This window comes from Nycticebus coucang, chromosome 2, assembly GCF_027406575.1.
Source record: "Nycticebus coucang isolate mNycCou1 chromosome 2, mNycCou1.pri, whole genome shotgun sequence".
NCBI classification, from domain to species: Eukaryota; Metazoa; Chordata; class Mammalia; order Primates; family Lorisidae; genus Nycticebus; species Nycticebus coucang.
The window spans coordinates 98,427,040-98,715,397 of NC_069781.1; the positions used below are offsets into that span (position 1 = coordinate 98,427,040).

The 288,358-nt window shown below is 39.9% G+C and overlaps 2 protein-coding genes, 1 long non-coding RNA gene, 1 other non-coding gene and 3 pseudogenes across 14 annotated transcripts; 4 read left to right on the forward strand and 3 right to left on the reverse strand.

Annotated features, from left to right (window-relative positions):
• Window positions 1–6,214: 6,214 nt before the first annotated feature.
• On the forward strand, window positions 6,215–29,514 carry LOC128576448 (uncharacterized). Of its 2 annotated transcripts, XR_008377374.1 has the most exons (5): window positions 6,215–6,867; window positions 9,406–9,459; window positions 9,621–9,718; window positions 15,789–15,831; window positions 29,028–29,514. It is a non-coding gene; the product is annotated as an uncharacterized LOC128576448 (long non-coding RNA). The 2 variants fall into 2 exon arrangements; XR_008377378.1 differs by lacking the exon at window positions 15,789–15,831.
• A 4,388-nt stretch (window positions 29,515–33,902) lies between these two features.
• On the reverse strand, window positions 33,903–33,970 carry LOC128580137 (small nucleolar RNA SNORD31). Its single transcript, XR_008378474.1, has one exon. It is a non-coding gene; the product is annotated as a small nucleolar RNA SNORD31 (small nucleolar RNA).
• Window positions 33,971–42,816: 8,846 nt separating this feature from the next.
• LOC128580376 (uncharacterized) lies at window positions 42,817–42,937 on the forward strand (annotated as a pseudogene).
• A 1,632-nt stretch (window positions 42,938–44,569) lies between these two features.
• Window positions 44,570–162,539, forward strand: CDC14B (cell division cycle 14B). 10 transcript variants are annotated; one of them, XM_053576997.1, is made up of 15 exons: window positions 44,962–45,194; window positions 103,730–103,820; window positions 104,547–104,622; window positions 107,908–108,000; window positions 122,214–122,290; window positions 126,896–126,962; window positions 129,556–129,618; window positions 133,561–133,648; window positions 133,953–134,183; window positions 141,231–141,369; window positions 141,539–141,698; window positions 142,364–142,461; window positions 153,301–153,417; window positions 158,390–158,455; window positions 158,757–162,539. In XM_053576997.1, the coding sequence occupies exons 1-15, from the start codon at window positions 45,035–45,037 to the stop codon at window positions 158,791–158,793; spliced, it is 1,563 nt and encodes a 520-aa protein (XP_053432972.1). In that variant the 5' UTR covers window positions 44,962–45,034; the 3' UTR covers window positions 158,794–162,539. The 10 variants fall into 10 exon arrangements, with proteins under 10 accessions (XP_053432996.1, XP_053433014.1, XP_053433005.1 ...); XM_053577049.1 differs by lacking the exon at window positions 44,962–45,194 and adding an exon at window positions 101,757–102,386; XM_053577021.1 differs by lacking the exons at window positions 153,301–153,417; window positions 158,390–158,455 and adding an exon at window positions 148,170–148,315 and having other exon boundaries at window positions 44,570–45,194; window positions 158,754–162,539.
• Window positions 162,540–171,069: 8,530 nt separating this feature from the next.
• HABP4 (hyaluronan binding protein 4) lies at window positions 171,070–217,039 on the reverse strand. Its single transcript, XM_053577092.1, has 8 exons — window positions 216,570–217,039; window positions 211,001–211,163; window positions 204,053–204,214; window positions 203,772–203,840; window positions 198,891–198,974; window positions 186,134–186,305; window positions 175,072–175,257; window positions 171,070–172,750 (listed from the first exon to the last, which is right to left on the reverse strand). The coding sequence occupies exons 1-8, from the start codon at window positions 216,928–216,930 to the stop codon at window positions 172,694–172,696; spliced, it is 1,254 nt and encodes a 417-aa protein (XP_053433067.1). The 5' UTR covers window positions 216,931–217,039; the 3' UTR covers window positions 171,070–172,693.
• LOC128569017 (60S ribosomal protein L7a-like) lies at window positions 191,060–193,192 on the forward strand (annotated as a pseudogene).
• Window positions 217,040–235,563: 18,524 nt separating the features above from the next.
• On the reverse strand, window positions 235,564–236,012 carry LOC128579687 (eukaryotic translation initiation factor 1A, X-chromosomal-like; annotated as a pseudogene).
• Between the last annotated feature and the right edge of the window lie 52,346 nt (window positions 236,013–288,358).

Below are 288,358 nucleotides of genomic sequence, written 5' to 3' on the forward strand. Positions count from 1 at the left end.
TCATTCAGCATAAGGTTATTTAATTTCCATGTTTTTGTATGAGTATGCAGATTCCTGTTGTTACTGAGTTCAACTTTTATTCCATGCTGGTCCGAGAAGATGCAAGGAATAATTTCTGTTCCTTTAAATTTACTGAGGAGTATGTTCCAAGGGCTGATGAGAAGTATGTGTATTCAGTTTTGTTGGGATGAAATGTTCGTAGATGTCTGCTAAATCCAAATGTTGGATGGTTAGGTTTAAATCTAAAATTTCTTTGCTCAGCTTCTTATTGGAGGATTTATCCAACACTGCCAAATGAGTGTTGAAATCTCCAAGTATGATGGAGCTGGAGGAAATCAAGTTGCTCATGTCTGTTAGAGTTTCTCTTATAAATTGAGGTGCATTCTGGTTGGGTGCATAAATATTAATAATTGAAATCTCATCACATTGAATATTACCCTTAACAAATATGAAGTGAACATTCTTATCCTTCCTTACTTTTGTTGGTTTGAAGCCTATTGTATCTGCAAATAGAATTGCAACACTTGCTTTTTTCTGATTTCTATTTGCCTGAAATATGGATGACCATCCTTTCACCCTAAGTCTATATTTATCTTTTAACATAAGATGAGATTCTTGTACGCAGCAGATATCTGGCCTGAGTTTTTGTATCCAGTCAGCCAAACTGTGTCTCTTTAGAGGACAGTTTAAGCTGTTCACATTAATGTAGAATATTGATAAGCCTGGTAAAATTTTGGGTATCGAGATGTTCGAAATTCCAGTGGACATTTTTAATCCTTTCGCCACTGCGGAAGTTGCAGTTTGATCAAAAGTTTCTAAATGAGTTACTTTTGTGTTAGAGGATTGGGCTATCCTCATTATGGAGGATAGGCCTGAGAATATCCTGAAGAGCTGGTTTGGTTATGGCAAATTTCTTCAACATGTGAATGTCATTAAAGTATTTAATTTCTCCATCATAAATGAAATTCAGTTTAGCTGGATACAGGATCCTGGGTTGAAAGTTATTTTGTTTTAGGAGATTAAAAGTTGATGACTACCCTCTTCTGGCTTGAAAGGGTTCAGAAGAGAGATCTTCAGTCATTCTAATGTTCTTCCCTTTGTATGTTATGGTTTTCTTACGTCTGACTGCTTTCAGAATTTTCTCCTTTATATTAACTTTAGTGAAGTTAATTATGATATGCCTGGGGGATGTGTCATGCTGGGGTTCTGAAACTGTCTGCTATCTGAATTTCAGAATCTCTTGGCATGTCTGGAAAATTCTCTTTCATAATTTCATGGAGAAGGGCCTCTGTGCCTTGTGAGGCCACTTCATCACTTTCAGGGATTCCAATGATGCAGATATTAACCTTGTTCAAATTATCCCAGAGCTCTCTGAAAGAATGATATGTTTTTGCTCTCCATTTCTCTTCCTCTTTGAGAGTTTGGGAGCGTTCAAAGGCTTTGTCTTCAATGTCAGAAATCCTTTCTTCTGCTTGCTCCACTCTGTTACTGAGGGATTCTACTGTATTTTTCAGATCTTTGAGGCCTGCAGATTCTTGCTTCAGTGCGTCACAATCTTTCAGAGTTTTGTCTTTAAATTTGTTAAATTCTTGAGACAACTTTTGAATTTCTCCTCGAATTTCTAATTCCAACTTTTGAATTGCTCCTCGAATTTCTAATCCCAATTTTCCTTCATTCTATTAATCTTGTTTGCAATCCAAATTCTGAATTCGATTTCTGACATCTCAGCCAGCTGTTTATGAATGGGATCTTCTGTTACATCTGCCATATCTTTCCTTGGGGGGAGGGGGTTGATCTATTCTGGTTATTCATGTTATCAGAGTTTTTCCGCTGATTCCACAACATGATAATTTTACAGTGTTTGATTTTTCCCCTGGAGCTTTGTCGAGGACCTGTACAGTGCTATGGCCTGAGAAACTGGGGACCTGTTTGGTGTGGTGGGGCTAAGTGGCTCTGTCTTGCTTTTAGCTGGTCTCTGCTTGACTGTAGTGAAACAGTTACTCGGGGTTGAAGTCTCAGCTGTGGAGAAATACCAGCAAGTAAGTCACCCCACCCCCAACAGGCAACAATTGGAAAAGGAAAATCAAACATTCCTACAACCACACACCCAGGGCACCACTTGGATAGTCCTCGGGCGATTGGCTCAGTTGAAGATGTACAAATCAATTGTCTCAGTCAGCACCTGTCTCATGTGGGAGAGTTTAAAAGGTTTCTGGCAACTGGATCGCAGGGGTCTGGTGACAACTCAGATATGACTTGCTCCGGTGCTCCGTGAAGTCAGGAGGACCCACCCAGCAAATAGATTAGTCTGTGAAGGTTGATGCCTCCTTCCCCACCTTGCACCTCTGTCACACTCAGTCACTGATAGCCCTATAGGTCTGTGACCCAGTTGCCTCTAGTGAACAGATACTCCAGGGGTTTGCACCTGCCTGAATCACAATGAAATCTATTTCTGCTTAGCCAGGCCACTGCACTCTGCCTCTTTCCAGCAGAGGCAGGTGAGGCCTGGTAACCTTGGGTGCTTGATGGAGGCTGGGGGGTGTTCATTCAGTTCCAGCCCCGCCCCTGATTGATGTTACTGACAGAACAGACTGACAGAACAGAACAGTACAACTTTGTGGGAATTTGTTTCTGTTCCTGCTAAATTCCCCTGCAGAAGAGAAGCTGTTTTGAGTTCCCAGAGCCTATGCCTCAGGCCCTGTCTTTGCTCCTGCAGGTTTGTATTTGGTTAGCTGTCAGTTCTAGCCTCCTGCCTTCCTTTGTCTATAGGCTGACTATCCCCTGAGGGGCACGTGCATCTTAGGGTCAGTAAAGCAGTCCTCTGGGTCTGCCCTGCCCTGGGAATTTCCCAGCTCTGCACGTGCATTTTCTAGTCCCCGTGCTCCACCCAGGCCCCTACCACCTCAGGCAAACCCTTTACTCACGGGGCCTGCGTTTCTGTCCCAGATCTGTTCTGCGGTGGTTGCCACCTGAGAAGATGCCCGGCCTCTTCTAGTTGCCCAGGGAGACAGGGAGTGTGGCTTCGGAATATCCGGGAGTGGGCCCTATTGTTGCCAAAAACGGCTGTTGCTCTGCGCCTTGGGGCACTGACGCTCCAGTGTGGTTCCTCTCAGGCGACCCTCCTCTCCTCACTCCCTTGCCGCAGAATCAGCACTGATTATGTGTAGTCTAGGCCCTGTCCACATCCCTCATGAACTCACCCAAGAATCTGGACTCCTGGGGGACAGGCCTCCAGACCTCAGAGTGAGAGTGGAGGGGAGTGCTGGGAACTCAGAATTGCAGGTAGAGAATATATACAGTTTTATTCAGTTTTACACCTGGCAGGAGAACACCGTGGCACCCTAGTAGGGGAGGTAGGTCCAGTTTTTAGAGGGTCTCTCCCGTGGAGTGTAGTGGGAGGACCTTTGAACTCTGCCCGTTTGTTTGTGGGTCACTCCAAGACGTTCTCATGGGGGAGGGGACTCCCATTGGCTTGGTGATGGATTTTGTACCTTTGTTTGTATCCTTGTGGTCGCGGCTCGCCTCAGCGGGGTTGATGTGCGTTCGTCAACATTCTCTCTTGATGCAGCTCTAATCCACCAGGTTACTTGCTAAATTTCTGTTCTTTAACTCTCCTTCTGGATGGGAGCCTCTGTGGAAAGCTGGCTTCAGTCAGCCATCTTGTCTAGGCCCCCCCAGACTAGGACACTTTCTTAATCCTTGAGGAACCCATTCAAGATGAGCCCTAGGTTTCTGTTGTCCCTTACCGTTTGTCTGTAAGTAATAAACCCACCTTCTGTAACTTCCTGTGTGTGAGTATTCTGTCTCACCAAACTCTAAACAAGTTAGTAACCAGTGCACTGTGAGCCTGCTCCACAGGTTGAAGGCTTTCTGTGGACTGATCAGCTAGCTAATTGAATGTGTCCTTTGTGCTGTGTCCTAGCTTTTTTAGCCATAGTGACAGTCCTGTGGAAGCACTATGAGCCCCTGTCTCTGTTCATAGTGTATCCACACCGGCTGACAAGGGCTGTGTCAGCACTATCATCCCCCTCCCATCCTATGCATTAACCAACCAAACAACATCTACGTGGAGCCCTACAGCGTGACTGGCTTTGTGCCAGTCTGTGAAGATACTACAGTGCTTCAGAAGGCAGGGAGCTCACTAATTCAGAGGCTTCCAGTACTCCTAGTATTCACAGTACTCCTAGGCCAAAAGAAACATCTCTCAGTTCCCTTTATTTATTTTTGTGTGTGTGGTTTTTGGCTGGGGCTGGGTTTGAACCCACCACCTCCGGGCATATGGGACCGGAACCCTACTCCTTGAGCCACAGGCACCGCTGTCAGTTCCCTTTATTAAGAAGTTACATCCAAACAACTTCATGAGTATTTATAGTCTAATGACTTAGCAACTATTTGAAAACATAGTCATGCACTGTATAATGACATTTTGGGCAACAATGGTCAGTATATGACTATAGATACTATATTTTATGTATCATGTAGGTATGTTTTTTATGTTTAGGTATGTTTAGATACACAAATACTTACCTCTATGTTACAACTGCCTACAGTACTCAATACAGTCATATGATGTAATAGGCTATACCACATAGGTTAAGCTTGTTGAAATGCTCTAAGATGTTACTGCAATGATGAAATCACCTCGTGACACATTTTTCAGAATGTATCCCCATCATTAGATAATACGTGACTGTACTTACAAATTAAAGGAATAATTATTTTTGTTTCATTCCTATATAACTACAATTACTTATAGCAAGATAACCTTTGTTTCCCTCAAATATTTAAAATACCCTGCTTTACCCTACTGTGAGTTGCACTCTAAGGACATTTAGAGGGTACGTTGATTCAGAAACTATCTTGATTAGAAACAGATCTATTCTTTAAAATTTTTTAAACTCACTGCAGGGCTTCTCAAACTGAGCACTTAATGTCCACTTATATAAGCTTCTCACAGTTGAACACCAGAGCATGCAGGACCAGCCTTTCCTGAACTTTGTGGTGGAGTCACATTGGTCATGTATACCTGCCTAGCACTCAGTCCCAGAAGCACTTTCTCATCTAGACAAATGTCACAGGTAAAGGATTGTATTTTTGAACCCCAAATGGAGATACAAGGGTGTGTGAACCTCGATGTTATCTTGCCCTACCCTGGAAAATCTTAGACACGTGGTCACCACTCATGAGATACCCCAGTGAAAAAGCAAATTCCAACTCCGAGGCCAGTTAGGTCTCACAGAAACTGAGAAAATTCCCAGCTTTTCCCATTTCTGATGACTGCCTTAAGAGAAACTGAGTTAGAATTTCCATGAAACAGATGCTAAGGCATCTAATTCTGTTTTCCTTGTCACTGCCAGCCCACCTTTTACACACAGTTGACATACACACAAATACACACATCCTGCTGGGTCTGGCAAACAGTCTTAGCAAGAAGTGTTTTGAAAGCAAGACATGGACTTCTGAAGCATATGAAGTACATTTCTAAAATAGATTTATTGCTCTCACTGTTTAAAAGTAGTAGAACTTGGAGAATGTATCCAGTGATGAAAATGCCCCATATTTTGAATGGTGTGTGAATGACAGGGGTGAATAATCAGGTGAACTTCATCTGGTTGTGGACAGAGGGACAGATAATGTGATAAAGCACAGAAAAATATTAATGGCAGAATAGGTGGTAGTTAAAGGAATGTTTACTGTAAAATTCTTTCTTTTTACACCGGGTTACAGGTGGTTTTCCACTGGGGTGTCTCCCATGTGTTTAAAATTTTTCATGATAAAGTACTGGAAAATTTTAATTGAATTCTACACTTAAGATCTGTACATTACAGCGTATGTTAATGATACCTCCAAAAGATTCCTTTGCTTCAGTACTAGAACTAAGAGTAAGAGCAGAATATAAAGAAAAACAAATTTATTGGATTAAAGATACGGTTTGTTCTGAGTAGGTAATTCCTTTTCGTTTGCTTGGTTCTTTTGAATAGGTAAGAACTAACGTCGGTCCAGGTGGAGCATGGGAGCAGTTTCCTTCTTCAGTAACGCCTTTCTCACTTTGGACAGATGGACCTCTCTGTTCTCTGTGAGCTGAATCTGAGAACCCTCGTGCAGTCTTCGCGCCGCGCGGCCCCGCCCCTGACCCCGCTCCACGTGCCCCGCCCCTTATGCCCCGCCCCGCGCCGTGTGCCCCGCCCCTCGCTACGCGGCTCAGAGTGTTCCGCCTCCCTAGGTTCCCCGCGAGCGGACCCCAGCGCGTGCCACGGGCTTTGTAGGAGGCTTCCAGCCTCGGCCCCGAACTTGGGCTGTCCCTGGCTGCCGCCGTGGTCTAGCTGCCCGTGCAAGGCGCCTCCGGGAAGCGGGTGCCGTTCGGCGCGCTATCGTGCTTTTCTGCACCTGGAGCGGTGACCTCGCCTGCTTGCTGGGATGGAAGCCTCGGCTCAGGGAACATATCGGGTCGCTCCGACTGTGGGGGCCAGAGAATGGGAATCGGCCAGACCTCGCCTGTCCCTGTCGTCCACCACAGGCTTCAGAAATGCGAACTGCTCCTTTCACTTCCTCTAACCTGGATGGGGAAACCGCCCGCCAAGCGAAGGCCATTTTCCCAGCAACTGGGGCGGCCAGCTCTTAATGCTCTTCGGGCGCCCTTGAAGCATTTTCCGCCCTCTTGTGTGTTGAGTTTATTCGGGTCCCGCATAACGAAGTACTTGGTTCCTTCTGGATCCTCGGGGTGCTACAGTGCTAACTTGCTCCTTTTGCTGTTTTGGATTTCAGCATTTCCTGTGTTCCATCTGCAAGGAATATGTAGAAGATCTGGCCCAGATCCTTTGAGTTTCTAAATTAACGAGAGCGAGCAGCAGAGTTCCCCGCTTTAAGGTGACCTTGTGAGACTGGCTTGTCATTTATAAGAAGTGCATTGGGGCCAGGTGCGGGAGTACGCGGATTCCAGCGCTTGGCACTCACAGACCCGAATTTTCACCACCTCGCGCATCTCTCCCTCACCTCCAAAAAGGGAGAGACACGTCAGAGATCTATTTCTGCCTTCTTTTATTCCTTGCTGCCTGCTTCTAAAGATACTGACAACCTCATTATTAAATAATTATTATTAAATAATTTTGATGTTGCCTGGTAACTTTACTATTCTCAAATGTTGAATGATAATGCCCCAAAATAGATGCTGAATAGTATTGATGTGTTCTTCCCTTTATTTTTGTTACACTTCAAATAGTTTAATATAAAAAACTAATGTCTTTTAAAGGTGCAATTTTGGTAATAAGCTGAAAGTTTCATGTTTCTAGAACAACCATATATGTGTTTTTCTTCAGGTACAGATAGGGTTATCCCCAGGTGAGCTTTTTGAGTGAAGGAATTGAGCAGCTTTTGTAAAAACTCAGCTCTGCTTTCAGCTGTCCGTATCAATAGAGTTGTAGGGAGAAAGATTGTCTGATAACTGATTAAATAATCCTGCTTTTGTTTTTCATAGTTTTTCAATGTATACCTTTGGGGGAAATATAGAGAGGTATATATTTTTGTTTTGTTTTCTTTTTAGAAACAAGGTCTCAACTCTATCACCAAGGCTGCATTGCAGCCACATGGTCATATCTCACTATGACCTCAAATTGCTGGGCTCAAGCTGTCCTCTGGCTTCTGCCTCCCAATGTGCTAGGATTACAGTTGTGAGCCTCCAAGCTCAGTTGAGAAATACGACTATATGATTTTTAAAAAGAAATGTAATGTTCCTTTACATGTCCTTTTATTCTTTAATTCACAATGTACTTCTTTACATTATGGAGTGCAATGTAATGTTTTGATACACATTTACATTGTGGCATGATTAAATCAAGCTAATTAGTAATCTATCACCTCACATACTTTTATGTGGTGAAAACATGTGGACTCTGATCTTTCAGTAGTTTTGAAATATGTATTATTAACTATAGTTACTATGCTATGCATTAGATCTCTAAAAGTTATTCCTCTTGTCTAATGGAAATTTTATACCCTTTGAACAATTTCTGCTCATTCTTGCCCCAGCCTCTGGAGACCATCATTCTACTTTTTATTTCTGTGAGTTTTACTGTTATATGCTTTACCTGTAAGTATTTGTCTTTCTGTGCCTTGCTTATTTCACTTTGTATGTCCTCCAGGTTTATCTATTTTGTCATAAAGAACCCCAAATTTTCTTTTTTATGGATGAATAGTATTCCACTGTGATATTACATTTTCTTTATTCATTCATCCATTAATGGACACTTAGTTTGTTCTGTATCTTGGCTATTATCAATAGTGCTACAATAAACACTGAATGTACATTTCTCTTCAACATACTGATTTCATTCCCTTTGGATAAATTCCAATAGTCAGATTTCTGGATCACATAGTAGTTCTATTTTTAATTTTTTTAAGAACCTCCATCTCTATAATGGCTGTACTAATTTACATTCCTGCAGTGTACAGAGGTTTATTTTTCTCTACGTCCATACCTACACTTGTTATCTTTCATCTTTTAATGATAGCCATTTTAAGAGGTGTGAGTTGATATCTCATTGTGGTTTTAATTTGCATTTCCCTGATGATTAGTGATGTTGAGCATTTTCTCAGCTCTCTATTGGCCATTTGTATGCCTTTTTAAAAATGTCCATGTTTGTTTTTTAGTCAGCTTATTTGTTTTCTTGCTATTGAGCTGTTTGAGTTCCTTATATACTTTGGGTATGTGTCCTTTACCAGGTACACGGTTTGCAAATATTTTCTCCCAATCCATGGGACGTCTCTTCACTCCGCTGATTGTTTCCTTGGCTCCTTGGCTGTGCAGAAGCTTTTTGGTTTGACATAGTCCGAAGAAATCATTGTCCACACCAATATCATGTAGATTTTTCTCTGTTTTCTTTTAGTAGTTTCATAGTTTTAGACCTTGAATTCAGTCTTGAAATTCTTTTTTTTTTTTGAGACAGAGTCTCAAGCTGTTGCTCTGGTAGAGTGCCGTGGCATCACAGGTCACAGCAACTTCAAACTCTTGGGCTTAAGTGATTCTCTTGCCTCAGCCTCCCAAGTAGCTGGGACTACAGGCGCCTCCCACAACGCCTGGCTATTTTTTGGTTGCAGTTGTCATTGTTGCTTGGCAGGCCCGGGCTGGGTTTGAACTCGCCACCCTACGTGTATTTGGCTGATGCCTGCTGACTGAGCTCCAGGTGCTGCCCAGTCTTGAAATTCTTACTGAGCAAAAGAATCATCTGAATTAATCAAATATTTTACCACACATTTTTTTGCTTTGACTCATACAATTTTGCTATTTTTTCCTTTCTTCTAGAAGCCTGTAGGTGGCATTAGAATGAAAGAGAATATTTGGAATAGGGGCAGTTGTATAAAACATACTTAATTTCTAATAATATGTACTTGTTCTTTTTTTTCTCCTAGGGAGAAAATGTCACCCTTAGTGTTATTGGACAGTCATCCTACCATCATATTGAGGTAAATATCTAGTAAATTGGAAAACTAGTGGAATAAGTGTTTCACGTGTGAAAATTACATTATTTGAACCACTAAATGTAGGCTAAGTTAGATGAAGTTACATGATCTTAGCTTTTCTCTCATTTGTTCTTATAAAAATTCCAACTATTGTTTCATTTCAGTCTTTTTGCAAAGTGGGTATTCCTGTGAAATCTATGTTGATCCTGAAAGAGAAATTTATAAAACACTGGAAATGAAAAGAGGTGAAGAAATTGCTCGGGTAAGATGTAACATGTCTCAAAGTAGAAAAACTGGTATATTTTCACATTTGCATATATAATAGAACCTCTGTAAGTTGACCACCCAAGACACTGAAACTGGCTGGTCAACATAGGAGATGGTCAACATAAGGAACTAGGCCTACTGCACTGTGGCACATGTCCGATCTAAGAAAATTAGGTCATATAAGGAGGTGGTCAACTGTGAAAGTTCTGTCATGTATGCATAAGGAAACATGATAAATTTATAAATTAGACTGTTTTTTATGATTCTATGTGACCCAGGTACACTAAGATTCAAAGATTCTTATCTCCAAAAGATTCATTTTCTGAGTGTAATGACGTGAAAGGCTGTTGGCAAAGTACTATTTAATGAAAAAAGCATGTTGCAAAACAGTGTTTTCAGTATACCATTTCTGTGAAAACAAAAACAATTTTCATAAAGATCAATAGTGTATGTGTAATGGAAAAAGTTTTAAAGGATACTGCAGCGTTTACGCTAAGGAAGGGAGAGAGAAAGTTTTTGGTAATTAAAGGAAAAATTATATTAAATTTATGTATTTTCATATCTCAACACCATTTATTTATTTTTCATTTTATTTTTTTAAGACAGAGTCTTACTATATCACCCTGGGTAGAGTGTCATGGTGTCACAGCTCACATCAACCTCAAATTCTTGGGCTTAAGCGATTCTCTTGCCTCAGTCTCCCAAGTAGCTGGTACTATAGGTGCCTGCCACAATGCCTGGCTATTTTTTTTGTTGCGTTCATCGTTGTTGTTTAGCAGGCCTGGTCTAAGTTCAAACCTGCCAGCCCTGGTGTATGTGGCTGGCGCCCTAACCACTGAGCTACGGGCACCAAACCTCAACACCATTTAAATATGCCATCTCTATCAGTTGATGAAATCCCACTTATCATATGAAATCCCACTTATCATTTGAAATCACCCAACTCAAAGGGCTCTTTTTTTCTCTGAGACAGTGTCACTCTGTGGGTAGAGTGCTGTGGCATCATCATAGCTTACAGCAACCTCAAACTCCTGAGTTCAAGTGGTTCTCCTACCTCAGGAGTATGGAACTATAAGTGCCTAACACCATAGTGGGCTATTTTTTTGTATTTTTAGTAGAGACAGGGTCTCGTTCTTGTCAGGTTGGTCTCCTGAACTCAGACGATCCATCATCTCAGTCTCCAAGAGTGCTAGGATTATAGGCATGAGCCACCTGGTCGAAAGGGGCTGTTAATTGTTCTTAAAAGCAGAAGTAGTTTTGTCCATAATTTACTATTTGGGTTTGTTTTGTTTTGTCTTTTGAGACAAAGACTCACTCTGTTGTCTGGGCTAGAGTGCCATGGCATCAGCCCAGGTCACAGCAACCTCAAACTCCAGGGTTCAAATAAATCTGTGCCTCAGCCCCTCAAGTAGCTAGGACTACAAATCCTGGATACAATGCCTGGTTAATTTTTCTTTTTTTTTTTTAGTAGAGATGTGATCTCACTATTGCTCAGGCAAACTCCTGAGCTCAAGTGACCCTTCTGCGTTGCCTCTCAGAGTGCTAGGATTACAGGGTTGAGCCACCGTGCTCAGCTCCTTATTTACTTTAGTGTAGCACCTTGTACTTTAATATATACTCTGTTATTGCATTCAAGGTGGCCAGGTAGCATAGTTAGTTGAAGAGTTAGATAACTATTCTTATTTATGTTGTCTACATTCCCTGCCCTTACCACAATTCCCTTTAATTAATAGAGCTTGGAACACTTTTGTTGAACCATGTGTGCATATTTCTGAAATGCCAGATAAGAGAACTCAACTCAAACTGTAATCAGTCATTCTCAACAAATACTATCAAGTTCTTGTCTGTGGCACTCATGTGTTAGATTCTCCTAGGAGGATAGTGATAAAATACATAGCCCTCCATGCAGAGCTCAAAATCTACTCTGGGAGACAGACCTGATCAGCCAGCTACAATATAGTTTAACAGCTTATGATGGAGGAAAACACCTTCTAGGAATACCTATGTTAGAAATTGAAGCAGTGGCCAGGCATGGTGGCTCACTCCTATAATCTTAGCACTGTGGAAGCCTGAGGAGGGTGGATTGCTTGAGCTCAGGAGTTCGAGACTAGCCTAAGCAAGAGTTAGGTTTAGTTAAATTTCGTTTTTCTACTAAAAATAGAAAAACTAGCCAAGCACAATGGTGCAAGCCTTTAGTCCTGCTACTCGGGAGGCTGAGGCAAGAGGATTGTCCAAGCCCAAGAGTACCCAGGGCGACAGAGTGAGACCCGTCTCAAAAAAGAGAAAGAAATGCAAGCAGAGAGAAGGATTTAGAAAGGCTTCTCAGAGGAGGTAAAAAAATCTCAGTTCACTCAGCTGGGCGAAGTGAGGGTGGGTAAGGGTGCTCTGGACAGGAAATAGCATGTGCAGAAGTGCAAAGGCAAAAAACCATGAATTCTCTGGAAAAGCGCAAGTCCCTGCCTTGGGCCTGAGTCTAGGAGCCAGTGGAGGATGGTTGTAAGCCGGGAAGAGGTTGTGATCAATTCATGTGGAGTCTGGGGTGACATGCCAAGGAGTTAGGATTTATTCTGAAAGGAGTCATACAACTCAGACTAGCGTTTAAAGCAGGGAAGTGAGAACAGTGGTCTTACTGGTATGGAGGAGAGATTGGCCAGAACAGAACCAGGGATGTCTGCAGCAGGGTAGTAGCAGTAATAGGATAGAAAGAAACAAGGAGGCCTCAGGTGGAAATGGAGATGAGGGGATGGATCCGGGAGCTATTTACAAGAGAGACTTCCATGATCCCTTTGCTGATGTTTCTAAAGAAAACAACCTAAACTTGATTAGAACTAATGATGAGCTAGCGTTAACTTTGAGTTTGCTCTTTCTTTTCTCTCTTTCTTCAGTATATTAGATTGCAGCAGTACAGATGGTGAACCTTACTTTTTGGTACACTATTTTCATGTGCTATAACAGAGCCTCAACATGTATACGGTCTGTTTATCTATTAGCACTTTAGATATAAACTGTGAATTTCAGTTTAGTAACACCTCACCATTCATTGCCACAATAAAGATACAGAATTGCAAAGAAAACAGATGACTTCTAAATCAAATATATGCTTATAATTATAATATAAGAAAAGAAATAGTCAAATCTTTCGTAACTTCCTTGACCCGTGTGTTAAGGCACAGTATTGACATACCAAATACTCGGTTCTCTTAGAATAGTTTTTTAAATGTTCTTTCCTGAAAAAGAATAAATCTCAGAATCAGTCTCAGATTAGAAAACTAAGACACTAAAAATATATTGTACAATTATAATTTAAAATCAATGTTTTAAAAGACAATAAGAAAATAAAGCTATTAGGTGCAAGGGAGTAACAGGTATGTAAAAAACTGAACAACAACCCGAGTTTTACACATCAGAACAAAATTCAAACTGGCAAAGTTAAATTAGACTGTGCTTGACAAAAAAATTATTCAGTTTTGTGGAATATTATTAGGTTCTGTGGAATTCAGTTATTCTGCCTGTGGGATTCAATTATTCAAGCTATGGAATCTCCGTTTGAATTTCTAACACTTTTGAAATATGAACTAACCCCTTCTCTGGACAAACAGAGGTAGTTTGGATTTCTGAGCATTTATTTTAAATATAGAATCTGGTAAGATAATAAAATTTGATCATTTACTCCTATCTCTAAGCTAGTGAGTCTGTATTTGTTTTTTGGTAAGATAAATGTTCATGCGTCAGATGCAGTGGCTTACGCCTATAATCCCAGCACTTGGGAGGCTGAGGCAGGTGGATTGTCTCAGCTTATGAATTTGAGACCAACCTGAGCAAGAGCGAGACCCCGTCTCTAAAAAATAGCTGGGCACTGGGCAGCGCCTGTGGCTCAGTGGGTGGGGTGCTGGCCCCATATACTGAGGATAGCAGGTTCAAGCCTGGCCCTGGCCAAAACTGCAACAAAAAAATAGCCGAGCATTGTGGCAGGTGCCTGTAGTCCCAGCTAGTCAAGAGGCTGAGGCAAGAGAATCACCTAAGCCTGGCAGCTGGAGGTTGCTCTGAGCTGAAATGACACAGCACTCTACTGAGGGTGATAAAATGAGACTCTCTCTGTCTGGGTGAGAGAGACAGAAAATAGCTGGGTGCTGTGGTGGGGGGCACCTCTAGTCTCTAGTCCCAGCTACCTGTGAGGTTAAGGCAAGAGAATCACTTGAACCCAAAAGTTTGAGGTTGTTCTGAACTAAGATGGCATAGCATTCTACCAAGGGTGACCAAGTGAGACTCTGTCTTAAAAAACAAAAATAAGGATAAATGTTCATTATAATGAGAATGTGAGAGAAATAGAGCTGGAGCTATGAAGGGAAATGACAGATATTTGGAACTATTAGGAAATCAAGCAAGTCAAAGGCCGCATAGTCATTAAAATAAAAAGTTAAGGGTGGTGCCTGTGGCTCAAAGGGGTAGGGCGGCAGCCCCATATGCTGGAAGTGGCGGGTTTAAACCCAGTCCTGGCCAAAAACTGCAAAAAAAAAAAAAAAAAGTTAAAATCAAGACATACAAAGCACAGATAGGAGAAAAATAAGTTACAAGAAGAATAAAGGAACTGAATTTCTTTGCTTAAAAGGAGTGGAAATGAAGAATGGAAATAGAAAACTGACAACCGTACCCTGAACGCCATAAATGCATCAATGTACAAAGTTATGATTTAATAAAAAATAATTAAAAAAAAAAAGAAAAGAAAACTGACAATCAAGGAAAAGCTGAAAGGTAGCTGCGACAGATACCCCAAAGTCTTCAAAGTCTTAGAAGCATGACATGGTGCAAGGTTTTTTCTTTTAACTTTAAATTTCAAGAAGGGTATATCTGTTTGGGTGCCTCTTCTCCAAACAGCAGTTCCGGGCCCCTTCCATCGTGTGGCTCTGCCCTTTTCAACTGAAGCTTTCCAAGAGTGGCAAAGAAATATGGAGAAGCACTTGTGGGAGGCTTTTAGGAGCTTGCCTGGAAGCAGAACACATGGTTTCACTCACTGTTAGAACACAGTCACATGCCTTCCCTGACTGCAAGGAAGACTCAAAAATATAGTTTAGCTGTGGGCCCAGAGAGGGGAAATAGGTTTTGACCAACATGTCACAGTCTATGCCATAATGTCTCTTGAAAAGGAATATAACTGCCTATTAGAAGATAAGAGACTATAGAGCTAATTGGGGAATTAAAATGGAAAGCACTGCTAATTTGAGAAGCCTACGTCCGACATTTTTCGGTGGCAGAAAATGATCTGAGTCTGTCCTCACTCCCTTTAAAGCAGTAGTTCTCAATTGGGATATTTACCCTCATCCCCCGGGGGATCTGGGGTATTGTCTGGAGACATTTTTGGTTGTCACAACTTGGTAAACAGCACAGCTGGCATTTAGTTGATGTAGAAGGCAAGGGTGCTCCTAAACACCCTACACTGCCCAGGATAAAAAAATGACTTGGGCCAGGGCGCCGGCCCCATATACCGAGGGTGGCGGGTTCAAACCCAGCCCCGGCCAAACTGCAACCAAAAAATAGCCGGGCGTTGTGGCGGGCGCCTGTAGTCCCAGCTACTCAGGAGGTTGAGGCAGGAGAATCGCCTAGGCCCAGGAGTTGGAGGTTGCTGTGAGCTGTGTGACGCCACGGCACTCTACCGAGGGTGATAAAGTGAAACTCTGTCTCTACAAAAAAAAAAAAAAAAAAAAAAATGACTTGGGCCAAAACATCAATAGTGAAAGAGTGAGAAAAAGACAAGAGGAATGTAAGGTGAGACACACACATGAAAACAATGTTTTCTAGAAATACATTGTCTTTTTTTTTTTTTTTTGCAGTTTTTGGCCAGGGCTGGGTTTGAACCCGCCACCTTCAGCATATGGGGCGGGTGCCCTACTCCTTTGAGCCACAGGTGCCGCCCCATTATCTTCTTAATATTATCAAATATAAAATGACAACATCTAAAGATAATTTTCAATATTTCAGGACAAAACCCCCACATAAAGTCAAATCTACTCTCAAAAAGCTTTCCGAGCCTATGGCTGGCTGTGACTGTTTCCATTTTTGATTTTCAGGGAGACCCAGCTTGGCAGGGCGGAACCCTCATTTTAGGCCCAGGTAAGCATCAAGGCCCAGTTTCAGTAGTGCACTGAACAAGCCCAGAGGTCACTAGTTTCTTCATAAAATAGATACATGTACAAATGGACAACTCAGCATAGCAGTCGAGATACTGTACTTTTGTGGAGTCCCATGTTTTGTTTAGAAAGGTTTCTGTGTCTTTTGATGTCTGTTTATTTGCTGAATGGACCCATCATTCTGTGCCTGAGTGATTCCAGGTATTTGGGATAGGGACTGTCCCTATTTGGGATATGGATCGGTGACTTGTGTATAGCTTTAACACTCTTCAAAAATTTGAGTGGAGGCTTGGTGCCTATAGCTCAGCAGTTAGGGCGCTGGTCACATGCACCAGGGCTGGTGGGTTCGAACCTGGACAGGGCCTGGTAAACAACTATGACAACAATAACAAAAAAAAATAGCCAGGCATTGTGGTGGATGCCTGTAGTCCCAGCTACTGGGAAGCTGAGGCAAGAGAATCACATAAGCCCAAGAGTTTGAGGTTGGTGTGAGCTGTGACTCCACAGCACTTGACCAAGGGTGACATAGTGAGACTCTGTCTCAAAAAAAAAAAAAGTTGAGTGGAAGTGAACATTTCTGAATAGGGGAAAATCATCACACACTTTTCTTTTGTCAATAAAATTATTGAGTTATTTATACCTAACAAAACTAGGAGACTTTCCCACTGTCAGGGACAAGGACAGCTTATTCAGTAAGAATGAGATTGAGGGATGGCTGTAAGTCACATAGTATTAATAGCCCTATTGATCTGGACCACCTGAGATTCCTCTGGCTCCACTGTGCCAAATGTTGAGCGTTAGATCCCTACCATGTCAAGTATTGCAGGAGGGGACAGACACCCATATACGACTGTGTCAAAAAGCCTACATCACTGTGTTGTAAGCTCATTTTTCTTGGTTCTTTTTCCTTTTTAAAATTACTCACATTAGGCTCAGCGCCTGTAGCTTAAGCAGCTATGGCACCAGCCACATACACCAGAGCTGGCAGGTTCGAATCCAGCCCGGGCCTGCCAAACAACTATGACAACTACAACCAAAAAATAGCCAGGCATTGTGGTGGGTGCCTGTAGTCCCAGCTACTTGGGAGGCTGAGGCAAGAGAATCGCTTAAGCCCAAGAGTTTGAGGTTGCTGTGAGCTGTGATGCCACAGCACTCTACCAAGGGTGACAGCTTGAGGCTCTGTCTCAAAAAAAAAAAATTACCAACATTCGTGAGCATAGCTTCTAAGAGTTATAAAATTAATATTTACTTTCATAAATTCCAGATTTTCAAAAGGAAATCTTTGGAAGGAGGATTGTGACCTAATGTCAGGACTTTTGGCTTTTCACAGCTGGAAAACGATAGCTAAGATCTCCGTCTTCCTCCCTCTGATGAATTTACACCAGTTAGATTAGCTGAAAAACAAGCCCTGGTTTAGGAGAGTGAGTTCTAGAAATAAGCCCAGATTGACATTGAGCCATATTTTTTAATGACTTACTTCCATCCTCAGACCTGGAAGGGATTGTTTTTTGAGTTCCTCATCTCCACTTCTTTGAATAATTTGGCTACATCTTCAGTTGTAGAAGAATAAAGAACACATGGAGAGCATCGTTTGCGTGCCAACTTGGGAACGTACAGTCTTCCCTCAGTATCCATGGGAATTGGTTCCAGGACACTTCCCGTGGTTACTAAAATCTGGTGACACTCAAATCTCTTATGTAAAATGGTGTATTTGCATATAACCTATGCCCATCTGCCTGTATACTCTATATCACGTACAGCACCTAACACAATGTAAACACCATGTAAATATTTGTTATACTATACTATTTTGGGAATAATGACAAGTTCAGTCCAAACGTAATCATCCTTTTTCTTCCTGTATGTTTTTGATCTGGATTGAATCGGCCGATGTGGGACTTGCAGATACTGAGGGCCAGCTGTATTTATTAGGGAGAACATTTAGATATTTCCCAACTGGAAAAAATGTAGCTCTGCTAAGGGAAAGAGTTAGATGTACTTGTTTACACAAATCTGTACCACGATTAACCCTGTATTTCATTTTTCCTTATTTGATGATGAGCTAATTTATGATATTAAATTAGTGATTACTGTAGATGGCAAATGAGTACCACACAGGGAACATGCTGCCTAGGATACTTACTTAATCTAATGTTTTAAGTTAAAATTCTGCCCGCAAGTCCGAAAATCAAAGTAAACAGAAACCAGATAAATTATGACTTACTTTATTTGAGCAGATACAAAGATTATGGACATCTAACTGATTGTCTTGATGCCTTACTTTTGTGCTTTTGGGGGGGTAAGGTTATGATACAGATACCCTGTTAAATCAATATTTGGGAATGAATTTTTTGGAGCAAGTGATTTATTCCATTATTATATTTATGAAACAGGTGCGATTGTCCAGCTTGACGTCCATGTTAGTTCCATATTCTGCCTTTCTGACAGGACATTTTACTTAATTATATTGAATAAAACCTAACAGAAGGTTTTAATTTCAGAATCTTTCCCCTTGGATCTCATAAAACATTAAGTATCACTCTTATGTAACCATAATGCTGTCATGGTTTATCTGATTAAGAATTATTATGGCATTATATAGAGAGTATAATGTACTTCAGGTAATTAATTTTTCTCTGTGGACTAATTGAAAGGTGAAAAGCTTCCTTGATTCTAGCCAGTAATAAATCTAATAACTAATACTTAATATGTTTCAGTCTTTTGTTCTTACTCTTCTAGGGAGCGACATCTATTTTATACACTGAGAGAGAAATAGGTTGGATCACAAACCCATAAACTCTGTTTGACAGCTTGTAGGAGTTCAGCATGTGAACTTTACAAGCAGACCTTCAGTTATCCATGTGTGATTTAAAATGGACCCTCTGGAATGTGACCTTAAATGCTGGGGTGTAGTGTCCTTGTGCAGCATCTAACTTGGTGACCCTTCCTAGCCTTTGAGAGGTCAGGAAAACATAAAGATACCATGTACCAGGGGAATTGCATCCTGAGAAGCATCAGTTGTCAAAAATGTGATCTATATTTCTCATCTTAAAGCTTTTAAAATTGTATACAAAATAAATATCAATATACAAAATACAAAAATAAAATGAAAAGCTATAAAAATACAAAATATAACTTTAAAAACTATAAAATGATTAGTTCCATTCTTTAAATTATTTTATATTATGGTATAATCCATTCAATGAAGGATTTTTTAATTAGGCAATTTTTTTCTATTTGGCAATTATTATAAATTCTTACAAAGAATATATAAAAGGAAGAGAGCAACTCAAGACCTTTTAATTCAGTGAATAGTTAGATGTAAAATTCTGTAAAACAATGTAACTACATTTTTATATGTATATGCTTATATTTTTGTAAGGAAAGGAAATTTCCTTTTCCAATACTGCCAGAATATTGCCAGTATTTATCTCTGTGTGTAAGAGTACAGGTCATCGTTTCCGTGCTTTTCTGTATTTCCAACTGTTCTATAATGAGCATAATTAATATTTTGGGTCCAGGAAAAGGTTTTTTGTTTTTTTGTTTTTGAGACAGTGTCTCACTCTGTTGCCCTGGGTTGAGTACCATGGCATCACAGCTCATAGCAACCTCAAACTCCTGGGTTCAAGTGATCCTCTTGCCTCAGCCTCCTGAGTAGCACCTGCCACAGTGCCTGGCTATCTTTTCTATTTTTAGTGGAGACAGGATTTCTCTTTTGCCCAGGCTGGTCTAGAACTCTTGATCTCAGCCAATCGACTTGCCTTAGCCTCCCAAACTGCTAGGATTACAGGTGTGAGCTGCTGCGCCTGGCCTAGAAAAAGGTCTTTAAACATTATATGACAATTATATGCTTACATATATTTGCAAGTTATATAGGCTGCAGTTCATATTTCTGACCTAGACGTTTTACTCAGGAAATACAGCAAACCAAACCTCTCACACTTAGCCAGTGTCCAAACCACCTAGTCACTACACACCTGCTATCTATTTCACTGGAATTGGGGGCAGGGCACGGCCAAGGAGAAAAATATTTGTTTAGATATTTAAGATATGTATTTAAACACGGTCAGTATGCCTTTTGAAAGGAAACTTTAAGAACTGTTTAAGGCTGGGCATGGTGGCTCATACCTGTAATCCTAGCACTCTGGGAGGCCAAGATGGGAAGATTGCTTGAGCTCAGAAGTTCCAGACCAGCCTGAACAATAGACACCTCACCTCTACTAAAAATAGAAAAATTAGCTAGGTTTGATGGTGCACACCTGTCCTCCCAGCTACTTGGGAAGCTGAGGCAGGAGGATTGCTTGAGCCCAAGAGTTTGAGATTGTAGGGAGCTATAATGACACTCTGTACATTGTAGTGCTGACAGAGCAAGACTCTGTCTCCAAAAAAAAAAAAAGAATTGTTTAAATTTTAAAAACTTTGTAACTTAAATGTATGCCATAGTTTGGTTGTACATTCCTAGACAACTCCTATTTCTCGCCCCAAATTACTCTTTTTTAGGAATGCTGTTTTTGTATTTTTCTAGAATCTTAGTATGTTTAGTTGAAAGTGTCTCAGAAATTCTGATGAAAAGTCAAAATCAAAATATTGGTGAATATTAGCAAGTATAATATTTTTTGAATACTTTTATATAAAGCATATGAAGTCACACAAGATACATTTAATGTATCCAAATATTGAAGGTATTATCATGTCTGTATAATCATGTTTTTAATTAATAAAAATGAAATTTCTCTAAAATTAATTCCTTTGCAGCAGTATACCCAGGAGTTCCAGGCTGCAGTTCACTATGATAGCACCTGCGAATAGCCACTGCACTCTAGCCTGGGCAACAGAGTGAGACTCTGGCTCTTAAAAAATAATAATAATAAAACCATATTTAAAAAAATAGTTTTATAAAGACAAATGGACAAAAATATATAAATACATGTTAAGCATAATTATGCTGCTTATATTCCATTTAATGTTCAGATAATATAAAGAGATTTAAAATTACAAGAAAGAATTTTATTTTTTTAAATGGTTTTTAAATGGAACAAGTTTAAGATCCTTTAACGTTAAAACAATTAGTCAATAAATATTTCAAGAAATTATGTAATCTTGTTTTTGTTCCCAGTTTCATTCTCAGATGTTTTGGATTGAACCATAAATTATATGGTCATTTTATTGCTCATCTCCATTGATGGAGGAAACAAAACAGTTATTAAGGATAAAGAACATTTGAACCACATACATAATAAGCTTGATTCAATGAACAAATAATACAAAAGAAATTTAAAAACACTTTCTTCTGAGCAGCACCTGTTGCTCAGTGGGTAGGGCGCCTGCCACATACACTGAGGCTGGTGGGTTCAAACCTGGCCTGGGCCAGCTAAAACAATGACGACAACAACAATAGCCAGGCACTGTGGTGGGTGTCTGTAGTCCCAGCTACTCAGGAGGCTGAGGCAAAAGGATTGCTTGAGACCAAGAGTTTGAGGTTGCTGTGATCTGTGATGCCATGGCAGTCTACTGAGGGTGACAAAGTGAGACTCTGTCTCAGAAACAAAACAAAACAAACAAACAAAAAAAACCACTTTCTTCTTAAGCACACATGAAACAATAACAAAAATTGTCCATATATTATCCTTGTAAGTAAATCTCCAAAAATTTCAAAGACTCAAAATTTGCACAAACCATATTTTCTTACTACAGTGCCACTATATAAATCAATAACAGAAAACAGAACAAAACACCGCCATGTTCACAAAACAAAAACTCTTGATAGCCATTTGTAAAGTTTTTTTTTGAGACAGAGTCTTACTATGTCACCCTTGGTAGAGTGCCATGGCATCACAGCTCACAACAACCTCAAACTCTTGGGCTCAACAATTCTCTTGCCTCAGCCTCCCAAGTAGCTGGGACTACAGGTGCCCACCACAATGCACGGCTATTTTTTTGTTGTTGTTGTTGTTACAGTTGTCATTGTTTAGCTGGCCAGGGCTGGGTTTGAACCCGCCAGCCTCATGTGCATGTGGCTGGTGCTGTAATCACTCTGCTACAGACGCCGAGCCTCCATTTGTAAATTTTAAAACTGTTACTTTCCCAGGATTAGTGGGAAAATACTCCTGGGGTATTGCCAACCAAGTAGCTCACGGGAACTTTGGTGTCCAGAGCTTTTATTGGAGCTTCATGGTATACTGTCAAAGTGGCTGACCTCATTCTCCAGGTGGCAAACTGATACCACATGACTCAATGCCCACACCGTAAGTTACAGTGTTATTCACATTGCTAGCCCATTTGGTATGAACTAAGAACCCTGGATAAACACACTCCTATCAAGAGTGATAGTCCAAGGGTTTAGAGACTACTTCTAAGAAGCTGAGGACAAAGGCCAGGCCTCTGTTTGAGGAAGGTCAAATTCTCTGTTACACGACCACCAATTAATAGTAGACAAACAAACAAAAAAGAAAACCAAATAAATGGGTAATAAGCACATGAAAATACATTCAAGCTCATTAGTAGTTAAGAACTTGAAGATTAAAGCCATAATGAGGTACTATTTTATACTCATGCATCTAGCAAAAAATAAAAAGTGTGACAATAATAAGTGTCGGGCACGTAGAGTCATAGGGACTCTAATACATCGTCAGTGAGAGTATCAGCTGGAGAAGCAGTTTTGAAGATAGTTTGGTAATAACTAGTAAAATTTAGAGCATGTACGAATCCACTTATGGTGTGGGCATTGAGTCACGTGGTATCAATTTGCCCCCTGGAAGCCTGGAGAATGAGGTCAGCCACTTTGACAGTATACCATGAAGCTCCAGTAAAAGCTCTGGACACCAAAGTTCCCGTGAGCTACCTGGTTGGCAATACCCCACGAGTATTTTCCCACTAATCCTGAGAAAGTAACAGTTTTAAAATTTACAAATGGAGGCTCCACGTCTGTAGCAGAGTGGTTACAGCACCAGAGTTAGTCTTATTATATAAACCAGATGGAATGCACAAGAATGTCTATAGCAACATTATTTGGCTTATAAATTAGAGATATCTTAAGTGTCTATCACCAGAAAAGTGGATGAACAATAAAATATGTATGCCAGTGAGAAATAAATAAAAACTATGCATCAAAGAGGCTTAATCTTACAAATATGATCCTAGGAAAAAGCAATAGCAGAAAAATACACGGTTCACTACAATATTTACATAAAATCTACATTATTTGATTATTTGTGTAAAGTTAAAAAGGTGCTTAGGTAGCTGGACATGGTGGCAAGTACCTGTAGTCCAGCTCCTTGGGAGGCTGAGGCAAGAGAATTGCTGAAGTCCAAGAGTTTGAGGTTGCTGTGAGCTGTGACACCACAGCATGCTACCGAGGGTGACATAGACTCTGTCTCCAAAACAAAAAAAAAGGTGCTTAGGGATACCCACATCTGTATGAACAGTTTTGAAGAAATGAAAGGCAATGATAAACAGCAAATTGAGGATAACAAAGATCTCTGTGGGGATGACAGTGATTAAGGTGGTGTAGATGTGGGGCCTTTCATTTCTGAAGTTGGATAATGGGTGCGTGGGTAACTGATTTTGTCATCTTACACCTTTTGTATAGTGTATAATACTTTTGAAAATTAAATATATGTGGTATGCATATATACATACATGCATGTACATGTGCATGAACTCTGTGTGTGTAGGCACATACAGAGGGTGCCAAAAAATATATAACACATTTGAAGAAAAGAAAAAACTGTATTAAAATTGTAAGACTCAATATATACCTGTAATGTTTGTTATCTTGTATATTGTATCGTGTCTCTTGTAACTGCAGAAGTCAAATGTGACTTGAGTATTACAATTTTTATAGTTTTTTTCCTTTCTTAAAATGTGTATGTATCTTTTTGGCACCTTCTGTATGTACCAGAGCCTGTTTTAGAGCTGTGTAAGTTCTTGCCTAACTGTATTATACAATAACTGCCTTTGCAGCCTAAACATTGAATTGTGAAGGTAGTTAGCAAGTTTTCATAGTAAATGGAAAGGCAATTTCTATATCTTTAGAACATGCAGCTTTACTAACTCTGCTTTCGGGTCCCACCTAGAATAACACAGTGGTGTCTTTCTTGCGTGGGATTTGCCTGCAGTACTGCCTTTGGGGGACATGGTCTGATCATCAAGGAAAAGATCATCAAAAGGAACAGTGGGAGATTTAAAGGACAGATAAGGTGAAATTTCTGCCTTTAATCATTGAGAATGTATTTGGGGAGGGCGGGAAGAGTGACAGGGGGACTAACAAAAGAGGGCAGTAATGATAAACAGCCCTTGGCATGGTGCTGTAAATCTCACAGTAGCTTGAAAAAGGTCTTGGAGGGAGCAGGGATTGAAGTGCTCAAAGAAGGCTTGCGTATGAATTTTTAAAAGCGGCTCACAAAGACCACAGTGTAATTAGCCTTATTCATCATGATGAGGTATTTGATCGAAGCTCTTATGGAAGTAAAACTTGTTTCTAGAAAATGATTTTAAATATTATGCCAATCTTCTTACAATGCCATTTTAAAAAATAGGTTAGTAGTCAGAATATTTTTAAGGTTTCCTTAGAAATCATTACTGCACACTGTTATTTCACTTCGCTCTAAGAGCAACCTGTAATCACTGACATTTCCAGACTCTAACTTGGAAGGACTTAAAATGCCAAACATGAATGTATTTATGGACTTGAAGTAAATAAAGAATAGCTTCATATTTCCAAGCAATATACATCCATGCCTCATAAGTGCAACCTTTATTCTTCTTTATGCTGAAAAAGTGGGCTTTCCTTTTTCTGGACTGAAAGCTCAGATTTTGGTAGTTTATTGTTCATGTCTATATTGGTAAGTACAAGGACCTCTTGTGAATTAATTTTGTGAATTTCCACATAGGAGGAAAATTAGGCAAAACCAAATGCTTTCAAAATGTATTGGAAAAAATGATCAATATATGTTGTATAATTAGGAAAACATAACACAAGAGATATTCTGGCAAAGAGATCTATGATCACAGATAAACAACTTAAGAATCTTTCACTTTTGTAGGAAAGAAAACGTATCCACTTCCTTAATATTAATAAACTAAATATTTTAATATTGATTTTTAATCTATAGGTTGGAATGTACTCATGCATACATAGATCCATTAAGAATTATAAAAGTAATTGTTTGAAGTTTGTGTTTTTTCTTTTTTTGGGTTTTTTTGAGACAGTCTCACTCTGTTGTCCTGGGAGTGCAATAGCGTCACAGCTTACAGCAACCTCAAACTCTTGGCCTCAACTGATCCTGTGGCCTCAGCCTCTCAAGTAGCTGGGACTACAGGTGCCTGCCACTACACAGGGCTAGTTTTTTGTCTATTTAGTAGAGACAAGGTCTCACTCTTGCTCAGGCTGGTCTAAACACCTCAGCTCAAGCAATCCACCTACCTCAGCTCCCCAAATGCTAGTATTTAAGGGCGTGAGCCACCCTCCCAGCAGTCATTTTGTTTTTTAAGATAGAAAAGTGGATAACATACAAGGAATATTTTATTTATATTCCTGTATGTACATAAGCTGTCTTGATATATAAAAAATTGTACACATCATTTACCTATAAGGAGGGCAACCTGGTAATTTGAGGACGTTGATGGGATGACAAGATTTAGTGGTCATTGCTTTGGACTTTCTGACTTTTTAACCATGTGAGTGTATTATCTATTTAATAAGTAAATAGAGTTATTTTTATAAGTCTTAGAAATCCTAAATTGACCAGGCACGGTGGCTTACAACAATAACAAAAAATCCTAAATTGTCATTGTACCATAATCTTCTTTACATTATTTGGTTCTAATTCTTCATTAAAAAATTCAGCTTAAATGCAATGCCATGAGAATATCAACCTCACGGCTTTATAATCCCAGTTCTCATGTAATCTAAAATAGTATAATTCTTTATTTCCCACAAACAAAATATGTTCAATCACACTGGTAATCAGGAAAATGTAAATTAAATCAACAAGATGCCATTTTTCTGCTGAAATGGGTGAGAGAGAAGTGCTGCTAGGAGCACAGCCGAAGACCATACATGAGCAAAATGCTTGAAAGGTTGTAGACAAGAGTAAGGATCTGCCACACAGAAAAGGACTGGTGCAGCCATTGTGAACGCCACAGCCTGCCGGGAGGAGGAAGAGCATGGCACCTTGGAGGCTCACACAAAGCAAAGGGAGGACTCACAGGAAGAGATACCATCAACTGGGCCAGTAGGTTATAGAGACTTTTATGCTTCCTAAATACCATCCCCCATTGAAAGGAACAAGATGTTTCTGGAGAGATGACTGGTTCCAAGGCTGCGGCAGGGCAAAGATCAGTTAAACCTGGAATATCTTATGCCAGAAAGTAAAAAAAAAAAAAAATTCACTAAAAAAAGATGGGGACATCTCAAAAGGACACAGAAGCCAGTACAAGTGGCACTCACCTTTCAAATCTGAGACAATTTGCGTATCAAAATTGACCATGAGGGATTATAAGCCAGGGGTGGAGACCTTTTCATGTTGGAAGGCCACATTAATTCACATTAATTTAGCTGTAATCAAATAAGGCCACATTCAAGAAATTTCAGTTAAATATGCTTTAAAATGTACATTATTTTGTAAAGATCTAACTTAATAATTGCAAACAATGCACTTAATAATTGCAAACAATGAAAACTGTTAATTTTAAAGTTAACTAACATTTTAAAGACTTTGCTGTGTCTGTTTTATGTGGGAAAGCTTTTGAATATTTGGTTGCAGCCTATAGGTCTGCAGTTTCACTTGATCCTTTAGATGGGTATCAGTCATCTGTGACCTTAAGCGTGTCTTGATTTGGCTTAGGTAGGAGAATGTATTTAATAGATTCACAGCAATAAGTGGTTGAAAAGAAAGAAACCCTTGTTAGGGCAAGTTGCCAAAGGTGTGGGTTTTCTAGTGGATTTTTCCATGTTTCAGTTGGATCTTTCTTAGCTTCAAATGACTTTATCTTTTTATTTTTATTTATTTATTTTTTTTTGAGACAGAGTCTCACTATGTCACCCTCAGTAGAGTACTGTGATGTCACAGCTCACAGCAACCTCAAACTCTTAGGCTTAAGCAGCTCTTGCTTCAGCCTCCCAAGTAGCTGGGACTACAGGTGCCTGCCACAACACCGGCTATTTTTTGTTGCAGTTGTCATTGCTGTTTAGCTGGCCCGGGCTGGGTTCGAACATGCTACCCTTGGTATATGTGGCTGACCCCGTAACTACTTTGCTACGGGCACTAAGCCAGCATCAAAAAACTTTAAAATGTCATATACTGAGAGCTTAATCAATCCATCTATAGTTCTTTAGGTGCCTTGGTAATATTAGGTTGGTGAGGATGTAATGCTAATTTGAGTGTGATGTAATGATTCTCAAAGTCAGTGAATCTTTGATCCTATTTTCCAGTTAATAGGTTCATAACAGCTGCATATTCTTCAAACGATTTTCATTTATCATCCTGCTTATCAGTGACCTTTGCTAACTGGGGGAAATGTTCATTCAAAATTTCCTTTTGAAGAAGTGTTTTCTAAAAAAAGATAGTTTAAAAAAAGATAGCTTTTTTGAAATGCTTGGATTTATTGCCGCTTGTCATATATAGTCTTAGTTTTACTTTGCAAAGAAATAGTCATTTTGATTTGACGTAATCGCATGGAAATGCTGCTTTCCTATAGAAATCTTCTTTTAGTAATTTGCATTGCTGATTCTGTTCTTTATAACATTTCTCTGTTTTCCTAGAGATAAAATTTTGACTAACGCCTGTTCCTGCAGTAGCCAACACACTTGAGAATGATACAGCAAACCCACACTAACTACCTCATGGTTCAATTTCAGCATGGGACAAAACAGAACACCAGAAATGCCATGTTGCATTTGCACTTTGCAGGAACATAGTTAACAATACTTACAACTTGTTGCAAAGTGTCACTTAAAATAGTAGCTTGAGCACAGAGATTTTGCTGATGCAAGATAATATAATAAAAAGAAAAGAGAGCATCTGGATCTGTTAACACTTTTTCCATCTGTGCAATAAACCCTTCAGGTTTTCCTGAAGGTGTACAGTCTGTACATACACTCACTAAATTTACCAAATTCAGTCCAACTTCACAACATTCATCTTCAAAGTTGTGGAAGATATCTATTCCCCATGTTCTCTTTACAAGAGTGCCCAAAGAGAGTAACTCTTCATAGCAAAGAAGATCTTCTGTTGTGACTGAAATGAAGGGTAAAACCTGCCTGGAGTCAGTAATATCAGTTGATACATCCAAAGCAATTGAAAAATATATCTTTTTATGGCTTGGCACTTGTAGTTCACTGGCTAGGGCGCCAGCCACATACAACAGAACTGGAGGGTTCGAATCCAGCCTGGGCCTGCCAAACAATAATGACAATTGCAACCAAAAATAGCTGGGCATTGTGGTGGGCACCTGTAGTCCCAGCTACTTGGGAGGCTGAGGCAAGAGAATTGCTTAAGCCCAAGACCTTGAGGTTGCTGTGAGCTGTGACACCATGGCACTCTACCCAGGGCAACATAGTGAAGACTCTGTCTCAAAAAAAAAGAAAAGAAAAGAAAAATATATCTTTTCCTTTTGAAGTATTGCATGAAATTGTTAAGTTGAAAGCCAATTCATGCTGCCAATCCAGTTACGGTTCTCTTTGAAATTATCAGGTGTTTGTACAACCTACAATTTTGACCATGTATTCTTTTATAATCGCTACATCACTGAATGGCATCCCCTTTTTCCCTAGTATAATTTCTCTGGCATCATTTCCAGGTCTCATTGCTGCTTTAAAGAACTGTCTTTACTTTGCTTTTTGTCTTTTAATTTCTGCAATACAACCTTTCACACTTCTCCCTCTAATTTAAAATATCTGTGGTCCTCACAAGTGTTACAGGGCTGATGAGTGCTGAATTTCTTTAATGTTGCTATTGCAGTATCATAAAGCAAGCAAACTGCCAGGTGCAGTGGCTCCTGCCTGTAATCCTAGCACTCTGGGAGACAGAGGCAGTTGTACTACCTGAGCTGAGGGGGACAAAGTAAGACTGTCTCAAAAAAAAAAAAAAAAAGAAAGCAAACCATCTTATCTTTAGCAGAAACAAGGTAATATTGAAATTCCTAATCCTCATTCAAAAATCTATTTTCTTCCTTCAGCGTTCTCCTGAATGATAGGCTGCTAAACAGAATTTAAAAATACTGTTAAGCTGTGCAACTGATGCAGCTCAAGACAGCAGCACCACAACCTGCTGCCTTGGCCCTGGGGTTATTGACACTCCTGCTGGTAAAGGAACCAGCTTGCTGGAAGGGCGGGACACGTGCAGGGGAGATGCTGGCGCCTTGCTGTCTCCTCCACCTGCACTTCTGACTGGTCAGTTTCAGGGAGGGTGCCTTGCTGTCTCCCCAGTGCACTTCTGACTGGTGGATTTCCTGTCAGTTTCCAAGGCCTAAGAGTTCATTGACAGCTGGCTGTAACTGACAAGACTGAAGCCCTAGCAGAACAACCCCCCCTGCCACTATATAAACCTCTGAGCAGAGAGCCAAAGGTCAGACCTCCAAGAGGGAGCAGGAGAGCTTGTTCCCCTCCTGGGTTCTCTCTGCCAGGAGGTTTGGTTTTTGTAGTTGTAATTTTTGGTTTCTATAAATAAATCCTGACTTATGACTGATCCCGTGGTCTGTCTACCTGAAATTCCAGTATCACAACTATTCACAAATTGCACTTCAAATTGAAACACAGTGGCTAGGCGCAGTGGCTCACACCTGTAGTTCTAGCACTCTGGGAGGCCAAGGTAGAAGGATCACTTGAGCTCAGGAATTCAAGACCAGGCTGAGCGACAACAAGACTCTACCTCTACTAAAAAAATTGAAAAACTAGCCAGGCATTGTGTTAGGCATCTGTAGTCCCAGCTACACGGGGGGCTGAGCAAGAGGATCACTTGAGCCCAAGAGTTTGAGGTTGCTGTGAGCTCTGATGACACCATGGCACTCTACTCAGTAACAGAGTAAGAAAATTTCTGTCTCAAAAAAACAAAAACAAAAAATGCAGAAACAGTGACCTGTTGTCAAAAATTGATAAAGAGACTGGCATATTTGATCCCCGTAAACTCCTGCCAAGTGCCTCCTGTGGTAGTGGTTCCAGTTAGGCAGGGAAGTTAGAACCAAGTCATGAACACAGCCATCAACTTAGCCTTTCTGGTTTACTAATGTTCTACTGCGCTGGTCAATTGGGGAGGATTATTTCATTGAAACTTATTTTATTCCTTGGTATTTTGTCTATTTTTTTTTTTTTTTTTTTTTTGCAGTTTTTGGCTGGGACTGGGTTCAAACCCGCCACCTCCTACATATGGGGCCAGCACCCGACTCTGTTGAGCCACAGGCGCCACCCTATTCCTTGGTATTTTGAATACATTCATTTAAAAAATGAAATATGGGTGGCACCTGTGGCTCAGTGAGTCGGGCACCGGCCCCATATACCAAGGGTGGCAGGTTCAAACCTGGCCCCGGCCAAACTGCAACAAGAAAAAAATAGCCGGGCATTGTGGTGGGCACTTATAGTCCCAGCTACTTGGGAGGCTGAGGCAAGAGTATCGCCTAATCCCAGAAACTGAGGTTGCTGTGAGCTGTGTGATGCCAGGGCACTCTACCGAGGGTGATAACATGAGACTCTGTCTCTACCAAAAACAAAAAAAATGAAATAAAAATATAAAAGACAACCAAAAATAAATTGATAAAAATAAAAGCATTGTTCTGTAAAATTTGGATTCAGTCAAAGGTTGCACTTAAGGTTGCAGATTCCCCATCCCACATATAAACCAAGAACTAAATAATCAATGATCCATCCATAGATACGTATGTATGTAAATACATAAAAGAGAAAGAAAAGACAGCTCTTCCTTTTACAGAATGATAATTAATAAATGTAGACAATTAGAAAATCAACAATCTACAACCATTATAGTAACAACTGATTCACAATTATTAATGTGTACTAAAATCAATGTTTGTGGTCTTAAAGCATCTCCCCACAAATAATTTATTAATTACAAAGGAAAAATGATACCTTTACAGTGCATAAACCTGGCAGACATCATCTTGATGAACCCAGTAAACAAAGTTCATGAATTGCTCAGGGTAAACTGTTGTTGTAGGGCCCTTAATTTGATATAACAAAGGCGCCTCATCGCTATAGAGAACTCCTGCAAAAGGGTACATCCCGTGGCTAATCCTTAGGAAATTTAGGATTGCTTCCTGGATCAGGAAAATAATGCTATACAGGGCATTTATAGGACAATTGGTGAAATATGAAGATGGGCTGCATTGTATTGTAATAATGTTAAGTTTTCTGAATTTAACAATTACATTAGAATTATGTAAGAATCACCATTTGTTCTTAGGGTATACAGGTCATGATGTCTGCGATATACTCTCAGATGGTTCAGCGATTAGAAGATTTTTTTTTCCCCTTTGGCTGGGAACAGTGGCTCACACCTATAATCCTAGCACTCTGGGAGACCAAGGTGGAAGGATTACTTGAGCTTAGGAATTTGAGACCAGCCTGAGCAAGAATGAGACCTATCTCTCCTAAAAAATAAAAATTAGTCAGGTGTTGTGGCAGGCACCAATGGTCCCTTGGGAGGTTGAGGCAGGAGGATTGCTTGATCTCAGAGTTGAGGTTGCTGGAACTAGATGACTTGGCACTCTATCCTAGGCAACAGAGTGAGACTCTGTCTCAAAACATTTTTTTTTCCTTCTAATTTTTCTTTTAGAGATGAGGTCTCACTCTGTCATCCAGGCTGGAGGAAAGTGGCAGAATCAGAGCTCACTATAACCTTGAAGTCCTGGCCTGTAAATGATCTCCCACTTCAGCCTCCAAAGTGCTGGGATTATAGGCATGAGCCACTATGCCTGGCCTAAAGGTTTTTTTTTAAACAGAGTCTCACTTTGTCACCCCTGGTAGAGTGCAGTGGCGTCATAGCTCACAGCAACCTCAGACTCTTGGGCTGAAGAGATTCTCTTGCCTCAGCCTCCCGAGTAGCTGGGACTACAGGCACCCGCCACAATGCCCGGCTATTTTTAGAGACAGGAGTCTTGCTGTAGCTCAGGCTGGTCTGGAATTCATCAGCTTAGGCAATACACCTGCCTGGGCATCCCAGAGTGCTGGGATTGCAGGCATGAATCAATGGGCCTGGCCTCTTTTTTTTGAGCCAGAGTCTTACTCTGTTGTCTAGGGTAGAGTGCAATGATGTCATCATAGCTCACTGCAATCTCAAACTTTTAGGCTCAAGAGGTCCTCTTGCCTCAGCCTCCAGAATACTTGAGACTACAGGCTACACCATAACCCTTTAAACTTTTTAGTAGAGATGGGATGTTGCTCAGACTAGTCTTGGCCTTTGTAAGCCACTGTGCCTGGCTCTAAATGTTTTTTTCTTTTTTCCCGAGACAGAGTCTCACTCTGTTGACCAAGCTAGAGTGGCATGACATCAGCCTAGCTCACAGAAATCTCAAACTACTAGGTTCAAGCAATCCTCCTGCCTCAGCCTCCCAAGTAGCTGGGACTACAGGTGCCCACCACAACACCCTGCTAATTTTTCTATTTTTAGTAGAGATGGGGTCTCACTCTTGCTCAAGCTGGTGTCAAATTCCCGAGCTTAAGTGATGCTTTGGCCTCTGCCTCCCAGAGTGCTGGGATTGCAGGTGTGAGCCACTGTGCTTGGCTCTAAAATTTTTTTCTTAAAATAACTTTCACGTGGGTTTAAAATTTTCTAAACTTAAATACGTAAATAAATGAATAAATATCATTTTCATGAAAATATGTAGGATGGTCCAAAAGAGAAAGTCAAGTGGACATTCCCTAAATAGGGTGGGGCATTTTTTTTTTTTTTTGGCCAGGGCCAGGTTTGAACCTGCCACCTCCAGTGTATGGGGCCGGCACCCTACTCCTTTGAGCCACAGGCCTGAGGGTAGGGCATTTTAATAGATAAAATGATACAATTAGGTTTGCTGTTTGGAAAGTTTATTGGTGAGAACAAAGTGTCCGAGGTGGACATTCAGGTTAGACGACCAGTCTCATTCCTAATTCTGCACTTCAATTTCCTAAATATATATACAATATACAAATCTATAAAATATAAAATTTGTATAAATATATATATATATCCATTGTTATTTTAGCTGGCCCAGGCTGGGTTCGAAGCTGCCAGCCTTGGTGTATGTGGCCAGTGCCCTACCTGCTGAGCTACGGATGCTGCCAAAATAAACAAATATTTTAATGTTATTTTGGCAGCTAGATTTAAGTCAGAAGCATACTTTTAAAAAATAATATTTAAGGGCAGCGCCTGTGGCTCAGAGGGTACGGTGCTGGCCCCATATACCAAGGGTGGCATGTTCAAACCCGAATCTGGTCAAACTGCAACAAAAAAATAGCCAGGTGTTGTGGTGGGCACCTGTAGTCCCAGCTACTCAGGAGGCTGAGGCAAGAGAATCGCCTAAGCCCAGGAGTTGGAGGTTGCTGTGAGCTGTGATGCCACAGCACTCTACTGAGGGCAATAAAGTGAGACTCTGTCTCTTAAAAAAATAATAATGATATTTAATAGTACACAAACTAAAATAATCAGTTAATATGTTAATGTGAAAACATAATTCCTTTTCTTCAATAAATATTAAATGATGATTCACTTTTAGTAGGGCATGGCATGCCTGTAATCCTAGCAGTTTGGGAGGCCTAGATGGCAGGGTTGCTTGAGGTCAGGAGAGCAGTCTGAGCAAGAGCGAAACCCAGTTCTTACAAAAAACGAACAAAAATTTGCCAGGTGTGGTGGTGTACTCCTGTAGTTCCAGCTGTTTCAGGCAGGAAGATTGCCTAAGCCCAGTGTTTGAGGCTTGGGCAAGCTCAAGTGAGCTGTGGTGATGCCAGTACCTGGGTGACAGAGCAAGACTCTATCTTCCAAAAAAGAAAAAAAATGACAATTCACTTTTACTATTTCTTGTAACTATCTCTAGAAGCCATCTTTCTGTTTTTTATTTTGTTTTCTTCACAGCTCAGAAAGTACCTTTCAGTTACAGTGACCAGAGACTGAGGCAGTACACAACTCACACCTGATTCAGCCTTCCTTTTTTGCTTTTACTACCCCCTAAATTTGGATAAAATAATTCACTGCTCACTTGAATCTGCATTTAAAAATGGAAGGGAGAAAATTAACAGAGAATCCACTCTAATCAGCCCAAATGTATGCCCTGGTGTCACTGAAGAGGAAAAGTAACATAAATAGAGAAAACTCCTCTTCTATATGAGAATTTAAAACTACATAGATCTGTGCATTTTTGGTCATTCCTGCACTCCCTTTTTCAATGGATAACAGTGAAAGAGAGTGGGGATCCAAGAGTGGGCTAGGGTTTCCTCATATGTGGAGGAATTCGTTTTAAAAAAAAAGACTGAAAAATCACCCAATATATTAGAATTGGTAGCTAGTTCTCTTCCTAAGCCAGAAAAGTCTTTGTAAGGAATTTCCTTCCCAGCCACAATAGGAGATAAAGAATAAAGTGTTTTTATGCTTACACAACAATAGAGGTGACTTGAAATTGATGCCTTTAATTTACTTCTAACTGTATGAATAAAGGAAGAGTCATACAAGGGCGTCTTTCTTGTCCTTCAAGAACTGGAAAGAAAACTGTGTGTAGTGAGGATAAAAGAGTTTGTTAGGGTAAAGGAGGCTGTCAGCTACTGGGAATTATCTGATCACCTCAGTGATTATGACCGTGAAGCATGCTCTGTCCTGCCCCCAGGGAAGGAGGCCTGCTGGGGTGGGCCTGGTAGCTGGCACCAAAGGCAGGGACAACTTGGATCTGCAGCAAATTTTGCAGAGCTCAAGAGAGAACAGCCAAGTCCAGTCTGAAGAAGAGGACCATGACTCCAGCCAGCACAACCTGTCCAACTTGGTCAGGGTGAGGGAGACAGAGGTAAGTTTCAGAAGCTGAGATCTGGTGCCAAAGTAGGATCAGAAATGGAGAGCAGCTGGAAAGAGTAAGGGGAGGAGGAGGATGCAGCAAGAGGTTGGGGTAGATGGCTGACACCGGGCACTGTGTTCATGTTTGCATGCATGGAATTTTTAAAAGGCCCAATGATCCTACCATAGCTTGTTTTGGGAAGTGATTCCAGAGGTGTCTATGATTTTAAAACCCATTGGGCTAACATTGAAGATCTTTGCTTTTATTATATGTTAATTATACCTTCATTTTTAGAAAGCCTGTTAGAAGTAGACACAGCAGAAAAATTCCCTAGCTGAAATCACAATGTTTATTTATTTATTTTTTTTTTAAGACTTGTCAAGTGCAAGTCGAGTAGAACAAGAAGCTAGGTTTGTAACCATCTGTAACTGACTGTGGACAATCAGTTGAGATAACTCACTACCTTCAGGCCAGCTTGAAATCACAATATTAAAGTGCCCCCAGAGTTTTCTCTGGGTGGAAGGTTAATAAATCCTCATAAGGCCTCCTTTACATGTACAAAAATGAGGTAGTGAGAGACTGCACAGCCCAAGAATTCAGACAAAAATAGAGAAGAGATTCTAATTTCAAGTTCTGTTGGATGTTGGTGTGAGTAAAAGTATTCCGGATGTAGTTGATTCTGCTTTTAGGTCAGACTGCAAGAGGTCTTATTTCTTTTGCACAAGTAGGCCTATAGGTATTGTGAACAGCTAGAAGGAACTGAAATTACTGTGTACAATAATTTAAAATACTATGTCCCTTGTGAACCAAAGAAGCTGAGAAGTTTAATGAAAAAAAGTGTTTGCATTCCTTATATAGATATAGCTATACCTTCTAGTAACAGTGGTAGGACACAGGACAATACACATAATCAGTAACTTCCCTACCCACCAGCAATGACCATGTAGAAACTATATTGGGGGAAAGGCCCATTCATCATTGCAGCCAATATACTTGTGATGATTTAATTACTGAAAGACATAAATTAATGGGAAGACATACCTTTTCCTTAGAGAAATTCAGTATTTAAAGAAATTCAATCTTATAAATATTATCAATTTTCCTCAAGTTTATCTAGAAACTGAATGCTACCCCAAGCAATATCATAGTAAAAATTTTGAGGTGTTTCATGCCTGGAATCGTAGCACTTTAGGAGGCTTAGGCGGGTCGCTTGAGGCCAGGAGTTTGAGACCAGCCTGAGCAAGGGAGCGACCCTGTATCAACAAAAATAGAAAAATTAAAAAAAAAAAAAAGAAAGAAAAGAAAAATTAGCTGGGTGTGATGGTGTGTCTATAGTCCCAGCTACTCAGGAGGCTGAAGCAGGAGGATCACTGGAGCCCAAAAGTTTGAGGTTGTAGTAAACTATGTGAAACCATGGCACTCTAGTGTGGGCAACAGCTAGAGACTGTTTTAAAAAAAATTAAAATATGTAAGAATGGAGGAAAATGTTGACTTCAATTATGAAATTTCCAAACAGAATGAAGTAGAAAAACAATGAAAGAACAAGTAACCATGATTTGGATTGAATAATTGTTGATACTCTGCCATAGTTGTTTCCTTGATGGTAGGGAGGTAGATAGACAGGATAAAATACAGGGTTATATATTCATAGAACCATTTTAGAGTTATAAACTCCACTATAATACTTTAATCTATGCATCTTTTAGATGTATTAATTCCACTCAGTTTGTTATAACAAAATACTGCACAATGATTGGCTTAAACAACAGACTTTATTTTTCAGTTTATTTATTTCACTTATTTCTCTTCTTCAAACAGTTTTGGAGGCTGAGAAATTCAAGATCAAGGTGTCAGACTGATTCTATTCCTGGTGAGAGCCCTCTTCCTGGCTTAAAGATGGCCGCTTTCTTGCTGTGTCCTCACATGGCAGGGAGAGAATGTGATCTCTTTCTCTTCCTCTTCTTATAAAGTCACTAATCCCATCATGAAAACCCCACCTTCATGACCAACTCTAACCATCTAATTACCTTCCAAAGACCCCATCTCCAAATGCCACCACACTGGGGTTAGGGTTTCAACATAAGAATTTTGGGAGGACACAGTTCTGGCCATACCACTAGAATAAGGCCATTCACCTATGTAAGTACGTTATCATTATAATACCCCAAACACTTAAAAAGTTAATCAATTTGATTTATACATTTCAAATTTTATATCAAATCATCACATTATACCCCATAAATGTATAGTTATGATTTAACAAAAATTTAAATTAAAAAATATCACAAAATGCCTAATCCATATTCACATGTCCCCAGTTGTCCAAAACATGTCTTTTACAGCTAGTTTGTTCAGATCTGTTAGGGACTGTTTGTTAGGGACTGTTTGTTATATGTAAGAGGTTGTTATACCTCTTAAGGATTTTTTAATCTACCACAGATCACCTCTTTACCCCTTGACCCATTTTTCCCCATAACATTTACTTATTGCAGAGTTTGTAGAAAGTTCCACATTCAAGGTTTGTCAGATTGTTTCCTTATGAGTCAGTTAACTTGTTCCTCCACTTCCACCCTCATGTTTCTTGTAAATAGAATTGAGATCTCAAGGCTTGATTAGATTTATGGTGAATATTTTTGGCTAGAATACTTTAGGTAATCCTGAGTATATCATGTTGTATCATATCAGGAAGCATATAATATCCTGTTGGCTCACTCTTCAGTGAGGTAAAATTTGATGTCTATTTTAAGGTGGTGATAGCCATATTATAATAAGGACATTATTGGCCAGGCTTGGTGGCTCACACTTGTAATTCTAGCACTCAGGGAGGCTGAGGTGGGTGTATGGTTTCAGCTCGGGAGTTTGAGACTAGCCTAAGCAACAGCAAGATCCTGTCTCTACTACAAATAGAAAAACTAGCTAGGCTAGTGGTCCCAGCTACTGGGGCGGCTGAAGCAAGAGGATTGCTTGAGCCCAGGAGTTTGAGGTTGCTTCGAGTTAGCCGGAGGGTACAGCACTCTAGAGTGAGATTCTGTCTCAAAAAAAAAAAAAAAATATATATATATATTATATACACATATACACACAGACACACACACACATATATTCCTACCTTATCCTATATTCCAAAACTAAATTCCAGATAAAGAGATAATAACACTAAAAGAAATGAGAGAATAAAGAATATTTTTAAAATATTAGGATGGGGGGCCGGGAGCTGTGGCTCACACCTGTAATCTCAACACTCTGGAAGGTCAGGTGGGTGGATTACCTGAGCTCACTGGTTTGAGATCACCCTGAGCCAGAGCGAGACCCAGCCTCTAAAAATAGCTGGGCGTTGTGGTGGGCGCCTTTGGTCCCAGTTACTTGGGAGGCTGAGGCAAGAGAACTGTTTGAGCCCAAGAGTTTGAGGTTGTTGTGAGCTAAGACGCCACAGCACTGAACCACAGGCAACAAAGTAGGACTTTGTGAAAAAAAAAAAATATATATATATATGTTAGGATGGGAAAAAAATAAGATATGTAATTCACCTAAAAGCCTCAAAGAAAGACTGGTTAAATTTAGTTGACATTAAAACACTTAAAACTTCTGTAAGGCAACGCGAATAGAGTATTAAGACCAACCATAGACAGTATCTTCTGCAAGGGCAGAAGGCTGATATCCAGAATAAATAAAAAAGCTGGGGCAAATCTAAAAGAAAATGAAAATAGTTAAATAGAAAAATTAGCAAAGGATATAAATTAGAAATATGTATAAAAATGCTACAAACATCTAATGAGACTTCAGCTTTACTAGTGATCGGGGAAAAACAATGAAAATAACAGCTGAGAAATATTTTATTATTAAATGTAAAAAATATTGATTATATCCAGTGATTCAAGGGTATGGAGAAATAGATACTCTTAAATATTGTTAGTATCCATGAAACTTTAAAAGTGAATAATTATTCAGTAAGGCTGCCTTGCAGAACGAATAGAATCTCATCCTTATGTCTCCTGGAATCTATGTCCTTTTAGAATTATACTTTAAGAAAGATGGGCTGGGCTCTGTGGCTTGCACCTATAATCCTAACACTCTTGGAGGCCTAGGTGGGAGGATTGCTTTAGCTCAAAAGTTGGAGATCAGCCTGAGTGTTAGACCCCCACAATCTTTAAAAATAGAAAAAATTAGCCAGTTGTGGTGCTGCATGCCTGTAATCGCAGCTACTCAAGAGGTTGAGGCAGGAGTTTGAGGCTGCAGTGAGCTGTGATGATGCTACTGCACTCTATCCTGGGTGACAGAACAAGACGCTGTTTCATAATAAAAAGAAAAAAAGAAAGAGGACAACATCTGGAGACCCCCTCAAAGAGTCAAGTAACCAGCATTTTTATTAAAAGGAAGTTATTCTTTCTTTTCCCGTATGTATATAAGTAAGTTTAACACATCATATTGAGTGCCTAATATATGCTGTAGTATTTTGTATAGAGAATGTCTTTCACTTCTTATGAACAGCTGATCCTTTTCTCCCTCTCTACCCCATATGAATGAGAACAGCGATGAAGCTTTGCTTTATTCATTGAGAAACAACTGGAGTGTTAATGCACGTTTCACAGCCAGAATTTTGATTTTCAGTTTCATCTGCATTGCCAACATGCTGCAATTAAGAGGATTCTTTTATGATTTATTGCTTATATTTGTAAAAAAGGACTCTAGTCTTTTTTTTTTTTTTAATTTTTGTACAGTGGATACAAAAAAGAATACAATCTATAGTGCTTCCAGAACAGCCTGGTCAATCTAGTGAGACCCTGTCTCTACAAAAAAGTGAAAAATAAAATAAAACAATTAGCCAAGCCTGGTGGCACAAGCCTGTAGTCCTACCTTTTGGGAGGATAAGGCAAGGAAGATCCCTTAAGCCCAAGAGTTTGAGGATGCAGGCCACTGCACTACAGCTTGGGCAACAAAGCCAGGCCCTGTCTCAAAATAATAATAATAATAACAACAACAACAACCAACAGTAGTTACTATATTAACAGTAGAGAGATTGCAGTGTGAAGGTAAAGGAGAACTTTAAATACCTTTGTGTTGAAAATTAAAAATATACATAATCAAGTGTTCATGAATTATTTTGCCATTTCAGATAAGACTGAAGAGGAAAAAAGTTCCTTACTGGGCAGCGCCTGTGGCTCAGTGAGTAGGGTGCCAGCCCCATATGCGGAGGGTGGCGGGTTCAAGCCCAGCCCCTGCCAAACTGCAACAAAAATATAGCAGGGCATTGTGGCGGGCGCCTGTAGTCCCAGCTGCTTGGGAGGCTGAGGCAAGAGGATCGCGTAAGCCCAAGAGTTAAGAGTTGGAGGTTGCTGTGAGCCATGTGACGTCATGGCACTCTACCCGAGGGTGGTACAGTGAGACTCTGTCTCTACAAAAAAAAAAAAGAGTTCCTTACTTTAAAATCTTTGAGGTATAAAGATGTTATCAGAAAATAAGAGTTAGATTTAAGAAGCTCACATTGAGGAGACTGGCCAGTGAGGAGATGGCATTCAGTGCTGGTAAAGTGGTTAGCCCAGGAGAGCTTGAGCATGTATATCTTCGTGAATCATTTTCCATTTTTCCCATATGATTAAATTCTACTCTTTGGATATACTAATTATCTGACAGTATGTAGACTGTTTTTCAAAAGGTAATGTGAGAGAAAGGTTTAAGGTATTACTTAGTCCCCTGAGGCACATGCCTCTCTTTTTGGCTTTTGGGTGAAGGCATTTTAGTCATACCCTGATCACAAGACTTAAAATAACCAGAATTTTTGCCATTTTCTATCTCTACCCCCTGGCATTCCATTATTATTATTTTAGAGACAGAGTCTCACTTTGTCGCCCTGGGTAGAGTGCTGTGGTGTCACCACAGCTCACAGCAACCTCCAATTCCTGGGCTTAGGCGATTCTCTTGCCTCAGCCTCCCGAGTAGCTGGGATCACAGGCGCCGACCACAGCGCCTGGCTATTTTTTGTTGTTTTGCAGTTTGGCCGGGGCTGGGTTCGAACCCCTTGGTACACGGGGCCAGCACCCTACCCACTGAGCCACAGGCGCCACCCAGCATTCCATTATTTTATTTACAGTCATGTGTCCCATACAGTTTCAGTCAATGATGGACCACATGTACAAAGGTAGTTTCATAAGATTATAATACTGTTTTTCCCGTACCTTTTCTGTTTAGATATATTTATATACACACTTAGCATTGTGTTATAGCTGCCTGCAGTATTCCATACAGTCACATGCTGTACTGGTTTGTAGTCCAGAAGCAATAGGCCATACCATACATAGCCTAGGTTTGTGTAAGTTACTCTATGATGTTTGTACAACAATAAAATAGCCTAGGGACAAATGTCTAACAAGTACTCCTTGATGACAAATGACACATGACTGTATTTATTTTTAGCAGGAATGTACATAAACAAGCTGATAGGAGAAATATTGTTTAAAACTTTTAATATTAGGGTCTGATCTCAAGTCCTAAGAAGTTAATCCAAATTTCTGACATGTATACAACTATAGAGGTTATTCAATTTCAGAAGCCCACCTGTAAGACTGCAAGGTAAGATTCCTTCTTGCCTCAAGAATGGTGCCCAGCCCCTCTATACTCTGGGGCCACATATGTTTATGTACTCCAGATTGATTTCCAAACCAAACTTATTCAGTGACCTTCCAGATGAGAGATTTCTCACCTATAAAATGAGAACAGTATCATGTCACAGGGCATTTGTGTGAAACCCTTAGTACAGCATCCAGTATGTGCTGGTAGCTCAACAAATATCTGTTCTTTCCCTTTTTACAGTTCTAAATGATTTTCAGACTCAGAGATAGGACCACAGGGAACTTCAGATTAAAGCTAGGATTGGCAGATTACCATGAAACAAAACCAACCCTTTTTCAATAAGGTAGTGAAGATTTTAATGTGTATCTGTTTTCCCATATGCCTGCCATATAAACCCTCTAGATCAGTGGTTCTCAACCTTTCTAATTGCTGCATTGTTACAGATGGAAAAATGGGGTCGTGACCCACAGGTTGAGAACCGCTGCTCTAGATTTTATGAAAATATGACCTTACATAAATTATTTCTCTTCACATAATTAAAGCTATAATTCACCGATTCTGAAACTGGTATTATTATTCAAAATTAACATCACATACCTCTCGACCCGTTGTTAACTGACATTAGTATAAGACCTCAATTTTTCAGAATGTTACTTATTTGAAATACACATATAGGAAAATGTTCCCTGAATGTTACTTATTTGAAATACACATATAGGAAAATGTTCCCTAATTTTTTTCCTCTCAGGATAACTTTATCTAGGAAAGACAGGAATATTTTGGAGAACCCCTCTTTCCTTCTTTTTGCTTTTACTGTGCTGCCCATAATGTTGAGAATTGCAACCAGATGCATTTATTCTTTAAACTCAGTTCAGGAAAAGACAAACTAGAGTCTGGATAGAATGTTTAGGTTTCCACCCTAGCTTGGCCACTGCCCCGTATTTGGGTCCCCATGGGGTCACTTTGAAAGGATTAGCCTTGGGCCTAACATTGTCTAAAGTGCTTTCAAGCCCTAAAACTCCACAATCAATGTCAAACAATGAACACCAAACTAACTAAAGTATGTTTCTTGTGGCCAATTTCCCAGAGCCTAGAGAGCAACTTCAATATTGAAGAGGAGTGAAATTGTTCAAGAAACTTGCCACACTCAAAACAAATAAGAGCTAAGAAATAGCACTTTTCTGCTACTATCTAAACATGACCTAAAAACAAAATAAAAATGGAGTTTAAAACTTTAATGTGTATACTCAGCACACAGCCTTCCCAAGAATGGAAGATATTTCCTTATATGCAAAATCTATTCCTATAATGTATTCCTAGACTTAATGATGTAATACAAACCATAAAGCTATATATTTACAAAATAACGGAAATATTTAAATGGTATAATTATCTGTATTGATGACTTTTTTTTGATTTTATCATATGCATTTTGATACTTTTGTGATTCATAAGCATGAGAATTGGGTGTTCATGTGCCTGTGTGAGGTATGCCTTACATGAAAATAAAATCATGCGTTTTGTTAGAATTTTTAGCACCTAAACTGTATTTGACAGCAAGAGAAAACAAACTGATGTAAGTGAACTACCTTGGTACCTTAGTCTTAGAAAATAAATTACTCTCAAAAAACCATAATGTCGGGTGGTGTCTGTGGCTCAGTGAGTAGGGTGCTGGCCCCGTGTACTGAGGGTGGTGAGTACAAACCCAACCCTGGCCAAACTGCAACAATAAAAAACAAACAAACAAACATAAAAACCCCATAATGTCATGGGCTAAATGTAGTTCTGTAATTCTAGGCATACAGGGGGACAACTCCCTTGTATTATCTGTTCAAAACAAGACCTACTTCTGTAAAATCCCAGATAGTCTGGGAAACTGGGTGGCTTTTCTATAATGTTGAGCCACTAGGCCAATCAGAAAGGTCTTCTCCTTTGGGTCAAAACGGGTGGACCCCAAAGTTTCTGCTTACCTAAACTCATTTGCGCAGGACTTCATATACTCCCAAGTGTCTTGTTTGTGCCCCTATAAACACAAGAAATCTTTTTTAACTTAAGGGAAAACAGGAAGAATGAACAGGCAGGAGTATTAACCTTAAGAAACAGTTGTTACAGAGATGCAGATCTCTAGCTCCAGACTGAGGCTGACAAACACACTGCCCCTTCATTATTTAGCAGTGTTTAAGGTAAAGTCCACAAACAATAGAAGTCAAATAACCCCTCCCGGAGGTGTTACATGAAAATTTGCATTTCTGAGAGGCTTCCAAGGGACTGACTCAAATTCATCTTTCTCTTTCTCTGGCTGGCAGTAATTGGCAAACTGCAGGGTGAAAAATAGGAGTAGTTTGCAGATGTTGTAAAATTTGGGGCCATGAAATTGAAAGACTGCCCTCCAATCTTCTTACTTTTAGATGCTGCATGGGCATTTGTTTAAAGGCCCTTCAAAATGGCACTTTTGATCTAGAAAGATGAGCAAATTATTTTAATCCAGTAAAAAAAGAAGAGCATGTGACCCTACAGGTAGAAAATTCAAGGACTAAATTTGAGGCTTGTTTCAATACTTCATAATATAATCAGATTTGTCGACGCCTTATTGAGTTAATGTGAGTACTGGATTCTGAGACGAGAAACTATGAGATGCAAACCTTTACGGTATATTGTTTCCACAGTAGTTTCATCGACTCCTTAAGAAGTTCTTGCCTGGTCTTTTTGAATGCTGGGCGTAGATCAATAAATACAGTGTAGCTGATTTAAATTAGTTCTTCTGAAGTTCTAAAATCAACTCTATCTACAGCGGCGGATAATATCACCAGTCCGTATTCTTTCCCTAGCTAGCAGCCTTGGCAAGAGTCCCTTTCATTTGGCGCGAATTACAAGGAAAACGAAGAAATACTTTAAAAAATACACATGCCAAAGACCTGGAGTTGCTACTAGGGTGGCACTGCTGACTCACTAAAAGGAGTCGGGAACTGGGATGTTGACACGGGGAAAACACAGACGAAACAAAAGTTGGGGGCTGGCAGAGGGTCGTGAGCACACCTTATCTCTGATTGGCGGAACCTCTCAGACTTTTCTTTATGGCGTCACCGAGTACCTGCCTGTAGAAAGGCCCCGTCTCTGTGACGTCACGTCTCACTGACCAATGAAAGACCTCAATCTGCGAGCCCCGAGGAGGGTTGTGGGCCCTTTTTTGTGAATGAAGCTCCACGGAACAGCCCTCCTGGGGTCCCCGGGAGCCGCGGCCCGCTGTGCTCGGACGCCTCCACAGCAGCGTCCGCGGCCGCAGTGGGCGCGCGCGGTTACCCCGGGTACCCCCGGCCAGCCGCAGCACCGTCGCCTCGGCCGCACCACCGGGCTGCGGGCACCTGGGGGCGGGCTGGGGGCGCGGGCAGCAGCAGGAGGCGCTGTAGCTAGAGCTGCGGCGCGGGTCCCGCGGCGGCTGCTGGAGGGAGCACGGCAGGCGCTGTGGGCCGGACCCCTCCTCTGGCTCCTGCGCGGCCGCCTCCCGCCGGGCTCGGCCGGCGCCCGCCATCCTCGCAGAGCCGCTCTGCGCCCGTTGCCCCGAGCGCCCGCGCGCGGGGCCGGCGGGGGCCTCGGCGGGCGGGCAGACGCGCGGGGCCATGGTTGTGCCCCCCTGACGTGCTGTGGCCGCCTCCATGAAGCGGAAGAGCGAGCGGCGGCCGAACTGGGCCGCCGCGCCCCTCGGCTCGCGGCGCTGCTCGTCTACCTCGCCGGGCGTGAAGAAGAGCCGCAGCTCCACGTCGCAGGAACTGCACAGCCTGGAGTACCAGGACGACCTGTACCTGGACATCACCGGTAAGCCGGAAAGCGAGCGCGTGGCGGGGGCACCCAGCACAGCCGCACCCGGACTGGGGTCCTAGCCCACTCACCCGGGCTGCAGAGGCGCCTCCGGGGCCCTATGACACGCCTCCACCCCTACCTCCTTAAGAGCCCCAGCCGCCACACCCCCTTTAGCGTCTAGTGGTCCCTTAAGCGCCCTTCTACCCCGAGTTTCTAGCTACGTTTGCTGTGAGCTGCAACTTTATCCGTAGTGCACTCCTCCAGAAAAATAGACCGAGGGTCACCTTTCTAAATTGCAGGCGTCAGCTGGGCGCCTGGAATGTACAGTTCCTTCCCTGGGGCTTTTTCTGAGTTCTTGTAGACACCGCCTCCCGGGGTTGCGAGCTCGGTTGGCCCTCACGTGAGTCTGAACCTCTGAGTCAGCCCCAGAGGATTCCCCGAGTGCGCCGAACACGCCTGGCACCCGAGCTGCCCCTTTTTGGCATTGGCCAAATCCCCGCCGCTCTGTAGAGATGGAGTCCCGCGCGGTGCGACGTTCCCCGGCCAGACACCGAAACCCAAGCCCCTCTTCCTGGTCCTTACTGCGCTTCTCCTCCCCAGCGCGCGCACACCCCAGCATACCTCAAGCCTCCTGCGGTTCATTCCTCCGGTGCTTCGAGAAGGAAGATGTCACGTTGATAGCATTTGAGTCAGCTGCATGCCCAGAGTTGTCACTTTTGAGACTCCCATTCATTAGAGGAGGTAGAAAAGCAGCCTTTAGATAGCTATTTTATTAGTGCTGATTCTACCATTCTTGGAGACTAATAAATCCAATTTGGCAGCTGCTAGGTTTGCCAGGATTGACACTGAAGCGTGTTAAGGCATTAAATGTGATGATGTATGTGCAAACGCTTTGTAAACAGCGTAACTGTCTACAGTTTTCAGGCATTTTCAGTTTGTTTTCTGGGACAGGGAATGTGCCAACCCCTGCGGGTCGCTTTTTTTTAGAAAAGGTTTCCCGCCTTTACCCTTTGATAAATCAGGTGAACTGGAGTGGTAGGAACATTAACTTACAAGTGTTTACACAAACAGAAATTTAGGGGGAAATTTTATTCTAAGTTGATGGACAGTCTGGAAACATATCCACTTTAAACGAAGCTAAGAGTAGATCAGGAGATTTCTCAACGTTAAGTGCATGGTCCGTGGGAACCCAGGCGGGAAGAGGAAGGGGTTGCCTTAAGCTCCTATCCCTGGCTGGCACCTGCCCAGGTCCACGGTACGCGGTGGCGCCGCAGGGGGTGAAGCCAGGTCTCCATGGTGGGGGTAGTGGGCCTATACATTCCTTTGGCCTTTTGAAATTTATAACTTTGGAAGGATCTTTGTTTATGTCATTTAATTTAGGGCAAGCAATGCACTTAACGTGGTACAGAACTCTAATGGAGTATATAGAGAAAAGTTGGTTTCATAGCTGCCGGCCTCTTCTCTAGAGGCAACTACTGTTCCCAGTTTTTTCCAAATCCTTCCAGAAGTAGACTGCGCTGTGGATACTATGAAAAGATTCTCTGTCTACCGTGGTAACATACAACTTGGTTTGCACATTTGTTTTGTTTTCACAGTATTTCTTAGCAAAATGATTGTTCTATGTTAATGCATATAGAACTGGCTTACTTTTATTTCATTACTGCTTAGGCCTTTGGTTTTAAGGAATAAAATCATAAGAAAAATGGATTTAAATGTATATAGATTTAAATGTTTATAACTCATTTAGACAGCTCCCTGTTGATGAACATTTAGGTTGTTTCCAGTCAAAAAGGTTTTGAGAGCAAAGTTATTGGCATAAATTTTTCTCCTTGATGGAGGTAAAATGTGACATGGCTAGCCTTCTTGAGGCAGTGACCAATTAATTTACTTAAGAAAATACAAGCAGAATACTGAGGAGAGTTGGTGCATTGTTTTAAATCAAAATGCTGTCAGATTATAAACCCTGATAGTGGAAAGATCCTTACTATAAGGTAGCTCCCGGGGAGTAAAGGTTATAGTCAGCTTTCCCTAGGATTTCTCCAGGTGTCCCTCCTGATAGTCGGGACTTCCTGGAAAAAATGGTACTAAGTCAGTTTGTTGCAGTGTCATATACAAGACCAATTTTGGAGGCAGAGTTAGGATTACCTTTTACTGAATTTGTGGGAAATGCTTGAGGCCTTGTTTTCAGAAAATGGCAACTGATCCCTTCCTTCTCAACTTGTTTTTTCCTATATTTTGTTTTCTTAATTTAAAAAGCAGTGTGTGCACACTTTTTAAGTATCAAACATCAAATGAGTTTTATAGATTATAGTCTCCCTCCCCAGGTAGTTTTCCCCCTTCAATTTTCTGTGCATATTCAAGTTTCTAGAAATTGTGCTATACCAGCAGGAATAGATTCCCTTTTAATGGTAGCATCTTATTACATTGTATGGCTAAATCATGATTTATTTAGTAGTAATAAATAAATGGTGATTTGGGGGTTTTCCAGTCCCTATTGCAAATGGGTGCAGTAGCATCAGTGTATATGTTTGCCTACATGTGTGACTATATCTATAGGAAATTTCTAGAAGTGAAAAATGCCAGGTCAAAGTATGCCTTATCATTCATCAGTTCATCACTGGACTTTTTGGTGTTATGAATAATGCTGCTGTGAACATTGATATATAAGTTTCTGCCTGGACATATGTTTTCGGTTTCTTTGGGTATATACCTAGGAGTAGAATGGTTTTGCCACATGGTAACTCTGGTAACTCAGCAATTAACGTTCTGAGGAACTGTGTTAGGCTCTTTTCCAAAGTGACTACACCACTAGCACTCTAACTAGCAGGATACCAACTATTCTACATCCTTGGCAACACTTACTGGATTGTGAAGATTCTTTCCTGGTGAAGCCTGTTTGTAAAAACTAACACATGTTGTCACTTTTGCCCGCCCTGCCCTTAAATACAATATATATATATATATATATATATTTTTTTTGACTTTAGTCCCTTGACATTTTTATTATACTATTTAATCTGTAAGTTGAATTCCTCTAGATACCACGATATTTCATGTGTGTGTATTTAATAAGGGATGGTTAATGCCTATTTTTGTTCCTGTTGTCCTTTGTTATGTGATCACTATTGTATAGTGTCTAACCAGCCACACTGCTAACCTGTGCCTTTATTCTCACTAGGAGCAGACTGAAGGGTTTAATTCCTACCCGACCCCATCCATCTGGCTATTCATTCAGTTCTTGTCATGTGTGATAACAAGGATTTTTTTTTTTTTTTTTACATAAGCTGTATTCCTGGTGCAATTCCAGTGTACCATGAGAAAAAAAGTTCATAAAGACAGTGTAAACTGTAAATGTTAATGCTAAAAAGATACTGAATAAAGATACCAGAATGGGTTGCTACCAGTCTAGGAAGCTGGGGGAAGTGGGGAAGTGAGGACTGTTTTCAGTTGGATTTGGAACTAGATAACCATCAGGGTGGGGGAAATACCAAAGAAAAAATGTTGGACCACAGGCATTTGATTTTTCTCTGAACTTCCTTGATCCTAGAGGTCTGAATCATTTGTATCTCTATTTTCCCATTCCTTAAATAGGACTTTCCATAAATGACAGTATGCATTCTCCTTTCCTTAGGAAAGACATTTTTGAAGATTCTAACACTATTGTATAATCTCTGTTTGATAATTTATAGGATGTAACAGGTTTGGAGCTTTGATTTATTTCACTTTTTAAAATTTTTTAAATTTCTGATTGGTAAAGAAAATTGGTAATAGCTCCTGGCTAAAAGATTCTTAGTGACTGGGCAGTGCCTGTGGCTAAGTGAGTAGGGCGCCGGCCCCATATACCAAGGGTGGTGGGTTCAAACCCAGCCCCAGCCAAACTGCAACAACAACAAAAAAATAGCCGGGCGTTGTGGCAGGCCCCTGTAGTCCCAGCTGCTTGGGAGGCTGAGGCAAGAGAATCAAGCCCAAGAGCTGGAGGTTGCTGTGAGCTGTGTGACATCATGGCACTCTACTGAGAGACTCTGTCTCTACAGAAAAAAAATAAATAAAGATTCTGGTATTAAATTCTTTATTTTTTTTTAAAGCTTTCCAATGTTTGCCATGATTTAAAAGTATCTGTATAAGAACAGTAAATAATTTTGTTGGAGAAACTCTAGTTGGTCAGAATTGTCATTTTAAAGAACTGATTAATGGTTGTGTTCTGGATACTCATCAAATAAAATTAAATGCATATAGCACTGCCCTCCCATCTCCCTTTCTTTTTAAGATCTTTAAAATTCACAGCAGACATCATTAGACAGGGTAAATTTATTCATTAATTCAAGACGTATTTATTGCATGCTTACTATGTAAAATAGTCATGCATATTCATTGCAGTGATAGAAGTGTATTTTTCTTGATAGAAAAGGAATACTGTTACGCGGAGCACTGGGTCAAGGAGAAAAATTTGTTTTTCTTAAAATTTCATGATGTAGATTATTTAGTTTCAGGGGTTGAAGCTCATCAAAGTATGTAGTGTTCATTTTTTCTCTTTGTCTATGACTTGTTTCTGTGCTTATATGAATCTGTATATATGTGCATATGTGAATCTGTTTTCTTGATTTCTTTGCTTGCTTAATTCTCTAACATCTTCACTTCTGATGGTTCATGTTAGTTATGTGCTTTAAATCTAATTCCTCAGGCATTCCAGCACCACATGTGGGCAAAAATTTAACAGTTTCAAATGTCACTCCTTAAATGGATATACGGAGTGGTTGGGTGTAGAGATGAAGGGAAAGTAGAATAATTGGTCTACAGAAATGGTACAGACGCCAGTCAGTGCAAATTGTAATTGCTCTGTACCTTTGAATGGGAATGAATTTTCCTAATTCCTGTTGGGGTTAGGGAGAACTGGACTGAAACCACATTGTGGATTTTTAAGATGGAAGGAGGACAATGGTGCATACAAATAGTATTTCTTGCAAAGTTCTGAGGTAGTCTCTGGGAATCACTGAATTGGTAGGACTGGTGTTTTGTTTTTTGGAAAGAATTTCAAGAGATGATGTAGAAATAACAAAACCCTCCCCTTCCCCCAAAAGAAGCCAAGGGCCAGAGATAAGTGATTAGGCCACATTGATGCATTTCTTTTTGGCAAAGCTGTGACTGACTTTTTCTCTTGCCAGCAGATGAAGCAGCTTCACAGGATTGTACTTAAAAGATTCATTGAATATCTACCAGTTGGTCCTGTGCTATGTAGGCTAGTAGATAAATAATTACCAAGTGTATTTGGAAAAATGAGCAAAGCAAACATACTCAGTCCTCTACACTGGAGCTAGAGGACTGAAATGTTTTCCTAATTGACCATCATTACCGCCCCACGTTTCCAGATATTTTATTCCTTCAACAAATGCACAATGAATACGTCTCTGCCAGGCCTTTTCTCCACCTAGAGTGCTAAAAATAGAGCACTGCTGGAAATAGTCCCTGCTGTCATGGAGTTCATGTTTTCTATGTTAATTGAGAAAATAACACTGGAAGGGTCTGAGGGAAACCTAGTGTATAGAGGAACCATATTTTGTTGAAGTCTATGGGGAAGAAAAACATTAGAAGAGCCAATTCTATGAGGCCAGCTAAGCCAGTGGTTATGCACAAGGCTACCTGGGACAGCCAGTCTCTTCTCCACGCTGGGATTGAGCACAGACGAGTTATTAATAACCTTTTGGAGCCTTGATTCTCATCTGCCACAGATTTGTTGTGAGGATGAAGTGAAGGGGATGCATGTGAAGTGCCTGGCTTGGTGCCCAGCTGATGACCAGGGCTGCATCAATGTTCTCTGGTATCACACGAGTGACAGCAGCCTCAGGGACAAAAGGCAGACTGAGACACAGACATCCTGGCTGGAAGGGTTCAAGCTAAGAAGCAAATATTCTCCCCATCCGTGTACTTGCACAAAAGGTTCAGTGAATCAGCACAGTGAAAATGCAGGGTGTTCCTCCCTATACTCCTGAGAGTGATCTCAGGGCAGAAATGCTCCAGATGAGGCTGGCTCAGTATTTGTCTGAGCAGCAGAGGAGGTTTGGTGCTGTGGTGATCATCCTTTCTGCCTTGGGAGAAATGGTATGGTTTCTTTTTATAAAGATTCCCTATAAAAGGAGGAATAAACCAGAGCTGTTACTTCATTCTTGAGGGTATTATGTATTTTCGTGTTATGTTATACTGAAGAGTTTGTATGTTGTCTAATATTAAATTGCAGTTAAGCTTATGGGGGGAGGTCTTTTTAAAGATGCAGAGGCCTCATGGGAGAGTCTCAGGTAGAAAATAAAACAAATATATGAAATAACTTATTGCTAGAATATAAATTTTTCAGAGTGGTTAATTAAGAAAATGAGTATGCCCTGGTATGTCTGTTTTAAAATACTATTTCACAGACTATTCTCCAAAAGATTTGAAACTGACGATGTATATTATTGGCAGACATAGCCTTTTTTTTTTTTATTTGTAAAACAAATTGCCTTCAAAGGGCCTTTCCATGCTTAATGTGTAGCAAAGAGATACAAGTTATTTGGAAGGATTGTGAGATGGATATAAATAAGAAATTATATCTTTAAATCTATTTTTATTACTCTGGAATAAAGTAATTTTAGTAGCCAGTATTTTGTTTTTCTTCCCATCTTAGCTACAGAATATTTTTAATCTAAATAAATCCTTGACATTAAAATTATTTTTTATAAGGATCTGTAAGTTGAAAGGAAAACATGGACAGGTTTGTCTGAACATCTCATGGCTGGTACTCACTTAGAATGGGCACCTTTATGAATGAGGTAAGTAGGTGGGGTGGGTTGGAGACAAATGTGAAGAGATTATATCAAGATAGTTCGCAGCAGCTAACTGATCTTCAAATATTGTTTCTTTCCACTATTCTTTGGTTTTCAGCTTCAAAGTGAGTCATTTAATTTTGTAAGAAGCACTGACTTCCATATTAGGTAGTGATTTGTTGGAAAACATGCCCCTGAATAAAGTTGATTTTAACCTTCCTAAACTCAAGGATATTCAACAGAAATGTATACATCTCATCTGGACTCTCTAGTTAATATGAAAATTTTACGCCCTTCTCTCTTTCTTTTTTCTATAGCTTTTCATGGATACTGCTCCAACAAAGGTATTCAGATCATTGACTACTTTGCAGTTCTTTTTCATAATTTTAAACTGTAGAATTTAATCTGTTAGTCAAGATTCTTGGTTCTGTCCTTTCCTGTTTGCTTGTCTAAAATTTAGTCATAGGTAGCAGATTCAGTTTTCTGTAACTGTAGAATATCTTTGCTATTAGTGACTTAAGTTGAAATTTGTCTTTATATAAAAAATTTTGTTAGCTTCTCTGTGTAGATAATGCTGGAATTAGTTTCCGTGATACTTTATTGTATTGATTGTGAATGCCATCGTCTGGGTGGTGGATATTTTTGTTAATACTAGACTTTTTCTTTTTTAATATGAATCTTAATTTTGTAGGCTTCTCCCGAAAGAATACTTACAGTGAGTTGTTATAACTGTAACAGCTATTCTTGGTTATTTTTCTAGATTATTTTAGTTCTTTCTAGGCATTTTCTTTGCCTAATGGACAGGTTTACATCTTATTTACTGAGTTTGACAGGTGGGAAAGCTCATGAAATGGTAGCTTCAATTGGGGGAACAAGAAGTCCTTTTTTATTCTATTTTTTTTAATTTAAGAAATATTCTGATTTATTAATGTTTAGATTTTAAAGTGCCTCAAATAAGGACAATAAGTAAAAGAAAACATCTGAAGGGTCTCATATACATCTTTATCGAATTAAAAAAAAAATTCTAATTTTGTTTTTGGTGTTTTATACAGCTCCTTTAATTCTTAGTATCATTTCCAATCTAGAGAATGCTTTATTCACTTGTCAGTCTTTGAGTCTGACATGGATAAAAACTGGGTACATTAATTCTAGTCGCATAATATCACGTTAACTTCATTTCTCAGGTAGTTACTTTTATACCATTAAAATTTGGTTGGCAGTGTACTTTTTAGAAAAGAAAAACATCTTGTTCCTGATGTTGATGATATTTGTTGTTCCTTCAAGTTCTCATTTGAAAGTAAAATTACTTTCTTGGCTCTGCTGTACAATTTATGATATTGATCTTTTTATATCTAATCCATAATGCTATAATATAACATCATTACAGATTCTGAATTCTGCAAAGCCTTTTCTCTATTTTAGTACCATCTCAGCTGAATCATTCTCTACATTTTGCTCATTTATACTCATTTGTATTTGTGTGGATTGTGCCAGGGAATTAATTCATGTGTCCATTCAACAAGTATTACTGAGCAACTACTTTGAGCAAGGAATTGGGCCAAGTATTATTTAGGAAGTGGAGAAGGGATATGACTTTTGCCTCTTTCCTGTGAAGGTTGAAAAGGAATACACTTTTAAGTTCTCATCTCAGTGATGATAGGTAATGAATTAGTCGTTATGTAGTTTGGTTTTGTTCTTCATTTAAAAAGTGTCAGTTTGAGAGAATTTTTTGTTGGAAATGTCACTTGGTAATTCCTATACAAAGTAAATCATTTTTTTGGTATCTGAAAATGATCTGCCTGATGGTGTGTTTTTTTCATGTATGTCTGTGTGTGAGTGTTTTAATCTTTAAAAGAAATGAAGGAAAGACTTCATTTTGGTATATAGACAAATCATATATATTACGTCTATGAATACATGAATACTTATACAGGGTATCTAAAGGTCACCATACATGGACACACATAGGGCAAAATGGGAAATTGTAGTTAAATGTACCTTGATGTACAAAATGTTCATTACAAAATTTTACAAAATATTTCTGTACATGTTGATATATGCACATAAAAGATATTAAAAATATAAAACATAATATGAATTTGTTAATTTTTCCTATCTTTGGAGGCCTTTGGGACACACTCTAGTTAATAACTTACTGAAAACCCTATCTCTAATAAAACAAATCCAAAGTGAAAGGTCTACATTTCAATTAATTCTGTGTCTCTAATTTGAATCTTGAACTATCCCAGGGGATATCATTTAAAGTGAGATTCCTTGTTTATTCTTGGTAAGAAGTAATTACTGAACACCTTTTAAGCTGTGCGTTGCTTCCTAAATTGGAGGCACTGAAGATAAAGATTCCTAACTACTTCAGGAACTAGATTTAGTTGTGTGACTTGAACTGGAAAGCATTCTGATTTTCACATTCTTTTTTTTTTTTTTTTTTTTTTGGCCAGGGCTGGGCTTGAACCCGCCACCTCCGGCATATGGGACCGGCGCCCTACACGTTGAGCCACAGGCGCCGCCCGATTTTCACATTCTTTTATGGGTGCTGAGCAAGAAATGCTTTGACATGAATGTACAACAATTCAGAATTAGGGTCTTAAATTTTTGGTAGCTGTTCTCAATTTGTTCTTGGAATTTATTATTGTAATGCTGTCATTAGATAGCTTGTTGGAAGCACTTAATACTTGAAACTAAAGCATCTTAACATGCATTTCTTCCCTTTTTGACAATGAACTGTCAAAAAAGCTTTGAGTTAGCTAGCAAACAACTGAGGCTGGGATTTTAACTTCACTATTAATATATTCTAATTTTAAACTACTGTGACTAAAAAGGCTTAAAACAAATTGAATCAAGATACATTCAAGTGCATTTTATAGTCTCATCTTTGCAGTAGCTGCTGCAAGGGCCGTGATGGAGATTTCAGACCTGAGCACTGATCTCTAGGAAGTGACACTAGCATACAGACCTGGGTAAAACAAACTGTAACTTGGTGCTACTAATGGTATTGCATGGAGGAGTTTATGTAAATGGTATGGCTAGTCAAACAAGATGGATGCCTCTGAATGAACAGGATCCTTGGAAAGGAGGTTTGAATTGGGTTTAAAATGATTTTGTTATCCTCTCCAGAACTAGCAAGAAGTGGGCTTGATCACAGTAATACATTAGTCTGTCCATTCTACTCCTTGAGGGCACCACTGCCCCTGGGATGTCAGTTTGGAGTGAGTGATTACCGGGAGTGGAGATGGACTGTACCCCAACATGAGGGAAATGTCCTCTTCCTACCTCCCCAGACCTGTCTCATATTGCTCTTTTATTCTGCTATTGGGACATGACATTTAACCTGAATTAAATAACAGGCTTTTCTCCAAAATGAAAAAATAATGAAATCTATCTTACTGGGGAGGGCAGGAAAAGGAAGATGTATCTCTAAGCACCTTTCATCCATTGGGACCTATTTAGGTTGTTTTAATCAAGTGATTTTTTTAGAGCTTAAATTTATAGATTCAGAAGATAACCATTTTGAGCCACAGTACTATGGGAAGTTTTTGTAATGTGATAGTTTAGGGAATTTCTGAAATAAAGATGTGGTATATTCTGAAAGCTAACCGATAAAATTGGACTTTTTATTTTCAGAGCTTCTTAAGTGTTAAGAACTCTTTATTTTAAAAGGATATCAGAGAACAAATACTATTCTAATATAGAGACTTAGAAATATTAAGTTTCATTATCTTATGCTATAAAAGCATTAATAATGTCAATGTTCTGTATATCTATTACACACCCCACTTAACATAACCCTACACAACACTGTTTTGTTGTAATTATATTGTTTTTGAAAATTTTTACTGAAACTAAGTGGGCATATATAAAACTGAAGTTTCTTGTTTTGCATTCATTCTCCCAGAACAGATGCTGGGTGAAGGATTCCAGTGCAGCAAGTACAGTAGAACCTCTATAAGTTGACCACCTGAGGGACTCTAACAAATTGGTCAGCTTACAGAGGTGGTAACCATAAGGAAGTAGGACTCTTGTACAGATAGGTATAATGTGGTGCATGTCCGATCTATGAAAATTAGATCAACTTAAGGAGGTGGTTAACTATGGAGGTTCTACTGTACTTCTTTTGGGAATTATCTCAGTCAGTATTGGAAGGGGAATGGGGAATTGAGCTGGTTAGGAAAAACAGGCAACAAATGGTTTAATATATTAATTAATTAATTAATTTGAGAACAAAAGTCACTCTGCTGCCCAGGCTAGTACCATGACATCCTAGCTCATAGCAACCTCAAACCCTTGGGCTCAAGCTATCCTCCTGCCTCAGTCTCTCGGGTAGCTGGGGCTACAGGTGCCTGCCACAACGCCCAGCTGATTTTTCTGTTTTTAGCAGAGACAAGTCTCACTTTTGCTCAGGCTGATCTCCAGCTCCAGCCTTGGTCTTCCAGAGTGCTAGGCTTACAGGCGTGAGCCACCGTGCCTGGCCCAACCAATGGGTTATTACCAAGCAAGTTATTTATTTGGGAAGCCTGAGATCCAAAAGAGGACACATGCTGCAGAGTTATCCTAACAGGGCTGAAGGGCCTGGGCTGTTGATACCCCTGTCACTGTGGGAGGATTGCTGGGGAGAGGTGAGTGAGGATTCTCAAGTGCTGTGGAGGTGGGCAGAATGTACTCTGCAGGTCAGAGAAAGCCCTGAAAAAAGAGATGGTACAATTGGAAATTGTGCTGGGAGGAGGGAGGGGACATGAGTGGTCCCTAAAGCACCTGCTGCATTCAGTATGTTATTGTTAAGTTTTTTCTCTGTGCTCTTAGTGCTGTTCTTGTTTTTGGTAGTTAGCGTTCAACCACTATCCTGAGTTAAATGTGTCACTGTTGCTGTGTTGTGTCCTGGTAGGGCATTTTTGACAGCCTGTATTAGAAAAGGTGTGTGTGTGTGTGAGGGCAGATTTGTTAGAAGCAAGGGAAAAGTAAGTACTAAGCAGGATGGTTCTGAGGCAAGCTGAAGGAATTCCTTCCAAGGAATCATTTAAGGAAGCCAGCAAAGATCAGTATGCCATTAAGGACTATGGCAAATTGTTTGATTTTCTTGAAATGTTTTGTAAACATCACTGTAGTTTTGAGGTTTGACTAAGAGTTGTGTGATTAGAAGAATTATGGCCAGTGATAGGTCTTGACTTAGGTGAATGTGAAGTGACTGGAAGAGCTGAGCCATTGCCAATGTAGAATGCCAGGAATGGATTTCCATGGAGACTTTGCAGATTGGGTTCAATTTCCACTTCCAGGAACAAGTTGTCCTCCACTAAACCGAGTCTGTGGCTAAATGGAATTTGTGCATGTAAAGTCAACCACCTTAAAGTCTTTTTTTCTAACAAGGCCAGATAACAAGTAATTAGGTACTCTTGGGAAATGTTTCGAGGTAAATAAATCTACTGGTTTAATTGCTCAAGAGTTTATAATCTGTATCATATGCTTGTAGGAAATGTTATACAGATGGACAGTGGGGAAATTACATGTTATCACGTGGCATAATTCAGTGCTATTTTCCTAGGTACCTTTTTGGTACCTTTCCTCACTTTTATTAAAATCTTTTTTATTTTTTCTTTGGAAATAATTCTGTCTGTTCTTACTGGACAGTAAACCATAAATCTTACTGCTATCCTTGTAAGAGGTGGAGTTTAACAATGCTCCAGTTTTCACATGGGATCAAGATTCAATAATAAAAGCCTTGACTTTGGAAGCGTATTAATTTTAGAAATATTTTTCGTCAGTCTCTTGAATATCAGTGAGCAGCTTTTAGAACGTATTTGAATTAGTGCTGGTGATCTTCCTTCTCTTTAAGCCTCTTTTATGTACTTGAGGTACAGTCACGATTCTGGGTTCATGACACATTGGTCCATGCACTGCCCCTTATTAGGCTTCATGTGTTTTTCAAACATGGCCCACTAGACAGCACTATCCCCCTTCACTTTGAGTTGCATCTTTTTAGTTTTACTTATTATTTAATTATGTAATATTGTACTTGGTTCAAAATTCCAGATGCAAAGCAAAGCACAGACTGAGATTTTCCTATTTTTCCTCTCCAGAATCAATTAACATTATTAATTATTAACTTCTTATATCTTACAAAATGTTCTGTGTATTTACAGATATAGATGTGTGTGCATGTGTGTGTGTGTCTCCCCTTATACAAATCACAGCACTGTAAATTCAAATTCCCACTGTTGTGCATGTTGCTTTCTCGCTGCTTTTACGTTGCTCAGTGAGCACAGAATTGGAACGAAGGGGGATGGAGGATCTTAACGGATTGGTTAAGCTGCTGGTTTCCACCCAGCAACTTGTTAGAAGCTGATGGTTTTGAGCTGCTCTAGGCTGAGATGTGATGACGATAGCCTCTGTGTAGTCAGTGTAGTGTCTGTTCGATGCTTCCCAACCCCAAATAAAGTTTCTGTGATATAAGCGCTCTTTCTTTAAAAAAACAAAACAAAACAAAACAAAACACAGAAGGAAAAAAAATCGTTGATCCTATTAATAGCTAGGGTGTTTACTCTGTTAGGTTAGATTTGGTTATGTTGTAACAACAAATAAACACCCCCCAAATCTCAGAAGCTTAAAATAAAGAGTTAATTCTTGTTTCTGTTTCAGATCTGCTGGGTCAGCAGGGGTTCTGCTTATTGAGACCGCTTGGGGACCTAGGCTGTGGAGTAGCAGTTTTCTTAGTATTGCTGGTCCCTATGCCAGAGGAAGAGAGTGGTGATGGGTCTTGAATAAACAATTAAATGCTTTTTTTCCACTTAGAGCTCATTGGCCAGTGTTTATCAAATCGTCCCACCTGACAAAGGGCCTGGAATGTGCCTGTTAGGCAGGGAGCCAGAAATATTTGGTGGAAGGCATTAATGACTACCACATTTAGCCTTTTGGATTATTCAGTGCATGTTTAGCTATACAGGATATGTCTAGAGAAATATCATATCAACAAGATAAATACTCCAAATACTAGTATCTCATTTCAACTGTGGTAGAATCTTTCATTGTCATAAATAAACATAAATCTAACCCTGTTTATTTATTTATTTTTAGTTTGTTTAATTTTAAGAAATAGGGGTCTCACTATGTTACCCAGGTTTTGTTGACCAGGCTGCCCTTGAATTCCTGTCCTAGCCTCAGGTGATTGTCCTACCTGTCCCCCGAGTAGCTGGGCTAGGCACTATAAGTTCACCATTATTTATCTATAATTAACATGCATATATATATGTTTTTTAACTAAAGTCCATACTTTATTCAGGTTTCCTTAGTTTTTACCTAATGTCTCTTTTCTTTTCATTAAATCATAGCTGTGTACATTAATGCGATCATGGGGCACCATACACTGGTTTTATAGACCGTTTGACACATTTTTATCACACTGGTTAACATAGCCTTCCTGGCATTTTCTTAGTTATTGTGTTAAGACATTTACATTCTACATTTACTAAGTTTCACATATACCCTTGTAAGATGCACCGCAGGTGTAATCTCAACATGCATATTTTTTTAGCGGATGCATATTGTCCCATTATACTGTTGTATAATAATAATCTATTAATACTTCCTTGTAGATCCTCTGCTGAGAAAAATGTACATGAATTCATTTGCATAAAACTGGGCAGAGAATTTTAGGGGTTATGGACTTCCCCAGCCATGGATTCCTGTTACAGTTACTAGGTTGTAAATACAAGCTCTATTTAAAATACATGTTCTTCTCCCCTTCATGCTCCTCATAAACTACTTTTCATAATTTTTTACACTTAATATTTTGGGTCGGTAAATAAATTCACATGGTTCTGAGAACAAGTATAAAATGAACAGTTTCTACCACCCCCTCCCTGCCCCCCCCATCTATCTAGTCCTTTCCACCCATCTATCCATTACAGATTTTAGTTTCTTATGTTTCCCTCCAGAGTTTTTAAAAAAAACACACTTGGAAAAAATAGAGATTATTTTAAAAGTTAACTTATTTATTTTAGAATAATTTTAGATTTACAGAAAAGTTCGAGATAACACAGAGAGCTCATCCAGTTTCCCCTAATGTTAACATCTTATATTTCCATAGCATGTTTGTCAAAGCTAAGAAATACATTGATGTGAACTATTAACTAAACTCCAGACTTTGTTTGAAAGTTTTTCATAAGTATAGTTTTTCTGTTTCGGGATAATGTCTAGGCTACCACATTGTATTTTTTTTTTTTTTTTTTTTGTAGAGACAGAGTCTCACTTTATGGCCCTTGGTAGAGTGCCGTGGCCTCACACAGCTCACAGCAACCTCCAACTCCTGGGCTTAAGCGATTCTCTTGCCTCAGCCTCCCGAGTAGCTGGGACTACAGGCGCCCACCACAACGCCCAGCTATTTTTTGGTTGCAGTTTTGGCTGGGGCCGGGTTTGAACCTGCCACCCTCGGTATATGGGGCTGGCACCCTACCAACTGAGCCACAGCTGCCGCCCCGATACCACATTGTATCAAACAGATTCTTTTTGAACTGTAAGATTCCATACTCTAAACATGGTTCTGCACCTTACTGTTCTCAGTTGATGAACTGTATTTCATTGATTATAAAAATACAATCAAATATAATGATTAAGTACTTCTAAGAGAGGAAAAATGCTGACAATTGTAATTGTAAGTTACTGATTGTAAGATATGGTATAATTTCAGAGATGCTCAAATGTGAAAAACTACGTTAGAATTGATGGAATATGATGTATCTTGGAGAAGTGTCGACTTTATTTCATACAGTTTCCTCATTTTTTAAATAGGTTCATAGAATTTCACTTTATAATGTACATAAGATCTTTAATCAAGCCTTTATTGATATTCATTTAGACTGTTTTCAGTCTTTAACTGTAAAAAATGCTGTATTTATAACTTGGGATCTGTCATTTCATTTATGTACGGATGTGTACAGGGAGTGTCTTTTAAAGTGGCTGGGTTAGAGGTATATATATTTGTCATTTTGATAGATGTTATTCCAATTTATAATATATGAGACTTTTTAAAAAATAATTTCACAAATGAAGTGGGGCACCAAACTTTTAATATTTTTGCCAATCTGATAGGTGGAAATTATAGTCTCAGTATGTCTCAGTCTCCGTGTCTCAATGTAGTTTTCATTTGTATTTTTCTTATGAGTATAGGTTGAGGTTCTGAAAACTGGCTATACAGATTCTTTAACACCCCTTTCCCCCTCCTTTTTTTTTTTAGATAAGGTTTCATTCTGTCCCTGGGCTAGAGTGCAGTGGCATTATCATAGCTCACTGCTACCTCAAACTCCTGGGCTCCAGCGATCCTCCTGCCTCAGCCTTCCATGTAGATGAGACTACAGGTGTGAGTTACCATGCTTGGATAATTTTTCTATTTTTTGTAGACAGGAGTCTTGCTCTTTTTCAGGCTGGTCTCAAACTCCTGGCCTCAAATGATCCTCCTGCCTTGGCCTCCCAAGTCCTAGGATTACAGGCTTAAGCCACCACACCTGGTCCCTTTGCTCATTTTTCTACTGGGCTACTACTAGATGTTTTCAATTTTTATGCATTAGGCTCTTTCACAATTATTCTCTGTGATGAATTACAAATACTGTGTATTTTCCCTTTTGTCACTTTGGATTTGCATCTACTTGTGGTAGTGATGTGTATGTGCCATGCAAAGTTTATAGCTGATCCTGCTAATCTTTACTCTTATGGCTTCTGAATTTTAAGTCACAATGGGACTCAATAAAATTATTAAGGAGTTTTGTGTTTTCTTCCATTTCTCCTATCCTGGCTTTAATGCAACTGTTCTCATGAATTTTATTTTTACATATGTTATATACTCCACAATTATATTTATTAATTACTTTTATTAAAATAATCATCTTTTAAAGAGATTTAAATATGAATAATAAGTCTTACACATTTATCCATGTAGTTATCATTTCTGGTGTCATGCATTCCTTTGTATAAATCCAGATTTCCAACTGGTATTTTCCTTCTACCCAAAGGATGTCTTTTAACATTTTTTATAGTGCACATCTGTTAGTGATGAACTCTTTCATCTTTTGAATGTCTAAAAATGTCTTCATTGTACCTTTGTTTTTGAAAGATTTTTGCTTGGTATTGAACTCTAGGTTGACGTTGTTCTTTTTTCTTTCAGTCCTTTAAAGATGTTGCTCTCCTGTTTTATCAGTTGCATTGGTCCCAACAAGAAATCTGAGAACCTTTTCTTTGTTTTCTTTGTCTATATGTACTTTTTCTCTGGCTGGTTTAAAAATTTTATCTTTATCACTGGTTTTGAACAGCTTGATTATGGTGTGCATTCGTGTAGTTTTCTTCATGTTTCTTACGCTTGAGATTAACTGAACTTCTTGGATCTGTGCATTTATAGTTCATCAATTTAGAAAGTTTTCAGCCATTATTTCTGAATATTTTTTTCTGCTTTCTCCTTAAAATGTAATACATTTGTCTGTTATTAGGCCATTTAAGCCATCCCACAGCTCATTCATGCTCTTTTCATTTTTTTATATTTTTCCCCCTTGGTATACCTTCAAGTTCACTAATCTTTTCTTCTCCTTTATCTTATCTGCCATTAACCCATACAGTATGTTTTTCATCTCATACATTGTAGTTTCTATCATCAGAAGAGTTCAGTTTGGGCCATTTTTATTTCTTCTGTGTCTCTACCTTCTTTTAAAAAAGAAGTTCTATTGAGATATGATCCACATACTATACAATTCATTATTTTGAATTGTATATTTCAGTGTTTTGTTTTAAGAATGGTATATTTTTATAGTATTTAAATGTTAAATATTTAGTTTTAAATATTTTTAAAAGCTGGTTTTGGCAAAAGTGTATTTATAGAGTTGTATACCTGTCACCACAATCTGATTTTAGTATACTTTCATTACCCCCTTCCCACCAAAATGTTTTCCCTAGTAGGAGCTCCTATTCCCCATCCATCTCAGGCCCGGTAAACTAGTAATCTACTTTCTTTCACCACAGATTTCCTATTTTGGAAATTCGTATTTCATATAAATGGGGTCATAATACTATTTGTGATCTTTTATGACTAGTGTTTTTCACACAGCATAATATTCATGAAGTTCATTGATTTTTGTAGTCTGAATCAGTATTTTATTACTTTTTCTGGCTGAATAATATTCCATTACATGACTATGCCACATTTTGTTTATTTATTAGTTGATGGGCATTTGAGTTGTTTCTACTTTTAGACTATTATGACTAATGCTGCTATCAACATTCATAGAGCTTTCCATGTAGACATGTGGAAAGTTCCATTACTGAACATATGGAATATACAGGTAGTTATAGCTTTTAATACCTTTTTCTACTAATTCTAAATTCTTTATCAGGTCTGAATCTGTTTTGATTGATTATTCCCTTCTTTATGGGTCATGTTTATCTGTTTCTTTGTATGTATGCCTGGTAATTTTGATTGGATACTGAATTTTTGTCTTAGTGGGTACTAATTTTTTTTTTTTTTTTTTTCAGTTTTTGGCTGGAGCTGGGTTTGAACTTGCCACCTCCGGCATATGGGGCCAGCACCCTACCCTACTCTGTTGAGCCACAGGCTCTGTTGAGCCGCCCTATTTTTGTATGTTTATAAATCTTCTTGAGCTTTGTTCAGAGATACAGCTAAGGTACTTGCAAACAGTCTGATTCTTTCAGGTCTTGCTTTTATGATTTGTTAGGGGGACATGGGTCAGGGCTTGGTCCAGGGCTATTACTCACTTTTGAGGAGAGACCCTCCTGAGTACTCTCTCCAATGTCCTGTGACTAAGGAGTTTTTTCATATTGGCTTTTGGGACAAGCAGTCTCGCCAGTCTGTGTGGGTACCAGATAGATACTGTCTGCTCTAATCCTGTCCTGTGGCTCCTTCTTGAGTCTTTAGTAATTTCCTCACCTGCAAGTTCTGTCATCTGCTAAATACTTGAGAACCTTTGCAAATCTCGCTTTGCAGCTTTCTTCTCTTTGATAGTCTGTCCTGTGAGTTCTTGCTGTCTTGGTTTTCCCAGATTCAGCTCCATCTCTTCAATTCAGAGAAACTGCCAGGTTTTGCCTCAGTTCACCCTCTTTGGGCAGCAGCAAACTGCTCACCTTTTAGTTCCCAGCATCTCAAGGATTGCACATGTCTCACTGCTTGATATCTAAAGTCTTAAAAAAAAAAGATGTAATTTATTTTGTCTGTTTTTAAATTTTTTGTTTGTTTTGTTTCATGAGGAATACTAAATCTGGTTCTTTTAAATCCAGCTTGGCTAGCAGTAGAAATCCTGGAAGCAGTAGAAATTTCATACAGATTTTATGTTTTCATTTTCTTATATTTAAATATTTTCTTCATTTAAATGTACTCTGCTGTGAGGTCACAGAACCACTTTTTTTAATTTTTTCAGATGCTGGCTACCTAATACCATTTATTTACTTGACATCTGGTTTATTTACTATCTTTATCAAGTATTACATTCTTAAATGTGTCTGGGTGTGTTTGAGGACTACGTGTGTGTCTGTCAGGTGCCAGCACCATTATTTTCATAATGGAGGCCTTTTAATATATTTTCAGATCTGGGAGTACTACTTGGCCCTTTTTAAAGCTCTTTTTTTTTTTTTCTTTTCCAGCTAGTCTTGTTTGTTCTTGCTTATTTTTCCATATGAACTTTAGGATGAACTTGTCTATTCCATAAATGAACCAAAAAAATCCTTTTAATTACTTACAGGAACTAACCTGTAATTACTTCCTTTACTTACTTTCCTTTAATTACTATGGGAAAAAATCTTTATGACGACTTTTCTAGTCACAAACATGATATGTCTTTTTGTTTGTTCAGGTCTTCTTTTGGGTTCCTCAATCACGTGTTAAAATTTCATGCTGGTACTGCCAGACATGGTGGCTCACACCTGTAGTCCTAGCACTCTGGAAGGCCAAGGCTGCTGGATTGCTTGAACTTAGCAGTTTGAGATCAGCCTGACCAAGAGTGAGATTCCCATCTTTACTGAAAATAGAAAAACTAGGTAGACATTGTGTGGGTGCTGTAGTCCCAGCTATTTGGGAGGCTCACGCAAGAGAGTCGCTTGTGTCTGAAGAGTTTGAGGTTCCTGTGAGCTATGATGCCATGACATTCCACCCAGGGCCCCAGAGTGAGACTCTTGTCTCAAAAAATAATTTTTTTTGTGCTATGTCTTAGAATTTAACAAGTGTAAGACAAATGTAACAATGTCTTACACTTGTTAAACATTTTACTAGGTATTTAAGTCTTTGTTATTAACTATTATAAATGGGATATTTTTCCCCTTCTGTTTTATTTTGCACATTTACCATTCTCTGAACAGTTAACTGAATTCTTAAGGAAAAAATTTAAATTGTATTTAATTAACCTTGACTCCCCAGTGCCTACCATGGGGAATAGAAGGTAGCTATTCAAAAGAATAAAGATGGAGGCATTGTCATCCTAACCTTAATACTATACTATACATGTGTTGTAGATGACTTTGCCTCATGGCTTTGTTTTTTATTAAAATTTAAGGACTGACTGTTCTGATCTTGTATTTTATCTTGTAAATAATACTTTATTAACATCCTTATGTAGTTACCTGTTTTTGAAGTCTGTAGAGTACATCAGCACAGCTAATGATGATCATGTTTTAGAGAATAGATTTCTTTGTTCCAAACGTGAATAAGAATTTGCTTGAGAAGCCAAATAGCTTTTTAAAAACTTAAGGTTCTTGTTTTTTTTTTTTTGAGACAGAGTCTCTCTCTATGTCACTCTGGGTAGAGTGCTGTGGCATCAAAGCTCACAGCAACCTCAATCTCTTGGGCTCAAGCAATTCTCTTGCCTCAGCTTCCTAGGTAGCTGGGACTACAGGCACCTGCAACAATGCCTGGCTATTTTTAAAGATAAGGTCTTCTCTGGCTCAGTGTGGTCTCGAACTTGTGAACTCAGGCAATCCACCTGCCTCAGTCTCCCAGAATGCTAGAATTACAGGCGTGAGCCACTGCACCAGGCCCAAACTTCAGATTTTAACATTGCTGAAAGAAATTAAAGAAGACCCAAATAATTCCTGTGCTTGTGAATTGTAAGACTTAATATTGTTAAAATGTCCATACTATCCACATGATCTAAAGATGGGATGCAATCTTTATCAAAATCCTAATGGACATTTTTTTCAGAAATAGAAAAAAGCATTCTGAAATTCATATAGAATCTCTAAGGACACTGAATAGCCCAAACAATCTTGAAGGAAAAAAAAAAGCTAGAGGCTTCATTTCTTTTTCTTTTTGAGACAGAGTCTCACTTCGTCACCCTGGGTAGAGTGCTGTGGCATCACAGATCACAGCAACCTCATCTCCTGGGCTCAAGTGACAGTCTTGCTTCAGTTTGCCAAGTAGCTCGGACTACAGGCACCTGCCACAATGCCCAGTTATTTTTAGAGATGGCGTCTTACTATTGCTCAGGCTGCTCTCAAACTCCTGAGCTCAGGCAGTTTACCTCCCACAGTGCTAGGAGTACAGGCATGAGCCACCATGCCTGACATAGGCTTTACTTTCTGATTTCAGAATTTATTATAAAGCACAAAACTACAGTAATCGAAACAGTAGGCATAAGGACAGACATATAGACCAGTGGAACAGAAGAGAGAGTGTAGAAATAAACCTTTATGTATATGGTTAAATGATCTTTGACAAAGATACCAAGTCTTCCCAATGGGGAAAGAACAGTCAAATAGTGTTGGGAAAACTAAATACCCACATATAAAAGAATGAAGTTAGACCCTTACCTTATATGAGGAATTAACAAAAATTAACAAAAATATCTTAAAGACCTAAATGTAAGACCTGAAATGACAAAACTTTTAGAAGACAACACAGGAAAAAGCTTCATGACATTGGATTTAGGAATAATTTCTTCCTGACATTGGATTTAGGAATAATTTCTTAGACATGTCACCAAAAGCATACAAAAAAAAAGCAAATATAGACAAATGGGACTATGTCAAACTTTGAAACTGCTGCTGGCAAAAAACAATAGAGTGAAAAGACAACCCAGAATGAAAGAGCAAATCATGCATCTGATAAGGGAATAATATGCAGAATATATGAAAGAATTCCTACAAATCAACAACAAAACCCAAATATCCAGTGTCAAAATGGGTACAGGACTTTTTCTTTAATTATTATTAAATCATAGCTGTGTACATTAAAGCGATCATGGGGCACCATACACTGGTTTTATAGACCGTTTGACACATTTTCATCACACTGGTTAACATAGCTTTCCTGGCATTTTCTTAGTTATTGTGTTAAGACATTTATATTCTACATTTACTAAGTTTCACATGTACCCTTGTAAGATGCACCGCAGGTGTATCCCACCAATCACCCTCCCTCCACTCATCCATCCCCCTCCCTCCTCTCCATCTCCCCCTTCCCCTATTCTTAGGTTATAACTGGGTTATAGCTTTCATGTGAAAGGCATAAATTAGTTTCATAGTAGGGCTGAGTACATTGGATACTTTTTCTTCCATTCCTGAGATAGTTTACTAAGAAGAATATGTTCCAGCTCCATCCATGTAAACATGAAAGAGGTAAAGTCTCCATCTTTCTTTAAGGCTGCATAATATTCCATGGTGTACATAGACCACAATTTATTAATCTACTCATGGATGGATGGGCACTTGGGCTTTCTCCATGACTTAGCAATTATGAATTGGGCTGCAATAAACATTCTGGTACAAATATCTTTGTTATAATGTGATTTTTGGTCTGGATATATACCTAGTAGAGGAATTATAGGATTGAATGGCAGATCTATTTTTAGATCTCTAAGTGTTCTCCAAACATATTTCAAAAAGGAATGTATTAATTTGCATTCCCAACAGCAGTGTAGAAGTGTTCCCTTTTCTCCACATCCATGCCAACATCTCTGGACGTGGGATTTTATGATATGGGCTAATCTTACTGGAGTTAGATGATATCTCAAAGTAGTTTTGATTTGCATTTCTCTGATGATTAAGGATGATGAGCATTTTTTCATATGTCTCTAGGCCGTGTGCCTGTCTTCTTCAGAGAAGTTTCTCTTCAAGTCCCTTGCCCAGCCTGCGATGGGATCACTTGTTCTTTTCTTGCTTATACGTTTGAGTTCTCTGTGGATTCTGGTTTTTAAACCTTTGTCGGAGACATAACCTGCAAATATCTTCTCCCATTCTGAGGGCTGTTTGCTTGCTTTATTTACTGTGTTCTTGGCTGTGCAGAAGCTTTTTAGTTTGATTAGTTCCCAGTAGTGTATTTTTGAAGGTGCTTCAATTGCCCCTGGGGGGGGGTCCTCCTCATAAAATACTCACCCAGACCAATTTCTTCAAGAGTTTTCCCTGCACTCTCTTCTAGTATTTTTATAGTTTCAAGTCTTAAGTTTAAATCTTTAATCCAGTGGGAGTCTATCTTAGTTAATGGTGAAGGTGTGAGTCCAGTTTCAGTCTTCTACAGGTTGCCAGCCAGTTCACCCAGCACCATTTTGTTAAATAGGGAATCTTTTCCCCACTGAATGTTTTGGCTTGTCAAAGATCAAATAGCGGTAAGTAGCTGGGTTCATCTCTTGGTTCTCTAATTCTGTTCCATACATGTACCTCTCTTGTTTTTGTGCCAGTACCATGCTGTTTTGATCACTATCGATTTATAGTATAGTCTGAGGTCCTGTAGCATGATTCCTCCTGCTTTGTTTTTATTTCTGAGTAATGTCTTGTCTATTCGAGGTTTTTTCTGTCCATATAAAACGAAGTATTATTTTTTCAAGATCTTTAAAGTATGACAGTGGAGCTTTAATAGGGATTGCATTAAAATTGTATATCGCTTTGGGTAGTATGGACATTTTAAGAATGTTGATTCTTCCCAGCCATGAGCATGGTATGTTTTTCCATTTAACATTTTCAGCTATTTCTTTTGTTAGAGTTTCATAGTTCTCGTTATAGAGATCTTTCACGTCCTTTGTTAGATAAGCTCCCAAATATTTCATCTTCTTTGGCACTACTGTGAATGGAATAGAGTCCTTAACTGTATTTTCAGCTTGACTATTGTTGGTATATATAAAGGCTACCGATTTATGAATGTTATGATTTTGTAACCTGAGACGCTGCTGTATTTCTTGATCACTTCTAAGAGTTTTGTAGTAGAATTGCTGATGTTTTCCAGAAATACAGTCATATCATGTGTGAAGAGCGAAAGTTTGATCTCTTCTGAACCTATATGGATACCTTGATCACCTTTTCTTCCCTAATTGCGATGGCCAAAACTTCCATTACAATGTTAAAGAGCAGTGGAGACAATGGGCAGCCTTGTCTGGTTCCTGATCTGAGTGGAAATGATTTCAGTTTAACTCTATTCAATACGATATTGGCTGTGGGTTTGCTGTAGATGGCCTCTATCAGTTTAAGAAATGTCTCTTCTATACCAATTTTCTTTAGTGTTCTGATCATGAAGGGATGCTGGATATTATCAACAGCTTTTTCTGCATCAATTGAGAGAATCATATAGTCTTTGTTCTTTAATTTGTTTATTTGCTGAATTATATTTATAGATTTACATACATTGAACCAGCCTTGAGACGCTGGGATAAAACCAACTTGGTCATGATGTACAATTTGTTTGATGTGTTGCTGGATTCTGTTTGTTAGGATCTTGTTGAATATTTTTGCATCTGTGTTCATTAAGTGATATTGGGCTATAATTTTCTTTTCTTGTTGGGTCTTTTCCTGGTTTTTGGGATCAGGGTGATGTCAGGGTGATGTTTGCTTCATAGAACGTGTTGGGTATTCTTCCTTCTTTTTCTACATTTTGGAACAGTTTGAGTAATATAGGTACTAGTTCCTCATTAAAGGTTTGGTAGAATTCTGACGTGAAGCTATCTGATCCCGGGCTTTTCTTTTTAGGGAGATTTTGATGGTTAATGCTATTTCAGAACTTGATATGGGCCTATTGAACATTTCCACTTGATTCTGGCTAAGTCCTGGAAGGTGACATGCTTCCAAGTATTGGTCAGTTTCCTTCAGATTTTCATATTTCTGAGAATAAAGTTTCTTGTAATATTCATTCAGGATTTTTTTAATTTCTGAGGAGACTGTTATTTTGTCTTTATCATTTCTGATTGACAAAATTAGAGATTTTACTATTTTTTTCATGGTTAGATTAGCCAAAGGTTTGTCTATTTTATTGAGCTTTTCAAAAAACCAACTTTTTGATTTATTGATCTGTTGAATAATTCTTTTGTTTTCAATTTCATTTAATTCTGCTCTAATTTTGGTTATTTCTTTTCTTCTACTGGGTTTGGGGTTGGAATGTTCTTCCTTTTCCAGTTGTTTGAAATGTCCCATTAATTTGTTAACTTCCTCTCTTTCCGTTCTCTTGAGGAAGGTTTGCAGTGCTATAAATTTCCCTCTTAGGACTGCCTTTGTGGTATCCCAGAGGTTCTGATAATTGTGTCTTCATTGTTGTTTTGTTCCAGAAATTTGGCAATTTTCTTCTTAATCTCATCTTTGACCCAGCTATCATTCAGCATAAGGTTATTTAACTTCCATGTTTTTGTATGAGTATGTAGATTCCTGTTGTTACTGAGTTCAACTTTTATTCCATGGTGGTCCGAGAGGATGCAAGGAATAATTTCTATTCCTTTAGACTTGTGACCTAAGATGTGATCGATTTTGGAGTATGTTCTGTGGGCTGATGAGAAGTATGTGTATTCAGTTTTGTTGGGATGAAATGTTATGTACATTTCTGCTAAATCCAAATGTTGGATGGTTAGGTTTAAACCTAAAATTTCTTTGCTCAGCTTCTTATTGGAGGATCTATCCCACACCAAAGGAGTGTTGAAATCCCCAACTATTATGGAGCTGGAGGAAATCAAGTTGCTCATGTATGTTAGAGTTTCTCTTATAAATTGAGGTGCATTCTGGTTGGGTGCATAAATATTAATAATTGAAATCTCATCATATTGAGTATTACGGTTATCAAATATGAAGTGACCATTCTTATCCTTCCTTACTTTTGTTGGTTTAAAACCTATTGTGTCTGCCAATAGAATTGCAACACCTGCTTTTTTCTGATTACTATTTGCCTGAAATATGGATGACCATCCTTTCACCCTGAGTCTATATTTATCTTTTAAGGTAAGATGTGATTCTTGTATACAGCAAATATGTGGCCTGAGTTTTTGTATCCAGTCCGCCAAACTGTGCCTCTTTAGAGGACAGTTTAAGCCGTTCACATTAATGGAGAATATTGATAAGCCTGGTAAAATTTTGGGTATCAATTGTTTCGAAAGTCCAGTGGACATTTTTAATCCTTTCGCCATTGTGGAAGTTGGAGTTTGATCAAAAGTTTCTGAATGAGTTTATTTTGTGGTAGAGGATTGGGCTGGTCATTATGGAGGATAGGCCTGAGAATATCCTGAAGAGCTGGTTTGGTTATGGCAAATTTCTTCAACATGTGAATGTCAATAAAGTATTTATTTCCTCCATCATAAATGAAACTCAGTTTAGCTGGATACAGGATCCAGGGTTGAAAGTTATTTTGTTTTAGGAGATAAAAGTCAATGACTACCCTCTTCTGGCTTGAAAGGTTTCAGCAGAGAGATCTTCAGTCATTCTAATATTCTTCCCTTTGTAGGCAATGGATTTCTCACTTCTGGCTGCTTTCAAACTTTTCTCCTTCGTATTAACTTTAGTGAAGTTAATTATGATATGTCTGGTAGATGTCTTATTCGGGTTGAGTTGTGCTGGGGTTTTGAAACTGTCTGCTATCTGAATTTCAGAATCTCTTGGCATGTCTGGAAAATTCTGGCCTTTGTGCCTTGCAGAGCCACTTCATCGCTTTCAGGGATTTCAATCAGGTGGATTTTAGCCTTTGAATTATCCCAGATCTCTCTGAGAGAATGATCCGTTTTTGTTCTCCATTCCTTTTCCTTTTTGAGAGTTTGGGAGAGTTCAAAAGCTTTGTCTTCAATGTCAGAAATCCTTTCTTCTGCCTGGTCTACTCTGTTACTGAGGGATTCTACCGTATTTTTCAGACTTTTGTGGGCTGCATATTCTTGCTTCAGTGTGTCAAAATCTTTGGTGGTTTTGTTTTTAAATTCTTTGAATTCTTGAGACAACTTTTTAATTTCTCCTCGCATTTCTAATTCCAAATTTTCCTCCATTGTATTAATCTTTTTTGCAATCCGAATTCTGAATTTGTTTTCTGACATCTCGGCCAGCCATTTATGAATGGGATCTTCAGTTACATCTGCCATATCTTTCCTTGCGGGGGTTGATCTATTCTGGTTATTCATGCTACCAGAGTTTTTACGCTGATTCCGCCCCATGATTATTTTACACCGTTTGACTTTTCCCCTGGAGCTTTGTTGAGGACCTGTACAGTGCTACAGCCTGAGAAACTGGGGTCCTGTTTAGTCCGGTGGGGCTAAGTGGCTGTCTTGTTTTCAGGGTTGGTCTCAGTCCAACCCTAGTGAAACAGTTACTCTGGGTTGAAATCTCAGCTGTGGAGAAATACCAGCAATTAAGTCACCCCGTCCCCCACAGGTATCAATTGAAAAAGGAAAATCAAACATTCCTACAACCACACACCCAGGGCACCACTTGTATAGTCCTTGGGCAACTGGCTCAGTTCAAAAGGTCCAAATCAATTGTCTCAGTCAGCAGCTGTCTCAGGTGGGAGAGTTTAAAAGGTCTCTGGCAACTGGATCGCAGGGGTCTGGTGACAACTCAAATATGGCTTGCTCCGGTGCTCCGTGGAGTTAGGAGGATCCACCCAGCAAATAGATTAGTCTGGGAAGGTTGCTGCCTCCATCCCACCTTGCAGCTCTGTCACACCCAGTCACTGATAACCCCACAGGGCTATGACTCAGTTGCCTCCAGTGAGCAGATACTCTAGGGGTTTGCACCTGCCTGAATCCCAAGGAGATCTATGTCTGCTCATCCAGGCCGCTGTTCTCTGCCTCTGTGCGGCATGACAACCTCTGGAGGCTGGGTCTGTTCACGCAGTTCTAGCCCCGCCCCTGATTGATGTTACTGACAGAACAGAACAACTTTGTGGGAATTTGTTTCTGTCCCTGCTAAATTCCCCTGCAGAAGAGAAGCTGTTTTGAGTTCTCAGAACCTGTGCCTCATGCCCTGTGTGTGCTGCTGTACAGTCTCAGCTGTAGTTTGTATTTGTAGCACAGTTACCTGTGAGTTCTAGCCTCTGCCTGCCCTCCTTTGTTTAAAGGTCCCCTGGGAGTCAGGTGTGTCTTAGGCTCAGTAAAGCAGTCCTCTGGGTCACTTCCGCCCTCGGAATCTCCCGGCTCTGCGCGTGTGTTTTCTAGTCCCCAACCTCCACCCAGGCCGGTACCACCTCAGGCAAACCCTTTATTCACGGGGCCTGCGTTTCTGTCCCAGATCTGTTCCGCGATGGTTGCCACCTGAGAAGATGCCAGGCCTCCTCTGGTTGCCCAGAGTGACAGGGGGGGTGTGACTTTAGAACATCTGGGGTTGAGCCCTATTGTTGCCAAAAACGGCTGCTGTTCTGCACCTTGGGGCACTGCTGCTCGGGCATGGTTCCCTCTCAGCCAGCTGTCCTCTCCTCACTCCGTGCTGCAGAATCAGCACTGACTAGCTGCAGTCCAGGCCCTGTCCACACCCCTTGAGAAATCACCCAAGAATCTGGACTCCTGGGGGACAGGCCTCCAGACCTCAGAGTGAGAGTGGAGGGGAGTGCTGGGAGTTCAAAATTGCAAGTAGAGAATGTATACAATTTTACACAGTTTTATGCCTGGCAGGAGAGTGCTGTGGCACCGTAATAGGGGAAGTAGGTCCAGTTTTTGGAGGGTCTCTCCCTTGGAGTATAGTGGGAGGACTTTTGAACTCTGCTCATTTGTTTGTTGGGTACTCTGAGCCGTTCTCATGGAGGAGTGGACTCCTGTCCGCTTGGTGATGGATTTTGTACCTTTTGTTTGTATCCTTGGGGTCGCAGCTCGCTTCAGCAGGGTCGATATACATACTTCATCCTTCTCTCTTGGTGCAGCTCTAATCCACCAGGTTACTTGCTAAATTTCTGTCCTTTAACTCTCCTTCTGGATGGGAGCCTCTGTGGAAAGCTGGCTTCAATCAGCCATCTTGTCTCTGCCCCCCAACCCCCCTTTTTCGTGATAGAGTCTCAAGCTGTCACCCTGGATGGAGTGCTATGGCATCACAGCTCACAGCAACCTCAAAACCTTGGGCTTTGCCTCAGCCTCCCAAGTAGCTGGGAGTATAGGCACCCACCACAATGCTCAGCTGTTTTTTTTGTTGCAGTTGTCATTGCTGTTTTAGCTGGCCCGGGCTGGGCTCAAATCGCCGGCCCTGGTGTATGTGGCCGGGTCCTACCCACTGAGCTATGGCTTAAAGGACTTTAAACATACAGTTTTCTAATGAAGCTATACAAATGACCAATGAGCATATGAAAAGATGCTCAATGAGCAAGGTTTAGTCTGAGTTACTTGGGAGTCTGAAGGGAGAGGATCCCTTGAGCCCAGGAGGTTGAGGCCAGCCTGTGCAACATAGTACGGCCCTCGTCTCTTTAGTAGAAAATGGAATAAAATGCATAATATCACTAATTATTAGGGAAATACAAATCAAAATCACAACTGTTAGGATAGACACTATTTTTTAAAAAAAGGAAGTAAGTGTTGGTGAGGGTATGGAGAAAGTGGAGCCCTTGCACACTGTTGGTGGGAGTGCAAAATGGTGCATTTGCCATGGAAAATACTATGGAGATTCCTCAAAAAATTAGAAATAGAAATACCCTGTAACCCAGCAATCTTACTTCTGGTTGTATATCCAGAAGAACTGAAAACAGATCTCAGAGATGTTTCCATACTTATGTCCATTGCAGTTTTCCACAATAACAAGAGGTAGAAGCAGATAAAGAAAATATAGTATACACATACAACTGAATATTATTCAGCCTTAAAAAAGAAATCTTGTCATATGCTATATATGGCATGGATGAATCTTGAGAACATTATGCCAGAAATAAGCCAGTTACAAAAAGACAAATACTGTGTGATTCCATATATATGAGGTATCTAGAGTAGTCAAACTCATAGAGACAAAAAGTAGAATGGTGGTTACCAGGGGCTGGGGTTCTGGCGAAAGAGGGAGTTCTTGTTCGATGGACGTAGAGTTTCATCTTAGCAGTATGAAAAACTTAAGAGGTCTGTTGCACAACAGTGTGCATATAGTTAGGGCTACTATACTATACATTTGACAATAGTTAAGACAGTAAATTTTATATTACATGTTTTTGACCACAACTTAAAAAACTTACGGTTTTGAAAAACTCAATTGCATATTTATTTCTATTTGCAGACTACTCTTAATATTTTACTTGTGTAGGTTTTCTCTCCTGGATTATATTCAACTCTTAGAGATGAAGAGTATCTTGAGCAAGTAAGTGTGTTTGACAAATATATGGGTTCCCTTCAGGAATGGATCCAGAATATTTAAAGTTAGAATTACTTAGGAACTTCAGGATGTGTGATTAAGCATTAATAGAAAGAATACTTGCACATATCCATTCAATTTAAACAAACCTAGTGAAATATACTTTACAGGTATACATTTTAATAAGGATTTTTAGTATTTTATAATTTAACTCCGGTTTTCAAGCATTGTTTTTCTAACTATCCATATAATATTAAGCAATATGAACCTGCTCCATGAGTTGAAAATCACCTTATTATAAAGTAGGTATTATAATTTAGTATTAACATTAAAATTTCCAGATTTTTAATGACTTCTCCTAAAACTGGCCTTTCATATAGAAAAAGTACTATTTTTAAAATAAACTTCCATTTTAAGTACATTTCCCATCCCAAATAAGACTAATTCAGAATTTTTATGTCAATTTGTGAAACTTAGCAAAAGCTTTTTACCCTCAAAATCAAAGTATAACAAATCTCTCTTGAAATCCTTCAGCTTACTGTGTCCTGTTGAGCTGCTGACAGGCTTGTGCACCGCCGTGGGCTGCTGCACAGAGCTAAATGATACTGCTGTGAAAATCTGGTGTTTTAAAAAATGACCTGTAAGTAAAGGTAGCATGCTCCTTTGCTGAACACCCTGTATGGCTGGGTTAATAGAGGGCTTCCAGTGAACATCCCACACTCTCTCTCAGGTTCCCACACACTCGTGCCGCCTCCTGCTCTCCTCCTGGGCCTCCCAGCAGGTTTCTTCTCTGGTTGTTTCAGCCCCCACAAGAAGCAAAGCTTTGAAGGGAATTGAGCCTTTCTATGATGTGGATTTCAGTGTTCTTTCAGCCTTTCTTTTTCTTTGGAAAAAAAATAAAAAGAAATTAAATCTTGAAAGCCATATCATGTAAAATATGCAGTTTTGGAAGTAACTTACCTGAGCTTAATTTATTATTCTAGAGGCTTTCCTTGAAGTCATGATGTGCTATAATAATGAGAAATGGGGGGAAGGGGCTCCTTTAATTGTTTTTAAAAATGCTGTTGGGACAATTACAGTGTGTATGCTCCTAAATGTTGATTGATGCTGAATACATTGGTTATATATGTTCAAAGCTTTGTTTTAGCCTGCTGTCACAAGCTGAGTGACCCTGTGCCAAGGTACTTATTCTCCCTTGGGACTGCTTCTCCCATTTGTAAAATAGGGGTGATAATACCTGTATCGTTAAGACTGTGGTGAAAAATAAATGAGATAACACGCATTAAGTGCCTAGATGATGAACTAAATAAATGAGAATTTCCTTTTTGTTTAGCCTTGTCTGTCCTTCCTCCACTTAGTAATTTATTTGTTTATGAAACAGGTGTCACCTGAGTGCCTGTTGTAAGCTAGGTCTTGTGGGGTGTGTTTCAGACCTCAGAGGAGCTGTTGGGGCAGGGTGCTAGAGATCAAAATTCTTGAGTAAGGGCCCTCAGAGCAAAAGGAAGCTATAGCTCCTGGCTCTTTTCCTTTTTGTGGATGGTGGAGCCCTCTTATCTCTCAGTGTCCCACTTGTCAGAGGCTATAGATTAGAAACTGGTAGACTGGTGTACTCTCACCTAATGAGCATGATGTAAAGGTATATGGCATACCTCCTGGGTGCGGGCACAACTCCAAAAGGGTCCTTACTTATCCTTAGGGACAAACATTTTAACCTAATTGTAATCTCTTATTAATCTGATACTTAAAAGAAAAAGGAAAAAAAAACTGGTGGGCTGATTTCCTCTGGCTGTGCTATTACAGTAACCACTAACTACATGTAGCAGTGGCTACTGTCCTGGTCAGAGCAGACATGGACATTGCTATCACTGCAGAATGTTCTTTTGGATAGGAATGTTCTAGTTGGTGTGAAAGGGATGGATCATCAGTGATCACTCCTTTTTTTTTTTTTTTTAAGAAAAGGGGAGAGAAAAAATACTAAGAGAGCTCCACATTATTCCACTATATTTATTCTACTTGAAAGAAGTCTTAGTGGGAGCCATATGACATGATATTGTTACTCTATTCTCTTTATTATTATTATTATTTTTTTGAAGACACATAGTCTCACTTTATCACCCTTGATAGAGTGCTGTGGCGTCACACAGCTCACAGCAACCTCCAACTCTTGGGCTTAGGCGATTCTCTTCCCTCAGCCTCCCCAGTAGCTGGGATACAGACACCTGCCACAATGCCCGGCTATTTTTTTGTTGCAGTTTGGCCAGAGCCGAGTTTGAACCTGCCACCCTTGGTATATGGGGCTGGCGCCCTACACACTGAGCCATAGGTGCCGCCCTATTCTTTTTTTCTTTTTGAGACAGTCTCACTTCGTTGCCCCAGGTACAGTGCCGTTGCGTCATAGCTCACAGCAAACTCAAACTCTTGGGCTTAAGTGATTTTCTTGCCTCAGCCTCCCGAGTAGCTGGAGCTACAGGTGCCCGCCACAACACTGGCTATTTTTAGAGACAGGCTGGTCTTGAACCTGCGAGCTCAGGCAATTCATCTACCTCGGCCTCCCAAGTGCTAGGATTACAGGCGTGAGCCACTGTGCCTGGCCTGTTCTCTTTATTCTTAATCTAGTTTACTTTTTTAAATAATGGGGTTGATATAAAATACTGAATGTAGATAATGTATGAAAAGCTAATTTAGGCTCTACTTCTAAGTGAAATTTTCTTTGTGAAGATTTTAGGACCTGAGGAGCTGCTTTTTTAAATTTTTAAGTAAACAGTCTATTGTAGACTGAAGAAGGATGCAAATACTAACTATGGTAAAACTCTCTGAAATAATTTTCCACTAGCCACATCACTTTTTCTGGTAGGTCTTTTCTAAAAGTTGCAATGAAATTACTATTCTTGGTTTATAATAGATACTTAATTTTAAGTCAAGGTAATTCCCAATTATTTTCTATACAGAATAGTTTATTAATTCTGTAGTCAATCAAGATTATTTGGCTTCTTCCTACCCCCACTCTACCCTGTGTTCTTTCAAAAATTAAAGTCTAAGATTTGGGTGTAATTTGAATTTTAGCAAGTTTATATATACCTGTGAACCACTGCTCCACAGTTCCTCTAGGTCCCTTTCCAGTCAACCTCCTACTAGTACCAAGTATCCACTATCTGATTTCTAGCACTATACGTTAGTTTTACCTGTTCCTGAACTTACACATTCAGAATCATGACTGTTTTGCTCAGCATTGTGTTTTAGTAGAGATGCTATCATGTTGTCTTGGGTGTCAATACATTGTTTTGTTTTTTTTTTTAATTGGTGAGTCTAGTTCCTTTGTACGAATATATCACAATCCATTCATATCTATCCATACTATAAATATTTGTGTGTAAGTCTTTTTGTAGACACACATTTTAATTTCTTTGGGGTGTGTGTTTAGGAGTAGAATGGCTGGGTCATAGAAAAAGTATATATAACTTTATGAGAAACTGCTGAATTTTTCCAGTGTTTTAATACCATTTTGCATTAGCACTCTGTGAGTTCTAATTGCTCTACATCTTCTCCAACAATTGGTGTTGTCATTCTAATTTTAGCCATTCTTTAAGGTGTGAAGTGGTATTTCATTGTGGGTTTTAATTTGCATTTCCCTGATGTTGAATGCTTTTTTTCTAGAGCTTACAGGCCATTCTTATATATGCTTTTGTAAAATATCTTCAAATCTTTTGCCCTGGTCTGGTTCCCATTTTTAAAAACTTAATATGTACACTCAATCTCTTCTATACCATTTTAAAGTCAAATTGGCATGATAATGGTTTATAAATCTCCCTGAAAAGTTTTTCTAAAGAAAGAATTACTTATTAATATCATTAATGGCCCAGAATTGTGACATGTCCTAAATACTGTTAGGAAGGACTTGCCGTATCATTGGAGATAAAGTATTATGAATAAGAATTTGCCTCTGGTGAGTCAGTTATAGATTCAAAATACTCATTAAGTAAGTCCTTGTTTTATTCACTGCCAAGAAATTTGAAATGAGATAGACATTTACCTATCTTTTTCCTCCTTTGAGATACTATCAAAGTTCTTGGCTTATGATCCTAGAAGAGTATCTGTCTGCTTTATTTCTGTGTGACTTCTCTCTCCAGGTTGAGAGTCTGACTTCCATGATTGATCCAAGTATTTTAGGACATGTAGTGATGCCATGTCTAGTCTAATTCTTTGGATCATACTGTTGGAAACAGACCTGAGCTAGTCTGGTCATGAACAGTTCTTTTTGATAGATACATAGTAGTATTTATGGTAGATGAGACTCCCCCATAACCTTGCTTTGCCAGCTTATAATGTAAGCTGGTCTCAGTGGAAAAATTCTTGCATACAGCTGTCGTTTAAGAAATAAATATTCTGGCTCAGCACCTGTAGCTCAAGCAGCTAAGGTGCCAGCCACATGCAACAGAACTGCTGGGTTCGAATCTGGCCTGGGCCTGCCAAACAACAATGACAACTACAACCAAAAAATAACCAAGCGTTGTGGTGGGCTCCTGTAGCCCCAGCTACTCTGGAGGCTGAGGCAAGAGAATTGCTTAAGCCCAAGAGTTCGAGGTTGCTGTGAGCTGTGATGCCACGGCATTCTACCCAGGGCAATAGCTTGAGGCTCTGTCTGAAAAAAAAAAAAAAAGAAATATTCATTAGCAAATAGGCACAAAACAGATAATATACCCTGTCCTGTGTGCTCAGCTCCCGCATTTTTATGTGCTGTGACCTTTCCTTTTAAATGAAAGGTTTACTTGAAGCAGCCCTGACAATTATTTCAGGATTCTGTTACCTATATAGTTGGTACTATTCAACTAAATCCTCATAACCAGTAGCTGGATGGGGAAGCCAGGTTAGGCAACCAAACTCATATCTCAAACATGATCTGTAAATAAGAGTTTCATCAAATTCTTATTTGTTCCTGCCAGTGTGGGCTATGTGTGCAAATTTCTTTAGATGATCTACATAATATGGGCAGTCACTAATTTCACTAGTGGGAGCTCATTTCTCACAGTCATCATTTTAACAATCCACTAATTTTTCTAATAAAAAATATATTTTTTGCATGCAGTGTTTTAATTATAGGTTCTCCAGAGTTATGGATAACAGAAAAGTGACTCCATCACTTCTGGGGTGTAACTTTCTGCTTTAGTAATGGCTGGTCCATTACTAAACTCTGGCATATGAGTTTCTGATAAGAGCTGCTGTCCTAGATCTACCCAACTGGCTCCCCAGTATAGCTTGAACTGATCATAAACATTTTATGCTTACTGCTGCAGTTCAAGGTAAATTAACAGTAACCCAGAACCCATTATATAAAATGAGTAAGAAGAGTAGAATTCATCTGGATAGTCTACTCTACCTCCTGATCAATTTAATCTGTAAATATTTTAAAAGTCTCAGATAAGAGCGGCGCCTATGGCTCAGTCGGTAAGGCGCTGGCCCCATATACCGAGGGTGGTGGGTTCGGACCCGGCCCCGGCCAAACTGCAACCAAAAAATAGCTGGGTGTTGTGGCGGGCGCCTGTAGTCCCAGCTACTTGGGAGGCTGAGGCAAGAGAATAGCTTAAGCCCAGGAGTTGGAGGTTGCTGTGAGCTGTGTGAGGCCACAGCACTCTACCGAGGGCCATAAAGTGAGACTCTGTCTCTACCCCCCCAAAAAAAAAAAGTCTCAGATAAGATCATCTCATGGAAGCAAGATGGTGGACCAGAAGGATCATTCAGCTGAGCTCTCCTAGAACAACTGAGGGAAAAGAGAGAACCCAGCCATATCTGTCACAGGGACCTTACCTAGAGTTGTAGCTCAGGAAGCACAGCAAGGAGGTGGTGAGCTGGATAAAGCATATGATCTGGAGAGGTGGAAATCTGATGAATTAGGCAAGTGATTGCAACAGAGTGGGATCGGCTGGCCCTCCACAGAGGTCTTTCAGTTAGGGGAAGATTGAATGTTGAGTGAAAGTTTGGATGAGTGGGTGGACTCAAACAATATATAGCAACCGGATTTCAATGCCCATAGGAGTGGATTTGCCATAGGTTTGGTAGCTGGTGAGGCAGCCATATTGAGAAGATCTCGTGGCCAGGGGGCTGCCATTGTGGAAAGATCATGAGAAGTTCTTAGGAGGGGCCTAAAGCACAGCTGTCTTAATTCTGCCTGCTAGGATCAGAACTCCACTCTTGGAACAGGCTGAGGGACTCCTACACAGGAACTGGAGTCAGGGGGCACTGTGAGACCTGCCTCTGAAGGATTATTGTGCACTTTTAAGATCCCACCCGGCAGGGTCTGAATGCTGAGGAAACAACCAGGTGATCTCTGGAGGCAACTAAGTTTGGAATAAGGACCATAGAGGTTGCTGGCTGTGCTGTCCCCCAAAGACCAGAGCACCCTCTGGTGTCCCACAACATATTGCAACATATTGTCTTCAAGAGCAAGGATATCTGTTTATTTGGCCATGAGGAAGAGTTTGGCTTTGCTCAGGCTGAGGCCACTTTAAGACCTAAGCTCTGAGACAAGGTAATTTGAAGCAAAGGAGGCAGTGAGGAGGAAGAAGAAGGTGAAGAAGAAGAAAGAACACATGAGGAAAAACCAATAGAAAATTCGGGCAACATGAAAAACAAACAGGGGAACTCCCTCAAGGGACCATGAGGCAGGTACTACAGAAGACTCCACTTATAAAGAATTAATGGATTTGACAGAGAATTTAAAGTATGGATTATAAAGACAATAAAAGTAATGGACAAGAAAATGGAAAGACACAACCAAAAGTTGGACGAGAGATCTGTAGAATATAGAAAGGATATGGTGGAGCTTAAGGAAATGAAGGAGGCAATCAGGGAATGTAAAGATACAGTAGAAAGTATTAAAAATAGGTTAGACCATGGAGAACCTCAGAGCTAGAAGATAAAGTGTTTTGTTAACTCACGTAGTTAAAGATGCAGAAAAAAAGGACAGGCACTTAGAGAACTACAAGACTCCATGAAGCATTCAAATATATGAGCAATAGGAGTTCCTGAAGGGGAAGTAGACTGTCCCAAAGGAACAGAAGTCCTACTGGAGACTATCAAAATGAAAACTTCCCAAGTTTCTAAAGACCCGGACACACTCCTTTCAGATGGATATCAAACCCCAGGTCATCTCAACTCAGCCTCTTGAAGACACATTGTAATTAATCTGTCCATGGTCAAGATGAAAGAAAATAATTCTACAAACAACCAGAAGTAAGCAACTTAACAACAGAGGCACAGCCATTAGGATGACAAGACTTTTCAACTGAAATCTTCCAAAAAAGAAGAGCATGGTCATCCACCTTCGACATTCTTAAACAAAACATTTTTCAGCCCAGAATTCTGTATCCTGTGAAACTGAGCTTCAAAATTGATGCAGAAGTCAAATCTTTTCCGGATATACAAGCACTGAGGAAATTTGCCACAGCAAGACCAGCTGAAAAGAAATCCTTAGATCTATTCTCAGCACTGACTATCACAGTGGACCACCAGCAAAGTAAACACCCAGAAGTTAAATTTCAGACTTAGCTTCCACAATGACACAAAGGATAAAATTATACAACAGGCTTTACAAAATAAGATGAATTGAACTCTACCATACTTATTCTCTAAGTAGACATCAGTGGACTGAATTGACCACTGAAGAGGCATAGGCTGGCTGAATAAAAAAGCACAAGTCATTCGTAGGCTGTTGCCAGGAGACACACCTAGCCTAGAAAAACAAATCAAGATTCAGGGTTGAGGCTCAGCGCCTGTAGCTCAAGTGGGTAAGGCACCAGCCATATACATCAGAGCTGGCAGGTTCAAATACAGCCCGGACCTGCCAAACCAACAATGATAACTACAACCAAAAAATAGCCAGGTGTTGTGGCAGGTGCCTGTAGTCCCAGCTACTTGGGAGGCTGAGGCAAGAGAATTGCTGAAACCTAAGAGTTTGAGATTGCTGTGAGCTGTGATGCCATGGGCATTCTATCCAGGTCAACAGCTTGAGACTCTGTTTCAAAAAAAAAAAAAAGATTCAGGGTTAGGGGATGGAAAACAGTATTTCAAGCAAATAGAAATGAGAAAAAAGGAGGGGTTGCAGGAGGGAGGGGGTGGGGCCTTGGTGTGTGTCACACTTTATGGGGGCAAGACATAATTGCAAGAGGTACTTTGCCTAACAATTGCAATCAATGTAACCTGGCTTATTGTACCCTCAATGAATCCCCAACAATAAAAAAAAAAAGGAAAAAAAAAAGCAACTAAAGTTAAGATAGACAAAGATGGACACTCTATACTGGTAAAAGGAATAATACAACAAGAAGACATTTCAATTTTAAACATTTATGCACATAAATTAAATGCTCCCAGATTTATAACACAGACCTTGATGGGTCCGAGTGGTATGATACCCCATAACACCATATGATAGCCAGCCGTATGTCCCCTCTGACAGAACTGGACAGATCCTCTCAACAGAAACTAAACAAAGGTACAAAGGACTTAAATGTGACCCTAGAACAAATGGAATTAATAGACATATAAAAAAAAATACACCATCCCGAAGCTAAAGAATATACATTTTCCCCATCATCCCATGGTATGTGCTCCAAAATAGTCCACATCCTAGGATACAAATCAAACCTAATTAAAAGGATAGAAATTATACCTTGTATCTTCTCATACCACAAGGCAATAAAGGTGGAAATCAACTCCAACAAAACGTTCATCCCCACACAAAGGCATGGAAATTAAACAACCTTATGCTGAATGATAGTTGGGTTCAGGAAGAGATAAAAGAGGGAATTGTTAAATTCCTCCAACATAACAACAGTGATGGCACAAGGTAACAAAACCTGTGGGATATAGCAAAGCAGTCTTAAGAGGGAAACTTCTTGCATTAGATGCCTAAATTCAAAAAACAGAAAGAGAACACATCAACAAACTCACGAACCACCATATGGAATTGGAAAAGGAAGAACAATCTAATCCCAAACCCAGCAGAAGAAAAGAAATAACCAAAATTAAATCAGAGATTAAATTGAAAACAAATGAATTATTCAGAGAATTAATGAAACAAAAAGTTGGTTTTTAGAAAAAATAAATAAAATCCATAAACCTTTAGCCAGATTAACTAGAAACAGAAAAGTAAAATCTCTAGTAACTTCAATCAGAAATGATAAAGGGGAAATTACAACAGATGCCACAGAAATACAAGAGATCATCTCTGAGGATTATAAGAAACTCTATGCCCAGAAATTTGACAATGTGGAGGAAATGGATCAATACTTGGAATCACACCCCCTCCCTAGACTTAATCAAGAAAAAATAGATCTCTTGAACAGACCGATTTTAAGAACTGAGATCTAAGAAACAATAAAAAATCTCCCACCAAAAAAATGACCTTCCAGATGGCTTAACATTAGAATTCTATCAAACCTTCAAAGAAGAGCTTGTACCCATACTACAGAAATTACTTGAAAATTGAGAAGGAAGGAATCTTCTTCAACATGTTCAACAATGCAAACCTCACCCTGATATCACAACCAGGAAATGACCCAACTAAAAAGGAGAACTTCAGACCAATTTCACTAATGAATATAGATGTAAAAATTCTCAATAAAATCCTAACCAATAGATTATAGCTGCACATTAAAGAAGTCTCACCACGATCATGTAGGTTTCATCCCAGAGATGTAAGGCTGGTTTAACATATGCAAATCCATAAACATAATTCACCATTATCAACAGAAGCAAAAACAAAGACCATATGATCCTCTCCGTAGATGCAGGAAAAAGCATTTGATAAAATTCAGCATCTTTTTCTAATTAGAACACTTCAAAAATACAGGCATAGGTGGCACATTTCTTAATCTGTTTGAAGCCTTTTATGACACATTTTCAGCTAATATTATACCAAGTGGAGTAAAACTGAAAGCTTTTCCACTTCTATTGCCACTACTATTCAGCATAGTGCTGGAACTTCTAGCCAATACAATCAGGCAACAGAATGAAATAAAGGGCATCCAAATGGGTGCAGAGGAGGTCAAACTCTCGTTCTTTGCTGACGATAGGATCTTATACTTAGAGAACCCCAAAGACTCAACCACAAGATTCCTGGAAGTGATCAAAAAATACAGCATTGCCTTAGGATATAAGATCAGTGTCCACAAGTATATGCCAATACTGGCCAAGATGAGAACCTAATCAAGGACACAGTTCCCTTCACAGTAGCTTCAAGAAAAATGAAATACCTAGGAATATACCTAACAAAAGAGGCGAAGGACCTTTACAAAGAAAATTATAAAACTCTAAGAAAAGAAATAGTATAAGGTATTAACAAATGGAAGAACATGCCATGCTCATGGGTGGGAAGAATCAATATTGTGAAAATGTCCATGCTAACCAAAGCAATCTACAGATTCAATGCAATCCCCATTAAAAATACTATCATACTTTTGAGAATTGGAGAAAATAATTCTTTGTTTTGTATGGAACCAGAAGGAACCCTGTATAGCCAAGGCAATTCTTAGTAATAGAAATAAAGCTGGGGATATCACCCTACCAGACTTTTGGGTATACTACAAGGCCACAGTGATCAAAACAGCATAGTATTGGCACAAAAATGGAGACATTAACATTTGGAACTGAATAGAAAATGATGAGATGAAACCAACATCTTACCACCACCTGATCTTTGATAAACCAAACAAGAACACACACTGGGGAAAAAAATCCCTATTCAATAAATGGTGTTAAGAGAACTGGATAATCACATGTAAAAGACTGAAACTGGACCACCACTTCTCACACTTACAAAACTTGATTCAAGGTGGATTAAAGATTTAAATCTAAAGCATGAAAAAATAAAAATCCTCAAAGAATGTGTGATATTGACCTGGGGAAAGATTTTATGAAGAAGACCTCTGTAGCAATCCCAACAACAGAAATAAACAAATGAAACTTAATTAAACTGAAAAACTTCTGTATAGCTGAGGAAACAACAACCAAAGCAAACACACAATCTTCAGAATGGGAAAAGATATTTGCATATTATGAATTGGACAAAATCTTGATAAGTAGGATCTACAGAGAACTGAAATTCATCAACAACAACAACAAAAAGACGCAATAATCCCATATATCACTGGGCAAGAGAGATGAATAGAACCTTCTCTAAAGAAGACAGATGAATGGTTAACAAACATATGAAAAAACGCTCATCATCCCTAATCATCAAAGAAATGCAAATCAAATCTACCCTGAGGTTTGGTGCCCGTAGCACAGTGGTTACAGTGCCAGCCACATGCACTGAGGGTGGCTGGTTTGAACCCAGCCCTGACTAGCTAAATGACAACTGCAACAAAAAAATAGCTGGGTGTCATGATGGGCACCTGTAGTCCCAGCTACTTGGGAGGGTGAGGCAAGAGAATTGCTTAAGCCCAAGGGTTTGAGGTTGCTATGAACGCTACAGTACTCTCCAAGGGTGACATAGTGAGATTATGTCTCAAAAAAACAAACAAAAAAAACTACCCTGAGATATCACCTAACCCAAATGAGAAATAGTCCACATCACAAAGTCTTAAAGCTGCAGATGCTGGCACGGATGTGGAGAGAAGGGAATACTTTTACACTGCTGTTGGGACTGCAAATGAATACAGCCTTTTTGGAAGATAAGTATGGAGAATCCTCAAAGAACTCAAATTGGGCATCCCATTTGATCCTGCAATCCCATTACCAGGAATGTACCCAGAAGAACAAAAATCCTTTTATCATAAGGATATTTGCACTGGACTTTTATTGCAGCTCAATTTATAATCGCCAAAATGTGGAAACAGCCTAAATGCCCAGAAACCCAGGAACAGATTAGTAAGCTGTGGTAAATGTATATGATGGAATACTATTCAGCCACTAAAAAAGACAGACTTTAAATCTTTTGTATTAATCTAGATGGAGATGGAACACATTCTTGTTTGTAAACCATCACAAGAATGGAGAAGCAAGAATCCAATGTACTGAATTCTAATATGAAGGCAGTAGACGACCTAATACAAGGGGGCGGGGTTGGGGAATGAGCAAGTGGGGAGAGGGGAGAAGCGGGAAGGGGGGTTCATGGTGTATGGCACACCTCTTTGGGGCAGGACACAATTCAAGAAGGACTTTGAAATCAGTGTAACCTAATTCTTTGTACCCTCAATGAATCCCAAACCCCCCAAAAAAAATCATCAATAAAAAATAAATTATTTATTTGTTTTTATTTTTTAAGAGATGGGGGTCTCACTTTGTTACCCCATCTGGAACCTTGAACTCTTAGGCTTAAGTGATTGATCCACCTGCCTCAGCTTCACAAGTAGCTGGAGGCTACAGTCATGCACCAACACACTAGGCAAACTTTTAATTTTAAACTGTTCTGCTCAGGCTGGTCCAAATTTCTGGCCTCAAGGGATCCTGCCACCTTAGCCTTCCCAAACACTGGGATTACAGGTGTAAGCCACTGCCACTGGCCTTTAACTGAAAATTATGCACCATTCACTGACACAGGAAACTAGCATCTTGAATTTTAATTTTGCTCTTGTGTCACATTGCCAGACAGCATGTGAGACAGAGGGCTGTAGAGGTTTTTTCCCCTGTGATTTAAGTTTTAGGGACACTTGTTTTTAAAGGAGAAAGAGCAGAGCTGATAGAGCATCCTTCCATTCCTCCCATTAAAGTGCACTGGGAGTCAAATGACTTTGTATGTCCAGTCTAAGACTGAAGGTGAGGAAAATAAGATTGGGAAGGACAATGAAAGGCAACCAGCTGGAGCTTTAATGGATCTTGCTGTCTCAGCGTGCTAGCTCCAGTTGCTTTATTTAATCATATGTCTGCACTGGGAGGGTAGATCTTGACCTGACTAGAAATAGCTGTTGTTTCACCACGTTGAATAGGGAAGGGAAGCTGAGGACACCAAGGTTGAGGGGGGCATAACAGTGAAAGGTGGAAGGTTTTCTCCCCCTTTCTCTGCCATCCCTTCCTAACTCCCCAGGGGAATATACTTTCAATTATGAACTAAAACTGAGACTTCATTTTTTTTTTTTTTTTTTATTGTGACAGGGTCTCAGTTTGTTGCCCTCAGTAGAGTGCTGTGGCATGATAGCTTAAAGCAACCTCAAATTCTTGGGCTCAAGCAATCCTCTTGCCTCAGCCTCCCCAGTAGTTGGGAGTACAAGCGCACAGCCACAATGCCCAGCTATTTTTAGAGACAGCGTCTTGCTTTTGCTCAGGCTGGTCACAAACTCCTGAGCTTAAGCAGTCCACCCACCTCAGGCTCCCAGAGTTTTGGGATTACAGATGTGAGCCACCACACTCGGCCCTAAAACTGAGACATTCTTCAAAACCCAAGCAATAACTACAAATCAAAAGTTTCCTTCCCTGCTCCCATCTCAGTTCTCCCTCCATAGTAACCACCAGAACTCTTTGGTGGGGGTATTCTTCTAGTTGCTTTTCTGTTTATTTTTTTTGAGACAGACTCTCATTATGTCAGCCTCGATGGAGTGCTGTGACATCACAGATCACAGCAACCTCAAACTCTTGGGCTTAAGTGATTCTCTTGCCTCAGCCTCCCAAGTTGCTGCGACTACAGGCTCCCGCCGCAACGCCTTGGTGTTTTATTGTTGTACTTGTCACTGTTGTTTTTAGCAGGCCCTGGCTGGGTTTGAACCCGCCAGCCCTGGTGTATGTGGCCGGTGCACTAGCCACTGAGCTATGGGTGCTGAGCCTCTTCTGTTTAATTTTTTTTTTTTTTTTTTTTTTTTGAGACAGACTCTCACTATGTCACCTTTGGTAGAGTGCCATGTTGTCACAGCTCACAACAACCTCAAATTCTTGGGCTTAAGCGATTCTCTTGCCTCAGCCTCCCAAGTAGCTGGGAGTATAGGTGCCTACCACAACACCTGGCTATTTTTTTTTTTTTTTGCAGTTTTTGGCCAGGGCTGGGTTTGAACCTGCCACGTCTGATATATGGGGCCAGTGCCCTAGTCCTTTGAGCCACAGGCACTGCCCACGCCCGGCTATTTTATTCTTGTAGTTGTCATTGTTGTTTGGCAGTCCTAGGCCAGGTTGGAACCTGTCAGCCCCAGTGCATGTGGCTGGCGCCCTAGCTGCTGAGCTACAGGTGCCGAGCCTCTTCTGTTTATTTTTATACATACAAATTTACCTGTACAAATAATGGCTTAGATTTGCTTTATCCTTTTTTATATATATAATACAACTAGGTTTTAAAGAAATTATTTATCTTTGTATGATATCTACTGTATTAATTTTAAGTCATAGTAATACTGTGTTTATTTAATTGCTCCCCTATTAATGGCAATTGCTATTTATTTCCATTTAGTTTTATTGCAGACAGTGCTGGAGTAAACTTCTTCTTAGTGCCCTGTGCTGGTTTCTCTCAGGCAACTATGAACAGAAGGACTACCTGAGTTGCAAGTTACATGGGTAACCAATGTGGCAGATTTCCCCCACAACCCCTTTCCAAAATGCCCATCAATTTACAGTCTCACCTTTGTATTAAAGTAGTAATCTCCTCACAAGTTTTCTTTGATTGATATCAGTAGTTTAAGCTTTTTCCAACTTGATGGCTATTTTTTGGTTGCAGTTCAGCCGGGGCCGGGTTTGAACCCGCCACCCTCGGTATATGGGGCCGGCGCCTTACCGACTGAGCCAAAGGTGCCGCCGTATGTGGTTATTTTCTATTGAGATTGCTTGCAATTTAAAGATTTTGTATAGGTATATTTTTGTATTTATATACAGGTATATTCTTGGTTATATAAGCTATAAATACTTTCTTCAGGTTAGTTGCTTTTTTAAAAAAAATTTTTTTATTTGAGACAGAGTCTCTGTGTGTCCCTGGATAGAGAGCCGTGGCGTCACAGCTCATAGCAACCTCCAACTCTTGAGCTTAAGCGATTCTCTGGGCTTAAGCAATTCTCTTGCCTCAGCCTCCCAAGTAGCTGGGACTATAGGTGCCCACCACAATGCCCGACTATTTTGTTTTTGGTTGTAGTTGTCATTGTTGTCTGGCAGGCCCAGGCTGGATTCGAACCTGCCAGCTCTGGTGTATGTGGCTGGTGCCCCAGCCACTGAGCCACAGGCACCAAGCCACAGTTGCCTTTTTTTTTTTTTTTTTTAATAATTTTTGAATTTACAGAAAAGCTGCAAAGATAATACAGAATTCCTGTATACTCCTCACCCAGTTTTACTCTCTAGTAGTATTATCTGCCTTACTCACTTCAGGGTACTGTAACAGAGTACCATAGTTTGGGTGGCTTAAACAACAGTAATTTATATTATCACAGTTCTGGAGTCTGGGAAGTCTAATATCAAGGAGCCAACAGGGGTAGTTTCTCAGGAGTCCTCTCCCTTGTAATGCAAACTGCCTCCTAACTATGTCCTCATACAGCTTCTTCCTCCATTTATATGTATAATACAACTAGATTTTAAAAAATTATTACAGCTCACAGCAACCTCAAACTCTTGGGGCTTAAGTGATTCTCTTGCCTCAGCCTCCCAAGTAGTTGGGACTACAGGTACCCGCCACAATGCCTGGCTATTTTTTGGTTGCAGTTGTCATTGTTGTTTTAGCAGGCCGGGGCTGGACTTCCTCCACTCAGGGAAAGAGTCAATGTTCTGGCGTCTCTCTTTTTTTTTTTTTTTTTTTTGGTTTTTGGCCGGGGCTGGGTTTGAACCTGCCACCTCCAGCATATGGGACCGGTGCCCTACTCCTTGAGCCACAGGCGCCGCCCAAATGTAGGCTTTTTATTTTTTTATTTTTTTTATGTGTTTTTGGCTGGGGCTGGGTTTGAACCTGCCACCTCCGGCATATGGGACCGGTGCCCTACTCCTTGAGCCACAGGCGCCACCCGCGTCTCTCTTCTTTTTTTTTTTTTTTTTTTTTTGTAGAGACAGAGTCTCACTGTACCGCCCTCGGGTAGAGTGCCGTGGCGTCACACGGCTCACAGCAACCTCCAACTCTTGGGCTTACGCGATTCTCTTGCCTCAGCCTCCCGAGCAGCTGGGACTACAGGCGCCCGCCACAATGCCCGGCTATCTTTTTGCTGCAGTTTGGCCGGGGCTGGGCCCGAACCCGCCACCCTCGGCATATGGGGCCGGCGCCCTACTCACTGAGCCACAGGCGCCGCCCGACGCGTCTCTCTTCTTATAAGGATATCTGTACCATTGGATTAGTGCCCCATCCATATGACCTCATTGAACCTTAATTTCTTCCGTAATGACCCTGTTTCTGACTATGTTACATTGGAGGTTTGGGCTTCAACATATGGATTTTGAGGTATAGAACTCAGTTCATATCATCATCTTATATTGACTGTAGTACATTTAAGAAACCAACATCGTTAGGTTATTATTAAGTATACCTCCTACTTTATTTGGATTAGTTTTTCTACTAATGTATGTTTTGTATTCCAAGATTCAAACTAGGATACCATACTGTGTTTAGTTGTTATCAGCTTGGTCACCTCTGTGACAGTTTCTCAGTCTTTCCTTGTTCATCACCTTGACAGTTTCGAGGAGTACTGATCTGGTATTTTGTAGAATGTCCCTCAAATTGGGTTTGTCTGATTATTTTGCTCATGAGTAGACTGGATTTTTGGAAAGAATACCACAGAGGTGAAGTGGCTTTCTCATCACATTGTATCAAGGATACATGAAACCCATGTAACGTCACTGTTTAATCATGACCACATGGTTAAAATAGTTTGCTAGATTTCACCTCTGTAAAGTTACTTATTTTTCCCTTTTCATACTATATTCTTTGGAAGCTGGCTACTTAGGGCCAGCCCACATTCAACAGGGGAGACGATTAAGTTTCACTTCTTAGAGAAGTAGCTACAAATATTATTTGAAATTGTTCTGTAAGGAAGATTCGTCTCTTCTTCATTTATTCAATCAATCACTTATATCAATATAGATTTGTGCATATTATTTTATACTTAGGGTTATAATACAATATTATGTACTTAGTTTGTTTTTTCAGATTGTTTTAGCTTTGATCATTGAAAGTTTTCTGTTTTTTTTTTTTTTTTGAGACAGAGTCTCACTATGTCACTCTTGGTAGAGTACTGTGTTGTCACAGCTCACAGCAACCTCAAACTCTTGGGCTTAAGTGATTCTCTTGCCTCAGCCTCCCAAGTAGTTGGGATTACAGCACCCACCACAATGCCTGGCTATTTTTTGGTTGCAGTTGTCATTGTTGTTTTAGCAGGCCCGGGCTGGACTTGAACCCGCCAGCGTTGGTGTATGTGGTTGGGACTCTACTCACTGAGCTATGGGCGCCAAGCCAGATCATTGAAGTTTTCTGAGGTTGGCTCCTGGACCCCTTGCTTTCTGACCCCCTTTTCTAAAAAAATTTTTTTCCAGTGTTTTCCGAAAATTTTTCAGTCGCGTCTCTTCATAGCTTTTTCATTTGGTGTCTAAATCTTAAACTATGTATCAGTTAGGATAAGCTAGGCTGTGTTGTGATAATAACCCCCAAATCTTGTGGAATGTAAAAAGTAAGGGTTTATTTTTCTGCTCATGACACATGCCCATCACTGATCACGTCAGAACTATTACTCTTGCAGCCCAGGCTGGTGGAACACAGCTACTACACAGATAACTTTTTTTTTTTTTTTTTGCAGTTTTTGGCCGGGGCTGGTTTTTGAACGTGCCAACTCCAGCATATGGGGCTGGCGCCCTACTCCTTTGAGCCACAGGCGCCGCACCACAGATAACTTTTTATTAAGCATAACATAACTGAAATCACATTTATTTTGTAATACATATACACATTTATCTGTAGGTATACTATATACAAACACAAAGTGTTCAATTTGATAAACAGCAGCTTGTGTTCATCTTGAGTAACTACTAGCACATGGCTTGAGAAATAGAACGTCACGACATCTCAGAAACCATACTTCATGCCCTTTCCTAGTCACCCCTCCAAGAATAAATACTCTTCTGATTTTTATTGTAGATGTGTTTTGTCTCATTTTTTTTTTTGAATTAATCATGTTTGTGGCAGTCAGCTGTGATGTTGTATGTGGCATAGCTCACTCATTGTTACTGCTATATAATGTTCCACCGTAAGAAAGTACCCAGTATTTACTCTACTATTTTACGGACATTTAGCTGGTATTCAGTTTTTGGCTGTTACAAATAATGCTTCTATGAACATTTTCATAACTTTCTTGATGAACATGTGTATGAATTTCTGTTGTATATATACCCAGGAAGTGGAAGTACAAAGTCATAAGATGTAGTATATTCATGTTTTATAAATATTGTCATTGTTAGGCATGATCGCACACCCCTGTAGTCCCAGCTACTTAGGAGGCTGAGAGGTGGGAGGATTGCTTAGGCCTAGGAGCCCAGGCTTAAGTAATCAACAATGAACAACAACAAAAGCAACGGCACTAGGCTGTAATCTCAGGTTTTTGGGAGCCTGAGGATTATTTGAGGTCAAGAGTTGGACACCAGCTTGGGCTATTATATAGCAAGGCCTTGTCTCTAGAAACAAACAAACAAAAAAATAAATTAGCTGGGCCTGGTGGTGCACAACCTAACTTGGGAGGCTGAGGCAGCAGGATTACTCGAGCCCATGAATTTGATGTTGCAGTGAGCTATGATGACGCCACTGCACTCCGTCCTTGGCTAAAACAAATAAAGCTCAGTTAAAAGTAGTTGTACTGCAGCTATAATCTTGCATGCTGTTGGTCAAAGGGAAAGAAATTTCTGCAGGTGTTTTGCACCATCAATTAAATTGTTCTGGCTTGGAAGTGACATTTCTTTCCTCTGCTCATTTAACCAGAGTACTCAGGTTGTTCATTCCTACCATAGCCTGGAATGTGGAGAGCCAGAGCTATTATGTTCAACTTTTTAATTCAGGTAGAATTAGTTTTTTTTTTATTAGTGGTGTGACAGAAGGAGATATTTTTAGGCAAATTATTTTCTTCGGATTTTTGTTTAACCGTATTCCACAGATTTATTTTATTTAAATTAAATTAAATTTTATTTTTTGAGAGTGTCTCCTTCTGTCATTTTGGCTAAAATGCCATGGCATCAGCCTAGGTCACAGCAACCTCAAACTCCTGGGCTCAAGTGATCTCCTCCCTCAGACTCCCAAGTGGCTTAGGTACATGGCATGATGCCCAGCTAATTTTTCTCTTTTTAGTAGAGATTTCCTATTTTTAGTCGATGAGGTCTTGCTCTTGCTCACCCTGGTCTTGAACTCCTAAGATCAAGTTATCCTGTGGCCCTGGCCTCCTGGAGTGCTAGGATTACAGGTTTGAGCCACTGGCCCACAGATTTAAGTAAAAATGTCTATTGACATTAATTTTAGAGTAATTTGTGGTGAATTCTCTTTTAATAACTCTTGTTGTAAGTTATTTAGAATGAGTTTTAAATATTGCCAGATTGATAGTGACTGTGTTATTATCGGTTTTCATTAGTAAAAGTTATGTTGTGGTCACTGAGCATGGTCTGTATGGGATTTCTGCTTTTTGGAATTTATGATTTCCTTGTGACCTATAACATGATGACTTCAATGAATATCCCATTATTTGAGGAGTTTACATGTTTTCTGTTAAATAGTTCTTTATATCTACTAGATCATGCTTCTAATTCCTTATTTTTTTGAGGTGTGTTAGTCTCATATTATGGATTTATTAATTTCTCCTATTTTCATGGGTTTTTACTTCTGTTGTCAGAGATGTGTGATTGTTACAATCTTTTGGTAGATTCTCTAATCATAAAAGATTTTTGTCTTTTCATGGCTTTTTGCTGTGAATTCTGTTTCATCTCATGCTAATGTAGTTATATCTGTTTTCGGAATCCCTAGCAACTATATAGAATACCTTTGTCTAGCCTTTCATTTAAAAATTTCCTATGTGTCCTTGTTTTTCTTGTCTTTATTAAATATACTAAATTCAGCTTGAAATCTGTTTCAATAGGTGAAGTGTAAATTTTTGCTTTTTTTATTATTACTGATATATTTGGACTTATGCTCACCATCTCATTCTATTTTCTGTTTGCTGTAACATTTCTTGCTGTTGCGTGGCTTAGTTTCATTTTCTCTTGCTGCAATGATTTGGAAGGCCTGAGAACTTACAGTTCTGGATAGCTCTCTTTAAAGCACATTCATTTATCAAATAATTCAGATGAAAATGGAGACAAACCTAATATTGGGGGGATGTCTAGGGCTTCTGTACATAAGATTACTTTTTCCCCACCTTAGTTCTAGACCAACTGATGGAGGAACACAGGAGTTAAAGGTTAAAATTACTGGGTTTGATCTGTGTTCAGTTAGATCTGAGGGAAACTGAAATTACTTACACAAGCAATCACTGGCTTATCAGACAACCACAAGGACAAATTCCAGACAGTGTATCTGCAAATGGGTAGAGCCTCCATCATTCTAGATCCCTGGGTGATTGTGCAGAATAAAGCCTTCACTCTCTTATCTGTGACAGACATGTAGCACCAGCAAGAAATAATCTTCTATTGTAAATTAAATCAGTAAGATTTCAGGGTTATTTGTTGTCACGGCTTAGTCTAACTAATAAAATCAATTCATTACAAGGCATAAACCAGAACGATACTCATTGTAGGTAGGTTGGTCTAAAAAAGGGAAGCAAGGAAGGATAATTAGGTTCCTTCTCTTTGTGGTTTTCTTATCCCATCCTCTCTGCTCACTAGTTTATTAGGGTGTTAACTTTTTCTCTTTGACACGTAGGCCCCTGTAAATTCTAAATACCGATCCTTTATTGGTTTTATGTATTATACCTGTATCCTTTTGAAATTTTGTTTCTGGGCTTGTGTCAACAGAAACATTAAATTTTTCTGTAATCATATTTTTCAATCTTCTACTTTATATTTTGGGTCTTTTTGTTTTGTGTAAAAACATCCATCCTATCTCTACTGATAATATTTTTCTATATTTTCTCCTAAAACTTGTAAAGCTCGTCTTTTCATATCTAGCTTTCTAATCTGAGTTTTTTCTTCTTCTTTAGGGGGGGTAATGGCATTATGGTACGAGACAGGGATTGAACTTCTTCCCTCACTACTCCCAACAATGTGGACCAACTAATTGTCTCCAACTATGTATTGAGCATTCTTACTTTTCCTATTGATTTGTAATGCCACATCTATCATATGTGACATTTCCATATACATGTGGCTGTCTTTCTGGGCTCCTGTCTTTACCCTTTGTATATTATATCTGTGCCAATACTACACTATGCCAGTACTGCCTAAATTATTGTAAATTGTGATATTTGGTAGGGCAAGGGCTCCCTTCTTGTGCATTTTCAAAATATTCTTAGTTGTTCTTGCCTCTGTGGTCTTCTAGATTAATTTTAGTATTAGCTTATCAGGTTTAATGAAAAGACCTGTTGAGATTTTGATCAAAATTGCATTTAGTATGAGGGAAATTACCATCTTTGTGATATTTTGTCTTCCTGTTGCTAAACCTTCTTTACTTCTCCATTTCTCCATGAAATATATGAACATCATGTTTTTCTATTACATTTTATAATTGGTACAGGTATGCCATATTACAAACAGGTATACAGAAAAGCTCTGGGCTTGGTTTTTTTTTTGCAGTTTTTGGCCAGGGCTGGGTTTGAACCCGCCACCTGTGGCATATGGGGCCGGTGCCCTACTCCTTTGAGCCATAGGCACTGCCTGTTTTTTTTTTTTTAACTTTTTGTAGAGGTGATATCTTGTTATTTGCCCAAGGCTGGTCTTGAACTCCCAGCCTTGAGTGATTTCCCACCTCCGCTTCACAAGTGCTAGGATTATAGGCATGAGCCAGTCTGCCCTGGGCTAACTCTTGGATTTTGTGTGTTAATCATTAATATCCAGAACCTTTGCAAAACTTTATCAGTTTTTTGTAATAGTTTGTCTATGGATTCTTATGTTTTCTAGGTAGCAGTCATTATCTATAAATAAGGACAGTTTTGTTTCTTCCTTTTCAATTATTTTTATTTCTCTTTTTTATCTTGATATCAGCTAGCACTTCCAGTTAGTAGACTGTTCAGTAGAGGTAATGATAGTGGGAATTTTTGTCTTTTTTTTTTTTCAGGGGATGTTTCTAAAGTTGATGTGTGAAGTTATGGTATTTGCTGTAAGTATCTAGAAGATTATCTTCATCAGGTTAAGGAACTTCTCTTTTAGTGCCATTGTGTACAGACTTAATTGGAAATGGCATTCATTTTAATGACTTCCTTTTTTATATTTAATGAGATAATTGTGACTTTTTCCTGTGTTCTGTTCATGTTAATAGACTTTGTTTTTATATTGAGTGACAAGATTAATTTTCTTTTTATATGCTATTAGTCATTTGTATTTCTTTTCTGAGTTGACTGTTCGTAGTCTTTTTATATTTTTTTGCTATTGTGTTGTTATTGCTTTGGAGATACTTTATATCTGTTTATATCTCTTACTATATATTTTCCCCCAGGTGTCTCTTAGTTTTTCTCTTTATGACTTTTCTTGTTTTATGCTTAAAAATCTTTCAGGTTTAATTATAAAATTATTCACTATAATTTTTAAAGTTATCTGACAGGTTTTTCAAAATTATTTCATCTGCTGTTTTTGTTTTATATAGTATCTGATTTTAGAAAGTAATTTTCGGGCGGTGCCTGTGGATCAGTGGGTGGGGCGCTGGCCCCATGTACCGAGGGTGGCGGGTTCAAACCCGGCCCCTGCTAAACTGCAACAACAAAAAAAATAGCCGGGTGTTGTGGTGGGCACCTGTAGTTTCAGCTACTCGGGAGTCTGAGGCAAGAGAATCACCTAGGCCCAGGAGTTGGAGGTTGCTGTGAGCTGTGTGATGCCACGGCACTCTACTGAGGGCAATAAAGTGAGACTCTGTCTCTACAAAAAAAAAAAAAAAAAAAGAAAGTAATTTTCTTTTCATACATGTGAACATCAGCCCCTTGTTGAATAAAGCCTTCTTTGTCACTGAATTGAAATACTAGTTTTCTGGGAAGCATTCATGTATGTCTGGGTCCAGATTGCATTATTGCTGTGCTAAATTCATGTTGTTTTACTTACTCTAGATTTATATGCTTGGAGGCTGGGATTTAAAAACCTTAGACTTCAATCAATAGCCCGTGTTCACGTCCTAATTCTGCCACGTCATAACAAGCTTTGTTACCTTTCCCAAGCTTTGTACAGTTGAGTCACTTTAGGGCTAGATTTCCTTTCCTGGAACATACTAATAGTAGTATATACCTCATAGGTTATACTCAACAGAATACAATACCTTGCACTAAACTTTGAATAATTGGTGGCTATCATGTTTTGTTTTGTTTTGAGACAGAGTCTTACTCTGTCACCCTGGGTAGAGTGCATCATAGCTCATAGCAACCTCAAGCTCCTGGATTCAAGAAATCCTCTTGCCTCAGCCTTCCGAGGAGCTGGGACTATAGGCAGCCCTGCTAGTTTTTCTATTTTTAGTAGAGATGGGGGGTCTTGCTCTTGATCAGGGCTGGTCTTGAACTTCTGAGCTCAAGTAATCCACCTGCCTCAGCCTCCCACCCAGAGTATTAGGTTTACAGGCATGAGCCACGTGCCCTGCCCTGCTGCTGCTGTTGCATTTTTAATCAGTACTTGTGAACATTTCTTCCTCTGCTCCCCTTAGTCACAAGTTCCCTCAAAATTCAGATGAGAACCTGATGTATATTGTTCCTATCTCTGAGGGACAGTTAATGTCAAGAGGAGCCTGTTTTTGATTTGTTCTTTCTGGTTGCTTAGGGTATAAAATCTCCTTTCTGCCTATCTGGTGGTGAGCTCATCAAAAATTCACTTTCCTATTTTGTAGCAGGCCTTGCACTTCTCCAGTTGCCCTTCCAGGACCTGTGAAGGCCATCTATCCAGCTCAAGGAGGAAATACAAAGTGTACAAAGCCACTGTGTCTCTGGTTCTAAAAAGAGTTCTTTAAATCTTCCCTATGAACATGAACATACTGTATTGTAATTCTCCTCTGACAAGAACATGCCTCTGTTTTATGATTAATTATCTCTAAATACCTATAGTTGTTAGGCAGGAAAATGTTTTCATTTATCTAACGTATATTTATTAAAGGAAGAAGCAGCCAACCTGGAATCCAAATCCAGACTTTCTGACAAATTAGGCCCAAGGATAGATTTTAAACATTCTTTAAAAATATTCTTAAATCATGAGATTTTTTGTTTCCTTCATATTAGTCAGGGAAGCAGGAATGACGACGTTATGTGACAGGGATGTGTAAGCAAGTAGATTTTTTACTTAAGTTTTCTGTTTTTGAGAACAAAAACATTGAGGGGAGAGGAAGGTACTTGGTTAATCATGAACTTTTAAGCAAAACCTTGTAAACAGCCCTGTTTCTAGCTCCAGATTTCTTTTTTTTTTTTTTTTCTCACTCTACCGCCCTCAGTAGAGTGCCATGACGTCACAGGACTCACAGCAACCTCCAGGTCTTGGGATTTCACGATTCTCCTGCCTCAGCCTCCCCAGCAGCTGGGACTACAGGCACCCACCACAACGCCCGGCTATTTTTTTGTTGCAGTTTGGCCAGGGCTGGGTTTGAACCCACCACCCTTGGTATGTGGGGCCTGTGCCCTACTCACTGAGCCACAGGCGCCGCCCCAGCTCCAGATTTCTAATTAATGATCTCCACTCAGCATCCTAGTCTCTGTAATATTTATTGCAGTACTTCTCTAACAATACTAATAGAATTAGAGTTAATTGGACATTAAATCCCCCTCCTCGTAATCTATAAAATATTCCCTAGGAAATTGAACTTCCTAGGGAATAGGAAGTTATGGAGGGAAAATCTCTTCTCACTTCCATATACCTTTCTTGTTTTAACTGGGGTTTTTGAAAGAAACTGGAATTTCAAGTGATGGGTAGAAACCAGTTCCTTTGTTTAGATATTTTCCAGGGCGCCTCATACTATGCTCATTGTATGTCTCTTATTTTGATGAAGAGTCAACTTTGGAAATACATTGGTAGCCTGACAGTTTATTTTGTATACGTAATATATGGCACAAAATTCAAAAGCTATAAAAAGACATACATTTCTCTCACCCTTTCCTATTTCCAGACCCCCAGTCTCTGCCTAAAAAGGCATCCACTATACCGGTTTCTTATGTCTCCTTGCACTTATTTGCTCTGTGAGATTTTATATGCAGTCACATGAATGTGTTGTATCTATGCTTCAAGACACATGTAGTACCTAACATTCTATCTTGGCTATTTTTTTATTTTTCAGTTTTGAACATTTCTGCCACATTGCCCTTTTGTTGCCCTTCATGGAGGTTATATTCCCATTCACAGGCAATGTGAGTGCACTCATCCTCCCCACCTAGAACCTCCTGTGATTTTTGCCTATCTGAGGGAAAAATAGGAACTCATTAGAATTTCAATTTTACTTGCGTTTGTTATTTTTGCGATAACATAAAATTGAAGTTGGGCTCTTTTTGAGATGAATTTAAAATGTTTTTGCCACTTTATGTATCAACTTAGTTTGTGTCTATTGCCATGAAAACCATTTAAAAAATGTGTATCAATTTACCAGTTGATTTTCTTATGGCTTTTAGATTTCGTATCATTTACAAAAGGCTTCCTCAGAGGCAGCCTGTGGCTCAGAGAAGTAGGGCACTGGCCCCATATACCGGAGATGGCCAAAAAACAAAACAAAACAAAAAAAAACAAAACTGCAGAAGGCTTCCTCAGCCAGCTGGAGAGTATAAAAAAGAATTCATGGGTGTTTTTTTCACCTTAACATTAAAGAAGTCTTTGATCCATTCGGAATTTTAGAATAACGTTAGGAGGAACGCAGATTTACTTTAGAGGTAAGGAAGTGTCTAGAAAGTAATGCTTTTCTGTAGAAAACTTGGAAAAATACTGGAGGATGTGAAAACCACCCACAATCCCAACTCCGTATCATCTATAACACTTGGGATCACATTCGTACTAGGTCTCAATTTTTTTCACTTGAGATTAAAATATGTACATAGTTAAGTTTATAAAATATTTTAAGTGGTTGCTTAGACGGGCGTCAGCATGTTTATTATAAAACCATCCCAGTACTTTTAAGGAAACGTGTGACCTGAGTTTTATGCTCACCTTTTTAATTCTGCAAGTTTGACGATGTCCCTTTCCGTCAGCGCCGCGAGCGAGCCGGGCCCTGGCGCGTGTGCAGCGGAGCAGAGCGAGGGCGGGCGGCTGGGGACAGGCGGGCGCTGCGGGCCGGGCTCCCGGAGGGCGGGCTCTGCTGCTGCAGCGCCCCCTGTCGGCGGCCGCGGGACGGCCCGAGCACGCTGCCCGCCGGGAGAGGTTCCCGGCTGCCTCTCTGCCCCAGTCACGCGTCACCTCGGGTATGGTCAGCCGCCCTGGCCAAGCCCTACTGCGTAGTGGCCTTTTAATCGCTAAGGAGCTTTCCGAGGCGCTTCTTTTTGCACAGCCTGTTGGCTTCTCTGACGCACGTCCCGACTCGGAGGCCCGGAGCGGAGCACTTGGGCGCTGTCAGAGCATTGGTGGAGCCCTGGCATGTGGACCGCTGCCCGTCGTCCCCAGAGCAGAGAGGGCTGCAGGGCGCGCGGTGCTTTCCTTGCTCCGTTCTCTTGTCACCCTTTTGGGGGCCGTTTTGAGGAGCTTTGAACTTCCGGGGTTGGCCCTCCTGCGTTGGCAGTTCCTCGGTTGCATCTGCGGCCGAGGTGGGTGGCCAACGGGTGTCGCTGTGACTGGTGTCTGGGCGCGGCCCTTTAAACTTTGTTTTCTGAACTTTGGGGGTGTGGTCCAGGCGTCTCCTCTCTGGCCGGCTGGTTGTCCTCCACCCACCCGGTCCTTCCCTCCGCCCCGCCTTCCAGATGCTTTGGAGTCATGAGCCGGGAGGGCTCCGGGTCCCCTCTGGTGGTGGAGGTGATCAAAGGTGAGTGAGTGTTGGAGGGCGCGGGACTTCCCTGTCCCTGGTGCCCCTTGGGGTACCGGCACCCCAAGGGGTTGGGCAAGAGGTACCTTTCAACTTTGGGGTCAGGGCTGATGCTGTCTCATGGGCATGGGTGGCCTCCAGGACTCCCGGTCTCCCGGGCTTTGGGGTGACTCTGTGCCTATGTGTACGTGTGCTTGTGACGCTTGTGTACTTACACCCGTGCCTGGTAGGTGAGCTGCGCCTCTCCACCCACAGGAGCAAAATCCTAGGACACAGTACAGGAGGATCAAAGGTCGTTTGTGTTTGTAAAGAATTGAGCCTTGTCACCGGTTTGAGTATTTGTGGTTGGGAGAAATTTTAGTTGAGTTTACAAGGAAATAAGTCCAGTAGTAGTTTCGTAAGTTGAATTACAGACAAAAAAAGAGTTTAAATTACCATTTGGGGAAAGATGCCAGCTGGCGTCTTTTGTTTTTTATCACTACCTCTGCTGAAAGAACATGTATTTCTTCTAAAGACTGCACTTGATTTTACCACGTTTTGAGTATATTTTCCTAGCACTAGTAGTATACTGTTAGATATTGTGGATGACTTGGTTGCACCAAAGGTTTTTAGGCAACTTTTGAGGGGTAGGATGGAGCCTCTGAATATTACTACTTGTTACCATCCTTGATTTAACCTCACAGCCGCCTAACTGCATTTATGCAATCCAAGCGCATCTCAGGCTCCTCATGCAGAAACCTCTCCTTGCTTCTGTTTTAATGGCAATTTGTTGAATTGTACAAACACTAAAGTAAAAGTAGTGATTCCAAATTAAAAAATAATCGTGATCCCTAAGAAAGTTGGATTAACATGTGGTTTTGTTGTATTCTAGAACTGTAAAGTCATTTTGAAAGCATTCTTTCTCTTTACTAAAAAAAGTAGTTTCTTAGCAAAATGACATTTTAGGATGTCTTGAAAATATAGCAAAATTAATCTACAAACTCGTTATAAGGCTGTGATGGCTAGCCATCAAATTAATGCTTCCCTTTGCTGAAATTTCTTAGCCTGAGGAAACTAAAGTTTAATGAGAGGTTCTTTCAGAAATCATACTGTGTCCCTACATGAGTGAATTGCCTACCACTAATGAAACTTAAAGGCAGTTTCTCCTTTAAGAAAGTTGTTTCCTTATTATTACCCAGCAAAATAGGAGAATATTTTGTAATTACTCATCGCTGCCCCTAACCATTTGAAACATTCATGGAAAAAATAAAATTTGGCTTCATCTGAAAAGAGTTGCATCATTATATATGAAATGTAAGTTTTAATAACCTGAAGGAAGGAACATTGCAATTTTTCCATTTCAGATCGCCTTTGTTTTGCCATTCTCTACAACAGACCAAAGAGTGCATCAAATGTACATTATTTCAGCATAGATAATGAACTTGAATATGAGAAGTAAGTATTTTCTTTTTAAAAGATTTTTAGTGTTAACTTTTTTTTTATTTTGAAGGATCTAACGGTGTATTTATAAAGAAGGTAGCTTTGGGAAATTATAAATCTATTGATTGCTAATTGCAGGATCCTTTTTTCTGGACCGTTGGTAATGAAATAGATCTTTCATTATTATTCCCCCCCCCATTACCTGTGGGGGGGAATTCAAATGAAAGAACCTTCCTAAATTTAAACATTTAGATTTGGTCTTCTTTCTAATAGTTTATGCTACAATGAGATACAAATATGTACTAAGATACTGTGTTTTTGCCAGTGGAATATATGTGTGGAAAATAATTTTTTAAATATAGAAGATAATTTCCTGTAAGAGATTAAGTTTACGTGTCTAGACATTGTAGTGCTTGTTGCATTTTAATAGTACAAATGTGTACTAAGATATTGTGTTTTTGCCAGTGGAATATATGTGTGGAAAATAATTTTTTAAATATAGAAGGTAATTTCCCGTAAGAGAGATTAAGTTTACATGTCTAGACATTGTAGTGCTTGTTGCATTTTTTAATAGGCATTGTTTGCCAGAATATTTATTCTACTAGTAAAGCAATACATTTAAATTGTATGGCCATAACAAATTGGTGTATACTTTGTTGTCTTAATTTAATCATGTAGACCAAAAAAGGTATTTATGTTAAGAGCATCTAGAATATACATTTTAATTTTTCATTTTCAAAGCTTCTACGCAGATTTTGGACCACTCAATCTGGCAATGGTTTACAGATATTGTTGCAAGATAAATAAGAAATTAAAGGTAAAGTCTTTTTTTTACTTAAGATTTGACTTGAGTAATCATTGGTAGCTTGATCTTGGGAAGAAAAGTAAGGAAAACGTATCTCTATTTTTTAAAAAGGAAATGCTATGTTTTTCACTGCAGTGGTTTTGGGATACATGCATGGTTTGTTTTATAAGTCATAGGGTAGGTATCTGTTTTCTAGAATTTTGAATGAAGAATTTAAGTTTGGGTCACTTGGGGTGGTGCCTGTGGCTCAGTGGGTAGGGCGCTGGCTCTATATACTGTGGGTGGAGGTTTTGAATCTAGCCCTGGCCAAACTGCAACAAAAAAAATAGCTGGGTGTTGTGGTGGGTGCCTGTAGTCCCAGCTACTTGGGAGGCTGAGGCAAGAGAATAGCCTAAGCCCAGCAGTTGGAGGTTGCTGTGAGCTGTGATGTCATGGAACTCAACTGAGGGTGATAAAGTGAGACTCTGTCTCAAAAAAGAAAAAAAAAAACGTTTGGGTCATTTGGTTCTGGTTTGAGTTGGTGATGCTTGAATACTTGAAAAGCCTAAGTAGGGACTGGTTAATTACATGAACCTCTGATTGTCTGACCTAATGGAACTGAAACCTAACAAGAGAAACTCTTGCCTCGCTTTGGTCACTGATATTCCTGCCTTGGTTTCGGTAGGGAGTGCTAGCAGACTAACAAGAAAAATTAACTCATCTACTTTCCATCCAATCCTGAAACTTTCCTGGTATTTTACTAATTGTGATTCTTTTCTTTGACCCTTTGTATAGTTGAATAGAGGGTGGCGAAGCAAGGGCAGGAAATGTATTCTTGAGGCTGGCTGTGTTACTGAGAGTTACCCTAGTGGATTTCTATCGGTTTGAACTTAGACCTCATTCATCTATTGGAACACTTTGAATTACTGGTCCCCTTCAACAGGAAGAGTTCATGTACTGCTTGCTACCAGTTCAAATTAGTTACTGTAAATTCTCAGGGAGAAAACACTGCCTTTTGGGCCAGGTACTTTTTAGAAAACAACTTTAACTAATTACCTATCAGACTACTACACAGAAGAAATAAAATTGTTTATTAATTAAAAATTTAGCTTACTTTGATTCAAAATTCATAGCTAAGGCAGATTTTTTTTTCTTGAGCATCAAATGGTGGTATTCGCTACCAATTTGTATAGAGATGGAGACTCTTCTTTCTGGCCTCTCTTCAAACAGTAATATAAACATCTATGGCCTTGTGTATATAGGTTTCCTTTCTCCCATTTTCTAGTTGCCAGTGGCAGCTGGGTCTTTTGTTTCATACAGGGCTGGGAAGTTAAAAATAATTCTCTCTCCACCCTCCCACCCCCCCTTCATGTACTTTTATTCTTTGGTGGATCAAAAATGCATCAGTCCTCCCCTCCCTTCCTTCCCCTAATCATTTTCTAGAACAAATTGTAGCATGTTAACTATTTAACCTGATTGAAACATTATTATCTATTCAATCAATAGTGATAAAAGTGTACAAAGTAGAGTTTGAATGGGAAGAGGCTTTTTTTTTTTTTTTGTAGAGACAGAGTCTCACTTTATGGCCCTCGGTAGAGTGCCGTGGCCTCACACACTACAACCTCCAACTCCTGGGCTTAAGCGATTCTCTTGCCTCAGCCTCCCGAGTAGCTGGGACTATAGGCGCCCGCCACAACGCCCGGCTATTTTTTGGTTTTGCAGTTTGGCCGGGGCCGGGTTTGAACCCGCCACCCTCAGCATATGGGGCCGGCGCCCTACTGACTGAGCCACAGGCGCCGCCCTTCATTTTTTTTTGTAGAGACAGAGTCTTACAGCTCACAGCAACCTCCAACTCCTGGGCTCAGGTGATTCTTTTACCTTAGCCTCCCGACTACAAGCACTCGCCACAATGTCTGGCTATTTTTTTGTTGCAGTTTGGCCAGGGTCAAGTTTGAACCTGCCACCCTCTGTATATGGGGCTGGTGCCCTACTCACTGAGCCACAGGTGCTGGCTGCTCTGTTGTTTATTTCTTTAGACTAGTCAAGTGAAGCAGTGGGAGTAGAGAAGGAACAAAGAAACTTGTTAACTGGTTGAGATCCGTTTGGTTGTAAACACCACTGCACTCTGCTCAGCCTGGTTTTGTTTTTGTTTTTTTTAAAAATCAATTTGGGGCTCCACTCCTGTAGCTCAGCGGCTAGGGTGCCAGCCACATACATTGGAGCTGGCAGGTTTGAACGCAGCCTGGGCCTGCCAAACAACAATGACAGCTACAACCAAAAAAAAAAAAAAAAAAAAAAAAAATAGTCGGGCACTGTGGCAGACGCCTGTAGTCCCAGCTACTTGGGAGGCTGAGGCAAGAGAATTGCTTAAGCCCAAGAGTTTGAGGTTGCTGTGAGCTGTGACACCATAGCACTCTATTGAGGGCAACATAGTGAGACTCTGTCTCAAAAAAAAAAAAAATCAATTTGGATCATGCAAACAACTAAGGAGAAACTTGTACACCTTTATGTTGAAACACTAGGGTACTAGAACGTTAAAATGCTGAAACATTGACTTAGAGAAACCAAGAAATATATGCTTATTGAGTGGAATATGTCCTGTTCCTTATCGTGACCTGCATCTGTTTTTACTCACATTAGTGAAATACAGCGGGGGAAGTGCTAAGTATACTATCCTGTGCTCCTTTTATCTTTAAATTCCATATCCCTATTATTTTTACCTTTTTATTGAAGTATCTGCATATATACTGAACTGTATACACATCATGAATGGAGAACTCGAATGAATTTTCATAAACTGGATAGATATGGGCAATGATCTTGATCATGAGATCAAGAACAGAACATTAGCAGCACCCTGGGCGTACCCAGCCTGTGCCTTTTTTCAGTTATAGTTAATTACTGTGCTGACTTAATAGCATAGATTAATTTTGCCCTGTTCTATATACTTTTTTGTTTTAATTTAAAGGTTTTGGGGATAGATTTTTTTCAAAAACCAAACAGTAGGAAAAGGAAAGAGAAGATCTTTCCCACCACCCTTTCCAGCTTCCCATGTGTTTTTTTGGAGGTCATCCATGCTTCATGCACATACGCTCAGGTCTCCTCCCCTCTACCTTTAATGGTATGTTTATTTTCATCCCAGAGTATCTTTTTACGGGAAGGTACATGGGATTTTTGAGTATCAACATTAATTTTTTTAAAGGTCTCGCTAATACAAATGTTTATATATGTGAGATTTAGAATTTGTCTTCATCAAAAAAAATTTTAGCAAATTTGAAATGAAAAAGAAAATACTAACAACTATCTATTTTCATCCAGTCCATTACAATGTTAAGGAAGAAAATTATTCATTTTACTGGCTCTGATCAGAGAAAACAAGCAAATGCTGCTTTCCTTATTGGATGTTATATGGTAAGTATTTCCTTTCCTATTGTATTAGTGAAAATGTGCACAATAGTGCTTCTTGACATCTGTGATTGGAATTCTCAAATTACCTTTTCCTAAGATAATGTCTTGACTTCTTTTCAGAAAGAATGTGTTTTTATTTTTTATTATTTTATTTTCCAAATTTCAGATTGATACAAAGGTACAAACAATTAGGTTACAGTGTTTACATTTGTTAGGTGAAGTCCCTGTTATATCTTGTACCTAAGGTGTGTGCCATGTACCCCTACATTGTGCTCGTTGGGGGGACTGCACCAGTCCCCCTCCCTCCTCACTTCTCTCCCCTGTATTGTGATTTTTTTTTTTTAATTGACCAATTCAAGGAGTTTGTGCTTATGTGGGGATAGGCAGGGAGCTCTCTATACCTTCTACTTAACTTTGCTGTGAACCTAAAACTGTTCTAAAAGAAAAATCTATTTTAAAACAAATTTGCCCAACTACCATGAAAAATGTTTGTGTTATGGCTCGTAAAGTTAGAAAATAATGCCCCAAGGCAATTTTTATTAATTTATGCTTTATTTAGTAAGTTGTAAAATTGTTTTCCGGGAGTCAGGACCAGTATTGATTTTGAAAATACGTGAAAGTACACCGTATGAATACTTTATAAAATTTAGATATGGGCAGTTTTTCTTCATTAACGTCACCTCCATTCTCATTAAAATATCTAGCAGGAGGACATGGTCTGGCAGTAGGAAAATGGGTAAACATAAGTTGATTACATATGTCATCATGTACAATGTAATCATTGGACCATTGGAATTACGCTTTGGAACACTGAGTTTCACTTATTTGTCAATATTTTTGATCCCCCCCCTCCTTTTTTCTTTCATACCACCTATGCTGGAGTGCCATGGCATCAGCATAGCTCACTGCAACCTCAAACTCCTAAGCTTAAGCGATCCTCCAGGGTCAGTCTCCCTAGCAGCTGGGACTACAGGCATTCACCACTACGCCCAGCTAATTTTAAAATTAGTCTCTTTTTAGTAGAGACAGGGTCTCATTCTTACTTGGGCTGGTCTGAAGTGATCCTCTTGCCTCAGCCTCCCAGAGTGCTAGGATTATAGGTGTGAGCCACCATGCCCAGCCCAATATCTTTGTCCTTTTTAGGACTCTGAAGCCATAGTTATTTGAGTCAGCTAAGAGCTCCTCCTGGGAGGACCCCCAATCTCTTTGGTGGTAAGGAGCTAGCTGCTCTCTTCAGTGGGGAGGGAACAGCTAGGGGATATTTGTTCTACTCCCACATCACCATAGAGGTAACAGTTACTGTCCCAGATAAAAATTTACATGGAGTTGTTTTTGGAGCTCTTTCGATAAGTTCTCTCTTCCTCACTTCCAGCTTGCCTCTTCACCCTGTCCTGCCTCCCCCCTTTTAAAATTATTTTCTGGAATATAGTTTATCTGAGGTTTACAAAGATTAGATAAAAAATTGATCCTATTAGATGAAATTGTACCTCAAAATTTAATAATTTTCTTTTTTATATTTAAGTTATATCATTAACTGCAGCAATTAAGGTATTTTTTGGTTTGTTTTGTTTTCCTATTTGTGCTCACGAAAGTAGTTGAAAGCAGTGTTTCTGAGAAGACTTCAAGTTTTATTATCATCATCCCCAAAAGTGTGGAACACAGGTTGTAGATTATGTCTGTTAAAATTTATTTTCTTAATCTTATCCAGATGTGATGTTGGGTTTTTTTCTCCCCTGGTCTCTTTTGGTGTTTCTTATACTTGCAGTAAAGTTCTTAAAAGAAAAAAAAAAAGAAAAGAAAAGAAAAAGGAAAGACAAGAAAAAGAATATAGAGAGGTGGGTGTTTTAACTATAGGACATTTGGTCCCATTGCTTAGCCAAAAGTTACTAGGGAAAGGAACTCTGTGGGTTAAAGTAAATCACGACAGCTTTAGAGAAAAAGAGACCTTACCAGAGTTCTTGGGGGAGTAATAGAGCATTAAAGGGACCCTTAGAAAAAGGCCCTGGATGTGATAAGAGAAAGTTCTAATCCTTTGTGGGTGCTGCCTTCATATGCCCAAGGGAAAGTCTGGGTAGCTGGAGTATTCTGAGAGGTGGTGCTGTTGAGCAGAATGCCCACAGCAGACACACTCAGCTCTGGCCGCTTCTGAGTCAGTCGTGTGTCTCTGCTCAGATGAGATGTCTCTCAGATGGCAGGGTTGTGAGGGGCCAGGTGCTATAACTTCATTGTAAAGAGCCCCTCAGAAGGTGGCTGTGGGCATGGCAGGAACTCAGAGTTGTCTTAAAAACAGAATGCTTAAGAGTTATGTAAATAAGAAATCTTTTTTTTTTTTTTGCAGTTTTTGGCCAGGGTCGGGGTCTGAACCCGCCACCTCCGGCGTATGGGGCCAGTGCCCTTACCCCTTTGAGCCACAGCCGCCGCCCAAGAAATCATTTTTTTAAAACTTTGTTGCTGTTGTTTTTTAACTACCTGTGACAAAACAATAGCCCTTTGGCATATTTATTGAAAGTTTGTTGGCATATTTGTTTCCGGTGGGTATTGGCCTTTTCTTTTTTTCTTTATTGAGACTGAGTTTCACTATGTCACCCTTGGTAGAGTGCTGTGGCGTCACAGCTCACAGCAACCTCAAACTCTTGGACTTAAGCAATCCTTGCCTCAGCCTCCCAAGTAGCTGGGACTACAGGCACCCGCCACAATGCCTGGCTATTTTTTAGTTGTAGTTGTTGTTTGGCAGGCCCCGGTTGGGTTTGAACCTGCCAGGTCCGGTGTATGTGGCTAGCGCCCTAGCACCTGAGTTACAGGTGCCGAGCCAGTGTTGGGTTTTTGACTTTGTTTATGGTTGTAGTTTGCCATACAGAAATGATCTTTCTGTAGTTAATGTATATTAGATTTAGAAATCCTTCCAGGAGTATATACTTTTCTGTTAGTACTGATTGATTGGTTAGGAAAGTGCCAGGTAAGCAAATTTGTACATTTGCTGGTGTTCATTCCTCTGCTCAGTTAAAAGCCAGGTTGGCAGGAGGATTGCAGTCTTGGCTGTGACGAAAGCCTTTGCAGCCATCACTGGTTGACTAATATAGGACCTTGGAGCTGTAGAGATGATAGGCGGGAAGTAGGAGAAAAACTTCTAAGCAAAGGAAATTTATTAAAAGTGGGAAAGGAGTATCAAGATGCAATATGGATGCCTCAAAAGATAAACATCAAAGTAAGTAGGAGAAGCTTTGATCTTGTTGAGGACTATTAAATCCTCTGTTTAGAGATTTGTAGAGGTGGGTGGTTATTCCTTGTAAGTTGATGTGTAGACTTGATAACGTTTTCTGGAGTTGTGGAGGAATTTTGGAAACAATAAGGCTTTTTAATGATTGACTTGGCATCATAATGTTAAAGCAAAAGTAAAAAATCTGGAGAAAGAATAGCTAGGAAGGAAACAGTCCAAGTGGACTGACTCTATCTTTATCCATCCTTTTAAACTCTGGGTTTCTATTAATAAAATGAATCATGTTCCATTCATCCTGATACATACAAAAGGGCCTAATATGGGGCGAGGAGAGGCTATGAGATAATCCTTTGGGGCATGGGAATAGAGTGCTAGTTAGTACTTCTATTTATTTTTCACCTTACAACAGAAGAGGTGAGGCTTCATGAAAACTTAAAATACAGATTGATGTGCCAGTTGTCAATTAGTCCTTTTTCAGATGGTCACCCATCTGTGTTATAAGAGGAAGTAGGAAGAGTGAGTTGTCTTCAGTGTATTTTAAAGTATCACACTTTATATAGCCTGATAAATGACTTTACCTAATCAATTATCTTGAATGGTCGAATCTTTGGTTACAAATTAGAGTGAAGCTAGGAATCTTTTTGTACCACTGTGAATGAGTTTGAAGAATATAAAAGATGACTTTTTTCTTTCCTTCCCCCCCCTTTTCTTTTTCCCTCTTTGGAGACAGAGTCTCACTCTGTCACCCAGGCTAGAGTGCCCTGACATTAGCCTAGCTCACAGCAACCTCAAACTCCTGGGCTGAAGCAACCTCCTGCCTCAGCCTCCCAAATAGCTGGGACTACAGACAGCAGCCACAATGCACTGCTAATTTTTCTTTTTCTTCTGAGACAGAGTCTCACTCTATCACACTGGGTAGAATACTGTGGTGTCAGCAACCTCAAACTCCTGGGTTTAAACAATCCTCTTGCCTCAGCCTCCCAAGTGGCTGGGACTCTAGGTGCCTGCCACAATGCCTGGCAGTTTTTCTGTTTTGTTTTTGTTTTTTTGTTTTTTTTTGTTTTTCCTAGTAGAGATGAGGGTATTGCTCTTGCTTAGGCTCATAATTTTTCTTTTTCTTTTTCTTTTTTGAGACAGTCTCACTTTGTCAACTTTAGTAGAGGCTGTGACATCATAGCTCACAGCAACCTCAAACTCCTGGGCTTAAATAATTCTCTTGCCTTAGCCTCCTGGGCTCAAATGATTCTCTTACTTCAGCCTCCTGAGTAGCTGGGACTACAGGCACCCACAACAACGCCCAGCTATTTTTAGAGATGGGGGGGGTCTCACTCTTGGTTAGGCTGGTCTTGAACTCCTGAGCTCAGGCAGTCTGCCCACTTCTGCCTCCCAGAGTGCCAGGATTACAGGTGTGAGCCACTGTAATGTGCCTTAGAGTTTTTCTTTTACAAAAATATAAGTGTACCATATTGTTTTACAAATAATAAAGTTCCTGCTCTGTTTTTTGATAAGTCAGTGGCTGTTATCTAGCTAGATTTTGGGGTGGTGGGACTTAAACTGTCATTTCAAAGTAAAAGTGAAATTTTAAGTGGAAAAGTAGGTACTTTTATAAACATGGATAGTTAAAAGAGCATTTTGAAAATAAAAGTTTGAAATATTTTTTAATTTTGCTGTAAAAATGATGTCATGTACAAAATCTGTATTTGCATCCTTGAGAAATTTAGAAAACTCTCCTGTAAAAAAAGGTTTTATATTAAAGAAGCAGGGCATGGCACACATGTGTGTGTGTATGTGCAGGCACGTGTTGTGTACGTATTACATGTTTTATGTTTACCAGTTCAGTTTTTCACATTTTATTTTTTATCAATGCATCATAATTTTATATATTTATGGGATACATAAGATATTTTGATACATAATGATCAAATCAGGGTAACTGGAATATCCATTACCTTAAACATTTATCATTTCTTTGCTTTGGGAACATTCCAAATCTTTTTTTCTAGCTATTTTGAAATATAAGATATTGTTAACTGTAATAACCCTACTGCACTATTGAACACTAGAACTTATTCCATCTGTATGTTTGTACTCTTAACAAACTTCCCCGCCTCTTCCCAGCCTCTGGTAACCCTCATTTTACTCTCTACTTCCATGAGATCAACTTTTTTAGTTCCCACATGTGAGTGAAAACATGTGATTTGTCTTTCTGTGCCTGGCTTATTTATGTTTCTGCAGATGACAAAATTTCATTCTTATTTATGGCTGATTAATGGTCTATCATGTGTATATATACCGTATTTTCTTTATCCACTGATCTGGTGATGGACATTTGGGTTGATTCTATATCCTGTATAGTTTGGTGACCTTTCTTCAGTCAGTGATAATCTCTTGATCTAGTCTTCCATTTTCCTACATGTTTTATCTGATTTTTATTTTTATTTGATTTATTTTTGAGACTGGATCTTACTCTGTTGACTGGGCTAGAAGGCAGTGGTATCATCATAGCTCACTGCAACCTCAAACTCCAGGGCTTAAGCAACCCTCCTTCTTCAGCCTTCTGAGTAGCTGGAACCATAGGTATGCACTACCACACCCAGCTAATTTTTCTGTTTTTAGTACAGATGGTAGTCTCTCTCTGTCTGGGGCTGGTCTTGAACTCATAAGTTCAACTGATCCTCTTGCCTTGGCCTCCCAGAGAGCTGCAGTTACAGGCATGAGCCACCATGCCCAGCATATGGTTTTTCATCTTTATACTCAGATTATATTAATATTTCCTCAATTGGTCCTAAATACCCCAAACAATATTTAATCTCAGGCCATACATTGCATGAGGTTGTTGTACCTTTAATCTCCCTCTCTCTCTGACATGGTCCCTTTTTGGTAACACTGATTTATTGAAGAAACCAGCCCTGTTGATTAACAGAATGTTCTACCTTTTAAATTTTTCTGGTTTCTTCTTCTTTGTTATAGTATCTTTTAAGTTGCTTCTCCATTTCTCTTTCTTGTGAACTGCGAGTTTTATCTAAAATCTTATGCATCAGTAGTACATCAGAAATATGTAATACCTAAATGATTAATGATACTAAAAATGACGGTTAGCCATTGAATTTCTTCAAGGTATGTTTTCTCCTTACGGCTTATAGTGTTCTGTATGGTGCTATTTTGGCGCTATTCCTATCTTCAGTCCAAACATTGATCTCTTGTTTTAAATAATAATGGATACTACTTGCCTGAATCAGTTTAATTAGGGTTTGGGGGTAGCATTTTCCTGGGTCACTTATCCTTCCTGTTAGCTGGCTTTTTCTTTTTTTTTTTTTTTTAATGAGAATCAAGATTTCCCTCATTCAGTGGGGGCTGTTGGTTGTAATAAAACTAAATGTCCTGGTAAAAAGGAGGAATGAATGGTCATTTTTCTTTAATTACCACTTTCAGAGTAAGATCTTGTTTTAATAGCCATGAGACATTTTTATAACTTGTTTTGAAATCGTCCAAACAAAAGTTCAGTGGGTTTTGAGCTCATTTGCTAAATATGTTTTTAAGTGTGCAGTATTTTCCTATTAGTTTTTAACATCTCATTAGCATTTGGGAAGTTGGAAATTTACTAACTAAATGTACATCATTGCTGAATGATATTAAAAATTAGAGAGTAATCATTATTGAGGCCAGCCAGCGATAAACTTACTGCACTGGTATTTACATATCATGGTAAAGTATCTTTTTATGTTACGGCAACTATTAAAAATAAGAATTGAAATAGCTGCAATTAACCATGTTTTAAAAAATGAAATATTTCAATCACATTAACTTAAAATTATTACTATTTTGTTAAGTTGTTTTTTAAACATTTTATTTCTTTACACTAGTCAAGTAGTGAGAAGGAAGAGCGGTAGAAGAAGCAGCTTGATTGGAACTGACTGTGAACAGTCGACTGATACAACTCACTACCTTCAGCCCAGCCAATAACTAAGAGTTTTTAAAGCATAATTGCAGTATACAGAGGGTACCCAAACATGTATATACATTTTAAGAAAGGAAAAAACTTGTATTAAAGTTGCACTGCTGGGGTCACATTTGACTTCTGCAATTACAAGAGACATAGGATACAATATCCAAGATACCTACTGTTACCAGTATATATTATTACAATTTTAATACAGTTTTTTCCTTTCTTAAAATGTCTGTACATTTTTGAAAGGAAAAATGTAATACTTTACTTTAGAAATAATTATTTAAAAATTTTTATATGGGTACTTTATGAGGGAGATAAGTGCAGACTAGGTATAAACAATGATTTTTACTAGTTGCAAAAAAAAATTACTTGGAAGAGGCTGTTGTATATTGGAGGGTTGGGCTTTTAATTTCATTTCAGGTAGGTTTGGCACTCATTAATCATTCACTAAGTGTCATGCCTTTTCTCTTTCTTTTCCTTGGTTCTAGCTACCTTCCTTATACTGTACATCTGCTTGTTAAATTAAATAGTAACAGAGTTACCACTGTGTTCTACTGTGATCAACTTTGATTACCTCTTCCACAGCATTTATGTTTTCCTGAAGATAGACAGCATTCAGCTCTTCCGTAGTTTAAATGTACTTTCAAGGGCAAACATTCTGTGTGTAAAATAAATGACACAAGGAGACTATTAGCACACACCTTGCAAATTCGCTTTCCTCTAATGTTTAATAGCTTGCTTTGATAGAACTAATTGTGGCAGCATGTGGGTTCCCTGTTTAAAATTTATCACTCTCTATTATTTTTCTTTGTAGCTTTCAGAACACTTTACCTTGTAAACATTTATGTTGAAAATTATGATACTAATTAAATTCTAGGAATATCTTAACTTAGCAATAAGAAGAACCCTAAATTGCATTGAATTTGAGATTGCCTGAACAGTTCTGATAAGAGCTCAGGGATTTAATTTGTTACTTCATGATGATCTTTTGAACCTGTAGTCCTACTTTTAAAAAATGATTTAATTATTTTGGACTCGGTAGCTGGTGCCTGGTCAAAGTGGCTGCAAGAGGAAGGATTCAAGTGGGAGTTAAGGGAGGGAGCAGAGGGTGTGGAACCCGTAGGGAAACATCTAATTCAGTAGACGACTGTGCAGGTGGGGCAGCAGAGGCCAGAGCATAGAGATTGTAAACACCCTTGCTGGGTGTCTGTGAATGGCAGGGCAAACAGCAACCAGGCAGCTGCAAATAGAAGCCAGGCGCCTCTAGTGTGAGGCAAGCTGAGCCAAAAGAAGGGACAGCCCAAGTCCACAGGCAGAAGGGCTGCTGCCTTGAGAGACATGAGGGATGTGGCACTCGTCACTCTTCATCACAGTTTTACTTCCCTTTTCACCCAAGTGAGCCTGACTGGCATTTCAGCTGCCTGGGGTACTTCCTGGGTGGTACTAATGGTGGGAACCAGGGAAAAGAAATGGTCGTTGGGCCATTTATGATCCTTGACCTCAGATTTATTAAGGTTTCTGGAATTTTGGATTCCATCCTCGTTTCAGCCCTTGTTTTAGATAGTGTGGCTTCTTGTCTATAAATAAGACCTGAGCAGCAGGCCCTTTTCCATCAGTAACAAGCAGTGTGTGATCTTAGATGAGCAGTTAATGCCAGTTTAGAAAGCAGTAGCCATTGGTTTTATGTAACTCACAGAGTATTTATAAATAGTTACGGCATTTTTTTCCTCAATGTTTAAAAATTACAAAATTTCATTAAAAAAATGAAGATTTTAGCTTTTTTTTTTTTTTCTTAAAGTCCCTACCACTCACACAGTGCGTGCCATATGCATTTATTCCCAGGGATAATCCCCTCATTTTTATTAGCTGTCTGGCCTCAGTAGATGTGTATTTGCTCCTCTGGACTTCCTATTTCATTCTGCCTAAATTGAGGATCTTTATTCTAGCATATTACAAATGTACTCTATATAAATAAAAGTAATTAGAAAAGTGAAACTATTGAAATGTAAAGTTATCTGATTTTTTTGGCCAGTATTTGTATATGAGCTGTGAAAGTGATTTTATCTTTACTTATTTTATTATATAAAATTGTTTATTATATACATTCTTGCTCCTGCTAACCTTTTTTACTTATGTAAGCTTATTTCAAACTTGCATTGATTGATGAGCATTCTTTATTAATCTGGCAGGAGTAACTTTTTTTTTTTTTTAGAGATCAATCAAGCTCTGGGCATAAGAAAGACTATGTCATCTGGGTGACATGTGAAAATAGTCATGAGAATTTTTAAATGCTAAAACATTGTGACATTTCTCCACAAAGAATATTTGAAAAGACTTTGCTTGGTTTCTGAGGCTCTCTCATTTGTTGTTGGAATTTAAATGCCCTTTTTGTTTGTTCCTAACTTGAGAGTGTGATGACTTGTATAGTGTTCAGGTTTTTAAACTGTATCAGAGGCTCTCTAAGTATATAAATAAAGTTTCAAAATGTTGTGTATAAGAATAGAAATAAGAAACACATGTCTAATAGGGTTTTTTTTTTTTTTTTTTGAGACAGAGGGAGACTGTAACCCAAGCTAGAGTGCCATGGCCTCAGCCTAGCTCAAGCAATCTTCCTGCCTCAGCCTCCTGAGTAGCTGGGACTAAAGGCAGGTGCCACCACACCTGGCTATTTCTTTTCTGTTTTTAGTGGACAAAGGGTCTTACTTTGCCCAGGCTGGTCTCGAACTCCCGAACTCAAGTGATCCTCTCATCCTCCTCTCCCAGAGTGGTAGGATTGCAGGCATGAGCCACTGTGCCCTGCCCTAATTGGGTTTTTATTATTTGATGGCTGGCTTGGCAGAATTGAAACAATGAATAATCCAAGTTGCGATCTTTTATCTATCCACTGCTATTTGAGCACCTCCCAGGTTTTGAAACAGCGGTGAGTAATCTAGGGTGAGAAGTTCTAACAGGAGTTGGGACTTGCAGACAGTGATTTTTAAAATGGAGGTGGTGGGGGTGGCGCTGGTGGCTCAGCGAGTAGGGCGCCGGCCCCATATACCGAGGGTGGCAGGTTCAAACCCAGCCCCGGCTGAACTGCAACTAAAAAATAGCTGGGCATTGTGGCAGGCGCCTGTAATCTCAGCTGCTCGGGAGGCTGAGGCAGGAGAATCGCGGAAGCCCAAGAGCTAGAGGTTGCTGTAAGTCCTGTGACATCATGGCACATGAAGGTGGTAAAGTGAGACTGTCTCTACAAAAAAAAAAAATAATAATAAATTAAAAAAAATAAAATGGAGGTGTTGGAAAGTTCTAGAAATGGCTAAGGCATTGTTCAGCAAAAATTAACCTTGGACATTACTTTGAAAACCACTACTGATGTCTCCATTTGTTTCTACTACAATATTTTATTCTTCTTGTAAGATTGCTATTTGCTCCTTCAAGGAGATTCTCTATCCTAGAGAGAGACAAGTGACTCTTACGTTTCCCAAGCTACATTTCTGCACCATCATTTCCTCATAGTTGAGTGTGCTATTGTGTTATCTATTGCTACCCAGCAAATTACTCCAAAACATGATGACTTAAAATAACAGTAAACTCATCTCTACAAAAAATAGAAAAACTAGCTGGGTGTCGTGGTGGGCACCTGTAGTCCCAGCTACTCTGGAGTTCGAGGCAAGAGGATCACCTGAGCCCAGGAGATTGAGGTTGCTGTGAGCTATGATGATGCTATGCTATTCTGCCTAGGACATCAGAGTGACACTCTCCATCTCAAAAAAAAAAAGAAAAAAGAAAGAAAGAAGAAAGAAAGACAGAACCACTTGTCTTGTCATCTAGCCTCACAATTCATACTCTGTCATTACTGCCCTGTCGTATTGTTTCCACAGGGGCATCCTGGGGCACAATGGGTGGGAATTCCAGGATATGAGAATCTTTGGGGCTGTCTTAGAAGTTGGCTATCACAGCTGTCTAATATCTTTTCTTGGTCATCATTTGTTGTTTTCTATTTTGAAATAGCACTGTGTATATGCATAACTTCTCAGGAAAATATACCAAAAGAATTTGAGAAATGCATAGTATCCAAATTGCCAGGAGCTCAGTGATAAATAATAAAATTGCATCAATTCTCAACATCTTAACACAAGCTGAGAATTTGTTTTAATATAGGAGTCAGTGATAGGGTTCTTCTTAAGTAACACATTTAGAATTATTTCATTTGGGGAAGGCCTTTTGAACTAGGAAGGTAAGTAAAATTATAGATTGGTAGGAAATATTTCTCTGATAGTTATTATATAAATGAATTTATTATGAATCTAAATTTTCTTCAGTTTATCTGGGTATGACTTATATTATCTGGTTATGTACAGGCATTCCCCAACTGGATTTTTAAATTACAGTGTTTTTAAGTACATTGCCAGGAATTTACGTTTTTTCCTCCATAGGAAAAAATGTTACATTGTTCTTGTGTTCTTTGAATTGAACTGTGTTCCAGGGCTAACCTACAGTTATTTAATGTATTAGAAACTATTTTTGTTCTGAATTAATACCTTTGTAATTTTAGTAATTTTAAGAGGCTAATTAACCCCAGTCTTAAGCAGAAGGATTATCTTCATTGGTACTTAAGGAAAAACATCTAATTTGTAAGAAAGTCTTAGAAATTTAGGGAAATTCTAAAACAAGTCTCTGGATTTCATTTCATTATAGAAAGGAATCAAACCTTATTCTCATCCTTATTGGCTGCAAAGTGGGTTTTATTTACTTACTTAGTTTTAGGAGAGATTTTTGGGAGGGAATCTGCTAGGAAGTCCTAAAATAGAGTGGAAAAAAGACTTTACTGATGTTATCTGGTCTTAGAAGAGGTAGGAGAAGTTGAAGACTACAGTGGAATGAGGGAATTTGAAAAAAATAGGTAGGATTTTAAAATTTTAAAAATTTTCATGAAGTAGTTGTTATGCTGTTTTTCCAAATAAATAATAATAAAGTAGAAAGTCAGTTGATAGGTTGACGCTTACAAGATGTAAATGTAGAGTAAATAAAGTAGGGACAAATGAGTTTCACAAACGTAATCTGTTGCATGAGATTATAGACGATGTTCTTATGATTAGTTCATGATAATTTACAGTCTTATAATCAAAGGCAGTAATATTGTATTTCAAAATTATTAAATATTTCAAATACAATGTTTCAAAGATTTAATAAAATATGTTGTTAATTTTGGAATTGATTGTTCTTCTGTTAGACCTTTTGTGTGTTAATATGCTGCTGTAGATAAATAAATGTTTGAAGAGTCTGTAGAGTTAACTATTAGTTTTTGTATTCTTTATAGAGTAAATGGGATGAAATCTTACAAAGAAACAGGCTAGAGACATTGGGAAGAACTTTCCATTTGTGAGTCTTAACAGAAAATTGATGAAATGCCCTATGGAAGCTGAGTTAACTCGTACAACTAGTTTTAGGATATGTCTTTTTCTAGGTTTCAAAGATTTCTTTAATAATTTCTCTTAATCCACGGGCGGCGCCTGTGGCTCAGTGAGTAGGGCACCGGCCCCATATGCCGAGAGTGGCGGGTTCAAACCCAGCCCCGGCCAAACTGCAACCAAAAAATAGCCGGGCGTTGTGGCGGGCGCCTGTAGTCCCAGCTGCTCGGGAGGCTGAGGCAAGAGAATCGCGTAAGCCCAAGAGTTAGAGGTTGCTGTGAGCCGTGTGACGCCACGGCACTCTACCCGAGGGTGGTACAGTGAGACTCTGTCTCTACAAAAAAAAAAAATAATAATAATTTCTCTTAATCCAGTGATATTTTTACATTTATGTCAAATTTTTATCAGGGTTCCTATATAAAGAAACAATAAGACATGAGTTCTCAGAATGCTTACAATTTGGTTGAGGAAACAGGCCACATATATAATATTAAGTAATGGAGATGAAAAATTTGTTATTAACTTTTTTATTAGTAAAATTTTAAATATATTTTTCCAAAGTAAGTTTAGAATTTTGTTTAATTTTGGTATATGTGCCAAATTTAATGCTGTGTGACCTCCTCTCCATTGCCCTGCGAGATGATTCTGAAGTCCCAGGTCAGCTTTCTCTTTAAACTTGACATGTGATTGTGTTGAAAGTAGTTTGAAAAAATGTGTGGGTTTTTTTTTTTTTTTTTGGTGTGTGTGTGTGTAAATCAAATTAGTTCTAAAAGTTTCTTGTTTATCAAAATATTTATGTAGTACCTTAAAGGGTAATAAATGCATTTATTTAGAGAGATGCCAATGAAATTTTCAAAACTCTTTATGTTTCTAAAATAAACAAGTTACTTGTGAGGAGGAGGAGCAGAAACTTAGACTAAGAACATACTTCTGCAACATTAGAAGTGAGAAGACATTGAAACAAATATGTGCAAACTATCAAGAGAAAATGACTGCAGACCCCAAATCCTATGCAAAGAAGCAATAAACGGCAAGGCAGAAAAAGAAATTTTTGGAAATGCAAGAATCCCAACTACGGACATCACATGCTAAGGAATATATCTGAAGTATTCTCTCAGAAGGAAATCAAAGTATCACATAATTCTAAGGATAAAAGAGTAGGAAACAAATACAGTTTTACAGTACCCTTGTGTAGTGTTATAAATACTTTAACCCAAATGGATGGAATTCATCAAAATCTTTGTTCTGCTTTTATGTTTCTTTCTACCTCATCCCAACGCAACCTCCTACCCCATCTCCCACATGCTTCTTAACTGTCATTTCAGTGGACCTCAGCAAGGAGATGAGGTATAAGTATGTGCTTCGTCTAACATCTTGATTTGGAAAATCTTTTCATGAAAGTGCTGTACTTCCTGCTGCAGTAGATTCCTGGGAACAGTTGTTGGTCAGGGCTCATATTACAAGTGACAGAGACCAGCAAAGGCAGACTTAAACAAAAAAGGAATCCACTAACAGTGCACTGAGTGACTCAAAGGGTCTTTGGGAAGGCTAGAGACCCCAGCTTAGTTGATGGGCTGGAAAGTGACATATTTTACTTCACAGAGCATGAATCTTTCTTTAGAAGTAAATTGTCCTTTTCTTCTCTTTCCAAATGCAGGTTATATATTTGGGGAGAACTCCAGAAGAAGCGTATAGAATATTAATCTTTGGAGATACATCCTATATTCCTTTCAGGTAAATATAAGAATAAGATAGTAGATTCATTTGATCAGCTCTTGCTGATATCTTGGTAGTTGTTTCTGGAAAGAGATCTGATAAATAGTCATTTTAGGGTAGGTGCAAATGACATCTTAGATCCATATTGCTGTTTTGTCCTGGGAGACTGTCTTGTGCATTGTGGGATATTTAGCAGCCTGCTTGGCTTATGGCCACTAGATAGCAGTAACTACCCAAGCTCCGCCCTAATTGTCAAACCCCAGCATAAACCCATCCCGGAAGTGGCACTGGGGATGGGGAGAAAAATCTCCCCTAGTTGAAAACTGCCAGTGATGAAAACTAGGCTTTACAGTCAAGTGAGAGTTACTAAAAACTACCACTAAGGAATATGGTTCCTGAAGAGTAAAGAAATACATTTTCCCAATAATTAGTAGTTACTTTCTGGGGCAAAAATTGAACCCCTTTTTTCCCAGAGACACAGCCCCAGAGACAGTGGGTGTGGTTGCTAATCTAGCACCATTTCCAGAAAAACTAGTCAGGCAGCTGTGTCACAAGAGGAGGTGGTAGGTAGTGATGTCTTTACAAGAATGGATGACACCTTTTTTCTCTAAACTTGACATGAGATTGTGTTGAAAGTATTTTGAAAAAAACTTGTGGGTTTTTTTGTGTGTGTGTAAGTATAAATCAAATTAGTTCTAAAAGTTTCTTGTTTATCAAAATATTTGATTGAGTTATACATCTAAATACTTATGTGGTGCCTTAAAGGGTAATAAACGCATGAAATAATTGTATTTGTGGCATAGTTTATCGGTAATTTCAAATTGTATTCTTTCATTTACAAATTAGTTCATTGTTTTAGAATTGTGTATACTTCAAATCCCTAATTTAATGATATGGCCCTGCCTTTAAAAATGTGAGGTTATGGACCTGACTTCTTATAGATGAGCTTTGAGGTGGCTCTTCTTAATTATTGGCAGAATCTCCTTTTCAAATAATTCCATAGGACTTTTTATGGACTTACGCCATGAAATAGAGATTTATCAATATAATCTGAGTAATTCAGTAATATATTGAATTAAAGATTGAATATTAGTGATTTAGCTAATTAGAAGAATTGGCTTGAACCTAGTTCACCCCTTTCTTGCTAGCTCATAGATCACCTTAAGTGTTCTGATATTTGAGGTGGGCAGGAAGGCAAGAGAGGATGTAAAAGTCATCTTCTAAACTGGAGGGTGCGTCATTCTCTTCTTAACCTAACAGCAGTCACATACTTCTTTTAGAAGAAATGCTTGTATTTGTGGTCCCTGAGTCCCAGGCACATAGGCCATCTCTTGATACACAGTGATAATTTTGTTGTAACTCTTTAGCATAGTAATCCTTTAAAATGCCATTCTTAACAGTTTGCCACAGAAGGTCCTAAAATATGAGTAAGTTCCACGTATTTCACATCGAAATTCCAGTTCCAGTGATCCATGGAACACTGTTGATGTGAAAAAAGAGGTTTTGGGTTAAATACAGGTGCCAAAAACAGAATAAACATTGCTTACTGCTATTCCTGTGTTTAGAATTATTGAAGTTTGGAATTGAGAAATGAAGTTAGTTACTTCTGGTCCTAAGAGCATTGGTAAGTAATTCTTTGAGAAACAGGACAGGACGTAACCTGGAAACTATTCAGGTTTGCTAAATTTGAATCTCTTCAGTGATAAATGGCAGGTACTTGATTCACCTAAAGCAGTGTTTCTCAAAGTATGGCCCATGAACTGTGCCAGTCTGTGAACATTTTGTTACTAGCCTGTGATGAGATAAGTACAGAGATTGAGAATCAGATTTTAGAGACATTTATAGTTATAGAGTAATTTTATGTTTTGGAATCAAATAAAGAATTTGGGCTTCTATTTTTTCTGTTTTTCATTTTGTTTACAAAAATAAGTAATGCATTGTTGTGGATACATAATAGTACAATACTATTGTTATTATATTTTTATTATATTTTACAAAAACAACAGCTTGTGATGGACTTAATTTTTTTTTTGGGGGGGGTGGAGACAGTCTGATTCTGTTGCCCCAGGTAGAGTGCAGTGGTCTCTTCATAGCTCGCTGCAAACTCCCAACTCGTGAGTGACCATTCTGCTTCAGCCTCCTGAGTAGCTGGGACTATAGGCGCAAATCACTATGCCAAGCTAATGTTTCTATTTTTTGTAGAGGCGAGGTCTGTCTCTTGCTCAGACTGGTCTCAAACCCCTGACTTACAATGATCCTCCCACCTAAGGCTCCCAATATACTAGGATTACAGGTGTGAGCCACTGTGCCTGGCCTGGGATTAAAATTTTTTAAGTTTGGTGCTTTATCACATTTTAGTAATTACGTTCTGTGTAACTTGCTAATTGGAAAGTAAGCCAATCAAAATGAATAAAGCCTGAGAATATGTTGATAGTAATGACATTACATTTTTTATCCATGCTAGAAATGTTAGATTACATATAACTAACAAAGTATTGCAAAGGAGGTTGTGAGAGAATGCCATTCATTTACAATAAATAACTTCTTTATGTTCCATAAAAATATTTTTTTTTTTTGTAGAGACAGAGTCTCACTTTATGGCCCTCGGTAGAGTGCCGTGGCCTCACACAGCTCACAGCAACCTCCAACTCCTGGGCTTAAGCGATTCTCTTGCCTCAGCCTCCCGAGTAGCTGGGACTACAGGCGCCCGCCACAACGCCCGGCTATTTTTTGGTTGCAGTTTGGCTGGGGCCGGGTTTGAACCCGCCACCCTTGGTATATGGGGCCGGCGCCCTACCGACTGAGCCACAGGCGCCGCCCCCATAAAAATATTTTAATTGGATTTAATTTAAACTTAGATATAGTTCCTTAACTATTGAACTTAAAATGTTATATATATGATTTCTTACTGAATTATGTTAAACATTTTACTGTCTGCATGAAAAATAGTGTAAGATGTAGTTTACTATTTTCTTGGTATTGTAGGATCATTATTGTGTAGAGCATATCCAGAGGAACCTCTGTAAGTTAACCACCCAAGGGACTAACAAAATGGTCAGCATACAGAGATGGTCAACATAAGGAACTAGGCCTCCTGCACTGGTACATACATGTGGTACAGGTCCTGTCTATGAAAATTAGAGTCAACTTAAGGAGGTGGTTAGTGAAAGGAGGTGGTCATCTATGGAGGTTCTACTATATTTCTCTTCTCTGGTATTATCTATTACACTCTTTATTTCTTAGTTGATTTTCTCTTTTTTTTTCTCTCTCTGCTTTTGATTTTCTTGAAATGTAGTATTGCACAGTTGTTAATAGCTTGACTATTAACTATTGACACCAGATATATGGGTGTTTGGTTCTCAGCTCTCCAACTAATATCTTTGTGGTTTTTATACACTATATCTCCTAGTGTATAAATGGGAACAATAATAAAATTTCCCTAAAGGAGTTGTGAGGATGAAGTGACATCCTGCATATAAAACACTTGGCCCTCAGCTAACATTTGTTGACTATTCATCCCCCCATCTTCAAGTTGATGTATAACTTAATGTCCAATTAAAAAACACTAATCTTAAGACTATAGCATGGTAAAGTTTCACATATGGATACGTAACTGCCACCCAGTAAGAAATACTAGTGTGAAAATCTAACTAAGGGAGGCACTTAATGATGGCTCCAGGAGCAGCCTTGTTCCACGAAGGAACAGAGGAGTAATATTCAGATGGGCACAGTTGCTTGGCATGCCTAGCTTAATCATAATTGGATTAATTTTTATCTTGCTTAGTTTCAAAAAATTTCATTTTGTAATGGATTAAGTTAGCTAAAAAGGGGAGGGGTGGGGACCTAATTTTTCTGGACAAATATCTTACCTGATGTTAAGAGATTTGTGGTAAGATTGCTGATAAGTGTTCATGTAATGTTTCAATGGAGTTGGTAAAATAAGCACTTTCTCAAGAGTAGAATGATTCTTCAAAAGGTAGTTGACTTTTTAGTTCCTATGATTTTATTGGTACTATTATTTTTCTTTAAGAATCAGAAAAATGTCATCCAGTTAAATTCTTAAAAATCCTAGCATAATGATAGCAACAAAATGCTTATGGCCTTGTACCTAGTATTTCAAATATTATCTTGCTTTCTCCACATTTCTTTTCCTACTTTGAAGGAGATACACATCCACACATATGGAGTGCATTCCTAGACACACATGCTCATACACATGAAGAGCCAAAAAGCAGTCTTTTCTGTAATGTTTGATGTGGTATTTTCTAGTTTAAAGAAAAATATGTAAAAGCCTTGCCCTTCTAGGAGGAGAGTTTGGTGTTAATAATTAGTTGAATGCAAGAAAGAAGCTCAGCGATCAACAAAAAAGTGACCCAGAAAGATCCTGTAGAGTTTAGGGAAATGGTCATTATTGGTCCAGGCCTATAATACAGTACCAATTGGAATAGGTAGACACTGCAGTGGAATCTACAATTAATTTAGCCTTTATTTAAAATCCAAAAGGGAAGTTTTTGTTTTAAATTTGAAGAATGGTTCTGAGTGTGTGTTTGATTTTAAATTCCGGTCAGCTCTGTCTTGAGGTAATTAACCGAACTGTGTATTTCCATACTTTTGGAATTTCAGAGATGCTGCCTATGGAAGTTGCAGTTTCTACATTACACTTCTTGACTGTTTTCATGCAGTAAAGAAGGTAAGTGACATGTAGGATGCTCCTAGTGTTGTGCTGGAGAACTAACACACAGTCCAAGGGAAGACGAAGCCTTCTTCCCCAAAGATCTGTTTGTAAGAATTTCTTCCAAGATGTGTATGATGATAGAGGTGTTCCATTTCCCAACTAACATTAAAGCTAAGGAAACCAGGGAACACTTGATTCTAAAAATAAGAATGCTTCTATGCATGGAGTTGGGGGAAAGCCAATTAAAAAACAGGACTGTAAGAGACTGTCATGAAATTAGATTCTGAATCCAGAATTGGTTTTTTGAGTATGTTGTGATTCAAAAGAGAAAAAGTAAATAGATGCCTGCTTTCCAGTCTAGGATTTATGTATTTTATAAGTCTTATTCCCACCAATATTATTTACAATAGAATCTAACACAGTAACTGTCAAACTCTACATTTCTTCCTGTGTTCAGTTCCTGGTTGGAATAGCCATTTGGTGGGTTACAAGATTTTATATAAAATTGAAGTGGGTCGCTACTGCCTTGTCAGAAGTATTTTCAAGTAACTCCTGTGTCTTATATCCAGGGCCCCTATCTTGACTCCAAGGAACACCCTTCATGTCACATTCTGAGTGAACAGAGTCCCTCTGGGTATGCAGTTTGGCCGGCCCTGGTGTATTTATTTCTTGAGTGTCCAGACAGCATAAGAAACGAGAATTGGAAATCAGTAGCCCATCAGATTAGCCTTCAGCAACATCTCAGGTTTTATGTAACTTGTATTTTTAGAGCCAAAAGGAACCCACAGTTACTTTCTTATATAGGTGTCCCAAATGGTTGCCATAAATAGGAAAAAATTAATGAACTTCTATTTCCTATTTTTAATATTTTTTTGTATTTATATATCAGCATGTAGAGAAATATTTTGTGAAATTTTGTAATGAATAAGGATACATGTAGCTATGAATTTTCATTTTTTCCTACTATATACAGGGTGACCTTTGGGACACCCTCTACAATGAAAACATGATGGCTTTCTGGGAATTCGGTCAGAAATTTTGTGTCTTAAAATGAGAGGACTAATTAGTATATAAACTTAGAGACTAATTGGTAAACCATTTTCCTTTGTATCAGGCAGTAAGGTTTGAGATCACAGTTTGGCTTTGAGTCCAGGGATTCTTTGGGGTATGAGCTGATCGAGGTAGTTGTCATAGACTCTGAGATAGCTTGGGGACCGAAGGACAACAGTTATAAATGATATCTTCCTGTTGGAGTTAAAGCCCCTGCCAAACAGGCTAATGTAGGTAAGCACACTCACCTTGGAAAAGAGAAAAGAAAAAGCTTTGAGGGGCTTCCAAGTGGTCTACTGTAACATAGTGTAGCAATCTCTGTTACACCAAAAAACATGGCTTGTTTTTTCCAATTGAGTTTTGTAACCAAATTCTAATTATAATTAGCTGGTATGATGGGTCAAAGATTGCATTTTTCACACTATTTTTGGTTTTGTGTAAGTATCAACAGCTTCTGATTTTCACTCTGAATATTTTTTGTGACTGATTTTTGAACATTACCGCATATATGAAACATTTATCAATTTAAAAGTGCTGTATACTTACAGTAAGATCATCTTATGGAATTCAAAGGAAAATAGGAATTGTCTGTAAACTACTTTTTAATGTATCATTCTGTTAGGAACATCTGTAGTACAAATGTCATGAAATATGCAGAGTATTTTGAGTTCAAAATGAAGTTTATCATGGATTTGGTTTGAGGATTAGTACTTCAATAACTATGTCTTACAAAATGAAGACCTTTTGGTTGGCATTTTAGCCTTCTTATTTTACATTTGTATTTCAGTAATAAATTTTAGGAGCTTACAAGAGTCTCCTTTTTGAACCCAAGCTACCTGTGGATCAGAAGTTCTTGCTTCCGTCCTGTCTGGCGTAGTGCTCAGGGAGCAGGGAGGATGTTTCTCAGAGGCTGCCAGCTCTGTTTATCCTTGTCTCAGGAAATAGATGTTCTGTTTCTTTTGCTCAGGATTTTCTGCCTGCTGCCACAGAGTGAGGCTATAGGATAGAACAGAATTTCTTTTGGTATTTTCTTAAAGGATATAGAACTTTTTTTGCTAAGAATTTTTAACTTCATGTTTATGTTGGGCTGTCTTTCGTATAGGGAACATTCATCTTTTAATGCAAGATAGAAGATTTGAGAGTGAAGATACTGATTAAGTGTGTGGGTCTTGTTTGGAATAAACCAGATTATGGATTTTTTTTCCCCCTCTTTACTATTTATTTAGAGACTGGATTGTACATTATATTTGAACCCTAAACTTCTGACTCTTCAGCCAACATTGATACTGAATCTTCAGTAAGTTAGTGAGGTTACATAGATAATTGGTAAATGAAAATTAAAACATCAAATGTCATTAAATGTTGTAATTGATTTCCAGATACCAGAAGCATTTACAAGGCACAGCCCACTTGCTTTGAAAACTATTCAATGAAAAGTAATCTAAATATAATTATACCTTTTTGGAGTGCCTCCTGGTATTTATTACTAGGAAATTGGATAGGAAATTATTTTCTTATTTGCATCTTTATTCTTAAAAACTTTTTTTTTGGATTTTAGGCAATGCGGTATGGCTTCCTTAATTTCAACTCATTTAACCTTGATGAATATGAACACTATGAAGTAAGTCTTCAGGGATAATATTTTTAACTCCCTGCCTGACTGCTCCCAGCCTTATTGAGGGGAATAATTGATAGATGAAACTTGTATATATTTAAGATGTATGAAGTAATGTTTTCATATGTGTGTATATTGTGAAATGATTACTGCAAGCTAATTAACATGTTCATCACCTTACAATGGTTACCTTTTTTGGTGTATGCGATGAGAACTTAAGATCTACTCTCTCAGCCTGTTTGAAGGATGCAATCACACATCGGATCTCTAGCACCTGTTCATCTTGTAACTGAAAGTTTGTATTCTTTGACAAAAATTTCTCCGTCTTGTTTTTAACTTTTTTTGTTCATCCATTTTACGTACAGAAGTAAAAATTTTGTTTGAAAAAAATTGAGATGCATACAGCGTGAAAAAGTCATCTTCACCTTCTTCTGTTTCTCAAGTCCCAGTTCTCAGCGTTGATTTCTGCATTAGATGCTTGGTTCCAGAAGGACTGTGCACCTATACATTCTTCATAACATTTATTTTAAATATTTTTTAGTATTTATAATTATCATACAAATCAAATCTCATTAAATGTTGTGACTGATTTCCAGATACCAGAAGCCAAGTGAGATAGTGTTTGTAAAACCCTTAGTGTAGGGTATGATGAGGTGACTAGTGATTATATATCTAATTACTCCTGGAAAATATCTTTGTTTTTATCATAACCTTTCATTTGTATCAAGTCAGAATACTTCTGGTTGCAAGTTATGGACAATAAACATAAACAGTGTAAAAAAAATATAGATATATATATATATTGGATTACGTAAATTAAATGTTGACAAGCAGACACGGCTTCAAATATGACCCTGTTCAGATGCTCAGCCACATATCAGAAATTGGACTAAAGCTAGTTTTGTTCTCAGGCCAGCCCTCTCTAGTAGTAAGAAATGGCCACCAGCAGCTCTGATTTACCAGTTGGGCAAATTGATCAGAAAAGAATGATAATCTTAGCTTCAGCAGAAGACCCATGAATGTCTCTCCCAGCCTGGCTTTGACTGTGTGCCTGTACCTGAAACAGCCTGTGTTCAGAGAAGGGATCTGGGATGCTCTTGCTGGCCTTAGTTCTTTGGCCGTCTCGAAGTCCAAGGTTCCTGCGTCAGCCCTATCAAACCATCCAGATGATTTTTTTTAAGAAGATGCAGTGGGTGAGGGGACAGTCCAGGCAGGCAAAACCTGTGATTTTGGGTTCCACATTTTTCAACAGTGTATTTTTTTTTTTTTTTTTTTTTGTAGAGACAGAGTCTCACTGTACTGCCCTCGGGTAGAGTGCGGTGGCGTCACACGGCTCACAGCAACCTCTTAACTCTTGGGCTTACGCAATTCTCTTGCCTCAGCCTCCCGAGCAGCTGGGACTACAGGCGCCTGCCACAACGCCCGGCTATTTTTCTGTTGCAGTTTGGCCGGGGCTGGGTCTGAACCCGCCACCCTCGGCATATGGGGCTGGTGCCCTACTCACTGAGCCACAGGCACCACCCTCAACAGCGTATTTTTTTAAAAGAATACATAATTTGATTCTGTGGCTTCAGTAAGATGCTATGCTAAGGGCCTTGTCCAGCTAAGAATAGTTTTGTAGACTCTTGTCCATTTATCCTGCTAAAGTTATCTTGAGCAGACTTTTTGTCTAATGCTGGAGGGGTGATTCCTTAGCACTTTATGCAGCTGTATATTGGGTTCTTGGTTAACTTTTTCCACTGTCAATTTCTGAAGTGACTATTATTTCAAACTCCTAAGTCTAACTGAACTATTTTATTGATGAATTAATAAGGAGAATTTGCTGTTGCTATGATGTACCAAAGATGTAAAAGCTATTATAGAAATAGGATTGATTAGAGCCTATCTCTCTGCAATAGCAGTTCATTAATAAAGTAAGATATATATTTACCATCTTATCCTAATTTAGTATAACTAAATTACTAATACCTTTTAGTACTTGTCTTTATAAAATTAAATATTTAAGATAACATAAATTATATTTAAGTACATAAAACTACTAAAAATACCAGTTGGTGTTTGTTCCATTGGTGTAGCATAGCAATGGCTTTATATGTTATTAGGGAGCACTGGGGGATGAAAAACCATCTCCTTCTTGTTACTGTCGGGGACCTGAGCAGCAGGAGCACACCCACAAATGTTTTTACATCCACTGAAACTGCACCTATACACAGGGAAGCCCTTAGACCACTTTTGATTAGCTTATTATAGTGTAATTCGAAATTTGAGGTTAGTATATTCATCTACTTGATGCCACAACACCCATTTTTTCACTGTTTTAACTTCCCTGAATTCAGGATGTATCTTAATCTACAAGGCCAGAAATTTGATGAAATCTGATTGTGGCCAACCAGATTTGTAATCACAGGTTTGTATTAAAAAATTACAAGTTTTGGGTGGCACATGTGGCTCAAAGGAGTGGGGCGCCAGCCCCATATACTGGAGGTGGTGGGTTTAGACCCAGCCCTGGCCAAAAACCCTCCCCCAAAACAAAAAACCTACAAGTTTTTAAATTTCACTTAAAAATTGAACATCTGGGCCCAGCATGGGGCTCATACTTCTTTTCTAAAACTCTGGTAGGCCAAAATGGGTAGATTGCTGGAACTCAGGAGTTTAGAAACAGTGCCAGCAAGAGCAAGACCCAGTCTCTCCTAAAATAGAAAAACTAGCTGGGCATTGTGGCGCACATCTGTAGTCCCAGCTACTGGAGAGGCTGAGGCGAGAGAATCACTTGAACCCAAGAGTTTGAGGTTGCTGTGAGCGGTGACATCATGGCACTCTACCCAGGGTGACAGAGTGTGACACAGTCTCAAAAAAATAGGAACACCTGGCAGCTGTGGTCTTCATTCCTGCTTAGGCCATTTATCATGCATATAGGTTCATCAATTCCCTGTGTTGATAATGAAGTCAAGTAAATTGGTTTTGGGTTACCTACCTGGGCCCTGTAGATGCTCAAGAAACTCAGTTAAAAAGAAAATAACAACAGAAAAATGAAACTCAGTTTATTTCTTAGTCCTTTTTCAGTACATTTATAAATAAGCCAATTGTAAAGCTAGTTTATCTGGATTTTTCTTTATCTTTGGTTCTCTTCTCCACTATCAAATGTCTCTTACTTTGTGCTTAAAAGTCTCTATTATTCATTTCAGGAAAAGGTGTGTTTCTGTTGTTTATAAATTTGAACTATATCTCTGTTATAATTGTGTTGATAACTAATCAAAAAGACTTAACAGGAAATAACCTGTTTTACATAGCAGTTTATGTTTATGGGTGTTTTGTAGGGATAACTGTGATCTCAGTATACTTTTAATTTTGAGTTTCCTGGTGGGTTTAGTGAGATTATTTTTGATTGATCCCCTTAATAAATAGTTAGAAAAATGATAGAAAGATGTGTTTCTATGAATAGGTAAGTAAGTATGTATTGAGAAGCCAGAAACCAAAATAGATAATTTTTTCTCCTTCATTCAAGAGGTTAAGATTGCTCCTGCTGGAAGCCAGGTAAACATTCAGGTAAATAGGGAAGTTTCCTGATCCCTCATACTGGAAAAGTTTGCTTTCTTATTAATTGGCAGCAACTATAAAGATAACTTATTTAAATGAAATAACCAAAGTACTTGAGATAAAATAACAAAGTATTTAGTGTGTTTGGATGGCAGTAGGTAGTTCTGTTTTCTAAGGGCTAACTACCCTAGAAAAGAAATGCTATAAAAAGGAGGTTATTAGGACCAGGAGAAGTTAATTAGTTCTTCTCTTGTTGCAGGGAAAATTTTAAATTCCTGTCTCATGACCATTTATAAAAAGATTTTCTACTAAAGCAAATGGATTTAAAGTCCATCAGAGACTCAATGTTGAGCAGAAAGGTGGGGAGGAGATTAAGTTTAAAAATGAATCGTGCTGGTCTTCCCTTTGCAGAAAGCAGAAAATGGAGATTTAAATTGGATAATACCAGACCGATTTATTGCCTTCTGTGGACCTCATGCAAGATCCAGACTTGAAAATGGTACGCAAAACTATGGGGCCAGTATAGTTTTGTTATTGGAAGCATTCATCCAGTATTTTCTTTTGAAACAGGCCAAAAAGTGAAACTAAGTTTAATTAACTCTTAATTATTTAAGAATATTTGGTCATTTCAATACATCATTCTGCCTGCATTTTAACTTATTTTTATTTTGTTTTTTTACAGTTAATAATCAAATTGGTATTCATTCCCCAGTCTAGATTCTGTCTCCACCCAATTACAGGTGAAACTATTACCCATTGTTTTCTTTCTGCATTTATAGTGTCTGGTGCATTTCTTTATGTAGGTTACCACCAACATTCTCCTGAGACTTATATTCAGTATTTTAAGAATCACAATGTTACTACCATTATTCGTCTGAATAAAAGGATGTATGATGCTAAACGCTTTATGGATGCTGGTTTCGATCACCATGATCTTTTCTTTGCGGATGGCAGTACTCCTACTGAGGCTATTGTCAAAGAATTTCTGGATATTTGTGAAAATGCTGAGGGTGCCATTGCAGTACATTGTAAAGGTATGTTTCTAGGGTTAAAGAATGGTATACATGGATGAATGTATGTGTAGAAACATATCCTACTCATTTAGAGAATAGTTAGGACACTTGAAACTGCCTTTATTTTTAAAAGAGTGCTTTAAAGCCCTAATTTATGACTGAGTGTGGTGATACACATCTGTAGTTTCAGCCACTTGGCAAGAGGATTGCTTGAGCCCAAGAGTTTGTGGTTATGGTGAACTATGATCATGCCATTGCACTCCAGCCTGGGTGACAGCTAGACTCTGTATTTTAAACAAACAAATAAATAAATATTTAAGAAATAAAAATAAAACTGTAATTTCATATGAGAAGTACAACTTATTTTCATAAATAACCCGACAAAGGCTCATCTCTTTGAAATGTGTTCATTTATTTATCCAATATCTATTGAGTGCCTACTATATGGTTAAGTTCTAAGATATGTCAGTGAGTACAGCAGACCCCAAAAGCCTGTCTTTATGGAGACTATATTCTTTTTTTTTTTTTAATTTAAAAATTTAAAAAATATTTTAAAGTATTGTGGGTACATAATAGTTCTGTATCTTTATAGGATAAATGTGATATTCTCATACAATGTGAATTAGTAAAATCAGGATAATTGGGTTATCTATCACCCTGGTATTTAACATTTCTGTTAGAAACATTCCAATTCCACTCTTAATTATTTTATGTGATGTCATATTTCTCAGACCAAGCTCAGTCTGTTTCATAAATCTGGGAGCATTTACATTGGTGGATAAATATTAGAATCGAAACGTCCTCTTGTAATGTTCCCTTGACCTGAATAAAGTGACCATCTTTTTCTTAACTTCAGTTGCTTTAAATCCACTTGTATCTGAAAATAAAGATTGCAACCCCTCCTTTCATCTAGTTTCCATTTACCTAGAATACTGTTTTCCACCCCTTAACCCTGAGTCTAGATTTGTCTTTAGGTTAGGTGTGTTTTATGGAGATAGCATAATGGATGGCTTATGCTTTTTTATCCAGTCTGTCAGCTTGTGCCTCTGCAGTGGGAAATTCAATCCATTTACATTTATTGAGAGAATTGATAAGTGTGGTGGAGTTGTAGTCATCTTATTTTGTGAATGTTCCTTGCTTAGTTTTATCCTTTGTGCCATTGTGGAAGCAAGTTTTATCTTTCAGTTTCTGGGTATTTATTTTGCTGATGGGCCACTGTGATGTCTAGTTGTGGTGAATTTCTTCAGTGTTTGCATGTCAGTAAAGATTTTATTTCTCCGTTGATTTTGAAGTTTAGTTTAGCAGGATATAGAATTCTGGGCTGAAAATTGTTTTGTTTAAGAAGGTTAAAGTTAGATAACCATTTTCTTCTGGCTTGGGGAGTTTCAACTAAAATGTCCACTGTCACCCTGATGGATCTGCCCCTGTAGCTCAATTGGTGCTTAACTCCTGGCTGCTTTTAGAATTTTGTCTTTTTTCTTGACTTTGGACATGTTCTCTGCAATGTGTCTTGGAGATGCTTTGTTTGTGTTAAGATGATCCAGGGTTCAATATCCCCCTAAAAGGAGTGTTTCTGGATCTTTAGTGAAATTTGGTAAATTTTCACTTATGCTATCCTCCAGTGGGGCTTTCATTCTTTTGGGACATTCTTCTTCCCCTTCAGGGATCCCTATAATTTGTATGTTTGAATGCATTGTGAAGTCTCATAATTCTCTGAGCAAATATTTTGCTTTCTCTCACTTCTTTTCTGCTTCTTTAACTACCTCGGTTAGCTCAAGAGCTTTATCCTCTAGCTTGAGATTCTGCTCCGTGGTCTAATCTGTTATTGATACTTTCTACTGCATCTTTAAATTCTCTGATTGGCTCCTTCAATTCCTTAAGCTCTGCCACATCCTAGTTATATTCTTCGTATCATTCATCCATTTTTTGGTTCTATTTTTCTACATTCTCATTAATTTCCTTTATTGTCTTTGCAACCCAGATTTTAAATTCTCTTTCTGTCATTTTCATTAATTCTTCATAGATGAACTTCTCTGCAGTAGGTTCTTGATGGTCCCTTGGAGGGGTTGCTTGGTTTTGGTTTTCCATGTTGCCAGAAATTTTCTGTTGGTTCCTCCTTATGTGTGTTTTCTTCTTGTTCTCTTCCTTTTCCCTATTTTTTTCCTTCTCACTCCCTGCCTTCACTTTAAATTAACTATGTCTCAGACCTTAGGTGTTGAAGTGGCCTTTCAGTATAGGGCCAAAAGGAAGAGATGGGTAAAGAGCGACAAGGGAAAAAGAAGAGAAAAAGAAAAAAAGGGGGCGTGGGGGTGAAAGAAGAGAAAGGGAGTGATAGGAGAAATAGTGTTGTTTGGCAGGGTGCTACGGCCATACCTACAACTCTAGGACTTTGGGGGACTGGGTTGGACGGGTCCCTTGAAGTCTGGAGCTCCTTACCTGCCTGGGCAAAAGCAAGGCCCCACTTCGGCCAAATATGGAAAGAGAGGAAAGAAAAAAAAAAGTTAAAAATTCAGCATCATGTTGCAGTGGGGACCTTCCAATATTGTCATTCCAAAGGTCAAAGCTAGAAAGAGAACCTAGGTCATGAGCTCATGATCTCCTTGAGCCAGACCAAGGCCGTGACCACCCCAGCACTCAGAGAAAAGAACAAAAAATAGATAAGGAAAATTACACATACAAATATATAAGGTAAAGGAGAAAAGGGATATCTTAGCTGTTACGTGAGAAATTTGTGTGGGAAAGATGAGAAGAAAAATCTCTACCAAAAGAGAGACAAAGGGAGAGAAATAAAAAAGAGAGAATAAAAGGGGCTTAAAAATCATAACAAAAATCATAACAATAGCTCTTGCTATTGAAGAAAGCAAAAATGAAAAAAATAAGTATACGACCAATAAAAAAAACAAAGATACATATATGTGTGTATGTGTATATATATATATATATATAAAACTATATACAGCAATTTGTCCATCATGTGCAATTTAAAATAGTTTAAACTATTTTAATTTATTTTAAACTAATTTAATAAACTATTTTAAATTGCACTTGAATTTTATGGACATCGTGTGTGTGTGTGTGTGTGTGTGTATGTGTTTTGCCTGGACATCAAGTGGCTCTGTGGTGTTGGACATGGAGAAAATAGGCTGTTTTGCTGTGAAAAATTATGGCTGGAAACCACTCCCCTAGAAGTAGAGATTGGGTCCTGTTTTCCTGATTTAGTTGCCCTCAATCAGGGACTGTTTGCTTCATCAGCATTCAGTCCTTGTGGGATTGAAATCCTACAGCCCTTGCCAAATTCCTTATGAAGCACATCACACAGTGCCCCCTGACAACAATTCCCAGGGCTGCTTAGCTCACCCTAAGAATGGATGCCTGAGCCTCGGCGCCTGTGGCTCAAGCAGCTAAGGCGCCAGACACATACACCTGAGCTGGCCCAAATCCATCCCGGGCCCACCAAACAACATAAAATAGTGGGGCGTTGTGGTGGGCACCTATAGTCCCAGCTACTTGGGAGGTGGAGGCAGAGAATCGCTTGGGTCCATGCGTTGGAGGGTGCTGTGAGCTGTGATGCCACCGCACTTTACTCAGGGCGACAGCTTGAGGCTCTGTCTCAAAAAAAAAAGAATGGATGCCTGAACTCAGCAGTTGTGCCAGAACCAGCCATGGTTTAGGACTCGCCAAACTGTTTTTCCCACATGGCCCGTTTCTCCAACAATGGCAGTACCCAGCTAGCTGCCAGGGCAGTGGGAGACCCACTCAGTATTCAATCCTGGCTGCTGGACACTGTTTGATTCCACCCATTCGTTTCAGTCCTCCAAGGCCGCTCCAGTGGGTAGATTAGACCAAAATTAAAAAACTGCAGGGGAACCATTTTTGTCCCCAGTAGTCCATGGGCAGGCTGGCCAGCTGGCTTGTCCCCACCGGTTCCCAAGCACTTGCCTTTTGTGCTGGTTTTCCTCAGCTCCAGACCTCACTGACTCTTACAGTCCATCAGTGCTTCACTGTCCCCCTGGAGTGATGTCCCAGGGTGCCTCCTGGGGACTGTCTGGAGGCATTGATTTTCACAACCTGAAAGGCATCTAGTGGATAGAGGCCATAGATGTTGCTATTAATAGGTGTCCCACAATGCAAAAGGACCATCCCCTACAACAAAGACTTGTCTGGCTCAAAATGTCAATACTACTGTGGTTGTGAAACTTTGAAATGCACTGATGACCAATTAAAAGCCCAAAGAGAATTTGGTATGATTTGATCTTTGTTTTGGAGGGAAAAAATGATGGAAGTATGAAAATTAGATTGTGCAGTGAAAATTTACATGCATTATGAGGTGGTTATTTATTTATTTATTTATTTTTTGGTAGAGACAGAGTCTCACTTTACTTCGGTAGAGTGCCATGATGTCACAGGACTCACAGCAACCTCTAGCTCTTGGGCTTCCACAGTTCTCCTGCCTCAGCCTCCCGAGAAGCTGGGACTACAGGTTCCCGCCACAACGCCTCGCTATTTTTTGGTTGCAGTTCAGCCGGGGCTGGGTTTGAACCCGCCACCCTCAGTATATGGGACCGGTCCCCTACTCACTGAGCCACAGGTGCCACCCGCATCAGGAAGTGATAATTTGTTAGAGCATACCACAGACTGGGTGGCTTTAATGACATTTATTTTCTCACAGTTCTAGAGACTGTAAGTTCAAGATCCAGGGTACTGGTAGGATTGGTTTCTGGTGAGGCCTTGCTTTCTTGGCTTACTGAGACAGTTGCTTTCTCTTTGTGTCTTTACATGGTTTTTCTTTTGTGTACCCTCACTTTCAGTATCTCTTTTTTTACTTTATAAGGAATCCTGTTGGACTAGGACTTCACATTTATGACCTCAGTTAACCTCAGTTACCTCCTTTAAGGCCCTGTTACCAAATACTGTCACATTGGGAGTTAAACATCAAGATAAAGGATTTGGGAGGGGCACATGGGACATAATTTGGTATATAACATTCAGCTTTCTGCCTCCCCCAAATTTGTGTCCTTTTTTTTTTTTTTTCACATTGAAAATACATTTACCCCATCCCAAAATGCTCCAAAAATCTCAACCCATTTTTAGCATCAACTCCATGTTCAAGGCCATCTGGTAAAGGTGAGTGAGACTCCCTGTGCCTCCTCAGTTGTGGACTTGCAAAACTAGACAAATTACATGCTTTCAAGATGTAATCGCATCATAAGCATACCCTAGACATTCTCATTCCAAAAAGAAGAAATTAGAAAGAAGAAAGGCTTTACGCTGCCAATCAAGTTCAAAACCTAGCAAGACAAATGCTGTTACATCTTAAGTCTAGAGAATAAGCCTGTTTGGCTGGATGCTGCACTCTCAGCAGTGGTGACTTTGCCCTCTATGCCACAATCAGGGGCTGCCTGGCCCACTGTAGCCAGTAGAGGTGGCCCCACCCCATGAAACTCAGAAGTACACAGCCTTGCCTGTGGGCCTGTATGCTCTGTGTGTTGCTGGCTGTGACAGCCCTTGGATCACTGAATTGCCTTTGGTATCATGCTGTTCTTTTTGTGAAGGACAAGGCATGCGTGTACCGAAGTACCTACTGTCAGAAATCTGAAAGCCTTCCTTTATTTCATTCCATGTGTGTCCTCTTTTGTCCAAATAGATGGTGTCTTCTACTGGTATAATCCCATCTCTATTCCTGGCTTCTGCTGAGATGGCTGATTAAATACATGAGTAATCTCTTTATGGCTTAATTGTTCAGTTTCATGCTTGATGTTCTCTACAGAACATGCTTTCTAATTTTCACAACATATACAGACTGTGGATTTTCTGAATCTTTAGTTCTTAGATCCCTATTGCTTAACAGTTCCTTCTTCCATTCATCTCTCTCCTCTTATGTTTTACTTTAATGAATAAGGAGAAACCAGGCTGTACCTTCAACACTTTCTTTACAAATCTTCTCTGCTAAATCTCCAAGGTTGTCACTCACAAATTCTTTCTTCCATAAAATACTAGAACACAGTTGTTTGTATTCAATTTCTTTGCCAGTTTATAATGAAGATTGTTTTTCCTCTAGTTTCAAATAATACATTCTTCATTCCCATCTGAGACTGTACCAGAGTAATCATGTCCATGTTACTATCAACAGTCCTTTCAAGACAGTTGAGACGTTTTCCAATATATATCTCAAAACTCTTCCAGCCTCTTCAATTCCAATTCCAAAACCACTTCTCCATTTTTATGTATTTGTTACAGCAGCATCTCACTTCATGATCCAAATCTGTATTAATAATGCTTTTCCAGAGAAACAAAACCCACAGGATACTTTTATAGGAGATTTATTTGAAGAAATTGGCTCACACAAATACAGAGTCTAGTGAGTTGAAGATAGGCACTCAGGGTTGGCTGCTTGGAGACCCAGGAGAGCCTGAGGTGCAGATGAAGTCTGAAGGTCCTCTGCTGGAGAATTCCCTTTTTGTTGGGAAGTTTGGTCTTTTTGTTCTGTTCAGGCCTTCAGACTTGATTGGGCAAGGCCCACCTGAGCTCATCCCCCTCTAAATTGATTCATAAAATTAACCGTCACAGGATGTAATGAATAAATAGTCTAGAATAGTCTAGACTGGAAGGATAACATTAAGAGCATTTATTAAAAAATGAAAATGGGTATAACAGAAGAGCAGAAAATTCAGTTGGTTGTGGGAGTAAGTGCAAAATTGTGAGCTTTTCTTTTTTGGAAAGATGGTGGTACCATTTTCCCAAAACACCCACGGCAGAAAACACTGCACCCATTGTGAATCATGCTTAAAAAGTGATTCTCAGTCTCAGCTACGCATAGAATGCCCTGGAGGATTTTAGAAGTCTCTGTGTCCAATCTGTACTTCCTACCAATTAAATCTGCATTCTGGGACAAGACTGAGCACTAGTATTTTTAAAAACTTCCCAGGTGATTCGTTATCAAACCAGCCTATAAAACTGCTCTACAGATGCAGAATTATGGGAAGCCTTTTTAAAAAAAGACTTCTACCTGTCCAACAAAATTTTGGTGTATGTGAGAACAGGTTTCATTTGATTTGTTTCTCTTCCTAGCTGGCCTTGGTCGCACAGGCACTCTGATATCCTGCTACATCATGAAGCATTACAGGATGACAGCAGCTGAGACCATTGCATGGGTCAGAATCTGTAGACCTGGCTCAGTGATTGGGCCTCAGCAACAGTTTTTGGTGATGTAAGTAGATAGAAAGCTTTTGTCATTCCACAGGGAGCACACGGGTCTGGAAACTGATAGGAAGTGGAATTTTCCTTTATCTCTAATCGGTCTGGTACAGTGTGGTAGGAAACAAACGTTTGTTTATCTTTCTGGAAAGCTCTATTTTGATGTTATTTAAATGCTCTAGGAAACAAGCAAGCCTGTGGCTGGAAGGTGACTATTTTCGTCAAAAGTTAAGGGGCCAGGAGAATGGACAACACAGAGCAGCCTTCTCCCGACTCCTCTCTGCTGTTGATGACATTTCAATAAATGGGGTTGAGAACCGAGACAAGCAAGAACCCGAACCGGTAATGGAATCATGCTGGTCAGTCTATTGTTGTCGCTGTAACTGCTGTTGAGAACCTGTTAGGGCATGGAGAAAACTGTAGGTGAAAATAATAAAGCACATTTTGAGGGATTATCGTCACACAGTTTTTTATATTTATAACCCTCTCTAGGGACTTCTTATTCAAAATAGTTAAAACAAAGTTGTGTATCTGTAAACTAGGTATGGGTAGACAAAGGCTGTGATGTGAGCTCTTAGGTGAACCTAGGTGTTCCCAGGCCCTCCCTCACCCCTTGTTCCATTTCAGGAGAGCTGATTGAGAAAGGGCTTTTAAAGAACCAAGAGTTTAGGGGGGTAGCAATACTAAATTAAGTGGTGGTAAGTGGATTGTGAGATGTTAAGTAGATTGTTTTCACAATTATAAACTCACATGTCTCTTCACTGTCTCTATGTTTTGTAACAAGAGTGCTGTTGGGTTCTGTGTCTCTGAAAGTCAACTTGGTTGCCTCGAAATGTGATCAGTAGCTTGATTTTGAAAGGAGAAATGTATGTCAGAGTTCTGCAGAAACTTGACGTGTCTGTATGTATGTGCTGGATGTGTGTTTATATGGGCAGGTAGCCACTGTGCTTTGCTGCATTAATGAGTGCAACTTCAATCATTAGCTCAGTGTCTTTTTACTTACACAGTACAGTGATGACGACGAAATCAATGGAGTGACACAAGGTGATAGACTTCGGGCCCTGAAAAGCAGAAGACAATCAAAAACAAATGCTATTCCCCTCACGTGAGTCTGGTTTCCTTTGTTGTGCTTGATGTTTAAAATGTGTATTGGGTCCTTTGTGAGCATTTTTTCCCTATATATTTTTTTCCTTATTTGGATAGCCATTACGTTACTTTGAAATGATTGTGTTAGTTAAAACACAGGGGTGCTGGCCTCAGGAGCTCTCAGTTGTCCTTTGTTTCCTGCGTCCTGTATTATACATAACCTCATGAGCCTTTATAGGTGGGAAGGTGACATTAGGAATGTTTTTTGTCCTAGGATAATAGGCATGGGACATCCTCAAGAGAGACAACAGATGTCCAGCCCAGAGTAACAAACTTGTCCATAGTTATTCAAATGGTGAATTTCTTTAAATTCTCTAAATTTTAGATCATTTGTTTTGATATGGTAGAACTTAGTGAGACAATGGTTTAAGGGATTTAAAAAAATTTTTTTTTTTGGAGACTGAGTCTTACTCTATCACCTTGGGTAGAGTGCTGTGGCATTGTAGCTCACAGCAACCTTAAATTCTTGGGCTTAAGTGATCCTCTTGCCTCAGCTTCCTGAGTAGCTGGGACTACAGGCACCCATCACAATGCCTGGCTAGTTTTTCTATTTTTAGTAGAAACGGTATCTCACTCTTGCTCAGGCCGGTCTTGAACTCCTCTGCCAGGCAATCAACCTGCGTCGGCTACCCAGAGTGCTAGGATTATAGGGGTTAGCCACTGCACCCAGCTAGCTGAAGGATGTTACATTGTTTGGGGGCAGTAGGGAACTGGTTTAAACTATATTTTTGTATTTTGGGGGAGGAGGGAGATTATTTTCAAATTATAGAGGAAGCTTTGGCATGAGAATAGGAAATAGTTTAGTTATTGAGAGAATGTATGTCCACATGTATTGTATTTACTTGGAGTTTGGATTCAACCTCATGGAAGATCTAGGATTCAAAAAATACATAGAATCAAATTACATGACCATTATACTTTTTTCTAGACTGTTCTTTAATAGATTTTTGCTGTTGGATTTCTTCCTTGTAGTCTAGTTACTCCATTTTTATTATGAGGCACCAAATTCCCACCATTCTTTTTTGAGGGGGGTGAGTGGTGAAGATAGGTCATTTCATTCAGTAAGCACCTTGCGATACAGTTAGGAGTTGATATAATCAATCATTTATATTGGCAAAGATAGGCTTCTTTTTTAATTAAAAGTGGTTCTTCCCTGGCATCTCTTAATAATCTAAAAATTCTGAAGTAGAATTTCACAGAAACATGTGTCATCACATATCACTCCTCTGTGAGGTTCTTAGAAGACACAAAGCAAAGAATTGAGTTTTCTAATATTAAGTGCCATGTGACTGTAGGACATTCATTTTGATTATGGGCATTTATTAAGCATTCTTTTGCAGCTTAGTGGTGCTTCAGTCAACTAGACTGCTAGTTTTTCAGCCAGGCGTGGTGGCGCCCTTATAGTCCCTCTTCCACTGGAAGCTGAGACAGGAGGATCCCTTGAGTCTAGGAGTTTGAGGTTACTGTGAGCTATGATGACGTTACTCCAGGCTAGGCAACAGAGGGAGGTAGATCCTGTTGCACAAAAAAAAAAAAAAAAAAAAAAGCTGCCTTTTGTATGATTTATTTAGCTCCAAAGCAGTTTTATATATCATTAAAATGTTTATTTAAGGCTTTATTGATTCTTTTTTAAAAGAAATTAGTTTTAGTGCCTCCAGATATAATCATCTCAACTAATTCTGGACAGGATGAAAGAAGCAGGTAGTGGCCTCAAGCAGTGCTTCTCAGACTGCACTGTGCATTTTTGTCCTAAGGAGCTTGGTAAACTACAGATTATTGCAAGTAGGTGTGGGCTGGGGTCTGGGATTCTGCATTTCTAGCTAGCTTTCCTGAGTTGCAGATGCTGCTGGTCCAGGGACCACGCTTTGCAACCCAAAACCTAGGAAATTGATGCTTTGCGAGTCACTCAGGTTTTTAGTTATTTTTCAGAATCTTACATCATCAGTTTTTCCTCGATATTTTGTTGCCTTTTATTCAGAAGTCAAGTGAGGAATCCGGCCAGATGCTAATCCTGGTATCAAAGGTTCTTTCTTACTAAGTAGGGCTTCTAGGAAATTTCTTCTAGTTCTTTTCTGAGGATCTGCTACCCTCAAGAACATGTTTTCCTAAGAGTTCAAAAGCAGAGACTGTAAAATTCTCTTTTGTAGTTGATACGTTTGTGGTAATACGAAAGAAAACAACAAATGATGATTAAAAGTTAAATATTGTTGTGGCTTAGTCGGTAAGGCGCCGGCCCCATATACCGAGGGTGGCGGGTTCAAACCCGGCCCCGGCCAAACTGCAACCAAAAAATAGCCAGGTGTTGTGGTGGGCGCCTGTAGTCCCAGCTACTCGGGAGGCTGAGGCAAGAGAATCGCTTAAGCCCAGGAATTGGATGTTGCTGTGAGCTGTGTGAGGCCACGGCACTCTACTGAGGGCCATAAAGTGAGACTCTGTCTCTACGAAAAAAAAAAAAAAAGTTAAATATTGTTGGAACCAGAACATGACTCTACATCCCATCCCTTCCCCCAGGACTTGTGAGGTCTCCTGGGATGACAGGAGGATGTGATCAATAGTGGCTGAGTGAGAGTAACTAGAAGGGTTGGGGAAGAAGGAGCAGCCTTTGAGGCATCATTTGTTTAGTTTTCTGATTACCTTACTTTACCTTCAAAAAGGCATAAAAGGACACTGGCCCTGTGCACTAAAGCAGAATTAAAATCTTGGCTAAGTAAAACTCCTATTTAACTAAAACCCAGTTTAACTAAAGAAAGCTAAAAGCAAGTAGAATGGTGAAAGGTTTTTTTAAAATAAGGAGGTAGCTCAGGATCCTCTTTTGTGGTAGTAATCCTAAACACCATACAGTAGCGGCGCGCACACAGTTAACTAGCTGTGAGGTCGCACTTGCAAGAAGAAAACAATGTGCTAAAGTTTTTTTGAGCTCTCAATTATATGTAGAGATTACGAGGGATTTGACGTGAGTGGCAACATGTCCCTATCCTCTTCCTCTATGACATCTGGTTACCATTCCCTCTTTGCTGCTTTGCTCTTTTGGTCTTAGAAGAGGAGGTCAGTTGGAGGTTTCCTGTCTTTTACTCACAAATCTTTGTTGTTATTTTGTAAGTAACAGTCCCCTAAGAGACAGTGTTCAGTAGCAGCTTGGCTTGGGAAATACAAATTCAATTCCTGCCTCCCAATTTTGACTTGTCATTTATTATGGGTGAGTTATTTTGCTTTGATATTGGTACTTAGCCTCATGAAAATACAGTACTTGGCTGGGCGTGGTGGCTTCTGCCTGTAATCCTAGCACTCTGGGAGGTTGAGGCAGGAGGATTACTGGAGGTCAGGAATTCAAGACTGGCCTGAGCAGAGGTGAGACCCTTTCTCTACTAAAAATAGAAAAATTAGCTGGGTGTAGTGGGGACCACCTATAGTCCCAGCTCCTTAGGAGTCAGGCAAGAGGATCCATGGAGCCCATGCATCTGTGGCCTTAAGGAAACTTGTGGCTTTCAAAGTCTTTAAGTGTCACTTTTTGACTGAATCCAAATTTTACATAACAAATCCTTTTACTGAAATGAGAAAAGTTTCTTCTTTCTCTGCTGCAACACTTTTAGTGAAAGGATTTTGAAATCAGAAGGCCACATGTCCTTTACCCCTTGGTCTCTTTTATAATTGGTTAATATTTGAGGAGAGTTAAAGTTTTTAGAAACTGTAAAATAACCCTTTTCTCAGAGATCCTGTCTGATCCTGATCACAGAGAAGACAGTAAATCACGTAACATCATGCTGTTGACCTTGATGGCAAGTATATTATCTATGCCAAAATGGCTGTAAGTTGGGCCCTGCTGCTTGTCTTTCTGTGTAGAGCTCATTGCTGCTAGGCTTGTTAGGGTTAAGTGAAACATGAAAAGTGGTGTTGCCTCCTGCATGGGAATATGGTAAAAATGGAGATATAATTAGCCTGGAAAAAATCCCTTACGTGCCCCATAACAATGTGGTAGAGATGGGAGTGTGTTTCAACAATGGAAAATAATTCTTAAGCTGTGAGCTTTACTAGAGGAGCAAACAAAAATCCATAATGCAGACACCTGAATGTTAAGGCCATTCTCCATTTAAGATGACAGTTAAATCAGTAACTGAAGAGATGTAAATCAGTAAATGAAGAGACCCAGTGTTCTGTAGTGAATACTACAGAAGGTTCTGTAGTGATTCTAGGCCATTTATTCTATTCCATCTAAATATTAAGCCCCTGTAATCTTAATATACAGAGGGTACCAAAAGTATACACATTTTAGGAAAGGAAAAAACTGTATTGAAATTGTAATACTCGGGTGGCGCCTGTGGCTCAGTGAGTAGGGTGCCGGCCCCATATACCGAGGGTGGCAGGTTCAAACCCAGCCCTGGCTGAACTGCAACCAAAAAATAGCTGGGCATTGTGGCGGGCGCCTATAGTCCCAGCTGCTCGGGAGGCTGAGGCAGGAGAATCGCAGAAGCCCAAGAACTGGAGGTTGCTGTGAGTCCTGTGACATCATGGCACTCTACCGAGGGCAGTGAAGTGAGACTCTGTCTCTACAAAAAAAAAAATAAATAAATAAATAAATAAAAAAGAAATTGTAATACTCAAATCATGTTTGACTTCTACAATTACAAGAGATACAAGATACCACAATAAATGTTATCGGTATACATTGAATATTACAATTTTAATGCAGTTTTTTTCCTTTTTAAAATATATATACATTTTTTGGCACTCCCTGTATATTAGTAGGTTTTGTGTGTGTGTGTGTGAAGATGGTGTAGGTACAACTTGTTAGATGAGGTTAGATTTTATTTCAGGTTTACCTTTTTCCCACTATATCGGGTGCCTGGCACTTCATCGAGATGAAGTTAGCAATAAAAATGACATAGTAAGCTACATCTGTGCGTGGCACCTTGATCAGCCCATAGGAAGTACTCAATAGAGCCTTTTGTATTTGGTTCACAAATGTATCCAGATGATCATTTGGGAGTGCAGTAGTTGGAAGGCGCTACCACCCTTCCAAATGTGAGGAGGTTTCCTTCTTTCTGCTAGGAGGCCCAGGGCAGTGGATTAAGAAACACCAAACCCAAAGCCAGCTTGTATGGCTTGAGGGAAACAAGTGAGGAAATCAGCTAAGGAAAATACCAAGAGCGTGAACACATAAGTGAAACTGAGCTCCTTCTGTGTTGCCTGGTGTTGAGTGTGTCAGATGTGCAAGGCTTCAAGAGTTCAGTTACAATTCCATTGAAATGACATCATTTCTGATGTGCTATATTTGTTTATAATTGGGCCTTGTGACCTTGCTACTAGTACTAGTCTAGAGCTTTGCCTCCTTTGTGGGGGTTACCTCCTTTGTCCCTGTGGTTTGGTTTAGTTTTGTGTGTGTGTATCTTGTGCTTTTTGAATAACTTCAGTCGTAGTCTGTGACCCATTTCAGTATCATGAAGTTAAATTAACACAGGGCAGTTACCCAGCTAGAGAGCCCCCCCACACACACACACACAAAATGGCAAATCTCCATCCTTGTTTTCTACCCCTCTGCATCCCAGTTGCTTACTGGGCCTTCAGGGTGTCTAAGGTTCACATATGGCTTTATTTATTGATTTTCTATTATGTTATTTATTTTGGCTTCCCAATTTGAACATCTGTTCTTTCCCCTTCACCCCTTTCCAGATGTCCCCTAGCTGTGCTGACCTCTGCACTGTGTAGTGTTGTCATCTGGTGGATTGTTTGTGACTACATTCTTCCCATCCTGCTATTCTGTCTCGATGGTTTCAGAACACAGTAGCCATCAGGACCCTTTGACAGATAGCTGCTGTGTAAGTGTGCCCTGTTCCATTTCTCCCCTGTTGCTGTCGCTTATTTCTGGTGCCAGAGTGCGGTTCTCAGCATGCATGTTTTTTTTCCCTTGTCAGCTCCTAGCTTTGTTGGTTTGCGTATTTTCACAGGTTCTTTTCTCTGAATCTTTTCCTTAATGGGATGGTGGTGAGGAGGGAGGGCTTCACTGTTCCTTTCCTAAAAGGGATGTTAAGAATAACACACCTTGTTTTTGAGTTGTGCTTGCTCTTCTTAACAGATATTTTGAAATAGCAATTTATAAATATAAAGACACAAAGAGTTTCTCTTTCCTATGAAAAATATTTAGTTAGCTTAGGATAACTGGGGTGGTTTTCTTTCACTTAATGAGTTATACAGCTTCCTTCTAGTTTTCTGTATCTTATGTCCTTTCTAATCTAGCAAAGAAGAATTTTCCCCACAATCTACTTTGAGTAAAGATTTGATTTGGTAGCCTTGAGGTCTAATGAAGATCACGTTCTGGGTTTCCCTTCCAATTCTGCCACCATGCAATAGCTTTCTCATAAGTCTTCTCTCTTTAGTAAGCAGAATTTTCTGCTCCATCTTACTTCATTTCCCTTTAGGGAATACAGTAAGTATAATTTTCAAAACTTGATGTTAAATGGAGGCAGAACAGAAGCTGTCTGTCTGGTTATGGGTCTCCATGTGACAGTCACGGTTCCCACTTTTCTTTTTCCTCAAAATAACCAGAATGTCTTTATTAGATGAATATGGGCAGATTTGTATTCTCTTGAGATCTTCTATCCCTGAAATGAAGACCTTAACAGTGAAGAGGCTTCTTTTCTGCAGAAGAATGCGGCAAGCACCCTGCTGGTGGAGGAACACAGGGAGACCGGGGCACAGAGGCAGGGCTTGTGCTTCTGTGCCCACTGGGGTTATCACCGCCTCTTACTTGGGCTGCATTCATCCCTCTCTGAAACCTTAATTCACAGTTTAAGAATTTCTTCTCGCCTCCATTTGGACTTGGAAGTTATAAAGAATGGTTATAACTGTTCCTTCCAAGATTTTTTCCAAAGTGAAATTTCATTGCAACCAACTCTGGTACTTGGTAGTTTCACTGAGGGTTTTCATATGGCTGAGAAAAATTTAAGAATCAAGTAATTTTTACTCTCTCCAAAGTGAAGGAAAACCTGTTTACCATGTTCCTATTTGGCATTTTCTTGAAAATCTTATTAAAACAAGCTTATTATCGCCCATTCAGATTGCTATATTTACGATACAGATTAACCTTTTAGGCTTTTTTTTTTTTCTCCAGTAAGCTTCAGTTTCCATGTACTCTGACTCAAGAGCATCACACACTGCACAGATTTTTCTTCTTCTCAAACTATTTCAAGTGGCAAAGATGTTCTGAGTGGGTGAAGTTCTCAATGGGTGGACTTGTTGCTAATAATACTGAGGTACTTTGTGGTTGTGTTATCATTCCCAGGGTAAGTTTGAGAATGTTCTCCATCAGGCTCTTTTCTCTTTAGTATTCTACATAAGCTCTAATCTTTTGTTGATGTCATTATTGTTGTTTGCCATTGGATTTCTAGAACCAAGTAGAGTATTCATTTCAGCCTGCCTAATTAATTTGGAATTTACGGAAGCAGAAAGCATTTAACAGTTACAAGTTTGTAGTCCCCCCCAACCCCCATTACTTTCTTTCTAAAAGATCTTCTTTGTAAGGTGACTAATCATGGACATTGTGGTTGTCATTCACCTCTGATGACAGATGATGTAGCATCTCCTAATAGGCTATTCCTAGTGAAGGGCACTTGTTTCCTGCCCTCCCGGGAGAAGCAGGTCACTTGAGGTGGCAGCCTCAGATTCTGAGATGGGGGAGAGATGCAAACGGAGGGCTTCAGGAACATCATTTCACAAGCTCTTTCTTTATCAGTGGTAGACAAGTAGTATAAATAGTACATAGTCATTCTAACGGATTCTTTTCTTGGTATTGAACATTCCTGCTCAAGCATTTTGTGGCTTAATAGGTGAGGGACCTGGTTTTCAAGTTTTTTGCTTTGCCATGTCCCTTGAGTTGCAGATAATCACTGTATCCAAAAATCTGAGAGTATTGAGGCTCCAAAAAATACTGCAGAGAAGAAGGTAAACTGCAGTAGAGACATGAGGTAACTAAAACTAAGGATTTTCTCAACGGAGATGGACAAGAGAAAAATACGCCTGCTGAACATTAGTCATGTGACTGCCCTGGTTTGGAAGGTGGAAGGCAATGAATACCTAGGTTCCCCGTGGCAGAGGGAATACTCCCGTTTGCTAGCTTGGCTCATTTTGTTCGGTGCTCCTTGTAGGCCATCACTGGTAATACCTCAGTGTAGTTAAGTTTTTCCCCCCACATTACTGATAAATAACCTATAGACCCAGTAACTGCTCTGTTGTCAGTGCAAGTAACTGGAATCTTCCCTGGTGTGATTAATGGACTCTAAATTTCTTTCTTTTTTTTAATTTTTTCACAGTTTTTAGTTGGGGCTGGGTTTGAACCCACCACCTTCGGTATATGGCGCCAGCGCCCTACTCCTTTGAGCCATAAGCGCTGCCCCTGGATTCTAAATTTCTAATGTCTTCTTAGTTTTAAAGTTCCAAAGTTTCTTAATAATTAAGAAATTATTAGCTATTGAATATTACTATTACTATATTATAATTAGTTCACATTAATTTACACTAATTTTGTAGGGAAATAAATAACTTATTAAAAGATGTTTCCTATCAGCCTAAGAATTACCACTTGTTGTAGCAGTAATGTTTTTGTTTTGAATAGTATTTAAACATTTCAGTAAAAGGTAATTTGTGAAATCAGGACTCAGATTTCCTCAGCAGGCAATGTATTATTGTCTCTTGTTTCTTTTTTTATATGAATTATTTTGTAGTGTGGTAGTTGTGTATACTTATGGCCATCTGTGGCCTCAAATAATTTGATGAGTAGGTGTTGTCTATCAACAAAAGGTCCTGGTGCAGTGGTTCACACCTATAATCCTACCACTTTGGGAGGCCAAGACAGGAGGATTGCTTGAGCTCAAGAGTTCTGCCTGAATAAGAGTGAGACCCCGTCTCCACAAAAAATTAAAAAATTAGCTGGGCATCATGACATATGCCTGTAATCGCAGCTTTTAGGAAGGCTGAGGTAGGAAAGATCATCTGAACCCAGGAGTTTGAGGTTGCAGTGAGCTGTGATCATAATATTTCACCTCCACCTGGGATGAGAGGAGTGACACTCTGTCTCAAGGAAAACCTCCCAAAGCAAAGAAGCTTGACCCTCTTTACTCACTGCCCCAACCCAACTTTTTATATTAAAATAAAAAGCCAAAGGGGTCTTTTTTTCTCCATGTGAAAAGGAGCAGATGAGGGGTATTGATGATTCAGGCTGCACCAGTGTCAGGCTCGGGCTTCAGAAGTAGCAGCAAAGTACCAGCAATTTATTTCGGTTCACTTTTTTTAATGCAAACTCCTAGATCCAGATGCTTAACAGAGATGAATAAATATTTCCTCTGACTTTATATAATCAGGGGAAAATAATTCTAAATAATTCCTTGTTTTCAAGAGTAGAATTCATAAGCTAGAGTACTAGCTTTGATCCTACAGCTAAGTCTGCATGTACTTTTTTTTATTTTGTTGGAACAGTTAATGTTTCAGATGATCAAACTCTAGGAGAAATGCTGAACCAACCATTCAGTAATTTACCTAGGATTTGTATTCCTCTATGATTGAAGGGTGGTTTTGTAGGGTTTTCAGAAATCCTCCATAGATGGGTGCCCCTTCTTACTTCTCCCCAAATAGCTTGAAACCACTGGCCCAAGTGAGCTCTGGACTGTGCTCTGGGACAAGAAAACCTGTTGCTTTTTTCATGATGTTACCTTTAGCATTTTACCACATGTTGAGTATGTTTTGGTTCGAGTCATACAAAGATTATAGGAATTTACTAATCTTTACTACATTTTAAGGCCCTGACTTTATTATGTTTATTAATTAACATGCTGGTAACACAAGCACATGAAGTAGTATGCTTATTAGTTGTAACAGTTTCTTTTTATTCTTTTGAGCTAAGTTCTTTGAAGTCATCTTTATGGTTGACTATGACTGAAGAAAGCTTTTCTTTCAGATAAATAAATACAACTTGATATATATAAATGTGTATATATGTGGTTCAATTTTTCAGTGATCATCTCTTGAAGAAAAGAATTACATAGAAAATCTTTTGGTGTTTTCTGCTGATTTCCCTATGATGATTTAAAGAGAAAAAACAAACTTTCTATGCATAGGCTGTTGTGGGTGGCCATTATCTAAGGGTGTTCTTTTCTGATTTACGCATTTGCCTCCTGGAAGTCAGCTTCAGTTCCTTAAGATTTTTAGAGTTTAATGAAGGCAAGTTTCACAAAATTTATGTGGTTTCACTTTCATTTTTATGGTTCTTGGAGATTTAGTAAGTAGTTATAATCCAGTCAAAACTCATATATTGCTTGAATATACTTTCACATTTTGAAATGTTATATAAAATTGGTATTGATTTAGTGTTTACCCATATTTTCAGCTCTGCCATATGAATATTTTACAGCTGCTTCCTAAATTTATATTCATATTCTTTAGAATTTTGAGTTTCTCACTGATGGCTTCTTTTTATGACTAGAAATCTGAGAATCGACTTTTACTTTTGAATACAAAGATTTGTTTGGCTGATAGTTTTCTTTGATGTGGGAATTGCTTAAAATGTCAGGTCATTTGTTTTCCAAAAGCAAAGCACTCTGATTATCTTTGTGTAACCCATAAAGGGAAATGAGATACTTCATTTCAAAAGGCCTCAATGTAAAAATGTGTTTCAGGGTTTTTGGCAGATGTGTTTATAGAAAATCCTATCAATTCTCAATAATATAATCTGCTGCTCTAAAATGCCTTCCTCTGTCAGTATTTGAAAATCATTTCAGTGAATATAATCTTATTTTTTTCCAACTATTTTCAGAGTAATTCTTCAGTCCAGTGTTCAGAGCTGTAAAACATCTGAACCTAACATTTCTGGCAGTACAGGCATTACTAAAAGAACCACCAGATCTGCTTCAAGGAAAGGCAGTTTTAAAAGGTGAGAAAAGAATACTACTTTTCTGAAAAGTTGCAAGACTTGGTTTTCTAGTTTAATGTTGTGGACCCTACTTCTGGAGAAGGACATGAAGTTAGGAGAAAAATAGAGTCCTTGCGATGGGAAGTTCACCAGAAGTGTTTTATTTACTCATCATCTAAGAAAATCTGGACCATTTTAACGTACAGGCTTTTGTTTTATTTTTCAGAGGTAATTTGCAATACTGGCAATGTGGTCTCTGATATGGAAGAGATATGTGGGTCATGATAGGGGAAAGTTTTTAATTAAGAATATCCATGTCTGTCAGGACTTGGAGAGAATCTTTTTGTGGGTGCTGATTCTTTCACTTTATCCCAGCTCTCTTCACTGCCTTCATTATGTAGAGGCTTCAACAAGAAAACAGACATGCTCTGTCACCAAACCGATGACTCACTGTCATCTTTGGATACTTCTCATGAAGTGAAGATGAACATTTCATTCTTAAAGTGTTCCAAAACAAATCCCTATTGGAGAAAGAGTAGATAACCCACTTACTGTTCTCTTGGGAGTGCAAGGTGGGCACCTTTTTTACATTCTCTGCATCTTTGCCTGGCGTTCACAACCCAGGCGATCTTATTTTTGGGCTTGTGTTGACATAGATCTCTCATAACAGACCCTAGCAGCCTGAAGATAATAGACGCAGACTTCACAATGCCCTCCGCAACTTTCCTCACTTCTTTTTAACTTCCCTTCCCTGTAACTCTGAGGCTTGGGGCCCATGTGCCCCATAGTTAGTATTGAGTTTGTCCCCAGTTTGTCTCAGTGTTCCGAGAGGCCCTTGACACACCTCAGAGCTCTGTGTGCTTTGCCCTGTAAGGATTTGTTCAGCTCTGCCACGGTTCCTGGTCACTGATCTTTTAAACAACTTAACCACATATGCATAATCATAAGAATGCGACAGGGCCAGTATGGATATTTGAGAATTGTCAGGCACTGACTTATGGTTGTAGGATTAAAATTTTTCTTATTAGAAATGTATCAAATATTTATACCTTTTTTACTCTCTGTTGCACTTGAGGAAAAATACTGACAAAAGGTCAGAGATTGAGGTACGTATCAGTGTTATTTGTAACAGCAAGAAATAGGAAAAGTGCTAAAGATTGTTAAATTATGCCGAATAGGGAGTCATGTTTTTAAAGAAAATTTAGTACCTGGGCAAATGCTCATGAAGCCATTAGTGAAAAGAGCCACATACAAAAAATCTGCAGCAAGAGTCTAATTTTGTAAGTGGATACTTGTGTATAGAAACCTATAGGTGGATAAATGTTTATAGGTATATGGATATATTCTACATATGTATAGAAATAAGATGAAGGAGAAATATGTCTTAATACTAACAGTTCTTCAGGCTGGTGGGACGGCTGGGGATTTTTTTCTTCTTTTTTTATCCATTTCTAGTTTTTCAACTTCTGAACAGTAAATGAAGGGGAAAGCATATTTTAACTTTAACACTTTGAGGTGAGCAAGACTATTAAAAATTGACATAAAAAGCTTGCTGTGGCTGATAGTTAACATGGACATGTTCTTTTTAGGTGCCAATGTTCAGGCTTCCATTACAGTCTAATATGTCTTGCACATTTAATTCTGCTGTTTGCTTTTTTGGATTGTGCTTTTTAGGTTACAGAGAAGTAGAGCCCAGGAGCCCTAAGGGAGCTAGCCACATCACACCGTCTTCCTTTGAGGAGGGTTGGCCATGCATCAGTTTTTTCATCTAGGTCTTGTTGCTTTTTCATGTCACTCTAGTGACCTAAGTAAAGGTGTGTTTCTTGGGACAGGTGATCCTTATTGCTGTGAACATCTGCCTGAGGTCCCCAGAACGGACACTCTGAAGGGTCTAAAGTAGATTTCAGACTGAATAGTCTGGACCGAATATTAGAATGGTCCAAAGTTTCCAAGAAATTTGGATAGTGCTGAAAACCAAAAGACTTGTTTTAAATGGACTTTCAGAGATGATTTGGAGTACCTGAGGAATAAAACAGTGAGAGTTATTTGGATTCCACAGTTCATTGAACCACCTTTCTTCATGTGTGTTTTTTAATTTTACCTCTTTTGGGGCTTTGGCCTACGTTCACATCACCTTAACTATTACCCACTTGCAGTTTACAAAAGAAAGGCGAATAAATTAATCATGTACAGTTTCCAGGATTGGAGGCAGCCCAGCTGTAGCCTGGAGCTTTTATCCCACTGAACGTTACTTGGTTTTGGTAGGCGGGTAATGAGGAAATTACTCTAATATATTGGTGCATTCTGGCCACGATAGTGTAAGCTAAGATTATAGAGTGATTTTATAGTACTGAATTGAAATCTTTTCTTTAAACAGCAGTACAAGAGCACCAGGACAGCCTTTCAGTGTACCTTCACCCACACTTCCAAGGTGCCAGGCCACTTCGTTATTCCAGCTCTTTCCTGAACCTTCTCTCTTGCAGGTTGCTTTTGTTCTCAGTAATCCTCACCTCTCCTTGCATTTACATATTCTCTTCTATTCTTAGAGGTTTCCAGGATGAAGACCTCCACCCAAACTCAACTTTGCACAGAATTGACTCTTTTGAATTTTGAATTTACTGAGAGGCTCTTCAGCTTTGGAGAATTTTTTTATTTTCTAATTTTTTTTTTTTTTTAAAGAGGAGGTGCCACTTTCTGGCCAGGCTGGGGTACAGTGGTATCATCATAGCTCACTGCAGCCTCCATTACCAGGCCTCAGGTGATCCTCCTGCCCCAGCCTCCTGAGTCACTGGGGCTGCAGGTGAATGCCACCGTACCTTCCTAAAGAATTTTTTCACAAACATGTCAAAAGAGCAGTTACTTACGGGGCTGTAATATGAGTGCTATCCTAAGTGTTTGTTGTTATGAAAAATGTTGCTATGTTTCTTGTGGCAGATGATTATTCCCTCATATGTCCATTTGAATAAAAGCCACATTGAAACCCCAGTCCTCCCTATGGCAGGAGCTTGTCATAGTGACCCTGTAGCGTATCCACACTGGAACCCCAGTCCTCCCTATGGCAGGAGCTTGTCATAGTGACCCTGTAGCGTATCCACACTGGGCCTTTTGCCCAGGACATCAGTCTATTGCTGCAGAACTGTGTGTGGCACTTCCCAGTCATTTCTTCAGACTTCTCCACCCCCTACTTTGCTGTGAGAGCTACACGTCCATTCTAAGGGTTCTCCTTCAAGAACTAATAAATCCGGTGACTAATTGGTTCTATCACATTGGCCTTTTTTTCAGTGTTCTCACATTAACTCTCTGAAGAGATCTCCTAGGCCGAGTCTTGGAAACTCCCACTGAGAACTCAAGGCCACCTCATTTGCTGACATTTGCTTCACTTCATGTCTTTACGTGGCTCTTCCACCAACTGCCTGTTTCTGTGAGCTCATGCCATTTCTTTGGGGCAGTCTTTTTCTTTCTTTCTTTTTTTAAATTATGACTTCATCCATTCTCTATGAAAACTGTCATGTGCAAGTGACTTTTAGTCTGAGTTGCATCATTGGGAACCATCCCTTTCTGCTACAGTTGCTAAACCAACCTAATACCCATGGCTTTGGAGTGTTTTGTCCCTAATTGTTCATATTATGGGGGGAAGTGATACTTAATGTTCTCTCCTTAGCTTCTAAAACCATGAGTTTCTTCAGAAGCCCCTCAGTTGGGAGTAGCTGCATTTAGGGTTTCTTTGACTTTTAAGTGGTCACATCATACCTGTTGTCTCTGCTTCTTGACGCCCAGAGGAGCCTGTTCCATTGCCTTTGGACTTTTAAGTTTTTATAACTACTGTTATCTCCAAAAGTACATAGGCAAAATGCATCAGCGTAGGAGTCCCAGAAGGCTGTCTCTCTAAATATTCTTTCTTTAGATGCCGGTTCCCTCTGATCTTTAAACATACTAATCTCCCTTTGAAATTCCAGATATTTTCCCACTTGGCTTCAGTAGCTGTTCTGGACCTTTTTACTCAATACTCTATTATAGTTTCTAAAAACTAAGTCATTAAACCCACCCTTTCTGGTAGGGAAGTATCTGTATAAACTGAGTGAGGGTCTCCGAAAGGAGTGAAAGCTAAGTAAGTGCTGTATGTGGGACAAGAAACGAATTTAGGTTAAGATTAGGATATAAAAGTATGGACTTTATTTTATTTTAGAAAGAGAGAAGATAGGGAGTGACAGATTGAAAGAGAGAAAAGGAGGGGCAATGGTATGACATCCCAAAGAGAGAGGGGCCGATGCTGAGGTCTAGTGGCTAGCTGAATTTAAGGGGGAACAGAGAAGGGTAATCTTAGCCAGGTTGACAAGGTATTGTGGAAACTGGTCCATCTACTTTTCCTCCTGCAATGGTGAAGACAGACATTTTTCCAGGTGTTGCTGGTTCTGAGGCCTGATGTTCACCCGTTGTCTGGGACACTCAGGAACTACTTGAGGCAAAATTCTGAAAGAGAAAGGAGCTGATGAAGTGGAAATTACGTTTCCTTTTATTTGCTGGGATCCTCAGTGGATTGTGAAGACAGAAAAGGGGGGAGGTGCTAGCAGAAGAAAGAGAAAGAAGGCAGGTAGAGAGGGCGATTGATTTTAGTCCTTTCTTAAAAAACTGCGAGTTAATAATTTTTCTACTATTTTACTATAAAGACTGACCATCCTTCCACTCACTTCTAGATTGGTTTTTCTGACTCTTATTTTGCTTTTATTTTTCCCTGAGAGTTGCTGTTGAATAAGTATCACGTATTAAATTGTGGTAGGGAAGAAGAGAGGCAGGGTGAGAACCACCGTCAGGTCAGTCCTTAATGAACAGAGCAGGTCCTTGGGGTGACACTTTGGGGCAGGCCAGGTGCCTCCTGCACTCAGCCAGACTGGAAATGCTTGAGGTACCAGAGCTTTTTCTGTGACCAAATCTGGCGTTTGGGATAATCCAGTAACACTTCTTTGTCTTTTCGTTCTGCCTGCTTCTCCCACAGCCTGGTTCCTCAGAGGGAAGGAAAGAAAAGGAGAGCTTTGCAGCAAATGCCCTTTGTGGCGTTATGGTACTTTCCCTGCTCTGCTGCTTTTGCCCGCCCATCTTTCTTAATTTTTATTTATTTTTATTTTTATTTTTTTGCAGAACTGAACGTTTTTCTGCTCTGCCTTTCTCTCCTGTTTGTCTTTACTTTATGGTTGATACTGTGCTGTCTTCTCCAAAGTCTTTGTCATTAAAAATATTATGCCATGGGTATACTCTTCAGCATGTCAGTATTTTTATTCTGTTGCCTTCCTTGTCTTTGATAACTCACTGTGGGACGCTTTCGAACCTTCACGGTAAAATCCTTTTTTCTCCCCCTCCAGTAGTCCCTCCATTTCAAGGACTAAAACAGTCTTGCGTTAAATAAAAGCCTGTGACGAGAGCTGAAGAAGGACCCTAGGAACAGAAAGCTGCAACAGGACTTAGCACAATTTGACAACAAAACAAAATTGCAAAAGCCTTAGTTGCTTTCCACCTAAGAAGTTGATGCAGTGAAGAGACTGTCCACTGGAGCTGAGATAACTGAGTTTCGGTACAAGTGAATGACTTGAAGGACGACCCAGCTCTGCTCTCATAGAACCGTCTCAAGCTTAAGCAACAAAAATGCTGTTGTAAATTTAGTCTCAGGTGTAAATACCCAAGCCCTCTGTGACCCGGAGAGCTGGCTAGCCCACGTGGTGCGTGCGTGTCCCTGTGATGGCAATCATTGTAGCTGCTGGCCTCCAGAATAGAGGATCTCTTGGAGGTTTTTATGTATTTATTTTCTGTTCACCCTGTGACCCCGTGTCAAAATTTATACAGATAAAAAAGACATTACTGAAATGATACTTTCTGTAATTTGATACTATTGGGCTTAATCATTTTCACTTTACTATTTGTAATACTGTTACAATGTTAACTTTGTTAAGTACCCAAGCTGCTTGTCTTCCACCAAAGAGTGCTTTATACTAACAAGAATCTGTGAAAACCACATTTAAACACTGTTGCATGTTGTCATATAGAGTGGTACTTTGGTAACCTAAAACTTGCAAGAGAATATTAATGGTAGCTTTAGGAGACTCAGGAGGAGAAACTGGCTTCAGAGTTGGAAGACTGTGGCAAGTCATTCTTCCTTCTGTCATTCAGAGACTGAAGAATCGCAAGGCTGCCTATTGTTTGGTTGCCCAGTCAAACAAATTAAAATCGTATTTCCTTCCGTGTATGGAAAAAGACAACACTGTTCATTTTTCCCCTTGGAAACAGCAGTTCCAAATAATGGAGGCTTTAAAAAAATGTTATTGTTCTTTTAAAGTCTTGCTCTGTAAGTTGGGTTTTTTCCCCCTATGCTATTAGCCTAAGGACATTGATACATCTTTTGATTTCAGCAACAGTTATTTGCTTCTGGATTTCAGTTGTTTGTCCTAAGAAACTCACTGTTGCCTTTGGTTAGGCAGTACAACCAGTATCTCTTTGCGGAGTGCCTTCTCCCTTCCCCTTTCTGAAACACAGCGGAGTCTATGATATAAAGCAGTCACAAGGCAGGATTTATTTGCTGCTAAGAAACAAACAAAAATGAGGCCCCAAATAAAAGATTATTTTGCACTTACCTTGGTTCCTCCCTTAGTAAGAAGTGGATGATTTAGTTACTATTAACCAGGTTTTTTGTCTGTGCTAGTTTGGAGAACGGAGGGATGCAATATTTGGCACTGGAGAGCAAATGCCCTCCTGAGCCAGGAGGAACGTATCAGGTCAGTAGGCAGTTCCACCTTAAGGAGCTGCCTTTTTTACAAAACTACTAGGGATAGAAAGTGGTTGGAATAATCAGGTTAAAGTCTTTAGTGCACAAAGTACCTGAGAGACAATGGCTCTGTTCTGGTGTTTACTGTCTTGGAGTAAGTGTAGAACTGACATTGAGGGAGACGGAAGATGCCACTGTCAGCCAAGTGGCTCCTTCCCCACCAGGCACTCTGGGGTGTGTGTGACCATGCGGGCTTTGAAACACTGGGGACCAGCTGAGGAGAAACAGCTGTTTTCTATCCCTGTAAATGAATAGGCACAAAACCCCACTTGCCTGTGGGAAGACTGCTCTTCAGTAAGATATGAGTAGCGGAGTAACACTCCTCTTGCTGTCTGTATTGAGACAATACTAAATACTCAGGCGGTGCCCATGCATATAGCATCTGATCTCGGGTCTGTTCTTCCCCGTGTGTTTTTTAAGGCCATTTCCTCCAGGAATAATCTAGGCAGTTGTCAAAGTCAGACTTCCACCTGAACCATCATTGGTTTGGCTTTTTATTGTTGCATCAGAATGAGCGAACATGCTGCCTGCCATGGCCTTGGTGAGCACTGCTCCCTTGAGGTGAATAAGCCACTTGGTATTTTGGCCTAGAGTAAAAAATATGGGTGTCGATGTGAACCATTGCTTTTTTATTTTTCAAACTGCCTTTTCATGTTGGCTGCTTGAGTTTCTAGCTAGAATTGCTAACACTGTGGCTTGTTCTAAAAATCCCTGTATTTAACTGGCTCACTGAACTGAGTCATAGGAAACTTGGGTTTGGTAAAGAAGCATTCCTTGGAATACACAAATGTCTTGGGATAATGCTTCACGTGGATGGCATAGCAACTGTATTAAACGTATGGGGAACAAAACTAGAATCCAGGAAGCTCCTGAGTCTTAACTGATGGAAAGTTCTCCTAGTGGAGAACTCTCCCCAGCCCTCCATCTGCTACCACCAACTGAAACCACAGAACACCCAGAATCTTCTGGGATTCTAACTTAGTGTCCTTGTTATACCACACACAGGACCTTTGTTGCTATGGAATATGAAACAGCATGTGTCAGATGGAGAAGTTCCTTTAGCTTAAGAGCCTTAAATAACTCTAAAAATAAACCAAAACAGTTTCCAATGGAATAAAATTAGAAATCAATTTTTTTAGGTTCCCTTGAAGTTTTCTGGGGACTCAAATCTTGAAGAGTCAGGGACAGTCCAAAGGAAGAGTGTCTGCAAAACTAGGTTCCTAGAAGTATAGACAGACTTGTACTTGGTAGGGCTAAAAAGAAACTCAGATGCTGTCTTGCCTGCCTGTGCAGAGGGGTGCTTGCGGGTGGTGCCTCCTTAGAGCAAGCAGCCGCCCTGGTGCAGTAGGCTGCTTTGCCAGTCTCCAGAACTTCTCCGTTCTCAGCTTCATGCTTAGCCTGTCACCCACCACTCCCTCCCCTGCCCTCCTAACCCTCTCACAGGGGTGATTGCTACCTCTTTTCTTGGGCCCAGACAGGTTTTAGAAGAGTTCTTAAGTGTTCCCGTGAGGCCAGTGTGTGTACTCTTGGGGCAGGATGCTTTCTGCTGGTATGTGGCGAGGGCTTCCCTGGGAGGGCCCCACATTCCCCTGGGACCATCTCTCACCTGAATCACCGTCCAGGATGCCTGAGCAGTACCCTCAGATGTCCATTCTTAATGTAGCTCCACTCCTTCGCTTCCTACGCTTTTAAAAATAATCATTGCATTTTGGAAAGCAGTGCTCATCAAAAACAACTTTAAAAACATTGTATTATTAATTTAATAGTTATCTCCCACTGAAACGGTCCTGAGGAGGCCAGCTGCTGCTCTTCCATATCCCACATCTGAGTATGCTCTATGTCACTAAGCGGAGACACTATATAGATGTGCTTAAAAGACTGGACAATTGGCCTATACTGTGTAGGAAATTACCTCCTAATTACCTGGTAGAATTAATGTCAGCACATTGTTCACCTGATGATAGTACTGAAGTTTTATATTAATAATTTGCAGACTTTTATCTAACCTGCACTCATGTACAGATTATTAAAAGTTTTAAAATGTAACTGATTAATCAGTATTTGATCAATCATTGTCCTGATTTTTTTTATTACAATGTATATTTCTAATCATATTTTTTAAAGCCTAGAGAACTGGTTGAATGAATGTTTATTTTCCTGAAGGTATTTTTAAGATAAAGCTTCATAATGGCCTGTAAACTTTGCATATATATGTAGTTTGATACGTATATTGTCACATTTGGAAATCTTGTGTATCGTTAACTTGTTTTTATACAAAATATTGAATAGTGGAAATTGTATAATTATAATCATGTAATTAAAACTATTAACCAAACTACCTTTTGATTTATTGTACTCACTTAGCATCCTGAGTTATTATGGTAGGCAGTAGTTAAAATACACAGCAGATGGAACCCAGAATCTTTATTAGTCCGTGAGGCCTGCACAGACTAGGTGGCTTAAACTGAAATGTATTTTCTCACAGTTTTGGAGGCTAGAATGCCAGAGCAAGATGTCAGCAGGTTTGGTTTCTCCTGAAGCTTCTTTCTGTGGCTGACAGACGGCCACCTTCTCACCATGCCCTCACATGGCCTCTCCTCTGTGCCTCCCCATCCCTGGCGTCTCTCTGTACATCTTAATCCCCACTTATAAGGGAGACCTGTCAGACTGGACCAGGGCCCACCCTGACAGCCTCCTTTTACCTTGACACATTTTGACGGGCAGTTTTACGCAGAAGCTATCCCATGTTACTGGCTATTGTATAATTGAATATGAAAATGAAACGAAGCAGACATATCCTCTATATGGTACCGTCACTTCTTCTAGGGATAACTCCTGCTTAGGTATATACAAAGACTGAACTCTTGTAATAAAGTAATCCAAAAGGGGCCTAATTTTATAGTCTTTTTTCACTAGGTGTAGCTTGTGAATTATCACTAAGATGAAACAAAGATGTAAAGATTTGCTTACATCTCATTCCGGTCATAGTTTTAGGAAATACTGCTGTTTCTAGCAGAGTCGGTTGACCAGTAATCTCTCCAATGTGATTTTTTTTTTTTTTTTTTTGGTCCCATCAATAAACTGAGAAACATATATCACTGGTGGTAACTTCCGCCTATGGTAAAGTTTTAGCAGAGTTTATAAAATTGTGTGCCTTTTGTGATTAAAAACCTGAATATCTAGAAAAACTTTTTTATAATAAAGTAAACACAATTGAACACAATTAGCAAGCTTTTACAATATCCTACTTTACCTTGTGTTTTAAAAATTACAATAGCTAATGCAAGTGCAAACACGAGTTGTGATCAGTTAGTGTTTGGGCAGGAAAACACAAGTTACCTTGTGACTGGTCAGCCCTGTGTGAGCCACTTAATACAGTCAGATTCTGAGGGGCTAGGGCTTCAGCATTTGAATGTAGGGGATCCAAGTCAGCCCATCACACCTTTTCTAGCAAGTGAGGGGCCTGTGTTACGAAGCCATCCTGCTCCACCTCACCACCAGCTCACGTGAAGGTCTTCGACTCTCTAGAGCAGGCGTCCTCAAACTTTTTAAACGGGGCCAATTCACTGTCCCTCAGACTGTTGGAGGGCCGGACTATAGTTAAAAAAAACAAACAAACTATGAACAAATTCCTATGCACATTGCACATACCTTATTTTGAAGTAAAAAAACAAAATGGGAACAAATATAGTCACACCACCTCATGTGGCCTGCAGAGGCTGCTGGGATGAGACTAAAGGATATCAGGCACTTGGAGTCCTGTAGGTGGTAGACGGTGGCCCCTTCTCTTCCTCTGCCATGTCTGGGCAGGACTGGTTTTGGAGCTGTCCACATCTTCATGTCTACCAAGAACTCCAGCCCCAGTGTGTTCTGTACCTGGCCTGCCTTCTGACAGTCTTCCTTGCTGGGCAGGGTCCATACCTCACACACAGCTGGAGGCTGGGCCTGGTTTTGCTGGGGAGTTACCTAGTTCCCCTTAGGCTGGGTCTTGATTTGTACTAGGATATGTGTTTCCAGAGTAAGGACCAGAGGGACCTGTCTTCTCATCCCTCTCTAAACTCCTCCCATATGGGACCCTCTAGGTGTGACATTTGCAAGCCCTGCTGCCCTCTGCCTTTCCTGGTTTCCCCTGAGGACAGGGCTGGGTCCTGTGTTGTCCTCTTGATCTCAGCAAGGTGTTGCTACCAGCTGAGCAGTTCTGTAAAGTTCCTATGTGTTGGCCAGGGAGCAGCTTGGCAGCAAGGCCTTGCAGCCTGCAGGGCCTCCAGTGAAACACAGGCACACCTGCGCCTCCCAGGCAGGCCCATGCCTACCAATGGTGTGCAGTGGGAGCGATGGATGTGGAGCCCCCTGGCCCTGTGGACACCTGTCTCCTGTGTTGTCTGGAACCACACTGCCCAGTGCTTATTTACTGTGAGGACAATTTGCTGATGTCCTCTGCTTCTGTTTGCCACACTACGAAAAAAGCATTTTTTTCCTTGGGGCTACAGTGTTTTATTCGGTCAAGATAGGTCAAAAGATGTCTTGAGTTATATATGCTTCACGAAGCCCTGGGCTCCAAACTAGTATTAAGTTAAATACAACTCGCATGGCAGTGAATGTGTTAAGTAAAATGATAATTTTTAAAAATGACTATATTAGAAGTTAGAATAGAGTTAAATGAGATAATACACGCAAAGTGCTTAAAACAGTGTTAGTAGATGCATAGCTTTCAATAAGTTATTTGGTCATCCACTTCAGGTAGTTTTCTCTAGTTAACTGGGTAGAGACTGATGCTGATAAATTATTACAGCCCCCCAGTGTCCGGTAGTTTTGGTACTTGCAGGGTAGTTTTGTGCACATATGATGGTGTAAGCATTTTAACAGAAGTCAAAGTATTTTGGTGTGAAGGGGGGATATCCACATCTCTTGAGAGTGGTTTGTTCATGGCAAGGAATGGGTCAATAAGTGCATAGTGTTTGGATTTAAAGAAACTAGCACGGCTCCCTGTGCCATGGGGGTGCAATGTCAACTCTGCTTTTTCTCTCTCCTCCCGTGTGTCCTAAGTGCACTGCGGGTGCCCTGGAACGTAGCATGTAGGAAGGAATTCACCAAAAATGAAATTTTTACCTCCTTTGTAGTATGCCATGACTTATGCTACTATTTTCTCCCCATTGTTGGCCTTGTGGGTGGTTTCCAGCTGTTTGCTGTTCCGACACTGCATGAAGATCCTCCCTGGGTGGTGCTGGTCATTTCCTTAGGGTAAATTCTTACAGAAGGGATTTCTGAATCTAAGGATGCACAGCTTTTGCTATACATTGCATCAAAAAGTAGCCTGATCCAGCTGTTCAGAGCATGGGCCCCCACTGTGTGGGTACAAACCCTCGCTCTGCCACTTACCAGTTCTGTGATTTAAGTCAAGTTACTTAGACTCCCTCACCTGTTCCTTCTCAAAAATGGGAGAGGCAGTGTCTCTCACATGGGGCTGTGTGCAAGGATTAAATAAACTAGTTTTTGTTAGTCACTTAGAACAGTGCCTGGCACATACTAAGAGCCACGTGTATTGTTTAATAAAAAATATAAAATTGTTGCCTTAATGCTTTCCAAGAGGACAGTGACAATGTACAGTCCCCCATAAACCTCTTCCTCCCCCACTAGCAGCTCTTGTGACATTGGTGATCTGGTTAATAGCATGCATGACACTGGTCCCAGTGCCATGGGTCACAGGCCACCACACTCTCCGGCTGTATACAGTCCTGTCTTTTGCTGGCAAAGGATGCCTATGTGTTATACAGCCTCATCATTTCCGTAAGTTTATGGGAGAAGAAAAGAATAAAATCCTTTTGAGCAAACCTTTCCAGGCACCTGCCCTAGACCTTCTCCAACTGTCTCCCTGGAGACACTGGCCCATGTGGGGATGGAGATCCTTCTATGCCACCCTGATGCACATCTGGCCACCTTGCCTTGTCTCTAACTATGTCTCATCTCTTTGCTAGCAGGGCTGTATGGCTTTGACATGCTTCTGGATGACGCGTGCTCTGACCACACTGACATCCCCAGGTAAGGAGGCCCCCAGCCCGGCAGGGCCAGACCTACCATGGACTGCCCACCACCAGGGCTGTACCCCCTCAGCCAAATATATTTTCAAACGGGGAGTTTGGGGGTGGAATAGCTGGAACAGAGGAGGTGTTGTGGTTTGTGCATTATTTTACTTGGAGAAAGACAATGGTTCCTCCTCACCCTGGGTGTGTTGCTCTTTGAAAAACAAGACAGCTTTTCAGGCAGCCTCATTCTCCCTTGCGTAGGACTCTCCAGAAAACGCTGTATGTCTGGTGTCCCTGGCACCCCACGCCCACTCGGTGCCAGTAGACAATCCACAACCCCACACGTTTTCAACCAAGTCCAGGGTGAGGGCTGTCCCCAGCTGGGAGCCACTGACCAGTGTCAGCACAGCTTTCCTTGCAGCAGCATGACAACCACCACACAGGCTCGGTGTCAGTGGGCACAGGAAGAGGCTGGATGAAAGGTCTCACTTAGTGGGGTGCGAGAGTGGGACTCACCCCTGGGAACGGGCCCCTCAGACTGCCGGGTGGCCCTTGTGTGGGTGAGCAAAGCGCCTTCCTGCCTGGCCCTAGTTTATCCCCCTGTGCCTGGAGCAAGGGGTCTCTTGTGACACAATTGGAGGACACACGGGAGCTTCCCAGGTAGGCCCGGGATGAGCATGTCCTTAAGCAGCAGTTGAGTTCATTCTTCACTGTTGGATAGGACAGGACAGGAGGGCAGATGGCCGGCGGCCACCCTGGACCACTTGTGTTGTTCGGAGGGGTTCTGCTCTGGTCAACCCTTGATCTGCCTTGTTGTTGAGGAAGGGGTCCAACCCTGGCTGTGTGCGCAGTGACTCCCTGACACAGGGTCTGTTGTGATGGTAAAAAACAACTCTGCCCATCTGCTCCTTTTTCCAGTGATGACTGGCTGTCCCGGATTGTAACCTTTCTAGACCGGCTTTTAATCTGGCTCGGGATCCACAGGCATTAGACCTCCAGAGGTGGTCTCTTGGATGTACAGCACTCACCATCTGGAATTCTCTCCAGGTGCGATTTAGGCCCGTACCTCAGCCTCTCAGCAAAAGAGTGTTCTTGCCTCATCCTCTGCTGGGTATTGAGATTTCAACCCAGGACCTTCCTAGCGGTGGTCTGGGGCATGACTGTGTCTCAACTGGGTTGGGGAAGGGACAAGGTGTCACCCTCTCTGGCAGCAGGTCAATCCCAATCCCAGTCCGGCATAGCTTCTTGAACTTTCTTATGTTAGGAGCCCCTGGTGACTATCTGTTGGACACTGAAGCCCCTTCATCTGCCAGAAAAGTTCACACCAGTTTTGAAAGGTGCCATGGGGCAGGACTATTTATAGCAGCTGGCTGGCCTGGCTGGTCACCACATGCCCTGGGAGTGCTGCTGGTGCAAGGGTGTGTGTGTGTGTGTGTGTGTGTATGTGTTTGTGTGTGTGTGTAGGGAACCTGTTTCAGTCCTCCCAACCGCCTACTGTCCCCACACTGGCCTTCTAGGATCCTCAGTAGAAGTTCCTGTGGCTCTTTCCACCTTGGTCACAATGTCCCACCTCCCATAACCACATCCCTCACAGGCCACCTAACCATCCCATTTTTCCTGCTTCCCTCCTATCCACCTTTCCCTCTCACTGGAAACCCAGCATGTCCTACTGACTTCCACTCTATCCCTTCACCACCAGAACATGCAGGCTCTCATCAGCCTGCTTAGGCCTTGACTCAGATGCCTAAAAGTTTTCCTTACCATTGCCCTAATGCGGGCCAGTGTCTGAGTGGGCCACCAGTACAGTTGAGCAGGTTGTCCATCATACAACTTCAGGAAGCATCACATATACTCAACATGAGTCCAGTCCCCATGGCCGGACAGCATACCACACAGGTGCCTAGCTAGGGAAGCCCTGCTGGAGGCATCCTCAGTGCCTTGGTGGGGTGGTATGTTTTACCCTGCCTCAGTGTCTGAGAATGTTTGAGAACACTCAGAAGCCCCTGTGAGGCTCATGTAACACTTGACACATTATTCTCACGCAACAGGCATCCCCAACTTAATAAATGGCTTTGTGCTCCCAAAGTTTTGTAAGACAGCCCCCTGGAATTGGGGTCATTTTTGCAAAGAAACAATGTTTAAAAGGCAGTTGAACATTCTCTGCTCCATTGATTGGACCTGCTTTGCTCATGGTGTAGCTGTGAGGGGTTGTGAAAGCCTTTGTGGTTTACTTGGAGAAATTCCTTTCACCTGGATTCCTGGAAACCTTGTGGCCCAGGTAAAGGCTTTCATGGGGCAACAGAAGATGGGCAGAGAAAGCCTGGACCAGGCAGAGGCTGCAGGAGCTGCTGGGCCCTGAAGCCTGAATCGCCTCCCTGAGGCCTGGGGGGAGCATGGCTTTGATCCCCCGACCAGTGCCTGCTGGTGGCCTGGAACCTAATATCTTGGCCTCTCAAGTCTTGCTACCTCTCTCTGAGCAAGAACCTAAAAAATAAAGCTCCCATGACACCTGCCTGCCCTGCGTGCCTGTGTGGGAAGCACGTGGTGGCCCTCTGTACTGCTGTGCTGGGTGCCGGGGCTCATCTCACACTGCTCAGGGTGGCTGAGCACAGCACACCCTCAAGGGGCTTGGTCTCTTGCCCTTATGCTTTGCCCAAGGGACTAATCATTTAACTGAGAATTTCAGGAGTGTATAGAAAGACCATGAGGTTTGGGGACTGAGCCTGGTTTCTGCCTCTACCCTCCTCCATTCCTGCCCAAATACTGGCTGGGATGTATGAAGCCTGTGCTTGCTTGTTGCCTGGCCGAGGCAAACAAGACAGCACTCACAGGTTTTTGGGAACTGCCAGGTCCTCCAGGAACCAGGCTTTGCCACAGGTGCAGTGGGGAATGGTCGGGTGGAGGGAGAGTCCTCAGACTTAAAAGATGTCCAGATCAAGGACAAACTATAGTGTTGAGGGTGTGCCTGTGGGCAAGGGTTCCTGTAAGTCAGGGTAGTGGCTCCTGCTAGAGTAGGCGGCTTCAGAGGAAAATGTAGTTGCAAATAAATTTTGCACTTTTATCTGTATCTTATTTAGCAATAAAAAGGTCTGTAAATCAGCTTGGTGCCCATAGCTCAGTGGTTATGGTGCCAGCCACATACACCGAGGCGGGTTTGAACTCAGCCTAGGCCAGCTAAACAACAATGACAACTGCAACAAAAAAATAGCCGGGTGTTGTGGCGGGTGCCTGTAGTCCCAGCTACTTGGGAGGCTGAGGCAGGAGAGTTGCTTAAGCCCAAGAGTTTGAGGTTGCTGTGAGCTGTGACTCCACGGCACTCTACCAAGGGTGTCAAATTGAAACTATGCCTCAAAAAGAGAGAAGAAAAAAAAAGTCTGTAAATATTCCCCCTTGCTTCCTTTTTCCCTCATTCCCTTTACACATGGCCCCTGTGGGACACAGCCAGGCAGAGCAGTACACACCTGAGACGCCAGTGTGTCAGCCACCGGTGAGCTTCAGGGAGGGCGTGGGGAAGGCTGTTCTCTTGGGGCGCCCAGAATGTCTGCTACCAGTGAGTGTTGGGTAGGGTGCGGGGAAGGCTGTTCGCACAGGCAGGGATCCATGTGGAAGGCTGTGAGAAGACTGCAGCAGCAAAAGAAAAATGGCAAACCTTCTCTCAATGAAACTGCTGCCACAGCAGAGGCAACCTGTGGAGCAGGGGCCAGGCCTGTGCTGCTGGCAGGATGGCTCAGGAGCAGGCCGCTCATGGGACTTGCCATCGCCATATGGTGGACCGATGACGTCCACACCTCTGAAATCCCTGTGTGCCAGAATGGCATAGCGTTGCTGCATGAACAGAAACAAAAGGATCTGAACTGTGACCAACCCAAGAAAGAGAGGGCCTGGCTCGGACAGGCCCACCTTACACAGGGAGATAACGCCAAAGGCTCAGCAGCAGTGTTAGGCTAAAGTGTACTTCTCCCAGTAGCCTGCCAGATGTTCAAAGCACCCAACTCTGACTGCAGAGCTGTTCCCTACCAGCAGCAGCAGCTTCTGCGCTGAGGCCGCATCTTCCTGGCCTGGTGAATCAAATGTGCAACTCAGCTTTCCATCCAAAGTGGGGGGACAGGCCTCTCCCCTCCAGGGAGAGGCACCCCCGACACAGCAGTGTGCGTATGGCTGTGAGCTTGCCCTCCAGCTTCCTCAGGCAGGTCCCAGGACTTCACTGCCTTCAGCTGCCCCCCTGGCAGCACAAGTCAGATGCCCCTAAGACCCAGCAGGGACCTCCTGGTTCAGAAATCCAGTCAGGTCTGGGAGTGGCTGACCTGCCCTTAGAGATCAAAATCGCTTGACCTATACTTTTTGAGAGTGCCTAGAAGACTGACAGTGACTGAAAGTGTTTTCACAGGTCAAGAAACACGGTGCCCAGGGTGCCCTATCCTCCTGACATGTCTGCACCCAAGGTCCTGCCTTGTGTTAGGTCCAAGTCCACACTCCCACTGCCACCTCACCTATGCACATTAACCCCCTGCCCTCTCCTACTCTGTCTTCTCTGGGGCACTTGGGCTGCAAGACAACCAAGAATGGGCACAAAAAACCCTATATTCATTTGCTCTACCACATGGTGAGAGGTAGCCCTGGCAAGCCCGTCACAGACTCAGAAATTGTGGCATGTCCCCCAGAACTGTTTCTGACCACATGACTCAAGACAGCTCCCTGATATAGGAATTGTCAGTATGTCTGAAAAGGAAGCTGTGTTTCACAACTGGTTAACACTAAATCAAGTGCTATGGGCTTTTCAAGTGTTATTCACAAAACTAATGGAATTTTCTTTAAAGGGGCCTTCAAAGCTAACATAAGGCCAAATGACTTACTTAACATGACAGCTTCAAACTTGCTGAGTAATGACATAGCCCATTACACCAGCTGACTACTATGACTAAACCTGGCATTCACTCTCACAAGATTTCTTAACTTAGATTGGGGGCGTGGGAGAAAGGGAATAAAACAATCAGTTAATATACTTTAGTACTCATATCTTAATTTAATGACAAGAGACCAAAACCAGGCTGTCACCCAAAGCAAACATCCACAACTGACCATAACAAGTCCAGGGGTTCAGCTTTGATTAAACAAAATCACTACCTCTTTCTGCTGTGGCCTAGGTATGACCAAAAGTACACAAAGTTAGGAAGAAACACTAACCTTTATTTACACTTGGGTTCCAGTTGAGCTATCTTAAGACAGTGTAGCCAAGTGGGAAAAAGCACAGATCCTGGGACCAAGGTTCAAATTCCATCACAAGCATACAAACTGTGTGATAACAGGTTTCTTCAGGGGAGTGGGGACAGCATCACCTCAGCTTCCAACAGTGGCTATAGCTGCCTCTGCCCCCATGCCCTCTGGCCCTCTTCCCCTTAGGCACCAGGTGGGGAGGGTGGCTGTGCTTGGCTCCTGGTCTCAGCTCCCCTGTTTAGGGTGGGACTCTGGCGAGTTATTGAACCTCTGAGATATCCCTGAGCCCCAAGCTTTCACCAAAAGCAAATAAAGAACTCTAGATCTGCGGCAAAGACCAAGTAAGAAAAACACAAGTGTCCAATAAATATTAGTTACTTACAACTCTTCCCCCAGGACAAAAGCAGAGGGCCTTTGTACATAGCTATTGAATTCTGAGTCTAGTTTTAAGGGAGAAAAGGATATGGTGGTGTCTTTTGCCAAGACCCCTTTTCACTTGGAGAGTTAAATAACATGATTTTAAAAACCATATACTTAATACTCATCCTAAAAACCACTCAAACACTAAATATACGTATATGTGTACACACAGAAACCACGAGGTAGTTTAAAACACCATTAAAAATAATACTTTCTCTGATTCTTTGTCATGGAGTGCTGACCTGTGGCTGCACAATAGCTGCTTAAAATTATTGGTTAAATGAAAACCAGAACTCAAAATATTCCAGGAGATTGTATAACATTTACAAGTAAACGGTAAATATAATTATATTTTAAATTTGTGATCTCTGAAAACTAGGCTATGACTGCTTTAAATTAACAGTTCCAGGTCTATGGACTTCTTCATACTAAAAGACACAGTCTTCTGACATCTGTACAATTTACTAAGTAATCTCCATAGAGTCTATTTTACAAGCTACTTTGTGCTCATGTGGAGGAGTCAATATAATCTATGTACACATTTTAAACATTATCTTGGGCAGCATTTGGAATTCCTTAAATAAGAAAATAGCCACTGCTCTTCACCTTCTCGGAAAGTGTTGAACTGACCTCCTGATAGGAAGTTCCTGCTTGAGAAAGCCCCTTAACCCCACACCCCCCAGACCATAAAGTGCAACAAATTCACACGACAGGGGAAAAGCAACATCTATTGTTCTTAGAGTCTGACTCTCTTCCCACAGCAAGAAAAGTCTCTTCGTAGGTAGCTACCCTGCTCATGGATGCCAGGGAAACACAGGGCTCTGCTCTTTCAAGCCAGAGCAGGAAAGTCTTCCGGGTCATCTGGGTTGGGAGCAACATCTTGTATCTGGAAAAGAAAAGAAACATTTTGAAACCCACAGCCAATTTTCCCATTCCTAGTGTGTCCATCACTGGACACTCCAGTGTGAAATAATGGGGGGCCTGGCACCCACACTGCAATAAAGGAGGGTCCATAGTGGATAGGAGCATTGCAGGGTTACCACAAACCCAGGAAAAGGCAGCACTCCCCTCTCACACGCCCCTGGCCACTGTTCTTCTCCTTCCTCGAAATCCTCTTTATATCTGCCATTTCCTTCATCCAGTAAAGAACATTTACTATGTGCCGCACACTGGAGATACCAGGATGAGTATGACAATTCCTGTCTTCTGGGAGCTCACACAGCTAGAGAGGGAAAGGCTGAGAAAGTTAAGTTGGGAACTTTAGTAACAGATGTTCTGGGAATTAGGGGCGCACAGTAAGCACATTCAGTGCAATTTTGTGGCAAAGTAGACATCAAGGTCAAGTGAGGTTTTCTAGAATAAGCCTCAGAGGATGAGCAAAGAGAACACAGACTGGGAAACTGTGTGACCTGACTCTGAGGCGGGTGGCCCGAGGCAGGTCTGTGCTGGAGGAGCACAGGTGGGCGGCAGGGGCACAGAGCATGTGCAGAGAAGAGCTGGTGCCAGGACAGTCCCAGGACAGTCCCAGATCCCAGGACAGTCCCAACACAGTCCACGCTGAGTAGTTCAGGTGGCCAGAGCTCTGCTGTTGAAAAGGAGTGCATATTTTCTACTCACAAAATAGATCCCTTTTCAAATCTAGCCTCAAACATACTTAGAAAAAATAATTTTGTTGGTATCAGTCTTGGTTAGGTAAAAACAAACTATAGGCACCTCTTCCAGGAGCTGCTGCCTACAGTAACGGAATCAGGCAGTAAAAGGAACACTGCCAAGACCAGCCACCAAGAAGGAAGTCTGTGCCTGCTCCACTGTCAAAAGGACCATATGGGCCAGGCACTGCCTGTCATCCTAGCACTCTGGGAGGCTGAGATGTGTGGTTTGCTTAAGCTCAGAAGTTCGAGACCAGCTTGAGCAAGAGTGACACTTTGTCTCTACTAAAAACAGAAAAACCAGCCAGGTGTAATGGCACATGCCTGCAGTCCCACCTGCTTGGCAGGCTGAAGCAAGAAGATCTCTTTTGAGCCCAAGAGTTTGAGGTAGCTGTGAGTTGTGATGCCACAGCACTCTACCCAGGGCAACAGAGTTGTGACTGTCTCAAAAACCAACCAACCGGGCGGCACCTGTGGCTCAGTCGGTAAGGCGCTGGCCCCATATACCAAGGGTGGCGGGTTCAAACCCGGCCCCGGCCAAACTGAACAAAAAAATAGCCAGGTGTTGTGGCAGGCACCTGTAGTCCCAGCTACTCGGGAGGCTGAGGCAAGAGAATCGCTTAAGCCCAGGAGTTGGAGGTTGCTGTGAGCTGTGTGATGCCATGGCACTCTACCGAGGGACATAAAGTGAAACTCTGTCTCTACAAAAAAAAAAAAAAAAACCAACCAACCAACAAAACAGACTACGCGGTGGCCCATGCTGGCCACAGGTTTCATGTCTGGATCCCAGTAACTAGGTGCTCATAAGCCCATTCATGCAATATACCCACTACATGCTAAGCACTGTACTTGGCACTGGGGAAACCAATGATGCGGAAAAGCAGACGTGATTTCTGTCCACTGGAAAGTGAGCAGATTAATCAATAATCACACCAGTGAGAGTACAACTACAAATGGAGATAAGGCTTCAAAGAAAAGAAATAAAATCCTTTAATCAAAGACCCTGACTGGTCCAGGAGATGTAATCCAAGAAACATTCTCTGAGGAAGCGAGGCTGGAAGGATCTACTCTAGGTAAAAGGCTATGAGGTGGTAGGAGGAGCAGCAGGTGCAAGGCCCATGGTGTGAGCAGTGTGCAGCATAAGGAGCTGGAAGCAGAGCAGCCTTGGCTGAGGAGTGGGCAAGGCCGGTAAGGAAAGGTAAGCCAGGGAGGGAATGAGGGGGCTGATGACAAAGGGTCATGAGGAGTTTCATCTACCTGAAAGCACAATCTCTCAGATGGTCTGTTCACCCTGAGCCTGAGGACCTTGTCTGACACAGACTAGGAGTAAGTTTTCTCTGGTCCTGGAAGTGTATTCACAGCACACAGTGATCGGCTCCCTGCAGACCTGGGAAGCCTCTGACTGATGTCTGTGTACCTCCACTATCACTCCAAATGCTCCAGCTTATGACCCACACTGGCTAGGGCAGAAAGCAACTCCAAAATCAGACCACCATGGGCCTAGGGCATCCTCATCCTCACTTCCTTCAGCAAACCATCCAAGATTTATAATACCTACCACTGCTTCCACTCTGGATCCATAGTTCTCTGCCCTCCTGATCCGTCCCCGGCCTCCCCGGGTACCACCTCTGGTTCCACGTCCAGGTCGAGGGAGGTTACCAAAATTAATCTCCAACTGGGATGTGATGTCATTGGTGGCTTTCCGGAAGACATGGGAATCATCTTCATAGTCATCCTTTACCATCTGAAACAGAATGACAGCATCAGACATGCACACATGTACAGCCACCTCCATGAACACTCACTCAGCTGAGCATCTGAGGGATAAGTCACTCTGATATGTGTACAGGGGCTGACCACCATTAGGGGCTGGAAAGCCATTCCCCAAAGGAAGACAGCACTGCTATTCACAAGCAAGTTCTGTACATTTCACAATCACATTTTCTTGTTATTACAATCTTAATCCAAGCATCTCCGAACTTACTGATTTCAAGTGAGACCAAATTTCCATCAGAAGAGCAGGTTAAGATAGATGTAAGTGTTAACATGAATAATAGCAATCAACATAAAATGTTTTATATCTACTTCTAAGATTAAAGGTTTTTTTTTTGTTTTTTTGAGATCGAGTCTCACTCTGTCCCTCTGGATAGAGTGCCCTGGTGTCATAGCTGACAGCAACCTCAAACTCCTGGGTTCAAGCGATCCTCTTGCCACAGTCTCCCAAGTGACTGGAACTACAGGCACTCCTCACAGTGCCTGGCCGGTTGTTCTATTTTTAGTAGAGACAGGGTGTCACTCTTGCTCAGGCTAAACTTGAACTCCTGAGGTCAGGTGATCCACTGAGCCCAGCCTGAGATTAAAAGGTTTTAATTTATGCTTCTTACCTTTTTTCTTTAAATTATTATTATTTATTTAATTTCCACTGGGTTGTTGTTGTTGCTGCTGTAGAGACAGTCTCAATTTATCACCCTCGGTTCAGTGCTGTGGCGTCACACAGCTCACAGCAACCTCCAACTCCTGGGCTTAGGCGATTCTCCTGCCTCAGCCTCCTGAGCAGCTGGGACCACAGGCGCCCGCCACAACACCCAGCTAATTTTTTGTTGCAATTCGGCCGGGGCTGGGTCCGAACCCACCACTCTTAGTATATGGGGCTGGTGCCCTACCCACTGAGCCACAGGGGCCACCCCCTTTTTTCTTTTCTTAAGAGACAGGGTCTCACTCTGTCATGCAGGCTGCAGTGCAATGGCATAATCACAGCTTACTATAACCCTGAACTTCTGGGCTCAGGTCTGAGTCTTCTGCCTTAGCCTTAGAGCAGCTGAGACAATAGGCATGTGCCATCACTCCTGGCTAATTTTTAAACTTTTTGTAGATATGGGGTCTGGCTATAATGTCCAGGCTAGTCTCAATCTCCTGACCTCAAGTGACCCTCCTGCTTCAGCCTCCCAAAGTGCTGGGATTACAGGTGTAAGCTATTGCACTCAGCAAATTTCTGCTTATTTTCTGTCCTGTTTGTTCACAAATTCTACTTTACAAACAAGGAAATATTTCCTATCTAGAATAGACCTTCACAGAGAAATTTCTCTCAATGTAGGTGCTGACTGTACAAGTATGTGTTAAAAACCGCATGACTTACAATAAGCAATTCTAACTCAAAATACATAAAAATTTTATAAAACAACGAAGTATGGTTATCTGAGTATCACTACCAGTGCGACAGAGTCAATCTGCTCTTTAAGAACTGCTTTAGGCAAAAGTCTTTGAGAAACTGTTTTATTTTAAGAAGTCAAATAAGTTCTATCTCTTGTTAAAAGAAAACTATATTAAATAGTAAATCTCATCCAAATTTGATTTGGCTTCAATGTATAAAGAAAAAACAACAAAACATTTCACTTTAAGTAAAATATAAACCTATAGCAAACATGCCAATCATTTTGGATGAGACTTTCCAAAGTAATATTTTTTCCCCCAAAAAATAATGTTTAACATAATGATGTTAAACATTCCTTTACAACTTGTCTGGGAAATGGGATAAAATTTCTATGAACACATTCATCCCTTTGGGGCATATGTTAACATTTGTGTCCTCTTTAAAGTTTCATATTAAAATAAAGTAGAGGCTTAGCAAGATGGACTCTTGAAGTTAAGGTGAAGAAAAGCAATCCAGGAGCACTGACACTGTGGTAAAAAGATAAATACACAAAAAATGGTAACAGGGAAAATATTAATAACAAACTACTGCCTTATTGAGAAAACTAGCTCTCAGTGTGCACCAGCAGGGCAACAGTAGGTAAAGTTAGCCTCCTGGGCTGTGCTGGGTGCCATCAGAAGACGGGCCAGAGTGCAGTGGAATGAGGAGCAAACTCACAAAGGCCTGGGTCCATTCCCAGTTCTGTGTGGCCCTGCCCAAACTGCTCTCACTGCTCAGCTCATTTCACAGGTTTATTGTTAGGTCTGAACTTTCTAGCCCAACAAGAAGTACTTTTCTTGCTTTTGCCTCTTAGGGTATCCAGAACAAAGTCAACTAATGACTGTAAGATTTAGTTAATGTTGCTTTAAGAACAATTGCTGGGGCTGCTGTGCCTGAGCGAGCACCAGCCATCCCTTAATAAATCATTCATTTCATCTGCAGTGTCTGCCTTTGTGTCTCTGACTAGGCCAGTGGACAGCAATATCTGGCGCAGCGAGCAGGGTACGGCTGGATTGAACGTGGTCGACTATCTACTGGACTATCTACTGGACTATCTCCAGTCTCCAACCATAAGGGAGTCAGCAAGAGACGTCAGGACCCCAAGAAGAGGACAAACACAGTGGAAAACTGGCAAGTGGTTGCGTGTGTTCAATTGGTCTAATCCTGCCGGCAGCTTTAAGAACAGCAGCAGTGAGACTGCAAACCAGAAAGGCCTTACCTCTGAACTGTTTTTGTGTTTTTGGGCTTGGCACTCAGTTGAACTGCCGTGGGGAGAGCTTGAGCAGGAGTGCGGAGAAATTTGGGTGTTGTTTAGGGCCCCAGACTGAGCTGCTGAGCCAGATGGAGCTAATAGTGTTCGGTTCTGGGCTGCAGGGGGCCACTGTGAGAGAAGTGAGGGTTCTCAGGGTTGCAGAGCAAGGCTCAGGCGGGAGCTAGTAACCTAGTGACTGAGCAACCTGAAGACGGGGACTGAGCCACCTTACAGCCTTAACTCTCAGGGGCAGAGGGAGACCAGTTTTGGCACACTGGGTAAGTAGATAGCCACTTCCAACAGTGATCCCAGCGACAAGCACTTTCCTGGCAAAGCTTCGTCTTACCCTAGTTAAGAAGTTTACAGTGCCTTTTAAGAGGGCTGAAGAGAGATTTAGGGTCTCCACCCTGTGAGGTTTGAGAAATCAGCGGAGGCCTCCAGACGTATGGGCATTGTGATTAACATCTCATACCCCAGAAGACCACCTGTTGCCCAGACAATATTCAACAAGATATATATACTGCTTTGTTTTTGGTTGTTTTTTTCTTGTTGTTAGTTTGTTTTTTATTTATTTTGTTGTTGTTGTTGTTTTGTTTTTTAATTTCAACCTTTTCTGTACAGATTTTTTCTTTTCTTTTTTCTTTCCTTTCTTTATCCATTTTTCTAGTTTAAATACAATTTCCCATTGCTACCTTTTTCAATAATTAGAACTTCATTTTTCCTAGTGTTTCTACCCCTATTATTTGGTTTTTGACCCAATTTTATCCCATAAAGTTTTCTGTTTGCTTGTTTTGCTTTGATTTATAGCATTTTTGTCTTTCCTCTCTACTTGGTGGAGGTGGGGTAATGGGTCTGATCAGGTTAGCAAAGAGCTACTGACCTCAAGGGAGCCACCCAACCGGGCACCCCCAGAGGTTGGAGGTTTTTTTTTTTTTGTAGAGACAGAGTCTCACTGTACTGCCCTTAGGTAGACTGCCATGACGTCACACGGCTCACAGCAACCTCTAACTCTTGGGCTTACACGATTCTCTTATCTCATCCTCCCAAGCAGCTGGGACTCTTTTTAAGGTTGTGTCAAAGTACCCTACTATACACCTATATTGCTCTGTCTCCCTCTCTCTGTGCCTCTCTTCTTTTTGTCAATATTGCCTTTTACCCATCACCCCCTCCTTTCTCTATTTTCTTTCCTTTCACGATTTCTTTTTCGTTCTTTTATCCCTCCTTGCTCTTCAACCTTCTCATCCTTCTGGTCCTGTACCAAAAGGACTCATGGAAACCTTAGTCCACAGTCACGGGAACTCAAAGAGCAAGAGGAAGTGAAAGGAAAATTAGGGCAAGGAAACAGATAAAAGAAATCACTCATGAGGAAGAATCAGCACAAACCTCCTGGCAACATGAAGAACCAGTCCAGAACAACCCCGCCAAGGGACCATGAGGTAGCTAATGCAGAGGATTCCACCAATAAAGAAATGTTAGGAATGACAGAAAGGGAATTTAGAATACACGTGATGAAAACAATGAAGGAAATGGTGGAAACAATGAAGAAAACTGCTAATAAAGTGGAAAATAACCAAAAGGACATCCAAAAACAGAATCAAATAAGAGATGAACGATATGAAAAATATAGAAAGGATATAGCGGAGCTGAAGGAACTGAAGCAGTCAATTAGGGAACTTAAAGACGCAATGGAAAGTATCAGCAACAGGTTAGACCATGCAGAAGAAAGAATTTCAGAGGTAGAGGACAAAGTTCTTGAGATAACTCAGATAGATAAAGAGGCAGAAAAGAAGAGAGAGAAAGCAGAACGTTCACTGTCAGAATTATGGGACTTTATGAAGCGTTCCAACATACGACTTATAGGAATCCCAGAAGGGGAAGAAGAATGCCCCAAAGGAATGGAAGCCATACTAGAGAATATTATAAAAGAAAATTTCCCAAATATCACCAAAGATTCTGACACACTGCTTTCAGAGGACTATCGGACCCCAGGTTGCCTGAACTCTAACTGAGCTTAGCAAACACACATTGTGACGAACCTGTCCAAAGTCAAGACAAAAGAAAAGATTCTGCAAGCTGCCAGGAGTAAGCGCCAGTTGACCTACAGGGGCAAATCCATCAGAGTGAAGGCAGACTTCTCTAATGAAACTTTCCAAGCAAGAAGAAAATGGTCATGTACCTTTAATCTACTTAAACAAAAAAATTTCTAGCCCAGAATTCTATATCCTCCTAAGCTAAGCTTTAAAATTGACAGAGAAATCAAATAATTTACGAATACACAAACATTGAGGAAATTCGCCACAACAAGACCAGCTCTACAGGAAATATTTCAACCTGTTCTACACACTGACCATCACAATGGATCAGTAGCAAAGTAAAAACTCAGAAATTAAAGGACAGAACCTAACTTCCACACTGATGCAAAAGATAAAACTAAGCAATGAACTCTCACAAAAATAAGAATAGAATACTACCACACTTATCAATTATCTCAATAAATGTTAATGGCATGAATTCCCCACTGAAGAGACATAGATTGGCTGACTGGATTTAAAAACACAAGCCATCCATTTGCTGTCTGCAAGAAAACACACCTGGCTTCAAAAGACAAATAAAAACGCCGAGTCAAGGGTTGGAAGACAAGTTTTCAGGCAAATGGCATTCAGAAGAAAAGAGGAGTTGCAATTTTATTTTCAGATACATGTGGATTTAAAGCAACTAAAGTAAAAAAAGACAAAGATGGTCACTTTATATTGGTCAGGGGAAAACTACAACAAGAAGACATTTCAATCCTAAATATTTATGCACCCAATTTAAATGCTCCCAGATTCTTGAAACAGACCCTACTCAGTCAGAGCAATATGATATCCGATAATACCATAATAATAGGGGACTTTAACATTCCTCTTACAGAGCTGGAAAGATCCTCTAAACAGAAATTAAACAAAGATATAAGAGATTTAAATGAGACGCTAGAAGAACTGTGCTTGATAGACGCATATAGAACACTCCATCCCAAAGATAAAGAATATACATTCTTCTCATCACCCCATGGAACATTCTCCAAAATTAATCATATCCTGGGACACAAAACAAATATCAACAGAATCAAAAGAATTGAAATTTTACCTTGTATCTTCTCAGACCATAAGGCACTAAACGGGGAACTGAACTCTAGCAAAAACGTTCAACCCCACACAAAGGCATAGAAATTAAACAACCTTCTGTTGAATAACAGATGGGTGCAGGAAGAAATAAAACAGGAAATCATTAACTTCCTTGAGCATAACAACAATGAAGACACAAGCTACCAAAACCTCTGGGATACTGCAAAAGCAGTTCTGAGAGGAAAATTTATCGCTTTAGATGCCTACATTCGAAAAACAGAAAAAGAGCACATCAACAAACTCACCAGCCATCTTGTGGAATTGGAAAAAGAAGAACAATTTAAGCCCAAACCCAGCAGAAGAAAAGAAATATCCAAAATCAAATCAGAGATCAATGAAATTGAAAACAAAAGAATCATTCAGAAAATTAATGAAACAAGGAGTTGGTTTTCTGAAAAAATAAATAAAATAGATAAACCATTGACCAGACTAACTAGGAATAGAAATGTAAAATCGCTAGTAAACTCAATCGGAAATGATAAAGGGGAAATAACAACTGATCCCACAGAGATACAAGAGATCATCTCTGAATTCTACCAGAAACTCTATGCCCAGAAATTTGACAATGTAAAGGAAATGGATCAATATTTGGAATCACAACCTCTCCCTAGACTTAGCCAGGAAGAAACAGAGCTCCTGAACATACCAATTTCAAGCACTGAGATCAAAGAAACAATAAAAAAGCTTCCAACCAAAAAATGCCCTGGTTCAGATGGCTTCACACCAGAATTCTATCAAACCTTCAAGGAAGAGCTTATTCCTGTATTGCAGACATTATTCCAAAAATTTGAGGAGGAAGGAATCTTCCCCAACACGTTCTACAAAGCAAACATCACCCTGATACCAAAACCAGAAAAAGACCCAACCAAAAAGGAGAATTTCAGACCAGTCTCACTCATGAATATAGATGCAAAAATTCTCAACAAAAGCCTTAGCCAATAGATTACAGCTTATCATCAAAAAAGTCATACATCATGATCAAGTAGGTTTCATCCCAGGGATGCAAGGCTGGTTTAACATACCCAAGTCCATAAATGTTATCTACCATATTAACAGAGGCAAAAATAAAGATCATATGATCCTCTCAATAGATGCAGAAAAAGCATTTGATGAAATCCAGCATCCTTTTCTAATTAGAACACTGAAGAGTATAGACATAGGTGGCACATTTCTAAAACTGACTGAAGCTATCCATGACAAACCCACAGCTAGTATTTTACTGAATGGAGTAAAACTTAAAGCTTTTTCTCTTAGAACTGGAACCAGACAAGGTTGTTCTCTGTCACCTTTACTATTCAACACGGTGCTGGAAGTTCTAGCCAATACAATTAGGCAAGACAAGGAAATAAAGGGAATCCAAATGGTAGCAGAGGAGGTCAAAACTCCCTCTTTGCTGACGACATGATCGTATACTTAGAGAACACCAAAGACTCAACCACAAGACTCCTAGAAGTCATCAAAAAATACAGTAATGTTTCAGGATATAAAATCAATGTCCACAAGTCAGTAGCCTTTGTGTACACCAATAACAGTCAAGATGAGAAGCTAATTAAGGACACAACTCCCTTCACCATAGTTTCAAAGAAAATGAAATACCTAGGAATATACCTAACAAAGGAGGTGAAGGACCTCTATAAGGAAAACTATGAAATCCTCAGAAAGGAAATAACAGAGGATATTAACAAATGGAAGAACATTATCATGCTCACGGATGGTAAGAATCAACGTTGTTAAAATGTCTATACTTCCCAAAGCAATCCACCTATTCAATGCCATTCCTATCAAAATGCCAACATCGTACTTTCCAGATTTAGAGAAAATGATTCTGCGTTTTGTATGGAACTGGAAAAAACCCCGTATACCTAAGGCAGTTCTTAGTAATAAAAATAAAGCTGGGGGCATCAGCATACCAGATTTTAGTCTGTACTACAAAGCCATAGTGGTCAAGACAGCATGGTACTGGCACAAAAACAGAGACATAGACACTTGGAATCGAATTGAAAACCAAGAAATGAAACTAACATCTTACAACCACCTAATCTTCGATAAACCAAACGAGAACATACCTTGGGGGAAAGACCCCCTATTCAATAAATGGTGTTGGGAGAACTGGATGTCTACATGTAAAAGACTGAAACTGGACCCACACCTTTCCCCACTCACAAAAATTGATTCAAAATAGATAAAGGACTTAAATTTAAGGCATGAAACAATAAAAACCCTCAAAGAAAGCATAGGAAAAACACTGGGAGATATTGGCCTGGGGAAAGACTTCATAAAGAAGACTGCCATGGCAATTGCAACAACAACAAAAATAAACAAATGGGACTTCATTAAACTGAAAAGCTTCTGTACAGCTAAGGAGACAATAACCAAAGCAAAGAGACAACTTACACAATGGGAAAGGATATTTGCATATTTTCAATCAGACAAAAGCTTGATAACTAGGATCTATAGAGAACTCAAATTAATCCACATGAAAAAAGCCAACAATCCCATATATCAATGGGCAAGAGACATGAACAGAACCTTCTCTAAAGATGACAGATGAATGGCTAACAAACACATGAAAAAATGTTCATCATGTCTATATATTAGAGAAATGCAAATCAAAACAACCCTGAGATATCATCTAACCCCAGTGAGAATGGCCCACATCACAAAATCTCAAAACTGCAGATGCTGGCGTGGATGTGGAGAGAAGGGAACACTTTTACACTGCTGGTGGGACTGCAAACTAGTACAACCTTTCTGGAAGGAAGTATGGAGAAACCTCAAAGCACTCAAGCTAGACCTCCCATTTGATCCTGCAATCCCATTACTGGGCATCTACCCAGAAGGAAAAAAATCCTTTTATCATAAGGACACTTGTACTAGACTGTTTATTGCAGCTCAATTTACAATCGCCAAAATGTGGAAACAGCCTAAATGCCCACCAACCCAGGAATGGATTAACAAACTGTGGTATATGTATACCATGGAATACTATTCAGCTATTAAAAAAAATGGAGACTTTACATCCTTCGTACTGACCTGGATGGAAGTAGAAGACATTATTCTTAGTAAAGCATCAGAAGAATGGAGAAGCATGAATCCTATGTACTCAATTTTGATATGAGGACAATTAATGACAATTAAGGTCACGATGGGAGTAGGGGAAGGGGAGAGCAGAGAAAGAAGGAGGGAGGGGTGGGGAAAGGAAGAGCAGAGAGAGGGAAGGAGGGAGGGGGTGGCGTCTTGGTGTGTGCCACACCTTTTGGGGGCAAGACATGATTGCAAGAGGGACTTTACCTAACAAATGCAATCAGTATAACCTGGCTTTTTGTATCCTCAATGAATCCCCAACAATAAAAATAAAATAAAATAAAATAAAAAAATAAAAGGAAAAAAAAGGACAATTGCTGGCTACAATCTTCAATGCAGTAAGATTAACAAAGACCAAAGATCTGTGTTTAGACCAAGCTCGATGACTCAGCTAACCCAGTTGCTTCAAATATTCCAGGAGACCTCTGGAGCCAGGGAGGATGAATCTGATGTGGATTAAGGAAGAGCAGCTTCTATTTTTACCTAACATGTCAGCTGCACATTGTATATTCTGACAGCACATTTGTTTAGGAGAAAGGTTTATTTACAAAGCCCAGAGCAAAAGAGAACAAAGTACCCAGCTAGCACTGGACTTGTAAAGCAAACCTCACAGAGATTTCCAATAGAATAATGCTCTGGCCTCCTATTTCTATAAAAAGCCATTTTTTTTTTTTGAGACAGAACCTCCCTCAGTTGCCCTGGGGTTGAGTGCCGTTGTGTCATAGCTCACAGTGACCTCAAACTCTTGGGCTCAACCAATCCTCTTGTATAAGCCTCCTGAGTAGCTGGGATTATAGAGGCTTGCCTATAGTCCAGCTAGTTTTTCTGTATTTAGTAGAGATGGAGTCTCCCTCTTGTTCAGGCTAGTCTTGAACTCCTCAGCTCAAGCAATCCACCTGCCTCAGCCTCCAGAATGCTAGGATTATAAGTGTGAGTCACTGTGCCTGGCTCAAAAACCATTTCTAGTGGGACGGCTCCAAACTTATTAGTAAGGCCTCCGAGATCATGGATTGACCACAACAAGGTGGGAGGGGATCTTGTACCATAAATGCCCTCTAATCAAAGTATTCACTCAGAATACTAGTAACCAAAGTGTAAATAGGTACGTAAGCAAATGTACACAGTATAAAATTCCTGAGCTTCAAACTGAAAATCAATGAGTAACATCCAGCAGAGAGAAGAGTGTGTTCATCCCTACCTCTGCATAGGGACTAGCCTCGAGCTGTGATTGAATGATGCAAATTCTAAATTCCATAATTAGCATGCATCAGTATACTCTTTAAGTTCAGTAATGTAAACAAAATGAGATTAAATGACCATTATCAATATTTGTTCATAGGTAAAAAAAGCTAAATGTAAACTATGAGAAACAAGGCCCTCATAACCCAAAAGACCCGTGAGTAATCCCCACAGCATGGCTGGCTGTTGTAGTATGACCATGCTGCCAGGAAATGCACAGGCTTATCTTCTGCCAGTAACAGGGAAAAGGTGTCATAGAGCACAGAACCCCAACCATAGTTTAAAATGATTATCAACTCTAACACGAGTTAGAGCTGAGGGTAATGTAATCAGGAAAATACAGAGTAGCTACCCTCTGAAATGGCATCATTCTGTACCTCTTTCCTGCTTATGAGACAAAAATGAAACACAATTAACAGACAACATTTGCACAGTCTCAGCACAGTCCTGGGGTCAGCAGAAAATGCACTGTCACTCAAACTGCTTTGTACTGAAGTGTCAATATATCAAGTTTTAATTCCTCTTCTTAGTGAAAAATTAAAAGAGTGAAATTAAGCATGTATCATCTATGATTAGAAACAAGAAGCCCAGCTATTAATGTTCTGTTTTCAAAACAGAAGTGGAAAGGCCCATTTCATTTCCAGTAAGGTAAAATTAAAGATTGCCTCCAGATACAAAATGTAATGCTTACATCATCTCTATATTTTGACTTGTGAATCACCACTGCTTTGGAAGGAACAGTAGATTCTGGTTTCCGGATGTTAAACTCAGTCTTTGGTCTGGTCTGTTCTTGAAGATTTTTCCACTCATCTAAGGTCATCTCTTGAACTTGAGTTTCTTCTTCTACCTCCAACTCAGGAACTCTATAAAGATGTATAAGCATAAAGAATAATTCCTGATGGGACTGAAATGTCTACTTCATTAAAGAAAAAGTTATAACCATTAGTTTACGGTACTAAATTGCAAATGAAATAAGGTGAGAAAATCTTTAAATCATAAGCTTCCATATTTCATTTCCATCATTTTATGGTATCACTGCCAAATGAAGATACTTCCTATTTGTTGTTCACAGAAGTCTTTGAAAAAAATCACCATTCCCATGACATTAACCTTACTCTTCACCACTGGCACTCCCTTTCAGATGGCATTGTAGAAAAAATGAGATAAACACTTGTGGAAGAAAAAGGGAGATGCTATTGAAATAAAATACAGGAAACCATAAGCAAAAGTTTTAAAACAGTGTGTTCCAAATTCAAAGTTTGTAAATGTCCTCTTTAAATTAGTGAGTTTAAAAAAGAAAACAGAAAATAGACACACAGATCAACAGAACAGAATTTGGAGTCCAGAAATAAATCCTCACATTTATGGTCAATTGACTTTTTTTCAACCAGGGTGCCAAAGATGACTCAGTGAGGCTGGGCACAGTGGTTCATGTCTGTAATCCTACCACTGTGGGAGGCTAAGGTGGGTAGATTACTGAGCTCACAGGTTTGAGACCGGACTGAGCCAGAGAGAAACCTCATCTCTAAAAACAGCTGGGTGCGTTGTGGCAGGGGCTATAGTCCCAGCTATTGGGAGGCTGAAGCCTTGCTGTAGCCCAAGAGTTTGAGGTTGCTGTGAGCTGTGATGCCACCACACTCTATTGAGGGCAACAAAGTAAGACTCTGTCTCCAAAAAAAAAAAACCACAAAGATAATTCAATGGAGAATGAAAAGTCTTCTCAACAAATGGTGCTGGGATAACTGGATATCCACATATAAAAGAATGAAGTTGCACCTTTCCCTCATACCATAAATGTAAGAGCTGAAAGTATAAAATTCCTAGCTGAAAACAGGCATAAACCTTCATGACCTTGGATCAGGCAATGACACCAAAAGCACACACACACAAAAAGAAAAAGCAGATGAAATGGACATCATCCAGAACTTCTGTGCTGCAAAGAACACCACCAAAAAGTGAAGACATAATTCACAAAAATTGAGAAAAAATTTACAAAGGAACTTGTATCTAGAGTACATAAAGCACTTTTACATAGTAGTAAGGACAACTGACTCAACTAACAAACAGCAAGGATCTGAATAAACATCTTTCTCAAGAAGATACACCAATAGTCAATAAATGTGCAACATCATTAGCCATTAGAGAAACACAAATCAAAACCACAATGAGTTGGGCTACTCCATATCCACTAGGATGGCTAGAGTCAAAAAGGCATAGAACAAAGGCTAGGAAGGATATAGAGAAATTGAAATACACATAACACTGGTGGTGGGAATGTGAAATGGTGTGAACACTTTTAAAAGTCTGGCAGTTCCTCAAAAATGTAAACACAGAGTTAGTCTATGACCCAGCAGTTTCATTCCTGGGAATATATCTAAGAGAAATGAAAGTGTAGGTCTACGTGAAAACTTATAGATGAATGTTCACTGCAATATTAGTCACAACAGCTAAAAAGTGGAAAAAAATCTAAATGTCCATCAACTAATGAATGGATAAACAAATATGATACACTTTTTGAAATATTTGACAAAAATTGTCAAATTTTTAAATTAAAACATGAACGAACCTTGAAAACATAATGCCAAGTGAAATAAGCTAGGCACAAAAGATTTATGCATGAGTCTATTTATATGAAATATTCAGAAGAGACAAATTCACAGAGACAGAAAGACGATCAGTGGTAGCCAGAGGCTGGGGGGAGGCAGACTGGGGAGTGACTGTTAGTGGGTAAGAAGTTTCCTTCTGGAATGATGAAGATGTTCTGGAACTAGATAATGGTGATGGTTGTATAACACTGTGAACGTACTAAAAGCCACATAGCTGTACACTTTAAAAGCATTACAATTGTAAATATTATGATGTATTTTATCACTACAAAAAAAGGATGATACGCAAAAAAAGAAGTACCAACACTTGCTACGACATAGAGAAACCTGAAAACGTTACACTAAGTGAAATTAAACTAGGCATGTAAGGATAAATATTAAGTGATTCTACTGATATGAAATACCCAGAATAGGTAAAGTCGTAAAAAACAAAGTAGGATAGAGGTTACCAGAGGCCGAGAGATGAGGGCAATGGGAAGTCAGTGTTTACTGGGTACAGAGTTTCTGATGAAAACTCCTGGAGATAGTTACTGGTGATGGCTACTCACAATGGGAATGTAATTGATGTCACTAAATTGTATATTTTTAAATGATAAAAATGGCCATTTGTATGTTATTTACATTTTTACAATTTCAAAAAATTGATAATGTAACATCCCCCTAAACATTGAGTTGTATACTTTAAAAGTCTGAGCTGTACAAGAATTATAGCTCAATAAAGTTACTTAAAATAAAAAAAAAGAACAAACAGGTGGGGAGTGGGAACAGGATCAAGTCTACATCTTCACTGAAGGGCGGATGTAATTTACGCTTCTAGAAATATACAGGTTAATGTTGTAAAAAATATAAGCAAAATAAAGACACACACCTAACCACAGAGCATCCAAAATAGACACATTTGCAGTCACTTTACAAAACCAAGCTGATGATAGAAAAAAAAACAAACAAAAAAACATCAAAGCAATGGTTTCTTTTAAAGGAACACAAGTTCCTTTGGATTCCATGAGTGTAAGCATTTGTCAAAACAGTGAATATACAATGAAGATTTGTACATTTGACAGCAAACACATTTTATATTAGAATAAAAAACTGTAAATAAACATTAGGTTCTATTTAATGATATGAATGTTGAACTGTTTGGCAGAAGTGACATGTACAGATGTCTCTAATTTACTATGAATTGTACCCAAAAAGATGACAAACTGATAGTTATGGGATAAAACAAATATGGTAAGACATAAATGATAGAGTTTAGGTTAAAGAATTGTAAAATTCTCTGAACTTTTCTGTTTGAAAATTTTCATAATAAAATGCTGGAAAAATACCAACATTTAAACATAGATCTCAAACATATATTGGCAAAAATATGAAAAGATACCTAAGAAAAGCCTTTTAATAGCAAAATACTGGAAATCCAAATCCATCTAGAGAGGTATTTGGTAGAAAAATTATAGTATAATGACACATGGATATTAAACAGCTGAAAAGGAATGAAGTATATATATATATTGCTATGGATATAACAGATAGAGAAAAAAGCAAAGTGGGAAATGAAAAGGCATACGAATACATATTCATATTGTGCGTTTAAAAAAACTAGAATATAATCAAGAAAGAACAAGGATAGGAGCTACTTGAAAATACCGTACTATATTCTTCAGACTGAACTTCACAAACATGTAAATATTTTAAATAATTATAAAACAGATTTATGTCAAAATTTAGTCTCTAAACTTTGAAAGTAAAATGCTCATTTTTCATAAATGTTTATGAAATTGGTGATAAAATCATAAAGAGAAACTATTTCAAATGACTTTAAAATACAATTTTGATCACTTGTCTCCTGCTACATAGCCTTTCAGTCACCATATTCTTGACGGTAACGTTGGTAATGTTATTTGTGACTATTATACGTGTAGCAAGTGATTAATAGTGCAATGTCACTGAGAACTATGACTTTCAGTATGCAAGAAAAGGAGAAACATAAGAACATCTAGGCACAGGTCATTATGAAAGTTTTGAGATACACAAAAATTAAGAAATGTAAAATCCACGTGGATGGAAAGAAATGAAACTCTCTCTGCAACAACAATACGCTGAGCATGTTGAAACTTGCACGACTGAATCGAAAGGACGCTGTCAACTGGATTTCTTAGAAGTGAAATAATGGACCATAACACAGTCTGTCTCAAAACTTTTGCTGTGATCCACGTAAAAGTCCTATATCCTAAATTTGTATTGGAAATTGTGAATGAACTCATATTTTTATACTATCTATGTTGTGTGTGTGTCCAGCTCTATCCACTAAAATGCTGGCAACAATCGAGAATCCAGCAGTATTGAATCTTTATTAAACAAGACACACAGACTGCAAATACCACATGAAAAGATGCTCAGCATCACTGGTCATTAGGAAATAAAAATTGAGGCCCGGTGGGGTGGCTCATGCGTCTAATAATTCTAGCACACTGGGAGGCCGGGATAGGAGGATCACTTGAGCTCATAAGTTCAAGACCAGTCTGAGCAAGAGCAAGACTCCATGTCTACTAAAAATAGAAAAATTAGTTGGGTGTCTTGGTGTGCACCTGTGGTCCCAGCTACTTGTAAGGCTGAGGCAAGAGAATTGCTTGAGGCCAGGAGTAAAAGTACCTATTTTTATGACTAAAGATGATTTAAAGAAAAATGACCGTGCCAAGTATTGGCAAGGATGTAAAAGAACTAAACTCTCATTTACTTTGGTGAAAAAATAATAGTTTGATAGTTTCTTAAAAAATTAAACATACATACATACCATCTAGTCCAACCATTCTACCCCTAGAGTTTATAGAGGAGAAATGAAAGCATATATCCATAAAAACATATGTATACAAAAATGTCTGCAACAGCTCTATAGCAAAAACCAGAAACAAACCAATGACTACGAAGAGGTAAATGGATAAACCATAGTCCACCTGTATAGTAGAGCACTTCTCAGAAACAAAAAGGAATGCACCATTTATACATGTAACAACATGGACGAATCTCACAACAAGACGCTCAGTGACAGAAAGCAAACCAGAGAGAGCACAAGTGGTATCACTTCATTACATAAAATCAAAGCAACTGCAAAGTAATCCATAGGGACAGAAAGTAGGTCACTGGTTACCTGAGGGAAATGGGACAAGAAAAAGGGACTACAATTGACACAAGGAAACTTTGTATGGTGACAGATGTGTTCGTGATTTTGATTGTGGTAATGGTTTCACAAGTGACGTATGCTAAAGCTTGTAAAACTGTATATACTATATATGTGCCAGCTATTGGATGTGAATTATATCTCGATAAATCTATTTTTTTTTTTTTGAGACAGAGCCTCACTCTGTCATCCTGGGTAGAGTGCCGTGGCATCATAGCTCACAGAAACCTCAAACTCTTGGGCTCAAGTGACCTCTTGCCTCAGCTTCCCAAGTAACTGGGATTCTGCATGCCCACCACAATGCCTGGCTATTACTATCATTTTTTTTAAGAGACAGAGTCTCACTGTTGCTCAGGCTGGTCTCGAACTTGTGAGCTCAAGCAGTCCACCCCCCTCAGCCTCCGAAAGTGCTAGGATTACAGGGTACAGCCACTGCGCCCAGCTTCAATAAAGCTACTTTTGAAAGAGATGTTAAGAGACCCAATCAATTGAGATGTGCATTTCAATATTGTTCTGAACAAATAAGTTGTTGTTAAAAAGTTTTTGAGACAAGTAGGGAAACTGACACACTGCCTACGTATTAATGATATTAAGGAATTTGAGTTAAAGTTTTTAAACAGAGTAATGATATTACAGTTATGTTATTTAAAAATATGGTCATTTAGATGTAGCACTGTGAATGAAATACCTATGAATGATTTATAATAATCCTGAGGGAGGAGGAAGTTTGCAGCAATACTTGAAACAAGAAGGGCCATGATCTGATAACGGTTTATGCTGAACGACTTACCTGGAAGTTTCTTACACTAATATTTTATATATTTTTCACTAATATAATGTTTTAATACAGAACTAAAACTAAAGGAATATTAAGGAATCTTAAACATTCTTTATGCCTACTTGTTAGAGAATTAAGAAATCAACAGACATGCATGTTAAAGACTTGCTGATTCTTTCATAACTAAGACAACCTAATAAAAGTTAATAAATTCCAGAAAGAACAGATTTTATATTAAGACCACAAAAGAGGTGCTTGTTATTGACATATTTTTGTTTGTTTGCTTATTTTAAAGAAATTATGTCTTAACAGAGAACTAGATCAAAAAAAGTACAAGGTATATAAGAAATGAACCCTGAAAATGATATACAGACATCAAAAGCAAAGCAAATAATAGAATTCAGATTAGTTACAACTGATACCCTCCTTGAAAAGTATCACCCTGCTCTGCTACAGTGACAGGAAAAAAGGCCAAGGGGAAGAAGGTAGCCCCAGCCTCTGCCATCATCAAGAAGCAGACGGCCAAGCAGGTGATGAATCCTCTGTCTGAGAAAAGGCCAAAGAACTTTGGCACTGGACAGGACATCTAGCTCAAAAGAGTCCTCACCCACTTTGTCAAATGGTCTCACTACATTCAGTTGGAGCGGCAAAAAGCTATCCTCTACAAGTGGCTGAAAGTGCCTCCTGCTAGTAGCCAGTTCAGCCAGGCCTAGGAAGCTTGCCCACAAGCACAGACCAGAGACAAAGTAAGAGAAGCAGCTGTGACTGCTGGCCAGGGCTAAGAAGAAAGCTGCCGGCAAAGGGGACACCCCCACTAAGAGACCCCCTATCTTTTGAGTAGGGTTTACCATTGTCACTACTAGCTGGTGGTGACTGCACATGATGTGGATCTCACTGAGCTGGCTGTCTTCCAAACTGCCCTGTGTGGGTCCTTTACTGCATTTTCAAGGGGAAGGCCAAGGCTGGGGTGTCCATAGGATAGGAAGACCTGTACCACTGATGCCTTTACTGCTCCTCGGAAGACAAAGGAGCTTTGGCTAAGTTGATGAAGGCTATGAGGACCCATTACAATGACAGATAAGATGAGATCTATCGTCACTGGGGAGGCAATGTCCTGGGTCTGAAATCTATGAATCATGTGCCAAGCTGGAAAAGGCAAAGGCTAAGGAAGTTGCTACTAAACTCAGCTAAACCTACACTGTTAAATTTCCTGTATGTATGTATGTATGGAAGTATGAATCAATCAATCAATATCATCCTTCAGCCAGAAAAAAAACTGTATCAGTCTGCTACTGTGTACTGGAATGCACCCCATTCAAGAATGTAACTACAGATGCCCCTTTTGCCTTCTACTTTCATATATGAAGTATAAAATCACCAAGGACAGGCTCCTTAACTTTACTTCTTACTGACCAAAAGTTACTATTAAAAAAGTTGTTATGACAATCCTATGACACACGAGCATTCCATTTCCCATCTGAATTGGTACTGAATGTAGTTTTGCTGGCAGTTTTAGGAAAGAGATATATTCTTCGGTTCTGAGAAGGACTGATGGCAAGTATATTCCTAAGAGCTGTAACAGCAGCATAATAACAGTTACTACTTTAAGTTTGATCTCTCCCCTCATTGTGAGTAATTCAAAGACCTTCATAGTCCTTCATTTATATCACAAACTTGGCAAAGAATTTTCTATTAAAGTTGCTTATGTAGTCAAATCCATGGTAACATAAATAATGCTGTGTGCACATTTGATAGTTACATGTTTGTTTATAAATGGGTGAAATTATAGAAGAAATCAAATTGCTTTAACCACAGTTCTCTTTATTTAGAAAATAAATGGGATAACAGCTAACATTTACTACATGCTGTGTCCCAGATGCTATTCGAAATGCTTTCTATTTATTATCTTATGATAATTGATCCCACAAGTTAGATATAATTAATATCTCGACTTTACACATAAGAAAATCGAAGTACCCAGAGGTCATATGGCAGGCAACTAAATGGAAGTGCAGTTTCAAATCTAGTTGTCAGATCTCCAAAGCCCACACTCAGTCTCCGTATTCTTGAGATTTAGGGAATGCCATTTACATTATGGCAATGCCTTTTCACTTGAATATTTGAAAAAGTACAGTGAATCAAAGAAAGTGGGTTCTAGAAATAAAGCTTTACTAACAAGATTCTTGGCTGGCAAGTAAATTTAACCTAACATTAAGAAAATCTTCATTGTTTAAGCAAATATATTTGGAAACAAATTACAATAACAAATAAATTCGTTGCAGTCCAGGTGCAGTGGCTTATGCCTGTAATCCCAGCACTCTGGGAGGCTGAGGCAGGAAGATCACATGAACTCAGGACTTTGAGACCGGCCTGAGAAACATAGCGAGACCACTGCCTCTACTAAAACAAAACAAAAACAGAAAAAATAGCTAGGCACAGTACTGCATGCCTGTAGACCCAATTCCCATCTGAACTGGCACTAAATGAAGTTTCCTAAAACTACCAGCTACTCAGGAAGCTGAGGCAGGAGGATTGCTTGAGCCCAGGAGTCTGAGGTTGTAGTAAGCTATGATGATGCTACTGTACTCCAGCCTAGGCAACAGAGTGAGACCTTATCTCAAAAAAATAAATGTATCTTTATAAAATATTCATTATGACAATTTACAAAATATTCCCTACATGTTGGCCGCCACTTCTTCGCAAAATTTCGTAATGAATATTTTATAAATAATGATACATTTAGCTTCAATTTCCCATTTTGCCTATGTAGGGGGACTTTAGGAGTAACCTTTGGGACACCCATAAATAAATAAAAAATAATTAATTGGAGGTATCTTGTATTATTGCTTCCTCAACATTTTCTTTCTTAACATTTTATTATAATAAAAGTATTTTTTATTTTTCACACCAGATTCTTAGGTAGGCAAGTTCGCAGTGATCCTGGCAGCTCTTCCTCAGACTTACAGAACCAACATCTTCTCTCCGTTTTGGTTCTTACAAGCAAGGTAGTCTAAATGGCACTACTATTAGAACAAGAATGTCTGTGCACAGTGCCGGGTTCAAATGCTGGCTCTGCACCGATTAGCTAAGTGACCTTAGGGAAGTTACTGAACCTCTATGTCTCAGTGTGAGAATGATAACAGTACCTTCTCCTTACACATTCAGTAGTAAGAAGCTGACTTCGTTAAGACATGGAAGTATTTAGAGCAGTTTTTGGCACAAGATAAATGTTCTGTAAATATTAGATTTATTCTTAAAATACAAAGAGTTGTCACAGGTATGCTTGGACATTAGAAAACCATGTGAAAAGGAAAAATTAATACTTCTATAATGAAAGGAGGAAGGAAAGAAGGAAGGAAATAACACATTAGTACAATGGGTCAAATTCAAAGAAAATGTCTGGATTGTACATTTGCACAGAAGTGGGAGTACATTAACTTCCTCGAGTAAGAAGTTCTAAAACTGAGAGGTGCCCTGAGGGAACATTTTGGCTAAATGCCAAGAGCTTGAGTGTTAAATCAACATTCAGGCAAAATTGAGACTGGAGAGCATCACTACCATTGAATGCATTTCTTAGATACCAGCCTAATTTTGAAATTTCAAAAAATTGTAAATGTATTATTAGACATTTTAGTACTAATTTTAAAGTTTGACAAGATGGTGTAGAAGCAATTTTTCAGCATGGTCAGCCATCACAGCCTCTCCACTGTGCAGCACCTGCACCTAAATAGATGTGTACTTCCTCTACAGCAGAGGGGAGAGAGAGATTTGTTGACTGACTCTGCCAGGACACTGCAGACAGTGAGACTGCCATCGAGCCATCAAACATTATTTTGTCTTTCACAGTGGCTAATTTGGATAATCACTTTGTCTAATATTGTGAATGCTAGATTATCTCAGTTAATTCTATAGAACAGAACGATGCTATACTTTTTTCTCTATATTCCGCCTTATATTAACCTGAACTGGTATAAATGTTTATTGGCTCAAAAGGGATATGTTTTCCTGAAGGTAACTCGTTAACTTTCTTTTTCAACATTCATATAAACTGTTTATCTAGTTCCCTAGTTAATTCATTGTCTAAATATTCATATTAACTGTTAACCCTATTTATTTTAATTACCTAGATTTCTTAGGTTTCTTTCTTTCTTTTTTTTTTTTTTTTTTTTTTGTGATTTTTGGCCGGAGCTGGGTTTGAACCCACCACCTCCGGCATATGGGACCGGCGCCCCACTCCTTGAGCCACAGGCACTGCCCTTTCTTTCTTTTTTTTAAGAAACAAAGTCTTGGGCGGCGCCTGTGGCTCAAGGAGTAGGGCGCTGGTCCCATATGCCAGAGGTGGCAGGTTCAAACCCAACCCTGGCCAAAAAACTGCAAAAAAAAAAAAATAATAATAATAATAATTAAAAAAATAAAAAAAAAAAGAAACAAAGTCTTGCTGTATCACCCAGGCTGGAGTGCAGTGGTGTGATTACTGCTCACTGCAGCTTCAACCTCCCAGGCTCAAGTGATCCTTCTACCTCAGCCTCCTGGTAGCTAGGATCACAGGTGTGCCCCACTGCACCTGGCTAATTTTTCTTATTTATTTATAAAGATAGGGGTCTTGCTATGTTACCCAGTAACATATTGGCTAGTCTCAAACTCTTGGGCTAAATCAACCCTCCTAAAGGGATAGGATTACAGGTATGAGCTACTGCACCCAGCCAGTTGTTCCGAATAGTAAATAGCATTTACAATCATCAATTACCACAGTCTTTTGCTCTTGAAAAGTAACAATAGCAGATACTGACATAGCCCTAACTATAGGCCATGAACCACTTCTAAGTCACCTACAGACACAGCCAATCCATATATACCAACTCTAAGATTTAGAGACCTTATTATCCTATTTTACAAAGGAAGAAAACTGAGCCACTAAAGAAGACAAATAACTTGCCCAACTAGTAAGTGGAAGAGCTTGGATTTGAACTCAGCATATTGGCTCAGCTTCTGTACTCTCAACCACTAGACACCCTCACCTTCTGGATGAGTCAGTTAGACAGGTAAGGGGTGGAGGGGGGTTGAGAAAGTAGTACAGAAACACAGGAAAGCAACGTGTGAAAGCTGTGTGGCAGGCATGAGGGCAGGGGCAGGAGAGATATATGTTTAAGGACATCGAATAAGGAACAGGAGCATCTACACTTGAAGAAGGTTCTGCAGGGCCAGACCAGGTAGGACCATGCAGATCAGGACAAGGGAGAGAAAAAGGACAGGAACCTACTAGGGGGTCTTCAGCAGGGGTAGGGCCATTGCAATCAGAATGCGGAACTCCTAAGCTCAAGTGATCCACCCGCCTTGGTCTCCCAGAAAGCTAGGATTACAGGCATGCACCACTGTGCCTAGTTCTTTATGTCAACCACCTCCATATGTTGACTGGTTTGTTACAGTCTCCTGTGTGGCAAACTTACAGAGCTTTACTTTATTTTAGAGTTAGCATGTAAATGACAATTTAGTCACAGGGGTGCATTAGATCCTATAAAGAGACTCTTGAGAAAGAGAAGAGGGCCTAAGGCAGACTCCTTAAGAATATGACATTTTAAGAGACCAGAAGACGAGGATGTGCCTGCAAAGAAAATGCTGAGAGGCTAAAGAAAAACCAGAACAGTGTCATTATCATAGAAACCAATGGGAGAGTGTGTTTAAGAAGAAATCAATAAAGTCAAATGCTTCTGAGAGATCAAGAAAGACACAGATTGAAACATCTGTCAGATCTGGAGATGTTCTGATTGTTTGAGAAGGGCAATGAGGACAGAAACTAGACCTAGGATGAAGCAAGAGGGAAGGAAATGAAGAAAAGAGTACATTCAACTCTGAAAAAGGTAACTAGAAAAGGATGTGGGGTGGAGAGGAGAAGATATTTAAAATAAAAATGGAGCATGTTTAAAATGTGGATTGGAAGATCAGAGTTGGGAGGGAAGAGATGAATATAGTGAATATACCAAACAATGGGAGAAGCTAACTGACAGTGTGAGGTCTCTATAAAGTCAGAAGAGGATCCAAAGCAAAGAGGGAGGAAGATAGTGCTTCTATTTTACCATAAGAGAAGAGGCCAGCAAGGGTGCAGTGGAGGCAGGTTTGTATCTCTGGGAGCGGTAAGATGATGTTCCCACCTGACGATCCTAACGTCTCTGAGACATAGGACATAACTTGTATCTGGAAAATGAAAGAGGATGTGTAGGTATGGGAGTGACTGGGGAGGGGTAAATTAGGGTAGTACGAGCATTCTGAAGAGATAAGAAGAACCAAATACTCTTTGTAGAAGGTAATAAAAAAGAGTGATCCAAGAACCAGGAATTGCTGGGGAGTGCTGAGGGCCCATTTCAGAACACCAGAGATCAAGAATTTACAGGGTTACGCTTTGTGACTTGCAGTGCTCAGCTCTGACTACAGGCAGAGAGAAGGCAGATGGGAATCAACTAGGAAGGGAGTTTGCTAGCAAGGTGCCACAGAAATCCCAAGGGCAAGGGAGTTAAAGGGGGGAGAGTACTAGAGATAGACCACGGATTTATGTTACATGAAGAAAAGAAGGAGGCTGGACCTGGAGAAAATAAAAAGAGCCTGTAGGTCTAATGAAAGTGAGGCTCCTCACAGCAAAGGAATTTAGCAAGCTGCTGTTGGAAAGGATGGTGTGGGAAGAGACCAGAGTATTTGAATTTAATCCATTAACCACCATTAATAATCATTCACTAGATTACTTGACTTATTAGCCTGGTCATTAGTCATTGCTACATTAAGATTAGCCGCTCTGTGATATGACAAGGGGCTAACATTTCTATCCTGTGAAGAGCTCTTAGAAATTATTAAGAAAAAGACCAACAACACAAAGGGGAAAATGAATGAAACACCCTACTTGACTGGAGATTCTTCTTCCACGGTGGCCTGGGACTCCTCCATCGCTGTGGACTCATCCATGGGCGGTGTTTGCTCCACATCACTGAAAAACAGCAAGAACCTCTCTAGTTATACAAATATGTTCACATCGATGCCTTTGTTAAAATATATTATCAAAGTAATATAAAATATTTTAAACATTTTAAGATGGACAAAGCACATTTTAATGTCCTTTTTCTTAAGGATGTGCTCTTCAAGGAATTATACACATACAAGGACCTACATCAAAATGAAAATGAGAAAATGGTCTGAATTGCTTATCTATACAAATTATTCCCCCAAAATACAAAAAGTTCTTTGAGAAACAGAAGTTTCCACAAATGATCTAAAGTTAAGAACATATTTTAAATGATCAGAAAAATAAGCACTCTAGGAAACCAAGCTGGGTGGATTGCTTGAGCTCAGGATTTTGAGACCAGCTTGAGCAACAGTGAGACCCTGTCTCTATAAACATCTAGTAGGTGGGTGCCTGTAGTCCCAGCTACAGTCTTGAGCCCAAGAGTTTGAGGTTGCTGTGAGCTGTGATGATAAGGCACTCTACCAAGGGTGACAAAGTGAGACTTTGTCTCAAAAAAAAAAAAAAAAAGGCAAATGTGGAATGTAAATGTCTTGGCAAAGTAACTAGGAAAATGCCAGGAGGGCTATGTCAATTAATGAGATGAAAATGTGTCAAATATTCTATGAAACAAGTGTATGGTGCCCCATGATCATATTGATGTACACAGCTATGATTTAATTAAAAAAAAAAAAAAGAAAAGAAAAAAAGAACAAAGGAAAGAAAAATATTCAAAACTTATTAGGCTAGAAAACCATAAGTATTAAAAAGAGCCACAAAAATTCTTAAATTACAGTTGTTAAAAGATTTATTAAAAATAGGAAAATGCCATATCAAACTTTTAAAAAAATAGTAAGAAAGTGGAAAATGGGGGTATGATCGCAAACAAGGTGGTGACTATTACAAAAAAACAAGGCTTTAAAGTATTGATTTATACCATCACATCTAAATACATGATCGACAGATTAGAAATGACAACACAATGAAAATTAATTTGAATCTTAATACACATGATCTTAATTTTTCCTTTTTATGTTAATGTCAATCCCACCTCAACATTATGTAAAAAAAAAAGTTCTGACAAAAGAAATTTCATTTGCAGTAAACTGCTAAAATTAGTCAATATAAATATACCCATTAGAAATATTTTATAATCTATATAGAATCTAGCAATTTTTCATACTGTTCAGGAAAAAGCCTCAATAAGAGATTTAAAAATAAGTTACTTTTTAAAAAAAGTAAGCGTAAATCGAATGGCAATAAGAGAATAGACTTTTTCTTTCTTTTTTTTTTTTTTCTGGTCTCTTTATTTATTTATTTATTTTGTTTTTTGAGACAGAGCCTCAAGCTGTTGCCCTGGGTAGAGTGCTGTGGCATCACAGCTCACAGCAACCTCAAACTCCTGGGCTCAAGCTATTCTCCTGCCTCTGCCTCCAAAGTAGCTGGGCTGGTCCCTTTTTTAAATAATAGTTTTTAAACCCTTTGTAAACACATAGAATTTACAAATATAATACATATAACTTTTTTCTGAGCCATTTGGGATGTATAAGAGGCTACATCTCTTATTCTAGTCTATTTTCTTTCTTTTTTTTTTTATTGTTGGGGATTCATTGAGGGTACAATAAGCCAGGTTATACTGATTGCATTTGTTAGGTAAAGTCCATCTTGCAGTCATGTCTTGCCCCCAGAAGGTGTGAGAATAGACTTTTTCAATTCGACAAAATAATATAATTTGCCAAAATAATTGTTGCTAATTTTGAAATGTAATTATTCTGTGCTTTTGGTCATATGGTTCTGTAAGAGCTGGTAAGTCCAACATTAGTTTTATGTTTATTTTCAACTCTAAGCTATTATAATCAATTTTCAAAAAGAACTTGCTATTTCTTAACACAAAATTTGAAGTAACTTTTTTTTAAAAAAAGGGTCCTAAATCAAATGTGCTCTGGGATGGGAAAAGCACGGCTGCTGGTCTACCCAGAGGAAACCCCTTCATAAGTGGTCACACCATACTCATCCCAGCAGGAGCTAAACATCCAGTAGCTCCAAAGTCCAGGAGAGGAACAGGGCCAAATTACTCCAACTTTTCCTTTATTCCCTTGACCATGGAACAAACCAATAAAAAAACAGGTTTCCTGACAGTGTGAACCTTTTGACAATTAAAAATCACAAAAGAGTTTTTAAGATACATGGTGGAGGGGGGAGGGGGAGGGGAAGAATACAAAAAGCAAAGAGACTGTAAAAATCATCAGACCATAAATGTGAGCAATTGATTTTATGGAAAAGAAAAATCACAGATGTTTCCCCATGCTGAGCTAAATTATCTTATGAATAAACATAAAACTAATGTTGGACTTACAGCTTTATAGAACCATATGACCAAAAGCACAAAATAATTACACTTCAAAATTAGCAACAATTATTTTGGCAAATTATATTATTTTGTTGCAAGTAAATTGCCAGTGTTGTATTTATTAGAAAGAAGATGTAGCCCCAAGGCCTAAGTTAATATTTTGACATCAGTTACATTAGTACAGATAACACCTGTTTGTGTAAACACATTTTACCAAATGATGTTAAACACTTCATAGCTCTGTCAGTGAAGTTCAAATTTAATCAGGCTTCACACTTTAACCAAATGTTTTAACAGCAAAAAGCTTTTCATCAAATGCTGCTTGATAATGACATGAAAATGTCTTGTTCTTCCCAAGAAAAGTTAGCAGGCAGCATTATTAACTGCATTCGTGTCTACTCTAATTGTTAACAAGAAAATATGATATACTTTTTAATTATTGCAAATGGAAAAAAATCTATTTTTAGCATAAATACTATCAAACTACTGAAGAAAGCCAACCAAAACTTACATTTGTTACTGGAATGATTCAGTCACACCAGTGTGAAATCACCTTCTCCTTAAGTGGAGTTATCACTGCTAGTGTCTTCAAACAAGAATACTAAACTATGGTAAAACTCTCACCTGCCACGTACCTACTCTATTCTGTGAAGCACTTGGCCTCTGTCAGCCATGAACACATCACTTATGTGTTAGAGTCACCTCTTCTGATTTCTGTCACTGATCAACAGTACAACACAGAGCTCAACTGTGCTCCACCATCATGATGTCAAGTCAAAATCTCAATTTATTAAGAAATTAGTCTTACCCTAAGTAAATCTTTCAGTTACAAATTATTACCTTCTAAGAGTTTTAACTCTTCTAACTCAGAAACCAATCCAAAAAGACTGCCATGGGGGTGTGAATCACTTTAACATCAGGACATGCCAGCCTACCAGGAGCACGTGCTCACCTCTTCACATTACAAGGCCAATGCTGGCCCTCCGGAATAAGTAACCACTTGAAGCCAAAATGATTTTAAGTTCAAACAAAACTAAAAAGGAGTGGCAGTATTAGATAAGGTGGTAAATCAGGTGATTTAGAAAGAGCCTGTACTACCTTGGTTGAAATATATTATCAAAGTAAAAGAAAACAAAATTAAAAGAGACCTTATGGAACCCCTGATTGAGAAACACTTAAGTTTTTCTTCTTCTCAAGGACAACACAGATGAGCCATGGTAGTAAATCTAGAGTTGTTACATTTGATATAATTTTTTACTTTTGTCTTTAAGGATCACAATTTAAGAAAAATAAGTTCATGTAGAAAGCTCATATTCTTCCACAGAAGTGAGGAGGTCTGGATCCCTCAAGACTTCAAAGTAGCGGAAAGCCTGCTACTACGCAACATTACTTAGGCTGCACTGCCCTGGAGCACGTCCTACATCTTTCTGTGCAGACATCAGGAAGGTATCATCCCTGCAGCTGTAAAATGACAGAAACAGAGCAGACCACATACCTACCCTAACTAGCAAAATAATTAGCAGTGATCTGAGGCACAGAAGCCTCATTTCTCACAGAAGCCTGTGAGAAATGTCCACTTTGTGCTGCAGGTGAAACTTGTCATTAAGCTTTGATCTGCAAATCGAGATGCAACATCAAAAATCTACAAGATCATGAATGGAAAAAAAAGTATCCAATGTACTCAGTACTACTGTGAAACCAATTTATAATAACTCACACTTGCATATGAAAAATGAAACACAAATTTAGCCTAGGATGAAGGAGGGAAGGGGAGGGAGAAGGGAGGGGATGATGTGGGAGGGATAGTAGGGGATAGTAGGGGGACCACAACTATGGAGCACATTGCAAGTACAAGTTGGTTCTATCATGTGTAGAACACAAATGTCCTAATGCTATAATTGGGTAAAGGAGGTGAAAGCTATGCTGATTAGTATGATGTAAGCACTCCAATTTGTACAAATAATCAAGACACTGAAATTGGCATAATTGTATTTATGATCTATGTACAAAAGACTTAATAAAAAAATAAATAAAAGAAAAAATAAAAAAAAATCTACAAGAACTATGGAAGGTCACTGAAAACTACAGACTATCCACGAATTTAAAAAGCAACCCAAGGCATGTGCAAGGGTACTATGCCATAGACTTGGGGCAACAGCAAACACGGGTCATCTGTCACAAACTGATTTGGCTAAAGTAAGACAAAATAAGGCAATTTAAAAAACATTTTCAAATCTCATTGTGACATAGCAAAACTGTTTTCAAACTTATCTCACTAAACAAAAGCCTAAAGTCAATCTCTACTCGGGGGCACATGAGTAGAGGACACACAAATATAAAGCACAACCTGGAAGACATTTTCAAGAAAAGCAAATAAAGACCCAGAGATTTCCACTTCAGGGAAGGTTCTCAGAGGATACACATTTGCACCATACCTGGTATCTTTACCTGATCCCCAGGTGTGAACTCCACATCCAGTTATGTTGTCTTCGGTTCTGGTTGCTCTAAAGAAAGAAAGAATATTCCCTTGAACTGAAAGCTGCTCTCTCACCAATCTCCAAATCAGAAAAAGTTGATCATAAAGGTGTCCTGAGATCAGCTTTCCACAAAAATAATAGCAAACTAATAGAAAGTTAGCTAAATATTGACACATAGTAAATAGATTTATACCACATTTTATAAAAGTCTCAAAGTAAAATAGCACTTGCAAACTTACATTTTATCACTCCCACCATATCTTTCAAAGTCTCGTTTCCCTCTCTGGTCAAAAGTGTCAAAAGTTCTGCTGCCGGGACCACCTCTGCCTCTGCTTCGCATCCCCCCTCTCGGGCCTCCACGTCCTCTCAGTGGTCTATCTCGATCAAACCTATCAGCTGGTCTAGGAAGAGACGGGTGTAATAAAAAGTGGTGAATTAATTAAAGGTCAAAGGCCTTTTTGAGAAAAATGTTCTAAAAGGAAATTAGGGCTGTAGCTAAGAATGGCAGCTTGAAAAATAAGTTAACCTTTATTGAGCACATACAATAGATGGTATTGTTCTGAGCACTTTACATACAGTAAAACTTAATTCTCACAAATCTGTAACACACAACTATTGCCCACAGATGAAGAAACTGATGCACAGAGGAAGTAGGTAACTTGTCAAGTCACACAACTGCTCAGTGGTGGAGCCAGACCAGGAGAAGCAGACCTTGTACTAACCTGAGGGGGCATGCTTTCCCTCTCTGGATCTAGCTTCTTTATTTAGAAAATGAAGATGTTAGTTATGGTTCACTGCTGTTCTAATATTAAATATTTAAGTTAAATTTGTAATGTTTTACATAAGAAAAATGGTTAAACTTCAAATTAAGTCCCCACCCAAACCTCTCTCTCCTAAAGGGATGTTTGGGACCGAAAAAACCTTAACCTGCTACAACCTGACTTCTATCCCATTATTCCAAGGACAGCTGAAGACCTTGTTGTTATTCTCTCTGATCTGTTTGGTTTCTCTTTTTCTGCCTGCCGTTAAAAAAAATTATTTTTGGAATAAGTAATACCCAAACACAGTACAAAATTCATAATGCTCCTCAGCCATTCAATTCCACTTCTCAGAGCAGCCACTTCTAGATTCACATAAAGGGAAAAGCTCTGCGCCTTGCCTCTCACACCTAACCATAAGTCTTGGCACTCTCCACAGAGCTGCCTCCCTCATCCTTCTGGACAGCCGTCTGTCCTTACCCATGTCAGCACTGCCACTTCTCTATTCTTATGCACTGCCTCCCTGTCTCTGTGCTAACTGACCCTGGGTTACTTATTTGGGTCACTCTCTGATTTTAGGACATGCAGCCAGTTTCTTCCTGGACCCGTCCATCTGTACACCCCTGGGCCTAGCACACACATGGTCCAGTGTAGGGCCCTGCTCCTCCTGTGGTCCCTAACAATCCAAGAGAAAACCAGTGACTCCTTCATCTTCTTCCCCTCTGCCAGGTGGGGCCCTAGCTCCAGGGTGTGATCACCCACCCACTTCTCCTCATACCCATCCTCCTGCCATGTCTCTGGTCGCTGTTACTCTAAGGATTTGCTTCCCTTCCACTAGACTGTATGCTCCCGGCAGGAAAGGACCATACCTTGTCACCATTATAACCCTAGTTTAATAACTGGATTACATGAAATATTTTTTCATTTGTCTAGGCTTTTAAAAGCTTTTAAAGCAACAACAAATTACTTAATGGAGATCCTGATATCAAGAAATCTAATGGCATTCTAGTAGTAAATATTTGTACTAGAGGTATGTTCCAGTTTACTATTATTTTTAACAGACAGGTCTCACCATGTTGGGACTATTGATGTGCACCCCTGTTCCCAGTTAAGTTTTTCTGTTTTTAGTAGACATGGGGTCTTGTTCTTGTTCAGGTTGGTCTCAAATACCTAAGTTCAAGAGATCTTCCCATCTTAGGCTCCCAAAGTGCTAGGATTATAGGCATGACCCACCACATGTGGCTTGATCATTAACTTCATGCCAGTCTCTTAAATAAATTCTAGAGTTGGCTTTTCTGTCTCCTACCTCTCCCAAACAATTTTTTAAATAGAAACCTGATTCTAAACTATGATAAATATTTAAAGCTGAGTCCTAAAACAATAGCAAAAGCAAAGTAACAATGAACTTTTAACCAAGAAGCTAAACAGGGTGATAAAAGAAAAAAAGTTTACCTAAAAATTAAGAGGAAATAATGAACAAAAACATATGTAAAATAACATCACAGTCAAAGCCAGGTCTAAATTTATGGAAGTCTGGATCAGATACCAACAAAATACGAAACTCTTTTAAAATACAATAGTATTGAAACTAACCCTACACACAGCTATGTGTATTCTGGTACATTTTAATTCCTTAAACCAGTGTTTTCAACCTTTTTTATTTCACGGCACACTTGAACCTATACTTAAATTTCTGTGGTACACTTAAATTATGATGATCCAAAAATGTACTTACTGTGCTTTGAATTTCTTTTGAAAATAATTTTTAAAAAATAACTTAATAATTATTTAAGTATTTATTAAATAATTTTTATTTAATTTAAATAATTTAATTAAAGATCTTCGACAATTTTTGTGGCACACCTAAGATCCTTTCACAGCACACTGCCTTACGCCATTTTTCCTTTACTCCACAGGTTTCCCCCAACACTCGATATAAGGCATTCTCTACTGCTTCTTTATAATCCCTTTACTACATAATATATACCTTTTTTATAAAGGTTGGTGAGGGCTTGGGAATCCTGTACTCCACTTAGGACGTTTTATTTGTGACAACTCATGAGCTGATGGAAAGAAAAATCACACTGAGCCAAGTACTCCGTTTACAACAATCTGGTAAGTCGTCAGGAGTAGCTGCTTTATACATAAGGGACTGAAACTCATAGAGGTGGTGCTGTTTAATGGGTTCAAAGCTTCAGTTTGGAAAGAAAAAAGTTCTGGAGATGAATGGTGGTGATGATTGCACAACACTGCAAATGTGCTTAATTAAAGCAATACTTAAAAATGATTAAAATGGAAAATCTTATGCCATAAGATTTTACTATGATTTTTAAAAAACCACTTCTTTATGGAAGATTGGGGGGGAGTTGTGTAGAGATCTGAGTAATTCTTTCAGAATAGAAGTGATTTAGGCTCAGTGCCCGTAGCACAGTAGTTATGGCGCTAGCCACATACACCGAGGCTGGCGGGTTTGAGCCCTATCTGGGCCAGCCAAATGACAACTGCAACAAAAACTGGCTGGGTGTTGTGGTGGGTGCCTGTAGTCCTAGCTACCAGGGAGGCTGAGACAGGAGAATTGCTTAAGCCCAAGGGTTTGAGGTTGCTGTGAGCTGTGATGCCAGGGCACTCTACCAAGGGTGACATGGTGGGACTCTGTCTCAAAAAAGAAAAAAAAAAAAAAAAAAGAATAGGAAGTGATTTTAAATGACCAGCAGTAAACCACAGAAGGAAGAGCCAAAATGTATCCAGAGACAGACTAATTTCCTAACAGTCTATGTTTTCAGAGTTCAACTAAGTTCATTTGGAGCATAAGGAAAATTTCCTACTGCATTAAAAACAGCAGTTGCACTCCCATTATATGTACTGATGTAGCTGATCTCTGGAGCAAAGACACACCAGGAACTAATCTTAGCACCATTTCCAGCAGTGTGTCTGTGGGAAAATGTGCTCTGCCTAAACGGAATAAGATTCCAAGTCAACTGGCTACGTCAAGAGTACTGCACACAGCATTGAAACTAGGTCTGTTTCTTCATTTATAAATCAAGAGGGTTGAATTTAGATAATCTCTCAAGATAACCAAATCCTATAATTCTGTCCAATGAACATATATAGGTGTGAAAAAATTCAAGATGACACCCTTTTTACTACCAAATGAACAAAGATCAGACTTTATCATATCCAAGTTTGGAGAAAGTGCTATGAGAAATGCTATCACAGATTATCACAGCGATAAACCAAATTGATAAGTTACGAGAATAATAATGTATCACTGTGCATCAACAGCTTTCCCAATTTTGTTTGTATGCGCAACACACAAACCATCCACCTTTGTACTGAAGCACAAGATGGGCTCTGATTTGGATACCCAACACCCAGCTGAGAACCACCGCTTTATGACCTTAACTGGGACTTGGACTTCTAGGACTCCATCATGGAAACTCCTACATATATAAACAGCTAATCGCTAGGTATTATTTATAAAGCAAAGTCCAACACTATGGGGTTGATTATGTTAAAATATATCCAAACAAGACATCACTAAGTATTGTTAGTGACGTGGAAAAGGCTTATGCATGTCAAGCGGAAAAGAAAATATAAAGTACTCAGTGTATATCCATTATCATCTTAACATCTGTCATGAATAAAAAAGAAAGGAGGAAAATAGGTCAAGTCTTAAAAATAAACCATCTCAGATGGTAAAATAGGTGGTTTTAATTTTTTAATAATTTTATTCATTTTCTAAATTGTCGAAAGTGACTATAAATTATTTTTATTAAAGATTTTATGAAACTTATGAGGAATTATCAGAAGAGTATTTTTTAACTGAGAAAAATGTCTTTTGATATCACGTAACTAAAAAATTCAAATTTTCTTGAAAGTAAAAATTCCGTACATGATTTCTAATGTGATATACTGAGAACATTATTTCTGTTATGTTCCTGCTAAAAGTACATAACTTCATTCTATGAGGCATCATCAAAAAGACTCAAATTCTGGGGTCCCTACCAAACAACTGGCCCATACTCTGCAAAAATGTTAAAGTTGGCTGGGTGCCGTGGCTCACACCTGTAATTCCTGTACTTTCGGAGGCTAAAGCAGGGGGATCTTTTGAGGCCAGGAGTTTGAGACCAGCCAGAGTAATATAGTGAGACCCCATCTCTATAAAAAATAAAAATAAAGGCTTGGTGCCTGTAGCTTAAGTGACTAAGGCACCAGCCACATACATCGGAGCTGGCAAGTTTGAATCCAGCCCGGGCGTGCCAAACAACAATGACAACTACAACCAAAAAATAGCTGGACATTGTGACGGGCACCTATAGTCCCAGCTACTTGGGAAGCTGAGGCAAGAGAATCGCTTAAGCCCAAGAATTTGAGGTTGCTGTGAGCTGTGACACCACAGCACTCTACCCAGGGTGACAGCTTGAGACTCTGTCTCAAAAAATAAATAAATAAATAAAAAATTGGCTGGAGATGGTGGTGTGCATTATAGTCTCAGCTACTTGGGAAACTGATGCAGGAGAATTCCTTGAGGCCAGGAGGTCATGACCTATAATTGTACCACTGTACTCCAGTCTGGATGAAAGAGCAAGATCCTCTCTCAAAAAAAAAAAAAAAAAGACAAATTCATAAAGATAAAACTATTTCAAATTAAAGGAGACAAATTCCATGCACATTCCTGGACTGAATTTTGAACAAGAAAACATATCTGTTTTTGTAAAAGAATATTATTAGGATGACTGGTGAAATCTGAGTAAACTCTATAGATTACATAATTTAGAGAATTAGATAACAGTACTGTATCAATGTTCATGAGTTTGATAACTGTGTCATGTTTTTAGGAAATGCATTAAAAGTATTTGGGGATAAAGGGACATACTCTCCAACAACAAGGAGAATTGTGGGGGGAATGATAAATCCAATATGGTAAAAATTTAGTATCCGGCAAATCTGGAGAAAGGGCATATGGGAATTCTCTGTAAAATTCTTATGGCTTTTCTGTAACTCTGAAATTATTTTCAAAGAACAACAACAACAACAACACCCCTACAACAATCCCATATTTCACCCTACCCCTATTTTTACATATGTGAATTATTTCACTTAATAGACCTCTTCATGTCTCATATGAAGATCTATTTTATCCATTTTAAAGACTAGTCTTGCTACTAAAAAAAAGTGACAACAGGAGTTTGTGGGTATGAACTACAATTTCCTTATCTCCACAGAACATGTCCCTGAAATGAGAAAAAAAAAAAAGCTAACTAAGTGCTTCCAAAAATATGTAGCTCTGATCCAAGAGGCTTTGAATAAGCAAGTAGTCTGTGGCCATTACACAGGAAATTTGAAGTAACGCCCTCCCCCCAAAAAACAAAAGCAGAATTAAGCCTTTGCATTTCATAACCCTCTTGTACCAACATGGTGGCAGATGTTTTAAATGCAAAACTTCCAGGTAAATAGATCTGCAGATTTGCTTAGCCCTCTCAGACTGGGCTCTGGACTTTTTTTTTTCTTTTCCCCCTTTGGTTAATAGATCTAGAGAGTATAGTTTTATAAAGTCATATTCTTTATTTAAAACTTGTAGCCAGGATCCTAAACAGAATTAGTAGTCAAGAAGTTGAAAAACTTTGGAAATAATGGCTCCCTTGATGTTTAATCTGTATACTGTTACAATATTCTCTTTGCCTTTATTTTCCTTGAAATGTGATTCACTAATTATTTCTATTTAATCTCAACTCTGAACTACATAGGTATGAAGATCAAATGAAAGCTTTAGCAACAAAGTACCCATCTTGCTAGTGCCAAGCATAAGACACATACTACTACCACCTGTGTACAGATGAGGCCAGGACACCACGCCATCCCTGAGAAGTGAGGTAAGACGGGGCACGCCCAAAGACCATCTTATATGTTACAGTACTTTCTAGAGAAGGTATGCAAGCCAGAAATTAGTATTATGTATCATATTAGGTTCTTCTTCAAATCTCATCATGCTATTCTATTGATTGACATGAGTATAGAGCTAGTTTAAATCTGGTTAGTAGTTTAAATTAGTAATGCTAAATCAAAACTGTAATTATGTCCTTAGCCCTAAATTATCTCCCTATGTCTGCAGCTTCAAAAAAAAAAAATTTAACAAGTTCAACACACTCTTATGTAGTTTTGGGAGTTTTTTTTGCAAGAGTGCTTTTCATAGTTACTAATAAACGATTCATTGTTAATTGTACAATGATTCTTCTGAACCAAGATGTAAAGTCATCTATGAGATAAATGAAAGATCCTTCATGTGTCACCTAAGTAATATGATTTGCTACTTAAATTGGCAAAACATTCCTAGGAATGGCACCATGCAAAGGTCACAAAGGCTATTAGTTTTCTGAAAACCCTCTGGTTCCTCCACCCTCATGGCTGAGGACTGACTGCAGCACATACTTTTCATCTGTGAACTTCTCAGCTGTAAAGTCCGCCTGCCTCTCGGTCTCATAGGGTCGATATTCCCTGTAGGATCGCCGCTCGGCTCTATCAAGCGTCACCTCTGTGCCCCGGCTGTCATTCCATCCTTGCTGTTCCCCTCTTCTAGGAGTTCGCTTCTGGCCTGCCAGCGGAAAATCAAAGCAGAATGCTGGAACACAAATGTCTGGGACAACACAATGGTAAACTTTAAAGGTACTTTTCAATGTTATTTTTCTAGAAATCAGGAAAATTTGGATAATATAAGAGAAGGAAAAAGTTGGTAATAAATACTACTACCCACAGTCTACTACTTTTTAATAAAACTTTATTATTAAACACGCTTCCCCTATGTACTGGAAAAGTATAAGATAAACTATATAAACTCACCTTTAATTACACAGACATCTCTTAATAACTATAACAGCCATAGATATATTTTACTAAATAAACTACATTTCATAAAAGCAGCTATACCAAAACATGGTAGGTAAGCCTGATCTAGAAAATCAAAAAATACATACCCTGCATTTCAGATTATACTCTTAGAAACTCAACTGCACATAAAACAAAGGCACTTACACCTTGTCCTCAGCTACTAAGATATTTGTTTTATTTTTTATTAAATCACAGCTGTGTACATTAATGAAATCATGGGGTACAATGTGCTGGTTTTATATACAATTTGAAATATTCTCATCAAATTGGTTAACATAGCCTTCACGGCATTTTCTTAGTTATGGTGTTAAGACATTTACATTCTACATTTAGTAAATTTCACATGTACCCTTGTAAGATGCACCAGAGGTGTGGTCCCACCAATTACCCTCCATCCATCCATTCTTCTCCCTTCCCTCCCCTCCTTCTCCCCTTTCCCCATATTCTTGGGCTATAATTGGGTTATAGCTCTCATATGAAAGCCATAAATTGGTTTCACAGTAGGGCTGAGTACATTGGATACTTTTTCTTCCATTCTTGAGATACTTTGCTAAGATGTTCCAGCTCCATCCATGTGAACATGAAAGAGGTAAAGTCTCCAACTTTCTTTAAGGCTGCATAATATCCCATGGTATACATGTACTACAATTAATTAATCCATTCGTGGGTTGATGGGCACTTGGGCTTCTTCTGTGACTTAGCAATTATGAATTGGGCTGCACAAAATATTCTAGTACAAATATCTTTGTTATAATGTGATTTTTGGTCTTCTGGGTATATACCTAGTAGAGGAATTGTAGGATGGAATGGCAGGTCTATTTTTAGATCTCTAAGTGTTCTCCAAACATCTTTCCAAAAGGAACATATTAGTTTGCATTCCCACCAGCAGTGTAGAAGTGTTCCCTTTTCTTTATATCCATGCCAACATCTCTGGTTTTGGGATTTTGTGATGTGGGCTAATCTTACTGGAGTTAGATGACATCTTAAAGTAGTTTCTGATGATTAAGAAACTACTCTGATGATTAAGAATGATAAGCATTTTTTCTTATGTCTGTGGGCCATGCGCCTGTCTTCTTGAGAGAAGTTTTTCTTCAAGTCCCTTGCCCAGCCTGAGATGGGATCACTTGTTCTTTTCTTGCTAATACATTTGAGTTCTCTGTGGATTCTGGTTATTAAACCTTTGTCAGAGACATAACCTGCAAATATCTTCTCCCATTCTGAGGGCTGTGTGCTTGCTTTACTTACTGTGTTCTTGGCTGTCCAGATAAGATGTTTGTTTTTAAACAGTTTGTACTGTATATTGTTTTATTTTGAAAATAGATTTTCCTGCTCTTTGATGGTATTTACACATTTTGTGATCCTACTTCTCACATATGAGCCCAAACTGTTATTTGCCAACTCACCCAAGGTACTCAAAGAGCCCTTGAGTCCACTGAGTGTCGAGCATTGAGGTGTGGCAGGGGCAGGGTGCTGGTACCACTGTAGTCTTGTCTTTTCCTCCTCTCATCTTACTTTACTCCCCTCTAGTTTTATTTGATGTTTGAAAAATTTTAAACAAAGTCTTTTTTTGAAACCATCTCATGTTTAGTAAAAATGTTGTGGAGAACTTCACTTCTTAAATAATTTTCTAAAAACGTTTATATTTTTGGTATACATTTAAAAGATCTCCTCTCAAATACTAAATGCAACTTTTACTACAGTAGCTTCAATTTTTCTTCGCATAAACTACCCTCACATTAGTTGTATAGCTATAAAGTATTAAATTCGCTTAAATGAGTGGGTAAATTTTTTAACTGCTAAATTCTTCTCCCACTTAAGACACAAATGTGATTTGTAAGGAATATATGTACATATATGCATTTTTCTTTTTTCTCATTTAATATTTCCTACCTGAACTTCTGGTATTTTAAAGCACAAATCACGTTGATGACATCACCAACATAAATTGTATAATTTATTCCTTGTTTGAAAATCAGCACAAAAGACTTGAGTCCAATATACCATAATTTTAACATCCTATAACCTAGAGATATTTAAATCCAATTTGTATCCTGTAGTGAGGTCACAATCTGAACTTGTGACACGCTTAGGATATGGGAAAGATATTATAAGTAGAGCATCAAGCCAGTGACTGACATTGCACCCACTTGCCTAGGAATATGCAATGTCAGATGTGCAGGCACATACGCTAAGAGATAAAAATTGGAAAAGGTATTCAAACTATAAGGTAGAAAAAAATCATTATGAAAGTTAATTATCTAACAAGTTGAAAAATATGATAGATCATGACATAACAGTCATCAGGAAACCTGTCAACAGTAACAACACTTTTCCATACTTTTACTTCGGTGTAAAAGAATCTGTTAATACAACTTCAGATTTCCTGTTTACAACCCATAGTTTAAAGAAAATATTTTAAGATAAATAAATAACGCTTTCACTCTCTCCATTCTATACATATAGAATTATTCTGGTGCTTATCCCATTTTCTTTCTGATTCCTCTAGGTTAAATTTGGAACTCACCATTTAAAACTTAAAATATGACATTTACTGTACACTTTATATTAAAGCCTCTTGGAATTCTGAACACAAGTTAAATACGACTGCCTACTTATTAGAATTATCAGTACCTTGCAAACATTTCGTTCTCCATCAAAACCCCCCAAATGCAAAGACAATAAGTGTCCAATTTTTTCCCCATAATTTAGTACTAAAAGATCAAGATTGCAACTAACCTAGCTTGCTGTTCTGTGCTGCATCAGCAGCTTCAAGTGGACAATGCAAACACTGCATTTCACTAGCCCTTTCCAATAAAAGACTGGCACATGCAGCTTGATCACTGATCTAAACCAAGTCCATACAAAGAAAAAGAATATAATAAAATTTATAATAAGATTTCCTACAAAACAAAGTTGAGGTTTGGCTGAAAGCCGATAGCTCTGAAAGACTAGAAAAAGCAAAGCTGAAACAGCCTCTGATTAATTCAAGAATGAATTCACTGAGCAAAATTCACCCAAGAGTTTACTCTATTGTTGGACAGTCAGACATTAAAAACCTGTTTCCAGGGAAAAATCTTAGGATTTCCATTTTCTTTTTGGATTAATAAATGTTTCTATTATATGTTAAACACGTTTTTGTCTATACTAAGCATTCACTTGTAGAATTCTAATTAAAAATTTTTGAGTTTTAGAAAACCACAGTCCTTCATATTAATTAGGGCTACAAAACCTTGAGAGAGCAGGTAACAAACCTATTACAGATAATTTTAGCACAGGAACTACATAAATGGAAAATAATGAGCTGTCTGTTCCTGAAATAACACATACTTAAAGAATCAGAATGACAAAATTTCCATTCTAACTAGAAAATCAACTAAATATCTTTAGATTTCAAAAGCCAGATTAGGTGGACTGCAAAAAAAGTCACAGAAAAAAGTTATATGTATACTAAGCTTCCAATGTCAAGTGCAAGAATCAGTTTGCAACCTGGTTATATCATGTAAATTTAGAGGGAAAAAAAGGCTCTATGCACTTACATATATGTATAAACACAAAATGTTAACAGCAGGAAAAAGAGGCTCTTCATACATTTCAGAATTGTCTAAAATTTTTATAGCAAAAATACATGACATTTTTAATTTTAAAAGGCTAAAAATCAATACATTACCAGCACTAACTGTAGTTTCTTCTAAAGGATGGACTACATATGTATTTTCATTTGTTAAAAAAGAGAGAAAAAAAGCTTAGTCCTCCACAATCTTTTATTAGCATTATATTTATCCAAAAAATTTTAAGAGAAAAACAAAGAAAGCAATACAAAATTCATAGTATCTCAAGTCTGTTTAGATAGGCTCATAAATGAACTGCCTATTAGGTGTCTTGAGATGTCCAATAGCATTTTTAATAATTTTCAACATCTCTTTTGCAGTGACTTGATTTTGATTCTCAAGTAATGACTCTGGATTTAACTTTTTGCAAAGGTAAGCGTTACCTAGTTGTACATGTCAAAGCCCCAATACTTAATACCACGAGGTGTTTTCTTAGGGCTGGGATGCACGAATTTTATCAAACAAGTAACAATCCCCCAAAAGCTGAGCTCAATACACTGCCAAACGTTGGCTAGAGAAGTCAAACTGTATATCCTGATCATATAACACTCTGCAAACCTTAAGACCACTACCTTATTTCAGGAAAACAGGAAACACAGGTGAGGTGTTGCTGACTATGCCACTGACAGTAGTTCCGGTGAGAGCAATGAACTCTGAAGTACCTGCCCTGGACACAGACAGTACACCAAGCTGAACTTGGGGCCGTTCTTGCTAAACAAGGAGTAGGGGAACTTTTAATATTCTTGTTAGAAACGTTAAAAACGCTTTTCTTGAAGCACCCTTGAGTTACGCATGCCATCATTATTACACGGTGTACTGAAATACGACGCCGGCTGACTACTGGGAGTTCGTACCGGGAAGGAGCGAAGGCTCTCCACTCGGCCCGACGTCACAAGCCGCCCAGCGGTCGCCCTTCCCTCCATCACAGAGGCCCAGAGCCCCCGACCCCGGTGCGATTCTCCGCACAGCCCGGGGTCTTGTCACCATCCCTGAGGCCAGGGGCGCCCTCCCTCCTTCCCATCACGCTTCTCCGTTTGTCTCTCGACCAGAATCTTGCAAAGGTTGGGCTGGAGGATGGAGAAGGTCCCTTCTCCATCAGATCTGATGGATCTGAGAGCGCTGGGGCAACGACCTCAGTTTCTCCGCCCCCACGCACGCCACCCCAGCAATAGCCCTCAACTTTGTCCAACTTGTTGTAAAGGCCCAGGTTCAGAGTTTTGAGACCTCCTCTAACTCCAAGCCTGCACTCCCCATCCCCGGAACGGAACGGGAAAGGCAGGAAGAGGCGTGAACCCCTGCCTCTCTTTTCCTACCTGCCTTGGCCACAAGGACCCTCAACTCACCAACTCTTCCAGAGCCCTCTCCCCTTTCTGGAACTGGTTCCAGTGGCCCCAGTCTCATAGAGGGTTGGAGCTGAGGGGCGGCAAAGAAGGGTTGACCTTCGTGACCTCGTTCTCCTCCCCCTCCCACTTGGGGTGCCCGGGTGCCTGGCGGGACGTGCGTACCGGGCGGCTGTGGGCCGCCCCCGGGGCTGTCCGGCTGCTGCGCGCCCGGGGCCGGGAGGCTCTTGCGCTCCTTCTGGGACTCCCTCCGGCAGCCGCCCGCGCCGGGTCTGTGCCCAGAGGCCCCGGCTGGGCTCCTGCCGCCGCGGCTGCTGGCTCCTGCCGCCGCCGCCGCTGCCTCGTCGCGCCTCTTGCGCTGCAGCTGCTGCTGGCGCCGGCGCTCGGCCTCGCGCAGGATGTCGAACGGGTCCGACTCGTCGTCCAGCAGCTGGTGGAAGCGGTTGGCCACGACGCAGCCGAAACTCTCCTGCATCGCGGCGCCGGCGGCGGCCGCGGCCACGGGACTCCCCAGAGCACCCTTCATGCCGCCGCGGGCAGCCGGAGCGAGCGTATCTCAGCGAAGCCGGCGGCGAGGACCCATCCCACCCGCCTCCGCCACGGCCTTCCCTGCCCGACCCGGTCTGGTCCCTCCGGGCACCCGCCCCCGCGCTGCCGCAGCCGCCGCCACCGCCCGCCCAGCTGCGCCAGACAGCCAATCAGTGCTCGTAGATACGCCCCCATTCCTGGACGACATCCCTGCAGAGCCAATCACCTGCCAGATGCTGCTACGTCACACGACCTCTGTGCCACTCCCCCTCCGACTCAGCAGGGAGGGGCAGGGCCCAAGGGGCGGAGCTACCGGCTGGAGAAACTAGTCTTGTGGTCCAGGCAGCTCCAACTTGTGGATGGGTAGCGGCCATTATGTGGGTTCTCTCTGGGGCTGGTTCCATATTCGTTATCGACCACTCTTCTTTGAAGCTTATATATACAATTAGCCGTTAAACAGCTATATGTTGAGCATTTACTATGTGCTAGGCGTTATGTTGTAGGAGGTACTACCTCCGTGTTTTCATGGATCGTATTCTGCAGACAGAACAAGTGCCCCGACTGCCCAGAGTTCCCCACGAGCCTGAAGCAGAGTGACCTGAACTGATTAGAACGTGACAGTTAAGCTGAGAAAAAGCGGTGAAAACAGGCTGGAGGGAGGCAAGCGCAGAAGTCTTGAAGTTGGATGAAATACAAGCCATTGGAGTTAAAGGAAAAGCAATGTAAGTGGAATGCAAAAAATTAGGGAGTACTCTATTTTTGCAATTATTCTGGAAGCAGTGGGAAGCAAGTTTTAAGCATAAGCAGCCTTGTATGTGAAAAGGATACTCTAGCTGCATTGTGGAGGAATAGTTTGGAGGAAGGTCAAAATGGATGCTGGGGGACCAAACAGAAGATTGATGTAAAACTCCAAGGAAGAGTCAATGATAATGACTTGAACTAGGGTGATGTCGGTGGAGGTGAATGGATTCAAGGAGGTCATGAGGCACTAGGTATGGGTGATGAAGAAGAAAAAAGTATAATGACTTTTACTTTCCTGGCTCGAGCATCTGAACAGTAGTGCTTAGTCACAGACATAGAGCACTGAAGAGACCAGGTTGAAGAGAATCATGAGTTCAGTCTTGAACATGCCGAGGTTTGTGGGGTTTTGTTTTGTTTGTACTTTTGAGATATTCAGTTAGGACCTGGAGCTCAGAGGATAATGCTGGACTGGATTTCCTCCAGGAAATTTTGCTTGGGCACTGGTGCAGACTCTCTTGGCAGCCTATTCTATAGCCATTCTCTTTCTGTTACATTTTTCCAGAACCTATATTTTGTTCAGGCATGAGGTGGCTGTATATTTCAGGGGAAGTCTTAAACTTAATCTTTTTTCTTTATTTATTTTTTTGAGACATAGTCTCACTTTGTCACCCTTGGTAAAGTGCCTTGGTGTCATAGCTGACGGCAACCTCAAACTCTTGGACTTAAGCAATTCTCTTGCCTTAGCCTTCTCAGTAGGTGGGATTACTGGCACCCACCACCACACCCAGCTATTTTTTCAGAGATGGGGTTTTGCTCTTGCTCAGGCTGGTCTCGAAACTCCTGTGCTCAAGTAATCCACTGGCCTCAGCATCCCAAAGTGCTAGGATTACAGGCGCTGATTAATCTTAAATCATTCATTGTACTTAATTCCATTCTCTTGCCAGTGATTGATGTAGTAATAGTCTGTGAAGAAAATTCAGCAGAATTGATCTGCACAAAAGTATTCCTGGAAACTTTTTCTTGTACCTAAAGTGGGATAGAGAAAGGTCTCTTCATTTTTGTTCTTTGGTCCTTGTTATGTGAGAGGGATATGGTGCCTAGAGTTGTCGCTCCTTATTGTGAGCATGAAGATAGTGGATCAGAAGGATGGAGAAAACCTAGAACTTTAACGTTGTTGAGCTGCCACATTGACCCACTTGAACCTCCCTACCTCAGAGATGATATATGCCATTTTTGTTTAATCTATTCTTGTGTATGTTTCTTGAATCCAAAAGCATTCTTGTTAGAGCGTCTTGCTCAAGTACTTCATGACCAGCTTTTATTTTCCTTTAGTAGCAAATAGAAAAAGAATTCTTAAAAAATTTTTTTTCCTTATGTTATTTTGAGACAGAGTCTCACTCTGTTGCCCAGGCTAGAGTGCCATGAAGTCAGGCTAGCTCACAAAAACCTCAGACTCCTGGGTTCAAGCAATTCTCCTTCCTCAGCTTCAAAAGTACAGGGACTAGGGCGGCGCCTGTGGCTCAGTGAGTAGGGCACCGGCCCCATATGCCGAGGGTGGCGGGTTCAAGCCCAGCCCCGGCCAAACTGCAACAAAAAATAGCCGGGCGTTGTGGCAGGCGCCTGTAGTCCCAGCTGCTCAGGAGGCTGAGGCAAGAGAATCGCGGAAGCCCAGGAGTTAGAGGTTGCTGTGAGCCGTGTGACGCCACGGCACTCTACCCGAGGGCGGTACAGTGAGACTCTGTCTCTACAAAAAAAAAAAAGTACAGGGACTACAGTTGCCTGCCACAATACCCAACTGATGAAAAAGGAAGTCTTAATCATAATTGGTGTGATGTTTGTGTTTTATTCACTTAATCGATTTTCTGTCATTCCTGAGGAGGACAGGGATGATGCCTGTCTTATTCATTGCAATTCATACTCTAAGTGCTTGGCATTCTAGACAACTGTACAGTAAATTTTCAGTGAATATTTGTTGAAGAACTGAAGAATTTAAAATATCTGAGTCAGCAAAGATTAATGCTTGTATTTTCTACCCAAAAGAATTAAAAGCCTGTTCCAACAAAAGCTTGTGTGTAAGTGTTTGTAGCAGCACTGTTCACTATAGCCAGAAGATAGAAACAACAAAAATATATATTACCTGATGAATAGATAAAATATGATACAATGGATTATTATTTGGCCATATAAAGGAATGAAGTATGTGTTACAACATGGATAAACCTTGAAAACATTATTTTAAATTAAAGAAGACTGACACAAAAGGTTACATATGGTATGATTCCATTTCTATGAAAGGTTCAGAATCCATAGAGACTGAAAGCAGATTAGCGATTGCCAGGGTGGGATACAGAGACTTTAATGAGCATGGGGGTTTTGTGTTGGTGCAATCAAAATGTTCTGGAACTAGATAGTGTGATAGTAGCACAAAATTGTGAATTTACTAAGTGTCACTCCGTTGTATAATTTTAAATTATGAAAATAATAATGCATCTTTTACCATGCTTTCGAAAAACAGAAACAAATCATCTATTTTGGAGTCAGACCAAGGTTTCAGTCCTGCCTCTGGCACTCATTAATTTTGTGACCTTGGACATGTTCCTTATTTCTGTGCCTCAGTGTTCTTATCTGTAATATGGACAGAATAATGGCCCCTACCTCAAAGGGTTATTATTATACCTGCGTAAGGTAATGCATATGAAGTGTTCAGCACAGTACCTGGAACAGAGTAAATCCACAGCAAAAGTCATTGTTATTATCATCATTATTAGTATCATCATCATTTTAAATCAGTCTTCAGAACAGGTAAAATCATAAAAGGTCCTTGTCACAAGGTAAAGAAATTTCCAAAAATTCTTAACAAACCAGAAACAACATGTGCACCAGAGACCACATTGTGATCTCTGATCACTGCTCTGAACAAAGTTGTCTTTGGCATCTTTAAGCTGTTCATAGGCAACCACAACACCAAGGAGTCATTACCACTTGAAAGAATGGCCTATTTTCCTCCTACTGGACATCTGGAGTCAGCCCACTCTCCTATTTTCTACCTGTTTTCCTTCCAGGGTAGCCAACTATTGGGAGTCCTGGCTTAAAGCATACTCAGAGCTCTGCTCCTAATTCCTAAATCACAAATGCCCAGAAGAGTTGTTAAGTGAACCAATTCTGGTTGCTTCAGGATTAAGAACATCTTTGGAACCACTGAAACAGAAGTGAGTAATCTGTAGCATATATTAGCTGGTGATAAGTTTTTTATGTGGCTGTTGATTACCGCAGAATTTACTGATGGTGACTTACTAAACAAACCCATATTTTTTACTGACAATTTTTCTGCTGGGAGATTGTGTCCTTAAATGCATTCCTAAAATACAATTCCATCACATTGACATGAGTTATTCACCACGTTGTATTTAATGAGGTCAGTTTAATAAACTGATCTTTGTAATAATCTGAGATACGAAAACAATCTACAGTAATTATAATATCAAGTAGAAACACACACACAACCATATAGCATAGGGAATTAAAGGACATCAAAAAAACAAAGTGTGGATGCTAAATAATACCAGCAGCCTTTCCTTGGTCATTTTATAATTCTAGTTTGTTACCAGCAATGGAAATTCAGTGAAGCTTACTGGATATAAAATGTAAATTACCTTGAATTTCTTAACAGAAGAGTTCCATTAGGAATAATAAACTATGCTAAAATCTTCCATATTGACTTAAAATTCACAGAACACTCAATTGAAAAATTAAAAATCTGTATCTTCATTACTTTCAACTATTTGCAGAGAGCAACATTTGGTGAGGACCAAGGTGGGGGGCGAGGCAAGGCTGTAATGGATGTGAGTTCTTACTAAATGCCAAAAAACTGCATTCTACCTACTTTGTTTTGCCAGCAAATTACTAACTCTTTGCTTACCCTTTTCCTCTCTAAAATTAGTATGATTATAATCTGTCTTGTTTTCCTCAAAAGGTCGAAGGGAAAACAAAATCAAAGAAGTCAATTGGATTGGGGTAAACCGTATCAGGATATCAGGACCCAATCTTTCTCTCTCTCTTTCTCTCCCTCTCTCCCTCCTCATCTCTTTGCTATATTTTTTGTTGTGTTGGCTTCACTTTTACCGGTCTCTCTCCATGGATGGCTCCAGTATGTATTTTAAGTCCTGGAGTTCTAACATCACAGGAAAAGAAAGAGAATTTTAATTTCAACATGTGTACAGAAGTCCCAGAATTGAACCACTGGCCTGTCTTGGGCACACGTATGCTGCTGAACCAGTTGCTGTAGTGCAGGGAATTGAATTCTCAGATCAGCCATGCCCAGTCTGAGCTGGAGTGTGACTGTAGTCAGCCACCCTTGAACCAGTGGGACTGAGAGTAGAGGGGCAGTTTCAGAGGAGAATAAGTACAGGCTGGGCAGGTAACAAATAGAATCCCTCACAAGTGATGATTAGCATGAACATGTTATTGGTATGCCTCTTATGAACTGTGATAAAATGTTTTGTCCTTATTTCTCCTCAGGCCAGAAATCATGTCAAATTCGTTTGTGGATACCTTCTTTCTCTTCTTTCCAGACATCAGTGCCTGGAAAGCCACCTTTCATTCAACACGTATGTTTTTTTGATGAATGAATTTCTTGTTGTAGAGATATGCTCACGACGAATAATTTTGTGAGTGTTCAAAATCAAAATGCAACAAATTAATTGTAGATGAGAAGTTCATAAATGAATGTTACATGATCAGATAGATGTGATACTATTTCTTTTATTGCCAATATTATTTTACATATCTTCTGATAATCATAGCTGAATCTTATATAGCGCTTCTTAGGTGTCAGAATTTTCCATCTGTTCATTTAACCTTTATGAGAATCTGATGAAGTAGATGCCTTGACAGTCCCATGTACCAGTAAGGGGGAGCTAGGCACATGAACGCGGGCAGTCTGTATGGAGTCCATAGTCCATACCATTATGCTTTACTATTAGGTACTGAGCTAAACCTGGGATGTAAGCAGGACAAAGTCTTCCATTTTAAAGACTGTGCAAGCAGGAGGCAGACATTATGTATATATATACACGTGTAAAGAAAGTACTAGTTCTCAGCACAGCCCTAAGGGGAGCCGTGTGATGGTTCTTATCACTAATAGAAATTGTGTGAAGGAGTGCTTACTTACTAAGGCTGGAGTGGGGGCAAAGTGGTATACTTAGAACCCACCAATATCATATTATGTGGCGAATGCTTTACTATATTCATACTAAGGCTGGACTAATGCTGAAATAAGACTGACTGGTCTTAGGCTTAGATTATATTTCAGAAATGGGATCAAAACTAAGCTAACACCTCACTTATCTAAGGATAGTCTATGGACTAGCAACTTCCACATCACCTCAGAACTTTCTACAAATGCAGAATTTCAGCCCCACCCTGGAGCTACTGAATCAAAATGTACTTTTTATGAGATTCTTAGGAGATGCCTGAACACAGTAAAATTGGAGCTAAAATAAAAATACAAAATCAACAATTGGATCTGTCAGTATCATCTGATGAATCCTTATTGTCATTAGTAGCTGAAGGAGTTTGCATTTATCTGGCAGCCTGGACATTCAGATGTTCAGCCTGAGATCCTGGCACATGATTAGAAAAGATAGCCAAGGCTATGTTAACCACTGTGATAAAAATGTGTCAAATGGTTTATAAAGTGAGTGTATGATGCCCCATAATCATATCATTGTATACAGTTATGATTTAATAAAAAAATTAAAAAAAAAAAAAGAAAAGATAGCCTGAGCACCAAAGAGGGACAGAGATTCCATAGGCCCATGCTTTCTGGGGCTCCTGGCTATCCTGCTGAGTGGGGTGGAAAGGTGGAAAAAGCAGAAGCCTACCAGGCAGTGGAAGGAAAAACCACTTGGGGCCAGGCAGTGGAGTATCAGTGAGTTCTCTAGGAGCCTAGTGAGCAAGCCACCCCTGGAATAGGAGGAGACTAGTACTCTGTGCCGACAGGGCTTGACATCCCTGCTGCTGGCAAAGGAAAACTAAAAGGTTCACATTTATTAAGAGCAGGCAACGAAGGATGAATTTGGAATTGGCAGGCAATACCTTAATAACTGGTACACTAGGATGCATTTAAACAGTTTTGGTGTGTGTGTGTATATTACCATTTTGGTATTTCCCATTTTTCCCATTCTCAACCATGTTGCTATGAGTGACTGTAGGCATACAGATTCTCACACTTCGATGATTATTACATGAGAATTTGCAATTGCAGAGAGGGACATGAGAAGATTTGCATCCCATTCTAGTGTTAATCTAAGTAAGTCCTGGGCTGAAGTTTGCTGGTGAAAACATAGAAATCAGCAGCTGCCCAGATTACTTAGGGATGGCCAAGGGCCTTATTGGGAGTTGGGCACTGTTGCTTTTTTAAGATTTCTTGCAACTATCAGGAAAAATACCTATTTAATAACTCTTCATCTAACATTTCTGAACTGTCATTGAAGCCCAAGCTCATAGCCATCCAGGTCTCTCCCAGGATAATATACCCCTCACTCCATCACCTGCAGGACCATCATAGCTCTTTCAAATCTTTATTTGGCACTTGAGGACCCTATTTTTCACCCTTGGGAATATTTCTTTATTTGTTATGTGCTATGAGAAACATGTATAGGTGTTTGTAAACAGAAGCTGAAGGGCTTGAAGGCCTTGTTTTCTGCATGGAATGCTTATCCTACTTTCTTTTCTCCCTTTGCCCTCATCACATTTCCACCCAGAAATCCCTTCAATTCAGCCTATGGGTGGTCACTTCTTGAAGACATACTTTAATCCATTCATCCGCTAAGTACCCACATTATGCCAGACAATCCTTACAAGGATCCTGAAGAACAGATGCTGTTGTCACCACTTCGTACACATGGAAACTATGGGTAAAAGCCTGAACAATGTTAAGGTCACAGAGCTTTAGGTACTAAAGCTTGACTGTGATACAAGATTCCCCAGTGGAAGCCCAAAGTATGGCCCTATTTTAGAAAATATTGTAATTAGTCAAAGGAGTAAAAGCCCAGTAGGCTTTTGTCCTGGCTCAAAAGGCCTCACCGTGCCCTGTACTCTCTGGTTTGATGTGAGCTTCCTCCAGTGACCCTTCTCATGGTCACCTGAACACCTGTTCACACATACATAGGCTCTTACATAAGTCTTTGTTCCTCAAGGCACCTTTGTCTTTGGAGTGCTTGATCCAGCCAGGTGTCATGAGTCAAGGGACAGTGGTTTCTGCCAAGGGTTCAGGCCCTTCCCACATGGAACATCTCTTAGAGATGTTAGCTGGCAGAGAGTACCAACAAGCTGTGAAGGTTTCACCAACCTCCCCTGAGCATTGATTAGGCAGTAGTAAAGGATGGGGACCACCCACCTATGTCTTCGATTATTGCTTCCCAGAAAAGCTGCCCATCATTTAATTTGTTATTTATATATTTTGAGCAATTTCAAATTTACATAGAACACACACACAAAAACGTGCACAAAGACCCTGAAACATCATCACAATATGTGACCAAGACAATCCTCAAAACAGGCCCCTCTCCCCACAATTATTATTAAAGATTTGGCATGTTGTTTGTATTGTATTTCCAAAAATTTTTTTTCTTTTTCTTTTATTTATTCACTTTTATTTCAGATTAACATAAGGGTACATTGTTTGCATTTTTTTTTTATTGTTGGGGATTCATTGAGGGTACAATAAACCAGATTACACTGATTGCATTTGGTAGGCAAAGTCCCTCTTGCAATTGTGTTTTGCCCCCAAAAGGTGTGGAACACACCAAGGCCCCACCCTGCTCCCTCCTTCCCTCTCTCTGCTCTTCTTTTCTTCACCCTCCCTCCTTCTTTCTCTCTCTGCTCTCCCCTTCCCCTACCCCCACTGTGACCTTAATTGTCATTAATTGTCCTAATATCAAAATTGAGTACATAGGATTCATACTTCTCCATTCTTGTGATGCTTTACTGAGAATAATGCGTTCCCCTTCCATCCAGGTTAATACAAAGAATGTAAAGTCTCAAGTTTTTTTAAAGGCTGAATAGTATTCCAGGGTGTACATATACCACAGCTTGATAATCCATTCCTGGGTTGGTGGGCATTTAGGCTGTTTCCACATTTTGGCTATTGTAAATCGAGCTGCAATAAACAGTCTAGTGCAAGTGTCCTTATGATAAAAGGATTTTCTTCTTTCTGGGCAGATGCCCAGTAATGGGATTGCGGGATCAAATGGGAGGTCTAGCTTGCGTTCTTGGAGGTTTCTCTATACTTCCTTCCAAAAAGGTTGTATTGGTTTGCAGTCCCATCAGCAGTGTAAAAGTGTTCCTTTCTCTCCACATCCATGCCAGCATCTGCAGTTTTGAGATTTTGTGATGTGGGACATTCTCACTGGGGTTAGATGATATCTCAGGGTGGTTTTGATTTGCATTTCTCTAATATATAGAGGTGATGAACATTTTTTCATGTGTTTGTTAGCCATTCGTCTGTCATCTTTAGAGAAAGTTCTATTCATGTCTCTTGCCCATTGATATATGGGATTGTTGGCTTTTTTCATGTGAATTAATTTGAGTTCTCTATAGATCCTAATTATCAAGCTTTTGTCTGATTCAAAGTATGTAAATATCCTTTCCCATTGTGGAGGTTGTCTCTTTGCTTTGGTTGTTGTCTCCTCAGCTGTACAGAAGCTTTTCAGTTTAATTAAGTCCTATTTGTTTATTTTTGTTGTTGCAATTGCCATGGCAGTCTTCTTCATGAAGTCTTTCCCCAGGCCAATATCTTCCAGTGTTTTTCCTATGCTTTCTTTGAGGATTTTTATTGTTTTATGCCTTAAATTTAAGTCCTTTATCCAGCTTGAATCAATTTTTTTTGAGTGGAGAAATGTGTGGGTCTAGTTTCAGTCTTTTGCATGTGGATATCCAGTTCTCCCAACACCATTTATTGAATAGGGAGTCTTTCCCCCAAGGGATGTTCTTGTTTGGTTTATTGAAGATTAGGTGGTTGTAAGATGTTAGTTTCATTTCCTGGTTTTCTATTCGATCCAAATGTCTATGTCTCTATTTTTGTGCCATTACCATGCTGTCTTGGCCACTATGCCTTTGTAGTACAGCCTAAAATCTTGTATGGTGATGCCCCCAGCTTTATTTTTATTATCAAGAATTGTTTTAGCTATACTTGATTTTTTTCTGGTTCCATACAAAATACAGAATCATTTTTTCCAAATCTTGAAAGTATGATATTGGTATTTTAATAGGAATGACATTGAATAGGTAGATTGCTTTGGGAAGTATACACATTTTATTTTTTATTTTTTTTTGTAGAGACAGAGTCTCACTTAACCACCCTTGGTAGAGTGCCATGATGTTACAGGACTAACAGCAACATCCAGCTCTTGGGCTTACGTGATTCTCCTGCCTCAGCCTGCTGAGCATCTGGGACTACAGGCGCCCGCCACAATGCCTGGCTATTTTTTTGTTGCAGTTTGGCCAGGGCTGGGTTTGAACCCACCACCCTTGGTATATGGGGCCAGCACCCTAATCACTGAGCCACAGGCATCACCCAGTATAGACATTTTTGACAATTTTGATTCTTCCCAACTGTGAGCATGGTAAGTTCTTCCATTTGTTAATATCCTCTGCTATTACCTTTCTGAGGATTTCATAATTTTCTTTGTAGAGGTCTTTCACCTCCTTTGTTAAGTATTTCATTTTCTTTGAAACTATGGTGAAGGGAGTTGTGTCCTTAATTAGTTCTCATCTTGGCTGTTATTGGCATATACAAAGGCTACTGACTTGTGGATGTTGATTTTATATCCTGAGACATTACTGTATTTTTTGATGACTTCCAGGAGTCTTGTGGTTGAGTCTTTGAGATTCTCTAAGTATAAGATCATGTCGTCAGCAAAGCGGGAAAGTTTGACCTCCTCTGCTCCCATTTGGATTCTCTTTATTTCCTTGTCTTGCCTAATTGTGTTGGCTAGAACTTCCAGCCAACTGGAATATTGAATATGTTGAATAGTAGGGTTGACAGATGACAACCTTGTCTGGTTCCAGTTCTAAGAGGAAAAGCTTTCAGTTTTACTCCATTCAGTAAAATATTAGCTGTGGGTTTGTCATAGATAGCTTCAATCAGTTTCAGAAATGTGCCACCTATGCCTGTATTCTTCAGTATTCTAATTAGAAAAGGATGCTGGATTTTATCCATGCTTTTCCTGCATCTATTGAGAGGATCATATGTTCTTTATTTTTGCTTCTGTTAATATGATGGATAGCGTTTATGGACTTGTGTATGTTAAACCAGCCTTGCATCCCTGGGATGAAACCTACTTGATCATGGTGTATGACTTTTTTGATGATAAGCTGTAATCTATTGGCTAGGATTTTGTTGAGAATTTTTGCATCTATATTCATTAATGAAATTGGTCTGAAATTCTCCTTTTTAGTTGGGTCTTTTCCTGGTTTTGGTATCAGGGTGATGTTTGCTTTGTAGAACGTGTTGAGGAAGATTCCTTCCTCCTCAATGTTTTGGAATAATTTCTGCAGTACAGGAATAAGCTCTTCCTTGAAGGTTTGATAGAATTTTGGTGTGAAGCCATGTGTACAAGGTCATTTTTATGTGGGAATTTTTTTATTGTTTCTGTAATCTTCGTGCTTGAAATTGGTCTGTTCAGGAGCTCTATTTCTTCCTGGCTAAGTCTAGGGAGAGGGTGTGATTCCAAATATTGATTCATTTCCTTCACATTGCCAAATTTCTGGGCATAGAGTTTCTGGTAGTGTTCAGAGATGATCTCTTGTATCTATGTGGGATCAGTTGTTATTTCCCCTTTATCATTTCTGATTGAGATTATTAGAGATTTTACTTTTCTATTTCTAGTCATTCTGGCCAAAGTTTTATCTATTCTATGTATTTTTTCAAAATATCAACTCCTTGTTTCATTAATTTTCTGAATGATTCTTTTGTTTTCAATTTCATTGACCTCTGATTTAATTTTGGATATTTCTTTTCTTCTACTATGTTTAGGCTTAGATTTTTCTTCTTTTTCCAATTCCATGAGATGGCTTGTGAGTTTGTCGATGCGCTCTCTTTCTGTGTTTCGAATGTAGGCATCTAAAGCCATAAATTTTCCTCTCAAAACTGCTTTTGCAGTATCCCACAGGTTTTGGTAGCTTGTGTCTTCATTGTTGTTATGCTCAAGAAAGTTAGTGATTTCCTGTTTCATTTCTTCCTGCACCCATCTGTCATTCAACAGAAGATTGTTTAATTTCCACGCCTTTGTGTGCAGTTGAATGTTTTTCTTAGAGTTGAGTTCCACCTTTAGTGCTTTATGGTATGAGAAGATACAAGGTAAAATTTAAATTCTTTTGATTCTGTTGAGGTTTGTTTTGTCGCCTAGGATATGATCAATTTTGGAGAATGTTCCATGGGGCGATGAGAAGAATGTATATTCTTTATCTTTGGGATGGAGTGTTCTATATACGTCTATCAAGCACAGTTGTGCTAGGGTGTCATTTAAATCTCTTATATCTTAGTTTAATTTCTGTTTAGAGGATCTGTCTAGCTCTGTAAGTGGAGTGCTAAAGTTCCCTGTTATTATGGTATTATCAGATATCATATTGCTCAGACTGACTAACGTCTGTTTCAAGAATCTGGGAACGTTTAAATTGGGTGCATAAATACTTAGAATTGAAAATTCTTCTTGTATTTTTCCCTTGACCAATATAAAGTGACCATCTTTGTCTTTTTTGACTTTAGTTACTTTAAACCCACATGTATCTGAAAATAAGATTGCAACTCCTCTTTTCTTATGAATTCCGTTTGCCTGAAAAATTGTCTTCCAACCCTTGACTCGGAGCTTGAAGTTGACTTTTGAAGCCAGGTGTGTTTCTTGCAGACAGCAAATGGATGGCTTGTGTTTTTTAATCCAGTCAGCCAATCTATGCCTCTTCAGTGGGGAATTCAAGCCATTAACATTTATTGAGATAATTGATAAGTGTGGTAGTATTCTATTCATCTTATTTTGAAAGAGTCCCTTGCTTAGTTTTATCTTTTGCTTCAGTGTGGAAGTTAGATTCTATCCTTTTATTTCTGAATTCTTACTTTACTGCTGATTCATTGTGATGGTCAGTGTGTAGAACAGGTTGAAGTATTTCCTGTAGAGCTGGTCTTGTTGTGGCAAATTTCCTCAATGTTTGTTTATCAGTAAATGATTTGATTTCTCCATCAATTTTAAAGCTTAGCTTAGCAGGATATAGAATTCTGGGCTAGAAATTGTTCTGTTTAAGTAGATAAAAGGTAGATGACCATTGTCTTCTTGCTCGGAAAGTTTCATTAGAGAAGTCTGCATTCACTCTGATGGATTTGCCCCTGTAGGTCAACTGGCGCTTACTCCTGGCCGCTTGAAGAATCGTTTCTTTTGTCTTGACTTTTGACAGGTTCATCACAATGTGCCTTGGGGAAGTTCAGTTAGAGTTGAGGTGACTTGGGGTCCAATATCTTTGCTGATATTTTGGAAATTTTCATTTATAGTATTCTCTAATATGGCTTCCATTTCCCTAGGGCATTCTTCCCTTCTGCATATAAATCATATGTTTGAACGCTTCATAAAATCCCATAATTCTGTCAGTGAACATTCTGCTTTCTCTGTCTTCCTTTCTGCCTCTTTAACTATCTGAGTTATCTCAAGAGCTTTGTCCTCTACCTCTGAAATTCTTTCTTATGCATGATCTAAACTGTTGCTGAAACTTTCTATTGCATCTTTAAGTTCCCTAATTGACTGCTTTAGTTCCTTCAGCTCTGCTATATCCTTTGTATAGTCTTCATATCGTTCATCTCTTATTTGATTCTGTTTTTGAATTTCCTTTTGGTTATTTTCCACTTTATCAGTAGTTTCCTTCTTTGTTTCCATCATTTCCTTTATTATTTTCATCATCTGTATTCTAAATTCCCTTTCTGTCATTTATAAAATTTCTTTATAGGTGGAATCCTCTGCAGTAGCTACCACACAGTCCCTTAGAGGGGTTGCTCTAGACTGGTTCTTCATGTTGCCAGGAGTTTTCTGCTGATTTTCTTTGTGAGTGATTTATTTTATCTGCTTCCTTGCCCTAATTTTCCTTTCACTTCCGCTTGCTCTTTAAGTTGCTGTGCCTGTGCACTAGGGTTTCGATGAGTCCTTTTGGTACAGGACCAGAAGGATGAGAAGGTTGAAGAGCAAGAAGGAATAAAAAGAGAGAGAGAGAGAAGAAAGAAAGAAAAGACAAAAGAGAAAGGAGAGGGGGTGGGTAAAAGGGAATATTGACAAAAAGAAGAGAGGCACAGAAAGAGGGAGACAGAGCAAAATAGGTGTACAGTAGGGTACTTTGATCCAAACTTAAAAACTCCCAACCTCTGGGGGTGCTGGGTTGGGTGGTTCCCTTTAGGGCAGCAGCTCTTTGCTAGCCTGATCAGACATAGTACCCCACCTCCACCAAGTAGAGAGGAAAGACAAAACTGCTATAAATCAATCTAAAACCAGCAAACAGAAAACTTTATGGGATAAAATTAAGGGAAAAACCAAAGAATAGGGATAGAAACACTAGTGAGAATGAAGTTCTAATAATTGAAAAAGGCAACAGTGGGAAATTGTATTTAAACTAGAAAAATGGAGAATGAAATGAAAGAAAAATATCTATAGGGAAAAGGTTGAAATTTAAAAATAAAACAATAACAATAACAACAAAAACAACAACAACAAAAAATAAACAAACAAAATAAAAAACAAAGCAGTATATATATCTTGTTGAATATTGTCTGGGCAACAGGTGATCTTCTGGGGTATGAGATGTTAATCACAATGCTGATATAACTGGAGGCCTCTGTTGATTTCTCAAGTCCTGCAGACCCTAAATCTCTCCTTAGCCCTCTTAAACGGCACTTTAAACTTCTAAACTTGGTTAAGCAAAAGCTTTCCCAGGAAAGCGCTTGTCGCTGGGATCACTACTGAAGTGGGTATCCACTTACCCAGTGTGCCAAAACTGGTCTGACTCTGCCCCTGATTGTTAAGGCTGTAAGGTGGCTCAGTCCCCGCCTTTAGGCTGCTCAGTCACTAGATTACTAGGTCCCGCCCGATCCTTGCTCTGTGACCCTGAGGGCAGAGCTTGCCAGGGCAGTTCTCTCACAATTTCTCCACGTGGCCCACAGCCGAACACTATTAGCTCCATCTGGCTCTGTGGCTCAGTCTGGGGCCCTAGACAACACCCAGAGTTCTCCGCACTGCTGCCCAAGCTCTCCCAAGGCAGTTCAACTGAGTATCCAGTCCAAAAACACCAAAACAGCTCACAGGTAAGGCTCCTCCAGCCTGCAGTCTCACTGCTGCTGTACCCACAGCTGCCAGTGGGATCAGACCGAAGGAACACACCCAACCACTTGCCAGTTTTCCACTGCTTTTGTCCTCTTCTTAGGGTTCAGAAGTCTCTCACTGACTCCCTGTGTCCTCAAAGGGATGATTATAGGCAGATCCCACAGCCAGAGATGCCTGGAGTCTTGTCTCCTCAGACTCACTTCCTTGCCCAGTTGCAAGGAAGCTGTTACTCAGTCGCTATCTTGCTCAGATTCCTGTATTTCTAAAATTTTTAATGGACTATTTCCTAGAGCAATATCAGGTACTCAGCAACATTGAGCAGAAAGTACAGGGAGTTCCAACTGGCACCTGCCTTCACTCAGCCACCTCACTACCAACATCCCCCATGGGAATGGTTCCATCTGGAACAGTTGAGGAACATACACTGTTATGTTGTTATTATCCAAAGTCATAGTTTACATTAAAGCAACAACTTGATGTTACACATTCTATGAGTTTGGATACATGTCGTGTATCCACCATTATAGTATCATACAGGGTACTTTCACTGCCCTAAATATCCTTTCTTCTCTGCCTGTTCTTCCCAACCTTCCCCATAACCCCTGGCAATTGCTAATCTTTTCAATGACTCTAGTTTTATGTTTTCCAGAATATCATATAGTTCAGCTAATATGGCATACAGCATTTTCAGAGTGGCTTGTTTGTATTTTTAAAATGTTTTGTTCCTAAGCATACATGCCTATTTGCTTATTATTTATTAATTTACTAGGGATAGCATCAAACATAGTGTTTAGCAACTTTCTTAAGGTAAAACTAAGTCTGGCCATATTTTCTCAACAGTATGACCAAAGATTAGGGTATCAACCACAATTATCACTAACCTACTTGAGCATTTACTGTGCCATGTACTGTTCTACTGTAACTGTTTTCCATGTGTAATATGGGATGAATTGTGTCCCCGTAAAGTGCACATGTTGATGTGCTAGCCTCCAATATGTCTGAATGTGACTGTACGTAGAGATAGGACCTTTAAGGAGGTAATGAAGTCAAAATGAGATCATTCAGGTGAACTCTAATCCAAATGACTATTGTCCTTATACATGGTGGAGATTAGCACATGAACACACAGAAAAACACAAAGGAATGATTATGTGAAGAAGGAAGAGCAAGACAGACATGTACAAGGCAAGGAGAGGGCCTCAGAGGAAGCCAACCCTGCTGTCATGATCTTGAACTTCCAGCCTCCAGAACTGTAGGAAAATAACTGTTTATGCTACCAGTTCTGTAGTACTTTATTATGATTTCTCTAGCAAACCACTACAATGTGTAACATTTATTCTTGCAATGGCCTCAAAAGGCAGGTAATACTGTCTCCTTTCTATAAGAAGAAGCCTGAAGCAGAGGGAAATGAAATGATTTGCCCAAGATCCATCACAGTGTAATATGCTGTGGTACCATAAAGATTCCCCCAAATGTTACCAGGTTAACACAATAAAGGGTTATCGCTTACTGATGTGGGCAGTGTATCAAGGGTTGGGGTGGGGCACTTTTTCCTAGTTTCTGAGGGACTCAGGCTGATGGGCCATTCATCCCAACATGTTTCCATGCCCCTGTGTTCAGGGAAAGGGAATGTGGTGAATCCCATATTGATTCTGTAGCTTCTTCTTTCTCATCACTTCCTCTTACGTTTCCTCTACTAAGGCAAATAAGCAGGCCACAGCTATCTTCACAGGGCTTAAGGAAGGAAGCACAAACCCACCACATGCCCAGAAGGAGAGGAAAACCAGGATATTTATGGATAAGCGTCATGGCAGCTACACAAGGCAAGCAAGCTTATGGTGAAAGTGTCTTCCTCAGTACAGGCGGGGCAGTGTGGAGCAAAGAATTCTCTTCACCTGGAGAGATGTCTGGTCTCTGGCTTTAGCTACTGGGAGAGAGTCTCATGGTCCCTGGAGTGTCCTGCCTCATCAGAGAATTGTTACCTGTCTGGGGGCTTTAGCCATCAGACAGTCTAAGGTGGTGATATATTTAGGGGGATTTGGGTCATGCCATATGAATTCTGACCTCCAGAGGGGCTGAAGGCTAATGGTCAGTGACACAATCACCATGTGATGATCAAGTTCACTAAAAAGCCTGAACACCCGAGGCTCAGCTGAGCTTCCTGGGTTGGCGGGACTCTGTGTGTACTGCCTCACCTTGTTGATACTAGGGAGGGAACATGTTCCCAGGACACGAGACTGCACTTCTGGACCTGCTCCAGATTCTGCTCTAAGTGTCTCTTCCTTCCACAGTTCTAATGTGCATCCTTTCACTCTAAGAAACTATGCTCACAAATATAACACTTTCTGGAGTTCTTTGAGTCATTCTAGAGAATTATCAACCAAAAAGGTGGTTGTGGGAACCTCTAAATTTGTAGCCAGCTGGTCTGAAGTGAGTGTGACCCTGGGATCCCCTGAACTTCTAGGTATTTATCTTTTTCGTTTTTTATATTTATTTTCATTTTTTAAATATTTATACTCAACATAACACTTTCTTATATTGCTCTGCTGAGACTTTTCCATTTAGAGAAGAGAACCCATCTTTTAGTTTTTGCTCCTTCCCTCATTCCAATTAGGTATAATTTGACAAAGTAGAATTTCAAAATTCACTTTTCAAGAATACCTTCCAATTTAATTTTTTATACAGTTTGAAACTGAGGGTTACAATGCATACATTTGAAAATAAAATGACATCTTTTCACATAACTTATTTTGAACAGTAAAAAATAACTTTATGTACCTGACCATCAACTTCCATGCAAATGAAGAAGCAACATTGTCAATTGATAAATTGGGAATATATCAATATTCCCAACATTGGTTATTACTGAGGGTTCAATTTCTGACTATCTTACAAAGTTAAAATTTGTTCTCAGAATTTTATTTGTAAAAACCTGCCTTTTGGAAGTGCTTTTATTTCTTCAGGGTGATGGCAATGTAAATTGTGAAAACAATGTGTAAGTTATCAAAGATAGTATAAAAATACATACAGATACACAAATATGATAAATATTTCTGTTTTTTATGATTCCAAAAGCAGATATCTAGCCATCTTCCTTAAATTGTATCAAAAATCTCCAAAGAGCATCTAGGTAACTGGAATATACAGAACCACTCTATAAGAAACAGATAAATTGGAAGTAGGGCTTCTGTCACAAACATGATGACTACAAAGCAGACAATCTATGGAAACATTCATATTTTGGAAGTGGTGACAGAAACACAGGTATTTTTCTTGTTTTAACAACAGCTATTATGATTTTTTAACCCTAAATTCCAATACATCAAAACAAAAGGTATTAACATTTCACTTAAGATAATTCAGCATCCTCAGCTTTTAAAGAAATATAGTAAATATCTTAAAACAATGAAAATAGTTTTAACAAACTATATTCTAAATTAGTATGTGCCCCAAAATTTTAGTCTTCTCTAACAGGTGATGGCCAAAATCCCAACCGTAGAACAATCCTCAGAAAAGTTGGAATGGAAAACATTCAATTCACTTTAAATATCATCAATGTGTTCATCATCATCTCCAATATCATCAAATTGGATTTTGTCATCATCTCCAAGACCAAATGTATCTGTTTCACTAATTTTAGCATGTTCTGGAAACTCACCATATGCCTCCAGACTTCTAGCTTCATCTGCATTGTACGTTATGATGACATCTGCTGTGTTATCCTGATAGTCTCATTGACCAACCAATACGATGTGTGGGGTATTTATCCAAATCTTCTTTCTCAGTTTTCCTCTGATGTGGCATAACCTCTTTACACCATCAAAAGACATTGCTTTAAATTGTCCATTTTCCAACATTTTTATTACTTGAGCATACTCTTGCCAATCTTCTTTAAATACCAATTCTTCTTTTTCAGATTCATTCCCATTCTTACCCCTGCATCTGTTTTTACCTCCTTTAGCTTTATTCTTGGGCATGGCGGTGACAGAGGCCTTGTAAGACCTGTGATTCCTTTTGGCTGCTATCACTCAGCAGAGAGTGGTTACCTAAGCCTTTTTTGTTTTTTTTAGATCACAGGTTTTTCTTATCTTTAATGACATAAGCAGGAAAAAAAGTATTACATTCATTTAAAAAATTCTAAGTAGAGTCAATAAGAATTCAGTGTTTACTTGTAATTGAAAGTCTGACCCTCCATTCCTGTCCAGCGTGTGTTCAGGTTCACACTCATATTCACACCGTGCCAGGACGACCCCTTTCGGGGCATTCCTGGGCCACTGTCTTGCCTGCAGGCTGAGGTAAATTCACTCAGAGTACTGAAACTAAGAGGGGATCTCCCTCATGTGAGGTGCAGGGAGATGCTGACGTCCACACCCAGCCCACCCCCACTCCTCCAACCTGACAGCATTTGGGACTTGAGGTTCAGGCTGCTTCCTCAGCTCCACCTCCGATTTCAGAGCTCTTCTGAGGGTGCAGAGGAGCAGTCCCAGCCACAAAACATTCAACCTCAGTCACCCAGGGGGAGGGAACCAGTTACATCTACATCACATTATTCATAAAATAAGAATTACATTGTATAGAATGTGTCCAGAAGGCACAACTTAAAATATAGCTACTTTCTAGTCAATAGAATTTTTACTTAACCACGTCCATGAACTAAGCATGAAGGAAATTTCCCTTCAATAGAAAACTAAATTTTATGTTGTTAAAACATGACACTTGCATTAACCCTTCTCCCAAAGAGTATGGGCATGACAGTGGGGCTTTTGGGCCTGGGCATGTGGTTGTAGTATTAAGCAGGAAAGGTGGAGTGACTGGACAGGGCTCTCTGAGGGAAAATAACTCAGATACAACCTGAAAGTATGGCTGATTAATGTGGCTATTGAAACTTAGACTATGGGTGATGTAGCCTCCAGTGAGGTCTCATAAGTGGAGGGTAATACTCCCTCAGCCCCTGTAGGATTTAATCATTTTAAAATGATCTTGAATTTAGCTTTATCTTGGAGACCACAGTGTGTGCTGCCTTTGCCATTTTTTTCCTGCCATTTCTAAGTCAATGTCTCATCTCCAATCCTCTTGCTTGGTTTGGCCCCTAAAAGCTTGGAGGCTCAAGACTGTTAGCATGGCAAAACCAGGGTGAACTACTGCCCTCCATGAGGGCAAAGCTCTTAGACCAGGCAGGAGACTTAGGACTGCTGGTGTCAGCTGACACCTCCCTGGTGGCCTCATGGGGCCATTGTCTGCCTCTCTGAGATTATATTTGGGAGGCCTTGTCCTGTGTTTGTGTGATGCTCTTGCTTATGACTGAGGAAGAATTAAATTGTATGAGTGGCGGCATGTTGGGGGTGCCGGGCTTAACTGCTTCAAGTTTATGGGCGCTCAGCAATCTCCTGGAAGGCATTTACTCCCTCCTCACCATCTCCATCCTCCAGGCTACCAACTCTTAAAAGCAAACAGTATTTGAAAGTCAGGGTCAGCACTTGCAGCCATACAGTGTCCTACTGTCCACCTTCGGTTAGCTGGGCCCCAGAAAACTTGAAGCAGTTAAGTCCCAACATGTCTCCACTCATACAATTCAATTCCTCCTCACACATAGGCAGGAGCATCAGACAAGTAACAGAGGACAAGGCCTCCCACTTATAATCTCAAAGAGGCAGACAATGGCCCCCCATGAGTTCACCAGGGAGGTGGGGTAGGAGGCAGCAGACAGCAGGCCTGGGTGTCCTGCCTGTTCTAAGTGCTTTGCCCTCATGAAGGGAAGTAGCTCACCCCTGGCTTTGTTATGGTAACAGTCTTTTGCCACCAAGCTTTTAGGCACCAAACTGGCAGAAAGGATTGGGATGAGGCATTGACTCAGAATTGGCAGGAGGAAAATGGCAAAGGCAGCACACGCTGTGATTAAATCCTACAAGGGACAAAGCAGCAAGAAATGGAGAGAGTCCCCTAGGGGAACTCGAGAAAGAGAGCCACTTCTGATAGCTAAGCCAAGTGAGGAAATGTCTCAGGGATAATAAGTTTTCCCCAATCCTATCAAATGCACAGGCATCCAAGTGGGCTGCACCTTATAGCTGCCAGCAAAGATGGCTGTCAGGGCAAAGGTGGGCAGGGAGGCCACCTGAGTAAGGTTACACACTAAGCAAGAGTCAGGGAAGCGAGTGAACTGAATGTAGAGAATGTCCTGTGGCCTCATTGGTGGGATTGTTCAAGGTCCCTGGCTCTGCCCTGCTGTAACCAGCCTTCCCTTCCTCCAAGGCAGGTGCTTCCCCCAGGAGAAGGCAAAGAACACCACAGATGCCACTACTCTGCTGATGGCTGAATCCAAAGATCTGGAGTGGATTTTCTTCATATAACTCGAAGGGTAAAAGGCTCTTCCTAATAGTTGCCATGATCCAGATTTGGGAAAGGTGCTGGGGGACCAGGGTCAAGGGACAAAGAAAACTCTTCAGAGGTGAGCCTCCTTCTGACCTGCAGTCGCAGCCGAGCACCTGGATTCTTGGATCTTGCATCAATGGGAAATGAAGAAGCTGGTGATACAACAAGCCCACCTCCAACAAAGCCTTGGGTGGGTGTTGAGGACGCTCTAATGGAGACGCTGCTGCCCGATGAGCCCACTCCAGTGGTGGCGGTGTTCTGATGGAAGGTGGCACTGGAGGTGGCTCCACGTGCAGGTTGCTTGACAGGTGGGCGGAGCCCCTTGAAGACCTCACTTGTTGGGATGGGTGTGCCCGACCTTTTCTGACATAAGCTCCCCCCATAGCTGGTGGTAGGGCTCGTAGTCCCATTCTGTGCTGCTCTGACGCTAAACTCTCCTGATGTGGATCTAGAGTCTGGGGTATCCACACTGATTCAAAAGCCTCTGCTGTCAGCTGGAACTGCTGATGCCACCAATGTGTAGCAGTCAAGCACTGAGCCACTAGTCCCACTGCTGGTGGTTTAGGTTGTAGCTGTCAAGCCAGAAGTGCTGGCTGTGTGATCTGGGGTATCCTTACTCATCTGAACGTCTTCACTGGCAGGTGGGACTGCCAATGTCCCCAAGAAGAAGGGACATGACACTGATCTATGGGGCCTACTTCTGGTGGTTTCCGTTGTAGCTGCAGAGGCAGGGATGGTGGCTGTGGCATAGCTGTCACCTGAGGTATCCTTACTCATCTCGACATCTTCACTGGCAGGTGGGACTGCCAATGTCCCCAAGGAGAAGGGATGTGACACTGATCTATGGGGCCTACTTCTGGTGGTTTTGGTTGTAGCTGCAGAGGCAGGGATGGTGGCTACAGCATAGCTGTCACCTGAGGTATCCTCATTCATCTCAGTCTTCACTGGCAGGTGGGGCTGCTGATGTCCCCAGTGGGAAGGGACCAGACCTTGAACTAATGGGGCCTCTGCTGCTGGTTTGAGTTGTGGCTCTAAAGCTGGGGGTGGAGGCTCTAGCAAGGGAGAAAACAGCCATGATGGTAGCAAAGGCTGGCTGAGTGCCGGCAGGTGTGCCCAAGGCAGAGGCTATGGTTACCAAACATCCAAAGGCTGAATGTGCAGCAGTGCCAAAGCCTGGCTGGCGTGGGGTTGGTTTTGGCTTTTTAGTTGGGGCCAGGGCTGCAGAGTTTCTGTATGCCAGAGTGCTGCCACATCTTGGGGTAAGGCCTGGCTTGGTAGCCCCATGTCGTGGCCCATCAGTGGCCTTATATGCAGGCTGGGGACTGGCTCCTGGATATGATGGAAGAGGAGGTTTCTTGCTTAAGGCAAAGAGAATTGTCAATGCTGGGGTCATTGTGTTACTGATGGTCAGTGCTGGCTGGCTGGTGGGAGCTGGGTGTGAGGTGGTCAGGGTGCCCCCCAATCTCGGAAGCCGACTGAGCTGCTGCTGCTGGCTGTCTGAACAGCACTGGGAGGGGACTGGCTGAATCCAGAGGTGGTGACTGTAGTTGATGGCATGCTTGGAAGTATACTTGCTAACCTGGACAGTGGAGATCTTGGCTCGGATAAAGCCACCAGAGGCAGGGAGTGTCCCAGAGAGAAAGGGCTGTGCAGTGTAAGGGGTGGCATTCCTCACGCTGCTCCTGGTGCTTCTCACACTGCTCAGGCCACTGCCAAAAGCCGGCTTCAAAGCAGGGTCTGCAAAAGTACCAGCTGTTCTGGTGGATGCCACTGCAGAGGTGGCAGTGGCCAGGCCAGTGAAGAGAAGGGCAGTTGTGATTGGAGCACTGGCCCAAATAGTGTTGTGCTTGAAGGAGAGAGCTCAAAAGGGCACAGATGGGGGCAGATGTCTGTTGCTATAGATAGGATGGAACATAAGGACCAAGGTGGTGGTGGTCTTGGGAAGGTTCGAGATACAGAGTGCTGTGCTCAAGAATGAACGCCCAGATAGCTGCTGGTCTTCCTTCTGGCTGCTAGGTGAGCCATAAAAAGTGACGGGAAGAGGGGGATGAGTAAGGCACAACAGTGCTGTAGAAGGCATAGCAGGAGCCCCAGAAGATGGAGGGTTGGAAGGTAGGGGGCTCAGCATTCCAACCTGAAATCCTTGCATGGGGGGTGGGGAATAGGGGAAGATAGAACTTGGGATTTGGTAAATGTGTCAGCTAGAAGGGCTCCAGGTGACCTGGTGTCAGTGATTGGTATCAAGGATGGGCCCAGCTCCATCAACATGATCGTGGAAGTGGGGTCTGTAGAAGTGTCTGGAATGGGCCCTGACTGTGAAATGCCCATATAAGCCAAAATGCTGAGTGTCATTGGAGACAGATGGTCCTCGGTGATTGCCAATCTAGCAGATTCTGGAAAGGATGGGAGGCCTGGGGATTCTGCATTTCATTCCTGTTCTCCAACAGTGGGTTAGTGCTTGGGGCTAGGAGGGAGGCCATGGAGGATGCACTCTCTGCAAGAGACAGGGTAAAAGTAAATGAAGGCTGCATGGTGGCTGGGGTCTCATTGAAGTGGAGGCAGCATCAGTCGTGTCCTCCAAAAGCTTGTTAAACCAATTGAATAAAGCTTTCTTTTCTAAGTCCAGGTCTTCAGCAGTGACTGAATAGCCAAGCTGGGGAGGTGGAGGCAAAGTCAGCAGTTCCCCTCACCTAGAAGGCAGCAGCTGAACATTCCATTTTCATGGCCTAGAGCTGAGAGGTGTAGATGGTGAACTCTAGTTTTGTTCCTTCCGTGTGGTTGTTTCTGGAGCCTTCTCTCCCTGGCACTGGAGTGATGACACAGCTCCTCTCTTCTTACTTTCTTTGTGGGCCTCTGTTGTGTCTGAGAGTGGGATAAGGAGGGTTAGGAACTGGGGCTGCTTCTCTTCTGGAGCTGTGAGAAGCCTTGGGTAGAGCTGTAGGAACTGGTAATGGCATTGTGTCTGGGGACGGGGACGGGGACGCCACATGTCTACATGCTGGCCAAGGAGCTCTGAGAAGTGGTGCACAATCTCTTATTCAAGGGGTCCTCTGAGCTCTAGGAATCCAGGACCTTTCTTCAGAGACTCAGGCTTAGGCATCAAAGGAGCTGGGACTCCTTTGGCCACCAAGGGGCTCAAGGGCTGAATGTCCAGTCCCACTGCTGTCATGGCACCTTCTTTTTTTTATTTTTTATTTATTTATTTTATTAAATCATAGCTGTGTACATTGATATAATCATAGGGCATCATTCACTAGCTTCACAGACCGTTTACCAATTTTCACATATACCCTTGTAAGATGCACTGCTGGTGTAATCCCACCAATCCCTTTCCCTCTACCCACCTCCCCCCTCCCTCCCCTCCCTTTCCCCCTTCCCCCTATTCTTAGGTTGTAACTGGGTTATAGCTTTCATGTGAAAACCCTAAATTAGTTTCATTGTAGGGCTGAGTACATTGGGTACTTTTTCTTCCATTCTTGAGATACTTTACTAAGAAGAATATGTTCCAGCTCCATCCATGTAAACATGAAAGAGGTAAAGTCTCCATCTTTCTTTAAGGCTGCATAATATTCCATGGTGTACATATACCACAATTTATTAATCCATTCGTGGATCGATGGGCACTTGGGATTTGGTAAATGTGTCAAATTAGCAACTATGAATTGGGCTGCAATAAACATTCTGGTACAAATATCTTTGTTATGATGTGATTTTTGGTCTTCTGGGTATATGCCTAGTAGAGGGATTACAGGATTGAATGTCAGGTCTATTTTTAGATCTCTAAGTGTTCTGCATATCTCTTTCCAAAAGGAATGTATTAATTTGCATTCCCACCAGCAGTGCAAAAGTGTTCCCTTTTCTCCACATCCGGGCCAACATCTCTGGTCTTGGGATTTTGTGATATAGGCTAGTCTCACTGGAGTTAGACGGTATCTCAAAGAAGTTTTGATTTGCATTTCTCTGATGATTAAAGATGATGAGCATTTTTTCATATGTCTGAAGGCCGCACGCCTGTCTTCTTCAGAGAAGTTTCTCTTCAAATCCCTTGCCCAGCCTGCGATGGGATCCCTTGTTCTATTCTTGCTAATGCATTTGAGTTCTTTGTGGATTCTGGTTATTAAACCTTTGTTGGAGACATAACCTGCAAATATCTTCTCCCATTCTGAGGGCTGTTTGCTTGCTTTACTTACTGTGTTCTTGGCTGTGAAGAAGCTTTTTAGTTTGATCAAGTCCCAGTAGTGTATTTTTGAAGCTGCTTCAATTGCCCGGGGGGTCCTCCTCATAAAATACTCGCCCAGACCGATTTCCTCAAGGATTTCCCCTGCACTCTCCTATAGTATTTTTATAGTTTCATATCTTAAGTTTAAATATTTGATCCAGTGAGAGTCTATCTTAGTTAATGGTGAAAGGTGTGGGTCCAGTTTCAGTCTTCTACAGGTTGCCAGCCAGTTCACCCAGCACCATTTGTTAAATAGGGAATCTTTTCCCCACTGAATGTTTTTAATTGGCTTGTCAAAGATTAAATAATGGTAGGTAGCTGGATTCATCTCTTGGTACTCTATTCTGTTCCAGACATCTACTTCTCTGTTTTTGTGCCAATACCATGCTGTTTTGATCACTATCGATTTGTAGTATAGTCTGAGGTCTGGTAGTGTGATTCCTCCTGTTTTGTTTTTATTTCTGAGTAATGTCTTGGCTATTTGAGGTTTTTTTCTGATTCCATATACAACGAAGTATTGTTTTTTTAAGATCTTTAAAGTATGACAGTGGAGCTTTAATAGGGATTGCATTGAAATTATATATTGCTTTGGGTAGTATGGACATTTTAACAATGTTGATTCTTCCCAGCCATGAGCATGGTATGTTTTTCCATTTGTTAATATTTTCAGCTATTTCTTTTCTTAGAGTTTCATAGTTCTCTTTATAGAGATCTTTCACGTCCTTTGTTAGATAAATTCCCAAATATTTCATCTTCTTTGACACTACTGTGAATGGGATAGAATCCTTAACTGTTTTTTCAACTTGACTATTGTTGGTATATATAAAGTCTACCGATTTATGAATGTTGATTTTGTAACCTGAGATGCTGCTGTATTCCTTGATCACTTCTAGGAGTTTTGTAGTAGAGTCTCTAGTGTTTTCCACATATACTATCATATCATCTGCGAAGAGCGAAAGTTTGATCTCTTCTGACCCTATATGGATACCCTTGATCACTTTTTCTTCCCTAATTGCGGTGGCTAAAACTTCCATTACAATGTTAAAAAGCAATGGAGACAATGGGCAGCCATGTCTGGTTCCTGCTCTGAGTGGAAATGATTCCAATTTAACTCCATTCAATATGATATTGGCTGTGGGTTTGCTGTACATGGTCTCTATCAGTTTAAGAAATGTCCCTTCTATACCGATTTTCTTAAGTGTTCTGATCATGAAGGGATGCTGGATATTATCAAAAGCTTTTTCTGCATCGATTGAGAGAATCATATGGTCTTTGTTTTTTAATTTGTTTATGTGCTGGATTACATTTATAGATTTACGTATATTGAACCAGCCTTGAGACCCTGGGATAAAACCGACTTGGTCATGATGTATTATTTGTTTGATGTGTTGCTGGATTCTGTTTATTAGGATCTTGTTGAATGTTTTTGCATCTATATTCATTAGTGATATCGGTCTATAATTTTCTTTTCTTGTTGGGTCTTTTCCTGGTTTGGGGATCAGGGTGATGTTTGCTTCATAGAACGTGTTGGGTAGTCTTCCTTCTTTTTCTACATTTTGGAACAGGTTGAGTAATAGAGGTACTAATTCCTCTTTAAACGTTTGGTAGAATTCTGACGTGAAACCATCTGGTCCCGGGCTTTTCTATTTAGGGAGGTTTTGTATGGTTGATGCTATTTCCAAACTTAATATGGACCTGTTCAACATTTCCACTTGATTCTGGCTAAGTCTTGGAAAGGTGACGTGCTTCCAAGTATCGGTCAATTTTCTTCAGATTTTCATATTTCTGAGAATACAGTTTCTTGTAATATTCATTAAGGATTTTTTTGATTTCTGAGGAGTCTGTTTTTATTTCATCTTTGTTGTTTCTGATTGATGAGATTAGATATTTTACTCTTTTTTTCCTGATTAGGTTGGCCAAAGGTTTATCTATTTTATTGACTTTTTCGAAAAACCAGCTTTTTGTTTTATTGATCTGTTGTATTATTCTTTTGTTTTCAATTTCATTTAATTCTGCTCTAATTTTGGTTATTTCTTTTCTTCTACTGGGTTTGGGGTTGGAATGTTCTTCCTTTTCCAGTTGCTTGAGATGTCCCATTAAGTTGTTAACTTCCTCTCTTTCCGTTCTCTTGAGGAAGGCTTGCAGTGCTATAAATTTCCCTCTTAGAACTGCCTTTACGGTGTCCCAGAGGTTCTGATAGTTCATGTCTTCATTGTTGTTTTGTTCCAAAAAATTGGCAATTTCTTTCTTAATCTCATGTCTGACCCAGCTATCATTCAGCATAAGGTTATTTAACTTCCATGTTTTTGTATGAGTATGCAGATTCCTGTTGTTACTCAGCTCAAGTTTTATTCCATGGTGGTCTGAGAAGATGCATGGAATAATTTCTATTCCTTGAAATTTACTGAGGTTAGACTTGTGACCTAAGATGTGATCGATTTTGGAGTACGTTCCATGGGCTGATGAGAAGTATGTGTATTCAGTTTTGTTGGGATGAAATGTTCTGTAGATGTCTGCTAAATCCAAATGTTGGATGGTTAGGTTTAAATCTAAGATTTCTTTGCTCAGCTTCTTGTTGGAGGATCGATCCAACACTGCCAAAGGAGTGTTGAAATCTCCGACTATTATGGAGCTGGAGGAAATCAAGTTGCTCATGTCTGTTAGAGTTTCCCTTATAAATTGAGGTGCATTCTGGTTGAGTGCATAGATATTAATAATTGAGATCTCATCATATTGAGTATTACCCTTAACAAATATGAAGTGACCATTCTTGTCCTTCCTTACTTTTGTTGGTTTAAAGCCTATTGTATCTGCAAATAAAATTGCAACACCTGCTTTTTTCTGATTACCATTTGCCAAAATATGGATGACCGTCCTTTCACTCTGAGTCTGTATTTGTCTTTTAAGTTAAGATGTGACTCTTGTATGCAACAAATATCTGGCCTGAGTTTTTGTATCCTGTCAGCTAACGTATGCCTCTTTCGAGGACAGTTTAAGCTGTTCACATTAATGGAGAATATTGATAAGTCTGGTGAAGTTTTGGGTATTGAGTTTTTCAAAAGTCCAGTGGGCATTTTTAATCCTTTCACCAGTGTGGAAATTGGAGTTTGATCTGAAGTTTCTGAGTGAGTTTACTTTTGTGGTATAGGATTGGGCTGGTCATTATGGAGGATAGGTCTGAGAATATCCTGAAGAGCTGGTTTGTTTATGGCAAATTTCTTCAATATATTAATGTCATTAAAGTATTTAATTTCTCCATCATTAATGAAACTCAGTTTAGCTGGATACAAGATCCGGGGTTGAAAGTTATTTTGCTTTAGGAGATTAAAAGTCGGTGACCACCCTCTTCTGGCTTGAAAAGTTTCAGCAGAGAGATCTGCAGTCATTCTAATATTCTTCCCTTTGAAGGTAATGGTTTTCTTTCTCCTGGCAGCTTTGAGGATTTTCTCCTTCATATTAACTTTAGTGAAGTTAATTATGATATGCCTGAGGGATGTCTTATTGGGGTTGAGTCGTGGTGGGGTTCTGAAGCTGTCCGCTATCTGAATTTCAGAATCTCTAGGCATGTCTGGAAAATTATCTTTCATAGTTACATGCAGAAGGGCCTCTGTGCCCAGCGAGGCCACTGCATCTGTTTCTGGAACTCCAATGATTCGGATATTTGACTCCTTCGAATTATCCCAGAGCTCTCTGAGAGAATGATCTATTTTTGCTCTCCATTTCTCTTCCTCTTTGAGAGTTTGGGAGTGTTCAAAAGCTTTATCTTCAATGTCAGAAATCCTTTCTTCTGCTTGCTCCATTCTGTTGCTGAGGGATTCTACTCTATTTTTCATGTCTTTGAGGGCTGCAAATTCTTGCTTCAGTGTGTCTAAGTCTTTGGTGGTTTTGTCTTTAAATTCGTTAAATTCTTGAGACAACTTTTGAATTTCTCCTCGAATTCCTAATTCCACTTTGTTAATTTTCTCTGCAATACAAATTCTGAATTCGATTTCTGACATCTCGGCCAGTTGTTTATGAATGTGATCTTCAATTACATCTGCCATATCTTTCCTTGTGGGGGTTGATCTATTCTGGTTATTCATGTTACCAGAGTTTTTCCGCTGATTCCACCCCATGGTTGTTTTACTCCCTTTGATTTTTTTCCCCTGGGGCTTTGTCGAGGGCCTGTACAGTGTTGTGGCCTGAGAAACTGGGGCCCTGTCTGGTGTGGTGAGGCTAAGTGGTTCTGTCTTGTTTTCAGCTGGTTTCTGTTCCACTCTAGTGAAACAGATACTCTGGATTGAAGTCTCAGCTGTGGAGAAATATCAGCAATTAAGTCACCCCAACCCCCACCGGCAAAGAATTGGAAAAGAAAAATCAAACCTTCCTACCACTGTGCACCCAGGGCACCACTTGATTTGTCCTCAGGCGATTGTTTCAGTTCAAAAAGTCCAAATCAAATGTCTCAGTCTGCACCTGTCTTGGGTGACAGAGTTTAAGAGGTCTCTGTGAACTAGATCACAGGGGTCTGGTGACTACTCTGGTGTGGCTTGCTCCAGTGCTGTGTGGAGTCAGGAGGAGCCACCCAGCCAATAGATCAGTCTGGGAAGGTTGCTGCCTCCTTGCCCACCTTGCACCACTGTCACACCCAGTCACTGATAGCCCTGCAGTTGGCTGACCCAGTTACCTGTAATGAATCGGTACTCCAGGAGTTTGCACCTGCCTGAATCACAAGGAAGTCTACCAGGCTGCTGTGCTCTGCCTCTCTCTAGCAGGAGGAGGTAAGGCCTGACAACCTTGGGTGCTTGATGAATGTTGGGGGGTTTTCACTCACGTCCAGTCTCACCCCTGATTAATGTTACTGACAGAACAACTCTGCGTTTCCCCTGCAGAAGAGAAGCTGAATTGAGTTCCAAATCAGCTTGTCTTTGCTCTTGTATTGTCTATAGGCTGACGATCCCCTGAGGGCCAGGTGCGTCTTAGGTTTATTAAAGTGGACCTCTGTGTCAGCCTCTCCCTGGGAGTTTCCCCAGTTTGCAAGTTGGAGTTGCCTCAGGCAAATCCTATACTCAGAGTCTCTGGTTGCCCAGGGAGATGGGGTGTGGCTTCAGAATATTCGGTAGTGAGCGGTATTGCTAGCAAAAGAGGGCTGCTGTTTTGCGGCTCAGGCAACCGCTGCTCCGGTGTAGCTCCCTTCTGGCCAACCGTCCTCTCTCCACTCCCGTACCCCAGAGTCTGCACCGACTGGCTGCAGCCCGGCACTTTCTACACCCCTCGAGCAATCACCCAAGAGTCTGGACTCCTGGGGGACAGGCCTCCAGACCTTGGAGCGAGAGCAGAGTGGAGCACAGGGAGCGCTAGGAGCCTGGGGTTGTGGGCAGAGAACCCACACAGCTTTACACAGTTTTATGCCTGGCCGTATTGTCACCAAAAGATGGCTGTTGCACTGTGCCTCAGGGAACTGCCACTCTGGTGCAGTCCCCTCTCCACTGACCGGGACTGGCCTCCAGACCTCAGTGTGAGTGAAAGGGAGTGCTGGGAGCTCAGAATTCCAGGTAGAGATTTTATACAGTTTATACAGTTTTATGCCTGGCAGGAGGACGCCGTGGCACCCTAGTAGGGGAGGTAGGTCCAGTTTTTAGAGGGTCTCTCCCATGGAGTGTAGTGGGAGGACCTTTGAACTCTGCCCGGTTGTTTGTGGGGCACTCTGAGCCGTTCTCATGGGGGAGGGGACTCCTGTCCGCTTGGTGATAGATTTTGTACTTTTTGTTTGTATCCTTGTGGTCGCAGCTCCCCTCAGCGGGGTTGCCGTGCATTCTTCAACCTTCTCTCTGAGTGCAGCTTAAATCCACCAGGTTACTTGCTGAATTTTTGTCCTTTAACTCTCCTACTGGACGGGAGCCTCTGTGGAAAGCTGGCTTCAGTCAGCCATCTTGTCTCCTCCCTTCTGGTGTTCACTTTCATCTTTCCAAATGATATGCCTTTGTTGCTGTTTCTTTACTGTCTGATTTTAGCCATTTTCTATTGACTTGGGCTGAGAATTTCCAATAGGATCTGTCCAAGTTACCTGGGAGGGGCAAAGAGGGAAGAATGTCCTCCTGGAGGAGAGAAACAGGGGATGGCCCTTCTGCATGAGGAACAGGGGACCCATGGCACCTTCTTTATTTTCCTGGCCATCAGCAAGTATTTGGTCTTTTCCCCCCACTGTCTTTTTCATCCTGTCTTTGAGGGCACTCAGGACAGTCTCCTCTCCACTTGGGTCTGGGGTGTCATGTGATGGTGAGGACAGTGGTGAGCTGATCACCTGCTCTGGTCCTGCAGAATGAGTCCATTTTCTGTCAGGAGTGGGGATCCTCACAGTCACCAGGCTGCCCACTGTCCTGAAATGACAGACAGTTGGATCTTCTTGTTGGGGCAGCCATCCCAGCACACTGTTTGAAGTACCCCCAGAAGGGACTACCGAGGCTGTTGGAGCAGATGCCATCTTCGAGGTGTCATCACAAAGTGCTTTGAGGACGTCCCACAGTCCCTGTGGCAAGGCCTCCTGGAGGCCAGGAGCAGAGGAGTTGGGAGCAAGGGGTAAACATGGTGGACATGATGGGTCAGTAGGGCGGGAGGTGGGGTGCGGGCGGGTGGGCGGCGGTCCGGCCTCTCCTGCTGGTCCCTGCCTTCCTGAGCAGGCACAGGCTACTGCGGACCACGTTTGTCCATGTAACTGCCCATGAGGGCAGTTCATCAGGGTCAGGTCCTTTGAATAAGGTCTGTGACTTTAGGAGGTTTGCGTTGACTACAGACTTTGCCGAAGGTGAAGGGATCAGTGTTTGCTTATGTTCTGTGTTCTGAATAGTGAGAATAAATCACCCAGCTTGCACTCAGTCCTTGAGAGGTTCCAGATTCAGGGGTCTCGAGCCTCCATGACCAGCCTGACCTGAGCACCAACTGGCAGCACCAGGTACAGCAGGAGGTTGAGCAAGACTGGAGGAGAACCACCCAGGACTACACAGACATTCACTCTTGGCCTGAATATGTGCAAAGTTGCCCTAGAGAGTATTTCTTTCAGTATCTTTCCAACATGTGATGCTAGTGTTGACAGCATGGGTACTATAAGAAGGCATACACAAACTATAAGAAGGCATACACAAACTCAGACTATGATGAAATTAATGGCCTGATTCTTACCCTTTTCTATATCCATACCTTCAGCCATGCAACTTTGCACTGCCTTCCTACTCAGTATCTGGGTATAATTCTCCAACCCCCAGCTAATCATGTGTCTGGCTTTGGCCAATGGAATGTCAGCCAAAATGCAAGCTGCTATGAAGGGACCATTTGGCCAGGTTACCTTGAGCATCTGTCATCCCTGGGAAGATATATGGGGTCCAGCCATCTAGTCTCTGTAGGATGAGAGATTTGTGACACTGAGCTGCTTTAGCCAAGGCCAGATGAGAGGACACTTCCTAGCTAGTGTGCTGATGCATGAGAAATATTTATTGTTCAATATCCTTGAATTCTGTGGTTATTTGTTATGCAGCTATAGCTAACTGATACATATTCTAATTAGTTGCAAACCCACGGAAAGACCTTGTAGTAGACATTGTCCAAGGACATGATGCATCCTTCAGAACATTCATGGACAACTGAAGGAAAGAAAAGTTGAATGATGTGGAGAATTAGTCTAGGAAGTTTTATTCTTATAATTGGCATTTCAAAAGATGAAATCAACATTATCCAGAGAAAATCTAAAACATTATGGTACTGAAGCAAGATAGGAGCCAGAATCAGAACATGTGCACAAGTGTCAAAAAGGAACAATAGAGGAGGATGCATAGCTGGATAGCTGGATGTTCATGTATATAATGTCACAATTTCAACATACCAGAGATACAGAAGCTGCCCACTCCTAAAAGCTTCTTGGAGTGGGTAAGTGGGAGAGATAAGAATTATATTGCATTATACCTCTCACCAGGAGAACCAAATGCTGGAAAAAAATTAGAGCAATCATTTCAAGCTTGATTCTTTTTTTTTTTTTAAACCTAGTATCTGATTTATTCCCAGCTATATTAGCAGTCAAATGAAATCACAAAATAAAAATCTGTTTGTTATGAGGACTCTGAAACTTTCCTTCCACAGATGTTAACTAAAAAAAAAAAATTTCCAAGGATTAATCCAGCTAAGGGTTTCCTTAGTCTTTGTAGAACCTACATAGGCATTCAAAGGCAGATGTGTGAATTGTGTTCTCTGCTCCCTGCCCCCTTTCTTTCTACCATTGGCCCCATCTTTGTCTTCAGCAAGGGAACTCACACCACCCATACAGAAACCAAAGCCAACAAGCCCAAGTTCTATCCAAGCTCACCTCAAGCAGGCTTCTCCTGGCTGGCCCTCAACTCTACCTAGAACTGTGATCGGCCTCAGGAGGTAGAAGCCGGAGAAGAGACTAGTGCCGGCTCTGGGAGTGGCCTAAGGGCTGGGTGGGCAGGGAATTCTTGAATGTCAGGCCCGCAGTCCATGGTCCTGAAGGTGAGGATATGAAGTCTGGGTAAGTCCCATAGACTCTTCACTGACTGGGAAGGGGCTTGGGTGGAGAAAAGCCAAAGCAGGGCCTTATAAAATCTGAGATCCACAGTAGAGGCCCAGTTGCCAAAATATTGGGGTGGTACTAAGTCCAACCACATGAAAATTGAATACAAAAGGAAGACCTAGAACACAATAAGGAAACAAGGAACAGACATATCACGGACTTAGAATAGACCCATGATTAAGGGGGCCTAGCATATGATAATTATAACAACATTGACTATAATTATCATTTATTGAAAGCTAAGTATGTACGATATTCTCATTGACTTCATTTCATTTGTAAAAACTAAGACTCAAGTTAAATAAAATTTATAGTTCACCAGACAGTGTGCCATGACCATGTTTTTAAGTGCTGCACTACTATATGCTAAAGGTAACAAAAGTACATAGGATGGAAGCAGTAGATCAAGCCCAGCACTCTGGGAGGCGAGTTACTCTTAGCAAGATCACTTGAACTCAAGAGTTCAAGACCAGCCTGAGGAAGAAGAAGACCCTGTCTCTACTAAAAATAGAATAATTATCAGGGCATGGTCATCTATAGTCCCAGCTACACTGGATGCTGAGGCAGCAGAATCACTTGAGTCCAGAAGTTTGAGATTCCTGTGAGGTTGGCTGATAACATGGCACACTAGCCTGGGAAACAGATTGAGAGTCTGTCTAAAATAAATGAACGAATAAATAAATAAATAAATAAATAAATAAAGTACTTGAAATTAGTGGTGATTGGATGAACTTTCAGTAAATAATATTGGGAAAATCTCGTCTTAGATTAGTTCAGGTAATCTGGTTTCTACAGCCTCAGTGGTTTAACACCATAAGAGATCATTTTTCTCTCACTCAGAGTCCTAAATGGGTCTTTTGTTTTTGATCAGCCGTGATTTGGAGATCATGGTTTCTTCCATCATTGCATTCCCACCTTCAAAACTGGCTTTCTGGAGTGCATGGTCATCTGTACCAGCCACAAGTGGAAAGATCAGTGAGGATAACGGTGAGAGGCTTTTATGGACCAAGCCTTAATGGAGTTCCCACTTCCTACCCACATTTCATTGACTGGACCTCAGTCTCCTGGTCACAGTGAACTGCAGAATAGGCTCAGAAAGGTGGATGGCTGTACACCTAGGAAAAAGGAGAAAAGTTTCAGCAAGCATTTCTATTTGTTTGGGAAAAAATGAAAAAAATCTAGAGTTGAACATCAAGTCATATCCACAATAACAGCTTTAAGATAGATTAATAGGCAAATACCTTGAACTATAGACATTAGCTTTAAAAAATTGCTTATAATCTTGAGTTTGCAAAAGCTGTAAGCAAGTCAAAACACCCACAAGGTATAAAAGAATCATTGGGGCGGCGCCACAGTGAGGCCATGGCACTCTACCAAGCGCCATGGAGTGAGACTCTGTCTCTACAAAAAAAAAAATCATTGACAGATTTAACTATATGAAAAATGACATCTATCACTTCTCAGCATTTTGGCTAAGATTAAGTGTAAAACATAAAAACATCTGGATAATAAAAGTTAATATAAACAATGTAGAGGATGTGACAGACAAAAGGAAAATACAACGTATAGAATTGACAATGAGTAAATCACTAGAACATACACATATAAATCACTGAGGAAAAGACAACTCAATGCAAAAATGCTTGAAGATCATGAACAGGATATTCATGGAATAAAAAATATAAATAGTAATTATGTAATAGGCTGTCCGTATTTAATTTCTTCAAAGAAAACAAACTTCAATAATAATTTATTGCCAACCAGTTTGACAGTAAAACATATTATAATGTACAGTATTAAAGTGAAAGTGAAGATACAGGTATAGGGACTCTTATAGTCTTGGTAGGAATGTAAATTGTTGCAGCATTTCAGAAGAACAATTTGGCTATATTTAGCAGAGAAATTTTTCTGTAGCTTTCAACACAGTAATTTTTCAACCTGGCAACAATTTTGCATGTGTGTGAGGTGACATAACTAAGAATATTTATTGCATGATTGTTTAAAATATTAGAAAGTATAAATGTCTGCCAATAGAGTAATGATATGTATGTAATTTTGGTAAACAAATTATGCTATTAGTACATGCTACACAATATTATATCATACAATGAATAAAAAAGACAAGGTAAAGTTTAATTTGACATAGATCTCAGGGACATTTTTTCTAGTGAAAAATCAAGTCACAGAGCAATAGGAACAGTGTAATCTCATCTATGTTTTAATGAAAACTATAAAATGAAAATTAGAAAAGGTAAAACATTTTTTAAGAGTCAGGCATGGTAGTGACCACCTATATTCCCAGGTCCTTGGGAGGCAGATGTGAGAGGCTAGGCAACCTAACCTATAGAGACCTCAGTATTGAAAAGAAAAAAGAAAAAGAACCATACTACGAACACAAATCATAGAAAAAGAGGGCTTGATGGTACAGATTAGTTCAGTAGACCAGCCTGTGACACCTGAAAATAAAAGGGAATCTTGAATTACATGGGAGTCAGAATTCAGAATGAGTTTGGGGCTCAGAAGTTTACTCTGTGTTGGGATGTTACTGGTAAGGGGGGGAGGAGTAAGGTCTGGGTTGACTTCATCTTGTTGTTATAGAAAATTTGTGGGCAACAGAAAGGAAGAATTTTCATAGGAAAATATTAATATTGAATGTATTAAATTGGAAGTTATAAAAATTGTTATAAATCCGGCTCAGCACGTGTGGCTCAAAAGGCTAAGACACCAGCCACATACACCTGAGCTGGTAGGTTCAAATCCAGCCCAGGCCTGCCAAACAATGACGGCTGCATCTAAAAAATATCCAGTCATTGTGGCAGGTGCCTATAGTCCCAGATACTTGGGAGACAGAGGCAGGAGAATCGCTTGAGCCCAGGAGTTGGAGTTTGCTGTGAGATGTGATGCCATGGCGCTCTACCCAGGGCGACAGCTTTCTCCGATTTTCCCCCCAACTCCTTATGTATTGAATTTGGGTAGTCCAAAAAGATAAATCTTTTTGTTGAGGTATGAACAAACGAATGAATGAATAAAACATGCACATACATGCTGGTTTTATAATGAGGTTCCCTCACAAGGGTGATTCATTTAATACACCCAAATTCATGTTTCACTCTTGTTTCACGTTGAGTGCTCCATATCCCAGCTGATTTTGTATGACTAATCAGCAATTTCACCTGGGATATTCCCAGGCTGATGCCAGCCCTATGAACATGACCTCTGCCTTTTATGCTTAACCCACTTTTGATTCTTGCAGAACTGATATAGGATGTATTTGCAAGAATCTTCAGATTATAATATATTACTTATTCACTTTACAAGAGGGCCTTGTTTCTATATACCAGTTAAAATGTTCACCATAGAGTGAGGAGTCATGATAGCTGACTAGAAGCAGCTTTGTCCAGAGGATGCTGTCCAGAGGGAGAGATATTAGACAGATGTGAATTCAGTGAAGCCAAAGGTGGGGCTTGGAGCTGGGAAAGAAAGAGAGTTGCACATCATCTGCAAGTCCAAGAAAGAGGAAGAAAGACAATAAAGACCAGGTACTAAGCCCATTGCCAAGAGGATGAGAGACCCTGCCCCAAGTGGAAGACACAAGGAGGGCTCTCTACAAGTGAGCAGGGAACAAAGGACCTCTCACATTACCCTACTTTAGAGATCTGCTAAATCCTGGTCCTCCTCCTCCCTGGAGGTCCCATCTCTGAGCCTAGGCATCATTCTTCCTGGCACAAAAGTGAACAAACATTATCTCCTCAATTCTGAATACAGAGTTCATCCTTTCCTAACCAGGCTACCTGAAAGTCTGACCTCTGCAGAGCTGAGTGTTTGGCAAATTTGCTGGGAAGCTTAGGCATAGTGTGCATCAAATAGTAGCAACAGTGTGGAAACAGGGAGTGTGGGAGAGAGGGACAAGTGCCCAGACGGTGGTGTGGGCTGAATTATCAGGTGCAAAGACAGTGATGCCCCAGTTCTGACTTTGGTGTGTGATCTTTCCTGACTCCCATTCCCATTTGAGGGGACCATGTTCCAGCCCTTAGGATTGGGTAGATGGATCTGTATATAGATTTCTGCTTTCTGGCCACTTGGGCCCTTCGAACTCTTTCAGGTGAGCAGTGTTTGTTCTGCATGGGACAATATGATTGGATCTTTCAAACTGGGCTGTCCATCTAGGGATTCTGTGATGTTGAGTGGTGGTAGAAATACAGAGGAAAGAGACAGATACTCCTATATCTGTCACCTGTTGGGGGTGGGGCCACTGAAGGTGTTTGTATCTTTCTCCAGCTGAGAGACAAGCCTAATACAGTGACTCATCAGGATTGGGGAAAGACAGGCTGACATCAAGACAGAGCCAGCCTGTATAATCTCACCAAACTGGCCCTCAGAGTCTCTGGCTATATCTCCGAAAGAGTCCTCTGCAAAGATATAGGGGAAAAGCCACAATCATAAGCCCTAAATCCTTGTTGAAGAGGTGGTTAGCTCCAGACCCTGAGGCCCCCAATCAAGTCTCACCCTGCCAGTTTTAATTGCCAAATAGCAGAAAATACTCATGGGAGGAAATAGCAGAAGAACTCTGGAAACATGTAAAATCAGAGGAGATCAACACCCCCAATGGGTGACAAAGGAGATACAACAGAAAATAGAGAAATTGCTGAAATGTCAGAAATAGAAGTCAGAATATGGATGGCAAATAACATGAATAGAATGGACAAAAAGATGGAAATAGAAATCCAGAAAGTAGTTCCAAAGTTGTCTCAAGAACTTCAGGTATTCAAAGACAAAGTTCACTGTGGATATGGCCATAATGAGAAAAGATATAGAAGAGCTTAAGGAATTGAAAAAGGCATTTGAGGACCTTCAAAATATAGTCAAGACTCTCACCAATAGAGTTGATCAGGCAGAATAAAGGATCTCAGAAATTGAAGACAAGTCTTTTAAACTATCCCAAACATTCCAAGAGGGATAAAAAAGGAGAACAAGTACAGTATATTCCCTAAGAGAGTTATGGGATCATTCTAAAAGATCAAACATGTGAGTTATAGAGGTTCCTGAAGGAGAAGAAGATGGTTCAAAAGGCACAGAAACTCAACTCTAAGACATCATGGTGGATATTCCCAAGCTTTGGAAGAGATATGGAAATTCAGATAGTAGTTTCAGAACTCTAGCATGACTCAATTCAAATAAAGCATCTCCTAGACACATTGTAATTAAACTGGCAAACGTTAATATGAAGAAAAAAAAATCCTGCAATCAGCCAGGCATAAGGTATAGGTATATTTTTTACCTATAAAGTAAAAAATATTAGGATGACTTCAGACCTTTCAGCCAAAACTTTTCAAGCCAGAAAAGAATGGTCATTTATCTTCAACCTTCTAAAACAAAACAACTTTCAGCCCAGGATTCTGTATCCAACTAAACTGAGTTTCATTTGTGATGGAAAATTCAAATACTTTACTGACATCTGTATGTTATGAAAATTTGCCATAACTACACCAGCTCTGCAGGAAATCCTCAGATATATTTTTCATAATGACCAGCATGATGATCTACCACTAAAGTAAACTCACCCAGAATTTAAATACCTAAATTCCACAATGGTATAAAGGCTAAAAATATGCATTGAACCTTTGAAAAACATGATGGCCAAACCACTACCAGACCTATCAATTCTTCCAATTAAAGTGAATGGCTTAAATTCTCCTCTAAAGAGGCAAAGGTTGGCTGACTGGATAGAAAAACGCAGGTCAAATATCCGTTGCCTCCAAGAGGCACACCATACCACAAAGGATAAAACAAGACTCAGGGTGAAGGGATGGGCAACAGTAATCCAGAAAAATTTACAACAGAAAAAAATCAAGGGTTGCAATCTTATTTGCAGATACAATTGGATTTCAACTAACAAAAATAAGGAAAGACAAGGATGGACACTATATATTGTCAAGTGAAACACTCAACACGAAGAGATTTTAATAACTAAATTTTTATGTTCCTACCTGAACATTTCTTGATTTATAAAACAAAACCTAATGGATCTGAACAATATGATATTTTCCTGTACTATAGGAATAGTTGAAGATTTTAATACCCCTTTGGCAATTCTGCATAGATCCTCAAAGAAGAAACTATAGCAAGAAATCATGGACTTAAACTTGACCCTAGAACAAATGGACTTACCAAACATATATAGAACATTTCATCCTAATAAAACTGAATATATATTCTTCTCATCATCCCACATATCACCCTCGAAAATTGATCATACCTTAGAACACAAGTCTCACCTCAACAAATTTAAAGGAATAGAAGCTATTTCTCGTGTCTTCTTGGACCATCACAGAATAAAAGTTGAACTCAATAGCAACAGAAATCCTCATACTCAAACAAAGTCATGGAAACTAAATAATCTTAGCCTGAATGATAGCTGGGTCAAGGATGAGATTAAGAAGCAAATCATCAGAGTTTAGAAACAAAATGATAATGAAGACACAAACAATCAAAACCTGTGGGATATTGCAAAGGCAGTCCTAAGAGGGAAATTTATAGCATTAGAAGCCTTCTTCAAGCCAATATAAAGAGTGCAAGTCAGCAGCCTAATGGGCCATCTTAAGTAACCAGAAGAGAAAGCTCAATCCAACCCAAACCCAGAAGGAAAGAAATCACTAAAATTAGAGCAGAATTAAATGAAATTGAAAACAAAAGAATCACTAAGATCACAGAAATACAAAAAATTCCTAATGATTACTACCAAAAATACTATACTCAGAAATATGAAAATGTGGAGGAAATGGACCAATACCTGGAAGCATGCCATCTTCCTAAACTCAACCAGAAAGGTTGAAGGTTAGAAATGTTGAATAGACCTCTATCAGGTACTGAAATAGCACCAAGTATACAAAATCTGCCAAAAAAGGAAAAGGAACCAGATGGTTTCACATCAGAATTCTCCCAAAACTTCAAAGAGGAACTAGAGTCTATATTACATAATCTATACTAAACATAGAGAAGAAAAGACTTCTCCCCAACCCATTGTATGAAGCAAATATCACCCTAATCCCCAAACCAGGAAAGGACCTATCAAAGAAAGAAAATTATCGACCAATATCATTAATGAATATAGATGCAAAATATTCAATGAGATCCTAGCAAACAGAAATCAATGACATGTAAAAAAAGTTATATACCATGATGAAGTTGGTTTTATCCCAAGGTTACAAGGTTGGTTCACCATACATAAATCTATAAATATAATAACACCACATAATAAGTTCAAAAACAAAGACCATATTATTTTTGCAATTGATGGAGAAAAGGCTTTTAATAATATGCAGCATCCTTTCATGATTAGAATACCTAAGAATATAGGCATAGATGGGACATTTCTTGAACCGGTAGAGGCCGTTTACAGGAAACCCATAGCCAATATAATTTTGAATGCAGTAAAATTAAAAACATTTTGACTCAGCTCTGAAACTAAACAAGGATGCCTATTGTCCCCCCTACTATTCAACATAGTACTGGAAGTCCTAGCCATCACAATCAGGCAAGAGAAGGAGATCAGGGGTATTTCAACAGGAACAGAGGAGGTCAAATTCTCACTCTTTGCAGATGCCATGATTTTATACCTAGAAAACCCCAGGGACTCAATTGCAAAGCTCTTAGAAGTGGTCAAGGAATAGACCAGTGTCTTGGTATACAAAATTAATATCTACAAATCAGCAGGCTTTACATATACCAAGAAATAGTCAAGCCGAGAATACAATCAAAGACTCTATTCCTGTATTTTTTATTTTGTCTCTTTAAAAACAAATTAGATCATAGTTGTGTACATTAATGCAATTATAGGGTACAATGAGCTGGCTTTATATACCATTTGAAATACTTTTATCAAACTGGTTAACATAGCCTTCACCACATTTTCTTACTTATTGTGTTAAGACATTTATATTCTACATTTAGTAGATTTAACATGTACCCTTGTAAAATGCACCATAGGTGTGGTCCCACAAATTACCCACCCTCCATCCATCCTCCCCACTCTTTTCCCCTGCACCTCCACTTTACCCTTCATCGTGGGCTGTAGTTGGGTTATAGCATTCATATGGAAGTGTGGGTGCTTATAAATTGGTTTCATAGTAGGGCCAAGTACACTGGATACTTTTTCCTCCATTCTTGAGATGCTTTGCTAAGAAGAATGTTCCAGCTCCACCCATGTAAACATAAAGGAGGTAAAGTTTCCATCTTTTTTAAAGGCTGCATAATATTACATGGTGTACACATACCACAATTTATTAATCCATTCATGGGTCGACGGGGACTCGGGCTTCTTCCATCACTTACAATTATAAATTGGGCTGAAATAAACATTCTGGAGCAAATATCTTTGTTATAAAGTGATTTTTGGTCTTCTGGATATATACCTAGTAGAGGAATTGAAAAATTGAACGACAGGTCTATTTTTAGATGCCTAAGTGATCACCAAACATCTTTCCAAACGGAATATATTAGTTTGTGCCAGCAGTGCAGAAGTGTTTCATTTTCTTCACATCCAAGCCAACATCTCTGGTTTTGGGATTTTGTGATGTGGGCTAATCTTACTGGGGTTAGATGATATCTCAAAGTGGTTTTGATTTACATTTCTCTGGTGATTAAGGATGATGAGCATTTTTTCATGTGTCTGTAGGCCGTGAGCCTGTCTTCTTCAGAGAAGTTTCTCTTCAAGTCTCTTGCCCACCCTGAGATGGGATCACTTGTTCTTTTCTTGCTAATACGTTTGAGTTCTCTATGAAATCTGGTTATTAAACCTTTGTTGGAGACATAACCTGGAAATATCTTCTCCCATTCTGAGGGCTGTCTGCTTACTTTACTTATGGTGTTTTGGGCTGTACAGAAGCTTTTTAGTTTGATCAGATCCCAGTAATGTCTTTTTGGTGTTGCTTCAATTGCCCAGGGGAGTCATCCTCATAAAATATTCTCCCAGGCCAATTTCTTCAAGTGTTTTCCCTGCACATTCTTCTAGTGTTTTTATGATTCCACGTCTTAAGTTTAAATCTTTAATCCAGTGAGAGTCTATCTTAGTTAATGGTGAAAGCTGGGGGTCCAGGTTCAGTTTTCTACAGCTCGCCAGCCAGTTCATTCAGCATCATTTGTTAAATAGGGAGTCTTTTTCCCACTGAATATTTTTGATTGGCTTATCAAAGATCAAATGACAGTAAGTATCTGGGTTCATCTCTTGGTTCTCTATTCTGTTCCATAATCTACCTCTTTTTTTGTGCCAGTACCATGCTGTTTTAATCACTATTGATTTATAGTATAATCTGAGGTCTGGTAGCATGATTCCTCCTGCTTTGTTTTTATTTCTGAGTAATGTCTTAGCTATTAGGGTTTTTTTTTCTAATTCCATATGAAACTAAGCAGTAGTGTTTTGACATCTTCAAAGTATGACAGTGGTGCTTTAATAGGGATTGCATTAAAATTGTATATTGCAAAAAAAATTGTATATTGCTTTGGGTAGTATGCACATTTTAAGAATGTTGTTTTTCCCATCCATTAGCATGGTATGTTTTTCTATTTGTTAACAACTTCAGCTATTACTTTTCTCAGAGTTTCATAGTTCTCTTTATAGAGATCTTTCAAGTCCTTTGTTAGGGAAACTCCCAAATATTTCATCTTCTTTGGCATTACTGTGAAAGAAATAGAGTCCTTGACCATTTTTTCAGCCTGACTATTGTTGATATATATAAAGGCTACAGATTTGTGAGTATTGATTTTGTAACTGGAGATGCTGCTGTATTACTTGATCACGTCTAAGACTTTTGTACTTGAATCCCTGGGGTTTTCCAAATATACAATCATATCATCTGTGAAGTGTGTATGAACTCCTCTGTGCCTATTTGGATACACTTGATCGCCTTTTCTTGCCTGATTGAGATGGCTAAGACTTCCATTACAATGTTAAAAAGCAGTGGAGACAATGGGCAACCTTGCCTGGTTCCTGATCTGAGTGGAAATGATTTCAATGTAACTCCATTCAATATGATATTGGCTGTGGGTTTGCTGTAGATGGCCTCTACCAGTTTAAAAAATGTCCCTTCCATGCCTGTTTTTTAAAAATTTATTTATTATTAAATCATTGCTGTGTACATTAATGCAATCATGGGGCACCATACACTGGTTTTGTATACCATTTGATATATTTTCATCACACTGGTTAACATACCCTTTGTGGCATTTTCTTAGTTATTATGTTAAGACATTTATATTCTACATTTAGTAAGTTTCTGATCATGAAAGAATGCTGGATATTATCAAAAGCTTTTTCTGCAGCAATTCAGAGAATCATATGGTTTCTGTTTTTTATTTTGTTTATGCGATGCATTAAATTTATAGGTTTATGTATATTGAACCAGCCTTGAAACCCTGGGATAAAACCAACTTGGTGATGGTGTATAACTTGTTTGATGTGTTGCTGGAATCTGTTTGCTAGTATCTTTTTGAATATTTTTGCATCTATATTCATTAAAGATATTGGTTTATAATTTTCTTTTCTTGTTGGGTCTTTTCTTGGTTTGGGGATTAAGGTGATATTTGCTTCATAGAATGTGTTGGGAGTATTTCTTCTTTTTCTATGCTTTGGAAAAAGTTATGTAATATAGATACTAGTTCCTCTTTAAAGGTTTGGTAGAATTCTGACGTGAAACCATCTGGTCCCGGACTTTTCTTTTTTGGGAGATTTTATATAGGTGATGCTATTTCTGTACTTGCTATAGGTCTGTTCAACATTTCTAATTCTTTCTGGGTAAGCCTAGAAAGGTGGTGTGTTTCCAAGTATTGGTCAATTTCTTTCAGATTTTCATATTTCTGAGAATAGAGTTTTTTTGTAGTATTCATTAAGAATTTTTTTAATTTCTGAGGTGTCTGTTGTTGTTTCACCTTTGTTGAAATAGAAAATTAAAACCCCTAGTTTCATCAATCAGAAATCAGGGGATTTCTGAAATTAGGGATTTTAATTTTTGACTTCTGGTTAGGCTAGCCAAGGGTTTATCAATTTTGTTAAACTTTTCAGAAAACCAACTGTTTGATTCATTGATTTTTTTTGAATAATTCTTTTGTTTTCTGTTTCACTTAGTTCAGTTCTAGTTTTGGTTATTTCTTTAATTTTGCTGGGTTTGGGGTGGAGTGTTCTTCCTTTCCCAGTTACTTGAGATGTGCCATTAAGTTGTTGATTTCCTCTCTTTCCATTCTCTTAAGAAAGGCTTGCAGTGCTATAAATTTCCCTCTTAAAGCTGCCTTTGCAGTATCGCAGAGGTTCTGATAATTCGTGTCTTCATTATCATTCTGTTCCAAAAACTTGGTAATTTCTTTCTTAATTTCATCTTTGACCCAGCTATTTTTCAGCATAAGGTTAGTTTCCATGTCTTTGTATGAATATGCTGATTCGTGTTATTGGTGAGTTCAACTTTTATTCTGTGATTATCTGAGAAAATACAAGGAATAATTTCTATTCTTTTAAATTTGCTGAGGTTAGCCTTGTGTCCTAAGTTGAAGTAAATTTTGGAGGATGTTCCATGGGCTGATGAGAAGATGTGTATTCAGTTTTGTTAGGATGTAATGTTCTATAGATGTCTATTAAATTCAATAGTTGTATAGTGAAGTTTTAATCCAAAATTTATTTGCTTAGTTTCTTATTGGAGGATATATCTAATGCTGCCTAATGGATGTTAAAATCTCTGACTATTATGGTCCTGGAAGATATCAAATTATTCATGTTTGTTAGGGTTCTGGTTATGAATTGAGGCGCACTTTTGATGGGTGCATAAATGTTAATAATTGATTTCTTGGGAACCAGCTTTCCATAGAGGCTCCCATTCAGAAGGAGAGTTAAAGGACAGAATTTTAGCAAGTAAGCTGATGTTTTGGAGCTGAGCCAAGAGAGAAGGTTGAAGAAGACACATTAACCCTGCTGAGGTGAGCTGCGACCCCAAGGAAACAAATAATAGGTACAAAATCCATCATCAAGTGGATGGGAGTCCTCTCCCCCATGAGAACAACTTGCAGTATACTTTATACAAACAAGTGATCAGAGTTCAGATCTCCTCCTATTTGATCTCACGGGAAAGACCCTCTAATAACTGGAAATCCTTCCCCAGAGAGGACCCACTAGTGTGCCATGGCACTCTCCCACTAGGCATAAAAACTGTATATATTCTCTACCTGCAATTCTGAACTACCAGAACTCCCCTCCACTCTCACCCTGAATTCTGGAAGCCTGTCCCCCATGGAGTCAGATACTTGGACATTTTCTCAAGTGGTGCGGACAAGGCATGGGCTGTTGAGGGTCTGTGCCAATTCTGTGGCATGAGTGTGGAGAGAGAACTGTGGATGGAGGGAGCCATACCAGAGAGGTAGAAGTAGTGCCCTATGGCACACAGCAGCAGGGCAATGGCAGGAACAAAAGGGCCCAACCCCCTGGGGATATTTTGGAGAGACACTACCCACCTCTCTTGGCAACCAGAGAAAGCCAGGCCTCTATTCCAGTGGCAGCCACTGGCAGAACAGATCTGGGATGGTAACACAGGCCCTGTCACTAAAGGGTATGCCTGAGGTGGTTTCTGCCTGGGCCCAGTGTGGCGGGATGGAGATTTGAATAAGTGAGTTCAGAGACAGCGTAGTCCCAGGGTGGGGCTGATTCAGAAGTGCTGCTTTAGTAAGCCTAAGAAGCACCAAGCCCCCAGGGGAACATAGGTGAGACAAAAGCAGGCTGGGCAACAGAACCATCCCAGGGAGAAACAGAAACTGAGAGCTGTGTGTGAGTAGCAGCCTAAGGAGAGGCAGGAACTGAGAGCTCAGTGTGAGCTCTAACCACACCCGCCCCAACACAGAGTGCAGCAGAGAGAGAGATGCCAGCTCTGTAAGAATTGGCACAAGAGCAGCGGTACAGGGCAAGGCTGAGTTGCGGTTTCGGTGAACTCAAACAGTGCCTGGCCCACAGGGGAATATTGCTGGGACAGACACGTGAATTCTGTGAGAATATAAGTGGCAGCAACATCAATTAGAGGCAGGGCTAGAATTGAGTGACCCACCCCAGCTTCCATTAAGCACCTGAGGTTGTCAGGCTTCAGCTCCCCCTGCCTGCTGGTGGCAGAGTGTGGTGGTCTAGCCAAGGAGACATAGATCTCCCTGTGACTCAGGCAGGTGCAAACCCCTAGACCATTTGCTCATTGGATGGAACTGGGTCACAGGCCTGCAAGGTTACCAGCGTCTGGGTGTGACAGAGGTGTAAGGTGGGGAAGGAGGCATCAACCTTCCAGGACTAATTCATTTAGTGGGTGGGTCCTTCTGACTCCACAGAGCATGGGAGTGAGTCATACTGGAGCTGTTATCTAGTTACTGGAGACCTTTTGAACTCTCCCACTTGAGACTGGGTGCTGACTGGGACAATTGATTTGGAACTCTTCACCTGGGTCAGTCCCATGAGTACTATCAATAGTGGTACCCTGGGTGTGTGGTTGTGGGAAGGTTGATTTTCCTTTTTCAGTTGTTGCCTGAGGGGTTGAGGTGACTTAATTGCTGATATTTCTCCATAGCGGAGACATCAACCCAGAGTTACTGATTCACTAGGGTATGACAGAGACCAACTGAAAAGAAGACAGAGCCACTTAGCCCCACCATACCAAGCAGGTCCCCAGTGTCTAGGCTGTAGCACTGTATGGGTCCTTTGCAAAACTCTAGGGGAAAAGGTGCAGACACCAGTCCCAGCTCTTGGGAAAAGGGCTGGTTAATCCCTGCTCCAGGAGCCCCAATCCAACTTCACCTTATCTGATCATCTGGCCAAATGGTATAAAATAATCATGGGGAAGAATCAGTGGAACATGAATAATCACAGTAGATCAACTCCCTCGAGCAGTGACATGGTGGATACACCAGAAAATCCCCTTTATAAACAAATAGCTGAGATGTCAGAAATTGAATTCAGAATTTGGATTGCAAATAAGATTAATAGAATGGAGGTAAAGTTGGAATTAGAAATTCAAGGAGCATTTCAAAAGTTGTCTCAAGAATTCAATGAATTCGGGTGGCGCCTGTGGCTCAGTGAGTAGGGCGCCAGCCCCATATGCCGAGGGTGGCGGGTTCAAACCCAGCCCCGGCCAAACTGCAACCAAAAAATAGCCGGGCGTTGTGGCGGGCGCCTGTAGTCCCAGCTGCTCGGGAGGCTGAGGCAAGAGAATCGCGTAAGCCCAAGAGTTAGAGGTTGCTGTGAGCCGTGTGACGCCACAGCACTCTACCCGAGGGCGGTACAGTGAGACTCTGTCTCTACAAAAAAAAAAAAAAAAAAAAAAAAAAAGAATTCAATGAATTCAAAGACAAAATCACCAAAGATTTTGGCACCTTGAGACAAAAACTTGCAGCCCTCAAAGATCTGAGAAATACAGTGGAATCCCTTAGTAACAGATTGGAACAAGCAGAAGAAAGGATTTCTGACATTGAAGACAAAGCTTTTGAATGCTCCCAAATGCTCAGAGAGGAAGAGAAGAGGAGATAAAAATTGGATCATTCTCTTAGAGAGCTCTGGAATAATTTGAAGAAAACTAATGTTCAGCTTATAGGAACATTGAAAGGCCCAGGGGCTCCACTTCATAAGATAATCAAGGAGAACTTCCCATACATGCCAAGAGATTCTGAAATTCAGATAGCAGACAGTTTCAGAACCCTAGCACAACTCAACCGGAATAAGGCATCTCCCAGACACATTATAATTAACTTCACCAAAGTTAATATGAAGGACAAAATTCTGAAAGCAGCCAGACGTAAGAAAACCATAACCTACAAGGGAATGAATATTAGAATGATTGAAGATCTCTCTGCTGAAACCTTTCAAGCTAGAAGAGGGTGGTCATTGACTTTTAATCTCCTAAAACAAAATAACTTTCAACCCAGGATCCTGTATCCAGCTAAACTGAGTTTCATTTATGATGGAGAAATTAAATACTTTAATGACATTCACATGTTGAAGAAATTTGCCATAACTAAACCAGCTCTCTAGGATATTCTCAGACCTATCCTCTATAATGACCAGTGCAATGCTCTACCACCAAATTAAACTCACTCAGAAACTTTCGATCAAACTCCAACTTTCACAGTGGCAAAAGGATTAAAAATGTCCAGTGGACATTCAAAACACTCAATACCCAAATTTTTTACCAGGCTTATCAATATTTTCCATTAATGTGAATGGCTCAAACTGTCCTCTAAAGAGGCACAGGTTGGCTGACTGGATACAAAAACTCAGGCCATATATCTGCTGCATAGAAGAATCTCATCTTACCTTAAAAGATAAATATAGACTCAGGGTGAAGGGATGGTCATCTATATTTCAGGCAAATGGAAATCAGAAAACAGCAGGTGTTGCAATTTTATTCGCAGATACAATAGGCTTTAAACCAACAAAAGTAAGGAAAGATAAGGATGGTCACTTCATATTTGTTAAGGGTAACACATAGCATGATGAGATTTCAATTATTAACATGTAAGCACCCAACAATTCGCCTCAATTTATAAGAGAAACTCCACTTAATTCATAAGATTTCCTCCAGCACCATAATAGTTGGAGATTTTATGGCAATGTTGGATAGATTCTCCAATAATAAACTGAGGAAAGAAATTTTACATGTAAACTTAACCATTCAACTATTGGATAACTGTTGGATAACCACTTCATCCTAACAAAACTGAATGCACATTCTTCTCATCAGCCCATGGAACCTCATTCAAAATTGATCACATCTTAGGTCACAAGACTAACCTCAGCAAATTTAAAAAAATAGAAATTATTCCTTATATCTTCTCGGACCATCATGGAATAAAAGTTGAACTCAGTAACAACAGGAATCTGCATACTCATACAAAGACATGGAAATGAAATAACCTTATGCCGAATGATAGCTGGGTCATAGACGAGATTAAGAAGGAAGTTACCAAATTTTTGGAACAAAAATCATAATGAAGACATGAATTACCAGAACCTCTGGGATACCACAAAGGCTAAGAGGGAAATTTATAGCACTGCAAGCCTTCCTCAAGAGAATGGTAAGAGAGGAAGTTAACAACTTAATGGGACATCTCAAGCAACTGGAGAAGGAGGAAAACTCCAATCCCAAACCCAGCAGAAGAAAAGAAATAACCAAAATTAGAGCAGAATTAAATGAAAACAAAAAGATTATACAACAGATCAAGAAATCAAAAAGTTGTTTTTTTGAAACGGTCAATAAAATAGATAAACCTTTGGCTAAGCTAACCAGGAAAAAAAGAGTAAAATATTTAATTTCATCAATCAGAAAAGGCAAAGATAAAATAACCACAGACTTCTCAGAAATTAAAAAAATCCTTAACAAATATTACAAGAAAAAGCTTTTGATAATATCCAGCATCCTTTCATGATCAGAACACTTAAGAAAATAGGTATAGAAGTGACATTTCTTAAACTGATACAGGCCATCTACAGCAAACCCACAGCCAATATTATATTGAATGGAATTAAATTGAGATCATTTTCACTCAGATCAGGAACCAGACAAGGTTGCCCATTGTCTCCACTGCTTTTGAACATTGTAATGGAAGACTTAGCCATCTCAATCAGGCAAGAAAAGGCGATCAAGTGTATCCAAATAGGCACAGAGGAGTTCAAACGTACACACTTTGCAGACGATATGATTGTTTACCTGGAAAACCCCAGGGATTTAACTGCAAAACTCTCAGAAGTGATCAAGTAATACAGCAGCATCTCAGGTTACAAAATCAACACTCATAAATCTGTAGCCTTTAAATATACCAACAATAGTCAAGCTGAGAAACAGTCAAGGACTCTATTCCTTTCACAATAGTGCCAAAGACGATGAACTATTTGGGATTTTACTAACAAAGGACGTGAAAGATCTTGGTAAAGAGAACTATGAAACTCTGAGAAAAGTAATAGCTGAAGATGTTAACAAATAAAAAAACATACCATGCTCATGGCTGGGAAAAATCAACATTGTTAAAATGTGCATACTACCCAAAGCAATATATATATATATTTTTGCAATATACAATTTTAATGCAATCTCTATTAAAGCACAACTGTTATACTTTAAAGATGTCAAAACACTACTGATTAGTTTTATATGGAATCAGAAAAAACCTCTAATAGCTAAGACATTACTCAGAAATAAAAACAAAGGGGGAGGAATTATGCTACCAGACCTCAGATATTACTATAAATCGATAGTGATTAAAACAGCATGGTACTGGTACAAAAACAGAGAAGTAGATGTATGGAACAGAATAGAGAACCAAGAGATGAACCCAGATACTTACTGTCCTTTGATCTTTGATAAGCCAATTAAAAACATACAATGGGGAAAAGACTCCCTATTTAACAAATAGTGCTGAGTGAACTTGCTGGCGACCTGTAGAAGATAGAATCTGGACCCACATCTTTCACCATTAACTAAGATAGACTCTCACTGGATTAAAGATTTAAACTTAAGACATGAAACTATAAAAATACTAGGAGAAAGTGCAAGGAAAACTCTTGAAGATATTGGCCTGGAGAATATTTTAGGAGGAAGACCCCCCAGGCAATTGAAGCAACAACAAAAATACATTACTGGGATCTGATCAAACTAAAAAGCTTCTGCACAGCCAAAAACACTATAAGTAAAGCAAGCAGACAGCCCTCAGAATGGGAGAAGGTATTTGTAAGTAATGTCTGTGACAAAGTTTAAATAACCAGAATCCATAGAGAACTCAAATGTATTAGCAAGAAAGAACAAGTGATCCCATCTCAGGGTGGGCAAGGGACTTGAATTCTCTGAAGAAGACAGGCACACGGCCTACAGACACATGAAAAAAGTGCTCATTATCCTTTATCATCAGAGAAATGCAAATCAAAACCACTTTGAGATATCATCTAACCCCAGGAAGATTAGCCCACATCACAAAATCCCCAAAACAGAGATGTTGGCATGGACGTGGAGAAAATGGAACACTTCTGCACTGCTGGTGGAATGTGAACTAATACATTCCTTTTGGTAAGATGTTTGGAGATCTCTTAGGATCTAGAAATAGGCTTGTCGTTTGATCCTTCAATTCCTCTACTAGGTGTATATCCAGAAAACCAAAAATCATTTTGTAACATAGGCATTTGCACCAGAATGTTTATTTCAGCATTTTTTTATGTTTATTTCAGCCCAATACATAATTGCTAAGTCATGGAAGAAGCCCGAGTGCCCATTGACCCATGAATAGATTAACAAATTGTGGCATATGTATACCATGGAATATTATGCAGCCTTAAGGAAAGGTGGAGACTTTATCTCTTTCATGTTTACATGGATGGAGCTAAAACATATTTTTATGTTCTCAAGAATGTTCTTAGTATCTCACAAATGGAAGAAAAAGTATCCAATATACTCAGCCCTGCTATGAAAGCAATTTATAGCTTTTATATGAATATGAAAGCTATAACCCAAGTATAGCCCACGAAAAAGGGGAAAGAGGGAAGGGAGGGAGGAGAAGGGGGAGGATGGGTGGAGTATGGGTAATTGGTGGGACCACACCTATAGTGCATTTTATGAGGGTACATGTTAAATCTACTAAGTGTAGAATATAAATGTCTTAACACAATAACTAAGAAAATGTGAAGGCTATGTTAACCAGTTTGATGAAAGTATTTCAAATGGTGTATAAAACCAGCACATTGTTTTCCATGATTGCATTAATGTACATAGCTATGATTTAAAAAAATTTTTTTGGTATCTTATTATGTTGAGCATTTCCCTCAACAAATACAAAGTGACCATCCTGTCTTTCCTTACTTGTGTTGGTTTAAAGTCTAATGTATCTGTAAATAATATTGCAACACATGCTTTTTCTTATTCTCCATTTGCCTGGATTACAGATTTCTATCCCTTCACCCTTTAAGATAAGATGAGATTCTTGTATGCAGCAGATATCTGGACTGAGTTTTTGTATCCAGTCAGCCAATCTGTGCCTCTTTAGTGGACAATTTATGCCATTCACATTAATTGAGAGTATTGATAAGCCTGGTGGTATTTTGGGTGTCAAGTTTTTTGAAAGACCAGTGGATGTTTTAAATCCTTTTGCCACGGAAGTTAGGTGGAAGTTAGGTTTTGATCCATAATTTCTGAGTGAGTTTAATTTGGTGGTAGAGCATTGTGGTAGTCATTATGGAGGATGGGTCTGAGAACATCTCGAAGAGCTGGTTTAGTTATGGCAAATTTCTTCAATGTGTGAATGTCATTAAAGTATTTGACTTTTCCATCATAAATGAAACTCAGTAGCTGGATACAGGATCCTTGGCTAGAAGTTGTTTTGTTTTAGGAGATTGAAGGTTAGTGAACATCCTCTTCTGGCTTGAAAACTTTCAGCAGAAAGATGTGCAGTCCTTCTACTATTCTTCCCCTCGTACTTTGTGATTTTCTTATGTCTGGCTGCTTGTAGGATTTTCTCTTTCATATTAACTTTGGTGAAGTTAATTACAATGTGTCTAGGGGAAGCTTTATTTGGATTGAGTCATGCTGGGGTTCTGAAACTGTTTGCTATCTGAATTTCAGTATCTCTTACCAAGTTTGGAAAGTTTTCCTCTAAAACCTCTTGGAGTAGAGCATCTGTGCATTTCAGAGCATTCTCATCACCTTCAGGAATTTCAATAAGGCGAATGTTTGCTTTTTTGGAGTGGTCCCACAATTCTCTCAGGGAATGATCCATCTTTTTTCTCCATTTCTCTTCATATTTGAGCATTTGAGCATTCAAAAGCTTTGTCTTTAATGTCTGAGATCCTTTCTTTTGCCTGCTCCATCCTATTGCTGAGGGATTCTACTGTATTTCTCAGGTTTTTTTGTTTGTTTGTTTGTTTGTAGAGACAGAGTTTCACTTTATGGCCCTCGGTAGAGTGCCCTGGCATCACACAGCTCACAGCAACCTCCAACTCCTGGGCCTAAGCAATTCTCCTGCCTCAGCCTCCCAAGTAGCTGGGACTACAGGCGCCCACCACAACACCCGGCTATTTTTTTTGTTGCAGTTTGGCTGGGGCCGGGTTTGAACCCGCCACCCTCGGTATGTGGGGCCGGCGCCTTAACGACTGAGCCACAGGCGCTGCCCTCTCAGGTGGGATGCAACTTATTGCCTCAATTTGTCAAAATCTTTGGTGATTTTATCTTTGAATTCATTGAATTCTAGAGACAACTTTTGAGGGATGCAACTTATTGCCTCAATTTGAGGGATGCAACTTATTGCCTCAATTTGTCAAAATCTTTGGTGATTTTATCTTTGAATTCATTGAATTCTAGAGACAACTTTTGAATTGCTCCTTGGACTTCTAATTCCAGTTTTACTTCAATTATGTTAATTGTATTTGCTATCCAAATTCTAAACTCAATTTCTGACTTCAGCAATTTGTTTATGAATGGGATCTTCTGTTGCATCTCCTTTGTCATGCCTTGGGGGAGTTGATCAACTCTGGTTATTCATGTTGCCTGAGTTTTCCCACTGATTCCACCCCATGGTTATTTTTCACTATTTGTTTAGAGAGGCTCATAAGGTGGAATTAAATTGAGGGCTCCTGGAGATGTAATTAACCAGCCCTTTACCAGAGTGCTGGGACTGGTGACTGCGGCTTTTCCCCTACGGCTTTACCAGGGTCCTGTTCAGTACTACAGTCTGAGACTCTGGCAATCTGCTTGGTATGATGAGGCTAGGTGGGTCTGTCTTGTATTTAGGCTAGACTCTGACCAGTCCTTGTGGATCAATGACTTTGAGTTGAAATCTCAGCTATGGAGGAATACAAGCAATTAAGACACCCTGCCCCCCACTGGCAATAACTGAGAGAGTATAATCAGACCCCCCCCCTCTACAACACAACCAGGGTATAACCTTGGAGAGTCCCCAGTGATTGGCCCAGATCTAGAGTTCCAAACCAATTGTTCTAGTCAGCACAAACACAGATCAAGTGGGAGAGTTCAAAAGGTCTCCAGCAACTGGACAGCAGGGGTCCACTGGCAGCTCAAGTGTACTTGCTCCAGTGATCCATGTAGTCAGAAAGGCCCACCCAGCAAAAGAATTATTCCAGGGGGGCTGGTGCCTCTTTTCTCCCTTTGCATTATTGTTACCACCAGTCACTTGTTGCCCCACAGGGCTGCAGCCCAGCTCTCTCTAATACTCAAGTATACCAGGTATTTACACCTAAGTCAAGGAGAAGACAATACCTCCCTCACCAGGCCATCTCACTGTGTGTGCAGGAGGAGTTTAGGCCTGGTTTCCTCCAGTAATCATTGGAAAACTGGGGAGTGTTCCACCTGTGTTCATACCTAGCTGGGGGTTACCATGGAGGAGGGTGGTTCTTTCTCTCAGAGACCACGCCTCTGCCTTGGCCACTCTCCACCTCTGGAACCCCTACAAGTCGGGTCAGGATCCCTCCATATTCCACAGAATTGGGGAGGTGTCTCTCCCAAATTTGATCCCAGTGGGAGGAACCGTGGAGCCCCCACCACTGTCAGAAGTGGTGCTGCAGGTCTGGGGTACTGCTATTCACAGGTTGCAGGAGCTGGGCTGGGAGGTGGAGGGCAGAGCCACCCTCCAGTGGCTGCAGAGGTCGCAGGAGCTGGACTATGAGCCAGAGGGTGGAGCTGCCTGCTGCTGGCCATGGGTGCAGGGTCGCAGTACCCGGGCGGGGAGCCGGGAAGCTTGTGGGCAGTGCTCCTCATGTAGCAGAACTGGGCAGAGTGCCGTTAGGTGCCTGCGAGGTCCCCAGTGGTCAGTGGCATGGGTTCTGAGCTATTCTCTTTCCAACATGGGGCAAGTCTCTCTCCCCACAACCCATGAGATGCCCCACCCTAGCAAAAATCTTCCAGACACTCCAGATTCTGCAGGGGGTCATATTCCAGACCACCAGGAGAGGTGGGAGAGGTGGACTGGGAGTTCAGGAAGGTAGGGAGAATATTATATCAACTTTTTTCCCAGGCAAGAGACTGCCTGGGCTTGCAATGGTATCTCTCTGTGGAGGGAGTCCCAGCCCTCAGTCGTTCTCTCCCCTTTGGTGAAACCAGAGGTCCTCTGTTCTCTACTTGCCTCAAGCCATTCTCATGGGGGAGAAGGGGAAGGATTCCCATCTTCTTTGGGATGGATTTTGTATCTGAAATTTGTTTCCTTGGATTCCCAGCTTGCCTCAGTAGGGGCGAGGCAAACCTATCAATCCTTTCTCTCAGCTCACCTTCCAATCTTCTGCTTTATTGGGTTGGTTATGTCCATTTCTTCTCCTTCTGGATGGGAGCCTCTGCTGAAAGCAGGCTTCACTTGGCCATCTTGCCTCTTCCCCTCCCTCTATTCATTTTACAATAATGCCAGTGAAGATGAATACCTGGGAATTTATCTAACAAAGGACTTGACATGTTTTTATAAAGAGAACTATGAAACCTTGAGAAAAGATAGCAGAAGATGTTACTAAATGGAAGAACTTACCAGGCTCATGTTTGGGAAGAATCAACATTGTTAAACTGTCCATACTTCCCAAAGGAATCTACAGATTTAATGCAATCCCCATCAAAGCACCAATGTCATACTTTAAAGAACTTGACAAAATAGGACTTTTATATGGAATCAGAAACAAACCTGAATAGCCAATACAATTCTTAGAAATAAAAACAAGAAAGCATCACATTGCCAGACTTCAGGTTATACTACAAATCTGCCATGATCAAAACAGCATGGTGCTGGCACTAAAATAGAGACATAGATCTAGGGCATAAAATAGAGAACTAGAGATGAACCCAGCCACATATCATCATTTGATCTTTGATAAGCCAAACAAAAACATGCACTGGGGAAAAGAATCCCTATTTAACAAATGGTGCTGGGACATCTGGTTAGCCAATTGTAGATGACTGAAACTGAACCCACACCTCTCACCACTAACTAAAATTGATTCTTGCTGGATGAAAGATTTCAATTTAAGACCTAAAACTATAAAAATACTAAAAGAGAGTGCATGGAAAACACTTCAAGATATTGGCTTGGGAAAATATTTTATGAGGAGGCCCCTCTGGTAATTGCAGCAACACTAAAAAGAAATAACTGGAATTTGATCAAGTTAAAAAGCTTCTGCACAGGTAAGGACACTACAACTAAAGCAAACAGACAACCTTCAGAATTGGAGGAGATTTTTGCACATTATGATTATGACCAAGGTCTGATAACTAGAATCTACAGAGAACTCAAATGGATCAACTCAAACAACCCCATTTCTTCGTGGGCAAGAGATTCAAACAGAAACTTCTTTTAAGATAACAGATGAATGACAACAAACACATGAAAAATGCTCATCATCTTTAGTCATCAGAGAAATGTAAATCAAAACCACTTTGAGATATCACCTAATTCCAGTAAGATAAGCCCACATCATAAAGTCCCAAAACTGCAGGTGCTGCTGGCATGGATATGGAGAGAAGGGAACACTTCTACACTGCTGGTGTGATTGCAAAGTAATATGACATTTATGGAAAAAAGTATGGAGAATTATCAAAGAGGCAAAAATTGACATTCCGTTTGATCCTGCAATTCCTTTCCTAGATATCTACCCAGAAGTACAAAACACATTTTACCACAAAGACATTTATACCAGAATGTTTAGTGCAGCCCAATTCATAATTGCCAAGTTGCAGAAGCAAGGCAAATGTCCATGTACCCATGAATGGATTAAGAAATCATGGACTATTATTCAGCCATAAAATGATATGGAGACTTTACATCTTTTATGTTTACTTGGATGGAGTTGAAATGCATTCTTCTTATTAAAGTATCTCAAGAATGGGAAAAAATGTATCCAATGTACTCAATACTATTATGAAACCAATATATAAACACACACTCATATAAAGGATAAAATACAATTACAGTCTAGCAAGGGGGAGGGGCAAGAAGGAAGAGGGAATGGCAAGGGGGGTGGGCAATTGGTGGGAGGAGGGAGGGCATTTGGTGGGATCTGACCTAATATGCATAATAGAAGGGTATATTTCAAAATAAATAAGAGTGAGTTTTAAATGTCTTAGCACAAAGAATAAGTGAGGTGATGGCTATGTTAGTCAGTTTGATTTAAGCGTTCCACATTGTATATCACATCTTCACATTGTACCCCATAAATGTATAGTTATGATTTAATTAAAAACAAATTAAAAAATAAAAATATGTCATTTACATATTGAAAAAAATAGTTTGCAAATGTAAAAAAACATACTTAACTCCAGTAGCAGTGGGAAAAATGGATTAAATCTAAGATTAGAAATGCTGAAATTGGTTAAAAACCTATTCCATAGTCTAAAGACTATTTGGAAGTAAGCAAGGCATATATTTTAAATATATTAAAGTAAGAAAAAGAGAAAAGTGAAAGCAAAGTGATTATTTTGTAGATATTTTCTAAAAAATGCAGTGTAACTCTTGGAAAATTTTTCCCTTTCAGTGTTACCTCCTAGAATCAGTTTTTAGTCATTTATAGATGAATGTTTGTTCAACTGGAATCCCAAGTTTCATCTCTATCACAGTTTTGAAAGGGATGTATAGCTAGGCTTCTGAAAGTTCTGGAATCATCTGAAATTGCATTCAAAACTATTTCACTATGTAAACTCTTCCCACATCATCTACGTGCCTCACTTCATTAAAACCTATGTTCTAAATCACAGAGGCCTTATTCAGGCACACTTTACAAAATACTAAAGTCTACCCCATGATCCTGTTATATTTTATCCCCTTAACTGTATTTTATTTTTTCTTCATGAGACTTTATATTTTTATCTAGCTATTTGCTTATAGTTAGATTCCTCCTGTCTACTACAACCTATAATTTTTGTGAGGGTTTTGTATCCACTGCTATATTCCCCAGGGCTAAAATAATGATTGACAGTTTTGGTGCTCAATAAGTACTTGCTGACTAAGTGATTAAAACAAAAAATGTTCACCATACAGCCCCTTCTTATTTCCATCTCAGCGAAAATGGTTTCTTAGTTTTGAGGTTACCACTAGGATTATTTTATCGCTAGATATTATTTTTGTGTTCCAAGGAGAAAATCTAAATTTACTGGTTACCATGGCATACCAAGAAGATATAGAAGTGTCTGAAAAGCATTGGAAAGAAGGTGAACATCACTAGCTGTCAAGGAAATGAGAAGTAAAATCATAATATACCACAGGACACCCACTAGGCTGGATATAATTTAAAGAGAAGAAGGAGAAGAAAAGAACAAGTGCTGATGAGTATGTGAAGAAACTGGAATGTTCATACACTGCTGGGGGACATGTAAAATGGTGCAACCTTTGTGGAAAACAATTTTTCAGGTCCCCCAAATTTAAACATAGTGTTATTATATGACCTAGAAATTCTGCTCTTAAGCACATACCCAAGAAAATTAAAAAGAATTTCACACAAAAATGTGTATGTGAATGTTTATAGCAGCATTATTTGTAATTTCCCCAAAGTAGAAACAACCCAAATGTCCGCCAACTGACGAATGAATAAACTATATATGGCATCACATAAAATGGAGCATTACTCATTCATAAAAATGAAGTACTGATATATGCTACATGTGAACAAATCTTGAAAACATCGTGCTAAGTGAAAGAAGACAATCACAGTACACATATTTTATGATTTCATTCATATGAAATATTCAGTATGGGTAAATCCTTAGAGGCAGAAAGTGCATTAGTGATTACTTATTCTGGGGTTGGGGATGGGATAAAGGAAAGCAGTATTTCTCAACCTTCCTAATGCCACAACCCTTTAATACAGTTCCTCATGTTGTGGTGACCCCCACCCATAAAGTTATTTTCATTGCTACTTCATGAACTGTTTTATATTTACAGACAAATTCGGCAGATAATGTAGAGTTTCCAAATACCCCCTTCACAGATTCTTCTACTTTAACATCTTTTATGGTACATTTGTTTTAATTAATGAACCAATATTGATAACATTATTTAGCATCAATTTATGGGAGGAAGACCACAGACGTAAAGTGCCGATTTCATAACATTGTATCAGGGTACATACTGTCAACATGATCTATGACTCTTGACATGGACCTTGCTCATCTGGCTGCCATAGTGTTTGTGTGATTTCTCCAATGTCAAGCTATTCTTTGTTCCCTCTTCTATCATGTGCTCTTCGGAAGGAGGTTAGTATGTAAAGCCCACACTTATGAAATGAGGAGTTGTGGTCCCCAGTATCAGGGTACAGTATCTATACCATTCAATTACAATTCTTCTGAATGGGAGAGTTATCGCTTCTCTCCCACTTATCAATTTATCTATGTAGTATGGACTCAAAGATGTTTAGTTTATGTTGTGAGCTATAATCCTACACTCTATTTTTGTTTTTATTTATTTATTAAGTCATAAACACATAGATCACGTATAAATTAATGCATTTATGAGGTAAAATGTGCTGATTTTATATACAATTTGGAATGCTTATATCAAACTAGTTAATATATCCTTCACCTCATTTACTTAATTATTCTGTTAAGATATTTATACTCTATACTTAATAGATTAGACACATATCCATGCAATATGCACCATATGTGTAGTCCTGCCATTTACCCTCCCTCCATCAAACCTCTCCCTTCCCCTCCCAACACTCTCCCCTTCCGTCCTTCTACCTGGGCTATAGTTGTGATTTATATTTCAAATGAAAGCGTGAGTAATTGTAAATTGATTTCATAACAGTACTGAGTACATTGGATACTTTTTCTTGCATTCTTGAGATGCTTTACTAAGTAGAATATGTTCCAGCTCCATCCATGTAAACATAAAAGAGGTAAAGTCTTCATCTTTTTTAAGGCTGCATAATATTCCATGGCATACATATACCACAATTTATTAATCCATTCATGGTATACTCTATTTTTGTTGCTTAAATCATTACAGCTTTGGCCCTTGAGAGCTTGTTCCATTGGTTTCTTTGTCCTGTTGAAATACGATACTGATGGAGGGTGTTGTGGTTTTGGCTTTTGTTTTGAGCACTTTTGAGTAATGTTAATCAAGGCTGAATAAAATAGTTTGAGATTTAGAATTATTTCATTCCTTGTTTATTCTGCATTCTTCAAGTTCAGAACAGCAGAAAACCCATTTGGAATAAGTAAAACAAAGTACTTAGTTGGCTCAGGGGGAAAAAAAAGTCCAAGAGAGAATCAGGCATAGCTAGATTGGGGTAAACCATATGGGATCCCATCTCTATTCTCTCCTCCACCCCAATGTCTTTGCTTTATTTTTTGTCGTATTGGCTTCCCTTTGACCAGTTTCCCTTCAGGGATGGCTCCACTGCATATTTAAAGGCTTGTAGTTGTAATGTCATCAATAAAAGAAAGAGGACTTTATTTTCAACACATGCACAGAAGTCTCAGAATTGAAACTTTGGCCTGTCTTGGGCACATGTATGCTCTTGAACCAGATGTAGTAGTGGAGGGAATTGAATTCTCAGATCAGCCAAGCCTAGTCAAGAGCCCAAGCTGGAATCTGATTGGAGTCAGCCCCCTGTGAAGCACTGGGACTGAGCAGAGGGGTGGTTCCCTGAGGAAATAAGGCTTCCAATACCAGCTGATAGGAGTAGATGCTGGGCAGGTGACAAACAAGCCCACACAGGTGAGATTAACATGAACATGTTATTGGTTTGCCTCTTCTGCACTGTGTTAGAATTCTTTGTCCTTATTGTTCCTCCCTCAGGCTGGATGTCATACCAAACTTATTTGTGGATACCTTCTTTCTCTTCTATCCAGACTTATCTTCAATGTTTGGAAAGTGACCAATTCAGGAAATGTGTCTTGTTTTGATGAATGAATTTCTTGCACTCATGACAAGTAGTTTGGTGTGTGTTAAAAATGAAAATGCAGTAAATCCACTAACACAAGATAACCTGATAAACAAATATTATATAATCTGATGAATGTGATCCTCTTCTTGTTTCTCAAAGACTAATTATTTTACATATCTGCTGATAATCATAGTTGAATCTTACATAGTGTGCATTAGGTACCAGCATTGTCTATCTGTTCATTTAATCTTTATAACAAGTATTAATAGATGCTTTTATAGGCCCATGTTTCAGTAAGGCAAACACCACAGTGAGGGTGAGAGCTGGGCCTATAAAGGCAGGCAGTCCAGATGGAGTCCACAGTCCTTACCATTATGCTTTACTGTCAGGCACTGAGCTAAAACCTGCCATGTGAGTATGACAGAGTCTCCTATTTTAAAGCCCTGTGCAAGCAGGAGGCAGACGTCATGTGCATACACATGAACAGTGCTAGTTCTCAGAACAGCCCTAAAGGCAATATGTGTGTTGGCCATATCACTAAAAGATATTGTATGAGGCAGTGCTCACTCACTGAGGCTATAGTGGGGGCAAAGTGGTGTACTTAGAACCTCCTGATGTCACATTGTGTGGTGAATGCTTTACTACATTTCTGCTAAGGTTGGAATAATGTTGACATAGGACTGACTAGTCTTATGATTAGATTATATTTCAGAAATGGTTCTATGAGCATGTAATTGTTTATATATTGAGTTCATATTACTATGGAGTACATTGGATATTTATTTTTCCATTCTTATGATACTTTACTAAGAAGAATGTATTTCAATTCCATCCAGGTAAATGTCAATGATGTAAATTTTAATAAAAAATAATATAGTCCAGGTCAAGGGTAGAGGATAGTGGGCTGGAGGACATTTGGCAGAAGGAGGGAGGGCATGAGGCAGGATCTCACCTAATGTGCACATTATCAGGGTGTATAACACACCTCCAGGTGAGGGGCTCTTCTACAAATGGAAGTTTACCCTGGAATGAGAATAATGTAACCTAAAAATTGTACCCTCATACTAATTTGAAAAAATAACAAATATAAAAAAAAAAGACTGAGGAAGATAATTACCTACTTATTGCTTGTTTTCTAAGGATCAAATATAAAATGGAAATATAAAGGCTTTTCATCTGAATGTCAACATTATAATTATTAGTATTATCAATTGTGAGTATAGGCTTTGGGAGGAGATAAGGCAAATTCCATGTCAAAGGAACAGTGATTCTGGTCATTTGCACCTTATGTCAATATGACACCAATGGGACAATATTTCCTGACCCCTCTGCCTTTTACAGAGAAACAAACTGTATCATACCATGATAAAAACCAAACTGATGGGAGCATATTCACAGATACACTTCAACTACTGCTAATCTGTGGTTCAGAAGACCATGGCTGGGTTGAGAGGAGAGGGGTCAGTTATATTATGTTGAAAATAATTTTCTCTTGTATTAGTGTGTTTAGTGGCAAAAGTCATCATCAGCTGGGGATGGTTGTTAATCCAGAGCCTTCTGATTTCTTTCCTCATACTTATGTATACTAAAGAAGCCAATTTGGCATTCATCTGTTCCTAATGGAATTCTGCACTCAGGTGGTGGTTTTTAGCAGCAGATTCTGTTAAAAAAAAAAAAAAGGGAAAGAAAAGATCAATTACAGAAATGAGCTCAAAACTAAGCTAACCCCTCACTTCCCTAAGAATGGTATGTTGGACCAGCAGCTTCCACATCACCTCAGAACTTTCTAGAAATGCAGAATTTCAGCCCCACTTCAGAGCTACTGAATCAGAATGTACCTTTTATGAGATTCCTAGGAGATGCCTGAACACAGTAAAATTGGAGCCAAAGTAAAAATAGAAAGTCAGCAGTTGGATCTGTCAGTATCATCTGATGAGTCCTGATTGTCCTTAGTGGCTAAAGCAGTTTACCTTTATCTGGCAGCCTAGACATTCAGATTCTGTTCAGCCTGAGATCCCGGCACATGATTAGAAAAGGCTAGCCTGACCACCAAAGAAGGACAGAGATTCTTTGGAACACAGGCCCACACAATCTGGGGCTACTGGCTATCCTATTGTGGTCGGGGTTGAGAGGTGGAAAAACCAGAAGCCTATCAGGCAGCAGAAAGAAAAACCACTTGGGGCCAGGCAGTGGAGTAAGCAGTGAGCTCTCCAGGAGCTTGGTGAGCAAGCCCCCCCCGGAATAGGAGGAGAATAGTACCCTCTGCTGACAGGGCTTGACATCCCGGCTGCTGGCCAAGGAAAACTATTTAAATGGTCCAGATCCATTGTCACAGAGCAGGCAATGAAGTGTGAATTTGGAGCTGACAGGCAATAGCTTAATAATAGCACATTAGGCATTTCATATTTGTTAAGGGTAAGACTCAATATGATAAGATTTCAATTATTAGTATCTATGCACCCAACCAGAATGCAGCTCAATTTATAAGGGAAACTCTAACAGACATGAGCAACTTGATTTCCTCCAACTCCATCATAGTCGGAGATTTTAACACTCCTTTGGCAGTGTTGGATCGATCCTCCAACAAAAAGCTGAGTAAAGAAATTCCAGATATAAATCTAACCATCCAGCATTTAGATTTAGCAGACATCTACAGAACATTTCATCCCAACAAAATTGAATACACATACTTCTCATCAGCCCACGGAACTTACTCCAAAATCAATCACATCTTAGGTCACAAGTCTAAACTCAGTAAATTTAAAGGAATAGAAATTATTCCATGCATCTTCTCAAACCCTCATGGAATAAAACTTGAGCTGAATAACAACAGGAATCTGCATACTCATACAAAAACATGGAAGTTAAATAACCTTATGCTGAATGATAGCTGGGTCAGAGATGAGATCAAGAAGGAAATTGCCAAATTTTTAGAACAAAACGACAATGAAGACACGAACTATCAGAACCTCTGGGACACTGCAAAGACAGTTCTAAGAGGGAAATTTATAGCACTGCAAGACTTCCTCAGGAGAACGGAAAGAGAGGAAGCTAGCAACTTAATGGGACATCTCAAGCAACTGGAAATGGAAGAACACTCCAACCCCAAATCCAGTAGAAGAAAAGAAATACCAAAATCAGAGCAGAACTAAATGAAATTGAAAACAAAAGGATAATACAACAGATCAATAAATAAAAAAGCTGGTTTTTTGAAAAGTTCAACTAAACCTTTGGCCAACCGAATCAGGAAAAAAAGAGTAAAATCTCTAATCTAATCAATCAGAAATGACAAAGACGAAATAACAACAGACTCCTCAGAAATCAAAAAAATCCTTAATGAATATTACAAGAAACTTTACTCTCAGAAATATGAAAATCTGAAGGAAATTGACTGTTACTTGGAAGCACGTCACCTTCCAAGACTTAACCAGAATCAAGTGGAAACGTTGAACAGGCCCATATCAAGTTTGGAAATAACATCAACCATACAAAATCTCCCCAAAAAGAAAAGTCCGGGACCAGATGGTTTCACGTCAGAATTCTACCAAACCTTTAAAGAAGAATTAGTACCTATATTACTCAACCTGTTCCAAAAGGTAGAAAAAGAAGGAAGACTACCCAACATGTTCTATGAAGCAAACATCACCCTGATCCCCAAACCAGGAAAAGACCCAACAAGAAAAGAAAGTTATAGACCGATATCACTAATGAATATAGATGCAAAAATATTCAACAAGATCCTAACAAACAGAATCCAGCAACATATCAAACAAATCATACATTATGACCAAGTCAGTTTTATCTCAGGGTCTCAAGGCTGGTTCAATATATGTAAATCTATAAATGTAATTCAGCACATAAACAAATTAAAAAACAAAGACCATATGATTCTCTCAATCGATGCAGAAAAAGCTTTTGATAACATCCAACATCCCTTCATGATCAGAACACTTAAGAAAATTGGTATAGAAGGGACATTTCTTAAACTGATAGAGGCCATCTACAGCAAACCGACAGCCAATATCATATTGAATGGAGTTAAATTGGAATCATTTCCACTCAGATCAGGAACCAGACAAGGCTGCCCATTGTCTCCATTGCTTTTTAACATTGTAATGGAAGTTTTAGCCACCGCAATTAGGGAAGAAAAGGCGATCAAGGGTATCCACACAGGGTCAGAAGAGATCAAACTTTCGCTCTTCACAGATGATATGATTGTATATCTGGAAAACACTAGGGACTCTACTACAAAACTCTTAGAAGTGATCAAGGAATACAGCAGCGTCTCAGGTTACAAAATCAACATTCATAAATTGGTAGCATTTATATATACCAACAATAGTCAAGTTAAAAAAACAATTAAGGACTCTATCCCATTCACAGTAATGCCAAAGAAGACGAAATATTTGGGAGTTTATCTAACAAAGGACGTGAAAGATCTATATAAAGAGAACTATGAAACTCTAAGAAACGAGATAGCTGAGAATGTTAACAAATGGAAAAATATACCATGCTCATGGTTGGGAAGAATGAACATTGTTAAAATGTCCATACTACCCAAAGCAATATATAATTTCAACGCAATTCCCATTAAAGCTCCACTATCATACTTTAAAGATCTTGAAAAAACCATACTTAATTTTATATGGAATCAGAAAAAACCTCAAATAGCCAAGACATTACTCAAAAATAAAAACAAAGCAGGAGGAATCATGCTACCAGACCTCAGACTATACTACAAATTGATAGTGATCAAAACAGCATGGTATTGGCACAAAAACAGAGAAGTAGATGTCTGGAACAGAATAGAGAACCAAGAGATGAATCCAGCTACCTACCGTTATTTAATCTTTGACAAGCCAATTAAAAACATTCAGTGGGGAAAAGATTCCCTATTTAACAAATGGTGCTGGGTGAACTGGCTGGCAACCTGTAGAAGACTGAAACTGGACCCACACCTTTCACCATTAACTAAGATAGACTCTCACTGGATTAAAGATTTAAACCTAAGACATGAAACTATAAAAATACTAGAAGAGAGTGCAGGGAAAACCCTTGAAGAAATTGGGTTGGGCAAGTTTTTATGAGAAGGACCCCCCCGGGCAATTGAAGCTGCTTCAAAAATCCACTATTGGGACTTGATCAAACTAAAAAGCTTCTGCACAGCCAAGAACACAGTAAGTAAAGCAAGCAAACAGCCCTCAGAATGGGAGAAGATATTTGCAGGTTATGTCTCCAACAAAGGTTTAATAACCAGAATCCACAGAGAACTCAAACGCATTAGCAAGAAAAGAACAAGGGATCTCATCGCAGGCTGGGCAAGGGACTTGAAGAGAAACTTCTCTGAAGAAGACAGGCGCGCGGCCCTCAGACATATGAAAAAATGCTCATCATCATTAATCATCAGAGAAATGCAAATCAAAACTACTTTGAGATATCATCTAACTCCAGTGAGACTAGCCTATACCACAAAATCCCAAGACCAGAGATGTTGGTGTGGATGTGGAGAAAAGGGAACACTTTTGCACTGCTGGTGGAATTGCAAATTAATACATTCCTTTTGGAAAGATATATGGAGAACCCTTAGAGATCTAAAAATAGACCTGACATTCAATCTTGTAATTCCTCTACTGGGCATATACCCAGAAGACCAAAAATCAAATCGTAATAAAGATATTTGTACCAGAATCTTTATTGCAGCCCTGTTCATAATTGCTAAGTCATGGAATAAGCCCAAATGCCCATCGATCCACGAATGGATTAATAAATTGTGGTATATGTACACCATGGAATACTATGCAGCCTTAAAGAAAGATGGAGACTTTACCTCTTTCATGTTTACATGGATGGAGCTGGAACATATTCTTCTTAGTAAAGTGTCTCAAGAATGGAAGAAAAAGTACCCAATGTACACACCCTTATTATTAAACTAATCTAGGACCTTCACATGAAAGCTATAACCCAGTTACAACCTAAGAATAGGGAGAAGGGGGAAAGGGAGGGGAGGGAGGGGGGAGGTAGGTGGAGGGAGGAGGATTAATGGGATTACACCTGTGGCGCATCTTACACGGGTATATGTGAAACTTAGTAAATGTGGAATATAAATGTCTTAGCAAAATAACTAAGAAAATGCCACGAAGACTATGTTAACTAGTGTGATGAAAATGTGTCAAACGGTCTATGAACCAAGTGCATGGTGCCCCATGATCATACTAATTTACACAGCTATGATTTGATAAAAAAATTTAAAAAAAATAGCACACTAGGATGCATTTAAGCAGTTTTCTATTAGTGGATGTGTTGGTGTTTTCCATTTTTCACCATTTTCAACCATGTTGCTATGAGTGACCGTAGGCATACAGATTCTCACACTTGAATGACTATTACATGAGAATTTGAAATTGCAGAGAGGGACATGAGGGGTTTTGCATCCCATTCTAGTGTTAATCAAGTAAGTCTTGGGCTGAAGTTTGCTGGTGAAAACATAGAAATCAGCAGTTTCCCAGATTACTTAGGGATGGCCAAAGCCTTCCTGGGAGTTGGGTACCATTGCTTTTTTAAGATTCACTGTAGATAAGAGAAGAATATTTATTTACTAAATCTTCATAGGCCCCAGGTTTCCTCTTTCATCTCTGAATTGTCTTAGCCATTGGGGGCTCTCCCAGGATAACACAACCCTACCCCGCCACACCAGAGGACCATCATAGCTCCTTCAATTCCTTCTTTATTTGGTACCTGAAGAGCCTATTTTTTACCCTTGGGAATATTTCTATATTTGTCTTGTGGTATTTGACAGGTGTTTGTAAACAGAACCAGGAGGTCTAGAAGGCCCTGTTTCCTGCATGGAAGGCTTGTCCATCCTACCTTTCTTTGCTCTCTTTATCCTCAACACATCCTCACCCAGAAACCCCTTCAATTCAGCCTATGGGTGGTCACTGCTTCAAAACATACTTTAATCCATTCATCAGCTAAGCACCCACATTATGCCAGGCAATCCGTACAAGGATCCTGAAGGACAGACGCTGTTGCCTCCATTTTGTACACATGGAAACTATGGGTAAAAGCCTAAACAACATCTGTGGTGCCAGAGCTTTAAATAGTAAAGCTTGACTGCGACAGCAGATTCCCCAGTGGAAGCCCAAAGCATAGCCACGTTTTAAAAAATATTGTAATTGGTGGAAGGGGGAAAGGGCTTCTGTCCTGGCTCAAAAGGCCTCACCGTGCCCTATGGTCTCTGGTGGCTCCTAAGGAAGTCCTTCCCTGTTAGTTCTGGCCCTGGTGGGGGCTTCCTCCAGTGACCCTTCCCATCATCACCTGAACACCTGTTCACACAAACAGAGGGTCCTTCGTACATCTTTGTTTCTCAAAGGCACCATTGTGTTTGATCCAGCCAGGTGTTACTAGTCAAGGTGTGGCGCTTCCTCCCGAGTCAGGCCCTCCCCGCATGGTGCATCTCTTAGAGATGTTCCCTGGCAGAGAGGACCAACATGCAGTGAGGGCTTCACCAACTTTTCCTGAGCATCAGGCAGAAGTACAGGATGGGGACCACCCACCTATGTCTTTGATTATTGCTTCCCAGAAGAGCCAGTCATCCTTTACTTTTGTTAATTTATATATTTTCTCCATTTCAGATTTACACAGAATGCACACAAAAATACGTGCACAAAGACCCTGAAACATCATCACAATATGTAACCAAGATGATCTTCAAACTATTCTCCTCTCCTTACAATTATTAGTAACTGTTTGGCTTCTTGTTTTGTATTTTTAAATTTTTAATGGACTATTTCCCAGGCAAAGTCAGGTGCTCAGCAAAATTGAGCAGAAAGTATTGGAAGTTCCATACGGCACCTGTCCCCACTCCCTCAGAGCCTTCACACTACCAACATCCCCCACTGGAAAGGCATATCTGGAACAATTGAATAACGTACATTGATATACCATTATTATCCAAAGTCATAGTTTACATTAAGGCAACAACTTGATGTTGTACATTCTCTGAGTTTGGACACATGTCATGTATCCACCATTATAGTATCATACAGAGTAGTTTCACTGCTCTAATGATCCTTTGTGCTCTGCCTGTTCTTCCCAACCTTCCCCACATCCCCTGGCAACTACTAATCTTTTCACTGTCTCAAGTTTTATTTTTTCCAGAATATCATATTTCAGCTAGTATGGCATATAGCAATTTCAGAGTGGCTTGTTTGTATTTTTAAAATGTTTCATGCCTAAGCATACATGATTATTTGTTTATTATATATTCATTAACTAGGGATAATATCAAACATAGTGTTTAGCAACTTTCTTCTGGTAAAAGTAAGTCTTGACCATATTTTCTCAAAAGTATGACCAAAGATTAGGGTCTCAACAACAATAATCACTGACTGACTTGAACATTTACTGTGCCATGTACTGTTCTACTGTAACTGTTTTCCATGTGTTTTATGGGCTGAATTGTGTCCCTGTGAAGAGCATATGTTGATGTGCTAACCCTCAGTATATCATAACATGACTGTACATAGACATAGGACTTTTAAGGAGGTATTGAAGTTACAATGAGGTCATTACGGTGGACTCTAATCCAACATGACTGTTGTCCTTATACACAGTGGAGACTAGGACATGAACACACAGACACACTCAAAGGAATGATTATGTAAACAGGGATGAAGAAGACAGCCATGTACAAGGCAGGGAGAGGGCTACAGAGGAAGCCAACCCTATGGTCATGATCTTGAGCTTCCAGCCTCCAGAACTCTAGGAAAATAATTTTTTATGCCAGCACATCTGTAGTACTTTCTTATGACTTCTCTAGCAAACTACTACCATGTGTAACGTTTATTCTTGTCATAGCCTCAAAAGGCAGGTACTACTGTCTGCTTTTTATAAGAAGAAACCTGAGGCACAGTGAAGATAAATAACTTGCCCATGATCCAGCACAGTGTAATATCCGGCTACCAGGATATGCTGTGCTACCATAAAAATCCCCAAATCTTAGCCGGTTAACACAACAAAGGGTTACCACTCACTGATGTGGACAGTGTATCAAGGGTTGGTGAGGGGTATTTATTCCTAGTTTCTTGGGGACCCAGGCTCATGGGCCCTTTGTCCCAACCTGTTTCCACAGGCTCCTGAGATCAGAGAAGGGAACGTGGTGAACATTTGTTGACTCTGAAGTTTCTGCCTTCTCATCACTTCCTCTTACATTTCCCCTACTAAGGCAAGTCATTAGGGCACATCTGTTTTCAAAGGGCTTAAGGAAGGAAGCATAATCCCAACATGTGCCCAGAAGGAGAGTCAAACCAGGATGTTTATGGATAGTGTCATGGCAGC

Coding starts and splice junctions, on each gene's coding strand:
- CDC14B (XM_053576997.1), top strand. CDS start 45,035: ATGAAGCGGAAGAGCGAGCGGCGGCCGAACTGGGCCGCCGCGCCCCTC. Junction 134,184..141,230: donor CATTGCAGTACATTGTAAAG/GTATGTTTCTAG, acceptor TTCTCTTCCTAG/CTGGCCTTGGTCGCACAGGC. Junction 158,456..158,756: donor ATGCCCTTTGTGGCGTTATG/GTACTTTCCCTG, acceptor CCCCTCCAGTAG/TCCCTCCATTTCAAGGACTA.
- HABP4 (XM_053577092.1), bottom strand. CDS start 216,930: ATGAAGGGTGCTCTGGGGAGTCCCGTGGCCGCGGCCGCCGCCGGCGCC. Junction 204,215..211,000: donor GAGAAGTTCACAGATGAAAA/GTATGTGCTGCA, acceptor GTCTCTTCCTAG/ACCAGCTGATAGGTTTGATC. Junction 203,841..204,052: donor TATGGTGGGAGTGATAAAAT/GTAAGTTTGCAA, acceptor TTCTTTCTTTAG/AGCAACCAGAACCGAAGACA.